Source organism: Fundulus heteroclitus, chromosome 4 (assembly GCF_011125445.2).
Source record: "Fundulus heteroclitus isolate FHET01 chromosome 4, MU-UCD_Fhet_4.1, whole genome shotgun sequence".
In the NCBI taxonomy this organism is placed as follows: domain Eukaryota; kingdom Metazoa; phylum Chordata; class Actinopteri; order Cyprinodontiformes; family Fundulidae; genus Fundulus; species Fundulus heteroclitus.
Window position 1 is genome coordinate 15,120,685 of NC_046364.1, and position 288,358 is coordinate 15,409,042.

The 288,358-nt window shown below is 37.8% G+C and overlaps 1 protein-coding gene across 2 annotated transcripts; it reads right to left on the reverse strand.

Moving 5' to 3' along the window:
* Positions 1-7,175: 7,175 nt before the first annotated feature.
* On the reverse strand, positions 7,176-214,420 carry gpc6a (glypican 6a). 2 transcript variants are annotated; one of them, XM_021309614.2, is made up of 11 exons: positions 213,972-214,420; positions 213,644-213,813; positions 173,859-174,017; positions 118,958-119,349; positions 96,460-96,625; positions 70,870-71,000; positions 68,119-68,262; positions 64,627-64,656; positions 21,527-21,657; positions 15,648-15,823; positions 7,176-12,708 (listed from the first exon to the last, which is right to left on the reverse strand). In XM_021309614.2, the coding sequence occupies exons 1-11, from the start codon at positions 213,995-213,997 to the stop codon at positions 12,485-12,487; spliced, it is 1,749 nt and encodes a 582-aa protein (XP_021165289.2). In that variant the 5' UTR covers positions 213,998-214,420; the 3' UTR covers positions 7,176-12,484. The 2 variants fall into 2 exon arrangements, with proteins under 2 accessions (XP_021165289.2, XP_035992036.1); XM_036136143.1 differs by lacking the exon at positions 64,627-64,656.
* Between the last annotated feature and the right edge of the window lie 73,938 nt (positions 214,421-288,358).

The following is a 288,358-nucleotide window of genomic DNA, read 5'->3' on the forward strand; positions in this document are numbered from 1 at the left end:
TTGTCAGTAATGAAACCCACAATGATGGTGTCATCCACAAATTTCACAACCAGGTTTGTGGAGCAGATAGCAAAGCATTCATGAGTGAAGAGGAAGCAATTAAATTCAATTTAGTTCAATTAAATTTTATTTATATAGCACCAATTCACACATGTCATCTCAAGGCACTTTACAAAGTCAAATTCAAATCATATCATCCAGACAAATTGGTCAAAAAGTTGCCTATCTAAGCAAACCCAGCAAATTGCATCGAGTCTTAATCCCATGCTGTCTGATAATTTTACAAATCGGGAGCATATATAAAGGGTAAAGAGAATTGGCCCAAACATTGAACTCTATGGAACTCCACAAGTGACCCTAGAGTTTGAATAAGATTTATTATTAACATGAACAAACTGGAATCTGTCTGACAGATAAGATTTAAACCAGCCTAAAGCTTTCCCCTTAATCCCTACAGTATGTTCAAGTCTTTCTAGGAGAATATTGTGATCAACTGTATCAAATGCAGCACTGAGATCTAACAGGACAAGTACAGACACAGGTCCATTATCTGAGGCCATAAGAATATCATTAGTGACCTTCACCAGAGCTGTTCCAGTTTTATGATGAGCTCTGAAGTCTGACTGAAAGGGGCTGAACTACAAGCTTCTCTGGGTGTTGAATCCTGAACTGAAGTTGACAAACAGCATATCAAAAAATTATTTAGGCTGCTGTAGATGGTACAGGGTTCTGTGAAGAGTTGTTGATCTATTCTCGCTTTTCTCCCTGTAGACAAACATACACTCCACTCCAATCAGCCATTTTTGTAGTATTCTGGGGGACTTTGCAATGAACTGCTGAACATTTTCACTTATCTATACAGCACCTGTACAGACTGTAATCTAATTTTCTGTACTCCTAGAGACTCCAAGTATACAACACAATGTATTTAAGGGTTAAAAAAGTGGATTTTCCTTGATATGTCCCTTTTAAGCTCTATCCCTTTTGCTAAATAGTGGGTTTATGGCAAGTGTTTCCAACTTAATTATTATGGCTCCAACTTTTGCACACTCTCATATGATGGAGCTATAATAGGAATGCACATAAACAATGTATTAGAACTGAGTGTTAGAGGTTAAACACTGAAATTCACAAACCTTAAAGGGATCGTAACAATTTCAAGCTTGTTAAAGTGGAGTTTATATGAATATGTTCGTAGTTTAATTGGTAACCAAGGTTACATAGTTCATGTACTAACCTCTTTTCTCAATGGCAGCATAACATGTGTTTAGTAAATGACTTGAATGCTGATAAATATTTTACTCTAATTTCTGATCAGTTGACCCACTGAGGCCTGAGGCAAAATGTGATGCAATATGTGATATTTCGAGGGTGCCTGAGGCCTTGAACAATTTCTTCTCAAACTTTAAAGCTTCAGAAAATTACGAACAGTAAATTATAGCCTTCGTACACTGAATAATGTTCTGATTCTAATGACTGGATGTCTGTTATCATGGTAACCCATCCGTTCCACTGTGTTTTTGATCATCTTTATAAATATCTAACATGAGCAGATACACTGGCCTCTTTTTTTTTTTTTTTTTTTTCTAGAGCTGATATGTAGCTGGTGGTTTCAGACTTAAGCTGTGGTTTTTATTGTCATTCGAAGAAAAAGACAATGCCTTTGGCTCCTCATCAATATGGCTCTCACCTGGCAGTATGCCTTACAGATTATCCACCATGGTGACAAGCATATTATCCACTACTTTTGGCTTTCTTCGTTCCTCTCTTTTTTGAGTAAGTAATGGGTCAAAGAGGATAAAACCGTTTTCTTCCTCTTCTCTGATGGATGCTAATGCACAGTCTGTCAGTACAGAGGTGGCAAAGCCCCCGGGGAGGGTTTGCACTGAACTATTTCTTGTCTGTAAAAAGATCAGGGAGGGTAATCTCTGTCTCTGCTATCCAGGACTGCTCTGCTGTGTAAATTCACTCTCTATCCTAACTCCAGAGAAAGGAAGAGAGAAGGATAGAGAGAGCAATCTCTAATGTGTGTAGGTAAAGAAAAGAAGTGTGCTTGCACATGGTTGGAAAACATTGAAGGTTTTTGATAAAAAGCAATATGTTTTCCAGGTGAGTATACAGACTGTCACAGAGTATTTAAGAGAAAATTACCCTATAATTTTTATATCTCACAGAAGGTGATATTGAATCTTTCCATTCATTCATGCCAGTTAGGATTAGTATATCTTTATTAGACCTGCAATGAATGAAAGTTATGCACACGCACAGCAACAGACACACTTTATTTATGTCTTATTATACAGAGCTGGGTTAAACTCATTTAATTGCTCAACCCTTGTGGGAGGCAAAATTGAAAACCAAGGTTTAATTTCATAGGTCTCTATTTTCAAGGGATTTTGTTTCACCGTCTCTAAAGCCCTTGCACTATTACTTGTCATGTAAAAAGCAATTACAATCTTTGCCAAGATGAAATGTGTCATCAGAGAATCCATTAACAATGTCCTCAGACCTCAATATTTACAGTCACCACCCTACTTTCTGTGGCATCAATGAGTTTTGTGAGTTATGAAGGACAATTAGAAGACATTGGACTTATTACCAATACTGTTGTTTTACTATAATTTAGTTCAGTTATTTTATAAAGAACTCATTAAGAACAAGTTACATCTGAACGCACTTTGCAAGAATAACAGATGGATTTCATATACAATTGTACGAAATTCGATTAGGTCCAAAGTAAGCTCATGCCAATCAGTTAATCAGTAAAGCAGCCAAATCAAATAGATAGATCCAGATCCAATACTATCTAAACCAAATGTAATTATAACATAAAACCGTCAGATTTAGTTGATAATTTAATTCCAATTGGTAAAGAGTTAATGTTATATAAGGATGCCTGACCATTTACCTCTAGTTATTGATTTTGCAGGAAATTCAAATGACAACCAAATTATGAGCAATAAAAACAATCTAACGAAATGTCGATCATGAGTTTCAGACAAAATCAGAACTGCGGAAGAAGGCTGTCCTTCTTTTCTACCAGAGACACTTCTTCATCACCGCTCTAGTAAAGGAGAAGAAGAAGATGTGAGTGGTTTACTAAATCTGGAAGAAAAAACAAACAAGCACTGCTTTGAAGAAAAATACAAGCCTTTTCAACTCAAGGCTTTAAAGACGCCACTGGTAGCACAAAAACCTGTTGCTGATTTTTAAAATGAAATGATTGTAAAACACTTCATTTACAGCATGATGAATTTACAAGAGAGATACTGTTTTGTGTATCAATAGTAGGAACACTGGATAAAAGATTAAGTTTAAAAAGTTTGTTCATTGTGTAATAAAAACCCACTGGAGATCAAGTAGTTTTAGTACCTGAATAATATTTAATACAATTTTTGGTACTTTTTGTTTTGTTTGAGTTATCAAACTGAACATTCTTCAGTCATCTTAATCAAAAGCAGACTGTAAAAATTAAAGAAGACAACAAAGAATATAAATAAATGTTGACAATAAAGAGAGTGTTGTTCTGAGTATCTTTGGAAGTAAAGCATGTCATTTTGTCAAGATTGGCAGAAATCTAACCAAATTTAATATATCTTGACACTGAAAAACAAAAGAAAAATGCAAACAGAAAACTACGCTCAAATTTTAACTAAGTTGATCCAGACATTATTAACATCTTCTAGGTTATATATGTCAGCTGGTCAATCCATTTTTGCTTCTCTTATGGTTAAACATGTTTACATTTGGATCTCGTCTCCAAAGACTATTAAAGCCGTAAGTGTTTTTGTTTGTATAGATGCTACTTTTTAAAAATAAGATGAGCTGCCTTCTCATTTCATTCCTCATTTTCACAGAGAAAAACGGGGCTTGTTTCTAGCAGTTGTTCAGTCTAACATTCAGTATGCAGAATCCTAAAGAGCTTTAGAGTTTTGGATATTTGGATGATATGGATGTTTTTTTGTTTTGAAAAATACAATGATTGTTGTCTTTGATCTCAATGTGACCTTGCTGGGGTTTCTTTTTCTGGGAGAACCGGTAACTGGAAGAAAAGGCATTGATGTGATGTAGAAGTAGTACTCCATTTTATGTAACCTTTCGATCAGACACATCTTATTGTGTAGTTTTTAATAAAATTTTCTGATACAAGTCATGTTTAAACTCGGCTAAACTAGCGAACACCCATCTGTGTGAGTGGGTGCATAATAAATCAGTCACAGATAGATTTCTCAGTGCCAGGGACCGAGACAGACAGGTCAGTCTGTTCTCATAAAAAGCATATGAAGAACATGCCAAGTCGTGTTACTTGTCATTACAGCAGATTGTGCATTTTTCAAGTGTCACTTCATGTCATTGTGGAAGGATGACACCTTGCAGTGCTTGGTATCTTGAAATAAGTGTAGTTATGACAGGCAAAGTCATGACACGTGTAAGAAATACAAATCCTTTCTTGACATTTTATTGCCATTCAACATAGTCTACAGTGACAGGAAGAAATCCTGCACCTTCTTTCACCTCAGCCCTAAATACATGCATACCTTTTAACAGCATGCAGCGTGACAAGATAAAACCCTAACATACACATTTAGCCAAAATAATATGGATCATTTTGACACTAATTTGTGCTTCTGTTTTAGCTCCAGGTTGTATTTTTTTACACACACACACACACACACACACACACACACACACACACACACACACACACACACACATATATATATATATATATATATATATATATATATATATATATATATATATATATATAAAGAGAGAGAGAGAGAGAGAGAGAGAGAGAGAGAGAGAGAGAGAGAGAGAGAGAGAGAGAGAGAGAGATTTACAATTCTAATTCTTGACTGAAGCTATATAAAACTACTTTCAACTGTATTACCTTATCTCATATTTTATTGTGTGATTTTCTTTATTATATATCCAAAGAAGAATCGGGTGATATTTCTCAGATTAGGATTTAAAAAAAATAATATTTAAAATTTAAATTTTAGTAATTATGAGAAGTATCAATGAGGTTGCAATCAATGGAATCAAGAATTACAGTTTTGTTAATCAAACAAACAATGATTAGTTCAGCAAACAAAAAGACAAATATAATGACTAACAAACGACAGAACAAATCATTATTTTACTCTACAAACTACTACAGGTAAAGGGTAAATTTTTTTCGCAGTTGGAATTGAATTATTAAGTCATTAGCAACGCTGATTAAAACTTTAAATTTATCCAGAGTTTAATATTCTCTCTAAAGCTTACATAAAAAGGATTTACTGCCTATTTCTAAGTCCTAATACCTGTTTTAAAATTATAAATAAAAGAGATGCACAATCAAGATGATCTGTCGGCTTTCAGCACCACAACTGAAAATTGTGCCTCTCTAGGTAACTTTGAAAGAAATGACTTGTATTCCTTTCAGGCCTTTCCCACCTAAGTCGTTTTCAAATTTGGAGATAGTTGGGTTCAGCACTAGCAGCAGTTTTGTCTACCAAAGGTCAATATCATGTGGTCAGGCAGTATTGGTCTCTTTAGGCACAAGCTTCTGGACCCCACGTTGGATCGCTTATATGAAGGGAAATACTTTTGAAGAAAAGGTATGCTGAGTACACATCCAAGTGTCAGCAGAGGAGAAAGTGGAGTCTTATATGACTTTGCACAGAAATTATGACAGGAGCACACCATGCCAATAATAAAATGCATTTAATTTAGACCAGTTGACGAGTTATTTCTGAAATGGTTGGCCTTATTCTTAGAGGATTTTATGGTTTAGTCCCTTTCTCCGAGCTCAACTCAGCTCCTTGGCAGCTGCACTTCCTGGGCAGGAATCATCATGACTGATCAACCATTCAGAAGCAAATCTGGACTTATCTGGATATATTTTATAAGACAACTTCTTTCAACAAGTGATATCTTGTCGACTTTGTTTATTCAGAAGTCCCTAGACTTCTGAATAAATAAAGTTGACAAGATATCACTTTAGACACAAGAACTGCCTTGTGACCATGACTTTTTTCACATCCACTTTAATGCCAGAAAACCAACATCATTGCTCTGAATAGAAGAACAGATTAATTGTGAATTATATCCAAGCTTTCCAATTTTCCAGTGAAGACAGAGTCAAGTCAACTTGTATGAAAGCTTTTCTCAGTCTCGCTTATAGGTTACCTTTGCAGCAGCAGTTTATCTTGCTAATAACAACCATCAAAACCCAGCAAGATCACATACTTCTCATATTTTGGAGCTCCTGGGCCAAAGCCTGTCAAAAAAATAAGGGTTTCGTTTGGACCTATCGTTTGGAGAAAAGCAGTTCCGTAACGAGCAATTAAGAATAAATAATGTTTTTGTGAAACAACAATTAATTTTAACATATATTCCTAGCAATTCATGTAACGTTTTTGCACCAAATCATAACATTTGACCTTAGAAAGCACTAGAAAAATCAGAAACCTAAAACATGTCAGACAAACACATTAGTCTAAAAACTTGAACAATTGAAATACAGGATATTTCCAGGGACGCTTGTAATTCTGATACACAGCACAGTAAGAATGCAGGGAAAAGTTGTTTTTTAATAAAATGTTTATTATTACCATTGTAATATCTTCTGTATACAAGAATGTGTAACAAAAGCCGAATAAGCAATCCATTTTAGTCTTTTAAAAAATGGTAAGGCATGTCTGCTTGTATAACCATCAACTTCAGTTCCCCCAAAACACTTTAAACAGCGTGCACTGAACAGTTCCAAAAAATAAAAAAAATCGTAATGTGCTCCTTAGTCATTAAATTTTGCAAGTCACAACAGTACCACACTCACAGCATATGTTTAGCAAAAGTGCAGCAAATGGTTCACGCTGAAATGAAAAGACATTGCATAACAAATTTTGTTCTAAACATTCAGTAAAAAATAAATGAGAAACTCCGTTGATCACAGTTTTCCTTTTTTGTTGTTGTTTCTTCCCCTTTGAATGCTGAAATAACTCAGGAGGCTAATAGTGGTTTATTTATGGCTGACCGGTAAATTAAGCTCATCACCGTATCATCTGAAATAGGGAATTTGTATTTCTGAATGGAAATACACTAATATAAAAGTTTGCGGAGAATGCCAACAGTTAATTTTATTATTGTGGGAAAAGACAAGCTTTCTACAGGATCTTTGCAAAAAAAAAAAAAAAAAAAAGCAAAAAAACAGGACCAAGCTCTGAGAAATTCTGTTATCAGTTCACTTTCACTGCTGTGTTTTCAGCAACACCAGCGAAGCCCTGCATTATCCTCCCTCATCCACAGCTCTGATGCAATCACAGCTCTAGCAGAGGCTCTAATAGGTGCCTTCAACCTTTGTGTGGCTGCAGATGCTTACTGTGTTTCTATGCTGTGAGAAAACACACTGGTTAAGGCTCACCGATGAGCCTCAAACCAGAAACGCTACTATCTGATGCCAATCTGCTGACTTTGCCTTATGAAGACTTCACTGATTGTCCTGTGGCACTTCAGGGCCTGACCTGCCTCAGCTATCTTTTCTTAATACTTTAAAACTGAATTTGTCTTTCACTTTTCACAGATCGTGTTATGCTGTAAATTGCACAAATTAATGTGTGATTCATTTGCCAAGCATAAAGTCATCAAAGTAATGGATTCATCTGAACCCAGTGCAGTTTCTGCCTGCTTGAATCTCCCCTTTAGGAACACTGCTAAATAATAAAAAAATCATGGTAAATTAGAGATTTTTTTGTTTATATAATAAAAATAACAAGCCTGCCCATTAGCTAAGTCAAACGGTTAAATCGGCTGTTTCACAACAAACAAAGATGTTCCCTTTACAGTCAGGTTAATGAGAATACTTAACACCACAGCGGACTCAACTTTCAGCTATTAAGACTTTCCAATGAATGTTTCTCATCACTCTGATAAAATGAAATACCGTCAGCTGTGTTTTCCTTATAAAGACGTTCAGATAGTTTGCTTTTACCAATGCCAAAAACACAGCTGGGTGTTGGGACCTCATTCCTCATCAAAGTGGAGTGCAATTATAGCCACCAACTTCTGCACAGAAGCTATTTTAAATTTTCAGAGGTGGGTCAGCTGTGTTTACGTGTAAAGCTTCCAGGCTCTGACATTGAAAGGGGCTCGCTCGGTCACCCGCTGTACTCTTCGCTGAAATTTCCATGAAATGTTCAGTCAATCAGACTGGATTCGCTGACCCAGCAGATATTGTACAGGAGTAACAAGAGCAAGGAGCTGAAGGTGGCCTCCTCTACCTCATGCTCCAGTAACATTGGCGGAGCAGATGTGGATGCGTCTTGTCCCCCATGCATGTCCTCTTTTTAGTCGCACGAGAGCTTTTAAATTAAGACATTAATATATGGGTTGGAAAGTGTTTAAGACTACCACTCCTCTGCATCATTAAAAGCTTCAAACTACCACTAATCTGTGTCTGATGCACAAACAACCCAAATAGTCACTGGCTATCCAAAAGTAGTGAAATTTTAAGGAAGTCTATAGGAAATATGCAAAAAATAGATTTTTTTTTTTGCAACACTTCCATATGTCAATATTAGAACATGCAAATAGAAATAATGTAAAACTCTGTTGCCCCAACAACACTCATTAGTAGAAAAATAAAGCAGGATTTAAAATGGAAGCAGAATATTTATCAGACTTTAAAAAGAGAGCGAGGCGGCCTGCAGATTTACAAAGTGAAACTACCAACATTTATCAAACCCGCACCCCATGTAATGACTTGCTGGAGTGAGCGTATTAAAAATAAATGAAAGGATGTCACCTCTTAAATCGTTGGTTTTCTCAGTAATCAGTCTTAGTTCCTAGTTTCATGTTCTCTTCAACACAGCCTTTTGCAAATTTTATAACTCACAGAGTTCTTTGGAAACAAAAATAGATGAGAAAACACAAACCCACAAGGTGGAGATACCTTGTGATTTACAAGCTGTGTGCTGCCCAAAGTGTGATAGTTTCTGCAGTACATAACCAGATCTCACTAATTGGTGTCTTTCAAACCAAAAGATCTCCACAAACCACTGTGTGAATTCATTTTGGCTTTTGCCCACTTTATTTGGGACTTTGATCCAGGTCAAAAATCTTTAAATTCATTAAATACGGTGCTTGTATTTATGGGAATTAATGTTTGAGTCACATGCTTCTGCATGTATTTCTCTTAGTAAAATGTTAGGATTGTGGAATGGTATGGAAGGCTGTTTTATTATTTGTTAATACAATGAAATCCATCCTGCATTTTAGGCTTCGTAACACATTCTGACAGGTGAGGATTTTATCCTATTCCTTAAAAAGCATATCCGGTGTTATCTTGCCGCTTCAATCAATACATTCTCCTCACATTCCCTGTCCGGTACAAGTCTGGACTGCAGCACCCACACCACAGGCTCTTGTCCTGCAGCCATGGCTTTTTAGTCGTGTCTGCAGAATGTGACTTAGCACTTAAAGCAAAGCGGTTTTCTACTTGTCTTAGCCATGGAAACCTGAGATATTGGAAGTGCAGCTACCCATATTCTGCAAATGGCGTTACCTTTGCTTCTCATACTCTTTCTAGCCTTGTTTTCATTTTGCAAAACTGTGAAACTTTTTTTTCACATTTAAACATGTAGATTGACTTTCCTTTGCCTACATTACAGCCCCAAAGCTGGGTGCATCCTTTCTCTGAAGAAAGATAAGAAAATAAATTCCTTCACTGTCCCACAATGGGGAAATTCAGGTGTGACAGTGGCAAACAGACATAGTTACACACAATTAGTAGTAATAAAAAAGAAGAAAAAAGAACAAGCTAGTCAAATCTAAAGTTAGTTCTAAAGAAACGGCAATAATGAAAAGTAAATACCCAAGCAAATATTGCCAAATTATTGATAATATGGCATACCCTTGTTAAAAATAAGATGTAATATTAAGGTTTAACAATGGGGAAAGAAATCCAGCCTATTTACAGAACTAAGATAATATAATAATAATCAATACAAAACAAAGCTAAATAAAAAAACAAAAAAAAACTAACTAAATTGCCCCAACTTTTTGGAATGTGTTACACGCCTGAAAATGCAGGAAGGTACATGTATACAAACAAAGGAAATAGGCCTCACACTGTTTACAATAGAGAGCAGGGTGTGGAGTACTGTATATGTGTAAAAACCCTGTCCCTTTTAATTCTTCATATTTCATAGCGTTGCAATCTTTACATAACTTCCCAAATTATTATTAACTAAACAATTACATTTTTTTATGGTATGGTATTATGGCAATTTTTGCTTTTTTTGATAATTTTTCCCCTCCAAATAAAATATTCCGTAACAGTAGAACAGGAGTAGGATTTGTAACTTTCCTTGCGCTGACTCACTTTTGGACAGTTTGACATTGGGGAAAACTGTATTTTAATCACTGTATCGTCTTTCCTCAGGCCCTGACCTGTTGCATCCTACAATTAAGGTTTACACGTCGGTGCTTTAATCATGCAATGCTGGTTTGGGTGGGAGGGTGCTGTTCAGTCACCTTCTCCTAAATAGATTTCTGCAAGGAGAAAGGTTATGGAGGTCAGCTGTTGTGTAGTGGGAGCTTCCTGTGGCTCTCGGCTGTGCGTCACATGAGCACACTGAGGACAGATTTCCCTTCTGGTGCTCTATGTGAAATCAGCTGTGATGCTGGCGTAAACTTTATGCTTGGTGACTTTTTTTTTTTTTATTCTCACCCTGTGCTGCCTTGGGTTGAGGGGAAAACTTGTTTGTCCCATTCTCGTCTTCTTATGCTACGGGATAAACATGCCCTCTGTGAGATACTCAGAGCAGCTGTTAATTCATTACAGTGATGCATTTTAGAGGTCCCAGCTGTGATAAGGGACATTTGTAATGTGGAAACAGTTTAAGTGTTCATGACCTGGCTGGTTTTGGATCCTGCAGAAGCACGCGTGAGAGTTGAAAAAAAAAACATGGCGTTTTTCATCTTTTGTGCAATATTTTTTGAACAGTTCGTCCATTGTTAATTTCAGCGGCAGACCGGCAAAACTTTCTAAGGCTAACCTTTTCTGTATGACCGGGGGTCTCATGTGCTGCATTTCTGGAGCACAGGTTATTTGCTTTGCACACTAAGCCTCTACAGCCTGTTAAAGGTCGGAGCCTGCAGGAGACAGACTGAAGGGTATGAATAGTAACCCCAATTCTTTGAGTTCTCAGAGCCCTCTAACCTTGACAGCCCCGTACTTTTAGAGGTGACATGCATGCCATGTTAAAGTACATGACCACTTGAAAAAAAACGGCAAGGTTGTACAGATGCTTGGTTTGCTCTTGCTGGTCAAACAAAAACAGGCTAATTTCAGGTCGAATCCATGGAAATAAATCTAATTAACGTCTCGTTGCCATATATCTATCTTTACCCCTGTTTCCATTATTCTGAGGGTTAAATGAAATGAGTAAGTGCATGTTATTGACTCAAACAAAAGAGAGTAAATCAGGTAGCTTAACAATCTTAGCAGGCATTTGTAGTATAATGGCTTGATATCGTTGCTGAAATATAGTTGTAACATAAAAATAAAACAAAATACATATGGAATCTGTATAAAGACGTAGCTTTGACCTAAGCCAGTAAGATTACGTTAGAGTACAATCCTGTTAACTACATACTGTAACCACTTAAAGAACAATACAATCAGTTTAAGTGATCTGAAAATATAAATCTTTTTTTTTTCTCTATATGATGAGTGCCTCTTGCAGCTTTATAAGCAAGCTGACAAAAATAATCTGTGCAAAGTAGTACCCTTAGTGCAGGAATTTAGCACTTTTGTTGAGATAATCAATGTGCAACAACAAAGTGGCCATAAGACCTGCTGCTTCCTTAAGCCACAATGATACGACCAAAGAGGAAACCGAGTGAACTGTTCGGGCTGTATGGACCTGTGCAACCAAATCTAAAACTATGGAGCATGGAAACATCCAATCAAATCAAATCGGAATAAATTATGAAAAGCCGAACGAAACAATGTTTAGTCTGTTTACATCACACCCATGCATGCACATGTAACATCTTTCGGACTTTGTCTGAGGGAAAGAGAACTAATAGGATAAAAACTGTGTTTTCTTCTTTTCACTTCATCACACAAAGGAAAAGAAATAAAGGTTTTCCTTTTATCTGAAAATTCACTGATAGAACCACCATAAGATAGTTTTGTTTCCTAAAGGAGAAGCATGATTTTCGAAGCTCACTTTAGAATGATGAGAAAACACCACATTTTCATTTTTTCAGAGACGATAAAAGCTGGTTCACTGATGGCACCGAGCATTCTTTGGGGGACAAGCAGGATTCTGCACTGCACTCACTTCCAACCCTACCACACCATACAGTCAGCCATTCTCGACATGTTTCCGGGAGGTTCTACATGTCCAGTGAGGGAACAGCAGTATAACTTGCTGCGAAACATACTGTTAATTAACAGCATAAGAGTCAATGATCAGGCCACACTGTATTATCTCCATTGAGTCTGTGCTGCCCATAGTGGGAGTGTGAGGGCAGCCATCACCAGCACGATGGAGGGTCCACAGGAGAGAGACTTGCCCCCAGCAGCAGCTGCAGCCCGTTCGTCGCTTCTGTCTGCTCCGATCACTGGAGCTTCTGTTGCTACGAAAACAAACTCTGTCGTGCAGCCGTCAGAGCAGCCGCTGCCACTTCCAGAGCTACTGCCCTCGTCACCTACGGCAAGAAAATTACACTCATTTAGATGTAAACATGGAAACAATCATGTTTTACAACAGTGGGAAAAAAGACAAGCAATCAGTAACTGCAGTTAATTTTTAACCTTTTACAAAAAAAAGATTTTTGGTCACAAGCTCAAAAGTTGTCACGATCAGTTTTTCAGTCAAGATGCACCAATAAGTTTAGGCCCTAACTCGTGGCCAGTTATACTGTAAAAAAACATTTTTAAATCAAAGATAGCAAAACGAAAAAGCTACATTGACAACACTAACCTTTGGTGTGAAGGATTTAACTGAGTGAAGGAAACTCAAGAGGTTTCTATTTTTAATGTCCTAAGGATCTTCAAATAAATGTCAGATGAGGCCCAGAGATGTCAGAAAGTATTTTAAAGTAAAGCGTTTGCACTTCACTTAGACTGCAGGAGAGTGAGAAAGAGGGATACTATCATTATGGTGCATTATTAGAGCCAAAATTGGGACTATTGCGCACCCAGCGGTGGCTACTTCACGTTGCATGAGGCTATATCCATTCCAAAGCTAGTTAATGATCTGATTAATGATTATGGAAGGTTAAAGGGGACAATATTAAATAAATAAATTTATCATGGAATAAATAAATGTAAACATACCATGAAATAAATAAATGTACCATGAAATAATGTAAAATTAAATAATTAAATGTACCATGAAATATTCCATTGAATGATTAAATGTACAGTTTCTTTACTTAATATATCATTAAACAATTACATTTACCATTAAATTATGAAATGTAAAATAAAATTAATTAAATATGGCTTTTAAAGTATGACATTAAATAATTAAATGCCATTTTTGTTGAATAAAATCATTTGAATATATACTGTATGTCATTGTTTCACTCTGTATTTATTTATTCCATGGTATTGCACAGCAGACTCTTGAAATAATTTAAACTGTCATGTCACCCATCAAACTCAGTGGGCGGGATTAGGGAGATCCTAATGCCTGATAGGGAGCCTCACACTGAGCAAGACAAGACAACTTCTTCCTGGTTGAATATTGACTCTAAGGTCAATATTTTTACTGTAAAGTGCAGAAATAACTCAAATAACATGTTGTAATTTGTTTACCACACACTGGCTGAGCAACCCCAGCCTCTATATCCCTACTTTTGTCTGAAATATCTCTAATAAGTTCACAAGAAAGTTGGCTGTGGTCCAGCGTGGTAGATTAGCCCAACATTAGCCCCACCCACCGGCTAACACCGGCTAACGTTCTCTCACACAATTTTTTAGACATATTTCCGACCAAGCTAGGGACATAAAGAATGGAGCTGCTCACCAAGTTTATGAAATACAAATTACAAGACATTACTGAAGTTATCTCTGCGCTTTCCAGCAATAATATTGACCTCAGAGTTAATTCAACCATAGTCATTGAATAACAATAAATTCTGTCAAAGGTACACCTGCTAATGCATGCTGCTCATAGATTTTGATTTTCAACCTTATTTCTTGATTAAAAAAAAATATACTCGTGTATTATATTGGGTGACTGGCCTAAGCATGCTAGTCATCAGCCTCTCCAAGGCTAACACAAGTTCTCTCCTTCTCATTTGCCAGCACGGGCCGCTCAGTGACCGGTGCCGACCTGTCATTTAGCAGACAAGTAGCTTGCTTTGGAATGCGTTTAGCTTCCCGCAACAAGGAAGTGGCCATTGCTGGGTGTGCAACAATCTTATTTTTGCCACTAATTTCCATGCCATATTATGGCCATATAGTAAAGCTAGTGGCTCAAACCTAGTTACTAACATATGAGTGGGAAGCAATTTTAAAACGTCAACTCCAAAATCATTTCATCTTTACTGTAAACTAGTAAAACTATTTTACAGCAACTGCTCTCCCACAGTGGCATGAGACCACCTCTGCTTCTAATATAAATGATTAATGATCGCCTACAGCCGTAGAGCAAGAAAACAAGCTTTTCAATGCTGCTTTATTTATATCTTCTTATACAAACTCCTTCTAATTCTTATAATCAGAATTGGCTGAAATTACCATTGGCAGGTCATAGCTTGACAAAAACTGGAGACTGTGGAAATCAGCCACAAAATTCGGTGCGGCTCTAATTTCCGTTCTACTTATCTGACACTCAATAGGATGGCCTATTTGTTTGGCATAAACTCATCTTTGTACAAATCCGCTGCTGATCTCTCAGGGCCTTGGTTTTTGCTTGGTCATTTCCAGTTTTGCTTTCTGAAATTTACCCCACTAACACATTTCATTTACATATACTTCCACTGAGGAAACCAGCAACAATTCATTACCTCAGTCAGTAATATTAATTTTCCTCAAGTCTTTGAATGCTGCCTAAACTGTTTCTTATTTCTGACTCAGATTAAATTGTATATATTTCTGCTGTGTAAAATTATTTTAACAAACCTCAATTTATTTTAGAAAAGACAGAAATAGGGAATTTTGCAAATACTCAGAGTATACATATGCTATGAGGATGAAAAAACTAAAGAAACAGAAAACACAGTACAAATAAAGTACTGAAACCACCAAATAAATGAAACAGTTTGATTATATTTCTTCTGTGTTTGCATCTGCATTCCAGTGTTTAAATAACCAGTTCAACACAAAGCCAACCTTGGACAAGTGAAAATGATATTGAATGATATTTTTTTTTGTCCACACGTAGAGCTATTTATTCTTTCAGTAATGCCTGTCTTGCCTCTGTCATGCTCTGAACATCCTCTGCTGTTGGTGACAAGTTCCAACATGAATGACAAATGAGATCTTGTTTCTGTAGTCAGTGTATCTTTGTGAGTGTTGTTTGTCATGTGGTCCAAATCAAAGCTAATGTGCTGTGAGGGAACGAAATGGAACAGGGCTCTTCTATCTGCTCCCCAGCAGCACGTATAAAACATTATGGAGATATTTGAGGACTTACTGGAGTCCTGAAAGGAGATGTCATTTCCATTGTAGGCATTCTTTAGCTTGTTGGTCATGACTCGTAGAGTCATGATCTGCTGCCGAATCAGTGTGTCCGGTCGGGTGATGTCCAAAACCACTTCTGGATTGTCCACCTGGTTGGTAAGACCTCCCTTTACCACTTCAGGGAAATATCTAGAAACAGAACAAATAAAAGAAATTCAGCCAAAACATTGGAGCTGGTTTAAAATGGGTGAATATGCTATTTTTTTTTTAGCAAATATGTGAAGCAATAAGTTGAAATAAAACAAAGTTGAAATAAAATATTTACATAAAAGGCATGAAAGAGACACCATTTCATGACTAAAATTAGCTCTCCAGGTCAGCTATCATTGCCAGGTTTATTTTTATTTGCTTAATGCCAGAATAATTAGCAATATCATTTTTAGATAATTGTATAGACACTTCTGCAAATTCCCTGCATTTTGATATTGTAGGAAAGCTTGATGATGATGATGATGATGATGATGATGTCATGGCTCTGTAGGATTTTAGAGGCACACCCATCTGTCTTCGCATTTCAAACCAGACTTTAAACACACAGCTTCATTGTGTCACATCATAGAAAAAGTTAATGAAAGTCAAGATATCAGGAATAAATTTGAATTAGAATCAGGTTTAATTGCAAAGTAGCTTCATACAACAAGGAATTTGATTTTGATTCCACGTTGATTTGAATGACATTACGTACAACATACAATAAAAGGTAAATAGAAGTATTTGTCTTGGAAATATAAATACATGCATTTTCAACTAAAGATGGAGACAAGATTGGATTGGTGCAAATTAGAATACATCTGTCTATTCTGACCTTTAAATGTTCATCTGTCTCTGTGGTGGCTGGTTTTAGGAAACAGAATGCTGTTCATCCATTCTGTTGTATGGATGAACAAAATCACACGATAATGAAAAAACAAAGTACAGACTGAATGATGGCAGCGTCGGAGATGACTAGCAGCTCTTGTTGAAGGTTGTATTTCTTAAGTTGCCACAGGAAGTACAGTCTTTGCCGGGCCCTCTTCTAAACAACTAAGAACCATTTAGGTTCCCAGGAATGAGGGGTTCCTAGGAACTGGACGTGATCCACAGCGGACACAGGCTGTTTGAGCGGTGTGGTGGTGAGGGGAGGCAGTGTGGGGGGAGTTCCCCTCAAATCTCTACTGTCTGTTTTTTTTTTCTATTATTTGGTTTTGCTCCAGGTGGTTCTGACTGCACCAGTGGACCAGCCGATCCGCCTCCTGTCTGTATCCAGACCCAATGACCTCCTGGATCAGATCAATGATGAAAGGTGCAATCATTTGTGCGCAAAGAGAAGAGGATTGGGGAGAAATTGCACAAGTTTTGGTGTTTATTTATAAATAAACTTGCCAGTCTCACCTGCTGCCGCAAGTCATTCAGGAAGCTGGTAATCCACTGAAGCTGTAGGCCATGATACTTCTCAAAGCCTTCAAAACTGCGGCTGGGTTCTCAGTTGAAAAAATGTGTTTCAGGGTCTCACTGTAGCCTCTATTATCTGCTTTGATCTGCTTGATGAGCTTGCTCCTTGCCTGCTTATACAGGGCTCAGTCCACACTGCTGTAAATCTCTTCCTAGTTTTTACGCATCTTCCTCAGATGTGAAGTGCGCCATGATTCATTATTGCAAAACGATGTGGAATTTGTGCGAAAGGTTCTCTGAGCTTTACCAACACAACTGCTCAGCTGCTCTGGTCATAAATCAAACCAAAAGCCTGGCAGGGTGGTGTGACTAATTGGAATGCTGTTTTCATTTCCCACACGCACATTTCAGATCACACGACTCATCTCTTCATAGTCTTGCTTTGAATTCAGAAGATGGTAGCCTTATGGCAGAACAGTCGAACAGGGATGACAGCTTCAGTGGACATGGACATGGAAAGCACTTTTGGACTTGGTTCATTTTACACACACAAATTCAAGTATTCTGGTAAGACAACATGACCAATACAGGAAAATATCCTGACAACCCAAGCCAAATCATCTCAATAAACACAAAATAACCAAGCATTCATCCTTCAGAGAGGTTTTTAATCCTGGTAAGAGATGCTTACCTTTCTGATCCTTGTACCGTTCTTGATGAGTTAAGTAAATCTGGGCCTTTCTTTCTCAAAAGTTCCTTGTTTATTCATAACCCTACCTCCTTTGCTTTGTATACACTGCTAGTTTATCAAGTAGGAGGGTATGGGCTGAGACTTTATTTGCCAATCAGAGCATTGCACAGTGGTCTTCTCTTTGTTTTACTAATGAGCTAAGATAGCTTTGGATCTTCCTGTTAGGGGATGGGATGTAATCAGGTGTTTATTACTTCTCCACCGGGGTTAAAGCAGTGTAATGGAGAACGATGAAGAGTTCAGGACTCCAGGGATGGATTTAGGGTAGAAAAAACAAACCACTGTGAACTGGTGGTCCCAGATCAACCATAGTCATTAGACTCATTTCTTTAAACAATTTAGATAAAAAGACACAATCATAGATAACAATCAATTGAAATATTTTGACCCGAATACAGTTTATGTTGCCCTATTTATTTTGGTTCTCAAGTACTTAACTGGGGATATTCTTCAAGTTCATATTTCCATTGCGTTGGGTGACCCGAGTCATGGTATGTATAATTTCCACTGATTCTTCAACAAGCACAACAAGGTCACTGAAACTGGGAATATTCAATGTTTATCACCCTGCCAATACAAAACTCCCTAAAACTACTACCTCCTTATCAGGGAAGTTTTCTTGGGTGAATATCTATTGCTTTGTGTGATTTGGCTCTGGTTCCTCCAATGGAAATATAGAGATTGAATAAAAGTTTTGTGGTTCATGAAAAATGTACCTGTAGTGAAAATCTTTTGAGGCCTCTTTATGAACCTAAATCCCTGCACAAAAAAAACAAAGAAACAAACAAAACAAGAAGGTACAATTCACCCATTTTATATGTTCTTTATCTCTCTCAGGAATTCTGTGGATAAACCAAAACTGATTTTACTCTGGACCTCTAGACATAACCATGTTCTGGTGCAGAGACAGAACGGGATGCTCTGGTTCATCAAACAGTAAGAGAATTCAGTTTTCTTCCCTATAGATGGCTTTAATGACTTCTAAAATACAGATGAATGCACTATATATGTAGTCAAAGTTCTCCTACCAGCCATGGTTCTCAACTATTGCCTTTGTGTTCCAAAGGATTGCCAAAGAGTGGCAGTCCTGGATTCTTGGATCCCTTTGGTGCAGTTGTTTGCATGAGCTGAAGCATTTTTTTGTTCCTTGCTTTTTCTTCAGTCTTTGCTGTAACGTTATTCCCAGCCAGACGCGACACACCAGAGTGCAAATCCTACTCATGTCTAGATCTTGTAAAAAAGGGTTTTTTGTTTTCTGTGAAGCTTTTTACTTACCTTGCTGCTCGGTCTGTGCCCTAGATACTCTGGAACAACTTCTTTGTGTGCCTGCCTGCCTGTCTGCTCACACACAGCTTGAATTGAATCACAGCTTGCCTTTATTGTGTATTGTCAAATAAGCTCCTTATTTATTTTCAGCTTTGCAGAGCCTTCTTTAGGAAAAGTATTAACAGGTTAATATTTTTCCTGTCCTGCCTTGAGATGCAATATCAGCAGTGTAAAAAGGTCCTAGCAGCAAATCAGAACCGAACTGAAAATAAGTTTAAATATTAGTCATAATAAAATTTATTTTTCAATTTAACCCCGCATGTCATCATTCAACCGCTGGTTGTCTAGGTGGTGTCCTGAAAACGACGTGGGCTATACCGATTTTCTGGGAAAACCTGGTCTGATCCGGAGAGACGACATCCATCCTACTTTGGATGGCGCAGCTCTTCTTTCCAGGAATCTGGCCGGATTTATTAGTTCTCCAAAATGCTGACAACTCAGGGTCCAGACCAGGATGCAGAGTCGTTGTTTAACACACCTCTCTGCAGCTTTTGGACTGTTACTCACCCATTACCCCATTGAGACCGCGTCTTTCCCACGGCCAAAACTAAACAGATTAAAAACTGATCTAAAAGAAACAAATCATAAAAATCTCATAAAAATCAATACAACTCCACAGGAGCCAAAAAAATAAAGCAATTAAATGTGGTTTGTTAAATATAAGGTATCTTCCTCTAAAGACTTTGTTAGTTAATGAATTGATTTCTGAAAATCAGATTGAATTATTTTGATCAATGTGTGCTTCTGTGCTTTTTTGTGTCTCTATTCTGTCTTCTCAGTCAGTCGAGGCAGATAACCGTTCACATTGAGCCTGGTTCTGATGCAGGTCTTTGGTGCTATATAAATACCATTGAATTGAACTGAATTGAACACATTCAAATTAAAATGTTAAATGATTTCACATTCAAATGTGTTCGGTTGTGTCGCAGAAAAAATACTCACAAAAATGTGACCATCCTAATTGCAAAGGGTTAAATCAGAACAAAGAACTGTGCTGAATGTGGTCAGGTTGGACACATTTCACAAAACGACACCTTTTCGCTTAAAGCCGACATAACTAAGCTTGTCTTTGAAAACCTAAAGAACTAAAATATCCAGTTACTTTACATGGGAAAAAAACTGCCTACAACGAGGGAGAGGCTGCTGCAACCTTAATGTATTTACACCTGCTAATATATATTCCTGTTCAGGATTTTCTGAACATATCTAGATAATATTAGCCGGTTATTCAATGACAAACAAGTTATTTATTTATTTTTGTTTGGATTTCAAAGTTTGCCATATTCTGACAACAATGAACACAGCTATTCAGGAAATACTGATAAATAAACTAACTTCCTGGATTCAGTAAAGCTCTAACAAGATCTCATGTGAAAAGATACTAAGAACTAAAGATATTTCTTATTAAACTATGTCTTGGCAATAATTATTCAGTGTGTGTTGCCATGTAATTATCTGATGAAGACAGCTCTCAAATATTTCACCATAAATAACAAAATATTTTCCTATCAAATGGACTCCATCTAGTTTTCCAACAACTGCATTGCTGTAGGTAGGATTTAAAAGTGCAAAGCCACACTATATTACTTTTTTCTTTCTTTCTACGTCAGTAGCTCACCTTGGTTGCCTACAACGAGGGAATGGCTGCTGCAACCTTAATGTATTTACACCTGCTAATATATATTCCTGTTCAGGATATTCTGGTAGAGTTAAGAGCTCATGGTTCTAATAATTAGGGCAAGTCGTCCAGGTCCTGAAGCAACAAAGTAGCCCAAGACTATCACACTACCTATCAAGTTTTTACACTAGCTATTCATGCTGTATAGGTTCATTTCCCCCCTTATTTTCTATTGAGTTGATCAATTTAATACTTGCATACATATGGTCATTGGTCTGTATTTAGAGAACAGGGTAACTATTTAATAAAGTGTTCCTGGAGGCCTGGCTGGTATTTCATTATCAATTTAACTACCAGATTTAGAGCCGTGCTTAAAATGGCACTGGCGACAGCATATATCTTTTATTGCACCATCTGGCAATTTTGCTACTTGGAGAGGATCGAAGCGATGGAGTGATACGTGTTACCCTGCCAGCATCTCCAGTTCACTGTCGGAAAGAGCCTCTTTCTGACCAATCAACTGTCAGTCTCAGGGCTACTTTACAAGCTGCTCTGGCGACAAGAGGTTTTTGAAGCTCCACAGTCCTTCGGGTATTAGAGCCTTGGAGATTATGCACGGCACAAGTTCTCTATCGCGGTGCAACCATTGTAGTTTCAGAGAAACTGTTAATCTTTGAACACAATGTGGTTATTTTAATACCTGGCAGGAAAAAAATGTGATAACAAGAGAGCGGTGTGAATTTGGGTCGAGTCACTGAGTCCTCACCTGCCCTTTGTGTGGCTGTTCCAGCACTGTTCCTCGTCAGACTCTGTCAGTTTGCCTTCGGCACAGATGTCATCTGGTAATTTGGACCAGAACCTCTTGGATTCCTTTAACTTCTCTTTGATGTCAATCACCTGCCATTGGCCAAAGCAGTGGAAAAAAGGTATTAAGATGTTGATGTCCTATTTCAATTCAAAGGTGGTAAATAAAGACCCAGAATGTCCCTTGTTTAAAAAAAAAAAATTTACATATCTAAATTAAACAGGAAAATAGTCAATGCAAATGAGTAAGTACAATTTAAGACAGCCTATTTAGCACTATAACATAACATTCATGCATCAAGTGTGCGTGCCTGTAAAAGCCCACTTGTTCATTTATTCCACCAAGAGAGAAGAGCTGACGGACAACACAGTCCACCCCCCCCCCCTCCCTCTTTTGTTCACTTCCATCCATGTTCTGTTTATCTCTGATTCATACAAGACAGATTTGAGGTTTCAGATCTGATATTTGGAATAAGTGGTCACCCCCAACTGATTCCATCTGGACTTAACAAGAAGCTTGAGCGTGTGAGCAGCAAACAGGAAGGAAAAAAGACAGCACAATTGTAATCCACTGAAACATTTTGTGATTCTTTATTGCTCTTTGTTTTCAGCTAAGAAGACGGATACAAAACTCCTAAACCAATCGGATATTTAGTGAAGGAGGGATAAAAAAATCTTACAATAAAGAGGAGTAAAAGGACAATACTCTTAAACTTGATGTCATTTTTTGGTTTATACTATTATGATTGGTATGTATGGCATTTATAAAGAAAATTTGGTCTGAAGTTTTTTTGCTTAGATCTTCTAAATTGAACTTGTTGGTGTAAAAGACAATTCATCTTTTGAAAACCAGATCTCAACCCTTTAAAGATGATGTGAAATGATTTCAAGTTAGTCAATGATAAAAGATGTCTTTGGAATATGATTAAGATGATTTTTTTGAGGAATAAACTGAATTCTTCCGAGGGTTGAATGTGTCTGATCTATCGTGATTGCAAATAGTCAACATTTATTTTCCAAGAAACCTTTTAATGAGTTTGATCTACTTTTTTCTTTTCTTTTTCCATCTCTGCTGAGAATGATTAGTGGGAGTTCACTAAAAGGAATATGACGTCATTGCATATATTACAGCTTCAGTCCTTTTGTGTTTTCTTTATATTTGAAAAAAATTCTCCATACAGGTATTGAAAGAAACAACACTTAATCAGATGGACCCATACAAAGTGACGCACAGTATGGCTATTAGTGTATTCTACATAAAAACAGACAAACTGAGTTCTGTATTTCAGACAGACGACAAATTCATCCTGCGTGCCTCTGACTGACATGATGTATATTTTGTGAGAAAAACCTGTGTAGGCCTCAACCTTCAACGTGAAATTCTATTGCCTTTGGCTGTGTTGCAATTCTCCCAGTAAATTGTTTTGGACTCTAACCAATTTCAGGTACTGAATTGTTCAAGGCTCGGTAAAGCACAGACTGAAAAATATCAGTCAGTATGGAAGGAAACAAAAAAACACGGGGCTGAAGAAAATGCCCAAAGTCTGCATCCCTGATGTTAAACTTCAGTCAAAGTATCCCACCATTTTTTTTCTTTAGCTCTAACTAATCGCTCTTGCTCTGTTTTCAATCTTTGAAAACAGAGCCAGAGCTACATAATTTTATTTAGGCCTTTTTTAAATTAAAGTCTCAGTAAAGCACTGGAGTAGAAACTAGGATGAAAAAACAAACTTGAAATCCTATTTTTTCATTCCTGTTTATTACAGCTTCATTAATTAAATACTGACATGTGAGTGACACAAGCTAAAGACTTAGAGCTCTCATTTCTCTCTCAGTTGGTTGAAAGGCTACATGAACAGATGGAGCTTGCTCATGTGACAGGAAGATTAATCTGCTGACATACAAGCTCAGTAATGATCGAATATGAACCTGGAGGTTAAAGACCAAGAAATAGTCAGTGGGGTGGCTTAAGAAGTTTGCATGAAATTTAATTTCTGGTTTAAATGTTTAAAAATGTTCTTTGGCTTCTTCGATATCTATATAATATTAACTGGTTATTCAATGACAAACAAGTTATTTATTTATTCTTGTTTGGATTTCAAAGTTTGCCATATTCTGGCAAACAATGAACACAACTATTAAGGAAATGCTGATAAATAAACTAACTTCCTGGACTCAGTAAAGCTCTCACAAGATCTCATGTGAAAAGATAAGAACTAAAGATATTTCTTATCAAACTATGTCTTGAATAAAATAAAAAGAGATTAACATGTTAATTTTTAATTTCTGAATGAATTTTCATATTGTCCACTCTTTAACTATATACTGCTCTATATAGGGTTTGGAAAGCTTTCTTATACTCTCACTAAGTTGGAATATATATATTTTTTAAGAATATGGGAAAAAAAATAATCTAAATCTACCTTTGTTATCAAGCCTGAATCGTGAACATGTTCAAAGGTACACTATAGATGACAAAATAATGACCAAGGTTCATCTTTTTTTAAATAAATGAGAGAAGGAGATTTTGAAGGCCTGTGAAGGTAATTTTGTTCTGAAACAACTTAAAAACATTTGATGCAATTTTAACTGTAAAGACATTGCCGTGGTCATTATTTATGAAGCATTAATGGCCCCAAATAATTTAAGGCAACCCATTTCACGGTAAATTTGCATGATGCCAGCACCTGTGAGATCAATGGTTCTGATTACACGGGGGAAAGATGTATACATGAGTCTCTGACCACAAGTCTTCATCTACTCAATAGTTTTGCAAATTAAGTGCATTTTTGCGACTTAAATTCAAGTCTGCATCTTGGTCAAATAGAGGTGAGCTGTTATTATGAGGCCTGGATGTGAAGTTAAGTGCTGTAATGTGACACCCTGTTCGGTAAGGTTTAAGAAAGAACTATTTCACAGTTTTTAATGAGTTGGTACTGCATTTAATCATACTTAGATCCAAATCTTAGTTACTCAGACTGATCAAACAAATAACTGAACAATTCAACACCATCTGTGAAAACACAAAAATAGCACTTTAAGTGTTTAATTTTTTTTTTCTAGGGCCACCTTAGAACTAGGCAAGCAAAAATATTACAATAAATGGACTGATCAAATCTGGACTGGAACATAAGATCCTGATCCTGTCCTTTCAGTCACAGCTTGTGATTTGTGTAACCTGTGTTCTATTTGTGAAAAAATAAATTTGGCTTTTTAACTATCCCAAATGTATTTCATAAAACTTGCTCCATCCTGTTCTGTTAAACCCACTTACATGTAACGTCTTGTCACTTGAGGTAGATGTATTGTTATACCCCTTAAACTCAGGGGTATTTTCATACTTCTTTGTCTAATAAGACATTTCCTTAAATTTCTGTGACCCTCAACAATAAAGGTACATAAAAACAAAAAAACAAACAGGGCTTAATTTGGGATGTTAAACAGTTGATCCTCTATGAGAGATAAGCAACAAGTTCAAAACAACTAAAAAGAAAATTATCAGATGTAATAATTTTAAATATTTAGCACACTACTTCTGTATGATCGTAAGCAAATAGCTGCTCCCTTTCTATGAGCTGCATGTTGTTGGTTGCTTGAAGAAATATTACAAATAACACTTATAAAGTCTATTGAACCATAGTAGCACCAGATGCACAACATCTTTGTGTGAGAAAACATGATGTAGTTGGATGATGAAGTGTTATGTTTAGTCAACACTGTAATGAGGTAAAACATTGTCACAGATTGTTTTATTTGGTAGTGATATGCTCGCCATTCATTTTTATGAGCAGATTATTTTTACTTCACAGTGATTAAATAGGTAGTAAATTAGTTGAGCATGATAGTGTTGGCACTGAAAGTGTGCAAATCCACTATTTTATAGCTGTATATTTGTTTACGTAAAAATATGTTTGCAACAGACTGCAGTGACACAGGATTTTAACCGATATGTATCTGGAAAGGCAAAACAAAACAAAACAAAAAAAAAAACACCAGTAATCAAAATCATCAATTCCCAACGGACTCTGTGAGTGGGAGACATGTAACAGTCAGTGCGGGATGAGAGACTGACCGATTTGCTGGCAATAAGAGAAAACAGCAGTTATTGATTTGTCTCCGTGAAGCCTGAGGTAATAACCCACTGAGCAGCAACATTGTTTTATCTTGGATGTGGCTGCATGCCACAGCCAGCAGTTTATTCAGTGAAGCCATAGCCGGGGAGACTATGCCTTGTATGTGTTAACTCTGAATTTCGTTTTTAGGGAGAATATATGATTGTTTACATAGATATATTTTTAAATAAAAAATATGTTTGTGCATATCAAAACATTTAAATGTGCTGGATGTTGTGAAAATGTTCTTGGATTGGTATTTTCTTATTAAGAATACTAACTAAGCCTATTTTGAAAAAATAAATCACTTTGCTCTGCTCTTTAGCTCATGTAGTTGGTTGTTTGAAAAAAGAAAAAAAAAACTCTTCTCATATCCTTGTTTCCTGGATCCTGCCTGGGGTGGGAAGGCCGTGAGGGGTGGTTGGTCCATGGGCTCAGGGGCTCAGATAACTGTGCCACTGGGGGTATTGCTGGTCCCAGGTGTTCCTGCTCTCTTGCACTAGTCGGTTGGTTTAATTTTCCTTTCTTTTTTTTTATTTGGTCTGTGCGAGTCAGTGAGTGCGCTTATTTGACTGTGGATGTGGCTGGATCTGGGGCTTGGTGCCATCTCGCCTGCTCCTGCTGTTCCTGGTGGGGGAGACTGACCATACCAGCTGCAGGTGGGCTGCTGTGTTGACCTGCAGCTGGTATGGCTTCATTAGGGGCGCTGGTGCTGCAGCAAGTGCTGAGCCGCCCTGACTGGCTGTCTGGGGCGCTGGTCTTCTTGGATAGTGGGGGAGCCCTCTGCTGGGGGCTGAGGGACCCTGGATTACACACCTGACTCGTGTATGGCTGATCGGGTCCCTGGCGGGGTTGGTGGGCTGTCGCCCGTGGTTCCTGGGGGTCCTGTGCTCCATGGCCACAGAGGCCTATGTCCTGGACTCTCCTCTGGTGACCTCCGGGCAGATGTCCCTGTGGTTCACTGCCTGGCCTCTGGCCTCTGTGCTCCGTGGGCCTGGTGGTTTTCTGGGTGTTAAGGTCCTCTCTGCTCACTTCTGATCCCTAGAGGGGGAATGTTAGTGGCCTTCTGTGTCTCAATGCACACTTCTGTCCACTGTTGCTATATAGCCATCCAGGAGAAGAGATCGATGCAAGTAAATGGCTTAATGCAATCTGCAGGTTTTTCTCAGATTTATTTATTTAACCCATGTGAATAATAAACCGAACTTGTCTGCATTGTTTGAGAACTAAGAACAACCAGGAATGTAAGCAATTGTGCATATGATTGCTTGTATTATATTTTCTTTTTTTATTTCTGTTTTTGGTAAAAAGTGCTTTTAGACAATACATGTTGTGAATTGGCACTATATACATAAACTGATTTGAAATTACATTCATTATAACTCAGTTCAAAATAGGTCAATCCTAGCAAAAGACGTTGGTAAGAAAGTGTCATTATCCACAGTAATGCTAGTCATGTACCAATATAAGCTAAAAGGCCACTCAGAGAGGAAGAATCCAAATGCAGTATGAGAAGCCAAATTATGGCGAGCAAACACTCCCAAGCACTTATAGCAAATAGGGTCCCAATTCGCAGTCTACCCTTTTGTGACACAAGCTGTACATTTTGAACCTATCATACTGCTGTCAACAGCCATGAGGAACCTCTGTAGTTGTTAGACAATTCACATATTATTTTTGCCATTTCTTTTTGGAACAGAACTAAAGCAATAACTGCTTAACTGATCTGGACTTCACTATAAATATACAGTTTTCCATATTAAGTAAAACAGAAAAAGAGAGAAAAAAATATAAATAGGTAGCATGAGATAAGACAGGCAAAGCAACTTAATAATGCAAATAATATCCTAACTGATGTTTAACCACATTTAGTTTAACACAGTATAAAAATTGGGAAAAATATAAGCTAATTTTGCAGGAATGGGACTTTAGCCCTGGATTGTATGTGATGAACAATGCATATTCAATGAGATAACCTTAGAACTAGTTTAACTAGTCTACGACCTAACACATTCACTGTAGAGCATCTACTGTTGCTACAAGCTCATCAAGCAAGAGGCATTGCTGTACGCCAGGGACTTGTTGCCATTGGCTGGGTTTTCTTTTTTTTGTTTGACAGTAGTCAGTCTTTTATTGAAATTAGGCTAACAAAAAGACGTACTGAGAGAGGGGGAAGACATGTGGCAAAGGACCGCAGGCCAGAGTTGAACCTGGGTCAGCCATTTTGAGGATTAAGGCCCCTGTACTTGGGTCGTGTATACTACCCCTTGTGCCACAGGCGGGCCCTGGCTGGGATTTCTTAGATAGAAAAGTTATCTTAGGCAATTTGAGTAAAACAAAGCTGAACTTGACAGCATTGTTAGACAACTCTGATAAAACTAGAATGGATGTAATGAATTCGTCTTCATAATTGGATTAAATGTACTTTTTTTGGGAAGTGTCTTTAGGTGATTTTCTTTGTAAATGAATCATAACTAAAGAAACTGAACTGAAATTGAGTTCAATATAATTAAACACAAACTGGGATGTACAACCAGTTAAAGCTCTAATGCTTAAACCTATTTGGAATTGTTTTCTTTTAATGGGCCTTACTTGGATTCGATGGGATACAGATAAATAGTGATGACAAAAATAGTTTGCTTCTGCTTTGCAGTCATTTGTTGTACACCCAAAAGTTGCCATGGTAGAGATATTCAACAGATAGCTGGCATGGTCCCCAGGAAGAGAGGTCAGAGTAAGGGGTGGAGTGAGTAACAACACCACCCACTAGCAGTCTGTGCTGTGGGATGCTTAACAATAGGGTGAAGAGCAAGCTGTTGTTCATGAATTAAGAGATATTATGACCAAATATGTCACTATCATTTTAATAAGGCTTCAGAGTGTTAATTCACTTTGTCAACAAGATCATAATATGTCCATTTTAGTACTTACAAAAGCTCTGAGGCCATGTCTGCTTGATCCCCCCTTCTAGTAATTTCTTAGACATTTTTGTTCTGTGTTGTTGTTTTTACCCTTGCAACATCCTACTGTACAGTAATAATCCCATTGATTTATTAATTAATTAATCAATTCTGCCATTGCAAGTTTTAATTAATCTTATTTCCATTTTTCCACTCACAGCTTTTACTAAACACCCTTTTCTCCTTGAAGGCTTTTGTCTTTTTTCTGAAACCCAGCAAGGAGTCTTTCATCCCAGCTTTATTAAAGGCTTTTTTTGTTAAGATAAGATCACATCACATCACATCAGATTTTATTTATATAAAATATTTAAAAACAAATGTTCTTTGACCAAAGTGCTTTACAAAATGTAAAGTAAAATAAAATAGAATCTAAAGTAATAAAATGATACTAGAAAGAAATAATTAAAATTAGCTGTCACAGTACAAGTCAATGTGTCCTGCTCATTAAAAGGAAGGTGCATTTAATTTTTCTCCAAATGTGATGTGCATTAAGGCACAATGCACAGATGTGAAATATACAGCACTTGAGATTAGTATTCACCCTTTTACAGATTTCTTTTATATTTACTTTCTTGTCACCCTTACATAATTCAAATTATCAAACAACTTTTTTTCACTAGAGTTGGTTAATTTCAGGTTGGATATTTTCTGTTTACTAACCAGTCCATGGTGTGTGAGATAACCTGTGCCATTTTTAGTCACTACTGAAGCTTCTGCAGCTGTTTAAACTAATTACAGAAAAATGTCAAGACAATTTTAATTAGTTTCAGATTCTTATGGTCCAAGTCAATAACAATTTTGCCTTACAAGCTCTTATTCAGAGGACAGTGTACTAGAGATTTATAAAAAAAAACTGTTTTTAATTTTCAATTTTCCACCTTCTTTTACATGCGATGAAATGAGTTTTAATGTACTTCACTAATAACCTATACGTCACAATGGATTTGTCACACAGTATGAAAGTATGAGTATGTGAATGTACAAAATTCCACTCCATCATCTTTAATCTTATTAAAGATCCTATGGACCAAACCACAATACGTGTTCTTGCTGCAGCAATCATAGTAATGTCAGGAGCAATGCAGGACTAATGCCCGACATATCCCTGGGTGTGTAAAACTTGCATTTTAGGGCAGTGATTATATACAATATTACACATTATCTGTCTTTTAGGAGTACTGAACATTTCCCCAACTGGGATAAATGACAATTGAGAAAATGACAATGTTTTGAGCGAGTAATAAAAAATATATGTGAGATTTTAGCATTTTTAGGACCATTTTAGTACATAGGTAATTTTTTTTTTAGTTTACAGGTGGGAAATTAAAATAGAAAGAGTCCAAATGACATTTTTTACACACAAAATTAGGGTAGATACAGGCAAATTGGCCTAGAGCCTTTTTCAGAATATCCTAGGTTTTCCAACTATGAACAAGAGGCAGTGTTGCCAAGTCTGCTTATTATAAGCAACTTCAGGCTTCTTTTTTTCTAAAGTCGCTTGTAAATTTTGTGAGACGCGGGTTCCGTTTTTTTGGGCTTGTTTCTAAAAGTAAAGTCGCTTGTTTGTGCTCTAAAATAAGCGACAATAAACATGTAAGAGACCCATTTGGACTGCTGCTCTACAGACACAGTACTGGCTGAAATATCCCTTCGCCTCTCCGTGTTCATACACTCCTACCTATTGAAAAAAATATACTAGACGCCTCATTACATGCTGGAGCACATCCTGTGTTGCCGCCATCTTAGCTGGGTCTTTTCTACTCTAGGCTGACATAGGATCCGACGGGAGTAAAAGCAGTAGTAACAATTTTGCCAGTATTTTATGCAGTTTATGCAATAACCGGCAATAACTGCTGAAAGTAGATTACACGGTGCAGATCACCATTTTGGGCTAAGATTCTGAAGATGAGTTTTTACACAATAATAATATTGCAGTATCCCAACCCATAAACCATACTTTAATGTTTATTAATTTGTTGTCTCTGTATTCAACAAACCAAGGCTGAATCACATTGCCAAATCAAGTACCCTGGAGTTACAGTGTCAGCACATGCAAGAAGCTGTGCAAAACAGTTCTCTTTCAATGATATTAAGCTCCTGCCTCAGTTGCACACAAAGTGTAAGACATGAATCACCTGGAAATTATAAACCCTTTTCCAGGCTTTTTAAAAAAAAAATAACTTGGTGTATGCAAGTGGATATAAACATCACACAAAAAATATAGAGAAATTATTGTTGTTTGTGTGTACAGAAATCTCTGGATTAGATGATTAGATTAGGATTAGATGTGTGTGTGTGTGAGAGAGAGAGAGAGAGTGAAAAAAAGAACAACAATAAAAACAATGAACAATAATGCACCCCCTGCCCTGTTGCCGCTTGTTTTGGGCTTGTTTTTATAGCGCTGGTTGCTTGTTTCTCTCACACTGACAAGAGGACATTAAGATCTATTTCTCTCACTCTGCTGAGTTCTCCTACTACTCTCCAGTTTTGCATTATAGGTTGTTATTTCAACTTTTCATTTTATGTCCACTTTGTTTTTTTCCCTCTTCATAGTACATCTGGCCAGGCGTTCGTATAGCTGTGCCACCATCCCAGGGGCTAGGGTTAGGGTTAGATCGTCTGCCATTACCCTCTCTAACATAGAAAGTATTCCTACGTGCTTCTATGTTCTTTTTGTGTCTCTGCTCTGTCTTCTCAAATGCGGAGTCGGTCATGTCAGATGGCCGTTCACACTGAGCCTGGTTCTGCTGGAGGTTTCTTCCTATTAAAGGGAAGTTTTCCTCTCCACTGTTGCGACATGCATGCTCTTAATGAAGGATTACTGCAAAGCCATCGACAATGAAGACAACTGTCTACTGTGGCTACACATTCTTTCAGGAATGAACGCTGCAAATCAAAGACTTGATGTAATCTGCTGGGTTCCTTAGATATACACTTTTTAATGAATCTGTCTGTGAGATTTGATTGAACTGGCTTTGTAAAGTACCTTGAGATGATATGTATTGCAAATTGGAGCTATAAAAATAAAACTGAACGGAATTGAAGATTTTCACATGTCTGGTTTCTTCTGTATGCTTTACTCCAGAGTAAGTAACTGCACAATCCCTAAACTGATCCTGACAACCAGGAGAAAGTAATCTGATAAACAGCAACCTGGTTTGTCCTGATCAGTAGGGAACTAGTGAGGCTCTAAAAACAACCCTGTTTGCACATACAAACCTATGAATACCTGGGCTCAAGGGAACATGCACAGCAAAATGCACGCAGAACCTTCTTCATGCCCTAGTTGTGCTTGAGATTTTTAAAAGAACATGCTATACAGTAGAGCTTGAGGTCTTAACAGGACATGAAAGGGCCTGTAATGACAGGATGCCACTGCAGGAGGCTGCCCTCACATTTGATGTGGTAATCCTATTACAGATGAACCAAAGCTGGTTAGTTTTAACGCACAGTGGTGTGGCTCTGACTCACCATGGCCCAAAGCAACCTGGCAGTGACAACAGCGTATAGGATCGGGTCAAGATGTAACTGGAGATTAGGCTCAGGTTTTTAATGTGACACTGACACAGTCGAATCGGACAGCCATGAGTCAGCATGCAGCACAATCTAATGCAAAACGCAGTAAAGAAGGAAAATTTCAAACATACATCTAATTTATTTTGAACACTACATGGATAAAGAGCATAGCCAGTAGTATGCATCTGTATATTATGAGTATAATGTGCCTCCATAATAAACAACAATGTATCTATAAAATTATATGAGCATACAAGCCACAGAAGCACACTGCACTAGGGTCAAATTGGTCTCTACTTGATTGTCTAGATCAGAAAGTGTCAGAAAGCAAACCATTTACTGTTTTCACCACATCTGCACTGCAGCAGGACCCCTGCAATAAGATGAAACTGAATCTGCTCTGAGGGCTCACTACTTTACTGAAATCTCTAAACCTCTTCTGTCATCAACAAGGGGTCTGTTGGGGGAAGAGTCTGAACATGCTCCCTCTTGAGTCATGGGCCTGTTTATTTCCCAACTTACATTTTTTTAGTGCTCAAGTCATTTTTATTAGATAAAACACAACTAAAAATAAGAGTTGACCAACGTGCTGTACAACTCAGAATATTATAAGGTGATAAAACATCACACGCTAAAGCAACAATTTATACAGGCTTTAAAACCATTAAATTAAAAAATTGTTTTAAAACATATTTTTAAAATAGCTTATGTAGGAGAGTTCCTATTGTGCAATGATAATTCATTATACTGTTTTGGAGCAGCCACAATGGATGATTTAATTTAATTCTCACTTTTAGAGACTAATGAATCAAAGATAAATCTCTGGTATCTCTCCAGTGTTACTCTAGCATGACCTGCGTAGTGAACTAATGCATCTAGATTTCACATATTCAAATGGGTAAGAATTGTCCTTTTTCCAAGTGCCTTTTCTCTTTATGTATATTGTACATTCTCCACAACATACACAAGCCTTTAAACCATAGTTTGCAGTATATTTGGAAAACTTCTTGTAGTGTGAAGGCACTCATGACACTGCTATGCTACTAGTATTTGCAAAACAGGTTTTTTTTCTACACAAGCACCCACCCAGGATGCCCAGGGGTTACCACTAAAATAACAAACCACCACCCCAGCTATCTGTAAGTTTTGTATATTCTCAAAACATTCAGGGAACTTGCTATCAGGCATAATGATGAGCCATTTCTTCTAAAATAAGTTGATATTGTAGTCAGACAAAAAGCAAAGGTTCCCTTGTTCCAAATATGACTACAAATATCAAGTCAAATATGTCATAGAGGAATCATCATCAAAGGATCCTTAAACAGAGGAGGGATAGCAGTTATGCCTCTATCCATTGTAAATCAGTAGGGTAAATATAAAAAAAACCCTCCCTCTTATTGAAATAAGAGTAAAAAGATTATAATTATTTAATCAGTCCTATTGGTTAACTGAGCCATTGTTTACTGAAAGAGGAGTTGGTTAAGGTAATCACATACTGGCATTTAAAATACACATTGGCCAATTCTTTCAGGGAAATTTTGGATAAATGTTCTGATAAAAACTAATAATGTCAAATAATGGAAGATAACCAAAATAATATTTTGAAAACGTAAACCATAAACTAAAGATAAAACAACACAAGGACATCAGTTCATTTTATTGTTACAAATTGTTCCACTGTTTGTTTGTTTGTATGAGCTAAATGAAAATCTTCATTCATAAAGCAATTTATTCTAATCGCTCTCATCATAAGTAAATAGTTGTTGAGCCTCGGCAGGGTGCAACAAGCAGGGGCAAACTCCAGCAATGCATGTTAATGTGGGTCCAGTAATCTTAATTAAGAGTTTGAAAGTTCAGACCCCCCTGCTACAGCTAAACACTTTATAGATGTGATCAAACCATAATTATATGCAGAGATCAGTGTGTGCGTTGAACGTTTCACGCAGAATATCAAATGTTTTACCCCTGAATTTTGATCCCAGTCACGACTAAATACTTCTGTGTCTATCAATAAATGTGCAGTTGTCACTGTGCTGTGCTTTACCCAGAGTCTGAGAGGAGCCACAACCCACAGAAGTAAAGTGTTATTGGTCTCAACTTACTTCTGTGGCAACAACAACGGTTCTCTGCCTGCGGAGACATATGGGCCATTGGCCTATTTTAATTATCCTAATTAATTTAAAAAGCAATGTCATTCACAATGTTTGAGATAAAGGTCAAAATCACTAAATAACATGTTATCGCTTCACGGCTTCATATGAAACTGTAAAATACAATAAAACACACAAATCAAAACGCCAGAAGGCAAAACTCATGACTAGAGCTGCATACAATTAAAGAGTCCTGTAGTGATGATGCCTTTAAATACAGAAAAAGTGAGATCATTAGCAATGAAACCACATATTTTATTTACTTTTCTTTTTCTCATTTCTCGGTAGAATGCTTCTGGCACTCAAGGTGACCTTTATTGTGAGAATGGTTAAATAGAAATCATCTGTTTCCACATTGTAGGTCGAGGAAGAAAGGTTTGTGTAATAGATACAATGGGGAGAGACTTAAAAAGAAAACAATATAACTACAGTGTCATTTTATTTTTTTATTGACAGAAATGTTGTGTAGATGCCCATTGGTGAGAACGGCCAGACCTACAAAAATTCTATTTATTCTTTTTTATTTTTGCACCAGTTGAGTTTTTTGCAGCAGCTCAATCTTATTTTCTGTTTTTGTTTGTAACAATTAACTGTTTAATCATCAATACTCAATGTTTTAATGTAAACTTAGGCCCACACAGTACAAAATGCTATTTACATGCGCCTTTAAGGTTATGAGCTTACCTTAGATTAGAAGCAATTTGAAACCTTTGCAGACACCCCCACATTCAACCTAATTAATAATGCATTTAATTAAGAACATAAGGCATGCCAAATTGAATATAGCAATGAGAGTGAGGTGTTAGGTAATTTAGTGACTAAAAAGGATAGGCTATTACGTTAGAACATGCTAATTTGTGTTTGCTGCCTCTTCTTGGAAAATACTGGAAATTAGCAGTGGAGCTCAAGGGACTAAAGGCCCAATAGAGACTTAACACAAGTGAAATGGGGACGCAAGAATTTCTGCAGCTTTATTTCTAAAAGTCCAAAGTTTTCATATATTGAAAGGTTGTTTATTAATGAAGAAAATCAAACCTTATAAGTAAATAGACAAACACCATCAAAAACATACAGAAGGATTTAGGTTAATGTACTCAACTTTAGACACAGTGCACAAAGAAATTCACTGCATGTGTAGGTTGAATTTTATTTGATTATTATTATTAGGAGAATTTAAATCCTATTGAAATTAATCATTAACAAGTTGACCCTTTATCTTGACATCGTGGCATTAAGATAAAGTGTTGTTGTACATAAGAGTTAATTATTTTTTATTGTATGTAACGTTTTCTTTTCAAGATTCAGTGACATTCACAAGTGATGTGTCGAGAAGGAAAACTATTCTGATCCTAATCGCAGCAGTTGAAGACAGTATTTTTTTAATTAGATATAATAAACACACAGAGGGTTAAGGTAATAACTGTGCAGAGATAAATCTAATAGCTCAGGAGCCTGGGACTCTGCTATGACGTCAAGAAAATTAAAACGTTTTGCGGACAGGTTTGCAGAAGTGAAGAGGATGGAATGGAGAGGCCAGCCCTGCTGCTGTTGTTCTGTTGCAGAAGGAAGAGCCCAGCTGCCTCATTACTGGCCATTTCTATTTCTGCAAAAAGGGAACCTACCGCAAAGCTGTGGTTATGTTGCGTGTAGGTGGAAAACAAAATCTCTGGTTAGTATAAACTGTACAATGGAAACAAGGTTGTCAGGCAGAAAGTGTACGATAAATAGTTTACACTAATATTTCCAGCATATTTCTCTTATGCAATTTTTTTTAAACTGAACTTTTAATTCAGTATGCTAATAATCACCATTCTTTTTTGGAAATAGAGGTGTTTTGTAATATGAAATTAAGTTCTGCAAGCTGAAGCAATTCCCTCAGTGGTTTGTTAGTTTGTTGTCAGTCTCTTGAGGTTGGAACCCAAGTTGTGAGTGTACCGCTAATAACCATCGTTTTAGGCAAATCTAGTCCAAGGAATAAAGAAGCTGTTTAGGTGCCATGGTGCCAAACCAGCATTCTAATCAACATAGAACAGGTCAACATGTTTAACAAAGTGCAAACGTACAAGAAAAATCAGCTTTAGCCGAGGCCGACTGTCAAGGTGTTTAAAAAGTGAAAATGTAAAAAAAAAGAAAATGCTGCAATGCAGCCCAAGCTTCCAAATAACTGTGATCAGATTTCCTACCAGGATTGACTGAAATTTATGTCATGTACAGAACTTGATAATCATGCATGTGTTTTATGTCCTATGAATTAATCACCTTATCTGCCTTCTTTAATTGTACTCGTCTGAAGGTTAACTTGAATTGATCTGCCTGGTCAGCAGAGCATGCAATGAGTAGTATAAGGCTGTTTATTTCTTGTTATGAAGTAGATATATTTTTTTCCAAAATGATATAAAAATGTTGCTTGCTCCATGTACAGAGGCCTTAGTCCTTGACGCGGTTAACCCGGGTTCAACTTCAACCCGTGGTCCTTTGCCGCATGTCTCTCCCTCTCTTCCACCCTGCTTCCTGTCAGCCTACTGTGTTAAAAAAAGCAAGCCACTAGAGCTGTGAAAAATCTCCAACAAAAAAAAAAGAAAAAGAAATGTTGCTTAAAATGTTACAGGACTTTGAAAAGTTAAAAGCCTTAAAAACGGATTTTTTTAATGTTTAAAAATTAATAATTTACAGATTGGTTCAACCAACATTATAGAGCCTTGCGAAAGTTATCATACCCATATGCTTTCCCTTCCAAACTTTATTGGGATTTTATGGAAGAGAACAACACAATGTAATGGATAATTGTGAAATGGGATAAAAAATATATGTAGTTTTGACTATTTTCAAAATTAATCTAAAGAGGCGTACCTTTATTTTTTTTTTCTCTTCATAGTAGTTACACCTGGTCTAGCTTTCTGTTAGCTGTGACACCATCCAGGGAAGACAGATCACCCACTATTACATAGAAATGTTTCCTGGATCAATGTGTGCTTCTGTGCTTTTGTGTCTCTGCTCTGTCTTCTGTAACCCCCAGATGAGGCAGATGACCATTCATACCGAGCCCGGTTCTGCGGGAGGTTTTCCTTCCCGTTAATGTGGAGTTTTCCTCCCCACTGTCACTTCATGCATGCTCAGTATGCGGGATTGCTGCAAAGCGATAGACAATGCAGACGACTGTCCACTGTGGCTCTACGCTCTTTCAGGAGGAGTGAATGCTGCTCGTCAAGACTTGACACAATCTGCTGAGTTTCCTTAGATAACATTTTGACCAATTTGTCTGTATGATGATTACGTTTGACTTTGTAAATTGCATGTGGAGTAAATTGGCGCTATATAAATCAAATTTAGTTGAAAATTTAATTGAATTTATGTTCAACCCCTTTTACTCTAGTGCCTGTTAATAAGATTTTATACATCCAATCATCTTTTAAAAACGCTTAATTAGTTCATCGAGTTGAGCAGTGTAATGGACAACTGTTCTGTCTTTTTTAAATGAACAGTGTTAAACCTGTTGGCCTGGTACCATGTACAACACAGAGGTGAAAGTGAGCCCAGTAATCTATATAATGCAGAGTTCATCATGCAGGCGGAGGGCTGCAACAGATCCCGATCAAGCTTGTAAGTCGAACTAATTTGTTTTGCCTTTTCTGTCTGATGAAACTCCGATGGTGGGTGCCAGTTATGTTGCTGGGTCTAATGTATTAAATTTGAAATGGAGGCAAACTGTTTATATGTATATTTACAGCTTGCATGTGGTATTTTTAGCTCTCATGCTGAATCCAGGTGTGTTCCGTGTGTGAGAGACTCAATGTTTACATGATTTCAGAAGTGTTGCACCACTTGGCAAGCAGAGCGGGATATGTGATTATTATAGATTTATCTTGTTCTCAGTTTTACCTTGTGAGAAACTTTGCATGTTATTTTATATTCAACTGTTATTGTTTTATGACAATTTAAGTCTGCAGAATGTATGACGTGAATGCATTCAGTTATGTTTAGAACCTTGTTTATCAAATACTGTATGAGCATCCACTTAGGTTAATTTGTTGTTTTCACAGAAATTAAAAGTATTCCGGAGATGCAAGGATTATCGTTGATGCTCAAAAAAGGAGAATATCTCAGAGATGCTCTTCAGTAAATTGTTGATGTCAATGGCTATGAACAGTTCATAATTTGATCTTAGTTTAAATACAGGTAAAAGTCTAAAATAATAGAACAGCAGAAAACCTTAGGGAACGTTTTATAACAGGATAATAATAAGGAAGAGTGTCCTGCATTCAAATATACACCACACTTTTCAGATTTTTATTTGGTTAAAGAAACTGAACTAAAGGCATCTTTTGTCCCATTTCACAATTATAAACTGTTGTGTTGGTCTTACAAATAACGTCCCAATGAAATACAGTTAAGTTTGTTGTTATGTCAAAAGTTCTAAAGATATCAATCCTTTTGTAAACAAGTGTATTATTTTTATGGGAATAGCTCTTTTTAATTTTCAACACATACGAACAGTGTGGAGTTCAACTTTGCATACAACTTCATACATATTACCAGACTGCAGGTCTGCTGGTGGTTCCTAGAGTCTCTTAAAGTAGAATGGGAGGCAGATCCTTTAGCTATCAGGCTCCTCTCCTGTAGAACCAACTCCCAGTTTTGGTCCATGAGGCAGACACCCTGTCTACTTTTAAGACTAGGCTTAAAACGTTCCTTTTTGATAAAGCTTATAGTTAGAGTGGCTTAGGTTACCTTGAGCTACCTCTATAGTTATGCTGCTTCAGGCCTAGGCTGCTGGAGGACATCAGGGCCTATTTTTCTCACTCTGCTGAGTTCTCCTACTGTTCTCCAATTTGCATTGTTTGATTGTTATTTCATCTTTTACCTTTTTGTTCTCTGGCATTTTTTCTTTTTCATAGTAGGTACACCTGGTCAGGCGTTGTGTTAGCTGTGACATCATCCAGGGAAGACAGATCATCCGCTATTACCATATAACGTAGAAAAGATTCCTGGATCAATGTGTGCTTCTGTGGCGTTTTTGTCTCTCTTGTTGTGTCTCTGTTCTGTCTTCTCTAACCCCCAGTCAGTCGAGGCAAATGACCGTTCATACTGAGCCTGGTTCTGCTGGAGGTTTTCCTCCCTGTTAAAGGGCAGTTTTCCTCTCCACTGTCACTTCATGCTTGCTCAGCATGAGGGATTGCTGCAAGCCATGGACAACACAGTCAACTCTCCCTGTGACTCTACACTCTTTCAGGGGGATTGAAGGCTGGGTTTCCTTACAAAGGAAACCTTTTGACCAATCTGTATAATCTGGTCCAATCTGTATAATCTGATAGAATTTGACTTTGGAAAGTGCCTTGAGATGACATGTATCATGAATTGGCGCTATATAGATAAAATTGAATTGAATTGAATTATCTGAGGTCATTCTGCAGATCAAACACATTAACAGAAATATCTGCATGTCCTACTAACCATAAATCTGTGCTTGCCGCAACATCTTTGTGCATCTATTACAATCAAATCTTTTTATTCTTAACCTTTTTATTCCCAGACTACAAACAAGAAGAGAGAGTTACTGTCAGAAAAGAACATTACCCGATTCAAACATTTAAGTGAAGGAAAACAAAAACAACAATATACTTTGTCCAGTGGCAAGTAATATTAACTTCTGAGTTCGGGAAGGAGAATACAGCTACTAAGCAAAAGCTAATACTGAAAAATGTCGAAAATAAATTCTTCAATCTGAGTGAAACTGACAAGATATCCATCAAAACTCATCTCGTCATAGTCAATTTCTAGCTTTGTCAGCTCACTAGTTTATGTTACAAGTTGTGTAAATGAAGAAGGTAAAAAGGAAGAAGGTAAAAAAGAAGAAGGTATTATACCTGCATAAATACAAATGAGATGACATTGGTACTCTACAGGTTGGTGGGTGCTAGACTGAAAGTTGGCTCCCACAATCAAATCCTGCTTTGGGCTTTACACAACCTGGTTAAACTAAGAAAGTTATAATTGACCTATTTTGTGATCTAACAAATAAAAAAAAACAAAAAAAACAAGCGTATACTGAGAAGCAAACAAGGTCAAAATCATCCAATGTAAGTAGGCATTTTGTTTCGTTATTGATTGCGCAAAGTTAATTGTTTTGTCATATTTTATTGAAGTGACACCTAAAACTAAATAGCAGACTGTAAACAAGTGTAGTGATGCAGATCTTAGTATAAAGACACAGCAATGGATTTCCCCGTATATAATTCAAAATTTCAGTGTTTTTCCTGCTCATATCTTCACTTAATTACACAATTAGCAAAGGCTCTGTACCCATAATGAAAATGCTCCACACATCTGTTTCTTCTAGCAACAGGGAGTAGTTTTACTTAGCATTCAGTTCACAATGTATCTTCGTAACAGCAGCTTCACCAAATAACCTTCAAGATTTCTACAGCATTGTGTGTTTGTGCGCACTTGTTATCTCTGTAATTATATTTGCTTTGCAGTCACAAATAGAACTGCGCATATTAGTCTGAACACTTTCGGCATTAACTGAGGAGAACTTATGGAGTATTAAAACCATGTTTGTGGAAAAATATCATTGAGAGAAAATTAAAGAAGCAAGAAGATTATTTCAATGTAAGTGCCCAACAGACATTCTGTCTGTCTGAACATGGTCAAACATGACACAGCAGGGTTTCTACCTGTACAATAAAGATGTCTGCAAGTGCTAAAGAACAAGATGACATCACTTACTGGTCTTAGGTTTGCTTTTCTGTGACATTTCCTTATATCCTCTTGGAAAATGAAATATTGAGATTTAGAAATTAATAGCTCCAACAAAATAAGCTTACATAATATGGAAACTTTTGAGTTCCTTCATTTTGCAGTCATAAGATAATATAATATAAGAAAGTCCTTCATTGTCCCACAAAGGGGAAATTCAGGCAGGACAGTGGCAAAAACAACTGAGTTACACACTAAATCAGTAATGAAAAAACAGCTAATCTAAAATTATATCTAAAGCAACAGAGAAAGAACTTATCAAAAAGGTGAAAATAAAGTATTGCACAATTATTAACAACATGGCAAATTCAAGTACATTTAAAAAAAAATATTCAAGTTAAACAGAGGAAGGATTTACACAACGACGTGAGAAAATATGCAATATGCACAATTTTACAGCAACATCTCGTAGTAGCTAAGGCATGATTAAGTGTACCATTATAAAACCATTTTAAAGCATTTAATTTTTTTTACTGGTGATAAATACAGTTCTATTCATATTTGTTTTCTGATAGTTTATTCAAGTGTCACATAAAACTAAAAAGCAGTGTACGACAGTATAGTGACGCAGATCTAAGTACAAAGACACAGCATTCATTTTCCATGTATGAAGTATGAATATGTCGACACACGTTTCATATTCTAAACGTAATATCCGAAACATCTCAAAATTTGTTACACACTGTATTGTCTGAAAATCGAGTTGAAGAATACTTGATAAAAACTGGAGAGAACTTCAGTTTTGTTGCTACAGAGTAAAGAGATAACCTCAAATGAGACAGACAGTGAACAGCACATTCATGCTAAACAAACCGTGTCCTGGCTAATGTAAGCACAGATGGAAGTTTCATACATAGCTGGTTTTGTGTCCCATCCCAAGGGTAAACATAGCATTTGGGAGTAGAAAAAAAAACTTCACAAACAGATGCTTATCTGAAAGGTAAAGTTACTAGAACAAGTTTCATGAATAAATTAGTTTAATGGGTCGAATATGGTTTCATCTTGACCCTTTTATAGTAAAGAAACCTAGGCTATGTTTACACTGCAGGGAAATGCAACACATATCCAATCTTTTTACCCGTATGCGACCCATATCCGTCTTTTTCATGGCAGTGTGAACGGCCCAATTCCAATTTTTTCACCCCTCCAAAAAAACGTTCATATGTGGTACTAATCTGGATACGTATTGGATATTTTTCAAAGCGCCTGCAGCATACCTCTCAATTTCTATGGAAAGTTATTTGTGAGATTATGTTTATTTTTGGAGGGGTGAGGGGTTGTTGTGGTCATTGTACCCCTCACATCGGGAGCGATGCAGGAACATCTAGTCAACTCTGTCTCATTTAACTCACTAGACATGGAAGTAGATATGTTTTACTTTCCCTAAAAAGTGAAAGAAGTGTCGAAACTTTAGTTAGTGGGTTAAAACAGGAAAAAAAACACACAAATGTTTTCCCGTTATTGTTTCAACATAAAGAGACATGAGGAGAATCACGTCTGTTCACAGCATTGACGCTCAGTATTGCACCTTCTAAACAAGTAAACGCCTCTGTGGACGTTTTTCTGAAGTAAATGCAATTTACTCTGACAGTCGCTCATCTCCAGACAAATCTATTTGCTGCAACAAAAGCTCCACCTTCCTGTCCATTCCAGCTGTCTGCTTTCTTCTGTGCTGCTTTCTTTTTGTCTTAGTCTTGCTATGATGTGGTCTTAATATTGTTGGCTCCCATTGCTCATCATCTTTCTAACAAGGAGAGATGCCGGCTGGTAGGCGTGTTTTTTTTATTTTTGAGGTTTTTTTTAAACAAAACTTTATTGAAAACTTCTAGAAACCATTACATTCACAATTACTTTCGCAAATAGTGTGCAGCTGTGACGTCTCCTTCGGGTCGCTTTGTAATCTTAAACCATTCAGACAGCAGTATGACAGCAGTTGTATTTAATAGTAGTATGAAGGGCCACCTAAAAAAAAAAAATCTAATTTCAGCAAAAGAAAACATTTTTTTTTAATAAAATTAATTTAACTCACTAGACATGGAAGTTAATTAAATAAATAAATACAAATCTAAACTGAGCATCAAGACCTGCAGTGTGAACGTATGGGAGTTAGGGTCATTTTGACCGTTTTCCCTGGCTCTCGCCGACTATGCTTGCCAGCATAGTCAGCATAACAGTCTATCCCACCCATCGGTTTCAAGGTCAACGACCTTCTGACCTCATCAGATATTAACTTTTTTGTTGTGCTGCAGTGCGTTGGTGCTAAATTGTCTGCATATACAGGGGAATCTGAGTTTATTGGGCCCTCATTATTCTGACGGGTTGCAACTGAAACAGCTGGAGATCCTGACTTATGCACAGACGAATACATGTTTGCTAGGGCGGGATCTTAATGGCCGGGGTGCTTAACGGTTAAGACATTAACAGTCACATCAGCATCTACAATCTTAACTAGCACAATACAAAGTTCAAACAATAACGATAAAACTACAAAGGTATATACAAATAAAAAGGAAGTGCAACCTACAGAGGTTGATAACAATTTAGAAAATGCAAAACCTACGGTGCCTCGACCTGAAAATAGCATAACCGAACCTCCAACAACCGCCACGACTAAAGCAAATCCACGGACAGTAGTTTCAACTGCAGTAGAACCCAAAACAGCAGTAGTTTCAAGTACAGTTAAATCCACAAAGGAAGTTTTAAAAAGTACTAAACCTTCATTAACAAGATTAATTACAACAGCACCTTCTCCGGTTGAGGTAATGTCAAATCAGGACAACAACCTAATATTAAAATTCAAAGAACCGGATCCAAAACAGTATGGATGCTCTGAAAAAGAAGGATGTGAGGATCTCTCTGAAGGTTTAGATCAATTTTATGAAAAACGCAATCCAAAAGTAGCTATACCAAGAGCAATAAATAAACTACAGGATATTAAATGGCACGGAATCAGACCAAGGGGAGATCCTTTATGGCAAAGAGCCTTACATAATACATGGTATACAACATCATGGTATACTGTCAGGGAGTTAACTAAAAATGATTGCTTAGTCTGTACTGTTGCTCCGGGAGCAGTACCTATGGTTATTCCAGAAAAATACACGTCAAAAGAATGTGCAGTTGTGCAGCGTAAAAAATGTAGCAATGGTGAATTCACTTCAAGAGAAGACGCAGTGTCATTTTTTAAATTACCTATGTGTGGTTTGAGTTGTAGACTCTTATATGGTTCAAGAAACTCTCATCAATACTTAGAAAAATGGAAAGGGTATAAATTAGAATCATTGTGTGCAGAATTTAACATTAGTACTACAGATAATGTTCCACCTACTGATTATGACATAGATTATGATGCAGACTACGAATGTTTCGTTAGTGGAGGTTTTGAGGACAATGAAGGAATTAATGTAGGAAATACCACTGTGAAATGTAATGTAACCTGGGTGTTATCTTGGTTTAAGCATGCAAATGTAACACCAGTGTTTGCTACAAAGCCCGTTTGGTTTGAAAACCCAGAATTTGTAGAAGAGGACTGTAAAAATATAACTATGACTTTTCCCAAACTTTTCTTTTTAGGAGATCAAACGTATCCAGTGGCAGACAGTTACTGGATGTGTGGTGATGACATGCTAATGAACACTTTACCACTGAAGTGGATAGGACTTTGTGCATTAGTACGAATGAAAGTACCGATAACCTTAGTGTATGAATGGGTAAAAGAATTAGCTCAAATTGAAACAGGTAAAACTAGGTCTCGTCGGAGTCTAGGAGATTACGGATTAAATGAAAAAGTTTATTTAAATCTTATTGGTCAACCAAGAGGAATTCCAGATGAATTTAAAGCACAACATGAAGTTAAAGCAGGTTTTGAGTCTATTTTGCCTCAGATTACTATTAATAAAAATGTTGAATGGATAAATTACATTTATTATAATCAGCAGAGGATGATAAATTTCACGGTGGAAGGATTTATGGCACTAGGAGACCAATTACATGAAACAAGTAGAATGGCAATACAAAACAGGCAAGCATTAGATTGGCTTCTAGCAAGCAAGGGAGGTGTATGTCACATGTTTGGTAATGAGTGCTGTACATATATTCCCATGAACACAGCTCCTAAAGGTTCGTTTAGGGTAGTAATGGCTAAACTTATGAAACTTAGAGAAGAAGTAAAAGAGAATGCTGGAAGAAACAACTGGTCGTGGAAAAGTCTGGAAGAAATTTTAGGTGAATGGGGAGCAATGGCTGCAAAAACAGGAATAATTTTGGTGATAATGCTGATTGTATTCTTTCTAATTGTGTGTTGTGTTGTGCCTGTTTTGAAAAGGTGGATTGTGGGGACAATGTATAGATGGATGACATCAGGCAGCAGCCATCCGAAGGGCTGATCCCCGGCCGCCTGGACACGTCCATGGACTCATGCGTGTGCTACAGACTCATGCCACATGGAAAGGAGCCCCGTGATCGGGATGAACTCTTTTTGTTTTGCTACGTGTCCAGGAACTCATTCAAGCCAAGCACACAAACTGAAGATGACTAACCCTATTAACCTTGTTTAAGTTACTCAATAAATAAATAAACAAAATACAATACAATGAAGCTTTGATAGATAAGGTAGCACAGGCGGCCGGTTAGTTTAGTTTATACTATCATAACATTAGATTCTAACATCCATTTCGTTTTTTTAATCCTGCATATCAATATTATTAGCAAGATAATTTACATATGTTGTTTGTTGTTTGTATTATGATGTTTTGTTATTATATCATGCTTATGTACTCTTTTTATATGACAAGTGCTGGATGTCATTGCGAGTAGCATGGCTGACTTCCAATTGATGCCGTCGGTCAGGTGACCGATGATAACGGCGGATGCTCAGAGGTATAAGAGGTCCATGAAAGACTTTTTCCCCGAGAATGACACATAAATAAGTGATAATTATCGGGGTTTTTTCACTTTCATATCTAATTGGAAAGATGTTATTGCAAAAGCAATGACTGTTTTGCATACTTGCACTCTCTCTCTGTCTCTCTCTGACTCTCTCTCGCTCTCTTACTCTCTCTGTCTCTCTCTGACACTCTCTCTCTCTCTCTATTATTGGAAATATGTTATTGATTGTAATCTGCACTTATTACATGACATTTTATATCAGCACGTGTGTAGACACCATGATTACATTAGTATGTTATCCATTGGTTGTGTAAGAAATTAGATATTTTTTTACATGTTGTTATTATCACAGCTAGACTTGATCAGTGTGGAGTCAGATTTTCAATGAAGAGGTCTTCTAGATATGTCACGCTGTAACGTGCCAAGGGAGGATTTATGGGAGTTAGGGTCATTTTGACCTTTTTCCCTGGCTCTCGCCGATGGGAGTAAGAGGAAAACATCTGGAGTCGTTATTTACTAGGACTGTTCCAAGATATGTCAAGTAGTGGAACTAATCGCTCTGTTGTTGTACTTTTTGTGATAAACACTTCCCAGAATTTAAGCCCTGTTGCCAATTGACGTCAATAGCGTGTAGCGCACACACACCAATGGAGACACACAGACACTTGTGTTTAACGCACACACATTATGAGCCTTTAAAATGACGACCATTGTATTTGAATGTCAGAATTCGCTCCTGAAACCCGTTTGTACGTTTCTAGGCATAATAAAGACGAATTCTCGTTGTTAAGACAAAGGAACGCCATTTTCTCTGAGTCTTTCTTTCTTTTTAAAAGGTTAATAGTTAAGTAATTCTCCCACAAACGTAGCCTTGTTTGTCATGATTTCAGTTCTGCCTTGATTGTGCTGCTCACTCCCTCTCCTGCTGATTGCTTATTGTCCTCACCTGTGCTGCTCCCTATTTAAACACCTGGTCCTCACCTGCTCGATGTGAGATTGCCTGCCTTTTTCCACAGCTTTCAAGCACTGTTTCATGAGCCAAATGTACTCTTGTTTATCGACCATGCCTTTTTCTGAGCACTGCCTTTGCCTAGACCATACCAGTGTGTGAGTGTTTTTTCTGATCTCCTGTTGTCTGGCCTAACTCTGACCCTGTTTAAGCCTATCGTATTCTGGATATCCCTTGCCTGACAGACTTCCTGTGCATGACTTTCTATGGACAACAAACAGTTGCATTATGGATTATCTCTGCTTTCTGTGAACATCTCCAAGACCTCAAGATTGTTCATTGTTAGAGCACCCTGCCCAGCAGAAGCTGGGTTCTTGGACCCTGTGAATCCCCTGAGTCCTGGTAATCCCTTTTTGTCTTCACTGATTTCTGGTCAGGGTAAAAAGGCCTCTCAGACTCAGATTAGGCCTTCTGTCACACAGCCTGTCCCTCTTCATGTCCCACCCACAACAAGTGCTTATAGTGAACCTAAGATTCCTCCTCCAGAGTGTTTTGATGGAGATCCTGAACAGTGCAGACCTTTTCCAGAACCACCAGCATAACCCGAACTAAGCGGGACCACTTCAACACCATCTCATTTATCTTCAAATAAATCTTTGTTTTTGAAACTTTATTTTTATCTAGGCTGCATGTTGGATTCTGGCTCCTTACTTAAACATCACAGTGTGAGGTATTTATCAGACAAGTGAAAAGCTGCACTTCATTTATTTACTTCAAGAGTAGCAAACTGAAAAGCAAATCATTTAAATGGAGCTTGTATTACTGACCGTAACAAAGACATTGGTATTGAAAGAACAGAGTGGAAAGCAAACTCCTACCCAACCAGAGTAAAGTCTGGAAGAGCAGACCAAAAGCACTGAACTACAGTTAGAATAATACAAAATTAGCAAAGGCTGGAAAATTCACATTTGGTTCCTATAAAAACAGATTAAACATATATCATCATAAATAATAGTATTAACCTTGATGTGTCATGCATTGTTCAGTCATGCTTGAACATCTTTATTCAAACGATACTGGTTATATCTCAGTTTTTCTACCTCGTAGGCATGAAAACTTGCGTTTGTAAGCAGAAACCCTGGTCTTTCCAGTCAGTATTCTGGTATTCTATGAGAACAATGGTTGATTTGAAGGATGGTAAGTTTGTGTATAATCAGCCTGTAGCTGTTTGTTTGCTGCAGTGTGCATGATGTCACACACTGCTTCTTCAGCTCAGCTCCAGTTATTAGGTCAGAGTGGTTACACCTGTGGCAGCTCCGGTTACTGGGAGTTGCTGCGCTCCCAGTATATATAGACTTAGACTAGACTTAGAGAGACTTTAGGAGGATCACTACATATACCTGGCTCTCCGGACTTCTTAAAAGTCATCTGTGTGAGTAGACCTTCCAGTGTTCTGACTCCCTTCCTGAGATTAACACAGATTGATCTGTGGATATCTGCCTGTTTGCCTTGACCCTGTCTGATTCTCCCACTGGCCTTCTGATTCTGGACACCAAACTATTGCAAGTACCTCTGACCAAGCCTCTCTGACTTTATCACTTTGTTACCTCTGCCTGTGTATGTTTTGTGAACCAAGACATCAAACCATTCCTAAACAAACCTCTCTGCCTCACCGTCTGGTACCTCCGCCCGCCTCTGCTTATCTGTGTATGACGTTGGACTGTTCCCTGTATTTTCCCACACTCTGCTACACAGCTCACTAGCTGTATCTGGCCCGAAGAACTGCCTATTAACAGATTAACAAGCTGGGGTGTCTCCTGGACCCACTACTTGGATTCAGTGCTACACCTCCTTCTAGTGGTTCCAGAGTGCATGCCAGCTACTTTCCAGCCTTTCTACACCTGTTGCTTTAATAAATGGTTTAAACTACTCCTTGTGTCTAGGCTGAATTATCGGGTCCCTTACTTGGTGCATTGCAATTATTACTTTTTAAAGAATTGTGCACAAATGTATTGAATTTCTGCAGCGTGGTACATTATCTGTAAAGATTTCTGATTCCAAGACATGTAGGTTAGAATTGTCTCTTTGTCTTTAAAGGTGACCCTAGTAGAAACAGTTATTTTATGTAATGTTTCTAACGGAATTAAGAGCTGCAACCTGTGTGTCAGGACTCAGCCAGCAGTGCCGCGCAGTTTCTGCCGGCTCTGCCCTTTTGCGCAGGTGCCAACGGATGACAGGTGGGCGGGCGCGCACACCTGCAGCTGGTTCAGCAGTATCGAGCCGCGCTATAAGAGCTGCGCACGGACAGCTGGTGGAGGCCAGAGTCGCGGTATGCTTAAGGCCGTCAACCAACCTCCAGAGCTTCATGCCCGTGAGTTTTCCCGATCCTCGTTTTGGATCTAATCACTGTTTTGTGTGCTTTCTCCAGAGCTCTCGTGTTTTTGGAAACACCTTTCTCGTGTGATCCCGTGCCTAGAAGACCAGGCTCCCTAATCCACACCCCGCTCAGATTCTGCTCTGGCGAAACCCCCCTGGATTCGCCCTGGTCTCCTGGACTCTCCTGGTTCCTCCCGCGGTCCCCGGATCACTGGACTGGCCGGTGCTGCTCGGACCTTGCCCCTGCTCACCTGTCTCACATACCCCGGTCGCCAACTCCATCTGACAAGCACCGAGTCCGTGCTGCTTCCCCCCGGTCAGGTCTCCTCACTCAGTGGTAAGCTTGCGTTCTCCTTAGCAATTCTCCCTCCGATTACCTAGTGTCTAATCATCCCTCTCTCCCTCCTAGACCGATTGCACTCCCTCCGTGGTCGTCCTCCGTCATTCAGCTGCGCTGACTTTCTCCTCATTCTGCTTTAAATCCTGTGTTTACAATAAACATCCTTAAGAGTCTTCCTGTGTGCCGATTGTGTTCCGCATGTGGGCCAAACATTTAAAACCAAACATGGCACTGTGACGCCTACTGAAAACAAAAGAAGCATTAAAAAAAGTATTAAGATTATTCTTGACTAGTTGTAAACTGTCATCGTGGAGGATGTATGAACCTCTGAGTTAAAGAAATTGAGTGTAATTAATCAAATAATGTAATTTAGTTTTACCAGGATAATTCAGAGCTGTCCTTAAGTAGAAATCAGCCTTAAGCAGTAATCGGATAAAAGCGTTTTAAACATAAAAACAATTAATTAAAATAAGTAAAGATGACATTTAAAAGGGAAATATTTGTTCTAAACCAAAGGATAACCTCTGCATGAAACTTTGTATTGTGATAAATCTAAGTGCTTCAAAAATCAAAATGCTGCTGACGGTCAGTCAGGAAACTGGTAACCCACTGACAAGTGGCGGCTAGCACTGTAAACAGGATGAACTTCTGGTGGGGAATGTCTGGACTGATGGTACAAGTCAAGCTCACGTCCACAAACAGAATTCTGGCGTAAATTCCTAGGTGGCCGAGGTGACTCAAGATGAAGTGTGGTCCCAATCTGCCCATTATCTGTTTGCATTATGTTGGTTTATCTGTTTCCACATGCCTTAACTACTCCGAGATGTTGCTTGTACAATCATGCATAGTTTTCTCACATTGCTGTGTAAATTGTCTGCTGTATTTCCTCAGATTAACTTGAATATTTAATTTCAATCTGAATATGCCATGGTACCGTGCAATACTTAGTCTGGTTTCATTATTCCGTTTATTTTTGTCTTTTTGATAAGTTCATTCTCTATTGCTTTAGAACTAACTTTAAACTAGATTAGCTTGTTTTTTCATTACTGATTTAGTGTGTATATCTGTCTGTTTTTGCCACATCATGCCCGGATATCCCCATCGTGGAACAATACATGTATTTCCTATCTTATGTTATTTACAGTTTACAATTTCCTCAGTTATTTGTAGTGCAGGCAGGGGGTCAGAGAGGTGGTTGGGGTCAGAGTCCCATCAAACCCATCCATCCAGAAATTGGGCCAACACAGTTAGAATGAGCCAGCAAAACAGAGCCCACCACATAAAACCCAGAGGTGCAAGTCATGCCCCCATGGGAAAGCTGATTTTCACAACCTGCAGAAGAGGCTGTTGAAGTTGCTAGCCAGTCAGTGTATCATCAAAGCATGGAGGGATGGGCTCCTTGTAAGGATCAAGGTAGCGAGAGCACGTCACAAATCCTACTTGGTAAGCTAGCCCCTTAGAGGTTAAGATGGAGGGAAGCTCATTGCACATTGTAGTCCCTGCAGTCCAAAATTTGCCCAGACGCAAACCTGGGAGCCACAGGCAACCTGACAGAAATCCACCACTCCAAGACATGGCCCGAGCATCCACACAAACATCACACTGCTGGGGGAACACTCCCCTCATTTAATGAAACATAAAACTCATCTACTATAAGGGAGATGAACCTCTCCTTTATAATAGGGTGACATTGAAGAACTCCAGCAGTGCTGTTTTGGGTTCTTGGAACACAAGATATCTGTTATCTCTGTCATGAACTCTTTAAAAATTCTACTTCGGAGAAAGACTCGCTGGTCTTTGCTAATTTGAAGACCCAAAAAACTTGCCTTGGTGCTTCACTCTTGGATGGCTTGTCAGAGAAAAGTGTTTAGCTGAGCCTGTGAATTGGTTGCAAACTGCTGAGGAGTAGCTGTCTGCTCTTAGGTTGACCAGTTGCCAGCATGATTGGCATGCCTAGTGAAAAAAGTGATGGCTGTGGTTGTATTCTTTGAATTGTGCAATTGTTTCTTGGCAAATAAGACATAAAGGTTTTGATTGGACTGTGGTAAAAACTATTTACCTGTCCATTCCTTGTCAAACACTTGGCTCTCATTGTCAACTTTTCTTTTGGACATGTGTTAATAAGTGAGAAACCCATGTGGGAAGTAAGTTTCAGGGTTGAAGTTTTAGGAAGCTAGGTATTACTAGAAGACATTCTGTCTTTATTGGTTTAATCCTAAATTGTGACTGGCTAATAGATTTTAGCTAGTGATATTCAAAGAATACATTTTTTTAATCAATGCCCTGTGAATCTTCTAAATCGGAAAAACATGCCCAGATACCAGATGTATCCAATATTTAAACAGATGCTACAGACAGCTGAGGAGATAAGAAGGGCCTGTGATGTGTTCTAATTGATAGTCTGAAATGATTGAGAACTAATTTATTTGGATCATTGTCTCTCTACTGGATAAGTTAGCATTTTCCAGAAAGAGCAAGACATCATCAGCATACAAAACAGATTTTGTAGAATTGATTAGCTGTCAGGATTCCATACATATTATCGCTTTATAAACTGTACTCACCAGTGCAATGACTACAGTGAACAGTGAAGAAGGAGAGTGGACAACCCTGCCTGGTGCCCCTGTCAGAGCCATTTTTAAGGTTTTATGACTTCAGGGAACCACAGTGAAAGCTGTCATCTATGAACAGATAAAGCACTGAAGATGGTGAACAATCACATAAGAAGGAATTATTCTGTGTGAGTGTATTGACAACTCATCCAGGAGGTTACAAAAGAAAAGAGCACCATCAAAAGTACTGCAGACTTGTCTTGCCTCAGTTAAGATAGTTACAAAATCTGTTTTGATCTTGGTTGATTTCAGTGATCCCTTTGATACTGTCAACCACGCAACTTCGTTAAATAGGCTGAAGGTTCTGTCTGGAATTTCTTTCTCTGCATTGCACTGTTGATCTTATTCATCTGATTGGACACTCTGCATCAAGACAGACAAGTTGTCCTCAGGCTCTAATCCTCTAAAGGCTGGTTCACATGGCAGGATAATTAGTGTAATTTTTGCCCCAATCTTCCCCTTCTGATAGTCATCAGGATGACTTAAGATATAATCCTGCCGTGTGTGGTGTGTTAAGAGTGATCTGGCCCACTCTGATGATCGTCAGGACCGCTCCAACCTCAAATCGGGGATATTCAAAATGTTGGATTGTCTTGCCTCAACATCCCAATGTGTGGGGTGCTCCCTGAGAACAAACGAGCATGCAGCCTGTTAAATGTGATGTGTAGCCAATCAAAAAGTGTGTGTGTGTGTGTGTGTGTGTGTGTGTGTGAGAGAGTGAGTGAGTGAGTGAGTGAGTGAGAGAGAGACTCTATTTCAGAGCACCACATTTTCTGTACTGTCTCCACTCCTTTCACCAAGTCCCCAAGGATTTTTTTTGGAATATTTTTTCTCTGTTAAAAATAGTCCACAAACTCTCGCCATTCTTCTTCCTCAACGTCCATGTTTATTTACTCTGAACTCACGTTTAATCTTGAGAGGTTTCACAAGATTTCCCATCTGACATCTGAATGATCCTGAATGAAATCTATTTGTGTGTGGTGTGTTGTGCTTGCCGTCTGACCGGAGACCACACACTTTATGAGCAAAGCTGTTATATCTATGATTTTTTTCATTACGTGTGGTGTCTCTCAGGCTTTGGAAATCGGCCCACTATTTTGAGATCTTGTCGTGTGAACCAGGCTTAACCTGTGGAGTTCCACAAGGGTCAGTTCTAGACCAATTAATATCCTATTTTCACATTTTTACATTAGCTGGCATTATTCAGTCACCTTAAAACCCACGCTTATTCTTTGGCTTTTATCACTAGAGAGTTACTTTTCATTTTAAATTGGTTTTATAGTTTCTTTTAAATGTTTTATGCATTATCTTTTTATCTAGTTTGTTAACACATGTGTTTTAGCTTGTTGCGATGTACAGCACTTTGTCTCAGCTGTTGGCTGGTTCTAGGTGCTTTTTAAATAAAGATGGTATGGTATGATATCCAGTTGTATGCATCTTTTAAGCCTCACCATCTGGGATCACAGACTGGCTCTAAAGCAATTTTTTGGTTTTAAACAGAAATAAGATCAAGATCTTGATAATAATTCCTCATTACCTGTATTCTAAAATCATTTACTTCTTTTTGCCCAGTAACTAAATCCTATGTAAAAAACAAAAAAACAAAACAAAAACAAAACTAGAAGTTATATTTGCCTCCCTATTGGGTTTGAATCAGACATCAAATCTATTTCTCCTTCCTGTTTATTTAATTTAAGAATCATAAATTTGTGTCATTGTGTTTAGACTACTATAATGCTCTTTGTCCTGATCTGGACAGATCGGTTTCACATCTGCAAGCTATTTAGAATACAGCAACCAGATGTCTTACTAAATCTAGTAAACACTTTCATATCACCCAAGTCTCATACTACCTACTCTAATGATCAGTGGATTTTGGAATGTGGTTTAAAGTACTTTTCCTCATTTACAGGCAGTTCCTCCAGGATGTTGCATTTTTTGTGATTGTTTCGGCTTGAGATTACTGTTATCGTGGCCCCTTTTTTTAAAAAATGTTGAGAAACCTTTTTTCAAGCTTTTTTTTTTTGGCATAGCAGAGTGATTAGAAAGGAAGTGCAAAGTACTTCATACGTGAACAGCTTTCCACCACTGTAATGTAATCCTTCCGGGAACAGACTTATTTTAGCTGTGATTTTTCATGGAAAGTGACCTTTTGGCATCGCACAGTTTTCATCTTGCAGGTTCAACTCCAAAGACAAGAAAGCAGGAAAACAGGAAGCGGAATAAGGTAGGGTCAAAAGCAGAGTTGCAGTGATTGGTAAAAGAAGAAGAAAAACATGGCAATTGGTAAGGTGATTGGTTAGATATATTGATAAGTTTTGGTGAAAGGTAGAAATTGGATGTCTGCATAAAAATTAACAATAATGGTTGAATTTGCATTTGTTTTGTGATCACACTATGTTATAGTCCATTTTAAGTGTATAACAAATGCATAACATTTTCGAATTTCGATGTGAAAACCGTGCTACTGAGATGAAAAGGACACAAAACTCCAACTCAGATTTGAATAATAAAAAAAAACTCTTAATTATCCCCAACACCATTTGGAAAATATTCTGTGGATACACCTGATAAAATTTTAAAGTTTAGGATAGTATGTCCCTTTATGTCTGGTGTAAAAACCAAATAGCAAAACAGTAATAATAAAAAAAAAATATAATCCTACTAGTTCACCTCCAAAATGACAATCAAATCAATGGTTTAAAATGACTTTCAATCTGATTGAAATGATGAAAAATGATGTTAAACAGGCAGTAAATGGTGAAAAAAAAACGTTAATTTTAACTATTGAATCAAACTGAATTATAACAATTCTGCAAAGAAGATGGGTCAGGACAACTTCAAAGGAAAGTAAAAGACTGCCAGAAATCAAAAAGGCTCGATGGTAGCTGTTGACATCAAGGCTGGCACAACCAGTTAAAGGAACTCTCCCTGAATTTATTTTTGTAAATATAAATGTGTTTTATGCAATGTATTACGAGTTTAAACACGTGATTTCAGATTAACAATTGACCCCGGGCAACTTTCTCTGCCAATAGCACAACGAGTTGAGGAGCCGTTTCTAAGTAGTGGCTCCTCCAGCACATGCACGACAGGGTATGTAAAGAAAACAGCATGGCATGCATGTAAGTGTTGACCATTGACATAAGAAAAGGTCATTTACCTGATACATTTTGCCATTTATGGAAAAGGAAATGAATAAAAGGTCCTCAATGCCTTGTTTCTGCTGGAGGATTGTGCACAAACTCGGGGCGCATGTTTAATCTTGTGCATGTCGAGGATTTCTGATGGGGGTGGGTGGCTGTGGCGGGGCTTACAGTTCAAACTAAACTATTCTCACTCACAGTTTGAATTTTTGCAGAATCAGGTGTAGTTTCTTTGATTGGTTTTGAGGCAAATATAAGACCATGTTGGTTTAAATAGCTATTTTTTCCTTAATGAATAAAACCATAATTTGATAAGTACAGATATTTTTTTTAAATCTGAAAAAATAAGATGACAAGAAAACAAAAACAAATCCATAAGGGGGCAAATACTTGCTCATAGGATTGTAGCTGTAATTTCCCTGAAAAAGCTTAATTCTTTAAACATATTCAAGCATATACTTTGGATTGTTTAAATACTGATTGAATCTGAGAACATATACATCCTGCAGTTTCTAGGTCACATCGACATCAGCAGCATACCAGCTAAGAGAACTGCTGATTGAACCAGTGTCTGAAATGGGGGATTTGAATTACATAAAGCACAGCGAAAGCAGGTTTTAAAAGTAGCAAAATCTCCAAAGGGGAGAAACATGAATGGTCACTTTACCATTATGCTCCTAGCAATTGGGTTAGCTTACTTTAAGCACAATGTGACTGCATTTCCAGATTTACTGCTTTGAATAATGTGCTAAATCGGATTTTCTTAAACACATTTTATTCTATTTCAGCTTGCCTTACCTATATGGGCGAGCTAAACGAATGGTGTTCCAGAGAGTTAAATTAGGGTAAACACCCTCTACCTTGAGCTGTGTGATAACCACACCATGTCATTGAAAACAGCAGAGTGCTTAACAGCCTGATAATGAGCAAAGAAGCTGAAGCTGATGCAGATTCCAGTTCATGCTTTTTTTTTTTTTTTGCCAATTTCTAAAGTCAAGCTGCTTAGAGGATGAAGTAATCGGGTCTAAAGGACTGGTCGGATCTAAATTTACCTCAAGATGGGAAATGAGTATAGCATACACTAAAATAGTAAAAAAACAACAACAAAAAAAAACAACCAAAAACAATTTAACCACAAGTGGATTAGGGCTAATGTTAGGATTAGATGAGTGTTCAATATTATGGGATATTACTGAATATAAAACCCATATTGTGGCCGTACAAAATAAAACATTAAATCAGAAGAAAACTCTTAATCACAGCGATTTAATAGATCGTGGAGATCAGACAGGCATGGTGAAAAATCTATAGGACACTATAATGCTCTGATGGCTGTTTATTGCATTTACAGCACAATGCATTATGTCCACTGCTTTTTTAATATAGGATGGTAAATAACATTCTCTATTAACTTTATAACTACATAAAAATACAGTAAATTAGTTTTTTAGGTAATGTTTTTAATAGCAAGAAATACTTTTTGTCCTTACCTGTAACTGAAAGTATAAGATTAAAGCCAGCTCCTTAGAGTATGAAACCTTTTGCCTTTACATGGGCAGCAGTTACACTACTTTCCAAAATTCTTGGCACCCTCAGTAAATAACTATACAACAGCCTAAAAAAAACTTTATTTGTAAGACTTGGCAACCCAAAGACGAGTTTCATTACTGCAGCTCTCCAACAATGAGCTCTGGAGATTTTTCTTGCTCCCCTCATCATCCTCCGTGCTGTGTGTGGTGGCAAGATAAACTTGGATCCTCATTCAGCGTCATTTGTCACAGTTCCAGTTTTTAAAAACGTTTTAATTATTGCTCTTTTTGTACATACATTTGAAATCAGATGTCAAACATTTCCTCATTGTCTCATAAATCAGACTAAATCTTAACTATTTTCGGTCAGTAATTCAAAATCAGATCCACAGTTCTCTCCCAAAAATATTTACTGATTACTGTAGATTTTTTCAAGATGTCACACAAGGAGACTGTGTGATTGAAGTATTACCTTAAAATACATCCAAGGGTGTCCTTCTGATTAATTTAAATATAGTAAGTTAACCATTTAGATCCTAAGAAGACAGGATATAATCATCTGGCCTTTCCAGCATAGTTTAAACGCATAATAATCTTGATGTATATCAACTTATGACTCTAAATAAAGTAAAAACAACAGCATATATTTACAAAGTAAATATAAATATTTGAGTCAACTATATGGGCAAGTTCAGTTGAGTAGCTTTTGTCTTGTTCCCTTTTCCTAAAGTTCAACAGACATCCTTTAATTTAATGCTTTCTTGTCTTTCCCATTTTGAGGAGTGGCTCAGAGTAATGAGCCTCATTGCCTTTCTCAAACATTCATAGACACTCTGACAACTTTAAAACACGGGGTAAAAAACTTTAGTTACATTTTACAGGAACTGTTAGTGGCAACAAGAAGTGTGGCTCCAGGGAGGCTGTTAAACACAAATATGTTCATAACATGGTGGATCACTGAATAAATAGTTTTGTGTAGTAAGATTACAGCACTGCAAAACATTTAATTATTTTAAGGCTTATTGTAATTCTTCAGCACGGGAGCTTATAAGCGTGGAAGGAATTCTAAGTTAAAAAATATATAAGTAAAGCACATTTGACAGCCAGTTTTACTGTGTCAACCAGGAGTTTAATGTAAAGTTCACATCATGGATTTCAGGTGAAAAGCTGCCACTAATGTTCTTTGAACAAGACTGAAAACTTTGACATAAATGTTTTGTTTCAGCTCAGCTGTAACATATGTTTGCAAAAGGGGAAAAAAAAGGTTGAAGTGTCAGATAAAATCAGGCAGCACTCTTGTCTCACAGTGGAAGAGGTCCCATAACACAGAGCAGCAAAGGCCTGGAACAGCTCACACATAAACCAAGCAGAGAAGCCGGGAAATACCAGCCGTTGCTTTTCAACGGTTTTGTATTTTAGCTGGGTATCTCCCTGCAGCATGCATCACACTGTGCATATTTCCCAAAGCAGCTGTCCACCACAACAGGTTTCTAGCTCTGTTTTTTCCTCTTTAGTGGTGTACTGACAGGTTGAAAGCAAGCCGCTCTTCCTTTAAAGTTCTTTTTTTTGTATATTTTTTTGTTTTTATGAGAAGACTGGAGCTTTAGATTATGCAGCAACCAGACTCATTTTTATCATTACTGCTTCATACATTGTCTTTGATGCAAAATTTACTGTGGGCATTGAAAACTAAACCAACAAAAATATTTATGTACAAAAGAGGCCTTTGGAAGACAAGAATGTAGGGCAGATAATAGTTCAGGGCTAATCACAATACTTCTCAAACCATGAAGCTAACATAAGAGATAAAAGTCTAAAAAAATATGCACAGGAGTTATGATGAATCAAAGATATAGAATGGTGTCGTGGCCGAGTGGTTAGAGCAGCGCGCTTGCACTCAGAGAAGGATGCAAGTACCCGGTTCAATCCCCAGTGCCGGCACTCTGGGTCCCTGAGCAAGACCCTTAACCCCTGATTGATCCCCAGGAGCCTCAGTGGCAACCCACTGCTCCCCTATGGTTTGGGTTAAGATGCAGAAGTGAATTTCTCCATTGTGAGATCAAGAAAGTTCAATTATTATTATGGTATAGAACATATTGAATTTAGATCATGGCTCGTTCCTCTGCAGTTTTAGTCTGTCGTCATTCAAAGATTTTTATGATAAGCATGGCTGATTGAAAATTAGTCACTGTCAGAAACGTATCTATTTTGACATATCAAATTACTTCTTGGTGGCTCAATTCATTACCCACTATTTAGCCATAAAAAGGGTATTGGACTGACCAGCTCACACCACTCCACTGCAATAAACCTTCTTCTAAAGGCATAAAATGAAGTGCTTAAATGGCCTATAGAAAAGATGATAATCTGCAGGTTTTCCAGCACAATTTTAAATGATTTAACAATAAATTGCTTGTTGTTATTTTTTCGAACACATAATGCATGAATCCCTAAAAACACAATGTGTTTTATGCTATCAAAATAAGATATCATAGATGTCATGTTTGAAAGAGGACCCCAGAGCACAGCATAGTTTTAACAAAAGGGGATTTCTAACAAATGATAACAAACTCACAAAGGTTAACCATGGGAGGAACAGGTCTTATAACAACTGATAGAAATAACAGGCAGTGAAATGGTAGGAAACAGAATCTAGAGCAGAACAATGAAAAAAAAAGGCAGCAAAGAACAATGAGAACCAGCAAGCTTAAATACAGAGGCAGGGATGAAGATGACCCATAAACCAAAAGAGCCAATGAGATGAAAGGAAGAGCAGCTGAGGCAGAGTGAAGGCAGGGCAGCTGAAGGAGGGAGACTAATTAACCTAAATGCAGCTGAACAGAAACACAAAGAAGCTCAGATAAGTATCTGACAGAAAGCTAACAGGAACTAACTCTAAATGTACAAAGAGCACTAAAATAGACAAACTAACTACAATACCTGTTAGAACATAATAAACAACAAGGAACTGTTAAAAATGTATAAACAAAAGAAAATCAAAAACCTGGACCTCATGGCAATAGCTGCCAAAGACATAAAAAAAGATTGAGTCCTATTTATAACTGTGGTTGTGTGAATTCTCCAATTAAGTGCACAGAATTAGGTCCATAACAAAAGAGCTTATGTGAGATCCATTTTCAACTTCTGATTCAGTTTTCTCTCTGTGGTAAGCCTATTAATCTATAAATTGCCCCTGCTTATAGATTACTTAACAGGGAGAAAGCATTAGATAAATGTTAACTTGTTAATGTAATATATGTTGCTGTATTGCTCATATTACACCACCTGCTTTATTTGAATATATGTATTTCCACAGAATTCCTAAATTAAAGCATATACTATTTGTAGTCATTGTAAAAAAATATAGTACAGGCTATTTAATTGTAGGCTTGAAAGTACTCTCTACCAATCTAGGATTTCTAAAATATAATTTTCTGTGATGAAGTTTAAACAAAAGTTCAAGCTAGAAGACTCACCCCCTGAGCACCTGCATTCACTGCTTGCCTCGTCCAGTAAATGCAAAAGTCTTGTACTTTTCTTTCTTTGTAGTTGTAGTGAGCTCTTCTAAAGAAGCCAAGCTGCAAAGAATCTTTTGCAAAATCTTTGTTCACACAATTAAGAAAACAGTTTAGGAAATCTCCACAGCACAGATGCCCCATGGTTGTTACTGCAGCTAAAACATCAGCCCAGCATGCCTCGTATAGAAAATTAGCATGCCAGAGTGATTAACTGTTTTCAACATTTGTTCTCTTCCTTTTGTTCATCTGCACAAACCATTAACACAATGAAAGTACACTAAAAAAAAAAGTGGATACATTCTGTGGCATGACTCATAGATTCTGCAACTTTGATTTGTGTTATCACTGATCATAATTGCCACTTGTGTCATCTGTTGTAACAGAGATGATTATTTCTCTATGGCTTATGAATCTGGCCTAAAGACAATTACATATTGCACCATTTTGGTCAATACTATTTCAGAGGTTTAGGATGACCAGCTCCAAGTCACTTTTCATTAATTCAAGCTTAATGTGATTTTTAAAACCTCTTAAGTTCTCACAATATATTGTTTTTACAAAAACTAATCCCTAGTACACTGAACTGTACATAGACAACAATAAATTACTGAGCAATTAGAGCCACTGAACAACTATTCAACCATTTTTGTACACTGAGAAATTTTTTTTTTTTTTTTTTTGCAAGATCACTTCCCGGTCCTGGCCCTCTGCAAAAACAAAGTTAAATGGAGTGTGGAAAAAGGCCTGGCCGCTGCTAATGACTAATTAGCTTTGTTTCCAAATGCATCCCCATCTCAGTCATGCTTTACGACAAAGAATCCATTAAGAAGGTCTAAAATATTTAGAAAATGGTCAAACAAATCAATGATTGAATCCGTTTAGGACATCCATCACAATTTGTGCAAAGGAGAAACTAACATTAATGTCCTGTCAGCAACATAACTTTAAGTGACACCAGATGGATGTCACTCAAAATCATTCCATCACACATCTCAGTTCATTTATGGGCAGAATAAAGTAAACAAATATCAGATGCTGTGAAAAGCATTTGGACTCTGAACCCATAATGCATTACGTATAGTATGCTACAAAAAACAAAAAATATTGACTTATACTGGGATCAAAAAAGTATGAGCAGCCATCTGCCAGTTAGACAACAGGGTAAATCTGGACTCATCAGACCACAAGGCCTTCTTCCATTGCTCCAAAGTTCAAATTTATATGCTCCATAGCAAAAGCGAATAATTTTTCCACAATTAGACTCACCGATCAGCAGTTTACTAAAGCTACACAGCTTTTTAGTCACAATCCATTGAATTCCCTTTGCATTGTGGATGTGGACATTTTATTCAATGTATTGAACACATCTGCTGTTATTTTTTAACTATTTAATTTCACTAAACATTTTAGGTCATGTAAGGTTTATCCTAACTCCATTTCTTCCATGCAGATGATTGCTTCTATCTAGTTTTTAATAGTGGGCTGGACAACTCATAGCCCAGTTTTAGTAAAATGTCTCCTCAGATATTGTCTTTTCTTGATTAAGGCCAAAAATTTGAACCATCTAAAACAGATAAAAAAACTATTTACAGGACCACGTGCTGTTTCTTCTGACCTGTTTAAAAAGTCAGAAGCTAGTCACTGCATTAATTGGGGTCACAGCACTTTCCAGCTGAAACACCATTTTCCTTTGTAAATCAGGGGGTTACTTCTTTTTGGACAGGGAACGGATGTACAAGTTTAACATCATATCAACAATGTAGACTTTGAAGTCATGATGTAAACCATTACATTATGCTAATAATTGCAGCCACTGCACATTTTATATGCACATCTTGGAGTGGTGTCTGTTTAGCCCTCCTGTATTATAAGGCTAGAAACACAACATTACAGAAATGTGGACGAAAGTGTGTTTACCAAACTATTTTTGCACTTCCAGGTCTTGTATTGAAGTAAAAACTCAGTTAGTCAAGGGCAGGGGTCTACAGCCTTTACAATCCAAATAAACATTTTCCCTTCAGGCAAGCTAAATAAAGCTTGTGTCATGATTTAGGTTTTCATTATTTTATTTTGGACTTTTCTGAATCAGTCACCATCCTATCAGCCTGTCCCCTCTCAGCCACCAGTCACTATCCAATCAGCTCAGTCCACTCCTCAACCACCAGTCAATTAGCTCCACCTGTTGCCAGTAATTACTTCCTCACCTGTTTCCCTGTCCAAATATACCTGCCTCAGCCATCTCACCCCAGCCAGAACGTCTCATCTCTTCTCATGTTGTCTTTTGTGATGTGCCTTTCCTCTACCAGTTATTTGTGCTCAGCCAGCTGGGCTCTTCTGATTAAGTTGCCCGTGTCTGCTTTCTGCACAAGTCTGCCTGTTTCCTCATAAGTTCTAGCCACTCGCTCTGCCCATTCTGATGGTTTCTTGGTTCACATCGCCCTGTTCTGGTCTGTCCCCGCCTGCATCTTCTGGTCCCCTGCTCATCCCTGCATGCCTTTACCATTAGCCATTACTCATCTGTTAAGTCTTGTTTTGATAGCCTGCCTTAGCTGCCATCACTTATCCTCACAATAAACCTTTTATAAACGTAACTCTGTTTCCGGCTGAATATCGGGTTCACCGGCATTATTCATTACAGCTTACCATTTTATATTGATTTTCTATGCTTGTAAATTAAAGAAATCATAAATGTTTTGCAAAAAAAAAATAGACTGAGTACATTTTCAACTATGGGACCCTGATAGGATTAAAAAAAAACACATGCTGTAGTTTTCATCCTAAAAATAGATCTAAAAAAATAATGCTGTCTCTGGAGCCACAGGTTGCAGACACCCAGGCTAGAGGAACAAATTTGTTTTGGACTCTCACTCGTAGATGAAAAAAAAGCTATACTTAATACTTATTGGCAGATAAGTAAGAGAAAGTATCCTGTTAGTCAGTCATGAGACGTTACCATGGAACCACAATACTTTAAACAAAAAATAGTGTCATGAAGGCAGTTACTTGTTACAATATTTATCCTGCTGTCAACATTTATCTGACTTTGTCTTTTTACAATTTATTTTCAATGTCTTAAACATTTTTATTTTTCAATAAATGGCAAAAGGGTGCATGGTGCTTGATAAAAGTGTTTAAATGTTCAGTCTCAATGAGTTTCACAGTCTGAATTTCTCAGATTGTGATCGCTTTGGTAATTTAATACATCTTTTTTCATCTCCTTTAGCTTTTTAGCCAAGCTTGCCACTGATTGCTAAAATGGTCAATGTTTTTATAGTGGTCAGTGATCCAGTTCCCTCATTAAGTTCCCTGATTAAATCATATACATGTTTTCGAGAAGAAGAGATGGTGATACAATATAGAATAGTAGCAGTAAAGCCATTTATTCCTTGTGCTTTTTAACCCCTCTCTTGTATTCAAGTTTAAAAAAGGCTGTTACTTTGCACTAAATCATTATCAGGTACCTCAATTCAACATAAGCAAGATAAAGCATTTTGCTGATTATCTAGACCAATAGTTTAAAGAGAGATGTACTAAGCCAACATAACAGATCAATAGAAAACTATACACTTTTTTTAAAGCTTCCACATTTGTTTGATCAAAGATGATCAGAACCTTGTTAACTCCTTTTGTTTTGATTGATTGATAATGATTTGCAAAAGCCAAGAAAAAAAATGTTTAGCCTCTTTAGATCCAGCAAAGGGTTTAAAACAACAACCTCATGCAAAAACAGCCGAGGAAATGGTCTTTTTAACATGCTCGCCGCTGCGTGAAGTTGCAAACAAAACAGTATGACTTCTTTGTAGGGATAGTAAAGGGTTGAAACTGCAAATTACTGTGATTGTAGCTGAAACACAAGCAAAGACATTTACGGTTTATCTACTTTTCTAATAATGAAGGTAGGACTGTCTAGAACGTAAATGGAATCCTTAAACGAGATGAAAAAAAAATCATTGCCACAAATGTAAATGTATCTTTCTGCAATAAGCATCTTTCTAACCACTCAACCACTCATCTGTCAGTCAATGCATTCCAGGTACCAGGAAGAGAATAAAAAATATAAATATACAATGAGCAGAATGACTGAACAGTCATGGGTCAAATAAATTCCCACCACCAATGCTGAGCTTAAAGAGATGAAGTGCATTGGGTAGGTTGATTAAAACACAAGAGTGATGACTTTATGAAATCAAGAAGAGGAATGGAAAGCTTACACTGTGTTGCATTGTCTTCCAGACAGCCCTCTGGGAGCAGCAGAGAAATGAAGAAGAAAGAGATTTAATTGGACATTGGAGAAACAGAGAGACTGAGAGTGAGAATTGGAGCAAGAGAATGTCTATTAGTTAGCAAAGCAAAAAGTTAAATGATAAATGGTGCTGCTGAAATATTCTATTCACCAGCCTATGAGATTTACCACCTCAAACCATTTGATTTGCAATGACTTCCAGAGAGGCACTGTGAAATCTTTAAAGAAAATCATCTGCTTTCAGATCAATGAATAAATCAGGACCTGCATACAAACCCAAGCCTGGTGTGGGAAATGTGTCTGAAGTAGTTTAAAATAAGTTTTCATGTTTGTTTCAGTCAGATGAGCTTAGCCACATTTACAAACTTATATTAAATACGGGTGTATGTAACAGCACACTATTGCTTTCCTTTCCTTGTCAAGTGAATATATTTTTCTTAAATCTCTGACATTTACTCAAGCCGGAGATTTATAGTAGGTAAACCTACTCTAGGAAAACCAATGGTTTGCAGAGAAGAACTCAAATCTTTGACAAGCAGAAGTACACAGTAAGTGCATGTAGTAATACATTATTAAAAATAGAGAAACTAGTAGAATTTTTTCTAAAAGCACCTTGATCTTTCACCTTCTTTTTGATGTTTATGTCTTCAAGCAAACAAGAGGATTTGGTTAAACTTCTTAAACTGAGGCTGTATGTAATGATATGAATATATACAAAATAATATTCAAGGATATGGCCATGTTTTACTCATACATTTATTCCTCAAAGCTTAAGAGTAAAGACTGCTGATAAAGACTGTCAAGCTAAACTCTGCAGTATTTAATCACTTCTGTGATCCTGCATGTATTTCATTTTAATCCTTTTGAAAAGTTTATGCAGCACTAGATTAACAACTGTACCTTCTAGTTAAAGGGGCTATAATGTTTTTTAATAGATGGATTTCCCAGTTAAGATGGAGGATTATGTAAAGAAGCATTTGTTGCAAGGATAGTCAAAAGTAGAAAAAAAAGTCATACGAATGAGATGCACGGCTGACTAATATCCTGACATGCTGCTTACCTATTGCTCATCTTTTACTGTAATTTATTAGAACCATTAGTTGTAAAATTCTATTGGGACACAGTGTTTGAATACTGCATGTCTCTACCTTTATGAAGATATTTGGTTCCATTGCTAAATTAAATATATGGAACTATCTATCCTAACAACTGAAATATATTCAGAAGATCAGCTGAGAAGATCAGAATCAGGTTTGATCACCAAGTTGCTTCATCCAACAAGGAATTTGACTTCAGTTCCACTTCACTCAATGAAGACTTTTTGGTACAATATACAGCAAAAGTAAATAGAAAGACTTTTCACACACGTATGAATATATACATCTTCAACAAAAGAGACAGACTGAATAGCCATGGTTTTGATCTGGGTACACTGATTATCACAGAGACAGCCTAGGCGAATAAACACTATCTATGGAGGCTGGTTTTAGCAAATAATGCAATGAAAACGACCTTATATGGTTTGCAATTTGTGTTTTCAGATTTTGCATCACATTTAGGGTGACTGTCTTGTGTCTTCTGCAAAAAAAAAAAAACAATGGAAATTCTAGGTGAAGGCATACCCTGTCTATGGAATTAAATATAAATAATTAAACTAGGGCTGGGCAACGATTAAAATATTTAATCGCGATTAATCGCGATTAATCGCGATTAATTGCGATTAATCGCATTGTATTTACAAACTCCAAGAATGAATTCAAAAATAGTGTAAAGAGCACTTTTATTTTAATGTTCTGCTGCCATATGAACAAAAGTGTTGCAACATTTGTAGCACTTATTTTATACTGGATATTTTCAACCCATCTATTGAATTTAGTGCACTAGTTGATCTTTTCTTCATAAGAGAACAGCAAGCACTGCAGCCAAAATATGGCCTTTTTTGACCTGCTGTATATTAGCCAGTCCCTAAGCTTGATGTATCATGAAACTGTTGACCTTTTGGGTTTTGTGGTTTTTATTTTATTATTACAATTAAATAATAATAATAATAATAATAATAATAATAATAATAATAATAATAATAATAATAATAATGTTATGTTCAGTGTTTTTTTTCGCTAATCCACCTCTTATATATTTCAATCCTTATGTAATTTTGTCTGTGTTGTGTGCACCTGCCTGTTGCTTTAATCCTATAAATTTCCCCGTCGTGGGATAAAAAAAAGATTAGCTAATGTTATCTTATCTTAAATAACACTTTTTAATATATGTACTGGGTTCTTTCAAGGTCTTAATTACATGTTATGTGTGGGCTCCAGTAACATCCATCCATCCATCCATCCACTGATCTACCTGGATGTTCCCTGGAGGACTGAAACGCCTCAGTCAGAGACGTCTGTGGGTCTGTCGGGGCAGTGAGAGAAGTTTCGTCTCCTCTCTCAGTTTCTGGGGCTCGACGTTTTCATGTTTTTTCACGTGCTTAGATAAATTTGTTGTGTTTCCACTGAAATGAACCGGCTTTTTACAAAACATACAGCTTGATTTCATTTACGGTATTAAAATAAAGCCAAACGGTGCTACTTCCCCTGTTCATGTTTTTTCGCTGCTGCGGTCTCTCTCAGCTGTTTGTTTGTTAAGTTTGTGTGAGAGCTGAGTGGGCGGGCCAGGCTGAGCCTGCGTGCTGATTGGCTGGCGCCGCTGAGCCATGTACGAGAGGGGAGGGGGAGCGGGAGAGTGCTGCCTGACTGACACTGACTGAAAGCATGTGAGCAACATGCGTTAATGCGCGATAAAATAAATATCGCCGTTAATAGTCTAATGAATTAACGCGGAATTAACGCGTTAACTTGCCCAGCCCTAAATTAAACAGTAAGTGTGGCTTCAGTGCTTAAAATTACAATAAATACATTTTATGCAACATGTATAGATTTGTTTCCTGCTATATTCATGTATTATTATTATGGGTTTACCATAACTACTGGAAGTTAGTATGATATACAGTACAAGAACATATTTGTCTTTACTCAGAGTGCAGCAGTGGTGGAAGTCACAGAGCACCTAGGAGCTCCATGAACTACATGAACATCCCTCTATTTTTTTCTGGCCTTTACACTTACATCCCAGTAAGCTGACCTTAAGCACAGCATGCCTTCACCAAGTTTACCTCTGCCAATGATATTTTTTGAAAAGAAACCTCTCTGAAGAGCTCTGAAAATCAGTTTAGCTGTTAAAATATGTGAGAACGACAGAACATTCAGCATAATTTGCTCATTCAAATCAGATCTCTTTGCTAAAATTATTCACAAGTTAAATACTCTGGCCTTTATATGATAAGTACTGTATATGAATGAGTCATATTTCGTTAACATTTTATATTAGGCATTTGAATATTATTATGTGTCAGTTTATGTTTCAACCACTGTTTATTATGTTGAAATGTTTATCTTGTCTTCCTACATACCAGTCTATCCAGGCTTGTACCAGCTGCTGTGGTAGGTCTCTGTTCGGGGGTAAAGGGTCTGAAGCGACTATTGAATACATCAGAGATGCCCCGTGCAGACCTGCCTATTGCTGAAACCTTTGGTTGACCACATCCTTGAAAAACCTAAAATAGGACAAAGAGAAACACATTTACCATAGAGAAGGTGCTGGTGATGGGAAGAAGAGAAAGCAAGCTATTAGTGCCTGAAAACCAAAAAGTGCTTCATAAACAACATACCTCAACATAATTATCAAATTTAATGGCTTTTTTCACAACATTGCTAATCATGTACAATAGTACATAAATATTTCACAAAGCCACACTTTTCTTGGCAAAATATACAAAATATACATCCATGTCTATTTCACACTGGCCTTTGCATTTCTATCAAAGATAGTGTTTTTCAAAATATAAAAAGTATGCAGACTCGAGGTGATCTGACATGTTGCTGCCAAGTTGTGGAAATAAGGAAACACATCATACACCTGTCTTTTGGGAGTGTTTAAACATTTTTCGAAAAATGTGAATTTGTAATAAGAAATTTCTGGGCACATACTCAAGTATGTGCTCAAGTGGCACATACGTTTAACCTTGTAAGCCTCGCTCGTTTCAGTTTTTATTTTTTAATAAATTTGCAGAAATGAGTGTACGTTAATGAGAAATAAAATTTACTTTTTTGATTTCAGCAAATGGCTGCAATGAAACAAAGAGTGAAAATTTTAAAGGGGTCTGAATACTTTCCGTACCCACTCTATATACTTTCAATAAAAATTACAGTGCCAACAAAAGACAGTGTTTTTAAGGAAAATCCAAAGTTAAATATTCTTCTAGGACAATTTGTAGTTGAGAGATAAAACAAAACATGCACTAGTTTTTATCAGTGGCCAAAGTTATTGTTCAAAGGAGCAAGTCTCATATTGGTGGAGAGGCAGAAATTAACTTTGCCATTTTACTGTTCTCTTTCAAGAGGAGGCTGAATGCAATAAGAAAAAAAAATATTTTAATGAATGTAATAATGGGAAAAGAAAATGTATAAAAAGACAAAATAACCCTCTGACATTGCATAGTATCTTTTACATTCAAACCTCGTATTTTTGCCAAATTAGAAGTAAACCTGTGCTATTTGCTAAAAAAGTTTTACTTTTGCAAATTTATGTATATCAATATTTAGAAAAATATTACTGTGGAATAGAGCAAAAACATTTTTTCCACTAGAGAATCCAAAACACATGGATATATATACTGAATTTAAAATACACTACTTTCAAACTTGCTTAAAATGCTAACTGAGCTATAGTTGAACCAGTTTGTTGCCCTAAAAAGGTTAATTGTTTTAACAGCCTGTTTTGATATGCCTTGCTCCATTACACCAGTTTATCTTACCTCTAATCTGTCTGCTGGCCAATTGTTTGTTCCTATGTACCGTGTGGAGAATGTGTTTGTCTAATGTTTATTGAGTTTTCAGTATAATTACATTTCATCAGAGTTGTGCCCTAATACTAGCAAAATAATTTAAAGCTGGGGTATCCAGCAGTGACTTAATTACAACACGATTTAGTCTGGTATGTTTAGAAAAACTCAGGGCAAGATTACATATTGAAGAAAGCTGTAATCTCAGAGCAATCTGTCTGCCAGGCAAAACCTCAAGAGGCATGGAGGACACGGACAATGGGCAAGATTGCACATTTAAAGCCCTCTTGATACAGGAAATAACAGGCCATCGAATTCACATTGACCTTTGTCACTCCTTGTCAAGATGGACCAGAATTCATGAAATAATTTGAAGTGGAGGGAAGTGAGATACCTAATGTCCTTTTGTGGTTGCTACATTTTCTAACATTTTCAAAAAAAAAAAAAAAAAAAAAAAATCAGTATGAACTCTAAAAAGAAAGATGTTAAAAAATTGTTCTATTTTAAACTGTCTTGATTAATCCTCACCATTGCATTGATTGAGGTTATTAACAGATGTTAATATGATGAAAAAAACACAACACTAAAAATAAACAGAATAAATGGGTTAGTGCACAGTGTTCAGGCAAAATTCTGACTCTACCAATTGAATGTGAGTTGAAAGACTCATCTGACCAGGCAATGGTTTTTAAATCAATCGTTTTCCAATCTTGGCGCCTTTGTGCGAATTATAGCTTCATTTTCCTGTTCTTAGCTAAAACAAGTAGCGTCCAGTGAGGTCTTCTGCTGCTGTTGTTCAGAGATAATATTCTTTGATTGTGATTTAAGCTACTGTTGCCTTTCAGTCATTGCAGTCTACCCATCTTCTTCTAAACTTCAACATCAACAATGCATTCTTTTCACATAACTCCAGCTTACTGAATATTTCTCTTTTTTGGACCATTAACTGGTAAACTGAGAGATGGTTAAGCATGATCACCCAACCAAATAAGCCCTCCCTGAAATACTCTGGCACCATCATCTATACCATATTCAAAGTCACTTGAATCCACAATTTCTTCTTCATTCTTCAACGTTTGCATAAACAAGCAATTGAGCAGGTGTACCCAATAAAGTGGCTGGTGTGTATTTTGCTGTCGTGGAGAAATGTAATTAAAATCACGCAATCCGATGGATATTAATTTAGCTGCAGTTAAAAGTTTGGCATGGTAAATGACATATTACTGTATCTGAACACCAGTGAATGCATTAAAAATACTTAACTTTAAATAAAAATAGGCATGTCAGAAACCAAGTGCAAGGTTTGTCAGGATGTAGTACCTTTGCTGACACTTGCATGCTGTTGTCTTGCATCGTCATGATAGCCTCAGAGATCTTAATATCAATAGGAACTATAACCGCTTCAATATCGGAAGGACCGACCAGTCTGTCTGCTACCAGCAACATGGCATCTGTCAAAGAACACAGAAAACATGTTAGTTATGAGATCCTAAAAATCTACTAGAACATTACAGCATATTTTCCCAACAAACCCTATTGTTCACTATATCTTGGCACTACAACAATGCCTGCCTGGTGCTGGTTTTATCATTTGACTATTGTTCTGAAAAGTACAAAGAATTCCACCTTTCCAATGTGTCTTGGCAGCCAACAATTGGTAGGACTCAAGATGAGTAGGAATCTGCCAGTACTTTCATTTTTTCACAACAATCCTCACAATGCAAGAATGAGATATGGAGGTAGAGCAGGTTCAGAGCAAGACGTACAACAATAAGCTCAAATTCAGTTTAAATGTATGAATTTACAAAAACAAAAACATTTAATGAAGACCGTCTATTTAATTGGCAAGCGTTAATGAGTGCAGATGGACAGAAAACAACTAAACTACTTCATATTTGAGGAATAGTGTTTAAAAACAGGCACATTTTGCATACAATATGCAAAATACTCCGATAAATGTTTTTTTTTAATTAAATTTAATAATTATTATTTAATATAATACCTAAAAAAATATGAGACTTAGAGATTTTGAATACTATCCTTATAACTACAAAAAGTAATTAAAACTCCACTAAGCTCTACCATGATTAAACAGGTTAAGTAGGACGGTTGCAACATCAATGGATCTCAGGACGGCGACATTTGCAGAAGTGTGAGCCAATCAAGCAAAGCACATTTAACCTAAAAGGGCACCAAAAACACATGCCACTTATTTGGTGAAGGAAAAAAAGCCTGAAAGTACTTAAAATAACAGAAAATGTGTTTCTGTAATGTTTAAGAAGCTGCCCAGCCCCCAACAACAGAGTTGCTGTGACATAAGAGCAAGAAAGCAAGAATGAAAGAATGAAAGCATGAAAGAAGGAATTACAAATAAAGAAGTTAATCCTACCCAATCATCCATTAGATTTGAGTCTGACAAACAGTCACTGCCAGATCGTTCAAGTACATACACCTTTCAAGTCTTGTTAAAGCTTTATCGTTTTCCAATTAATCTCTGGAAACTGTAACCTGCAGCTCCTGTCTTTGACAGAACCCACAGACAAAACCATGATCATCTCCCTCTCCTCATCCTATATAAACAAGAAAATACTACTGAACCTCAAAACACTGTCTGGCTTTCCAGCAATACTCTGCTTCAGCCAGTTTTCAGAGACAGATGTTTTTCATAGTATTCTCTATATCCTAAATTCTTATTTTACTGTTTAGATAAATAGCTATTGTTTCTTTGCAAGTGGCAATTTGTCATTGCTGATGAAATCTACTAGTATTTAGTGCATGTGTCATTGTACTCTATTACAATTTAAAATGTATATATATATATATATATATATATATATATATATATATATATATATATATATATATATATCTATATCTATATATATATCTATATATATATATATATATCTATATATCTATCTATCTATCTATCTATATATATATATATATATATATATATATATATATATATATATATATATATATAATAACCTAAATTTGTACCTAAAAGAAAAAACACAACAAACCTAGAACAAACAACCTAGAAAAGCTGCTATGTTTAATTTCAACTTAAACCTTTTATTTTACAGGAGCATGTCAGACATGTCAGACAGTAAAAACAACAACAGTGATGTGAATGGTACTTGTGAGCACTCCAACACAATCAGGACAAGAAGTCCTCACTCCTGAATTATAAAAACAGGTCATGTACCAGTGTCTTCTGTATCACCATGATTTCTGAGTGCCTTATAATCATGTGTAATCAAACACCCCTGTGGTATGTGGTATGGTTGCTTCTTGGCTTCAGAAAGTGCTTGTGTATATTCCAACTAGCTATAATGTTTGGTAAAAGCCATTATTTACATCACAAAATAGTGCTGCGGGTAGCAGCCTCATTACTTTGCGTTCATGTTTTTCCTTGTTATTTTAGATTCAAGATTTATTTTTTGTCATTCAACGGTACATGGTATTACAACATTACATGCAGAGTTCATAGCTTAAAAATGTAGCGAAGAAACAATTAAAAACAGTAGAAAATATGAGCTATTAGCCAGAACAAAATATGGGTGAGCATGTAGTTATAAACATAAAAGCAGAAGAATATAACCATCTAGTTATATACAGTTAGAGAATAAATATGCATATTCAAAATAGTACAGTTGAAGAATAAGGTGCAGTCAAACAGATAATAAGGTGCAGTCAAACAGATAATTATGTACATGTACAAGTTCTCATCTTGTGCATGCCCCCTAAGATCCTAGCTCAACAACTTTTGCCTGTCTCTGCTCTTACTCTAGGGTCCTTACTTCTGCCTGTACCCGTTCTCTTTTCCATTGGGTTGGCTTTCCTCCACCTTTGGGGGTGGGTCATTCCCAGCCCCTGCCTTCCTGTGCATGGAACACTAATGATATTCTTAAGTTAGAGGTTTCCTTCTGTCCTGGCTAAAACGGTGAAAGTCTGTCCTAATGAGTCTCTCTTTCTCCCCTCTCTTGGGAGACTCAGGGGGTATTTCTCATTTCTAGTTTCTATAGCTTTCTTGGTGCCCTCTTGCGGGTGCTGTGTCTGGGATTGCAAGCCCCCTACACCAGTCTTTCCTGGAGATCGTCTGTCTCTCCAGTGTCACCAATCATGATTGGTTGTCATCCAGCCTTTCCTGGAAGCTACTGGATTTCCAGACACTCAATAAGTATTTACATCAAAAGTTAACTGCCCAGTGGGACTGGTTATGTATTATATAGAAAGAGGTTCAATATTTGGCTAATTCTGGTCGATAAGTGCTCTGGGTATGACACTAAGCTTTCCACTGCCCCTTGTATGCAAAGGGGTGGGAGTGAAGAGTGCTACATTCAGCCATGGCAAACCATCACCAGGTTGAAAAACATAGCATTTTGAGTATTATTTTAATAAGTCAAAAAAAGTTTATGAAAGCCCCAAAACTCTAAACACAAAATATGCAAAGCCTAATGCTTTTTAACATAACTCTTCTTGCAGAGAGAAAATGTTTGAAAATTGCTGTACTAGAGTGAGAAAGAGTGAATAAAAGGCAGAATGCATAGGGATTGGAAGAACCTAGATGGCATTTATAATGCATTAAACAAGTCTGCACCATGGCCTATTTTGGCATGCTCAGGAAAGGATGCAGGGTGGTGCCTGAAAGGGCAATTTTGTGTAGACCCGGGTTACTGGCCAATACTAAGATGAATCCGGACTCCTTTGTGTATCCTTTATAATCAAACACTTTCTGGGCTGGGGTTAGGGTCCCTCCAAGCCTTTCCAAACTTGTCTTCAAGTTTTGATCGCTCTACCTACTGTTTGTCCTTGCTTACCTGACATTTGCTAATTATCTACAGCAGAGGTGTCAAACTAATTTCTATATGGGGCCACTTTGGCATCATGAAGTCATTAAAAGGGCCGCTTGCATGTGTAGAGACGATACTTTTCATTTCATAATTTCATTCCAGTTCACACAGTAGTACAAAAAATACACAGTAACATAAAAGCAGCACTCTTAGGCCCAGTTTACACAGTTTATCTGCAAAAAAAGTTGATATTGGGGTGAATAACACTTACAGGAAGCACAGTTTTAGCCACTTTATACACTATAAAAGGATATAGGCTTTTGTTGGCGCTCGAGGGCCGGATAATTTACCTTGAAGGGCCAGATTTTGCCCGCGGGCCTTGAGTTTGACACCTGTGATCTACAGCTAACTGGAGTGCATGACGTCGAATTAGACTGGGCTAAACATAATTTTAACAGGATCTACTGTATTTACGGTACTGATACTGATCTGAGTTGCTTTTTTAAAGTACAGTTTAAATGGTTCGATGAATATCATCTTCTTAATGCTCAAAGCTTCTGCTTAGTGTATCTATTCTGGTAGGCAGCCAGAGCAGTGAGTCATTATTTCAGTTTCCAGCTCCTCGTGAATGGACTGCTAGTTTTATTTCTTAAGGAGTTCTGTTAGGCTTTTACGAACGTGACTCAAGTCAAGAAAGAGAAGTTTGGACTTCTGAGGACAATTGTTCAGAGTAGCTGTCATGAGAGCAGGGGAACAATGCTTGCTCAGTATGAGGGATTGCAGCAAAGCCATGTACAATGCAGATGACTCTTCCTGTGGCTCTACGGTTCCCCAGGAGTGAATGCTGCTTGTCGGGACTTTGATGCAATCAACTGGTTTCCTTATATAGGAAATTTTTGACCAATCTGTATAATCTGACCCAATCTGTATAATATGATTGAACTTGATTTTGTAAAGTGCCTTGAGATGACATGTTTCATGATTTGGCGCTATATAAATAAAATTGAATTAAATTGAACAAAGTTGCTCTCTTGTCAATTCAATATTGACTGGAACAGATATTAAGCTCAGAAGCTGGAGTTAGATATGTGATTCAGAGAAAAAGAATAATCTATGAATAATCTATAATCTATAAAGTTCAATAAATTATTTAAAATGTACAGGTACATGTTGAGTTTTGTAACCACTGCACTGCAATAGTAGATGTTTCAAAGTTAAAACTTGCTAAGTTGTCACTTTAACTACTGTTACAGTATAAATACTGGAAAGGACATATTTAGTGCCCTGCATCAGAATGGTAGACCTGTCCAGGGTGTACTCCGCCTCTCGCCCATTGACAGCTGGAGATAGGCACCAGCACCCCTGGCGACCCCAACAGGGGTAGACGTGGTAGAAAATGGATGGATGGACACATTTAGTCTGGAATCAATTGCCAAGATTTTGTCTGTGACTTACTAGTAAATTACACATAATATATCCATAATATTTGTTCAGACACAATAGATTTTAAAAGCACAAAGCTCATTATGGTTATGTTCTAAGTAATTAAATGTTTTTGTGCTCTGAAGGAACTCTTTACAAGGTTAAATGAAACACGGGAGACAAATTTGCAAAAGAGGTAACATACATTATTTCTTTCAGTCACAAAGATCATTTTTAAGATCATTTTCCCATTGTCCAATAAGTATCAACAAATGCTCGGTTTTGTCCAGCTTTATCAAATTTTGCCAAGTTTAATATTCTGCTTTTAATCGCTACTGACTGGGTGTTTTAGTTTTGGTTGTCTGTGGGCATTAGGCTAAAAGACAACCTGTTTTTGGGTCATAAACAGCATCTAAAATGTGGCCTTATCACAATCTTTTAAGAGCTGAAAAACAATCAAAATAACATTTAAAACTTCAGTGTTTTAACCATTGTGCTAGAATCTGTTGACAAAACTCTTATTCTACATGTCTTATTTTCTAAATTTTCATGCATTTAGTGTGATATGTAAACATCAAAAAATATTATCAAGAAACAGCCAGCAGCTGTAATTTTATATCAAATATAAATAAACATTCCATATATTGTTTTCAACCACACACAGTTCTCCATATGTTTGTTTCTGTCAGTCAGGCTTGGTCTAAAAAGTGCACCAATGGTTAAAGCCAAAGATAGACCCCCTTATTTGGTCTGGCTGTGCTTTTGAATACTGCTTTTGTTTGTTTACTTTTGAGTCTCAAACGCACCTTGATGCTTGGTTGGATTTTTCTCAGAAGCTCACTGGAGGTAACTACAGGGGGCCAGCCCAAGTCCTGCGAGGTCTCTAGCTGCCTGGGTTTGGCTGAGTACGACTCTAATGCTTTTGGAATAAAAGCCATAGTGGATTTCAGAGGGAGTCAAAGGAAAATTGCCAATAATTCTGGCCTTCTTTCCATAAAGGACTCAGAGACCTAAATGATATTCTCAGTGCAGTTCTGACAACCTATTTTTCATATAGCTTAATGAATATTTGATGGATTGTGCGTATGAGTCAGCCATTTGAAGGGCTATGAGGGAGGATTTCATCCAGTGGTTTATATTTCCTGAAATATTTTCACATACTTAAACATACAAAAGTATGACACGGTGCACCAGAAATAAAAATGCGTCTGGATGACAATTTCTTACAATAATCTTGGAAATTTAGAAGGGTAAGCAGTGGATAGTAAAAAAAAAATCAAAAGAGCAAGAATTTAATTGCATAGATTCACATAGAGTGTGTGATGGCAAACTGACAAAGAAGCATAAGAAAGAGAGGGAACTATTGGTTAAAGCTAAAATGACATGAAGTCACAATAATGTGAGCGTCATGGCTCATTAGATTTCTGTTGGTGTAATCTATTTTTGTGACTGGTCATCTGACCTTTAGTGCCAGGTCTTGAAGCAGTGCCTTCCCATCTGATTCAGTTGTTCCCATCCTTGTCTGTTCATGTGATGATGATTAAAAGCCTAGCCTGACAAATTACAGTTTTTGATCACTGTCAAATCAATTCACAGATCTCTATTTGCCTCACATTTCACCAAGCATTTCAACACACGATTTCAACATGTTCACATTTTCTGAGCTATAAAGTGAAGTTAGTTTGGAGCCACTGAACATTTTCTTTCACCCTGTTATGAATTGTTCTCAGTCAATTAAATTTGAGTCTTATTTTTTTATCATATGTTTTGTATACTACTAAAATAACTAATAAAGATAATATTGAATGAACATTTACTGTGTATAATTAGATACAATGTAAATAAAGGTTTCACTATTAAGCCTGAGAGAAATGGACACAATTATTGATTTTATTACACAAAGTTGAAAAGTTTAAAGGGGTTCAGGAAATCAAATGATTGCATGAACTTCAACAAAGCTCTGCAGGTTGTTATTTTTTGATGCACATTTTTCCCTACAGCATGTGTATGACATTTAGACTACAGCAACAACTTTAAGTTCAAGAAAAAAACGTGTTGTCTACACCAGGAAAAGTACCTTTTAACATAAAAGCCTACTGAAATTGTTGTTGATGATGTGCATGCTTTCATCACCACACGTCACCTATCTCCTGATGGCTACTTCCAGCACAACACATTATGTTGCAAATGTCAAATCATCTTGAACTAGTTTCATGGACTGTAATGGCCTCCACAGTCACTACATTTCACTTTGAAACTTTGAAATTTTGTGTAACAAGAGACCATCATTTTAAGATCTTAGGTATGTTTTTGTCACCTTGATAAAATGTCACAAAGAATCAAGGCAGTTGTGAAGGTCCCTCCTGGTTCTAGAAAGGTATACATAATAACAGCATAATCTAATGTGCAGTGTATATGATATTTTTTCCTGGACTTGGTAAGCTGTACAAATTATATCAATTGTTCTTCTAGATGGGCAGACACCACACTGAGATCCAGGAAGTATTTCCTCAGACAGCACAAGCAGCTGGTTTACAGGCATACGGACTTTGGCGGATGTTGACATCAGTTTCCGTTGTGGTTTTCATATTCCAATTTGATCCCATGTGTAAACATGTCCCTTAAAAGGGCATCCCCTAGCTCTGGGCACTATTCTTCCTTTTCTAACAATTTGAGGAGTAAGGTGTGGATCTGGAACCCAAGGCCTCTACTCTGCACACCATTTGGATCTCAGCTAGAATCTCATCTTACTCGGGGGCATGCTACTCTGTAGACCCCTGTAATGGGAGGAAATAGCTCCATGTTAGCAGTCTGAACAAAAGAGAACAAGCAAGCTCTACACAGGAACTTTTACACAGTCACCATTCAAACGGACAACAACTGGTAATGATGCTAAACCGCTATCTATTAGCTGACCGTGTAGGTGAACAACTGAAGACACTGAACTCGCAGTTCCCATCCTCTTCTCTGTCAAACAACTATATTAAAAAGACTCAAAGGGCAAACTGCTGGAAACAACAGCAATTCAGTTATTTATTAAATGTCAGCTTTACTGTAAACCCATAATAAATAAACAACGCAGAAAGCCAGTTGTGGGATCCCAATTATAAACTTTTTTTTATTTTTCTACATTGACCAATTCCTCTATAAACTCTGCATTGCATATTGGTTAGAAAAACTTAACTCCTTTACTTTTATTTACTTTTACATCTCTTACGCTAAATTAATCTGGATGTGATGTGATGTGCAGTACAAGAGAGATCACTAAATATTGCTCTGCCAAACAGAAGTATATACATCTTGAGTGGGTACATATAAGATCCGTTATCCTGTAACAAATTAGCTCTCTAGCCTTTTACTACTGAAAAAACAACATAGTATTTTAAAATGCTGACAACAGTGGCTGCGGACAACATTTGTTTTGACCCCACTTAACTTCAGTTCATATTTCACTGACATGTACTCACTGAGGCATATGAAAGTGTTTTTATGATCTATGACGAGAATAAAATTAAGTTTTGATGGATAGTCCAGAGGAAAGCTCTGTTTGGACTTACTTACGATTGTCTAATTCTGTCTCCTGACTACAAGAATCTATTTACTGGGTGGACCGTGTTAACAATGATCTCCCTTCAGGTTTGATGGCTGTCACTGCCGCCACTCTCAGTTTCAGTAGTGTAAATTATCTGACTGCTTTCTACCGCTTAAGTCTGGATGGCCAAAGGTAGAAGTGATAGAAATAGGCTGTTTCTATCTTCCTTTCTTTTTTCAAAGGCTGGCCAAGAAGGTCCTTTTCATGCATAATAATTTAGTTTTAAATGAAGCAGTCATTTGATTTTGTCGTATTTTGGAAATTTGTCTTCTGTTATTTTTTTCTGTGATCATTTATCAATGGGCACTGTGGCAGTTAGCCTTATGGTGCTGATCTGCAGCAGCTGAGGGATAATTTATCTGTAGTTTAAATGATGACGACAGTGCAGAAAAATTGCACCCAAGTGTCCATAAATATCAGTCTGGACAATGATTTAAAGTTGATGAAAATGGAAAAAATAACTTTCACCATCTGTCAGAGCAAAAAGGGGAGAAAGTCTCCATAAAAACGTAGTGTTCAACAAAAGAAGTTCATGCCATTTTTCACACATTGCCAGAGACAAATGCGTACTTCAGAGTCAATTGTGCTGTTTTCCACATGTGGAAATCCATCATGACAAATGTCAAGTGATATTAAACTGTGATTGAAGTTGATTTGTTAGATAAGCATAACCCTGCAGTCTTAATTTACCAGAATCAAGAAATTAGGTGTCCTTTTTCATGACAGTCTTTGCAGTACTGAATTGTACTTTAAAAACACTTTAGGAGGCCAAGAAAAAAATCTTAAATGCCACACCAACAAAAAAAATAAATAAAGGAATTCATTTCTACAAATAAAGAATCAGTGTTTGAGCTTTTCTTGGTCAAAACTTCATGTTTCTTTTAACACTGACCTGCTAAATCCTACCAATAGTGTTATTCTTTTCTAAAGACTACAAATCATAAAACATAAATAAAGTGTTGGGAGTTCCTTGAAAGATGTTGAAGTTTAAATCCAAAACAAAAAAGCTAATTTAAGGAATTCCAAGATTTACCCTATTCATGCATAAAAGCATATGTATCTTACCATTGTATGATTTTATTAAACTTCAAAAAGAGTATCAACATACATGCTGTTGTTTGATGCATTTATAGACCTCTGTTGGGAGGTCATAGGTCTGATGAATAAATATATAAGAAGAAATCAGATTTTAAAGTTTTACTGATCACTGCCCGGAGCTAATTAATAAAAAAAATGGTAAGTTCCAATCTCTGGCCAAGTGTTTGGTTTAACTCTAGCAACAATAACCCCCCAAAATTATGTTAGCTTGAGGTTATTTATAAAAATAAATAAAGAGGCAAACTTTCTGTGGACAAAAGACAATTTCAGGATATGTTTATCTCCAAAAAAGTTCAGTTAGTTATTAATCCAAATGTGGTAAGGACCCAGTTTAACTTCGCTGATTGTTCAACATGCATTTGCTCACAGCAGCAGGCGTAAATAGTGTAAAATAGTGAGAATAAAATGTTATGAATTATTATGTACCTGACAAGTTTCAAAGAAAAACTCATGGAAACACCGACTACCTACCCTCAATCCACAGTAGTATTTGTTTTAATACAAAAACTTAGACATACACAACTGTCAAGAGACTGCAACATTTTGAACAATAAGGGACATATTCCATATTCTTCTACATAAAAACATTGGAAGTGCACTTCTGCTAATAGAGTTCTTAGGTTTTGTGGTTGTTGCTGCCGGCTTTGAAGATGTGTACACTGACTCTTTTTCTCAAAGCAGTGCTTTGGTCAGATTCCATTCACCTACTTAGTAGCAAATCATGGAACTTTGTTATAAAAACGTCAGATAATTGAGGTGCATCCAATATTTCAAGTGCTAACCACAACATTGTTTCAAGTAACATAATAAATCTGGCAAGTAAAAAACAGCTCTGTTCGAAACAGAAAAAACACCTGGCCATTTTTTTCATTTGAAGATAATAGTATTTTTGTTTCAGCAAGAAGACACTGATCCACTGTACCTGCAGGGGGATATATATCCCGACTGTTTGTTTGCTATTTTGACAAGTTGAGAAAAAAAACACACACAAAACTGACTGCTCAATGATTATATCACCTGGAGTAAATACAACAGTAAGACTCTTTGATAGGTACTCTGCCATGCTGTCACTTTTCATTTCTTCTCTTTTGTCTATCATAGCCTTAGCCCATAAATGGTTGTGAGCAGCTTTTAGAACCCATATGTGCCTCAAATAAACACAACAATATTTTTTTTAAATCTAGCTGTGTTAGTGGGTGATAGCTCGACAAACAACAAAGAACACAGAAACCAGCTGATGTTTTTAAAGCATCCCATACTGCATGGATGATCCTGGGAGACTAAGAGAGATAAAGCCATGGATTAATTTTTGTCCCAACGGACCAAAAAGCCCACTGACCTTTCTTTCAAGGACTCAAAACATGAAAACAGCCAGCAATAAATGCTTGGATGAAATATGACAAGCACATTATGTTTTTGCAATGCAACCACATCATGGGAAAACTCCAAATTAAGTTATTTATGTGAGTTGATAGTCTGGCTATCGGAAACATTAAAAGTTATCAATTTATTAGCTTTATATGTCATGGAATAGTTCAGTAAAAATAATCTAAAACTCATACGGATATTTTTTAGAGAACAATACAATTCTCTGCACCTTTTTAGAGCTAGGTCACCAAATTTCACTGAGTGAATATGGCAAGAATAACCCTTTGCAGCTCTGGTTAGAGAATTCTTTCCAAGTTTGCAGAATTGGACAGAAAGCTTGAGCCAATTCTACATACTGCCTCCTCCAAGTTGTTGGGCTCTACTTCTGCATTTGGGTAATAGCCAAAATGTACCCACATTGCTACTGTGGAGTCTGGCTTTACAAGAAATTACAAAAAGATTGCCTCAAGATAAACAGTTGGTGGCCTAAATTTTGCAATTGGGTGCCATTAGTAGAAATGAGTGAGATGATGACATTAAAATAGAAGCAATCAAACCCTAAATTGCTAAAAATTCTTGTGGAAACAAAGAAAGTAAATTTTTATTAGCTTTGTGCAGCTGTTTCGGTTACATAAAAAGTCAGTGTAAATCATCACGTCACATTATAATTTTATTGCTGTGTCTTTTTAGAGTTTCCATTTTTTACAAGATAAGAATGTCCCTGTTTAAGCTTTTTCAATCCATTCTCAATACATTCATGAAAACCCAGTACATGTTGATATTTCACAAACCAGAACATTTCACTCCCACTTAAACAATCTTCTCTTAAACTGACAAAGCTATTATGCAAAGAGACATCAAGTTTCCAGCAATATATTAATACCTTTTGTAGTGTGCAGCTGCAAGAGGTGAATCAATAGCCTAAGTCTCCCTATCCTGCCAACATATCTGTCTCCGGGGAATCTTTCTCACATACTCAAGTGTAGCTGCAGCACTAACAAAGAATTCTCTATTGGATTTTTCTTTTCACTTTTGCTGCATTTCTGATGTATCTGTCTGTATTACTTTAACTCATATGAAGAACTGTGTTGATCCACATGAACTCTTCTCAGCTTGTCTATCTTTCCTGTGCTCTTCAAATTTCTAGTTCTGTTGTGCTCAAACTGTGATACACGCACCACTGGTGGCGCCTGGGTTACCCTTAGTTATACTCAACTATTTACAAAGTAAATCAGAGGCAAATTTAGTTAGAATGTAAAGCTAATGAACCAAAACAGTTAACTGGAGAGCAGGTCAAGAACATTGATCTCCCTCAATAGATACAACTCAAAGGGAAATAGAGTGGAAAATAGTTAAAGACACCCCCCCCCCCCATTAAAAACCAAACCTGTCGACATTGGCCAGAGATAAATTGCCAGTGGCAATGCATTGCATTAATCTCTTAATTCAGAAATTGGTTCTAAGCATAACATCAACAACCTGACAGTGTTCCAGTTGCAAGTTGAAATCCAGTAGGACTTCTCAGTTACTGTTATTAATGACCTGGCTAAAGGGAACACAAGCTAGTCAATTATTTACTTCTTTCAATTCAAACTTCAGAGGAGTAATCCTTTTCAGAATTTTGATGAATATAGAACATTATTTTTGAGGTGGTACCATTTTAAAGTATAATGACACAGTGGAGGAATATAAAAAACATTGTATTGAGCAAGGGAGTCCTTGTTTAAACATTATATTAGCACTTTTATAAATGAATAAAATTCAAAGCAAAAAATCTAACAAGTGTAAAATTGAGTGTGACCCTGAGATAACATTGTATAACAAAATTAACTAATCAACAGTTGTGGAAGCGCTGAATAATTAAAAAGACCAGTGGCAGCATTTATGTTCAAGATTTGAAAAAGGAGCATTTTTATGATTCTGCACAGCCAGAATGAATAAGAAGAAAATGACATTCATTCTTGATGATCCCTAAGAAATGGAGATCACTGCCCCTTGGCTGACTCATCCAGTATTTAGCTCACTGACAGGCAAAAATCCACTTACACCCCTGTTTGTTCCTGACATGTCTGCTCCAGAGATCCTCATGCTTAGTGTTTAGTCACTTGAAGTGCCTGGGTCCTTTAAATGCCCATCGTTTTACACTGAGATGCAGTGTTTTCATCACAACAGATCATACACCACTGAAAATTTCAGTATAGTTAAAGCAGGTGAATGCTGAGATGTTTTAAATAATAAAAGTGGAGATCTTTATATGTCAGAGAGAAGGCAAGGACACCAGAAATCTGAAGGGCTACGCTGTGAAGCAACGCTGAATGTGAACTAAGTTTCCGGCGAGATCCGTCTGTCATTTAAACAAAACAACTGACACGGTGTTGTTCCTTACAATCTCAGTCGTATCACCTCTTCGAGGGTGAAAATACTCATGAGCTGGGGACTTGTGGGGAGATTCAGTTACACGAGAACTCAATCCGCCCAATTAAAAAGAAATGAGTAAATAAAATCAATGAGGATCACTTCCACTGTGGTGTCAAAAGACTCAACAGAGGTCAACACAGGCCTAAATCTTAATTAGCTGAAATAATTTGTTCACAGAGGGCAGCATGACACCTTTACTGAGAGCATGCACGAGTCTTGAAAACTGTGAGGCATCGATGTGTTTTGTTTTAAAAGCATTAAATGCAATTGTGTTGAGTACTGCCATCACTGGCAAAAGGTTGTAGAGCATCGTTGTGTAGTATTTTTAACGGAAAAAAAATAATTAATTTAAACTCTACCAGTGATTCTATACTTAGACAAAGAAATGTGGCAATGATAGATGTCTGAGCGGATATGTGGGAGAGAATAAAAACCCTCACTTCATAGAAAAGTTGGGTTTACGCATTAACAGTGAAAGTAACATCTTTTAACAAGGTCACACACTCACACATCACACCTTAGTTCTGCTGAGGAGAAAAACACCTGAATTCTCTTTGGCTTTTGACCCGTTCTAAAGTTGTTAGTTTTATTCATTTTTTTTCTTCCTGCCTATGTTGTCATTTCTTGCTGCAACTTTTACTTTGGCTTTATTTCTACTTTTAATTATTTATTTTTTCATATTCTAATGTTTTATTCATTAATTTTAATGATTCCTTTCGTTCAGCCCTTTGGTCAGTGCCTGCGGTTCTTAAAGCTCTTTATAAATAACGTTGGCTTTTTCAACCAAGTCAGATATGCCTCACTGAAACAAACAAATAAACAAAAACATAAAAAGAACAAACATTGGCTACAATAATTATTTTATTTTTTTGTACTTCTTTTCTGTCAGTAAGTGCATTTGTTTGTTCTAAACACAGGAGGGAAGAAGAAAAGATTAATTATGGACATCAAGGAGTCAGCGCCCCAAAAGGTAACGGAAAGATGCGGTGGAAGCTGTGTTGACACGCTTGCTAATAAATCTTTCGTTAAGAGAGAGGAGGATGTATTGAGCGAGGTGAAGAAAATGGCAATTAGATAAATTAATGAAGAAATGAATTTATTTAGACACAATTTGTGCATTAAAAATTTTTTAATTCTCTGTAAGCTAAAGTCTGTTAATGTTGTTAATATTTTTATGCTGTTTTATCATTATTGCAAAATTTATTTTCTCATAATAATAAAAAAAAAGTTTCTCGGCTGGCCTGGGAGCGCCTTGGGATTCCCCCGGAGGAGCTGGCCCAAGTGGCTGGGGAGAGGGACGTCTGGGCCTCCCTACTGATGCTGCTACCCCCGCGACCAGACCCCGGATAAGCGGAAGACGATGGATGGATGGATTAATTGCTTGAAAAAGGGTTTGTTTTGTTTTTGAGCTTCACAAGGTGACTGTGATGTAAAAATCGATTGTTCATGTATTCCATTCAGTTTAAAGATCAGTGAAATATTTACTCATTTTCATGTTTATAAAGAAAATTTTCTGTATCTCATTCTTTCAAAAACCAACGACAGGTCAGGAGTGGCGGCTCTTGGTGTGGACCCAAGTGCAGACAGGCAAAGCAGAAGCAAGAGGGTGAGTTGAGAAATTTCATTAAATAAAAAGAAAAAGTTAGCTGAAGAACAAGGCGTGGCAAAATGTGGATCAGACAGGTTTGGCATGGAAAGCCTGTGAGGAGTGAATGTAACATCAGTATTTAAAGAAGAGGGAACAGGTGGCCGACATGAATTAGATGCACAGATCTGCTGGATTCAATAAGCTGATTGGATGGTTTCTATGGCTGACCCTTCATTTACACAGACTTCATCGTCCATGTGTACTCCGCTCCGTCACAAATAAGAGCCATTCTAGTCAATGTGGTGTTTCCCACAGGCTCGGTTGAGCTGCGGCATGACGGAGAACCCTCTTCTGTTGTCTGTCCAAAATACAGATCAAGTCTATTTTTCAAGGATGATGGAGCAAAACACATAATTTTCTAAAAACCAGATGAGCCAAACAGAAAGTCAGATACAGAAGTGTAAAGGGGATCTGGTATATTTAAAAAAAAAGAAGGGGGATGCATGAAAGTATCCCGTTTGGATTGCCGAAGGGCAAATTTTGCGATGACTTAGTCCGAGTGCCGGTGGCGTGAGGGTGAGAGACCGAGACAAACATGAATGGAGCCATCTGCAATAGGGTCTGTTCCTCTTCCCATCAACGTTCTCCAGCTTAGTCTAGAGGATCCCAAGCTATTCCAGGTTAAGTAGGGATAGATCCTCCAGTGAGTTTCAAGGCTCCTCAGGGAGGGACTTACCCAAAAGATCTCCAAAGGGCCTAAACCGTATCAAGTGCTTCGATGTCTGAGCTCCCCCTTAATGACAGAGCTCCTTCCAACATGTCTAAGGTGAAGTTCTGCGGATATACTGATTATGAATAAAGCTGTTTGCAATCGGTATATTTCCCATTTGGGCAGAGACATTCTAAAAAAAAACTTTGATGAAGGCAGTTAATATCCCCTATTATGTTTGCCCCATCGTTGTCGAGGTTGTGATGTTACACTGAGACCTGTCAAAAGTGGTGTTGATCATGATGTAAGCCTGAAAAAAGTACTGTTTGAGTAACAGCACGAGTCCTCTCTCTCTGTCTCTCTGAGGGCATTTTAACAAGTTGCTGACAAGAAAAATGATAATGATGTGTCTGTCAGGAAGCAGTACTAGGTAAATTTGTCATGATGGCAGATGAATGATTGCCTGGTATCATCCTGTGGCCAAACCATGAATTCCCCTCCTGAATATTTTAACACCCACCCACACACACATACTCAAAGTCGGGCTGGCTAAAATCACTCAACGCTACTTCAAGTAGGTAACTCACACCCTTTCTCAGGTTTTCCTTCACCGTTCATTGACATTATGTCGTTTATTCAGCCTGGGAGGATCGAAGTCATTATAGTAACCTTTACATAGCGTAAAATACCCCACAGTGACTATTCCTTTAAATATATGGCATGGATGCTATAATCACTCTTTCCTTTAAGAATAGCTTTATATATATATATAAGGTTCACCTAAGGCCATTACTGTCCAGAACAAGAGCACAATTTTACTTTCTATTTAGGTGATGCTTCTAAAAGCTAAAGCTTGAATTTTGGCATCAGGATGTATATGTCATTATTATTGTGGATGTGTTTGTTTCTGTTTTATTTTTTAAAAAGACATGGACTCCTGCATGTTTGGGATGGGATGTCATCCCTTCTTTGTCGATTGCTGTGATGCCTCATCTATTCTTAATCTGCTCTAACACTGCATATGGCGAGTGCTGTGTTCTGCTTCCAAATCTATTCTCCTCTATGTGTTGTGCAATGGCAGATTGGGTTTGTGCTGCATTGAGCTGCACGCAGCACAAGGGCGAACATAAGGTGCGTGCACACTGTGCTGAACTTTGAATAATTTTAACTCAGTGCAGCACTCCGTGACAACACCTCGACACATCTAATCAGTTGGAATCACTCACACAAACTTTTTGGAGCTTGTGTATTTGTGTACAGTAGACGTGGTGTGCTATGGGAGTCTGGTGTGCTGACCTTCATCAAAAATACTCAAATTTCCAAGAAATGGGGCAGAAGAATAAAGCATTAAAAGAACAATTTCTGAATCTAAAACATCTAATTGCTTTATTTTAAAAACAGAAACACAACATTATTGCTACTGCTGCTACAATTGCATGCTGATATAATATGGTTATCATTTTTGCTTGTTTACACTGTTTGGATTTTGATGCACAGATGCTAAAAAAGAGAGCAGTCAGAGTACAGATAATGGCTTAAAATCAGTAAGATATTGCATACACTCATGATTTATTTAGATCACCGGCAGCAAAATATAATTTGAAAATCAAATTTGAAATCCTATTTCAGTATTACAGTGTATTTGAAACTGTATTTAAATAGATTTGCAGGGTACTAAATGTATATATTCATGACTTATTGCTCAGAATATTATTTACTTTTTTTGGTTTTCTACTTCTTGAAAAAAATAGTTTGGGGTCTAAAAAACTTAAATCGGTTAACACAAAGGTAAACAGTTTATTGTATACTGTTTATCGCAAGGTAATTTTGCATCTTGTTGGCAAAATATTGTTTTTTAAATCAACTTCTTTGCCTTATAACTTTAGTCAACTTATTAATTTTATACATTTTAATAAAAACATTTAAATAACTTTTCACACCCTCGTTAACTCTTGATTAAGAACACAAGGCGGTACGCTGAGAAATAATAAAACAACTGACACAGTCCAATTCTCAAGTTATTCCTTTTTCCAAGTTCTGGTATTGTAAAAAAAAAAAAAAAAGGGGGGGGGATTACAATACCAAAACTTCAAACAACTCTCAGGCCTAAATCCAAAGTGAGAATTCCACAAAAGCCCAATGCAAAAAATTATAAGAAAACAGCTATAGATACACCATATATTTTCCTTGTTGATACACATGCAGACTTACACACTCATAATACAGTAGATGTGTTACCCTGTAGTATCAACAGTTTTGTTGCATATTTTTGCTGCTGGTGTTGTCTTTATCCTTGTTTTCCCTCTTACCCTCTGCACCTGTCATGTCTGGCGTCGGTTTTTCCACAATACCTTAACAGCAATAAAATAGATTCAAGATTTCTTTAATAGTCTCCCTTGGGAGAAATTCTTTCTGCATTTCTGCACAACATACACTCCATCCATCCATCCATCAATTTTCTGACACACTTATCCCTGCTGGGGTCACGAGGGGTGCTGGTGCCTATCTCCAGCTGTCAACAAAAACTCCACATATTAAATATTACAATGTACAAGTTACATGATGTATGGTGTGAATGTAATACTTTTGAGAAATAATTAGGGCTGCCACTGCCACTATTAATTTGATTTACTAAATTAAGTTATTTTTTAAGTTTGAGTTAATTTATCAACTCACTTTTTAATTAATTAATTATTCTAAATGTTATTTCTTCAAATAAAAACAGTTTTATTGATTTGTACAAAATGTTTTCATATTTACATGGCATAAAATAAAAAATAAACAGTTTTGCACTTCAAAGTATGAATGATAAAGTGCCACCTCCAGAATCATATTAATGAATACAATTAAGCTCTCAACATTTATGTATGTACAAATAACAAGCCTTTCCATTCCATAATGTTAAATATGACACTGAATTAAAATAAAACCAACTAAAAAGTTCTCTGTTGATTCAAAAATCATCTCCAATTGAAATAAAATATTTTTATTATAAGCTTTAGTTCAAATGAAACAGAGTAACTTGTAATTACTTAGCATTCACTGTTTATGTGTTATTTAAGAAATATTGAATGTTTTTTTTTTTTCAGATATTCACATTATCTGCACGATTAAATGTGTTTATAAAAGGGCGAAGTAAATTTTTTTTGGGCATCAATAAATTAGAGTAATTTTTGTGGCTCATCCGCAGCCCCTGGGTTGATATCTGCTGGTCTCCTGCATACAATGATTGTGAAATACAAATAAAATAGATAAAATATAGTAACCGACTAATAGAGATTATAATACTTCACTAAATAGAAATGTTTAAGTCCTTTTTGAAAAGCTGCCTGTGGATTGTGGTTCAACAGTGTCACGGAGGGCATTTCACAGACAAGGACCAACGGTGTAGAAAACTCTGTCCTCGATGGTATTCAGTGTGGTTCTGGGTACATTAAGCAGGTTTGAGAGAATGAAACAGATGGAGCATGTTGTGGTTTGTGGGGTAAGAAGTTGTTTGTGGTAGGAAGGTACGTGCACTGACGATTGAGGAGAGAGCTTTTGTATTTAATCCTGGTGGAGATGTGGAGCCAGTAAAGAGAGTGAAGAATGGGTTCATTGTATTCACATTTCTGCACTCTCATCAGGATGGTAGCTGCAACGTTTGGGACCTTTGGGAGCCACTGAAGACTCTTGCTAGAGATCCCAAAAAGCAGTGCATTACAATAGCCAAGTGTGGAGTAGACAGAGGAAAGCGTGGATCTGTTTTTTCTGCATCTGGAAGGGTCAGTGTGGAGTTAGATAGAAGGAGATAGAAAGAAATCCTGAAGAAGTGGTTTACATGCGGGTCCGTTGGTATGGTGAAGGCGATAAAGCAGGCCAGCTGTATCAAATGCAGCAGAGGGGTCAAGGAGAAGGAGGAAAGAGGGAGAGCAAACATCCACTGTCTTGATAAGGTCATTTATGACTTTTACCAGAGCTGTTTCAGTGCTGTGGGCAGAGCGGAAATCAGATTGAAATTTGTCTATACACGAATTGGGAGTATATAGACTGGTGACCTGTCCGGGATTTACCCCGCCTCTCGCCCATTGACAGCTAGAGATAGACACCAGCACCCCTTGCGACGCCAGCAGGGATAAGCATGTGGGAAAATGGATGGATGGATGGATGGATGATGGATTGAATTGGGAGATTGAAGATGGGTCGGTAATTTCATAGGACACCAGGCTCATGTGTGTTCTTTTTTTTTTTTGAGCAGTGGTCTGATCATGGCTTTTTTAGGCAGGAGGGACATAACCAGTTTGACACGAGTGGTTTACAACCAGAGTGATGAGGGGGACAAAGGGGGATATGAATGCTTTCACCAAAACAGTTAGGAAAGGCTCAAGGGAACAGGTGAATGGTTTCATTGTTTGACAATGTTCTGTACCTCTTCCAGGGACACTTAACATATGCAGTTTAGGTGGTATTTAAGGCTGGTAAGAGCATATTCTGACAGATTGATGTGGGCAGAGGGGCCAGAAACAACAGAAAGATTTGAAAGACATTATTTGAGGAACTTTGTGTTAGTTCTTTGGTGTCCAGAGTAAATTTGTTTGTGGTAGGTGAAACCAAAGGCTTTGAAGCTGCACTCAAGATCAGTTCCAGCTGTATTAATTTTCCATAGTGCGTATGCAAACCAGGGTGTTGAATGGGTTGAAGGTAACTGTTTCATAGAGGCATGGACATCAAGAACGCTGCTCAGCTGGGTGTCAATAATAGTAATAGTAATAGTCCAATGCTTTATCAGCAGATACAAACTGGGTTGAAAAATGCTGAAGGTCTGCTGCCACTTTGTCATGGTTGATGTTTTTGCTTCTGGAAAAAAATTGCCATTTGGGCTAAAAGCAAAAAGATGAAGATGATAATGTCATGAAAATTACTTTATGATCAGACACACCCAGGCCATAAACCAGAAAGCTGGTTGGAGGAGCTTCAAATGACTAGATCAAGAGTGTTCCCCTTACTGGGAGAAGGGTTTTGACCAGATGTCTAACTAAAGTAGTCCAGTAACGTATGGGGTGTGGGGTGCAACATTTATCAACTTCGTCCATCCTTTTCCACTCACTGAGAAGAGAGTTACACTGTGTGGAACTCTCTACATAAATCCCTCCATGAGCTACAACTGGTTCAGAATTCAGCTGCTCACATTATTACCAAAACCCCCTCATTTCATTACATAACCCTAATCCTACAGCAGCTCCACTGGCTCCCACTTCGATTCAGAATATAATTCAAAATTGTTCTGTACACATTCAAGGCCATCCACAACCTCGTTCCCCCTGCCTTTCTGATCTCCTTCACGTCGCTACTCCTTCCCGCACCATTAGATCTTCCTCTTCCGTTCCCTTCACTGTTCCTTCCCGCCTCAGCACCGTGGGGAGCAGAGCTTTCTTCAGCTCTGCTTCCAAACTCTCAAATTCTCTCCCTCCACACAGTCACAATACTGACACCCTATACCAATTCAAGTCTAAACTCAAAAGCCAGCTGTTCAAAAGTGCATACTCTCTGTGATGGCCGGTTCACTGTAACTTTTATTGTTTGCTGTTTTATCTAAATTGTTCTGTTTGTTCTGTACAGTGTCCTTGAGTGCTGTGAAAGGGGCTTTCAAATAAAATGTATTATTATTACTATTCACGTCCCCCAAAATTATGACAGTAATCCATGCCTTTGTTACCACTCTACTGGATTACTGTAATGCACTCTATCTAGGGGTCAGTGTTACATCCAAGATATAAAATGTTATTTAACTTATTTAACTGTAGCCTACAGCACTTTCTTTCTATGTTGGTTGAGTGATTCATGAAGACAGTTGGATTGGATTTGATGTGGCATGAAATATACATTATTTAAATCAAATGAGTTGATTTAACTGTTTCGTTCTGAAATATATGTTCTTATCTGGTTTGTGTTTTTCTATCAATGAGAACTTTCTAACAATGTAAACACCTCGTAGACAAATTGCAGTAGTGGTTGCAGCAGCAGCAGTAGTAACGTTAGAAGCAGGCAGTACATGGCTTTGTTAAAAATAATTTCTTGGTCATTGTTGATCTCACAGTTAAGAACAGCCACTCAGTCATGCTGTTATCACGCAATTCAGTTTATCCTTTGAGGTGTACATTTCTATTTAACCACAATGTACCTGCTCTGCATGCTAGATTACGCACAAGAGGCACAAACAAATTCTGCATTTATTTCAGGGTCTCTTCATCGTGGCAAACGCCAACAAGTAATTGAAATAAATACTGCAGCTGCTTTTTCAAGCTTTAATCACAACATTTTCTAATTCTTTACTAGGTACTTTGAACGTTTTAAAATAAGTAATCCCTTTGATAACTAAACCTAATCAAAAAGACTGATAAGATAAGGTGGAATAGTTTGCCTTGCTAATCAGTGTGTTTTGATATGGCTGATCTTAGGCATTTCAAATGAATAAATACAATGAGTATAGCATCTTTCCGTTGCACGTCCTCTCATGTCCTGGTGGGTTCTTCTCTGCAAAGTAACTATACCAGCTATGTCAAGCACACATATAAAAGACCCCGTTTTCAACAACACCACAAGTCTCCCCAACAGCACTACAACTTTGTTTCACAGAAAGGAGAAGACATATAATGTGATTCATTGAAATTATTTCAACTTAAAATGATGCTAAAAGCACACAACAAAAAAAAAACTCAGAAATGAATTTGCTTAAAAGTCAGAGGCAGAAATCCCCCCCTGTTTTCATCAGCTAAGTTGCATCTATGATATTTAAGTACATTCCCAAAATAATACTGTAACTCAGAAACAGGGTTTCGGTTGCAGCAAGCACAACAAGATAACAGCAGCACCTAACTCCACACATAGAAAGCTTAAAAAAGTGTGAAATCCTTTAGTTATCCACATCTTGACTCTAGATTATCACGTCACCTTCTTCTCTCACCTGCATTTGTCTGCCAAATCACCTCTCTCAGTTAAATTGACTTCATTGTTTTCTTCAGTCTCTGTCAGATTCAGCTGATATCCTTTCAGGCAGCCTGTTCTCTGTCAGGTTTTTCTTTTTTTGCACAGCTCATTTTTCTCCCTTCCATTGGATTTATGTTTTATATTTTGAGTTGCATATCCTGTCATGTAAGAGCTCTTGATATTGCATTGCTCCATAAAAGATTCCATCACATGCCAGCCTTCCTCTTGCGTGTTTATTTCAATGTTGGTTCCTTCTCCACATTGGATTTTTATTTTTTTAGTTGGCCATGTGTGGAGCGGGAAACGTTTCCCGTGCATGTTCATTTAAGTGTAGACTGACAGCTGTGTGGGAGAGATCTGAGCATGACATAGTACGTTGCTATAGCACTAATAATTACAATGTTCAAAGCAAAGAGATTAGTTTGTGAAGCAAAACAACTCTTTCATTTAGTAATATAAGTTTTGTTCTTATTTGATTATTTGGAGCCCAGAAGAAAATATGTTAAGAGCTAAATTATCAATATTTCCCCATGGAAATATAGTCAGCAGAACGAGATGTGCACATATATGATCTTTTATTATTACCAGTTGAATGAGACAAGGCACATAGATCTTTAGAACAGAGGGAAAACACTGTAGGTGTTTTTAAAAGGGTTAGAACATTTAAGCAGCTTTCTAAAACCCTGTTAGCCAGTGTAGGACTAGAGAAGACAGTCCAGCAACTCTGATGGCACAAAAATATTGCTTCATCAGAGCAATATTTGAAAGTTGAATGAAAAAAAAATATTAAATGGGGGAAAAAAATAAACAAATTCCTTAGGGCTCTTAGTTTAGGCAAACATTTAAGGCAGAGTGGTTACGTTTTTACACTCAGTTACTATGTATGCTAACTGTCCCTGGGTACCTGTAAGATTTGCCTCAGTTATTTTAAAGGTGCAGTGTCTTGTTACACTTCAAACTCAGTTTATGTATATTGTGCTGTATAATGTGTAAAGAAATATGCTTGAAGTTGTTGAATTTATATTTTCATATAAATATAATGCTTAATATGCTTTAAAGGGCCAATATCATGCAAAATAAACTTTTTTGCACTTTTAACCATGCTATAATGCTATTTCTTCATCAAACTCATGTCCAAAGTGGCATTTTGCTTGATTTTTGCATGTCTGAGTCATCCTCCTGAATTTTGCTTTGTAAGCAGCAGCCCCTTGCTGTCCTGTAAAACAAGTGGGCATCACCGGTCTACATAGAGCGGTTATTACCCGCCCCCTCCAGGAAGCACTTGCCTTGACTGCACCATCCCTGCCCACAAACAAAACGGCCACTTTCTCCGATCAACGAGCGGTGATGTGAGGCATCGTGCCATCATTTCTGCCCAAAGTTGAGAAAAAGTGGATCTTTTGGCACATAATCTGCACAGTGACAGCAACGGTTCTTTTTTTAGTCATAGATATTATCTAAGTCAGGAAAATGTGTTTTCGGCTTTTGAATTCATCAAGACATAAATAGGTGTAAACCATCAATAATTCAGGTGGATTTACCGGCCTAATGTATATTGCATTATTTTTGTCGAATTACAAAGTGAAATGAAAAAAGCAACAACATTCTCCTCATTGTTATCATTATTTACATTTGAGCACAGGCCAAGTTCTTTGGTAAATGATAACAGAGGTCATAAAAATACAAAAGCTTTGTATTTTATTCAATCTTCTCCAAAATGTGATGATTTAAGAGATGACAATGACAGACAGTGTACAAGCTCAATCTATAACTTTCTATTATGTAAAGATATGCTTCAGTGGTGAGAAGTGACCTGTGATGCGTGTGGAGGTTGTCTGTGAAAGGGAAATCAATAATCCCTCTGAACCGCGTTATAAGCAAATCGAAATTCTTTAGCAACTGATAATGAATACAAAACATCAGCTGACACCAAAATCTACTTTTTACAGGTAATAAAACTATTATCAAACCTCACATTTAAACCTGTGAAGCTTTTGACAACCAGTTTTTCTGTAAATGCCGAATACCCATTATATAAAATACACAAAATAAACAACTTTTTTTTTTCTAAATCTCAAAGGTGTTTTGGTAAAACCATTTTTCCCATTCCTTTGCAGTTTTTCCCATCACTATCAGACACATCCCCCCTTCGTTGCAATAGATTTGCTACTTCAACGCCAAACAAGACACTAACTTTTTAACACATGTCATGAAGCTGTGAGACATCTCATTCAGTGCGCAAGGACCCGTGTTGATCTGAGACTTCAGACTTGCCATCGAGGAGAACAAACGGTAAGTTATCTGACGACTTTTCAAATGACAGACCCTGTCACCAAACAGCCAAAAGCTTGGAAGTGCACTTAACTTGACACACAGTCTTCAGGGATCTGTGTTAAAAAAACGTTGCCCTATTTAAAAAAAAAAAGCGGCAGTGTGGGTGGGAGGATGAGATTGGGGTACATAACAAATAAAGCACTGGTCTACAAAGGATCCAGAGGGAGCACTCTATGTGCATCCCTGGTATCCATTTAACGGGAGGGCTTACAGCAGCCAGCTACTTACGGCTGAAGTGAAGTGCTATATTACTCACCAAGCTCAGCTGGAAACGCTATAGAAAATGTGTTTGCCTAGGATCTGCTCTCCTTTATCAATCCCAAACAGCAGGGACCAGAGCTTTAAACACCATGCCAGGGTTCCAGCAATAGCAAACATTTCAGACAGCAAAAAAAGGAAATGCTTGCACAAATAAGATTTCAGTTTTGTTTCTGCAAATCCTCTAAAGCTGAATTCAACAGAGAACATCGTCCCGTTTCCCTACGTGACTACAGTATACAGACGTAAAAACATGCACACGTTAAAGTAAAAGCTCAAGTTAGCAAACACACAAACAAACAGTCATACAACGAAGAAACAGAGAAACAGGCAGAAGTGCAATTCATTTGAATCTCACCAATGAACAGGTTCCACTCTGCATCCAGATCCTCCTGGTTTGCGAGACAGCCCCTCATAACATTGTAACAGTAATTGTGACAGGGCTTCAGCTCAGGCATGCCACGACAGTACGGACAGTACAGCATCTGGGTCAAGGCTTTGACGCAAGCTGGCACTACGTTCACCTGCAAAGCATACACAAGCTCTTTGTTAGGACTCAATCGATCATTTTAGGACACTTGCTGTAAAAAAAAAAAAACTGTTAAAGTTATAAAATAACACCAGATACCGGACAAGTTTTGGATAGTTTGGTTTTGAGCTTCAGACAAATATCCCCACATTTTAACAGATGATCTTCCTAAGCTTGAAAAGTGACAACCAACTAGATAAACTCTGTGACAATCCTGGCTTTATAACTCTGTCCGTTTCAACTCTTTGTGAAAGCTGTGCCTTTTGTTGCCAATGCATCAGCTTTAGTGAAAGTGACAGGTTTCTCACATCTGCTTCCTGTTAGGTGCTGATGCACAGCAGAGAGTGCATCTGATAATTGGCCTGCCATCCTCTGTGTTCATGCTTGACTTTAGATTTTGTCCAACACACTCTAGAGACTGTTGTATGCACACAAGCACGTGCAGGCTCAGTCAACGAAGGAACACACAGCTACCCTCTAAATGTGTAGTACTGTTGAAAAGTATTTGCCCTCAACATATTTCTTCTGCTTCTTTTGCAATTTTTCTGTCAACTTAAATGTTTGAGACTAAAACTGATTATTGCATTGGACAAAGATCTATCCACCCACCCGCTTAAGTTTGCAGGGTTGCGGGGGCCTGGTGCCTATCGCCAACGTTCACTGGCCGAGTGGCGGGTTACACACTGGACTGTTTGCCAGTGCATCACAGGGTAATATACAGACAGACAGGACAGACAACCATGCACACACACACACACACAAGGGAAATCTAGAGTAACCACTTAACCTAACAATTATGTTTTTGGACTGTGGGAGGAAGCTGGAGTACCCGTAAGAAAATGACGCAGCTCCTTCTTCCTGTTCAAACATGAGCACTGAGCTCAGCCGAGACAAGTGAGACCTGCAGTTCTTTAGATGTTGTGGTTGTTTTGTGTCATCCTCGATCACTTTTTGATAATCTCTTGGAGTAGTTGCTATTTGGCCTCTCCTGGGGAGATACTTCAACTTTGTAGAGATTGAGGCACAATGTGTTGCTTTTTGAGATCTGTAAATTTTCTCATGTTGCCAATCAGGTTCTCTTTAAAATATCTTTTTTGTTTTTACACAACGGGCGCTAATCTGGCCTACGTGTGACTACGGAAGTAGAACTACAAATCTTTTCTACTACTAATCTCAGTTAATTCATGATTAAATAATAAGGATACATATTATTTTTTTAACATTGGCCCATGTTGATTCACTCTAAGAAGAGAGTGCAGCTCCAACTTAAATTAACTGTTTCAATTGGTAACAAGTAATTGAATTAAGTATACCAAACTTAATCTATTTGCAATGGCTTAACATGACATCTTAGAAGCTAAATAAATTAAGTTGGATCAACTTAATTAGATTACCTGTTACCAATTGAAGCAATTAATTTCAGTTGGAAAGTGATTTACATACATTCTAGCTTTCAATGCTATGTTAAAATAAATCGTCATTTGAAAACTGCTTTTTGTATTTACCTAGGTTATATCCTCTATCTGATCATCCGAAACATTTAATCGTGACCATAAAGCAAAAACGAAAGAAATCTGTTAGGTGGAAAATCCTGGCAGTTTAACAAATAAAAATATTGGGGCATATTGTAAAAAATGTTTGAGGCTGTGTTCATCCAAGAGAAGCACATTTTAAAAGATCAGGTCAAATCCTGTTTATAAACACATCATGTCCATGTGAAATTAAATATGTCTACAAACTGTGCACACGTGTAAGGTTTTCTTTCTTTTTATATTACGACCGCTTGAGTTTTGGTTTTTTGGTGTTAAAAAATGAAATACAACAGATGCAAACACAAACATCACAAAGCCTAGTCATATAAATAAAGCACAAATAAAAGAAGAAACACAGATAGATAAAAGCAAACTGAATAACAAAACCCACGTTAGTGCTCTTTTGCAGCTCCATGGCAACATCTGAGGCTCTGCGGTGACACTACATCCAACCTGATCCTTCCATTCTCTCTTTTTTTAACATTTCACTTTGTCTTTGATTTTACTAATGCAATGACCAGACCGCCTGTACGCACATATGTTTGCCTGATAGGAGGGAAACATTTTTTTGGGACGAGACGAGATAAGGCCGAGACAGAGGGAAAGATAAAGGAAAGAGAGAAGCGAGCTGTTAATGCATTGGCTTTCATTGCTTCTTGGCACCAAGGAACAGGGATCAAATGAAGCATCTTTAACATTTGCAATCTGTCCCCGACATCATGCGGTGTCTTGTATGAAGGCCATTAAGCTCAGCTGCTGGCTGTCAATTCCATCACTGCATGTCATCTACTGGTTTGTGGTCTTGTAAATTGTTTATATCGCTCTGGGAGCGCTGTTAACATATGGGTTATTTGCCACAAACAGGTTTTTTTTAAACGAACCAAAATGCCAATACCCGATTCATGAAGCAGGTTTCAGAGGTAGATGCTGCACACTAATAAAATCCCATGATATAAAGTTTTTAATGGTTGTAATACAACTGGTTTGATTTAGGAAATACTAAACAGATAAACATACGGTAACAAAAAGCAAACTAACTCAGTTAAAAAGTTGCCGCTTCCAAGATCTCCAATAATGATGTTATATTTGAATAAAACATTGCAAACTATTGACTAAATAACTACAAGTTTGCTCTGTGCTTTTAAAAAAAGGGGTTACAATTTTTCAAAATTACACTTGAAAAAGGAAAAACTTAAATGAAATGCTTCAATTGGTAACAAGTAACTGAATTAAGTTTACCTAACTTAATTTATTTACAATGGTTAACTTGACATTGACAAAATAAAATAAGTTGGATACAATTAATTCAGTTACTTGGTACCAATTGAAGCAATTCAATATTTTTTTTCTTTTTAGAGTGCACGCTCTAAAAAGAGAATGAGGAAACAACTTAAAATAATTGATTCACTTGGTAACAAATAATTGAAATAACTTTATCCAACTTATTTCATTTAGTTCACAAGTTGCCAATTAAAAAAAATTATATATAATTAATATATAATTAATTAATATAAATTACGTAATTCAATGTATTTAAGATGTTTCCGGTTTCTCTTTTTAAAGTGTAGCTCTTACCCAACTTCGCATGAATATTGTTTTTTATTACCTTTGCCCATTTTTTCAAACCTAAGTTTAATTCTATTTTCCCTCTTTTGCCATCATCTGGGTTGGGTTATTGGCTTTTGTATTTGTATTTGAGTTCTCACTTGGTATGCACTTTGAATTTAAATTTCCTGGAGTACTTGGCCTATGGCCCCTTTGGTTATCAAACTTCCAATTTTAATCCGTCTTCCTAGATCCTGCCTTCTGCCTGTACTTCAGCCCTTCAGTCAACATTGCTAGTGACATGGTGTACGGCAATTTCTTTCTGACATTACTCACACCGTGCAAAGCAGTGCCCCAGTGGCATTGACTGGACATGCAAATGAGCAGAAGAAAACTTGCTTGGGGTGCGACTGAAGAATTACCTTTTTAAGACATATCGCCAATTCCAAAAGTTGTGGTGCAGCCCCAAAATCCAGCAAAACTCTATTAAATTCCGTTTTAAAATGAGGGGCATCTGGGAATATAACAACTGTGGCTCCAGTAACCACTTGTTATGAAGTGTTAGCTGGATCTAGCCAGAGAGAGAGCAAACTTACAGCAAATAGGAGCTAAACGTCAACCCTGCAACTGTCTCATGGTTGTTTAAATCTTACAAAATGCAAAACCTTTTAAAATGAATAAGGATAAATGTTTAGTAAAGGGTTTAGTAAAACTATGCTATAAAAGACAGTGCCAGATTCTACCAATGTTGTTTAATTTTTAAATGTCAAAAGATAAAGCATTATTATCTCCTACCCTCAAATCCTTTAGAGGCACATCACTTAGAAGAACAGTACATCTATTTAGTAAGTGAGAATAAACAGAGATAATAATTCCACATGATCACTGTTATTGCAGTCCGTTTAGGCCTTTAGACCACTAACTTCACATGAAAGCACATCCTAATGACAAAATATTAAATATTCAGTCATTAAAAACCATGTTGGAAAATTATTTGCAATACATTTTACGACAAAATTTACAATTTACCATTTGACATTGAACAACTTAAACAAATAAACACATTTAATCAGTGCTACTGTTGGTTCTATTACTAAACTACATGACAATCTTCTACCACACAATATAGCAGACAAAAAGTAAAGAGAAAATTTTAAACATCCATAAAATGGGTTATCCACTATGTAGTCTGCCATATAGTACACAAGCAGACAATTCTAATACAGCTTTAGGTTTTAGCTCTCATCCTTTCACTGTCAATGAATAGCTATGATTTAATTTCTACATTTTTCGATTCACAGCCTGGATGTAGAGAAAGAAAATGGACAGAACACACAGACAGGAGACAGGCTGTAGAAAAAGCCAAAGACAGTGCCAACAATGTAGAAAAAAACAAACACCAAGACAACAGAGAGACAGACTCAGATTAAACAGACGGAGAGAGAAAAAAATGGACAAGACACTCACAGACAAACAGAAGGAACAGGCAGGTGCTGTCGCCGCATTTGGAGAGACCAACAGAAGCAAAGGCATGCCAATCACCATGTTTGCTTTGGAGAAAACAAGAGTTTAAACTTTCAAATACACACTCTACGATTTCTTTTAGATTCACTTTAATGCGCAACACAGAGGATTATTAAAGCAAAGAATGCAGAGTTACTTTCATTACTTTTACAGTCATCTTCAGAGATGACCTGTATCCTCCTTCCAAATTAATCTTTAGATATACATTTCATGCAAAGAATGCCATATTTTCCAACTTTCCACAAATTCACAAATCAGGGACTTCCACACCATCCCTGTGAATATCGGCCGATAGTTTGTCTTTATTCTACATAGATGACTAAATACATGCAGGTTAAAAATATAAATTCACCAGCTACTGAAATCTTCCACTGAATAATTTTTATTAAAATGTGTTTTCTATAGTGACAGGGGAAATTCATTTCAATTGGTTTTGTCTATTTGTTTTATCTGGACAAGGAAATGAGACAATAAATAACAGCTACAGGGTGCAATTTCAGATTTTTTTTGTTTGTTTTATTTGGACTTTTTACAATAAATCTTCTGACAACTTTAAAAGGGGCAGTGTGTAAGTCTAATAATGATTGCATCAAAAATGAAAGTGCTCTCATGGCTTAGAATAACTACTTTATAAATACATAGCAGGTGGTGCACCCAATGGAAGACAACATGTTGTGCCATGTTACAGGCCAAATAAGTGACTTCAGGTTCAGAAACAAGGCCAAAAAACCACAACCCAGACTCACATAATTCACAAGCGAATTTAGAAAAAAACAAGCCTAAAGTCCCTTATAATAAGCAGATTTAAAAACTACCAAAAACCACTTCACTCGATGACTGTAGCTATTAGCTAGTAGCTTGGTACCAAGTACACAGTGGACATATTTGTTGACATTGTCAAATTTATGTGATTTGCACCATTGTTCTGTATTAGCTATTACAAGCTTAATGGCGAGGTCATTTGTAATTCATTTAGCGCACCACTTGATGGGTTTAAATCCTACATACTGAGTCTTTAAGAAAAAAGAAAGTATTCTGTGAAATAATTTCATAGATTCGTCTTGTCAATTCTGAACATCATCAACTTTGATGATCAACTTTCTTAGAAAGACCTTAGGAGTACCAGAACAACTAAACAACTGGTTTTACTTTAAGAGTAGTTACACATGCCTTCTATTCTTTCAGAGTGGTGGGCTGCAAAATACATTTCATACTGAAAATGGGTCAGGGACTAATTACCCTTAAGCTTTTTCAGTTAAAGGAATAGCTTTAGGGACGAGTTTCCTAACACTTTTATCTTCAAGTTGTTGTTGTTATTTTGTTAATAATTTCACTTACTGTGCCCAGCAGTCACTGGTTGCTATAAATAAAGGTTAATCTGATAATCTTGTTAACATTTATTTACAGTTAAAGTGGAGGGAATATGGCCCAGCAGGGTTAGGGAATGCCTGCAAGCAAGGTTTCACAGATCCACAAATAAAGGCGCAAATTGACTCAGCTAATGCTTAAGTAATGTGATAACTCCACAAGGTGTTTGTAAAGTTTGTTCTGATCAAGAGAATCTGCATTTTGCTGCCTTTAGAAAAAATATTCAATGTCACCTTTGTGGAGAGCTAAGTATCTATGAAAAATAAATAAAAGAGTCAAAAAACCATATTTAAATTTAAAGCCTCTAAATATTAATTAGGGAGTGCAATTTCTTAAGCAACAAAAATTACAGCAAATAGTTTGATTTTTTTAATTAAAGATAGATTTCACTTTTTTTCTGTGGTTTTCAATATTGCAGAATTTCCTCTGTTTTAAGTTATAGTGATAATGGCCAATAGTCTTTGTGTAATCCTAGCAAACAATGGTTTGCTAGGATTCATTTTGATGGATGACGGAGCAAAACACGTCAACTTGTAAACACCAGATAAGTCAGACAGGAAGTCACACACACAGTAAGTATAACGCAAATATTATATGTATATTATATTTTCATATACATATAATATTCATATATATTATATTATATGGAATATTATATTTCAAACTAAAGGGGGAGGGTGGCAAGGCTGTCTAGATGCATGAATGGTTCCTACTTGCATCAAGTTTGGAATGCAGCATGGCACATTGTAATGGATGACAGAGCGTATAAGGCATGTAGTCAGTGTGACAAAATGGACAGAATGGCAACACAGAGGATCTAAATACAAGTGAGAGAAAAAAAAACACAAACAGCTGTGGATCATGGCATATATACAAAACAGAGAGAGACAAACTGACAAATAAATGAATAATGTGCCTTGCAAAAATATTTATACTTCTTGAACTTTTTCATGTTTGCTCATTTTACAGGCATATAAAACCTAAAACATTCAATTCAATTTTATTTATATATAGCACCAATTCACATCTCAAGGCACTTTATAAAGTCAAACTCAATCATATTATCCAGACAGATATGTCAAAAAGTTTCCAATCTAGGCAAACCAAGCAAATTGCATCAAATCTTGAAAAGCAACATTCACTCCTCATGAAAGAGCGTAGAGCCACATTGAACAGTCGTCTGCATTGTCCATGGATTTGCAGCAATCCCTCATACTGAGCAAGCATGAAGCGACGGTGGAAAGAAAAACTCCCCTTTAACAGGGAGGAAAAACCTCCAACAGAACTAGGCTTAATGTGGACGGTCATTTGCCTCGATCGACTGGGGGTTAGAGAAGACAGAGCAGAGACACAAAGAAGCACACATTGATCCAGGAATCCTTTCTTTGTTAGAGGGTATTGGCAGATGATCTACCTCCATGGATGGATACAAATAAAATAATACAAATATTTTCCATTTTTCTTTACAAATAAAATCTGAAAAATATGCCATGCATTTGTTGTCAGCTCCCCTTCAACTCTGACCATCTAAATAAAATCCAGTGTAACCAACTTTCTTCAGAAGTCACCTAAATATAGTCCACGGTGTGTATTCTAAGGCCTCAGAGGTAAGGTAGAGAACATCAGTGAACAGTAATGCCAAGAACAAAAGAACAACCTGAAAAATCAGGGATAACAGTTTGGGGAAGTTTAAGGTAACTATGGTTAAATCATAAAGTAATATCCCAAGCTTTGAACCACTCATGGACTAGCATCCAATCCATCATTTAAAAATGAAAAGACTTTGGCACAATTACATACCTATTTAGTTTAGAGTGTATTGCTTTAATCAAAAAGTTGGCAAGAGGAGCATTAATAAAGGTTTTATCAAAAAAGGATCATAGTAACTCTGAAGGAACAACAAAGATCTTAGGCTCGGGTGGGTGAACATGTGCACAGTGACTACAAATTGTAGTCAAAACTAAAATCTGGCCGTTACAAAGGATGAACAAAAACAGTGATTGTTGTAAAAAAGCAACACTGTCCAGTCTGCAGTTTGTCACAGTCATGCAGAGGAAACAACATGTGGAAGATGACCCTCCGGTCACCAGAGCTGAACTTTTCTTGGCCTATATGCAAAACATTATCTCTGGCAGAAAACTAACACTTCAAATCACTCTGATTACATCAACCCCATTGGGAAACATGTTGATGGTAGGATCAAACTGTGTGGATCCCCTTCTTTTAGCAGGGACAGTGGAGCTGGTAAAAGCTGGTGGGAAGATGGTTGCAAATAAATATAGAGCAATACTAAAAGAAAGAACTGTTAAGAGGCCTCAAAAGACTTGAGACTGGAGCAGAAGTTCACCCTTCAGCATATTCATTTGTTAAAAAACACCAAGTAAAGGTCCAAACCTAATGAGACTCCGAGAAATCTGGCAAGACTTGAACGTTAAAGTTGATTACTTACTTTTCATTTATGTCATTTACTGAGCTTAAGTTATTTTGTCAAGAGAAATTGGAAAAAGTGCAACGTTGGTACAGACATAATCTAAAAGACATGCAGCTATCGCTGAAAGGTGGTTCTACACAGTACTGACTCGTGGGACAAATGCCCACTTTGCCTATCAGATTTATTTTATCTGTTCAACCATGTATCATTTTCGTGGACAACTATGCATTTTATACAACACATTGAAATTTGTGGCTGTACCATGGCAAAATGTGAAACAGTTCAATCAATATCAATGTTTTTTCCCAGCACTCTGTGACAAAAAAGGTATGATATGGCATATTCAAATATCTACTCTTTCAGAAAAAACAACTTCAAAAAAAGTCTGGGCAATAATACAGCAACCATCAAGCAGTTCTGATTAGAGGCTGCAGTAAGGAGCCATTATACTCAGAATTTCACCATCGGGCGTATCAAAGACAACCAAATAATTGTTGGAAAAAACTGTTTTATGTTTTGATAAAAGCCAACTCCAGAAGACACTGTTGGATGGTATCACCTTGTCTCTCTGACAAGGTGCTGTCATGTGCATATGGTGTGAACTCCCTTTAGGCGCAACAGAGTGGGAAGCGCACAGAGATTGGAAATTGCTTTGTGCCACCAAGTAATGAAGTTGTGAGAAATGACAATGACTTTGTAAGCTACCAAGGCCAATCAGGGGGGAACAGTGGCGGGACAGAGAGTCTGTTGTTAAAGAATTGTCTCAATAGTTCTGTCATAATTATTATGACAGGTTGCATTGCATCACACTGATTGGACAAGTGTGTAAGACTTTATCGCTACCTCACCGTCTGCACTCCATTCCACAGCCATTAGTGTCAATAGCAATATGAGAAATATGTCACCATGCAAATAAGACTACCATCTGCCTCCAAAAGAAACATGTGTCTGTTTTACAAACTACTGAATGAAATTTCAACTCACGCCTTAAAAACACATTGTAGTTTTTAAAAAAGGGACTCTGGTTATTATATGTATTTTACACAGATATATACATGTACGTTTATATATATAATATATAATATATTAATAATACATATATATGTATGTGTGTGTGTGTGTATACAACTACTAGATTGAAAAGATCAAACATTTAGTTTTGATAATGAATTCCATACCTAATCATAAAAAAAAAAGCCTTTAATTAGGGCAAACATTTTTTTGAGAGAAACAGAGACATTTTAGAACGCACTCTACTTTTACCAAATTGAAATCTCCGGAAATGTACTATTTTCTTTGATCAGAACAGTGACCCGACCCTCACCAAGTAATTGTAGGTGTCTAAACATAGCCATGACTTTATCAGAAGGGTGCCAGAGCAGAAAATGCTCCTGTGCATTTCGGCGGAAGGCGCTAACAGATACCCGGCATTGTTTATCTGCTGAAACAAAAGCTGGTGTGTGATAGGTGCTATCATTTTGTTTATCTGTTGGCAAGTGGGAATTTAATAAAACTTGGAGGAAGTGGTGTGGGACATCTCCAAAGAAACAAAACTGCAGTCTAGTGTTAATTTAAATCCTTTTCTTTAAGATTATGAAATTTATCCTTTGGATTCCAGAGCTGAACTACCAATATAATAGTTGTCCAAACTGTTTATGGACACATTTTAAGGTGATATTTTTTACAAAAAAATGCTAAATATGTTATATATGGGCATTCTGTCCCAGAAGTATGGTGCTGCGCACTCTTCCTCCTGCCCATATATGGAAGACGCTGTGACAAAGCACAGCTGGTTGTTAGCGAGACAGGTAATCAGCCTTTACATTTAAAAGCAGTTAGATCGCTGAGGAGATAAGATCCTAGGCTGATTCCTGCAAAGGTATGTCTATCATTGAGCGTGAGGTCGGTCTAGAATTATTTCTGATCCCTCCTCTTGATTATTGCAGGTAACACATTTTTAGAGTGACTTACAGAGTGCTGTGGACTGGTTTTACTTTAGAGAAGGTAAAGGCAGTTTCTTATTACCTGGCTACTTAAGGTGCTGGGTTAGCCCTCTGCATGGTTTTAAACAAAAGGACATATGATGTCCATGGGTCCTAAGCTTTTTTTTATTTAGATTGAGGAGACTAGTGGAAGGGGAGCTTTTCTTTTCTGTGTTGTATTCACCAGGGCTTGTGGTGTGAGTGTGTTTTTGTTGGGGGACACTTAGGTGCATTTAGTTGTATTTGTGGGTTTTTTTTTCTTATTTTTCCTCCTCAAATCTGTAAAAGATCATGACCAGCATGTAAGGAGATTTAAACAGTCTGTGCTGCGGCCATCGCGTGTATAATTGCGCACATGAACTGAGGCTTTTCTGAATCAAACAGACTGATCAGCGGCCATTAAGGTGGTTCTACCTCTGAACGCACGCTGTAATGAAGTTATGGCAAAATATAAAACTATACTTGAATGCAGGAAACCCAGCGCTCCAAGTGCTCTTCAAACTGGAATATTTGGACAGCTAGACCTTTCAGCAGGAAAGGGAAGTACACATCAAGGGACAGGCAACTTTGCAGCACTTGATCGGTTTTCTAAAGTAGAAATGAATCTGCCTTGGAAAAATTTGAGGAATGTTAGATGAAGTGTGTGGCTCTTTAAAACTGGGTTTAGTTTGATGTTGTATTGCTTGATGAACTGAGATAGATACGAGCTAATCCAGCACATCAAACATCTGCCTGTTAAATACACATTTTTTGCAAGCCGGCTATTTTGCAAGCTAAGACACATACTACACAACATACAGTGGCTTGAAAAGTATTCATACCCCTTGGACTTTTCCACATTTTGTCCAACACATTTTCACTCCCATCTCGTCAAAAGTTGACACTCTGTCAAACGCCCTGCACGTCAGATACTGACACGACAGGGTTCTTGTCATATATTGACGCACATGGTGCATGACAGCTTGCAGACATTGTGTCACATGACACGCACGAGACCAGCGACGAAACCTTTAGCCTACAATGTTGCTGTTGGTAGCTTTAGTAGTGTATGATAACATGTATCCTAGTGTTTGTTTAGGTTTAGGGGTTAGGGTAGGGTAGGTTCACAGTTTGCAGTTCATGTAAAATTTTTATGAGCGCCTGCAACAACCTCTCATGCACCCTGCGTGTCAATAAATGATGAGAGGGGTGCCTCCGTCGTGTAAGTATCTGACATGCAGGGGGCTGGTTCAAGAGTCAACTTTTGACAAGTTGGGAGTGAGACTGACTTGTTTTGTCACATTACAACCACAAACATAAATATATTTTATTGGAGTTTTATGTGAAAAAACAAAAAACAAAAAATGGTATACATTTGTGAAGTGGAATAAACATTCTATATGGTTTAAAAAATATTTTACAAATAAAAAACTGAAAAGTGTAGTGTGCCAAAGTATTCAGCTCCCTGCCTTCAGAAGTTATCTGATGATTGCTAATGACTGAATAGAGTTCACAATAATAATTTCTATTTTTGAAATGAAAGGTGTTTTCAACACATAAACAAATACATATTTTATTAGACTTAATGAAGGGTTGGAGGGTAACTTTACTTAATTTGTGCTTTGGATGAATTTAATTAAAATAATAATAATAAAAAGCTATCATTGAGTTTACAGAAAAATGCATAATGCATGTTTGCAGAGAGGAAAGGCAGATAGTAAAATACAAATTCAGCACAATGAGTCATAGACAGGGCAATGGATGCCATGTACTATGTCACCTGAAATTACAGACAGTCTGTAAATTTTGATTAAGCCTAGCCCTTTTTGTGCTTCTATGCGAACTTCGGTGTGTCTCAGTTCACCATCTTAAGTGTAAGATGCAGCCAAGAGAGTTCCAGAGGGGCCACACTAAAATCATCTGCTGTCAAATCAATAACTGCCTGAGACTGACATATTATTCCACATGTGAGCAGCTGTTCCTCAATAAAACAACACAGTGGTACTTGGCAGGCCCCTGCACACCCCACCAGTCAGCTCAAGTGTCTCTATTTGCACAGGTTCAGGGACTGCCCGTTGATCTACCCTGACATGCACCATGTAATGTAGGTCTGGTGCATGGGTTGGGACTGTTTCTTTAATTCACCAAGACAAGTGCAAACACGTTAAAAGCCAAGCATGCACTGTGCTATGCCTAGGCACTCTCTACCACAAGCAAGCCATCTTCTCTAGTGGGTCACAGGGCCATCATACACTGCATTGTTATCCATCTGCTGTGGTGTCTCCTGGATTAAAGCGTAGCACTCACCCTATGTCCATCTGACTCTAGAGGTCTGCAGCCCAGCCTGAATGTCAGCGGCAAATACGTCTCCCATGGCTGCCAGGAAAGCCCTGGACAAATGTCACAACACCAGCACTGACAGCTTCCTCTAAGTGGTTGTTAAATAAAGATGTGGTGCCATACACTTTAAATCAAGGTGCAAAAAATGAATTCATCAGAGTGCAGTAGGCAGTCTCAGTCAGATGATCTGACATATTTTCACAAGTGAAAAAGTCAGATGGGAAAGAAATACTTTCATGTTATATTTTTCTCAATTTCTGACAATTTCTCATCTTATTTCTTTGGTTCAAAAAAGTCCTCCCACTCAGTATCAAGCTGACTGAATCTGCAACTTTCTGAGTTAGCACAGAATCTAGCTTATACCATATTGAGGAGTATGGAACACATTTTTTTTTCTTTTATTATCATTTCATATCATTTTCTTCAATTCCAGACCACATGCTGTCTTTCATTTTTCGCGAACATCCTGCAGTTCACCACAGATCAAAATCTTTTAATTAAAAAGGACATCTTTGGCGCAGCACATTTCCCGATGACGTGCCAACCTTTTCGAGCCAGTTGCCATCTGCCATCACAGCAATGTGGCTGAGGCCTTATCCCCTGCAAGCTGTGTGAGCTGTGAGCCAGCGAGAGACAAGTAGGCAGTCGAAGAGAGAGACAGAGAAAGTGAGAGGAGTTTCTCTGGTGCATCTGTATCAGTGGGCCCAAGGTGACAAACATGAACTATGCCGCAGGTCATTTTAATCTGCCCTGAAGAAAATCTGGCAAAAAAGCTGTTCAATTGCCAACTGTGATCGTAACAAATATTTTCTTTTCAAATCTCACGATCTACTAGACTGTATAAGAGCAAGTTTGAAACATCTATTTGATATATTAAGATCAAATTACTTTAACTACTAGCAGAAAACCATTGTTATCGTTATCTTTCACCATTGTTAAACCAGAAGTAGTGATATTTTCCAAAATGAAGATATTTCCTTAAAGAGATCAAGCATCTTTAAAATGATAACATTTAATAATTTTAAATAGATAGATATTTTTAAGTGCATTATAAATTACTTGCTTGCTCTGTCTGCCCCTGTGAGTCAGTAAAGAGGAGTGTTGAAGAAGCCAGTTCTGGTTTGTGTTGGTGTGGGGCGATATATCAATGTGTGATAGCTATTCTCTTCAAACACAGAGTGCTACTCAGAGACATACCTGTTGAAGCTGTCATTGAAACAAAAATGTAATATTTGTTTTGCAAATTGCTTGGGTACAAGAAACACCAAAGGTAAACTGCAGAGCTTCTCACAGCTCCTGTCAAAATTACTGTAAACTGCAGTGGGTGGGCAGTTGTCTACAGAAAAGAGAAAAACAAGTCAAGTGCCTGCAGAGTCAATAGCGTTCCAATGAACGCGTTCATGAGCTGAGCTTGTATTTTGGAGAACTTTGGACGGAACAATGATGTTTTTTTAAGCAATGTAAAGAAAACGCAGCTCAGTGTGATGTAATTTACCAGCGCTCTGTTTGGGGGTGTATGAAACATTTACACTGGCATGAAGGTGCAAATTTTGAATGTTTCGTGGAGAAAGAGCCACAGGACATTCCCTCAAGGCAGGAGCTGAGTTTCTGCTGATTGCTGTGTGCACTCATGGGCAGCTGAGACACAGTTTAGCTTTGTGAGGATCTATATGAGTAAATTAGTATATAACAAATCGATTGAAATAATTGAAGATTTTTTTTTCTGCTAATGCACTTGAACCAGAATCAGGATTTTATTAAAAAGGAACATCATGGTGGGTTGACTCCCTTCTGACCAAAATCATATACATGCTGTCTGAATTTATTCTTATTTTATCCAAAAATGTGCACTGTGTGTGTCTGTTTGTGTCTATGCTCTTTTTTAAAATAAATAAATGAATACAATTTAAAAAAAACAAAGTAAATCCTCAAACCATGTGTTAAAAATCAAAAGCAGTTACAAACATAGTCTAAATAAAGAGTTTTCAGTTAAAATTTCAGTTTTCTTCTTTGTTGATAAGAGCATTAAAATTTACAGAGAAGAGCAGGTGTCTTTGAGATTTAGCCATAAAAAATACAGTTTTTTGTGAGCAAAGAAAATAAGGGAGAATTAAATGGATCCATATGCTAATTAGTACATGATGTCATGACTTATAAATGTTTCTTTAATTTATTTTAGAAAAAATATATGATCCAAAAACAAGGAAAAATCAAGTTGGAACTGTGAACCTAATTGAAAACATCTAGGTGATAAACTATGAACATTAATTATTAAGTTTTACCCCACTGAGGTAAATTCTGAAACAGTTTATGGTAAGGTTAAACTGGCACAACACTGGTTATGCACAATTTAGTGGCAAGGACATTTTATGACTGGACTTATTGCACAGTTGGCATACTGGTATGGTACCACACTGGATTGCACCGAGCTGCTGAGAGTAACCCATACTCTCAGAAGTGTTTGTTGAAGCTGCCTGCATGTCTAGGTGCAGGACTTTATGCCCTATGGCCATGGAAATGATAGAACACCTGAATCAATAGCTTTGAAATGAGACCCAATATTTTTTGGCAATACAGTGTAGGTAAAATGCAATATATAGACAGTAGTGATTCATCACCTGCTCCAGCTTCCTCCCTAAATCAAAGTTAAAAATAAAAATAATGCGAAAGTGTAGTTTAAATGGATTTCAGTGAGTGGATTTCCTTGATTTAAAATCAAGCACAAACACACTGACAATCTGTATCGAATGTGTGACTGTTTATGATGTCTGAGCCACCACAGCTGAGTGCTAAATGCATGTTGCTGTTCCAACCTAGCAGTAGTTTCATAAAACAACCCTAAATGAAACAAGAGAACACAATGGAAACCACACAAACCCGATGATGTCTCTCACATGTCAAAAAAATTATTTGTCATTACAAAATGCATAGGTAAATGTGTAAAGATTATAAATTGCCTTGAAGCTTAATTAGAAATTGTCGGACAGTTTGTGCTTGAAAATGAGTGTTTAATGTGATCAACGATGCGCCATAAGCCGTCAGGGGAAAAACAAATCCCTCTGTGCAAAACATCCCGCTCGCCTCCATCATTATGACTAAACATGCACAAAAGACTAGGCCAGCTTCCCATGTGTATGGAGAGGGAATGATAAGTGCTCTAAATGCCTGAACTTTAAATCGTTCAAAAGGTCCAAATCCCTGCAATCTACTCTGAGCAGTTCCTAATGTGACTGGACTGTGTTTTAAGTACATCCAGGATAAAACTCTTAATGGTCATCATAAACTGTAAGCCAGAGAGATTCTCCTCTTAATCCAGGATCGAGCTTCAGGAAACTGTTCAGTGCAAGACGAGTGAAATCCCATTTTATGGAGGGATATCTGTCCTGTTTTGGCTTTAGTGTATGCAGAGCTGTCTACAAGCAGTAATGATGTATGGCTCATCATTGTCAGTGCATCGTTCTGTTCCAAAGTAATGTGGAGAATTGAAACGAAACGTGGTTAAAAGCAGTCATATATTTGGAAAAACAAATTGTCATTTAAACTTAAACAATCTGAGTTGTAATGTAATTATGAACTTAGACACTTGGAGTTGAACTGGCTTGTTAGGTTTATAGAAATCACAACACAACATATAGCAGAAAGAAGACAATACAGCCTGCCTTGTTTTGAGACTTCATTCTTAATCAAGGATATTTTTCATGTTGAGCTTTTGATATAATATCAAAATAAATTATTACATTCTTCAAATTTACTGAATAATTATAGCATGTTTTGTGCTACATTTAGAGTAACTTCATTTAGAGGGGAAATTATCTGTCTCTGAATGTTTTAAATCAGAGAATCTTTAAAAGCATTCTTTAAGCTTTCCATTATGTTTTTACACTGTAAAAATTATTTAAGTAAAAGGTAAACGGCAGTATTTGTCACCTCCACATGCAAGCAACAAGGCACACAGCATGTTGCAGTATATATTTCCGCCATTGCCTAAAACTAAGAAAATAGACTCAAAGTTAAGATTCTAAAGCTTATTTTAGAGCCTACTAACACTTCTGTTAAAGATGTGCAAAAGCCTAAAATAATAATAATGTGATCATAATGCAAAAATAAATAAAATTTAAAAAAATCCAGCCTTTTATTTTGGTGCACTGATTCAGGTTAGTGGCCGAGAGACCAGATTTTAAAAGCTCAACAGATTTACTCTAAATAGGTTTCCAAAGAACTAAAAAAAAATAAAAAAAAATGGGCCCAAACCATCACAAATCCTTCTCCAGTCTACGAGTCTGTGTTACGGCAATTTTACTTCTTATGTGATATTATGCTTGTGGAATAGAATAATTTATTTAAGGTTCTATACATCTTTACCAGTAATCTGTGGATGGAAGTCTGTAATCTATTGGCTTTAGCATTCTTGTCACTGAAATACCATATCAACATTTACCTTTCAGAGAGAAGCCTTATGCAAAAACAAAATTATCAGAGCATGTAGGCCAAGACAGCATGTTTGCCTGATTTTGAACAGATTTTATAGTAATCACATTCTATATTACTTCCAGAAAATGTTTATCAAAGTAGTCAGTAATCTAACATGGTAAAAGTAAACTTAACATCCTCAAGCTTGGTAGGCAATAATGAAGTAGTGCTTCATGTGTTAATAGTGTATTGCAATGAGGATTTATGTAACTTTTAAGGATATAATGTTATGTAATGAAGCAAAAAAAAATAAATAAATAACATTCTTGATGCCAGTAAATCTACTCATGTAAATATCCATACTTACAGATAGTATCAGGGAATCTGTCTCTCTGCAACAGCAAATGTGCTTATTATTTTTTAATAGGCATTGATTCTTTGCTGCCACCGCATTATTTAAATACATTTAAAAAGAACCACAATGGACTGAATAATAAGATAACTGGCTTACACTACTGTCTAGTTGCAGAAAAAGAAAATGTGTACAACAATGTGTTCATGACAGATAACTAATAAATGACAAGATAATTTTAATAAAACTAAAATCCACCATTAGACCAGAAAAGCCAAACACTTTGTTATGAAATGACTGTATCACAAACTATATTAACTGTTTTCAAATGTCTATGAAGCATGTTCAAAATCATATTTTTGAATGGAGACTTGAGCTACTTTTGTGGACTTTTCAACTAAGTTATATTTTTTTGTACTCCACTGACAGCAGGTGGACAAAGACTGGCTCTGTGGTAAAGAGGATTATTTCATGTCAGCCAACTTCTCATGTTGAATTTGCTGGATGTTCACCTGTCTCCCAATCTCCTACAGTACCACACCGCTTCCTGGCAGTACCTCATAATTGATGAGAAGGCACTTGATCCAGAATGGCAGTGGCCTTTTAGTTGTAGATAGGTGGTGAGTGTGGCGGTGTCCAGTTCAAATCATTTTCCTCAATTTTTCTTTGTCAATGAAGTTCAGAGTTTTAGTACAAGTTCAGAGGTTTAGTAAAAATCAAACAGCCTTTTAAGTTTTACATTAACAAGCCAAGTAAGGCAATAATAAATAGGGATTGGCATGTCTGACTTTTTGGGCTTCAAACACAACAGCATTATAAGCTGACAACTATAAGGTTGTTATTTGGTTGCTTAAATTACTTATACGTTGGTATGAAATATGCAACATATGCATGAATTCTCTGTAAAGCTTTTGAAACTTTGTTCCTGGCACCTGGCACATGGATAAGTGGGTATAGACAATGAATCGATTGATGGAGTTTTTTGCTCCTGAGGTCAGTTCTGCTACCAAGACATCAGGTCTCTCAAATTTAGTCCATTTTGCTGCTTCTAAAATATCTTTCTGTGTTTGGCTAAAATGTTTTTCCACCAACATAGAACTTAGTTCTATGTCTAACATCTAATTTTACTCTTTGCACTCTAACTCTTGCTTGTAGTTTTATCTGTTATGCTCTCGTCTCGTGTTATCTCCAATATTGAATTGAAATAAACTGTGGGGTTGGAGCCAAGAGACAGGCAAAAATGTATCTTTTCACTACAGATGATTGAAGACAGCTTTGTGGACATGTAGACATTTACGTGATGTTAGTATGCAATAAGAAAGGAAGGCTCATATATAAAGCAAAAACCTGTCAGATTATTGTGTAATGAAAGTTTCTACTTCACGTATTTACTTTTCAATCCATAAACTGTGCTGAGCAAAGATAAAACATTTCTTCAAAGATCCTTATTTATATTTTTCATACCAAATCACACATGCTATTAGGTTTAACCTGCAGTGCTTCAGGCATCCAATTACTAATAGAAATAATGCATTTTGGGTAGGAAACTAGCTTTAAAACTTAAACTTTTCAACCAAAAGTTTTAAAGGGGCATAGTCATCTACTATGACTTTACTAATTTCTACGTCAGCAGCTCACTAGGGTTGCATACTAAGGTTTTCCGATTACATTATCATGTCTGTTGGATTAATATATTTGATTTCTGTGTTTAACTCTTTGTTTTTGCTGTATTTGTTGGCAAACAAAGTGCTTTTGTCTATATTTAGCACAACAAGACCATGTCGATATGGGGCTGCCGCTCTCTGCCTGCTGGCTGGCTGTTGAAACTGTATATCACGAATATCAATATACCAGCACCTTCCCGGCTGCCTCAAGACACTAACGGCAGAACAATTGGTTGCTTTAATGTGAATTTGCAGATAACACTTAAAAAGTTGGAAGATTTGTTTCTAGTCGCTTTTTTGAAGGAAAAGAAAGTTGCTAGAGGATTTGAAAAGTGCAACAGCTCTCGCTATGGAGGCACAAGATGGAAATGTGTTTTTATTTTTTTTTCTTAACATGGAGCTGCTTTTATACCCCCCAGTGGCAGAGCTACCTACACCTCTCTCTCCAAATTACGTCACAGCAACCAAAACCAATACGGATTTGAAATTCAATATAAAGCCACTATTTAACCCTAGGAGGGCGCCACACTGATGATTTTAGACACAAAAGTAGGATTTTAAACAAATATGCGCTAATTTTAGAAATTAATGTCCAGGATATGTAGACAGAACTATAAGACAGTTTATCGGCAAAAAATGTTGATTTGGGGGTGACCCTTTAAAGTCCTGTAAGTTGTAAGGTCTAGACATCATGGGTTGGACTTGTTTGACCATCACACCCACAGATCTTCAGTTAAGTTGAGATCTAGTGAATTTGGAAGCCAGTTCAACACCTCAAACATGTTGATGTGATGTGTTATCTTGCTAAAAGAGAACAACCATCTGGGAGTGCTGCTTCTGCAGCAGTGTTCTGCAGGTTTGCAGCCATGTGTGCGACAAACTGCACATGGGGCTACAGTTTGTCGCACATGTACAGTGCAAAGTCACCACTGTTCTTCATTAGATCCCATTAAATAGATAATTGCCACAGCACAATACCCAAGACCTGCAGTTTTGAAGATTCTCCTACACAGTCTACAGTTTACACTGCAACTGTCTACTGTTAAATCACTGCTGCACTTTATTGGAAACTTACTGCATATTTGTTTACATTTGTTTACATTTTAACTGCCTACTGTTCACTGCTGCACTTTATCCGGAAGTCAATTGAAACTTATCCTGTAACTGCATTTTTATCCTGTACTGTAATTCACTGCAAGGTTACTGCAAATTTTCTGAGCTGTATGGAAACGAAATTTCGTTCTGTATGCACTCTGTGCATACAAAATGACAATAAAGAAAGTCTAAGTCTAAGTCTAAATTGTCCCTTCATGAATCTTGCTCATATCCTCTTGTTTGTCCAAAGATCAACTATGATCAGAAAATGTTACCTTGCTTTACAATATATCTAACCAATTAAAAAGATGTCATGATTAAGAGATTTTTGCACGTCACCTCTCAATGGTCATTATGCTATGCTTGATTGTTGTGTATATACTCTCAGTAGTTGTACACACACAAAATATAAAATATCAGGAATTCTCTACTGATTTTAGAACAATGAGTGTATTGGTGAAAAGAAATCTCATTGGATATGCACTTTAATCTCTTTTTTCCAAAGCCTTGCTCTCTGCGGGTGATTCTAAGGTTTTGTAGAGCAAATTATGTGGAAATAATCCTACATATAGAAAATGGGCCACCCACATCTTAAGATCTAAAGCTTTCAAACACATTTTCATTTTAACCTCTTAATTAGATGAAAGAGAGTTTTAAATGAATCTGATGTATAGAGCAAGGAAGAGAAAGATAAGTTTTGGAGAGAGAGAGAGATAGAGAGATAGAGATACAGATAGAGAGATAGTCCCATAGCTGCTTTTTGTGCTGGTAAAATAGCATTTGAATACTCTGGTGTCTTCTATATTGTAAGCCAAGATACTATTTCATTTGTGTTAACAACACTTACAACAGCTAAAACATCCATCCAGCCATCCATCCTTCCATTTTTATCTATACCCACTTGTCCGTGCAGGGGACAAGCTCTTTTCTTTAGGAAAATCTATAAACATCTTCTTCTCAATTATAAAGAGCTGGTATCATATTTTAACATTATACACTTTAGTTTGTTGCATCTGTGCTTCATTTATGGTTGCTTTTGTAATTTTTCTTTATTCTTAGATGCAGTTTTTTATTTAAAGAAAAAAACACTACAAAGGTATTTGGATTGATAGCACGAGCCATCTGTTAGAGAGCTAACCTCTTCATTTTTATGTGTCCCACAACAGTGCTTTTGATACGATTTTGCATAATATTAAGTGATTAAAGTCCTATTCGCACAGCATAAGTATTATCCGGGGACCCCATGTAATAAATAAATTACCCCCCTACGTCTGCTATTTATGTGTTGTATAGGCACGGGATAACCGAAGACTGAGAGTTTGTTGAAATCTATGGACATCTCCCAGATATGATGTTAACATGCTGGTATTGCGTAACATGGCTGTATAACAGAAGACTACAAACTGAAGAAAATTATTCTTACGACAGATTGCAATGCCTGATGTCATCCACCATTTGCACCTGATATTGCTCCTTCTCTTCAGTCATTTTTCTTTTACCTAATGCCATGTCTCACGGGCTGATAGGGTTTCGCTGGCATGGGACCCTAAAGCTTTTCAAAAACCCTCCGAAGCATCCTTCACTCTCACCAACAGCAAATAAAAATGCACCAAGAAAACAAAAACTGCCCATCTCTGTCCAAATCACAGAGATGCCTATTCACATTGGATTAGTATTATCACAGGACCTTGGACTTCAGCAAAAAATATAGTAGGTGATTTGCAGGGAATTTTTACTTTACACATTACTGACAGTTCCAATTCGCCCAGGATTGACAACACAGACAATCTCTGCAATTATTACAAATTGCATGTTGTCCCTAGCTAAACCTAATCCTGTCAGAATAATGCTTATGATACAGCTAAAGTCACAATGAGATTTCAATAAACCTTTTTGTTTTTAGTTCAAACCTTCAAAATAAAATGACCTAAGCACTGACATATTATATCAAACCATTAATTGTACAAACAAATTAAATCAAAACAATTTAAATCATAAAATGATTAGGCAAACTGAATACAATGCAGAAGGAGAGCAGAATAAGATTGTTTAACAACAAATACACTCAAAGCACATTTAATAGTATATGTAATTTTTTTCCTCACCTTGGCGACCCTGTTGGCAACTTCGCGACCCACCATTAGCCCTTGGACAAATGTCCGTGCAGCAATGAATGCTCTGGTGACCTGAGCCTTTAGTTTCCTGGGAACATCTCCAAAGGGCTTTAGCTGATCTGTGTATTTGGTGACACACTCCAGGTAGTCGTCTGTGAAGTGATACTGGGAGTTAAGCAACTGGAACATGCGCTCCAGCAGCCTGGACCAGAAGTCATTCAACATCTCCTCCAGGTTGACGTTGCCCCCCGTGTAATAGCGCTTTAGTTCAGTGAATAGGTCCTGGAACACCTCAGAGTTCTGCATATACAGCTTCCCGTATGTCTTTGTGAACATACTGTTGAGAGATTTTTCAGAGTTGTCCAGCAGCTCCAAGAAAAACTCTAGATGGATAAAGGGTTTGGGAAAAAAGGGGTAGAGATGAGAAAAGCATTTAGCTCATTATCAGACATTCACATCACCTGTTTATATGACAAACTTAAAAATAGGAGCATAAGAAGAATCCACTAAAATGACTTTCCTCGCCTATTACTTCACTTAATGGCACGTTTTACGATCTTGTCTGCATCTAACGTAGCAATATAAAGCAGCCAAATATAGGTACTTGATTATGTGAAAGTCAGAGCAGAGCATTAATAATTTAATAGCAGAAATAATGGGCCACAAGAACCATGAATGATTAATGTAAAGGTTCTGATTGCACACTGTAACAAAATATTCATAAGTTTTGGATGCAGACACCAGTATACATCATCCTTCCCTGGGCACCAAACCATTGTTCCCAGATGGAATAGCCTTGCCTTGAAACACTTTATTTGATCACAGAGGCTATTACAACTGTATATTGCTAAACTGAGGCTTTATTTGCTTTGAATAGCTTGAGGAGTCCGATATGACATTTTATTGGGAGAGAAGCACATCTGCCGTATTTTAATCATCACGGAGATTTGGACTCATTAAAAATACCTAACACTCCCTTTTTTTTCTTTGAAAAACTGTTTGAACACATATTGAGTTAGTTTAAAATTTTTCGCCAAAACAGGCTGGATGTACATACTCCTCTAGGTCTGATTTGTTATGTGGCAACAAGTCATCATTAAAAGGTCCTTCATGATGCGCTTTTGCACGTCTACACTTCAGACTTATTGTCAAGAACCTTCTAAACAGCACCGCTTGAAATGACGTCTGGGATATCTGGAGGCTCAGCAATCATCTTGAACTCGTTGCTTTGTTGCTCAAACCATTCTTTATTCATATTTGCCACGTGGAAAGGCATATTTTTGCTCCTGAAAGAGGCCACTACAATCATGGACTGCTGTTTGGATGAGGTGATTAATCAGACCTGCAACAATGTTACTGCACAGTCAAGAAAGTCAACTGCGAATTGTGGATTGTGGATATATTTCTTTTACAAAGACCTTACTAGCTTTCTCAGTAAAGCAATATCGGGTCAACACAATCTTTAAGCACTGACTTGTTTTTTATACTGGGGCTTGGTCAAATACATTTTGAACTGCATTTGTCAAACTAATTAATCTTTTCTATTGACTGCCCTGGTCAAATTAATTTAAATTTACTTTACTGTGGTTCAAAAAATATTGAATTAAATGTCCTCTGTCTTTTTAACTTGTGTCAGTCATTGTTTCACTTAGATCTTTTTCCATTATTTTAACAATTAAGAAATCTGGCAAAAGATAAAAAGTATTAGTTCTTTCAGCCAATGGTTAGAATCAGTATAAGCCAAGCAGGTAAACCAAGAACTAAGACTTGAGACAGAATACATTTTGATTATAATTAGGTTGGCCTAATGTTTTCATGAATAAAAAATAAGGAGTCAAAAGAGAGAAATTTGTGAAAATATATTATTTTACATTTTCTCTGAGCTATATATTTTTTAGTTGTTGCTTGTGTTAACCAATAATAGGCATTTTAACAAACCTCAACAAGACGAATGTATGCAATTAAAGTTCTATTTGATGAACCTCAGCTTAGATGTCGTAGCTGTCCTTTGTTTGGAGGCACCCGGTATAAATGGGACGTAGGTATGTATATATATATATATATATATATATATATATATATATATATATATATATATATATATATATATATATATATATATATATATATAAAAGTTAAAATAAAATAAAAAAATAAAATAAAAATCAGGACCCATGTTTTCCCTGCATCACACAACCAGAAGCATTGCACTTGCCCTAACAAAATATCTTATCTCCATGGCAAACAGGCTTAAATTGGAGGCAACCGGACTTTCGCTCAGTTTTTCTGCTCAAGTGAGAGCCAGCAGAATCGACAAAGACTCCTGAATAGGTGTCGAAATGTTTTCAGAAGAAATGAGCCAAAGTCCGGTTGCCTCCGATTTAAGCCTGTTTGCTGTTGCAATGACCCGGATAACTGAGAATTTGCACAGACACGTCTTCGCTCTATAATATTGCAAGGAGGATCCATGTCTTAACATCAACCGGGCCACGCCATGGTGTGACAGAAAATATTATCCATCAACACGTTGTTTTTTTTTTTTTAGATTTGATTCTGATGTGGGCATTTTAAACAAACAAACTAAAGCAGGTCAGTTTGGGCAACTAGAGCAGACTACTGTTACAATATCTGAACAAAATTGCATGCACCATGTTTTTACAGCCTTCTCTCACAATCAGTATTATTCAGCCGAGAACCACATTAGCTCTTCTGCTGAACTAGAGCACACACACACACACACACAGCTTTCATTCCTCCTCACAAGCATCACCTTGAAGATCCAAAAGAATTAAGCAACACCCCGTTTACTATAAACTGAGTTATTTTAAAAAGCGAATTGGGATCTTTTATCTTAAATGACCTAAAACATAGACATTAAAATGCTCAAGAGTGACAACAGAATTCAAACAGCAACAAAAATTATGACATTTTCTTTCACATCTGCCTAAGTTGCTTTCTTCCATGCGAGCACTTGCTCTCTTGAGTATTAAATCAGCCAACAGAAAGAAAAATAGAACAAAAAAAGAGAGAGAATTAACAGGGGAGTTTCACTGAAGCTTGGCTAATAGGATCCCATGTTCCCGAGCACAAAGGCATAAATGTTGGGAAGATCATAACACATTTCTTCAAGCACAAATGTCAAACATTTCCCCACCCTTCCTCGTAAACAAACACGCTGCAAATGTTTCACGTGCCAAGCTTGCTAATAAACCATCAGAGGAGCTCTCCTCCTGGCTGCCTGGCTGACATTTCTTTGCTCTGTAAATAATAGCAGTCTTGACCTGAAATGCTGGTCATGTCTTATTCAGTAAACATATATCCTTGCGTGATTAAACCATAAAAAAATAATAACTTCAAATATAAGTTATTTAGTAATAATTAAAGCAGCAAATTTCGGTATTTAACTGTTAGAGTAGTTCATTGTTTTTAATTTATAAAGAAAACATAAACCCATTTTTTTCTGTGACTTTAGAACTTTGTGGAACATGACAAAAAGAGTTAATCGTGTCAAATATTTCAACTATGTTCTAGTAAACACAGCTGTGAAACATACTAGCACAAGATATGTAATTTGTAAATGCAAAGAAAGTCTTCCCAAATAAAAGTCACATTTCTTAGGAAAGCTTCTTCATGCTGAAAAAAAAATCTGAAAATTGTCCATTAAAGGACAACACCACGCATTTATGACACCATGGACCCGTTTGTGTCTTTAAGAAAGGGAATGAACTAACCGTATGTAAGGTAAACCTCGTATTGACTCTGTGAAGAACCTGACTAAATGAGGGGAATTTTGAAGCAAGTGATGCATGTCATTTTCTTAGGAAGAGGGTGTTTAAATGACTCACCGACCACACCTAAAGGAATGATCCAAACACTCTCTGAAAGCTGCGTTCACTGGAAAATAGTTGAAACATTTTAGCTGTTTAACTCTTCTTGTCATAAACACCAAGTGTGAATGTCTAAACATCAAGTGTAAAATGAAAGGCTGAACAAACAAAAGACATGCTGGCCAGGCCGGACATTAGTGGCGGCGCGCTCAGTCAAAGCAGCTCAGGCTAACCCTCCATCCCTCCATCTGATCTATATAATTTTGTTATATGCACCTTGTATGTATAATGACAAATAAAGCACTTTGCTTCCTTTCCTTCCTATTTATGGACAACTACGGTCCTGCATGATACATTTACCAAAGGCTTGCATTCATACCACTGTTGAGAATATACTAAAATGACCGTCTGAACATTCCTTTTGATCAAATTTGTATTTGCCACCTTTTCTATTTTGTTTCTGCTAAAATGACACAGCATGTCCCACACCTACAACACCAAAGGGACCATTCCCCAGTCATTCGCTCTACTTTCTTTGCAGCTGAATGACCTGCCATTACACCAACATTAGTTTAAATATTAAAAGCCTGCAGGGTCTTTTTCATTCAATTTTTTCAATTAGATCTGAATCAAGGACATGTAAGCCCCTGTGTATTGGGAACGTTAAATTCTATCCTTGTCACCATTTAAACGGCTCTAAAGATAGGCAGGGAACAGAAGCTCTCAAAAATCTCTGGCTGTAGAAGCTACACATGTAACGTAGCAAACTGTAAAGTATAGTTTTTTTTAGCACTTTACAAACGATGCAGAATTGTAGAACACAAATAAAGTTGCACTCCTATTCAATTCATATTCAAGCACTGGTCCTGCCAAGACTTTTAAAGTCTTCTTTAGTTTAACAACTGCTTCAAGCTTAATCCTAAAATTCTAATGAAAATTCTGCAAAGACAACCTAAGATTGAAAAGGTTTGATGTCTAGAATCATAAAATCAGCACTAACAAATAGTAACCTACATTTTCAATTATTGTGGAAAGTCAGTGCACTAAAGTGGCACCCTTGTCTGCATAAATGTTTGGTCATGTTTTTCTATGGATTATTTTAAATATTGTTATTTCAAGGCTGGGTACCTGGAAGAAAAACAATCCTGATAGTTTCAAAATAGCAAAAGCTTGCCATCCCATATACAGTGATTTGCTTTCAATAGGCCAAGGTACATATTTTCTGGGGGGATTATGAATGAGAAGTATTGACCTTGGATATCATTCAGCTGTTCAGTGTTCTGGGTGTTAATAGTTGGTAAAATGTCAATGCAGGGCTTTATGGTGACTGACAATAGAAAATCATTGGAAATTAGAAAAAACATTCCCAAACCTCAATCTCCTGAGTAAATAAGGTTGCATAGATCAAAGACCTAAATATTTGACAATTGAATATTAATAATAAAAAAAACTAAGAGTATGTTTATGGCAAATTTTACTCTATGGAACTTAGATTCTGTGTAAAAAAAAAAAAAGGGCGATATTGTCTCTTTGTTAAATTGCCTTCAAGGTCACATCATAACAAAATGTCTGCTGAAAACCTAGGTAGGGATCCAAATTGAATTCATTCAAAGAGACAAAATAAAAAGCCCATATGTGCAATGTCACCTGAAAATTTATACAGTTTGCACAGTAAAAAGAGACATTTAGATTTATGCAACTAGCTCAACATATTTTTTTTTCTACAAAAAACTAATAAAAATATCTAGATGTTATCTTAGCATAGAGTGGATGTGAAAATTTAAACTTGTAAATGTAAATCCATTGTCCACAGCCCTGATCAGGTGACTCAATCAATTAGCGATGAGATTTAGTTCTGAAAGGCAAGGCCGTTCCAAAACTTAAATTTTCTTCTGGTGAGGCCATTCTGTTGCTGCTTGGACTCACAGTGATTCTAAGACATATACCATCTTCATCTTTTTAAGCCGTTCCTAATTTCACCCCTGTTGACAGAAAAGTCTAGTTCTAGCTGAAGAAAAGTAATGCCAGAGCAAGATGTCACCACTAGATTTCTGCAGTTATGGAGTACGTTTGGTAATTTATTAATTTTTTCAAATTTTTTTGTTTCTTTTTGTGTCAAATGTACTGGAATACAGAATTGTGAACAAACGTTTTTAACATGTTTTCCAACAAGAATAGGGAGATGATATCCAGGCATGGACATTTTCTTTGGAAAACATTCTGCCTGTGTTACAACACAAATCCATGTATTCTTTGCTCTCAGCAAAATGTCTCCACCACTCTTTTAGGGCTTTGGCATTTTAGCCACTAAAAATTTTACATCAAATATAGGAACCTACATTTTGCCTCTAACAATTAATTTGTTCCTCAGAGGAATAATACTGTATATATCTCTCATTGAAGATGGAAAATGTTCTGAAATAATTTGAATGATCACCAAACCCTGCTGTATTTTACTGGGGTGGGTAGACTTTTGGGAAGTTTCTGTTTTTTAGTTAAAATCTAAATCTAACTGCATAATGGCAGTGTTCACAACCTTTAATTTCTATATTATTAATATTTATTGCAAAATAAAAATAGATTTAAAAAAACATAATGTTTTTTTTCTGTTTTGTCAGGACAAGAATGTCACTAATATGTTTGTCTTATGGGTTGGCAAAATGAGTCTTCATGTAAGTGGCAATCAAAATCGATGCTGGACCTTATAATTTTCCCGTTGCATAGAAAATATATGCAGTGTATTCATACCCTTGAAGTAATTTTAAGCATGAAGAATCCATTTTCTCTGGGAATAGTCCAAAGTGCTCCTTTGATATCTGTCCTAATTACTGTAAATAATTATTATGATTAATAAAGGTGACCTTTCTGTTGGACTGATAATAACACTCTTTCAATAAAAGAAAACATGCCCTCACCCATTAATTTTACTTCACCCGCTTTGAAAGAACAGTTGCTCATTTCTTCTAGCCTAAAGCAATAGGAACTCTCATTGCAAGTATGGGTAATTAAGAGCAATTTTCAATTAATGGTCCAAGCCTCTTAAATTGCCAGCGGGTAGTTACTGTGCAAAGCAAATAATACTACATTTTATACGTTGTGCGCTGGTAATTTATTATATCTCTAAAATAAGTCAAATAGATGTTTAGCTGTCAATAGAAAAAGTACACAGTGCTTTCCTGAAAGAAAAAAAAACATTCATTATAAATTGGAGAATGAGTCATTTCACCAGTATGTTTTTAAATAAGATCTGTTTTCTAATGGGATTTGGGTTTAGTTTAGTACTGATCTGAAATATTTTAACCAGCAATTTTTACAGAGTTGAATATGAGAGAACTGGTGGACAAGTATAGTTTTAAACTGATGTTTCGTGGGGATTTTTACAACTCAGAAAAGTTTGGTTAAGTGAGTGTGATCCAAACAAGGACAAAATGCAACTGTAAACATGACAGGATACACTCTTCTAACTCCATCTAAATGTTCTCCTAGTTGAAATTTTCTGGGCAGGTTCAATATATCAGTTTAATGTTATCTTTGCCCAAATGTTTATTTTTTTATTTTTATTTTTTATTTTTTTACTACTCTGGACGTCCTTGTCCTGGCCGAGGAACACTGGATCAGCTCTACACCCTCAGCAGGGTCCTGGAGGGGGCATGGGAGTTCTCCCAACCAGTCTACATGTGCTTTGTGGATCTGGAGAAGGCATTCGACCGTGTCCCCCGAGGGATCCTGTGGGGGGTGCTCCGTTACGGATCTACCTTCCTACCCTCATCTATGGTCACGAGCTTTGAGTCGTGACCGAAAGAACGAGATCCCGGATACAAGCGGCCAAAATGAGTTTTCTCCGTAGTGTGTCTAGGCTCTCCCTTAAAGATACGGTGAGGAGCTCAGTCATCCGGGGAGGACTCAGAGTAGAGCCGCTGCTCCTCCACGTCGAGAGGAGCCAGTTGAGGTGGCTCGAGCATCTGGTTAGGATGCCTCCTGGACTCCTCCCTGGTGAGGTGTTCCTGGCACGTCCCACCGGGAGGAGGCCCAGGGGAAGACCCAGGACACGCTGGAGGGACTATGTCTCCCGGCTGGCCTGGGAACGCCTTGGGATTCCTCCTGAGGAGCTGGCCCAAGTGGCCGGGGAGAGGGACGTCTGGGCCTCCCTACTGAAGCTGCTGCCCCCGCGACCCGACCCCGAATAAGCGGAAGACAATGTATGGATGGATGGATGGATTTTGTTTTTTACATCAGGCAAGTCCTCTGATAATGATGCAATCCTCTGTCAACCATTACTTTTGTCATATATGCAACTGTATGCACGTTAAAGTTTTTCCTTTTTTATTTTCAGTTTTTGAACAGATGAACTGCTGAGAATCTGAAAATACAGGAAATAGACAAAGCACGAAGGGGGAGGTCATGCAGCAGAAGGGCAGGAGTCAAACCCCAGATGGTCACTCTCAGGATACGTAGTGCCCACTCCACCACTATGCCACATCCCGCACCATCAGTTCTTTGTATAGTCTGCAAAAGACCTATGCAAATCAGACTGGAATGAACCAATAGCAAATGACTTAGTAAGCAAAGCATAGGCTAACTAACAATTGAAAAGTGATTTGTTGTCAAATCCATCAGCTGATTAGCTGTTGTGTCATTCCATCACTCCTGTATACATTGCAAACACAACCAGGCAATAAGCAGACAAAGCATTTCGTCCTCCAGGGAGTTTCTCTTTCTGCATAATTCTGAGTGTTTCTCTCCATTAATATTGGAAACATACAGGTACTTTTGACTTTAAAAGTGGACCAGTATGTTGTAATGTATTAATATTGAATAACACCTGGACTGTGAAATAGGCTGTTGTATATATTTCAAGTCGAGTCAGAAGGTGTCACATTTCATCCACTGATAATCATACGCTTTCTTAGGCCTTACTACAATCGGTTACTTGTAAAAATATCATCTAAATTATTGAAATCTCTGGTTAACCTTACACAAATGTGACCTATATTTGTGTCTGTTTTTTGTTTCATTCTGAAATATCTGGGGCTGACACCTTGCTTTCACTTAAAGTATAAATACTCTACAACATGTACTGTATGTGTAAAATAATTTTTTATAGTTACATTTCTCATGTGGTCCGGTTGAAATGTTATCATCCAGTTTGTTTGAATCGGTGCCACTTCTCTAGTGTCAGTCTGAACCCTGCGCTTCTGCTTTAATTCAGTTTTCATGAATGCTCCTTTCAATATTTACTATGAATGAAGATAAAACAACAACCAATTTTTATAGATGTATTGGTTTTAATTGGTCGTGGCCCATTTATTGCTATCAAAATATGCAAGGTTTTAAAAAGATGTGTTTCAAAATGACCTCAATATTCTATCAGACTGTGCTTAAGGTTTATATTCTTTTTAATGGAAAGCAGGAAAAGTGCCAGAGCAACTGGTGTCTGATTGTTTGATTATAGCAATGGTGAGTGGTCTGTCCCCCACCTGTTGCTGTGTATTAGCAGTCAGCTGGCTAAAAAAAAAAAAAAAAAAAAAAAAAAAGACCAAAAGTGTACTGGTGTTACTCTGTATGACAATGCATATTAAGATAATTTAATCATATTCTGTGACAATCTTTACTCCAAAACTGTAAAAGTAAGAATTTAACATGTTTGCTTTAGTGTGTGTAAGATAAAAAAAACAATACATAAATGTTAAACCTCGAGATATTATAGGAATGATAACTACACATTACTAACCATGAGGCTTCGCTATGGTGCTGAAAATCTCTAATTTCTGTAATCAAAAGCAAAAGCATGTTTATTTGTTCATCAGGTTCATTGGGTAATTAAATAATGTGTTTCTATAGAACAAGTTTGCAAAAAATAATAGCAAGCTCGCTATTTTTTTGAATAATAAAATTAAAACAACATCAGCATAGGTAAAATAAGAAAAGCATTGGGTAAAATAGATTAATGCACTATGTGAAATCCTTCAAGATGTTAGGATACAGAGGATTAAAACAGTCTAATTTGTGTTATACTTGTTATTTGAACATTCTGAGTAATATTCTTGCCTGATTTGTTTAAAATTCAGAAACATCTGTTTTCATTTGTGTCCCTGTTGGTGTTGGATGATTCACAATCATCCATTAAAGAAAGACGTGACAGCAGGGACCTAATTATGACATGAATTAACATATCCTAATGAGGCAGGATGCGGAAGAAGGTATTAGTCGTTGGAGAACACGCCTATCTATAATTAAAAGGACCGCCGTGATACTGATGAAAGAAACAAAAAAACTAAATAAGTAAAAGCAGGTGTTGGAATTCAAACAGTCTGGCAAAGACATCTGACAGGAGATGGAAAAGGTGGCAAACATTAAATGTACGCAAAAGGTTTTTAATAAAGGACAAATCAGTAGTGCAGAGGAAAGTGAAGGCTGCAGGAGACAACAACAAACATTTCAAAATATGAAAATCAAGCATGTTTTATTTATTCCTGGCCTCTTTGTAATTGTAAACAGTAATATCACATCCAGCATGGAAACTATTCACTAGCTGATTGTCTTGAGGGAAAAAAACAGGCCAGCCTGAAGTATGAAAGAAAATATGTCACTTTGCCTCTGTGACTGTCTGTGTTCACCCACAAGCTAAGGCTAGTATGCAAATCTGAAATGTTTACACACTTAGTGAAGTTCTCAAAGAAAATCCTGAATGATGATTTTTGCCCTCACTAGTTACTTGATGCAACTGCATTATTCATAAGGAGTTTCTGATTCAGTTCTTGAAATAAAATAGATTACTGTGCTTGTTTTGTAAATCGTGTATTAATTCATTTAAATCAAATATCATGTATGAAAAACTAAACATTTAAACCATCTGTAGTATTAGGATTGCAAATCTGGCTAGCATACATTTAATTTTTTGGTTGATACACAAACAGACATTATGTTATGCAATTAAATATTTCCTATGTAAAAAACAAACCTGGGATATTTTAATGATGTGGACTAGCATGCATATCATATCTCTATTTAAAAAACAAAAATTATATAACGGAGATAACCATCTCAAACCACCTGAACAGGCTCCTTTCGATGAAGAGAAGCAGCAGCTCTACTTTAAGCTCCCCCCAAATAACAGACCTCCTCATCCTATCTCTATGGCTGAGCCGGACCACCCTCTGGAAGAAGCTTATTTTGGCCGCTCATATCCGGGATTTTGTTCTTTTGATCACGATCCATACCTCATGACCACAGATGAGGGCCGGAAAGTAGACAGACCAGTGTGAAAGCAATCATTACACCTTGGGCTACTAAGATTGCCTCTGATCTATCTGAGCAGCTGCACTCAGGGAGGAACCAAGACCTAATATTGGCTTCACTCCTCCCTGATTTGCCAAGGTCAATGTTTGCATATTTTCTGTGTAGGATTGTAAATGTTTGGATTTTAGGTGCTTGTGTTACGTCTGCTTATGAGGAGGCGAGTTCTCATATTCAGAGGACACCAGGGCTGGGAGCAGAAGGAGGGCAAGCTGTGGCCTATCCAAGGGTGTGACTTTGTCTCTACTCTGGTTCTCAATGAAATCCTGGAACTTGATGGAATCATCGTTTCCTTTTATTCAATAAGTAACTGTAGGATTAGTTATTATTATTTACCTTTTTTATTTTCAGATTGAGCAAATGAACTGCTGAGAATCTGAAAATACAGGAAATGAACAAAGCAAGATGAGGGAGGTTATGCAGCAGAAGGGTCGGAATCAAACCCCAAACGGTCACTCCAAGGATATGTAGTGCCCACTCTACCACTATGCCACATGCCGCACCAACAGTTCTTTGTATGGTCTGCAAAAGACCTATGCAAATACCAGTAAATCAAGAGCTTTGCTTTTTGGCTCAGCTTTTTCTTCACCACAACATGCTGGAGCAGCGCCCAGATTACTACAGATGTATCCACAATCTATCTGTCCATATTTTGTTCCATCCTACCATCACTCTTGAACAAGACACCATGATTCTTAAACCCCTTCACTTGAGACAGAGATTGACCCAGAGGGAGTTATCACCTTATCCTGGACAAAGACCACGGGCTCTGGCTAAGAGGCATTGACTCTCATCCCAGCAGCGTCACACTCAACAGCAAACCTCTCTAGGGCATGCCGGAGGTCATGATCTGAAGCAGAAACAGACTATTTCATCTCCATGACTACACCTTGAGATGCTGTCCATGATCACCAGAAACACGATCTGTGACAAGGGGCAGCCCCAGTCCAACACAAACTGGGAACAGACTCAACCTTGTCCTTCTGGTTGCCCAATACCTATCAGCTGCTTCAGAAGTCCCCAAGGACAACCACACCTCAAAGTACTCTATTTTTCAGCTTGACGGCTTCCGCTAGGGTTCTCCTCTGGCAAGCGTCGCTAACCTTCAGGCTACGGCTCCTTAAAGGCCGATCAGCAATGAAGGACCTGAACATGATCCATTACAATTCCATGTCATCTCCTGATTCTCTCATCTCTCTGCAGATGAGATAAGTACAGACAACAGTGAGAACCTTTTCTCTTACAACTTTAAGCAGCAAAGAGGCGACTCTCTCACTCACCAAGGAAAACTCCAACGCCGAGGTTCTCAGCTCAGGACTTGTGAGTATGCCCACTCTTGCCTGACACCTTTCTCCCTGAACAACCCTGGAGTATTAGAGGGTCCTGTCCCTCTCCAGGAGCTGGGTTCCAAAGTCCAATCTGTCCAACTATTTCTAGCAGGTACCGCTCAACCTCACACAACTGCTCCGGCTCCTTAACCCCTGGTTAGATGAAATTTCAAGTCTCTAAAGACAGCTCATGCCACCAGGGATTTGCACACCAAAGCCTCCACGGTTGTCTACCACCCAGCTTGACGTGCATCCAATCTTGATGTTCTTCTCTGCAGGTGGAGGGCCCACACAGAGAGGGCATCCCGGCTGAGCCCCGGGACACCAAAGCTTGTCTACCAGGGGCTCGCCCCCTGCTTCCAAGGTTCCCTGATAGAGTGTTTAGCTATGTCATTGGAAAGGTTGAATAATTGGACCCCAACCCGCTTAACATTTATTCATTCATATTTAAGTAAGACAGTATGATAATTATTCCAGCCATCCCTTAACTCCCATACCACCTGCATGAATTAAATATCTAAATCTAATGAGTTGCAGTGAAGGTATAATTGCAAACAAGTCTTTAAAAGGGTGAGGTCTTGATAAAACTGGTCATTGATGATGATTGTCTAATATGTAAAACTTACAATTGATCATTTTGAATGCGATGCAACAATCAAAATTGTTTCCCTTTAACTTCTCAGGCTCTGATGGACAGTCTATGACAGTCAGCCCTTCGTGATCTCCTTTGGTATTCAGACAGTATTCTGAGAACTTTATTATTTGTTTTGTTTTTCTTTCAGTATCACTCAATCCCCACAGAGATCCAAAAAGGCCAAAGAAGCAAGTTTATGAAAATGTCTCTTGGGAGTTAAGTCTGATGGAACATGGTGTACTGGATTTGTTGAAAAAGAGAAAAATACACTCCGACAAAACCAACTCCACATTCACTGTGTTATCATTTACCTTTTCACTGCCCTATACAGACACTTCAGTTTTATCCCAATTCAGGGCTGCACAAGCTGCTGCTCGTTTCCCTGAACTAGACAGTTTTCTTTTTATAACACTTGTACTGACAGGAGCATTCTGTTGTTTTATACAGAATATTTTGTGTTGATAGTGATGTTACGTTTCTATTTCACAGTAAACAGCGTGTAACTGTGTGTGAGTTTGTGATGCCTCCATTTTCTGACCATGCGTTCACTTTTTCTGCAGCTCAAAGTGCCTGAAAGTATTTTAGAGTGGTGTGTTACTTTGACATCTTCCACCTCCCAAACATTACAGCAGATCCTTCTCAATGGGCAGCTGTCTTTTGTGATGGCACTGAGTTTTCTCTGTCCTGTTGCGAAAACGTTTTAAACGCTGTGCGGACGTGGTACTCAGTGTTAGTGAAAATCTGCATCCTCTGCAGACATTTTTATCCTTTGCACCAGAAAAGAAAAAGGATAGATGTTCATTAAAATGGATGCCAGTTTTTGCATGATTGTTCATCAATCATAATCAAATTCACTTTATACTATGAATGAGAGGAACCACATGAGTGAATAAATGAATACCATAGGCCTTGATCCCCAGGTAATATTGCTCCACATTGATGACAGTGCATTTTCACAGACATTGTGTGCAGCGAGAGAGAGCACAGAGCTGGCGACCAGGTGGCAAACTCCCTTCCTGCCACATGCATGATGCATATCACACTTAGGCTGACAGCATCAATAAACGGGGCTCATAATTAAAGCCCACTGCTGTTGGATATAGAAAGAGCAGGAGGCCAGTCTCTTGGAAAACAACAACAACAATGTGACAGCTCATTTAAAACATCTTCAAAATTAAAGTTGCAGCAGCCACCGCCGTTTACAAAAAGACAATTGTTTTCTGACAGCCAAGTGAATCTACCCTGAAATCTATGCATCAAAGGCTGAGGGTAAGACTTCTTTTATGCAAAGAGCTGACAGACCAGATAGAGAGCTAGGCTGTCCTCCACCCTCCAAGAAACAACAACTGTACGCAGAGCTCTCTGATAGCAGCTGAGAGCACGGGTCACATATTTGCTTGAGATAAAAGAGTTTTAGACACAAAGATACACAACCAGCTTGTCAAAGCAAAACCCGTTCTTGGTTCAGCATTTTGTTACCGTCGAAGAAGCAGAATAGCATCCTAGCTAAACCTAATCAGGTTCTGCCCATAGAAGAGAAAATATCCAAGGCAGGTCTTTTTTCTATATTTGTATGTTGGTTTAAAGTCAGTATGTGCACTGAAAATTAGAATAAAAGAAAGTGATCACATACAAAAAAAATTCACTTGTAGGCATGGAACTTCAAATTACTGAGATATATAGACATTATATGGTAGAAGACAAACATTTATCTACTGGAGATGACAAATCTTTGAAATGTACCAGTAGGGACCTGTTTTTGCTTTGCTTTGTTGTGCCTTTCTGATAGATGCCACATGAACAAAATAACAGCTTCTGAATGTTAAAGAGGCTCCCTGAAGGCAGGTGATGATTGGCAATTTCAACAACAAGGCCAATTCTGGTACTGTATTTTGCATCTATTCTACTCTGTATCTACTGCTACTGGGTTCAAAATTATTTGTACAGACCAATTATTACATATAATACATACATATACACAATGTGTCACATCCTATTGAAAGGTTGCAGTAAAGGCAACCATAGTCAGTTAGTGGCGGTAAATTGGCAAAAGTATCTCAGTGTGATAAACAAAGATACTGCATTTTTTGGAGTATGAAGCACACTTAAAATCCTTAATTTTTCTCAAAGATTTATGGTACATCTTATATATGATTACTGACCGATTTTAAGTGGTAAAATGCACCCAAAAATCTGTTAAAATACACAGTACAACTTTGGTAAGCAACAAAGCTGCTCTGCTCAATGGATATTCTGAGCATTACGGTACATAGTATCACTACCTGATCGGACCCCTGAGCAATCTACAAGACTGCCTGTACTCGAGGCGTACTCAAGGTGGACTCTGTGAGGACTCCATGCATTCAGGCACATTTGTATGACCGCGTTTATGGTCATACAAAAAAAAATATAATATAATAAATACCCTGGCTGAATAGGTGTACACATCTTTAAAATAGTACTTTGCTGGAAAAACTTTTGATACATTTTTGTCAGATATAAACAATCTATTCAGCAGTTAAAAAAGTTAACTAGGCATTCTAGTAGAATATTACTGGTAAAATTGTATTTGCATACTTTAGCTAAAGCCATTCTTTGCAATGAGGTTACAAATTACAAAAAGCTTTTTACTGAACAAAGGTATCTGTCAGGAGAAGATATATATATATATATATATATATATATATATATATATATATATATATATATATATATATATATATATATATATATATATATATATATATATATATATATATATATATATATATAATCAAAAGCGATGAAAAAACAAAAAAGAAACTCGCTAGTGAGGGTGCCAAGAAAGGTTGTCCCGATACAGGAAAACAGCCTGGAGTTACACTTTGGAAAATATCCAGATGTGCACGGTGGTGTCTGGAAGTCCATTTCCTAAATGTACCACTGCCATCTTAGATGACTTCCAGCATTTTTTTGTTACATTATAATCTCAGTAAACGTCTGAGTTTCTTTCATACAAATTTCAGACTTCACAATGTAAGAGCATATCCTATAGCCCCATACTTTGTTTATATTGTGAATGTATGCATGAAATCATGGAAAATTATGTTTTTCTTCTTGCAAATTTATGACTTTTTTTTGACAACAGAGTATCTTCTCCCGTATGTGAAATACATTTAGAAATGTCTGAGTTTTTCGCAGCATTTTACTCTTTTTTTTTGTTTCTTTTATTGACAATGACCCTAATACTACGTCATAGTTTAGCACTTGTGTAAATTAAAAATTGTTACAACAGTGTTTTGTATTCTTCATATTTCTGGAACAAGGAGAAGAGTTGAAAGAGAGAGTCTTTGCCTTTGAAAAGAAGGATCAAAGCCTGGGTAAAATCTACCCAAACCTAGTTGGTGAATGTGTAATGGTCTGATGAAACCAAGTTTGAACTATTGGCCACTATTTCAATAGGTACTATTTGCCGCAAAAGTAACACTGAACATCACCATAAGAACACCATAACCAAAACGTGGCTTAACATAGTGGTGGCAGTATCACCATCAGGAGTTGCTGTTTCACACATGGAACAAGACAAGACTAGTATTAGACTTTTTCTCAATGTGGATGAAATTGTATAACACCAATAAATTTTGACCCAGAACCTTCAGGTGTCAGAAAGCTGAAGTATTAGGTGTTTGTTTTGCATCATAGTCAGTTCAAGTATACAAAACAACAGACAAATGGCATACCTAGAATAAAATAAAATGTTTCCAATGGTTTAGCTATTCTCACAATCTGATAGATTAAAAGAATGTTGCTAAAGTGGAGTGGACAAATACTGCCAAGTAAAGATCTTAAACTATGACAGCTTGCACCCAAAAAGACTTAAGTTTGAATCCTGAAGTAAACAATGGTTAAAAAAAAGATTACGGGCTTGTACACTTATGCAACCAGATTGTCACATATCTGTTGCAGTTTAATTTTTTTATTTCCCTTAAACATTTTCTTTTTCTTTTTTTTTCCATCTGTTACTGATACATAATTTCAAATTATATGTAGAAAAATGATTTTATATGATCTATCGTGGCCTAATTACTTTACACTTTTAACACAAACACTTTTAACAGTGTTGCGTAGACCATTTTTATCCATTGTATATCAAAAATGTATTAACATCACAGTATCAGGGTGGGAATAATCACTATCATTATTGCAAAAGAGAGCTTGGAGAACTACACATACAAATAATTACAGTACAATATGTTGCTACTCTGTATACCACCAATATATTTAGTGATATGTTTGTTTAAATTAACAGAGACTATTTACTTATTATTAAGATGTTTTTCAAGAATATTTAGCAAAGCTTGCACCTCTGGTCTTCTATAAGGAAAACACCTAATGGTGCCAGATGCAAGTTTTCCAAAGCTATCTATGATTGTGCAGTTAGCCTAAAGCAGACATAAATTAACACTGTGCTTCAGTGATTATTTCTTGCAAATCATATCATCATCATGATGTTTAACTATGCTACTGAACATCAAGCGTTTCCTGATTTTGTGCAGCCCTAGCTTGTATGTGCTGTTAAACTTCACATTGTGAATGTTACGCTTTCATGATATAAGCTGTGAAATACATATTTATCAAACTAACGAAAAGTAACAAAGAGTCTAAAGATAATGTTTTTGCTCTAACTGCAGTGCAGTTACTTTATCTGTACGGATATACTGTAAGCTCAATTTCACTGTGGCTCAAAAGTCAATTAATGATGATTTTAAAATACGCAGTGTTACAACCAGTGGCTCAAATGAAAACACAATATTTGACAGAGAGGCAGTTAGCAATGTTGCCCCAAAGCAAAAAAATGCTCACTGTTCCATACTGGTTGACCAGCTTTGCTGCTGCTCATCTGGTTTGAGATCACATGTTTTATATTGCATTTATGGTTTTTACTTTGGACATCTTGGCTTTCTTCCAGAGCTCAAAACATGCAATCTTAGGTTAATTAGGGATGCTGAACTGACCTCAGTACAATGTATGCATGGCTATTTGTCTCTGTTAGGTCTTTGTTGTCGTGGTGTTAGACTGGGAACCTGTCCAAGGTTTACCCTGCCTTTCACCAAAGGACAGCTTGGACAGGTTCCCAGTGCCGTCGCCCTGAATGGGTTGAAGTGTGTGTGGAAATTAAATGAGTGAATCCTTCCATTTTACAATAAAACATTTGATACGCATATATAACACAATTACAGTAACCGGGCAGGAAAACAGGTAATAGATGGAAGAAATTGTTGTTAGAAAAACACTTGTTTTCTGTGTTTTTCCACAACCCAATCTCCTCTCCAAGTTTTATAAAATCCAGCCAGGTAGCCACTTTAAATTGTCTATGAAACAGTTGAAAAATTTACCTTGATAATACTCCTACCTCTGAGATGGAAACAAAGTGAGGAAGAAGACACAAAAAGAACAACTGAATCATTTAAACAAAAGAGCTATACCGGATTGCCTCCAGTGCAGATAAAACAGAGAAATGACAGCTGGAAATTTGTGGAATGCTGGTGTGACAAGAATGTAGCTGCGTTTTAAATAAAAAATGAGAATAAATTATAGGTGAGAATTGATGCCAAAAGGCATGGCTTGGGTAGAGGAATGAAAACACACGGTAGGATGAATGAGGAAGTCTTTCAGACTGATCTTTGGCAGACTTTCCCTTTTCCAGAGTTTCGTTTAAATTAAGTTATGTATTATGTGGTACTATTGATTTTATCACATTAAAGTGTGCCTTTTCTGACTTCCTGATAATGAACTGTTAAATCCTAGCCAACATACCACCACTGTCATTGTCTGACACAGACAATCAACAAGAGGATCCCAGAAAAACCCAGCAGGAACTGTTAATCAGAAAGCACAGGAAATCCAAAACACAGAATGCAAAAAGGGAAAAGCACTTAAGGCTTCCCTGTGTGGTCTGTTTGTCTGAATATGTCCTTTATCTGTCTATGTGAACAGCTCTTTTGAAGAGCGAGGCAATCTTCTCCCACAAACATTACTCCTGCCACACATCTGTGACCTGTGTAAACAAAAGCACAGGATGGTACTTGGGCCTTTCACTGTGAAAGTACAAAAAAATGCAGATCGATGGACGTGAAGGCCAGCTGGAATGGGCTTGTATGTCCTCTAGCGTTCAGGAGACCAACAAATATTATTGTTTTTTATTCTTTTGTTCCTCTGAAAAAGAGAAATCTCGGTAGAATTGCTTTCACCCTTGCAAATAAATCCAAGTTTCCAAATACTTGCACCTTGTAACTCTTAGACAAGGACATTTGTTTTCTCCTTGTCAAAACTATTATATGAGGTTGAGGTCTGTTTATTTCCAGGTTAAAAAAAAGCTGATCAAATATGCAATGATTGAGGTAGAAATTATGGCTGTTGTATGTTTTGCCATATTTTGAATTGTTCCCTTTGGTATTGAAAACGGTATAATCATAAGGCTAAAATTTTAGGAAAAATGTACACGTGGATCCCTGGCGTTCATTGCATGCAACTTTTGAAACCAGTTAAAAAGCTTTGATTTACCAAGCAAACAAGAAATGTAGAGCCACAACACTCTCAACAGCCCTTCAAGAACATTCAAGTTTACAGTGATATTTATAGATATTTGATCCCTTCAAAATTTCTTCTGTTTTAGCTTTTCTGTTACACTTAGGTGTTTCATATCAACAAGCCAGTTTTAACTAACCTGACAACAGCCAGCTGTATGTCTCGCTCCGCCTAGCTCCACTCACATACATCTGGGACACGGCTCATTGAAAATGATTTCCCCAACCAAATTTTTGGTCTGGCCAATCAGGACGCAGGGCGGGTGTTTCATGGATGTGACGTAGTGGAGAAGCCACCGTGAGATTCCAACAACAATGGCGGCTCGCATCGAGGAAGCAAGCGTTAGCATTGATGCTGCTATTTCCTCCGTGTTGTCCAATCTATCTGATATTGTTTCATTAAAAGAACATCAGAGAACGGCTCTGAAGGCTTTTATTGGTGGAAACCATGTTTTCGCCCTTCTCCCGACCGGATTTGGCAAGTTTTGGAGCGGTTAGCGGTTAGCGCTAACCATATTGGGAGGCCTATTAGTCCTCAACGCGGTCAGCCCGGGATCGACTCCGACCCGCGGCGCTTTGCCGCCTGTCTTCCCCCCTTCTTCCTGTCAGCTCACTGTCAATAAAAGGTGTGGCACTACAGTGTTTCCCGCATGGAATTGCTTATGCGAGGAGGACCGACTCGGGGGGGGGGGGGGGGGGGGGCGGTGGACGACACGTTTTCCGCGGACCGGCTCGCGGAGCGGAGGGGGGGGGGGGGTGGACGACACGTTTTCCGCGGCCGCCTCGCCAAGATAGCGCTGCGGGAAACCCTGCACTAGAGCCGCAAACACATAAAAAAAAAAAAAAAGGTTTTTTTTTTCCGGCGTCGGTCTCATCAGCGTCACGGGTTAGCTTCGGTGTGAGTGGTTGAAATAGCACGTTGATAAAGATGACAGACAAGTGGCTTATCCAATCATATGCAAGGAGTTTTGATAAGGCCCAGCCTTCAGTAAAGGCAATGCCTATGGCCGTGTCCCAGATGGATGTGAGTGGAGCTAGGCGGAGCGAGACATACAGCTGGCTGTTGTCAGGTTAAGTTTTAACATCAGACATAGATAACCAAATCAAACCTAAAAAGCTGCTTTCAAATTATACTATCTTTTGTTAAGGGGAAACAAAGCTATCCAAACCAACCTGACCCTATGTGAAAAAATAGCCAACCTTCATGTTAAACCATGATTAACCAGATTGTTTTCTTCAGATTCACCAGCCACAACAACGCATGCTTACTGCAAATAGATATTGCCATCAATCAGTCTGGGAATGATTTTGAAACCAATTTCTAGGGGGTTTGGGACATTATCCACAAATGGAATAAATAAGTGACAGTGTAGTGGGAATTACTCTAGGAAAGAGCACTAATGACTCGTCCAGGAGGTGAAAAAAGAACTCAGAACAAGATCCAAAGCTCCACAAACTTGTCTTGCCTCAGTTAAGATCGTCATTTATACTGTAGCTTGACTATATTGCTAAAAGTATTCGCTCAGTCATCCAAGTAATCAAAATCAAGTCTTACAATCATTTCCATGGTCACAGGTAAGTCAAGTAGTTAGGCCTGCAGACTGTTTTTACAAACATTTGTGAAAGAATGGGTCGCGCTTAGGAGCTCAGGGAATTACAGCGTGGTACTGTGCAACAAGTCCAGTCGTGAAATTTCATTAGTCCTAAATATTCATGTCAACCATCAGTGGTATTATAACAAAGTGAAAGTGATTGGGAATGACAGTAACCCAGCCACGAACAGGTAAGCCACAAAAACTGACGGAGCGGGGGATGTGGATGCTGAGGTTCATAGTGAGGTTGCCAACCTTCAGCAGATTCAATCAGTACACACCTCCAAACTTCATGTGACCTTCAGATTAACTCAAGAACAGTGCATAGAGAACTTCATGAAATGGGTTTCCATGGCTGAGCAGGTGCATCCAAGCCATACCTCACCAGGTGCAACGCAAAGCGTTAGATGCAGTGGTGTAAAGCACAACACAACTGGACTTTAGAGCAGTGGAGGCATGTTCTCTGGAAATAGGAATTACACTTGTCCATCTGGCATTCTGATGGACGAGTCTGCGTTTGGAAGTTACCAGGAAAGCAGTAGTTGTCTGCCAAGAGTAAAGTTTGATGGAGGCGGTATTCTGGTATGGGGTGTTTTTAATGAGCTAGACTCGGCCCCTTACTTCCAGTGAAAGGAACTCTAAACACTTCATTACACCAAGAGATCTTGAACAATCCCTTGCTCTCAACTTAGTGGAAACAGTTTTGAGATGGCCTCCTCCTCTTCTAACATGACTGTGCACCAATACACAAAGAAGGTGCATATAGACGTGGAGGAGAGAGTTTAGTGTGGATAACCTTGACTCACCTGGACACAGTCCTGACCTCAACCTGACAGAAAACCTTTGGGGGGAATTAGAGCGGAGACTGAGAACTGGGCCGTCTCGTCCAGTATCAATGCATTCCCACACAAATGTAGATGATAAAATATTTTAGAATCGAAGCATACCCGAGTAAATTAACCAAATAGAAAATTAATCTTAAAACTAAATTTCTTTTGCAGTCATAAATCTTAACAGTGTAAAAAAAACATGAGCAATGAGTGTTCAATACAATATTCAGCATTTTAGCATTAATTAATAAATTCACAGAACTACACTGTTTTTTTGGGAGGCAAAATAAGTGTTCAGAGTGGACCTTAAGAAAAAAAAAAACATCCTCAAAATCTTGTTTAAAATCACATAACATAACTATGAGAACTTTGAGGAGTTCTTGTCATTATCTCAAAGCACTAAAATAATTGCTCTTGAGGAAATTAATTACCTTTGTGCACTGTTGCACTCTGTATGGAAAGTGATTTAGCTAATGAAAGCTGAAGTACCATCATCTTCCATCGTTCATCATTTTTCAGGCTAATAAAGTCAGAAAAATTTATGAGTAACATCAACTGCTCAGAGCACACCTTGATTGAGCACAAAAATGAGCAGAGGCTTTGTTGGAATGAAAATGGGCCACGTTGAAGAAAAAAAAAAAAAGAAAAGAAAAATGCCCCTGCAGTTATCCCTGCTTCAGAAATACAGTGCAACTGAATTATATAATTATCCCAGTGGCTTTGGTGTATGTGTGGAAAACACCAAGGTAAAAATTAATATTACAAGAACTTTCAGTGACAACAAATTGTTTCGCAGGAGAAAGAATGAGATCAGATTATGAAGCCTGAAAAAAAATCACATCATTACTAGTAGCTGCCAACGCAGTTTAGATTGCACTTTATCTCAAAAGCTTCACTTGAATCCCAGGATTGAATGTTAACATGCATGATGAAGGTAATGAAAAAAAGTTAGGATCAATCCCCAACAAATAAAAGCAAATTTACTTATGAGCTGCAGCTGTTTTAAATTGCTGCACATATTTCATGGCAAGTGGCCATGAATTAAAGACACATACAATAATGTTGAGCCATATCCATTTCTCAATACTGTTAAATCTGTCTTAAAAAATATCAGGGCATACAGCATTACTGTCTGCCTACACAGGCTTGCGATGCATCAACCTTATGTAATCTAGGATAGTTTGTGGTTTTCTAACAGATGTCTAATATTTCTTAAGAATAGTTAAGATTTAGCAGCACAACTGTTGCTTTTTTCATAGAAAAATCCCATCATGGGAAAAGGTGAACTAAACAGTAAATAAATAAGCACTAAACAGAATTATTGCTGTCAAGTGTCTACACGTGACAGTAATAATACAGTGCTAACTCTAAAGGTTGGTTTAGTGGATAAAAATGAGCTTACTAGTATCAAGGCCTCATTCAGTTTTAGCAGCTGATACAGCAGGACAGCAAACTTTCTACAGGAAGATCTGATCTAATCATGTGCTTGCAGCACAGGAAAAGCACAGCCATTTTTCTATCATCTCTGTGAAATACAGAACCTCTATAATCTCTCTCAATAATAGTGTTTTTAGATCTGCGTTCATCTGAAAACAAACTGGTCAAATAAACAGCAGAACGAAGCCACGCACCAGAGCCAATCGTAGAGCCGTTATGAGGCACCGATTGCTAACATAGATCAGTCAAAAAAACTCAAGGTGTTGCTGTGTGTACTACACAACAGGAAGCAGGCCGCAGAACTGTTTGCAGGACATTACCTTTTTCAGACTGAAAACTAACGCAGCAGGGGCAAACAACCAACAGCTAATATCCAGTAGATTCACAGTATTTGAAATAATAGTGTTGCTATTGTTAAATCCCCCAGCATACACCAACATCAGTTAATTGCCCAACTCTAATATGAACTTCACCACGGAAAAAGCCCAAGCAAATACAATTCCTAAATGTATAAAACATCACACAACTGTCTGTAGATTTTTTTTAAACCGTTTCTCCAAACTAGGAGCTTTTAATACATTTCAGTCAGTTTGGAGGGGAAACTGACTTTTAAATAAAGACCTGTTTGCCAGCTAAATGAACTGAGTTGCAGGCGGTGTACCCACACCCATTGGAGATTGATCCTATTATGTGTTGTGAACAGGGTCCATCAGCCTCAGGCTTAGGAGTGGAAGGGTGAAATCTCTCACTTTCAGTGACTATTGTGTCTAGAATCAGGGGGGAAATAAAAGGTGAGATATAGCCAGGGTGCCTTCAGGCTAGGGGCAACTGCCAGGCATAAACTAATTAGCAGGAGCTGCTGAAATGGAGAACATTAGAGGAGCTGAAGTTAGTAATAGCGCAGTATAGCAGTAAGTATATGGCTCATTCAGCATGACTGATTCTGTCTAGCAGAAAATAGGTCCCTGGCTTGGGTTTAGGTGAGGACATAATATCAACATTATAACCGTTTATTAATGTGTCCATCACAATGTCGATGTATATGTTGACACTTCCGTTCAGAGGCTGAAATCGGATATGTGCACAAGGGGTAGATCTTTCACCACTTAGGCTGACTACAGTTTAAAAAAAAATAGTCCACATCCTATTTTGGAAAATGTTTCTTCTGCAGAAAAACCCTAAATAAAGTATCACATAGATGATTAATGTTGACAATGATAATTGCACCATTTTTCCCAGGTTATGCTATTATTTACTCTTCTAAAGGAAATGAGACCATAACCTGCATTTCCTTTTTTCTAAAAATGTTAAAAAATTCAAAATCCATGAAGTAAATCTCCTTTCTTGATATTCCAGTATAACATACGCATCTACTCTATCATCCTGTGATAATGCATGCAAATTAGCTTTAAAACCACACCCCACAAATTTTCAAAATGTATTTCTGCAATCTGTTACCGAAAACAATACACTGTATCTGACCTTGCTTTTCTGATAATGTAGGAATTGTTTAGCTAATTGTAGAGGAGAAATTCATCTCTCATAGCACTAGCAGTTCATTTTGATCACGTTGATCAGGTAAACACTTCTATTTAATCAAAGCAAGACTTTGAGTTAATTATTCAAAAAGGAATAAAAAAATATTAAGCCACCAACTCTTCGGTGAAGCATTGTGCAGCAGGACGTGGCAAGAAATAAGCAAATTAAATCCACATCAAAACAGAAGTTTGTTACACTTTTTGCTTAGTCTACCCTTTTTTTTTTAGACTTTTTCAGTTTAATTAGTGGATTGATCCAAAATCATACATGGTGGTGCTGTTGAGAAGCTTTGGGGTATAACATGGGCAGCTGATGGCAGACCTGATGAACCCTAGTGGGAAAAGAAATAAATAAAAAAGCTACATCCCACAGGCCTCACATATTAGAAAATGGGGTCACTGTGTATTCGGCTTTAGTTGCAGCTATGATAAGAGCTGGTTGAATTTTCTGCATATTAAAAAAAAGCACTTCAGTGCTTTCATTCTTATCTCCTGAACCACAGAATCCATCCTTTATGAAGGGAAAGAGGAGCATGGCATCCCACAGTGCCTTGTGGCAAGAGTGTGCAAAGCAGCATCGTATTATGGTCACCAAATCCAACTTATTGGAATTCTGTGAGGAAAAACGAGAGAAGATGAGCTACTTTTGTAGATGCATACCTTTTTGCTAAATTCCAAACCTTTGTAAGATGTTTATATGTTCAGTAAGGTGCCTAGAATTTTATTGCACACATAAAAAAAAACACAATGGATTTTCCCAAAGCTCCAAACTTCCAGCCCAAAAGAAATATAGAGCTATATCACACTATAATGTGAAAACTTTATTCTTCTAATTGTTTTGGCAATATATTCTTGTTATTAAAATATAATTTTCATATTCAGACAATATGTCTTTCATACAACATACATATTTATTGTATTTATTTATAGATATTTATTATTATCCAACTATGGTATCATAGAATTAAGAAAATTATATTGTTCTGACAATATAATTTTGTGTTTTCAAAATAAACCCTCTCATTATTACAATATAATATCCATATTGTAAGAAAATAAAAAGCATTTCATAAAAACCTTAAATAAATCTGTTCATTCATGATGGTGTAGGAACTCTCTATTTCATTTCACATCTTGATTTAGACATTCAATCTTCAATGTTAATTCAGTCCATACAAAAAGTGTTAAAGGAGAATATATTGCAGTTTATATTTATTCTGATCATTTTTGAATCAAAAGTCCTGGACTGTTGTTTGTCTTTCCACATTTTTCTGCTTTGCATTAATACTGTCTGACAATATTGATATTTGAGGGAGAAAATAAGCACAAAGTTTCACTGCAAAATCCCAGTTATATCACAATTTATCCACATTTACAAAAACCATGCACTAGATATCACGTGTTTTAAACATGGCTGTGAGCAGATTGGAAAATTAAATGCAGAAATGAAGGAACCCAGTTGGCGACCAAGAGTGGGCAGCATAATCTTAACTATAAACATTTAATTAAGTAGTCACTTTTCAGTCAGTTGCCTAGCTGCAACAACCCAGCTTCCTCAAGTCATATTTATGGTCTGTACACTATCTTACATTAATTAAAAAAAAAAATAATAATTAAAGAAGTTAAACAAACACAAAGATTTGCAAGATCATTAGGACAGTTTTATTTGGATTATACAATGAAGGATTTCCTGTATGATTGTTAACTGTGTGTTTCCTTTCAAATTTGTATTTTTTTTTATTATCCCTGAACTTTCGTCAGATTTATATTCAAGTCCAGGTTTATTTTAAAAGGAGATCTTGATCGACCTTTTCAGAGGACCAAGCTAAATTTTGAGTCATATTCAAAGCAGACCGCTGGCACAAAGTTTGATGTGATGAAAGAATCCAAAAGGCCAAATCATGTTTAAGTGGCATTTTGATGACATTTCTTTGGCCTGTTTAACCTTTGGTGAGTTTCATTTTTCTTGTGCATTACATCTCTTCCATTCAAACCCATTTCTCATTTCCGTCACCACAGAACACAATTTTTATGTCTCCTAACCAATCTCTGCACAGGGTATCTAAGATAAAGAAATAAAAAAATAAAATAAAAAATGCACTAATACAACAACTGAAATTTAAGAAGTTTAGGGACAAATATAAAAGGGAAAAGAATGCATGTTTTTCTTTAAAAAAAATTATACACAAACTTTTATATATTATGGAAGCAAATGAAAATTTTACATGTGTTAATACAAAAGACAACACATTGAACAAATATAAATATAATAAGAACTTGTGACAAGAACAGCACCTTCGACTATTATTGGCACCCTGGTTAAGATGTATAAGTCAAGAAATATGAAAAAAGAGCTAAAATTGGAGAAAAGTGACAACATTATGTACAGAAAACTGAACTTGGACAGAATAACACAACAACCTCCCAAGAAAGTAGTGAGTGCTATACAAAGAAATTTCACAGTGATCTGTGTAGAGCCAGGTCTATGTATAATTCACTAAAATCTTTCTTTTCTTTTACAAATTCACTGTTGATTTTCCCCACCCAGCATTTCCTTAAAATGAATTAGTAATTCATGACTTCTCCAGGGTATAAATATGGTCTGACACAGAAGCCAGTTTATATTAACCACTCTAAAATGGGAAAGACAAGAGAATATGCCATTAAAGTAAGGCGTGATGAGAAAATGTATGTTGATCTTCACAAGTCAGGAAACAGATATTAGCAGATGATTGCTTCTAATGTAAACTATGTCTAAATTCAGAACAATAACTAAAAATCTAAAACAACTGGAACTGTTGCAAAGCAGGACAAGGATTCTGGTTCATGTTGCCATCAGGCACAATGACATGAATGAAAGGGAAAAAAGCTAACTTTTCGAGAATTAATTAGAGACTGTTATCTTGGAGGCAGGAAGTCTCTAAAAGAACATTTATTTCAAGGTTTTTATACATATTATTACCAGGGGAACCAAAAACCACGTAGAGAGCTGTTTAAGAGAGAAAAAAGGAATGATTAGCTTCCGATGTCCTCTGAAAATCAAAGATGTTTATAATCTGGAATAAGTTTAAACATTTTATGGGCTTGGCAGGTGTGTAGAAGACCACTTGATGCACTTTTAAGTATAGCTTTATTTTGAGAAAGTTATCACCAAAAAAAAACAAAAAAAAAAGCAAATGAGTAGAAAAATGGATGCCAGATAAAACAATATTAAAATTCATGATATGATAATGTTGATACGTTCATGGTTACTTAGAATCTTTCTTGGACTATATGCATCACTATACATCATAATCAAACTCCTGTCATAGCCCTCACAGTGAATTTAGTTCATGCCAATCGGCATCATGTATGCCTTTGGTAGGTGGGTCTTCATCATGCAATGCACAGACAGAGCAGAGCGACAGCAAGAGACACACACACTGCGCTGCAGGAGAGCCCTGCAAATTCAAAGACAATATTCTGAAGCTGAAAGGAACTATTTTAATTTCGCTCAAGTCAAAAGCAAAAATTGTGCACATGCAGGATGGATACATAAATAACTATAACTAGTTACTTTTTTAAGTAACTTGCCCAACGTTGATCATCACAATGGTAGGAAATGTTTTAGTACGCTATAATCTGAGTTAAAGGGGGATAATATAAATGTTCAATAAAGCTGGCCGGAGACTGGACCTTTGAGGAACCCCGCAATACGCTTTTGTTCAACCAGATTAACATTCATGAAATAAGGTAAAGTACTCCCTGTCTGCCAGATATGATTCTAACACCGACCCATGTTTCCAGTCTAATCAATCAGCAGGCCTCTGCTATGACCAACTATGTGAAATGGAGCACTTAGTTATTTTAGTTCCATCGCTGGTAAGATGTATATAATTCAAAACTTTTACCAGTTTTTTACTCTAAAAAACAACAACCAAGATTATCTTTTTATAGTAAATTAGTACATTTGCTTGTAAACTGTCTTTTCAATTACTTTGCCAAAATGTTAGATTGGACATGGGCCTATAATTACCTATTATTAATTAATCTTTTTTTTTTTTTTTTTTTTTTTAAACCGTAGTTTGATTAGTGCAGTTTTGAGCAGACTGAAGGGAAGTACTTTAGGCAATTTTGTAGCTCTGGGGCAACACATCCAGGCAGCAATTTGCGGATTTCAGGTTATGAACTGTTTCTGTCAAAAATACGTAATTCACTTTGGTAAAGTCAAACAAAACCTGGAAAGGTTCTTTTTTCATTCATTATATAATGACAAACTTAAAGTATTATCACTAGTAATTTTGTACCAATGCGTGACTTTATAGAGTAAAAAATTATTTTCTGTTCTTTCTGTGCTTTTCACGGGTGCTGCCATCTTGGCATCCAAATAACGCGGCCGAATGCCAGGCAGCAGAAGCTAAAATAAAGCACATGTATGCAAAGGGACGTCCTTTTTCAAAGTTCCAGACTCATTGAAAGATGCCAGAGTATGAGAACAAGGAGCAGCATGGCATGCCGACTGACTGGCTGACAGCTTATAGTATGATGGGAAGGTTCACTTAATAATGGCCAGGCTTGAGGCTTGCTTATAGTCAATTATGAATGCACCATTGTGTTATACAAATAATCATTTTACATAATGAATCTGGAGGCACAGGAGATATCACCGGTTTATTAGAGGAGGAGCCAAATAATGTTTGTGTTGTTCTCTGAATTTTGTGTTAAAAACAGATCCAACAAGTCATTGCAGGACTTGTTGGATCACAGTTCAGGAATAACAGCCAGATAAGGGTTTGTGAATATTGCAAAGGTGTTGTCAGTGATGGATTCTTTTGTGATCACCTGTGTCCTGCTTCTTCTGGTGATACTAGGGATGTTTGTTTTATATAGCACATAGTTATACTCAGAAATATAATCAGTTATAACCACAGCCGTAATGTTGAGACCTCCACAAATATATAAATCTAGCACAAGTTCCTCCTTGGTAGGCGATGCTTCTTTTACGTGTTGTATAAATCCGAAGCCAATCCAGATTACTCAATAGCTGTGGTGCACACTGATCTTTTATATTGTGAATAATATAAATGTAAAAATCAGCAGGATTTTAACAGGATAATTTACCATAACTTTACCAAAATTGGTTGTCTGACAGAGAATAACTGTGATCGGTCAAAAATCATAAAATATAAATACTTCATTTGAAAGTAATATAATTTTGGTTTTCTCTATGCAACAGACTCCAATGACACAATTTGTTAAAAAATAATTCCAAAGAGCAGAAACACAAAAGAAACAATAGAATATTTATCTTTACAAGCCATTACAATCAAAGCTGTCACATTTAATACACAATAGCTTGTTTGAGATGCTTGGACTGATTTTAAAACTCTTTGGGACTAAAAAAACATGTATATAAATATTTTATAGCCCTTTATTGTTGGTACACAATCCCACATTTAAACTGTGCCTGTCAAGTTCAAGAGTATATTATAAGAGAAAGATGTTCTTAAAAACATAATATATTTGTCAAATAATTAAAACAAAAAACCTAATTGGTTTCAACTACACAAAATAAACATGAAAATGTTGAGCTGTTACCACTTAAGAGGCATCAAATAAAATATGAAACATTTTATATGATTTACTGCCTCGGTGATTGTCTGCACGCTCCAGCAGTGACTTTGTATCCCTTCACCAGATCCAGAGCTGTAACTTGGCTCAAGCAAACGCTACAAAACATTCCCAGCAGCTAGTTGGCTTGTTTTCATAGTTAATTAGGCTTGAAGAGTTTCCGAAATAAAAAAAAGTCAGGGTACTTTTTCACACATCGGTTTTGCTGCTTAAAATGGATGATGTTTTGTAGCGCAAGGTCGTACTTCAAGTTTAATGAGACACAGTGCGCATATTTAGGTTTTGAAGTAAATGCTGAGGGGCAGAAACAGGATGCCAAGAGAAATTTGAGACCAGTTTTTAATATTAATAGAGGGAGTTCCTCACCTCTTGGTCGATGATGCTGAGAATGCCTTATCTAGTATGCAAAACCCATAGTATAAGTGGATATAGAAAAATGGAATAGGTGAATAAAAAAGTGAAGAATACGATACATAATATCAGTTCAAGGGAGTACATGAATATCTCTTTTATTTAGTTTAAAATAAAAGGAACAGTGGGTATACTACCTGGATGTAGCAGAAAAACGGAGTAATTATTATCTGCCCCTAGATTCCTGAAGAAATGACTGGTAAAAAAAACCTTGACTAACTGCAAAAGACTGGCAGCAAAGCTGTGTAACAGCAGCCACTGAACTTTTAGTTTCCTCAATAAGGCATATACTAAATGATGGGGTATATACCTTAATTACACCACCACTGGCCTAAAACCACAAGCAAATTCTGTCCCCAATTTGCTAAAAATTGTATAAAAATGCCAGAGCGGTATTGGTATTCAGTGCTGTGGAGTGATGAATCAAAACTGGAACTTTTCTGGTCAGTGGGTCAGCACTATGGAGGAGGAAGCACACCTATGGTGAAGCATGGTGGGGGCTAAGTACTGTTCTGGGGCTTTCTGCGTCGTTTGCTTCTGCAAACCTGCAGTGTGTGGAGGGTAAGATGGATTTGAACAAAAATCAGGACATCCTGGAAGGAAATTGAATGCCGCTTATGCTTGGACGTCGTGGATCTCCAAACAAGACAATAATCCCAACCATATTTCAAGGTCCACAAAAACCTGAATTCAGAAGAATAAATAGAAAATGCATATATATATATATATATATATATATATATATATATATATATATATATATATATATATAATAGAGTAGTGGTATTCCTTCGCTAAATAAAAACATCAACCAGAACTATGCTAAATAAGCTCTTTGTCAAAGCACCCTTTCTATGTTCCTAATATCTGCAGTTGCTATCATCAAGATATCAAATGATGAATGAAAAGTTTACAATGCACACAATTGAGCAGGAAAAGTCGAAGGCTAAGTACTCTCCAGTTAGAGAGCAAGAAACCATCCATCAGAAGTACTTGTGACATGATCCTATAGAACACTACTGTTTCCAGCAAAAGCAAGGTTAAGGCTGCACTAGTACGTTCAAAAAATGCCAACAACTCCGATCAAAACCTTTCCTGGGTCGTTTCTTCACAGCCTTCACAGTCATCCAAGAATCAATAAAAGCCTGTTCATTAAGTGATCAGGGAGTAATGGTATGGTTTTAGGAGCTCAGGATCAAGCATATAACAAGTGTTATTAGCAATGTTCTGTCCCTATTCAAACCAAGGACAGTAACTGAAGGGTTTGTCATTAGAAAGATGAACAGCCACATCATGGCTGGATGCACAATCCTGGAACTGACTCATTGCATTTAGTGGAGTAATAAAACAGCTTTATTTTATACTTGCAGTGGGCATTGCTAATGCACATTTGTCACCTGTTTGATCACTCGAACGATCATCAGCCAGAAAGATCAACAAACATTGTCGCATTAATCTTTATGTATGTTGGCCAGTGTAAATTGTACCGCCGTGGTAAACTGTCAGGATGCTTTTAACAATGCTAAAAATTAAGTAATATACTAATTGTAAAAAGACTAAAATCATACATAGGAATATCATATTAGGTACACATATTGTGGGAGATTTGCCCTGTTCAAACCTTAGACATTTAGCTTGGTGTGCTTTAAGTCAGAGCAAACACTATGGTGAGGTCAAGGGAGTTCTTTAAGACATTCAAAAATATTGTAGCAGCTTAAGAGTCTGGATCTGGATTCAAAAGTACTCGTAAAGAATTGGAACTCAGGAATTCGAATGTATGAAAAATACAGTAGTATACAAGTGGGGGGACATTCAAAATCCATTACAACACGTAAAGGTCTGGCCATACAAGCAAGGTCACTGTAAAAGCAGAAGTTCAAAGTCTCCAAAATCCCCAACATGTAACCAACAGACCTATAGCGGTTTGGAAGTGCATATCTTTACAATTAGAATAAAACTGCACAAGAATTCACAGTGACTTCTATCATATATTAGAGGGTGCTTGAGAAAAATGTGATATCATATATAAAGTAAAGGATGAAAGCTTAAGAAGACCAGATGTCCAATTTCAGAATTGCTGTTGCCGTTTCTCACTACTATGATGTGGAAGTGAACTACAGAGCAAGTAGCAGTTTTGGCTCCTAAAGGAAACTTCCTCTGATGAAACCATTGTTCGGGTGCTAATGCAGGAAGGGCGTAGCTTTCGGTGGGGTGTGAGATCTTAAACGAAGAAAATGGCTCAGCTTCTAGCTCAATTGAGATCATGATGAAAATGATCAACTAGTTTGTATGGTCACTTTGTTTCCACACTGAGACGCAAACGTGCTACACTAAATGAGGCTGGAAAACACAGTCAACTCATAAGAAATAGCTGTAAGGACATCAGGGGGGCAAATATGGCTCTATCCAAGACCTGCCAGGATAACCTTGTACTGCAGGTCCCAGCCTATCTGACAGGCTGTTTTGCAGTACTGGGGCACTGCAGGGAGTTGGTGCTGTTCTGTTCACCCTCTACATTGTGGGCTTCTTCATCAACTTCCCAGGTTGCCACTTTCAGAAGTCCTCAGACGACTCTGCTGCAGTTGGCCTCTTCACAGCCGAGGATGCCTCTGAGCGAAAACTGTGGGGATAAACTAGGAGCTAGTGGTGGATTTTCACAGTTGAAGACCCACCACACTGACACCGGTGAACATCCAATAAACTGGACTTGAGTCGCAACACTGTTCCTGTTTACAAGAAGGTTCAGAGCAGACTCTGTGATGGCAGCAGCCATTTTCTATGGCAGATGTTCCCAAACATTTCAGACTGGAACCCCTAAAATTACAGTGCTGAAGACTGGCGACCACCTTTTGTCGGGTGGACTTTTTTTTTCATTTTGGTGGAGGGGTTTTGATAATAAAGTCATAAAATCATGAGAATAAAGTACTATTTTTCTAAGAATTTTTTTTTTAAAAAAGTCCAGTTTTCTCCCCCTGCGTTAAAATAAGGAATATTGAGCATCTTGTAAAGTTAAACTTTGGTTTTGATATCACAAGTAAGAAATACAAAATCTTTGTAGCATGCCGCCAACAAATCATCTCGGGAAACCCAGGAGGGGTCTCGTGTCGCTCCGGTGTTCCCAACCCCTACTTTGGGAACCCCTGTTCTATAGGATAATTTGTTGGAGTGGTAGCTTATATACTGCTAAGAGGACAAGGTTAGATGAGATAGGTTAGTTAGATGAGATGACTATGTAGACGACTATGGGAGATGGAAAGACTAAAGCAAAAATAATCACTGTTGGACAATGTCACCCACCCCATGCATAAAGCAGTTGAAAAAACAGCTGCATCCTAAACAAAGGAGTGTTATCGCAGATCCTTCCTTCTAGCTGCTGTTAGACTTTATACAGTAAACATCACTTCTCCCAGCATGCTCAATAAGTCCACATGTGTACATCCCTGCTGGTAATTGCACAATATTTTCTATTTTTTTGTACCTAGTTTGTTTCTGTTTCTTATGCATAGTTATACTTGTGTATGTTGTACTGTTTTGGGTCACCCTACTCTGTTGCACATTTGATTGAAGAGTATGCCATTTTCATTAACTGTACAGCAATAAAGTGTTATTCTTTTTTATTCTGTTGGGGTAGCAGCATCAGAGCCAGTGATTTAAAAAAGGGCTTAAAGTGGACACTCTTTTCTCGTCTTGGAGTTCCGGGGCGATCATCTGACATATTGGTTGTCTCACATGCCAATCATTCTGACACGCTCACGTAATGCCAGTGTGGGTGCATGCTCCTTGTTAGTTTCTGCTTGCTGGAAACGCTTGCTGGAAACTTCTAGTTTCACTACAACTTCTAGTGTTTATGTATCCAGTTAGCTTTGGGGTTAGCCGTTCATTGGAGCTCCACTGATCTCACCGTATACTTTGAAAATGACTGAGAATCACAAGAAGCAAACTGTCTTACAGGTTCATGAGAAGGAGATGAATGCCTCAGAAGACAGAAATAAGACCAGATTGAATTTGGGAGATCTTTTCACTCTCTCCCCCTGAGGAGCGGAAGAATAGTTCGGATGGTCTTGCACAAATGTGTGCAGTTATTCAAAAAGGGACTTGTGCGATTCTTATCTAAATTTCCGGAAAAATCGTCAACTATAACTTTAACAAGTTGACAAATAAGCCTTGCTCTATTCTGGGGACTGCTCTGGAACATCTGCCGATTATGGTGCAAAGGAGGATTCCTCAAAAAAATTTAAAAGATCAAAGACAACCCTGAGCATCCTATTTAAGAGACTGTGATAGAACAATAGTATGTTAAATCAGAGGCTTCTACAGATTGGCTGTAACAACAGCAACTGCCCACAGCTTTCAGTATCTCTTAAAAGACAGTTGTAAAAACTGAGTTACAATAACATCTAACTTCCCTTTAGGATTAATATCTTCACTGACACCTTCTGGTCATCAGCCTACCTTCATCTCAGGTATTATAAGTGCCATCCTTCTTTTCTCCCTTTCACCCTGGTTGTGTTTACGATCCTCTTGTAACACTAACTCCTTTCTGAACACACGCTTATCGCGCTGGGTGTTACTAGATCAAACTGTGTTCATCTCCCTATCCATTGCCAGTTCTTTTCTGCGTTTGGGTCTAGCCAAATGCAATACTGGTGCAGCCAAACAGACTGTAAGTGTAAAGATCTAGTCCACTGGTCCACAGCCACAATAAGAGCCACATTGCTCCTCTGGGATCCCTCTGGGATCTGATATTTCTGTGGTGCTCTGTGGTGGAACTGACACTTTACATACACAAATGGTGGCTGTTTAAAGCTTCAGTACTATTATAAAGAATAATGGTATCATTAATCCTAGCTGAAATTGACCATTTATTTGTTAATTTTTCATTCTTAAGATGAATAATGTGCAATGTAATATTGAAATTATCAAATAAATTGAGCTTGGCCAGTTGTATTACTCAAAGTAACAAATATATCAAGGTGAAAAACAAAATGTAATTTTTAGTCACTTGTCTAAACAACCAGAGTCCATGGTGACAATATAGGGGATTTTATGACTACACCATCCTCAGGAAAACCTGGAAAAGATTCTTCAAAAGAAGTTTTGAAATTTAAAGATGGCACCTAAGGCTTACATACTGTATGAAGAATTATGTAGAATTGGTTTAATATTTGCTAAGCCAGGTTAAACAAGTCCCTTCCTAAGTAAAATAAAGGACCAAAACATGTCACAGAGGAGAGCAAGAAATAGGTGTGTGCAGGAGCTGGTTTTCTATCAGCATCACAAGCTCAGTATAGTGAAACACATACATATGACAGCATCCCTGTTAGTATCTGTTTCTCCGCATACAGATTGTGAGCCAGTCTTGGAAAAAGCAAAGGGCTATTTAACTCCCATTCCATCCCTGGGTAGAACTCAGCTGTTCTTGCATAGCTCCATGTTGTTGCAGTTTCTCTGCTTTAAAATGAGTTAGTTGAGATGAGCTAGAAATCTGATGAGAATCCCATCTGGACGCTGACCATGAAATATAGACATGCCGTCCTGGGAGCAGGCTTCGCAGAAGATCTAAGATTCATGGTGAAGATTTAATCTCACCCTTTGCTTGTGAATGCATTGTTTTCCAATAGAAATGCGTTAAGAGGTATCTGTTTTGCAGAGTTACTTGTTTTACAGATTTTTATTCATATTTTAAAAAGTTCTTTCCTCAGGGCCTCTGCCATAATCTGACTCAGAGTTCAGTTTTGGAAAGTACTGGAAAAGTCAATTAGCAAGGCTGAGGAATTCTAAGTGATTCCCTCTCTTGGATGATACTCACAGCCCTTGAATAGCAAGAAGCAAATTGGCTGCACACACCATTACATTACTATGACCCTGTGGATAAGCAGCTTTGTCTTAACCTGGCTGTTGGAGTGCCTCTCTGCGTGAAAGCTTCCATGCAGAGCTTTGTCAGAGTAATCCATCCTGTGGAGCATTTCAGCTGCTAACAGAGAACACAGAGGTTCTCAGAAGGATAAAAAGTGTTCATTGTTCATTCCTGCCCTTGTCGCTGTGTCTTTCCAAAATGACACTTTTGTTCAAGAAAAACCAAGGGCACGGCCATGCCTGGTCACTACGTAGCTCTGGTCAATCATTCTCATCTACACACACTTCAGTTGAAAGACAATATTTCTCTTTCAATATGTGTTCTCCAACATATTTTTGTATAACATAATGGAGTGCACACCTGAAAGCATAAAACATACATTTTGATTGGGGAAATAAACCAGCAATGCTACAATTATTTGAGAGAATGTAATAAAATAATATACATTTTAGCACAAAAATGCTACCCGTCCTTTTCTCTTTGCTTCAAAATTGACAAGAAAGGTCGCTACAATCTGCATGAGTGTATTTTGGTTGTGAGTAAGTAATTTAAGTGTTGCTTTTGAATAACAGTTCATGATCCTTGCTGCTAGACAATAATGTTTTTTTTTTTTTTTTTAAAACTAGCTTTAAATAATGTCTCCAGCATTTTTATCACAATTCACACAGTGACATGTCAACTACAGAGACATCATAATGTTAATGCCAAAGGGTAGTTTTTGTCTCTGAAAGCTCAAATGCATCCAGTTCACCACTGTTTGATAACAGAATTTAAATACTCATAAAGTTTCTGTTGCACTATAACAGCAAAAAGAGCTGCCAATGAGGAATTATGGGATGTGAATTTTCGATCTGAATACCAGATTTTGACTGCAATCTGAAGCTTAGACCAATGTCACACTTGAGTCTAAGGTTTGACTTTAGATTCACTCTATAAAGATTCAAGACTCAACTCGGTCTCACAGTGTGGGACTTGAGTCTTCTGAACACTCATGTAATCATCAGTGAAAATACCCCCCTAAATGTAGATCATTTTAGAAAACGATTAATGTTGCCCCTTCCGAGTGTACATAGTACATACTGACTGCTTGTCATGGTACACACAATACATATGTCATAATTTAGGTTTCTGTTTTCCGGACTTGTTCAGAATCAGCTCTGTCACCTCTCAGCCACAGAAACCCTCCATTAGCTCGGTCACCAGTCATCAGCCCAGACCAGCTCCACCTGCTGCCACTAATCAGTTCCTACTCTGCTCACCTGTTCTCCTGTCTTCATATACCTGCCTCACTCACCCACTGCCAGATTGTCTCATCACCTCACTTGTGCTCTGCAGCTGTGGTGTTTGCAGTTGTGTGCTCAATTTGTGTCTGGTTCCGCCAGCAACTTCTGGTCTGTCAGCATTGCCAATAAACTCTGTGTTTGGCTGAATTTTGGGTTCACACTTACAATCGTTACAACATGTGGCTTCAATTTGATGTTTTTCAATAGTACATGATAGTAAAAGGAGTTAATGGCAGTAGAGATGCACTGATCTTATACCCGGATTGCAAATTGGCTCCGATATGGGCTAAAAATGGCTCGCAGCAATCGGTTCATTGCATCATAAAAATGACCACACGGATGTTTATAAAAGTGATCTCTGTACTAAATAACATGGGGTCATTTCAAACAAAATGAACACATCTTACTGAACTGTCATTACAAAAAAGCTTTTGCTTATTAAAAAAAGTATATCTGGCTTGTTTTATGTAAAAATACAAACTTAAGGGTGTAAACCAATTTCTACAAATTTTCTTCTAAAACCAATACGCATTTGTATAATTTGCAGGATAAATATTATAGCTATTTTTTAAATAATTAAATTTCATAAAATGTTTTTACTTTTGTCCTACAAAAGATAAATGGGTTAAATGTTTATGTGTTGTATTCTTAAGGATTTTTTTTTTTAAGATAAGCCAGATGGTATAAACATTAAACATGAAGAATAAAATCCTAGACTCATGCTTACAGTCAAAAAGACATTTCAGCAAAATGCTTAAAAAGAATATTAAGAAAGTTTAACCTGCAATACGGGACCATCACTGCCTTCCTTTCTGCACTCCTTAAGTGAACTCACCCTTGCCGCATTCGTTCGAAAGGCTTGACATCCCAATTACTCACTGTCACATCTCAAGTGAATGCTAAACTAAAATTATGCCAACCTCACGGTCACCATCTTCAGTCATCTTTAAATGATGCATGGGAATCAAAAGGAGAAGAAACGTTGCCGATCTATGAGGGGAGCGTATCAGCACCTTTGCAGGAGGATGGTAACATTTTTCATCTGTCTCCACAGACTGCATGATCTCAGCTGTAGGCTGAGCAAACCCAATATCCAGCGGATGGGATTTTTTTTTTGTAACAGAGTTTTCAGTGTGTGTTTCAATATCTGACACAAAGTTTAAATTTAATAAATATATGAAAAAGGAGAATCACATTGCACCAGGCCAGTAGATTTCCTACTCATTTTTGCTATAGCAGCTTGTGGGAAGACATGCCTCTCAACCTCTCCTTGAGGCTCACCAGTGGGACAGAGTTAACAGCATTCAGGCCATGCAGAGCCATCCATCCTGAAGTACAGAAGTGACACCAGGCTGCAGCCTGTGCCAGATGATGGAGCCTGCCACCAACTCTCTGAACACTGCTGGCCAGACCCCTTTCCAGAGCCCTCAGAGAATTGCAGTCTTCCCGACATTCACTTAGTATAACACAGGGACACCAAAACAGAGGTTATTTATTTATGAACTCTTCCAGGAACCGCGTGTCCACATGGTTTTAGATTTCATTAGTGATGGACATGCAACTGTCAAAGAGGTTTCATCTGCAGGGGTTAAATCAATGGTGTCAGTGCCCTGTCCTCATCAGCACCCTGGCCTCTGTGTAATTTAGTGTCATCTCTTGTGTAATGAAGGTCTTGTACCATCAGAAGGTTACCAGGTCCTTTGTGTATTGTACATTTGTGTCATGTCCTCTATAATGTGTCCTCTGCTTGGAAGTATACTGCTTCCAGCCAAAATCTTATGCCCACCATCTCTATGGTTCTTTATTTATTTATTTTTACATTGTTCTCTTCCACAGTTTTATTAATATCAAAGGTCTAGGATATTTTAAAGTCTATAACTAAGATATAGTACATAGAAAAACTATTTCAGACTTAGGGTCCAAATAAAAAAGGTAAGCAAAGAAAGAGAGAAACATGCATTTTGTCTTTAAGACAATGATAAAACATGCTCTATAATCTTTTGTTTTGAATGCTATTATGAAAGGACAAGAAGTGTTGAAAACATCAATGTTTTCTTATTAAATATATTTTTTATAGGGCTGTTACGCCAGATATTGGTAACAACCCAAGCAATTCACACATAAAGAGGAGAAAACAAACAAATTAATACATTAAGTCATGTGAAATTAAAGGACCCAGGAAATAAGTGTTGACCCAAGGAATAGAGATGCACAAAGGCACAAATGTTGTTGTTTTTTTTTTTTTCATTATGAACGTATTGCGAAAGATGCATGTAAAGATCTCATTTGTGACAAATATATTTGAAAATTTTTGAAAGTCAGAGGAAGCACCATTTTGGCCATAATCAGGAAGTTGCCATTGGAAATAAATTTCTAAGAGTCAATGACTAATTCTAGACCGTTTTAGAAAGATCTGGAATAAGCAGATACATTTTGTCAGAAAACAATAAGTAATCTATTCACATTGCCCACACTATGTTTTTAGTAAAAATGTCAAGCCTCATCAACCCCAAACCACTATCAACAGGAAAGTTCTAAGCTAAGAATATTTTGTGTGCTGTGCTGTTTGTGAACATATGGCACTGAGATTTTATATAAATGAAAGAAGGATAAATTGGGAAATGTACTCAGACATTACTAATGAGAAAGAAAAAAGTAAGTTGTCAGGCAGATACATTTTATGAACTTGAAGTGTACATACAGTGTAATCAGGTCATGTCTGCAAATGGGAACTGATTATTTAACTGCTTACAATAAAGGTTAAATTAAAAAAACATGAAGATTTTTGGGCAAGTTAGTTTATTGGTTGTTTGATGTCAGGGAGGTAATGATGCCCTTTTATTAGGTACTCAGTGCTCAAGTGTGCATAGGTAAGATTTGATTATTGTTGTAAACAACATTTAATTTAGTGGTCTTGTGATGCTTAAGTTTTAGAAGAAAACCGTTCCAAAAACTTTTAATTCACCTTCACTTTCAGCACATTGAGGATGCTGATATAGTGTCCTTGGCAGGATAAGCGAAAGACTTTAAAGCAGGAAACTAAAAAATACAACACTATGAAACAAGGACCCTGCAATAAATCTTGTACAAGCTAAATGTTTTTATAACCTAGCCCTATCCAAATCTAGTAAGAACACTCAATTGATTTCCAGAGGATTTGGAATCCAGAATCCAACTTTTTAACAATCCAGCTGGCCACAGGAGGAAAACTTCCAGAGTGCACTCTCTAAATTGGACCATAACAGATCAGAACTTGCACTGTGTATCAAATGCAACCTCCTTATTCAATTTATTCATACTATAAATTAATAATTCCGCTATTATATTATGCACAAAAGATAATGGGAATTAAAGATCAGTCCACAAAAGCACAAACTCAGTCAACAGTGGAGCTTATGTGGAGTAATTAAATGTGTTCGATCTATCACTCTTGCACACAGCAAACTGACCTAATTTATTAATTTTATGATATTAATGATGAACTCTTACATTGTTAGGTTAAACAATTATTCACTTTTCTTTTGGATCACAATGTAAGTAAATATAAAACCAGTGATGATGATGTCAGACTATACATTTAGTGCTGGAAAGGGCTGAGTGTACTGTAATGAGGACCTTTGAGATCCCCTTTTGAAGTAACCATTTCATGTCAGCAATGAATTGTGGTCATTTTGAAACTTTCACTTGGTAAGTACTTCAATGAATGTCAAACATTAATAATAAATGTAAATAATTAGGGGTTTGCAATGCCTGTGGAAGTCAGCAGATTAGTAGAGATTTTGAATACAGCACACAAACAGTACTGGTCTATCAGACTTTTGAGCACTTGTTTTAAAAAGGCAGATAATCTTTTTTGTAGCGTTTGTTCTCTATTAGCCAGAATAATCTTTTTACTTAAATGTGATGAACCTTATGAAAACTACATTCTTGCCATCAACATTAAACAAAAGCAAGTCAAAAAGCTAGATTGCGTCAACAAAAACTTAAAAGCACGGTATAAAGTAGTTCCCCATGAACCAGAATGAAAGGCTGTATCAGTCCATTTAAATCAGGCTTTCATCTACAGGGAAAAGTGGTAAATATGTCAAAACGTTGTTTTTTTTGTCATCCCAGCAGAAATCTTTTTTATGTTAAAGGCTTTGATCAAAAGGAGTACTTGCTTTAAAAACATAATAACTGTTGCTATAATCGCTAATGATTTATTTCATGAACTGACCCATACCCCATCTTTGAAGATGACAAGAAAGAGAATTACTATAATGCATAACAACTAACATTTAATAATAATATCAGCATATCTTTGAATGATTCACTGTTGTTATTTAGTGAGAAAACACCCAACTCAATTTAAGACCTCCTGGGTTGAACAGAATATAGAAATGTGGTTTCAACTATAGAACCAATCAAAAGTTTCAGAAAAAATGTCTGAGAAACTCCTGAAGAAATTGCAGAAAGGTGGCCAATAATTATTCACCATTGGAAATGCTAAACATCAACATGCTGGTTTCCAGATCTTCATCTTTCCCTCTTGTGCATAATAAGGTTGATTCTGAAGTGCAGTGCTGACTGTGACTCATCGCTCTCTGCTCTCCCATCAAAGCTTTGTTTTTCCACTTCTTAAAAGAGGCCACAGTATCATGCAGAGGACCAATGTGATGATTATGAAAAGATAATTATTTTAGGTTCCCCCTTATGGATAATATATGCAAGTGAATACTTGCACAATTGACTTTAATTAATCAAGATCCGAGTTATAGCTCTGTCAGGCTTGGTCTATTAAAAATAGATATTTACCTCCACTAAGAGTGGTGAAACATTTGTTTTCATGTTGAGCAAAAACGTGTGAAAACCAACTGCAGAAGTGAGCATTCTATCTTTTTATCATGTTTCCAGGCTCACAGTTCAATAGGAGCTATCAAACAGCAGAAAAGACAGATTAGAAAGAATAGGGTGTTGTGTTTGAGTTGGTATTGGGTTGGATCTGGTGTGAATAAGTGATTGTTGAAGGGAATGGAGGACACTGCAGCCTTCAGTGTTGAGCTCCATAGAGGCAGGATCAAAGAACTCTGTCAACCCAGAAAGCTGTTCAACTCAGACTTTAGTCACCCAACCATGCACACTAATCTCTAGCTGAAGTCTAGAGAGGGAAAAGAAAATGCACTGACCAAACTGAATTTAATGAGCATCTATCATCCAAGAAAAGCAAACAACAAATGTAAATGTAATACACATGGGTCAAGTTTATTTTTCTTTCATTCATTAAATGTTTAGATGTCAATCAATAGCTTCCAGGCACTAACTAGATAGAATGTAAGTGTAAAACATGTCAAATAAAAAAAATTAAAATAAAAAAATCAAAGTCGACCAGATTTGTATGCCCTAAAGCAGTGGTTCTCAACCGGTGGGGCGCGCCCCCCCGGGGGGGCGCCGACACTCTCCCGGGGGGGCGCGAGTAGGCTACAGGATGGGAGTGGAAAAAAACTGGAAAAAAAAAATTTGCACTTTTTTTTTATCACTAAACTACTTTCATAAAAAGTTAAAGTTTTGTATATACATAACTCCTGAATAAAAATCAAAATGTGTTTGGACTGATTTAAAAAAAAAAGTTTTGAACAAATTTGATTGTTTTGTCGATAGTGAGCACAAATGCAGGTGATAAGCGGTTTTCATCCGGGTTTTTCGCGCATGCGCGCCGGACTGGAAGGAAGCTGACGAGTTCTCGGCATATTTTTCTTCTTTAGATAACGTATCACAAGATCGTTTTAAGAGTAAGTTGATGGTTGATGGTATCATATTGCCAGATTTATACAGCAAAAGCCTGAAGGGACGGAGGGAGTCTGTGAAATGCTGGCCAAGGCTTGTACGGCGACATAGCTAGTAGCTTAGCTGCCTTATAAACACGGCAGGCAATACACATGAGAGAGCATGGAACCATGAACCCACTGGACGGCTAAGAATTATTTTATATCGGGACATAGACACCAGCAACCCCCGCGACCCCATCAGGGATTAAGCGGGTCAGAAAATGGATGGATGGACGTTCAGACATGTTTGTTTAACATCAGAAAGCGAACACACAGCAGACACACAGCGCTTCAGCAAAGAGGACGAGCCGCCCGGTAGGTTTAAACATTGTTCACTAAGGATTATTTCGGTGTTTTTGTCCTATTAATCCTTTTCACAGACTCATGCCAGAGGGTTTGCATACATTGTACATGTATGTATATTAAAAAAAATCTCCGTAGTTAGCAGCTGTAGTGCAGACCGCGGTGAAGTTAGCTTGACATTGGACATTCAACCTCCGCGAAGTCAGCGGGATCTAGCTCACGGTTGATCCGGTTGAAGGACTCCGATTTCGGCCAGCATCTCTCAGCTGCTCCCTTCTCCCATACGCGGTGGAACCGTCAATAAATCTGATTTGATTTTTGTTTCTCAAGACGCTCCGCTGACGCCGCGGAGCTTGAATGTCCATGTCAAGCCAACTTCACCGCGGTCTAGTGCAGGCCAGAAAGTAGCGCTATATACTTGGCCGGTGGATCAAAAGGTCCGAAGGAAATGGGATAAATTCGTAAAAGAAACGCAAAAGGACTGGATTGCCAGCAGTGACAAAAGTGTTTTATGCAATTCACACTTCACAAGCGAGGATTGTGAGGGGTACTTACAATGGAGCATGGGCTCTATGTGTTGGCCAGCGTTGGATATAGTCTCCTCAGGTTCACCTTGTTCAAACTCCGTTTCTTCGTATATATATTCCTTATCTGAGTCGCCGATGCTTGAGGGGGAGTTTGAAGATGTATCAGACATTTTTTTATTTATTTTTTTGGACGTAGAGTAAGAGTTATTAATAAAATTGAACAAATCGGTAGCAAAAGACGTAGTATTTGCAGGCTGATGCACGGTACTAGTTCTGTTTGTGACGTCGCATTCCGGAACAACCCGAATGCAGAACGTTCGTGCTCTTTCGCTTATACAGCAAGTTTTGTCAAAATTACTTCCAAACGGCACACATAATTCACATATAATATACATTTCTTTACTCTGGTGACTATTTGAATGCATCTGGCAAAAAATATGTTCAGTCCAAGAGTTAGACTAGTAATGATAATAGGCCAACTGATGATAATAATAATGATAATAATAATAACAACAACAATAAAGCATGTAACCTCATAATTATATAGCAATAGCCTTGTAATAATGATAGGCATATACTACTCATAATAATAATAATAATAGTAATAATAATAATAATGCCTGCAAGCTCACATTAGAAGTCTGGTGCTACTGCCAATTATAGCAATAGCCTAGTAATGATGATAGGCCTACTGATGATGATAATAATAATAATAACAAAAAAAAGCATGTAACCTCACAATTATATAGCAATAGCCTAGTAATGGTGATAGGCCTACTGATGATAATAATAATAATAACAAAAAAAAAAGCATGTAACCTCACAATTATATAGCAATAGCCTAGTAATGGTGGTAGGCCTATACTACTCATAATAATAATAATAATAATGCCTGCAAGCTCACATTAGAAGTCTGGTGCTACTGCCAATTATAGCAATAGCCTAGTAATGATGATAGGCCTACTGATGATGATAATAATAATAATAACAAAAAAAAGCATGTAACCTCACAATTATATAGCAATAGCCTAGTAATGGTGATAGGCCTACTGATGATAATAATAATAATAACAAAAAAAAAAGCATGTAACCTCACAATTATATAGCAATACCCTAGTAATGGTGATAGGCCTATACTACTCATAATAATAATAATAATAATAATAATAATAATGCCTGCAAGCTCACATTAGAAGTCTGGTGCTACTGCCAATTATAACAATAGCCTAGAAATGATAATAGGCCTACCTACCGCTACTGATGATGGTAATAATAATAATGTGGGCCTAAAAATAATAGCCTAGGGCTATCTATCTATCTATCTATCTATCTATCTATCTATCTATCTATCTATCTATCTATCTATCTATGCAAGGTAGAGCGGGGCGCGGCGGGGCGGGGGTATGGGTGATCTGGGCGGGGGGCACTGGGGCCCCAACTGCAACGAACCAGCTTTGGGGGGGCCCAGCTTGCAAAAGGTTGAGAACCCCTGCCCTAAAGCATATAAACCTAGAAGTAAGAGACAAAAAACAACAAAAACAACAACTTTATATATATTTTTTGTAAAACAAAAAAGAAAGAAAAAAAGAAACCAATTCAATATTTAACATGTGTTGATATGAATACCGGCCTGCTCCTGCTTATGTCTGAAGGCCCGTCTTACCCCGGTTTAAGATTTGGCAGTAACGATGAAACAAGGCAAACATTAAAATATGCATATTTAATTCATTGGAATTCCAAAGGAGACAGACTTTACATTACCATTTTGTTGTATTCAGTATAAACCAAACATCCTGGCTCATGGCGATGTAAAAGATTCTGTCTGTCTTTCCCTACTCTAAACACATCTTTTAAAGGACTGACTGTCCCTCCAGTCTCTTCAGGAGGGGGTGGTCTCAATTTTGGGGGCTATCTGTTTGAACAAAGAGGCTGTTCTTCTCGGTTAGGGGTCAAGCCAAATGGTAAATGGTAAATGGCTTGTACTTGTATAGCGCTTTTAACTAGTCTTGATGACCTCCAAAGCGCTTCACACTACAGTTCAGTCATTCACCCATTCACACACACATTCACACCCTGACAGTGGTGAGCTATGTAAGTAGCTACAGCTGCCCTGGGGCAGGCTGACAGAGGCGAGGCTGCCATACAACAGCGCCACCGGGCCCCCTGACCACCACCAGCAGGAAATGCGGGTGAAGGGTCTTGCCCAAGGACACAACGACAGAGACAGTCAGAGAAGGGGAACGAACTGGCAACCCGCCAATTGCAAGACGAACCCCCTAACCTCTGTGCCACCGTCGCCAAATGACCTATCCCAGCAATAAATCGCCTCTCAACTCATCCTGCAAGCTACATGTTTATTTTGTCCTCAAAAGGAGACACAGACAAAAACCATGCATTCCTCAGTTCTTCCATACAAATACTTGTTTAATATACCAACTAAATATTTTCCATATTTGCTTATTAGTATTCAGGATAAAAGGTGGGTACACCCTAAACCAGTCACCAGTTCATATACAATACAGACAACCACTCATGTTTTTACCAAAGAACAACTTAGAGTAGGGTTGTTGAGGTACTAAAATTTCAAACTGAATACTTGTAATACTTGATTTCACAATACTTCAGCAACTTTGTTCTACGTCCTGCACCACATGACCAGGCAGACCAGGCCTGGTCTGAACTACTAGAACATGACCTGCTCTAGTAGTTCCTACTCAACCCTGAGCCTTTCTTTTTAAATTTTATTTTTAGATGTGTTGCTTCTGTTTTTTCTGCCTCACTTGTAGACATTATAGAACTGTTTTGTGGAAAATTTTCTTTTTTATGGTATTTGTCTTCAGGGAGACTGCATAAGAGGCCACTCATTCATTGTTTACATGAGAGATCAGCTGTTAGCTCCCTACTGATCCACCTCCCACCCAGCGGCCCAATGTTCTCTGCGAGATGAAAAGGACAAGCTGCAGGAACCGAGGCAGTATCGGACATCATAACTAGAGGAGAAGGTACAGACCTGTCACCCCGTCTATCATCATGGGACATGTGAGATCCCTTCCCAACAAAGTGGATGAAGGGTAGGCCCTAAGCCTGCATCAGTGGGCTTGTTGAGAAAGCAGTTTGGTCATGGACACACATATAAACATGGACATATTTCATTTACTCCAATGGCAGAAGTAAGAACAGAGGGGCCTGGGTGTGTTTGTAGATGATAGTTGGTGCAACTTTGGGCATTTAACTATGAAAGAGACACTTGGCAGTAAGGGCATTGAGCTGCTAGCTGTTAGCATGAGGCTATACCATCTACTGTGGGAGTAATGGTTTATGGTTCCCCTCTGCCAACACTGGAGCTGCAAGTAATATTCTCCACACTGTGATCAACAGACTCTCCCCACCGTAACCCAGTGTGTTACCTGTCACAACAGCAACAATGAAATGCTGAACATATTGTATGCTAACACAAACGAGGCATAGAGCTCATCATCTCTTTCTCCCATGCAGGGCTTGGATAATAACTTGGTTCATCTCCAACCTGTCTATAAATTCCTTGTACACAGAGACACGCACAATAAGTAGATAGTCTGAGCAGACTGAAGAAGTTTGGGGGGGGGACTGTCTCAGCTCCACTGAGTGGAAAGAGCTCTGTGTTCCTCATGGAGAGAACGTCGACAGCATTACATACCGAATCCCGGACTACATTAACCTCTGTGTGGACAACACGATGCCTATCATGTTCCCGTGGTGTTTCTCCAAAAAGGAAGAGCTGAAAGATGTGCCGAGGGAACTGAGAAGAAAGATCGTGGATGAAAAAGACATCTACAGTAATATGGAGGACCATGCTGCAGCAGAACAACACCAGCATGGCCTGAAACAGCCTGAAAACAACTCCCAGGCTGTAGGAGACTTAAGATGGGTTAATGATCTGAACAGGTTTTTCAACAGACTCAATCAGACAACCAGCCCCTCTCCCTGCCCATCTTTGACGGTTACCTTCTTTGCTTCTCAGAACTTCGCACCTCTCAGCACTCAGGCACCACCCACCCCCTCCATTTCAGAGGACTCCCCCACCTTGTCCCTTTCAACACTTCAGTAGAGGAATGAGCTGTAAAAGGTTGCAGGTACTGATGGCATCAGCTCTAGGCCCCTGAGGTGCTGCATAGATCATCTGTGGCATCGTGGGTTACATGTTCAACATCAGCCTGAAGCTGAGGAGAGTACCACATTATGTGAAGACACATGGCGGTCTCTGAAAGGCTAGTTTGCTGCTGAGAACTGTTCTGATACTATTCTGTTCATCCGCTACAATGCAGATTTCTCCATAATCTCCCCAGGTTTCCATCTTCACAAGTTCTAAGATGACTCTGCCATAGTTGGCCTCATCACAAGGGAGGACACCTGTGAGTACAGGCAGTGGACACAAGACTTTGAGGACTGGTGGGAGATGAAGCATTTCCTGATCACACCAAGAAAACCAAGGAGCATTTGGTTGATTTCCGCAGCCGACACAGGTAAACATCCGGGGAAACAGTGGACTCTTACATGTTCCTGGGTGTTCATCTGAACAATAAAGTGGAATGGAGCCAGGAAGGATCAGAGCAAACTCTACCTGCTAATGGGGCTGTATTCATTTTAGGGTAAACTATAATAAATTTTTAGTTTAAAAGTTGTCTTTTTTAAAGCAAAAAGCAGAGCTTTTTGTACATTCTCTTACCATCTGCATCTAAAGGCTGTATAAATATTGTCATTTGTGAGCTGTGATGGGAAGGAAGTCATGGACAAGAGTATTATACAATCTTGTCTTGATTTTAAAAGTGCTTTGCAGCTGCAAGCAAGCTAATAAATCAAACGTTCAAGTAGTACTTGAGAATGTTAGTTTGTTGTGCTGCATTGAAAAGGCTGCTTGTGGTCTCCAAACAAGCAGGATTTTTTAAAATTTAGATTTTCAGTGACACAAAAGATGCTAATTTGTTGTGACTCTGAATGTTTACGGTACACTGCACAACTAAGCTTATCAAAAGCAAGGTCCAAATTAAAGATGGGAGTTTTTGAAATTCCCACTGAGAAATTAATTCATGAGGATGAGGTTTTGGCACTCAAGAAAATATTATGAGTGACAAAACATTGTTGCAAAATCTGTTTACTTTGATCCGAACTCAATGAGAACAAGATGAATAAAAAACTGAGTTCCTTGATTATTTTGAGAGCTCTGATCCAGAAGTGTTTTTGAGAAATCCACTGATAGTTGAGTCCAAATGCTTTTGTCTGCAACACTCATACTATGCTTGACATCCCAATTGCCACATACGTTTTCCTGTATATTCTGTAAGATGCACAATGTGAGGTGTGCTTACCTTGTCCAGCATAGAATGTAAAAATACTGTTTTGCCACTCTGATGGCATGTTTCATGTTAGCTCTGTACATGTTCTGAGTCATCTCCTCAGACCTAAAAGCAGCATCCTTTCCTTTTAGCACAGCATGCAGCTGCCCTTATCCAAGGCTTTCTCTGAGATGACAGACGTACCCCATGCACTTTAGGATCTATGCTGCTACAGACACTATGCAGTCATCCGAATTCGCACATTTGTTCATGTAGCTACCATATCCAAATCAGTGCACTTTTAGTCGTCCTGTACTGTTGCCGTGGCTCCTACAATTTAAGGCCTCAGCTGGCTACAGTGTTGTTTTTTTATTTTTTGATAAGCAGGGGCCTGTATACAGGAATATAAATCAGAGAAATGTTGTCTAAGAAAAGAAGACAGCAGCTGGAGATACTCTTAAACATATTCTCCATATTTATCAGTGCTTGATCTTGTGCTGATGCTCCCAATAAAAAAATAAAAATAATCCACGTGATAAAAATAAAAGGTGTCCTGATTAGTAACATCAGAAGCAATTATGTTATTCTTTCAGAAATATGGTTTGCAAAGCCCTGATCATGAGAAGTCAGCTTCCACTGTATTTTTAAAGTTGGGATTTAGGAGCATCTTTCAATACAAATGCAATGTCTTTTTTATGTTTTTTACAATAAAGTCGAATCATTTAAATCTATATAAAAAGGGGTCCCAATGTGTCTACTATGTTACCCATAATATTTATACATTAGTATACATTAGAAAAATTAAACACTGACCCTATCAAATTAACTGAGCACTGGGACATTTTTTTTAATCATAGTTCGGTTCATGCACTGCAAATAGAATCAGAATCATCTTCACTTGGCCATGATTGTGTGCAAAATCAAAAATCTGACTTTGGTTACAATGCTTACAGCATACAGACATTTGTAGTACATCTATAAACAGTATATATATATATATATATATATATATATATATATATATATATATATATATATATATATATATATATATATATATATATATATATATATATATAGATAGATAGATAGATAGATAGATAGATATTTATTTATTGTGTGTGTGTGTTTAAAAAAGAAAAGGGGAGGTTGTGAGTGTCCTTGTGTTATTTGTTTTTATGTAATATAATTCTTGAGTGTCCTTGGTTCAGCATAAAACACGGTGAAAGATGGGGTAAAAGAGCCCTCAGCCAGATGATTGGACATTCAGAATATCTGAGCCTTAATTCTAATGTGCAACAGTCATTTATGGCTTCGAGATTGCTCAATAATGCATCAGAACCCACAGGCTTTCAAGGAACAGCCAGTAATCAAAAGGTAAGTTAAGGTTTTCATAATAGGAGCCTATAAATAACTTTGGACAGAAATGGGGACATGTAAAATTTATAAGGGATATTTCAAACCCCAAGAGGTGGACAATTGCAATGCACTAAGAGAGTGTATGAGGTTAAGAGGAATAGTGATTTGATCGTACGGAACATGATTTTGTATGATGGATTATGTGCGACTATTAAATGTGGTGATAAATAATATCAGCATTGTTCTAAAATTTTAATCTCAGACATCCTTCCATTGTTACTGAAAAACACTGAATACATTAAAATACTTTAAACAGTTTAAACAGCAGAACTAATGTTTTGCAACCAATAGGTATCAGTTAAGTTTATCCAGAAGTAAGGTTAGTTTTCTCTAATTTGTAGTGGCAATACAGGGAAATTATACAGCATTCACATAAAGCTGTCTTTGGGTTAGAGGCTGGGTACATGAAGGACAGATTACCAATTAGTTAAATTTGGTAGTCAAATTGGTATAACAAGGGGGAAACAGAATGAGAGTAATTTCAAATGTAAATCCACCACGGTAAGAACATTTTGGGCCTAACTTTAAGGTTGCCCACATGTCTCTCAAATGTGGAATCTCCCCAAATTTCACAAATAAATTGCCTCCCATTTTAAACTAATACAGGAAGGAGTTTGAATATCCAAGCAGTGTCATCTTGACAAGAGGTTCATTGGTTTGTTTACATCTAAGCCATTATTGAGTGGGTAAGAGTGTAGAAATTCAGTGATAGGGGAAAGTTAGTTAAACACTAACAGTAATGGAGATCTAGTTATGCATGTTTTGTGGCGCATGTGGCTTTGCAGGCATGCAGCACTACAATACTGGTGAACAACAAATATCTCCTTGTGGTTAATTTGACATTCTCAGTTATCTGTCAGGTGAGCGTGTGTTTGCATAGTTATCTGTCTTTTTGTGTCTCTGTGTTGTGATGTGAACTGATTGCCAGTCCACCTCTTGCCCCAATAACGACTGTAGGTAGACACCAGATCCCCTGCAAACCTGAAAGGATTGAGCAGGTTCAGAACATAGATGGATGGACTTTATTGAAACTATGATTTTATTTACATTAAACCATCGAAGGTGAGACTTCTCACCTGGTCGGTCAGCTCAACAGAAGCAACTTTAGCCCCAAACTTGTCAAGGGATTCTTTATTTTCAGCTTGTTTGGCAACCCGAGTAGCAGCTTTCTTTCTATCCAAATGTTATGGTAGCCACACAGACCCTTTTTGGGATTTAGTCTGCTATGTTTCAACAATGTCTTGAAATGGTGGAAACATAATATCCATACATTTTTTGAGTAGGAAATGACTATTTTCAAATTTGATGAAAAAACACTCTTTATTCGTCATCAGTCTTAAAAATTAAACCAAAAAATTAAATAAATGTCAGCCAATTGAACTGGCTAAAAACAGTGTTTTTGCTGGGAAACTGGCTCAGGTATTTCCAGCCTGTCAGATGGATCATTTAACACACGTCTCAGATACATCATCCACTGATGTGGTTTGGCCCCAAAACCTTGACTTCTCATTTGCCAGACTCCCTTTCTCTGGTGTAAGGAGGCATTTTTTAACTTTAAAAAGAAAAAGAAAAGATATTATATCAGTGTGTGAGCCATGGAGAGAGTAAATAAAAAAATTATCCAAGCTTTGTTGGCAGCTGTTCTATGCAAATAAATTACCAGCTTTTTTGTGCAGAAATTACAGAATCCCTAAATTAAGAGTGAAAGACAAAGACACAAAATAATATATTTATTTTGTGCATGATCTTAACATTGTAATTTGGTTATAAGTTACATTTCTTAAAAGACTCATTATTCTACTGATAAAAACTCAGTAAATAATGTTATTTAAGATTACTGAAGATAACTGGACAATAAAACATTTAAATTTTAAATAACATTCAATATTTTTTCATAAAAAAAAATAAATGGTGGAATACCTTATTCCACCTACATGTTAGGTGGAATAAGGTAAGTTGTAATCTAAATTTAAAGATGACTTTAAATCATATTGGATGAAAACATTATATACATATCTTCTTGTTTTTATCCTTCATCCAAATAATGTGATTGTTGTTCCGCATCTATAAGCTCATAATGGAACGGCCTTGAAGGAAAAAAGCAGATGGAAAAATAGACATGCTTGAGAAACTGAGCAAGAATGAAAACCAGAAACTGCAGAGGCCTTTTACAGCAAGACACTCTCCCTGACACACAGGGAAAACATTAAAAAAATAAATTAGTTTGCTTTGTGTCAAGATTCCTAAGATCGCAATCAAATTGAGTAATTGTGCAGGACAGGTGAGCTTTGATCTATGGAGTCCCTTCCATGCAACTTTTACAGGACTTTGGGGATTTGCTATTGATGCCTTTACGCAAGGTATTCCAAAATGCAATATTTACCACATTTCACCTGTGCAGTGTTGGAAGTAAGAAGGGGGCCTACACTATGATATGTAGGTGGTCATAACATTATAGTTGCTTGGTATTTATAGCCCACTTTGTCCCTTATCACACACCAGATCATTAACGCATAGCTCTTAAGATACTGCTCCACAGACTCAACTTGCTTTAGATTTATCCTTTTAATTTTTAATACCATCTATAGATTCCTTTCGTTCTCCACCGGCTTCGGGTCTGCAGTCCCTGTGTGCTTTGTCACTGCATGGCAATGCCCAGTGATTACCAGGAGCCTCACACTAAGCCTCATCTATCTGCCTGGCTGCCTGCTAATCTGCCTGACCGACCTGCTTATTCTCCCACAATCTCCTGGATTCAAGTACACACCGGTTCAGGCTACACTGTCTGGTATTCCACTCATACACCCTGACTGGTCAGAGCCACTCACTCAAATCCACTTATCAGTCGCTGACCTTCGATTTTTTTTTTTCATCCACCATCCATCTCAACTCACTGCCTCCAGATTCGACTTTTATTAAACTTGGTGACCGTTTCCTGGTTTTGTGTTTTTCAGGGGTACACCACGGGCTCACAGTAGCAACCTAACATCAGAAAAATAATTTATCCACATTTTCACCGTTGCAATGTTACTTTAAGACAGGTTAACACATACTGTACCTTGTATGAGTCTTTTTTTTTAAGAATATTGGTGCATCATAAAATCAAATGTTTGCTGAAAAACTTCAAACACCTTAAATCAAAGAGGTACAAAACAGGTCGATATATGAATAAACAAATAGCATTAATAATAAATCAGATTTGCCAGTACTAAGTAGCTCAACAGTGTTTTCCTGGCATACAGTAGCTACAGTAAGTGTAAAGGGGGGACTGGGATTATCTGTCACAGGAGCTGAACAAATAAAAAGGTCTGGACTTACCGTCAAACTTTTTATGCCTGGAGATGAATGTTGTTCTCATGTTGTGGCTGCTTTCTTCGACCATAATCTCAAACTCCTGCTTGCTTTGCTGGCTGAGTTTGTCCTCCATCTCAGATGTGCAGCAGGTGTAACCCTTAGGACAGACACGAAGGTGCTCACCTGAATGAGACAGAGACATGGAGCACCGTTTTACACCGCCACAGAATTTCGATTTTTCAAAAGGCTGCGCTAAGTCTTTGATCAAAAATCTCCTGTGATTGTAGGCACTCTCGTCACTGAAGCTATCAAAGACAGACAGACTGTAACAAATGGAAGAGGATAATGTTTGTTGGTGAAACACAAAATAACTGTTTTATACCAGTGCTTATCTCCCTTTCAGCATCTTTATCACATCATCACTACAGCAGATAGAAAGTACTGTTTTTAGAGCTGAGTCAAGTCAGGTCAGTCTTATGTATGCGGTCCAGAATAACAAATTAGCCTTAAGGCATGCAGCAAGATGGAGCCTGGCACGGCTTCAAACTATGACATCAGCCAAACAATCTTGGATAATGGTTGCATTAGTGGATTTCTGTTCACTTGGGGCCAGCATAACAAGCTATAAACAAATCATCAACATATTGTGTCATGACAAGCAACAATTGCCTATTTACTCATCCATCAGACCCCAAACAATGTTAGTGTTTCTTTGGAGTCGTCTTTCTGTGAATCTATAAAGAACAAAAGTACCATCTCTGGTGTACTTTTTTTTTTTTTTTTTTACTTTTTATCTGTTTATTGCAGAAACGTGTTTACCAGAAGGTTGCAAATACTTTTTGTTGGATAATATGGAATGTGTATTTTACAGAGGATTTACTAGTGGAAAATAAAGACAAAATAAAGACAGCTGACAGCAAAGCGAGTCACCAAATGCTTGTTCAACGGGAATTTGGATGACTGTTCTCTTTGTGAAGTGACCAGGGAGGTCACTTCACAAAGAGAATTGATGATAAACAAATCAATTCTAAATCTGTTAGAAGATAAAAAGCTGAGATTTGAGTGAAAGTCAGTGGCAATTTTACGTTCCCTTGTGATGAATTGTTCATTTGGTATTGATTAATGCACCTTTAAGCAGAAGACTAAGTTAGCTTAATTATATTACAGATGAAACAGACATTAAGAATACATGACAGTTTTTTTTAATTCTTAATTTGCAACACGAATTTAGAGAATTTTTTTTATGGTATTTGATCCTGTGTCAATTTTTTACTCCATTTTCCTAAAATAGTAAAATCTCCAACCACAACTCTTTGCCACTGAATTGCAAAAAAACAACACTGCACCTAAACTATTACTTCTGTAAAACTAAATCTTCCTACTTAAGATAGTTCACACTAGCCTGGCCAGTCAGACTGCCTTATGCCGTATTAGTCTGGAAAGGCGCTAGTAGAGCCCGATTTCAAAGGAGGGACTAACAAGGTCAGCGTCAACAGGTTAGAACCAATCAGATAACTATGGATGGGAGGCAAAAAACTCCAAATAACACGCTCTGATTTGTAATTTGTAGTTCGCGAAACATGTCATGCCCTCGAGCAAATTCTCCAGCGAACAATTTTTGCCGTCTAAAAAAAATCTGAGAATACATGGTGCACTCACCAGCACTTTCTTAATTTTCCAAGGCACCAAGCAAAAAAAATCTCCCTGTGTATCTTGACTGTGATGGTTACAGAAAAGCGCTGTTGAATTGTGGATAATTCTGCCGCTGGGAGTGATGCATCATAAAGTCCCGCCTCCTGCTCTGTGATTGGTCTGGTCTGTTTCAGAGTATGGAGCCTTGCCAGACTGATGTGCGCCCTGTCTAAGTCGGTCTGGCTGGTCAAGCTAAGTTCACAGATCTTTCCTTTTTTTGAGAAATAATAGGATCAATAAGCTACAGTAAATACTTTAGGATGTCTAAACTTCTTTGAAGTATTAAATATATCAACAATGAAACCGTCATTTTCCACAAAGAAGAAGCAAACAGAAATGATTAATACAAAACCAAAGACATGCTATAGCATAACAAAAATAATTTACAGCTTAATGTCGCATGACACACTTTGCTAGCCTTTAAAAGGAAAAGGTTAATTCACACAGAAGGATGACATCATAGGCAACACTGAGCATCCTCTTTAAAACAATGTAGCTCAACAAGTGTCTTCTGTCAGAGGCTTCTTCAGATCTGATGCGACACAGACCACTATGGGAGATCCATCATACCCACAGCCGTAACTATCTAAAGTCACTCTTTAAATACCCTTAATAAGAACCAATGAGAATGCCTAGAATGTCTAATTTACTTTCTCTTGATTATCAATGTGCTACTGAACTTTTCCAGTGTCTTTTCTACAAAAGCACGCACAATTAATTTTTTTACAGGAAATTGTGGTTTAACTTCATCCCTTTAAAGCAATATAGACATCTTAATGGGTAAGTTTATAAGAGAATGTAAACTGCTCCCATCGCATCAGGTAAGGCAGTTAGCTGTATATCAGCCAAGTGCTTTGCTATTACCACATCCAATGTTATCCAATGGATCTTGGAGCCCATCTTGCTGACTCTTGCGTTGCCTACGTAATTTTAAAGTTTAAGTAAATTGTGGGCTTGCTTGAAAGATAACGGACACCCATAGTGAAGCCAACGCTATTTTCTCAACATTTATTTGAAGAAAAGTGGAATTACTGACATATGAACATGATTTTTAAGTAATAAAAGCTCTTTTTATATGGTATCCTTTGACAAAACACCAAGATTGGTGTAGGTGGTTTAATAATATCTACATGTTTTTGTATATGGCTGCATGTTGCTTTATGTATTGATTTGAATTCTCTGCTCACTGAGGACAAGCGACTAATATATATACATCAATGAAAAGGAAGAGTTGTTTCATATTTTTATTTTTTTACTTTTGTACACCAGGGATAAATTTTACCCATGCCTCTCTCTATGGTTCTATCTTTCTTGAGACGTAATCTGAAATTTAGCGGTGGTTCTTAAGTGGGACTAGGGAACACATTAGTTTTGACATTTTTAAATAAATTTGACCTTCAGTTGCATAGTTGAGACTGATATATTTATATATTAATATGCAACGTGTCTTGTATAAAAATGATTTAGGAAAGCCAAAGGTGTCATAGCGGCAGATGTGTGGAGGCAAGAGGGGGGCTGGGGTGTGTGCAAAAATAAGAATATTTAATAAATAAAACAAAAACTTAACATAGACAAAGTCCAAGGTCAGAAATCCCACAACGTGAACTGAAAAACACAAAACTAAATAAATCCAAAAGCAAACAAGAAACTTGGGAGAGATGATGACTGAGCAAATCATAGTAGCACCAAGCAGAGTTGAGCAGATGAACCAGCATTGACTGCAGAACCAAAGGGGAATATATACTGAGGTGAACTGATCGGTGGAATGAGAAAAACAGATTAGATTAATCAGCAAAGTGGGAAATGAGAGAGCAAAGACAAGGGGAATCAACCAGAATGGATGGCATAACGGTAACACTAGTAAACAGTACACAACTGGACATGAGGAAGACTCAAAACCAACAGGATCCTGGGAAACCTAGAAGCAGTAAGAAAACAGGAAGTAAAGAGAACAGAACGGACCATATTAACCTAAGTAAAACAGGAAACTATCAATAAGAAAACAAGAAGCTGTAGATATATATAAACACAAGAAACATAACAAAAACATAGCAAAAAGATGAAAGCCAACTGACAACTAAAATCACCATCACCATGATTGATTAAAAAAAGCACTTCAGCATCAAGTTGTATCTATGAACACCTAAGTCTGCAGAATGGGTTATCTTAAAGGTGGGAAACCAAAGAACAAAGCCAAAAAGACAATATTAAGAAGAAGATTGACAATGTAATTGCTGTGTTGTTTACAAACAGAGCATCCATTAAGCAGATTCTCTGAAAAATTATTTTACTGTATCTGTGACTCATTGCACCAACATAAAAATATAACCTAATACTCTATCTGTGTCAAATTCTCTGCATGCTGCACATACTCTGCAACTGAGAATCTCAGGCATCATTAGGGATTAAATAAAAAAGTCTGGCCAGAAGCCACATGAAAGATTTGAGAATTTCCACATCCACCTATTAACAAATGAAAAGAGAGATGAAACGAGTGTCACTGTTCCAGTGGGGAATTGGTGTGGAGGACGGTGAGACTGGGACTTTTTTTTTTCTTTCAGGAATCCTTCTACAGCAAACCGCTTCTTTAACTGGAAGGCACTAAGATGCTTTGCATTCTTGTACAGTAAGTCACGGATGAAGGAGCTATGTGTGGATAATGAAACAGGGAAGCTGAGGAATGTACGTGCTGGCACTCACTAATGTACCTAATCCATAATCAGACCTAAGAGAGGCACCGAGCTCCCGTAATGAGGTGCACCATCAACAGTTCAACATAAACACTTTTCTCCAGAGTGATGCCGAAACCTTCTAGCAAAACTTCATAAAACGAAAAGAAGCTGATTTGCAACTGTCGTTTTCTCTGTGCTCCTTTCAGGCTTTTAGGCATTTTTGCTAATCGACATTGTAGTTCAGTTGATGCAAAAGCATCTCACCGCTCTCACACATTGCTGCCAATATGTGGAGGATGACTGTGTAAAAATCATTCCAGCTGTGATCATTGTGTCAAAATGCCTACAGGTAAAAAAACAAACAAAAAAAACAATTTTCTGTAAGATGCCATTTATGATGTCAGTGAAACATACGGATGTAGTTTAATATTTACTCATTATGACCATATTCAGCAATTTATTAGTCCATAACAATGCACTTTTTCATTTATGGAGGAATGTTTTTCATAAATTACAGCAATCGCACATTATTGAACTACATGTATTGCAATTTGCTAGATCTCCTCCTCTATTCAAAGGAAGGGTGTAAACTGATTATTATTGCAGTCTATTAATTGCCTTTAACAAGTACACTTGGAAATTACCACAGAAAACGGGTAATTTCGGCTGTACAACACGCTGAATACGAGCACTTGAACCTGCTGTCCAAGAAGGTAGGAGCTTGGCACAGGAGTGGATGTATGCTTTAGTGTCATTATGATGGATAAGTGTTGGAAAACTACTGTTTCATGCTACGGTTTGAGAACCGGTGAGTTTGAAGGACTGTAAGTTGCTTTCAATTTTAGGTTTCCCGTGATGCAATAAATTGGCTTAACTTGTTGAAGTTGTTGGAATACTACTGTTGGGCACTGAAGGTTGGCAAAAGAAAGAAAATCAATATAAGGCAGAGCTGTCCTTAAGTGTGAAAGACAGGGGAAGGGAATTGGTAGCGCTTTTAGCTTTCATGAGCTGTGCACCTCTCTGTTCACATCAGTTTTGTTTTTATAAAGACATAATTTGACTTCTGCCTTCCACCGTCACATAAACCAACTGGCAATAAGACTGTGTGACTAGCAGGCATGAACGTGAGCTGCATTTAGAAGGTTGTTTTGTCTGGGTATGTTGCATGTTAATCCTTTTTTTTATTTTTGTCTGCATTACTGCCTCTTTTGCATAAACCAGATGCCAGTCTAAACAGATTATACGTAACAGTTAAGGCAATGTAGTACAGCAGCCACAGAAATTTTTGCTGACATTTTAAACATTATTGTTGAATTGTGAGCTCTGCTTTTGATGAGCACTCCATAAGTAATACTGGATAAGGTTGTGTTACAATAAACAATGCTTCTCCTGTTTTACTTCATTAGTTTGCACAAGAGAGGGAATATTAAACCATGCAACACACTGCACAGCTGCAAGATCACGTTTTTCACAAACTGCTTTTTAAACTTTAAAAAGAACACGTGTCCTTGACAAAACCAGGTACAGGAAAAACTGTAGATGTCTATTTTCATAGAAAAGTAAAGGGACGTTTTAAAAGACCAAATTTGTTCTCCAGTCTCTCCTTTACAAGCCACATCTATGTGAACAGCTGCCACTCAGGGCTTAGCCCCTCCCTGCCCATAAAACGCCACCGTCAGAGCAGTGTAGCGTAGGAGCAAAATGGCAGAGAGCACTTCCAGCGGATCAAACATTCTCTTGTTTACAGCTTTATAAAGTTCTAAGTTATAAGTCACTAGACATGTTCCTTGCAAAGGTGATGCTGTTTTGCTGTGTACTTATCCTTTGTAAATATGTGCAAACGAGGTGAAGAGTGAGAAGGGGAGGGGACGGGGCGGCGGGTTGCAGCTTGAGTGGAGCTGGAGAGAGGCGTGGCTTCCCACACATCTTGTTTTGGTCTACAGACAATGATCAACAGCCACCTAGTGGTGAAGTTTCACTTATTTCTCCTTTAAAGATTAAATTGTGATTAAACTGCCAACAAGAAGACCAACTTATACCGCTGAGCAGTTGCATAAACAGTGGAATAACGACAGCTGTATATTATTAGATAAAACAGCGGATGTTGTTATCCTGAAAAGTCCTACCATCTTGGCAGTAACCTCTATGTGTCAGTATTGTTTTACATGATGGAGTTTTGAAATGCATACTTGTTTAAGCCCAAAATGACAACGTTAAAAACAATGCAAATATAATTAAAGACAACTTTAATTAGTGTAATTAGTGGTTTTGTGTGGAAAAGAGAATGCCACTTTATTTCCGATATCAAACACACAGAATGCTTGAATCTTATGGTCTAACACATCCACCCACATTCATAATTCATTAGTCCACTGACATAAAATAGAATAGAAATATCCTTTATATTCCCACAGTGGAGAAATTCAGGAAAACTCAGAGCTGAGTGGGAGCTGGTGAAACTGGCTACCTGCTCCTGCGGTGCAGGAATATGGCGTAATCACAAATTCATGGGTCAACACACTCAGGCATGCACACATCCATAATACATTGTTTACTCAAAGGCTCATCCAGTTGAGAAGCAAATAGTTATGAAAACAATGTGGAGTTGTACAATTAACTGCTGTCATATAGTATTTATCCTGCTCTAGCTGACTAAGGCAAAGTTCTGTCCTTGCAGTTGCGGCGAGCACAGATCCCAGAACACACTGCTGCTCAGCTTTCTGAACGAGCTGATCGGAGATTAAAATGTATGCAATTACAGACTGGGAGATAAATTAGGATAAATTATAATGTTCTTGGGAGATTTTCCAACAACATGTTGTGACAATAGCCTAAATGTATTGCAATCAGAGGAAAATGAGAAATGTGTTTTAGGCTGCAGATGTAATCATTTGTTTTGTTAGTTTCTATAAAGTACAGATGCGTTTGGCTCCCCCTGATCACAACATACACATGCTCCAAAGGATGATTGAAAGGAAACGTTGTAATTATGTAAAATCCCTGACTTGTTTGTCCTATCACAGACCAGCTGATGACAACAACCAAGTATGTTTTTTTTTTACATAGATAATCAGCCATGCTAATACATTTCCTCCCCTGAAGGAAATACTTATTGGAAGTGTTGTAATGGTTACTTTAGGATGATTATGTTTCAAATGTATATTTAACAAGCGAGCAAACTAATTAGGTTACAAATAGAGGTGGCTATATTTAGGTGGTGAAGGGGGTATGCCTTAACATACAGTATGACGATACAGAAATTAGCTAATGCTATATATGCTGTATTTCACACTCAGCATTCTCTTTTTTGGCATCAGTTCCATTTGGCATCACATTTCTTGCTAATAAAGACATATAACCTTTGAGTGTTTGAGTATTTGTTTCCTAGGCGTATACCTAATGGGCAGAGAAACAAACAATCATACGGTTCTTACTCTTTGCAGCAGTATATATTTTTTTTACTTGGCAGCAGCAATAACAACAGTACAAGCAGCCAGTTTTGCTGAAGCTCAAACACCAAAATTAGTAGCACTGAGTTCCTAGTTAAATAACAACAAATAAACATGTTAAATCCAAATAAATATATACAAAAAATATCAAACATGCTCATATTTTGGTTTTAAGGCTGGTTAGTTTGCAAGGGCTGCATGTGGTGGCACTGTTGCCTTGCAACAGGAAGGTCCTGGGTTCTGTTCCCAGCCTGGGGTCTTTCTGTATGGAGTTTGCATGTGCTCCACGTGCATGCATTGGTTATTTCTGGCTTCCTCCTGCAGTCCCAAAACATTCCTTCGTGTTAATTCATCCCTCTGTAAATTGCCCTTAGGTGTGTGTGTGTGTGTGTGTGTGTGTGTGGGGGGGGCTGTCCAAGATGTACCCTACCTCTGACCGAATGACCACTGGAGAGAGGCGCCAGTCGGAAAAGCAGGTATACAGTAGATAATATATAAGTTAAAGCATAATTAGAAGTAACAACCTTCCATGTAAAATGTCAAACTGCCACACATATGCAGTCTATTTTTTTCACCCCCTCTAATATTTATAGCTTTTTTAATATTTTATATTAAAAGATTTGCTCCTTTAAGGATTTTAATTTCATTTTCGGATCATCTGTTTTTGTTTGTTTTGTTTCATTTTTCATGTTTGTCTTTTGGTACCCGTGCTGTCATTTCATCTTGATAGATGTTCTATTTATTTACATCCTGTTTACAATAAACTAAGCTTTAGCTCTCTGTATTTATTTTGTATCTCTGGGAGCACAAACATTTTTTTGGGATCTATGATTACACAACGCAAAAATATAAACACAATCACTAGATTAAACAAACAAAATTACATTCCCCTTAAACAGAGGCGGTTCTACAGTGATTTACTCCCCGGGCGAGACCCTCTCAGACGTAGCCTATATTTACTAAGGTATTACCCACAGATTCTCTCCTGTAATGTCATCCTTTTCCTGGTCAGCCAGTATGGATTGACATTCAATCATTTTAATTTATAAAGCAGAGTAATTATTTACACACATCTGCTGTGACCTTTATTGTTCTGTTTGCCCTGACCACATCCTAAACACAAACATAATATCTGCCAACTCTGGGATGGGATGATAGGGCCATGTAGGAAGTGTTTGCTAACCCTCTGCAGCCATGCTGCTCTTGTCGTCTCCAGCCTGATTGACTGGAATCATGCTGACCTTCCAGTAAAATAGTGCGGTCCCGCAGTTTAAAAAAAATAGCAGTAGAAAATCTAAATAGGGGCAAACAAATCTACTTTTGCCAACTGCGGTCTTAAAAAAACTTAACTACTGTGTCACCTGCAGCTGCAAGGGCAGCTTCGCCCATGCGCATCACCGCCGCTGCTTTTTATCAATGGGTAGATTTTTTAAAAAGCAGTTTAACCAACGTCTGGTTCGGCCTGAAACAAATCCTCCCCTACCTCCCTATGGCCACCCCGCCTTGAGCCCACAGTCTGTCAGCCTCTGTGTGCAGTGTGCAAGGCTGCGGCATCTTCTCACAGCAAACAGGGCGACTGCAGCTCCAAGGAACGGCGATTTGTCAATCCCTACAAAGTAATATGATTGATGGATAATGGAAAACTGCTTTTACGGCACAGTGAGATGATTTTTAATTTCCTTTCTTTTTTTAAGTGCTCGTGCCGCCCCCTATGCGTAATGGAAAAAAATGCCGCCCCGGTCGGCTGCCCGGTTCACCCGTGCCAAAACCCACTACTGCCTGTAAACCATAAAATATCATAAAATGTGTTGGAATTTGGAAGTGATATCAAAAGTGGGTATTCTCTTACAATGTGAGTGTTTTTCAAACTGCTCCAGCGGGATATGCAACATGTAGGCATTATAGCTGCACTTCTGGAATGTGGCCTGATCAGCAAGGATTTACGAATACCAAATATGGGTAATCAGTTCTATGCAGTTTTTTCTTGTTTTATTTTATTTTGTTCCTACATGACTAACTGAACCTGCATGAAAACTTGAATATCACTGCAAAAATAAATAAATAAATAAAGCCAGCCAACTGATGTTAGTCTGCTGCTTCTTCAAACATTTCAATGTACAAAAGCAAGACCTGTGAGTTTGAAAACCTTGGAGCTCTATCTGTCGAGACAGATCTGTCTGAAATAGAAAAGAACTAAACTCCCTTTAGCAGAAGTGTTGGGAGAAAAACAAATTAACCTTAGCCAAAGACATGTAATGCATAGACACATAGGGGCTCAGGCAATAATACTGTTTTTCTGGAGTAAAAAAAATCCTGGATTTGAATCCCCAATTTGAAATTCAGGTCCTGAAAGATCTATTTTATATTTTTTTTGTTGTTTGTGGAACATTGAGATTAGGACAATACAAACAGAAAAATGGATAGAAAATGAAAATAAAACTTGATAATTGGTATTTTTAAGATGTTCCTTCTTTAATAATAAATACATTGCATTTTTTGACAAAGCTTATAACTAGAGTGGCTCATGTTACTCTGAGCTACCTTTATAGTTTTACTGCTATAGGCTTAGGCTACTGGAGGACATCAGGATCTAATTTTCTCACTCTTTACAGTTCTACTGTTCTTCAATTATGCATTGTGTGTCGTCATTTCTGCTTTAACTTTCTGTTCTCTCTCTTTTTTTTCTTCATAGTAGGTACACCTGGTCTGGCGTTCTGTTAACTGTGACATCATCCAGAGAAGACGGCTCACCCGCTACTACCATCTAATGTAGAACAGATTACTGGATCAATGTGTGCTTCTGTGCTTTTTTGTCTCTCTTGTTGTGTCTCTGCTCTGTCTTCTGTAACCCCCAGTCGGTCGAGGCAGATGACCGTTCATACTGAGCCCGGTTCTGCTGGAGGTTTTCCTTCACGTTAATGGGGAGTTTTTCTTCCCACTGTCGCTTCATGCTTGCTCAGTATGAGGGATTGCAGCAAAGCCATGTACAATGCAGATGACTCTTCCTGTGGCTCTACGCTTCTCCAGGAGTAAATGCTGCTTGTCGGGACTTTGATGCAATCAACTGGTTTCCTTATATAGGACATTTTTGACCATTCTGTATAATCTGACCCAATCTGTATAATATGATTGAACTTGACTTTGTAAAGTGCCTTGAGATGACATGTTTAATGATTTGGCGCTATATAAATAAAATTGAATTGAATTGCTGAGTATCAGTACCCAAATAGATCATATGGTAAAACTTAATGATGTTACACACAACATGGCTTGTGCTTCCATTGCACTTTATCAAGTCCGACGACTCTAAAGCACTTTACACTACAGTCAGTCATTCACACTCACACACATTCACACCCTGGTGGTGGTGAGCTATGTTAGTAGCCACAGCTGCCCTGGGGCAGACTGACAGAGGCCAGGGTGCCAAACATCGGTGTCACCGGGCCCTCTGACCACTGCCAGCCAGCGATGCGGGTGCAGTGTCTTGCCTGAACACACAACAACTGAGATGGTCAGAGTTTGTGTGTGTGTGTGTGTGTGTGGGGGGGGGGGGGGGGGTCAAACTGGTAACCTGCCAGTTATAGGACAACCTCCCTAACCCTTGTGCCACCATCGCTCCTTATATACAGCGCCTTGTAAAAGTATCCAGCCCTGAAGGAGCTGCAGAACTGAAAATGAAAAATGCCAAGGGGAATGAATACTGTTCATGGCCACTTGATGAGAAACGCGGTGCACCTTGAACAGGTTTCCGGTCAATCAAGGCTGCGTCTAAGGCTATGTTCACACTGCAGGGAAATGCAACCCAAATCTGATCTTTTTGCCCATGTGCGACCCATATCTGTCTTTTTTCACGGCTGTTTGAACAGCCCAGTTCTGATCTTTTCACCCACAATAAAATTCAATTTGTGCCACTTGCATATGTGGTACTAATTCAGATACGTATCGGATACCTCCGTCTGAACCATCATGTCGCATTTTACCCGTCTTTCACATCACTTACCTGTCTCTCACTACACGTCCACACACAGCAGTAGCCGTTAGCACTCCAAAAAAGACCAAATATTAATAGCTGTCCTGCATTCTTATTTCTTCTTGCTATGATGTGGTCTTAATATTGTTGGCACTCATTGCTCAAGAGCTTTCTAATAATAACAAGGAGAGATGCCAGTCGGTATCCACATTTTTTTTTTAAACAAGACTTTATTGAACACTTCTAGAAACAATTACATTCACCATTACTTCCACAAACAGTGCACTGTTCTGTTACGTCTCCTTCTGTTTTTCGCACACAATGGCGCCTCCAGAAAGCTTTCGTAGGGGTGGGCAGATGGGGCCATTTAAAAGCTTGGGGTGGCACTGAAACTAAAAGCCATAATTTCAGGATTTTATTCTACTGTTGTAGTAACACTGCCTGTAGAAAACTATTTTAAACACTTAAGTAAATACCTACTAACATATTTTGGTTTATTGTTTGATTTTTAATGTTACTAATGATCTAATATGCATAGACCAATAACAGTTCAGATAACATTTTGAATTGAACAACAATTCCTTGTTATTGTGTAATTATATTAGGAATTAGGTGTACATTTATTCATTTATTGAAACAAAACAATTACTGGATACAAATAAAAGCGTGATAGAAGGCCAAGAAGAGCGGCTGCCTTGCTGGCTGTGCATAATCGGATTAAATGCTAAACTGATGCTACTACGATTTACACTGGCTAGTGGGGTGGCCAGTGGGGTGGCCAAGAAATGGCATGGTGGGGCCATGGCCACCCCTGGCAACCCCCTGGTGGCGCCACTGTTCGCACATGCGGGTCGCTTTGTGGTCTTGAACCGTTCAGACAGAAGTATGATGGTGGTTGCATTTAATAGTAGTATGAACGGCCACCTTAAAAAAAAATCTGATTTCAGCAAAAAATCAGAACTGCGCATTAAGACTGCAGTGTGAACACTGAAAGACATGCAGTCTCACATTTACTCATTTCAACAGATATTCTTACTATGAACAGACAGTTCAAACCACCACACAATCATACATATTTCACTGACCTTCCACTTTAGTTGTTCCTGATTAACTTATCTCAATTATGATTCAAGATATCATACAGTTCATCAAACTAAATTACCTTCCTTACTTATTGCAGACAAGTTTTATGAGCGAGATCCAGACTGTGAAGGTCAGACAGAGTATGATGAGTTTTCTCCACAACTTTCACAAAGCATGAGTTTCAAACACCTACCCTTGTATTATCTAAAGAAGTGTTTGGATGTATTGTGCTTCTTAAGGACAACACACTTGAGCGGCAGCAGATTCAAAAGACATGAAGAAACACAATTATGAGTACCTTGCAAAGCAACAAGACTGAAAAATACCCAAGGTTAAAATTGGGTATAAAGAAAAATATCATACAGAGACTCGGAGACTTCCACAAGGGTCCGTAATTCTTATAAATATACTGGACTCGACAACAGCAGTCCCATCATATGAAAGGTGATTTAAATTGCTGAAGAGTTCCAATTTCATCTGTATTACTATAAACATATGTTGCAGGGAAATATGAAAACCCCACAATATTTCATAGCAGCTGAGGGAAATTAGGGAGTTCTATGCCCATCAAGGGTCCAGTGCCAGAATAACTCCCAAAAGCATTCATTAGTCTACCTGGCCAAAGGGCAAACTGCATATGGGCTTCGCCATCTGGTACAACTTTTAACCACTCTTGCCAGCATTTATAAAGTAAGGACAGTCTCACCAGAGCTTCATGCCAAAACAAGTTAGTAGATTTGACCACACACAAGAGAAAAATGCTTTCTTTATCCATACTAAAATATGTAAGGCAAATTTGAGATGTAATAAAATAATTTTGTCACAACATATTGAGCACATGCCAAGTGTATTCGGTGCAAAAAGAAAAAAACAACAACAACATAGAAATAGTCTATTCATTACATAGTGGAAGTGCATTTTGGCAGAAAACCTGCTTTGTTTTTATGTTGTATCATCTACTGACGTACATTATTGAGGTTTTCGCACTACAACAGTCTAAAGCTCTACACTTGGGAGTTACCATCTTGAATGAATCACATTTATTATCATTGATCTACCACCACCGTCCTGCACAGGGCCAATACAGAAATGCTTCTGGAATATTGCTTTTCAAAGGACTTACAACCTTGCTCCCACAAAGCTCTAACAAGTATAGCAACTCACCGACTTCAGATGAGGCCACTCACCTAAAACAGATGTATGTTCTTGACATTTCAATTCTCCAGCAGAGTTTAATAGTCTTAGCTCTCCTACAATACCCATAATTCAGTTTAGTTTTTAGTCAGTGGGTCTATATGTATGTATCAGTTTGGATGCCTAAAATGTGCTAAACAATAATTACTTTCCAGCAAACACATACACAGGGAATCTATTAATTAATTATAATAATAAAAACAGCTTTTCATTTTTGAAAATCTTTTAAACCAAATATCATTAATGCTTTTAAAATATAGATTTATTAAAAAACACCTATTTGGAAATTTGTAATTTTAAGGTGAACCATAGTAATAGATGTCAATGGCTCTACTTTGAAAAAAAAAGGATACAACTAACAATCAATGTTTTATTCAGCCAAAGGTACATGGAGGTACGTTTAGAACATTGTTGAATCAATGAGGAACATACTATTTTGCATACTGTTTGGTATGTGTGAGAGTCAGTCTATGTCTGTTTGTGGAGGATAAACAATAAAGCTTCAACTCAAGAGAGACTCTGTAGCACTCCCCCAATGTTTCTGTTACAATTTAATTCTTCCTTCCATTTCTTGCATTTTCTGTCAGCATTCATTCCATATGCAAATAACACAATTAGAAAAAGGAAACTAATATGTTTACTTATGTTACTACCAAAAACAATAAGCACTAAGTCCTCCAGCGATCCATCCAGCCATAAGTGACATAAAGTATGTTCAGCTGCTAAATAACATATAAGAATAAGAAACTTTAGTAAGTTTCTTATTCACAGAAACTTGACTAAGTTTTATGATTTAATTGTAGATTTGTGCAATTATTAAGTAAACTGGTAAACATACTAATTCATAGTCACAACTATGAATTACTATGATAATCAGTGTACAAATGCATTTATGCACAGCCTATATGGCCAGTAGATCCACATGTAGTAAATTTTACAGTTGTCTTGGCAACATTTTGTATGCCAAGAGAATCCATAAATGCGCAGGGAAAAAGAGGCAAGGCTGGGATTCAAACCAAGGAGAAAAGTGAGCTGCAGACCAATTACCTGCCCACAGTGAATGATCACCACTGCTCACTTGGTATTTTGACAAAGTACCATACCAAGGGTCATAGCACCTACAGACAGATGGTCTCTGCTGGAGATGTTGGTGGTCTTGCAAGCCAACTGCCTGTAGGATCATAACCTTTTGCAAGAAGACAGGAGTGCGCATTCATTCAATAACTGTTCAGTAATCTAACTGTTCTTGTAATCTAAAATAAAAATCACATGCTCAGTTCATTTGATCAGCTACTTTTGCGTGCCTCAGAATCTACTATCTACAACAAAAATTATGACTATAAACAGCTGAGCTCAACTGCATGACCAAAGTTGAACATTTCTGCAAACGATAGCCTGTGATAGAGCGGGTCATTTTTTTCCCTCCTTGGCCTCTCTTTATACTAAATGGTTGGAGACAAGTTCAGTGACTGAACAGTAATTGCCAAAAGTCTGCTTGAGCTGCATGCTCCTTTTAAAGGTTGACACCTCTATCTTTGAGATCTATTGACTCGGGCAGAGCTTATGCCGTCTCCCACATCTGGGCCATGACTGTCCTCTCTTTGTTTGGGCTGAAACACGTTTAAGGCTCCCTTCATCCGACTGACGTGACCTATATTAGAGAGCAACAAAGGAGCTCAATCATACTCACAAATAAATTAGAGGCTGTTGAATGATGGAGAGCTCATGAATACCATGTACGGTTTCAAGAAAATAGAAAAATATAATTTCTCTAACCATTTTGTAGGGAAAATGTTCATGGGATGAATCTAAATATTTAGGCTCATCACACTTGTATATTTAAATCAGTTGGATTCTTGCAATCTGGAAGCAATGGAACATAATTTCTCTTTTAAACATATTTAAAATACAAAAATAACTAGGATAAAGAATTTCATCCAGAAAGAGGTAAGGCTGGGATTAAGCATAATTTATCTCTTAAACATATTTAAAATACAAATATAACTGTTAAAAAAACTAACATTCCAATGACATACAAAACATGAAAAATGACAGCTAATTATGAAAGAAACTAAAAGCAATGTACACGTAGAAGAAGTTGAAGATATACAGTATATCTAAGATAATATGCTCTTACAGGAAGGGTTTCTAGATAATTATTAACTGACTAATTGATTAATAAAACCATTAAAAAATAGTTCATATAATTCAAAACATTCAAAATGCAACTTCGTTTTCTTACTTCATTTTTGAAAGAGCCAAACTTTCTGCCTGAAAGCCATAGTCAAGAAAACGCCAGAGCAGCAGCAGCGTTCTTTATTTTAAAAGTGACGAACAAATTGTTCCCGAGGACAGTGGGCGCAGCCAGTTAGTATGCATTTGTCTGTAAAATTAGGTGTAATCCATAAACCCTTTCTTCTTTACAGCCTATTAAACCCTAGGAGGCATATTGATGAGATTTTTGTAGCTGTTATAAATCAACACATAAAAAACATATGCTGCAATGAGTTTCGATAGGCAAGTTTGTGCATCCCGTTGAAGGTGTTATTACTTGTCAACAGAAATCCACAAGCTGGAAGTAAACCCAATTTACTATGTTAAATCACATCTGTCTGCATGTTGAAGTGGGGGGGAAAAAAGGCATCAAGCTCGATTGATCTTACTGCTGCTCCGCCATCTGGATCTCCCTCCATCACCCAAATCACCCTCTTTCAACTATTTCCACTGGGGCATGAGACCCAAATTGAATATGTCCAAACAAGATGACACAGATAATTCCCACAATTGCTCCCACCATATGTTGCCTTGGTTGGATTGGGCTAAAAGAGTTCCTAACTTTCAAACAACTTCCAGAGTTGGAAAAATTGTTTGGCAGTAATATGTGGATAAATATTAGGTTCACAGAGAGGTCCTAGACAGACACATCAGCCCTAACACGCTGAAAGAGATCAGATGTTGGTTCAAATTCATAATTTCATGGCGACTTTGCCAATCTCATATCAGCTCTGTCCCAATTTTAGTCTAATGAACATGCTTGCAACGTGAAAGCAGTGTGGATGTTATTAAATTATTTCTCTTAATTATCTCTTGCTTACAGTTGTTCAAACTAACAACTGATGGTGAAAAGTAAATGCTAAGAGGTATCATGAAAAACTCAGCCAGGAGAGAAAAATTAATGTTCAATCCAATGAAAAGGTATTTGCTCCCGTAAAGATTTCTACTGCTTATGGTTTTATATCACTCTTTCAATCAATTAAATTTTCAAATAATTCAATAAATTCTTATAACAAAAGAATAAAAAATCGAATAAAAATAGTAGCATGGAACCTGTTATAAATCTTTAAAAGGCGTTGGTACAATGACAGACAATAGAGCGAGAGTCTGTGTGCATGTGAACATATCTGGACAGTTAGAAATAACAGTAATAGAATAATATTAGTGGAGGGAAAGATGTTTGCCTTGGACAGATTACCGCAGCGGAAAGCAAAAATCTTTATGCAATTAAACCAAAATAAAAAAAAAATTCTATGACTGAACTTTAGTATTGTGGCATGATGATTAACAAAGCTTTGGTGGGGGTGGTAAGAGGATTTTTTCCATCCCTCAGTGCTCCTTTACAAGCTCTTTACGAAGCACAGTAATGCTGTATCATATTATTATGTGGTTACCTTGGTTTAGAATATTTTGGGTCAAGTGGCTGTTGTGAGGAGTTGGTGGAGGTGAATCCAGCTGTTTAGAGCTTAATCTCGTTGCAAATCTGACCGTGCTGCTCCTTCCTGGATTAAACTCTGTCAGAAGGGGGTCGGGGAGGAGCTGAAAAAGTCTGGTTTTCCAAATTTTATGATTGATATGTAATCCTTTAGATTTAACTTTTGCTTTTATATTTTTAATTTTGTTTCCCTTTTGTTTGTAGCACTTTGAGATGCTTAAAATATACTATAAATAATATTAATAATTATTATAAATGTTATTTAGTATCAATATTATCTGCAGCTCCATTGCTTTGAACTTAAATCTTTCTTTCATGGCCACTCCCAAACTGCCAGTAGCACACAACGTTTACTCATTTAAATGGCCGAATTGATTTTGCACATCTTATCCATTGTGTCTCTTTGTCCATATGTGTGTCTCAGCATGACACTGCATGAAGCTGCACGGTAGAGGAGATGAAGGATTTAGCACGGCTGGTAAAGACAGCACAAATGATTGTAGGATGCAGTCTACTAGATCTACACATAGTTTATGCTGCATGTGTCCAGAAAAAGGTCAGACGTATTGCCACAGATCCCACCCACCCAGGTAACGCACTGTTTGTCCCACTTCAATCAGAGAAAGGATTCAGGAAATTTAAAAACTAACAGACTTAAAAGCAGCTTCTTTCACAAAGCTGTGAGGGCTATAACCCCTTGCTAAGAATAAATAAACCACCAGCCCACTTCATAATCTGTTAAATGTTACAAACACACTACGGGTCCCACAGGTTCTTGATCTGAGGAGAATTATTTACACAGTCTGCGACATGCAAACAGGTATTTGTGAACTTCAGTTTCTCTGAAAAATGTCAGTTTGACATCATGCAAATTGCACAGCTCTGAAACTTGATGATCGAAATTTATTGCACAGTAATGCAGACTACTAGCTGACTTTTGTACTCCAAAAGGAGTCTATTAGCTGCTAAGGACTATTTGCATGCTGAAACCTCTCAGGGAGTGTTGTTGGCCAATGCACTCAACTAATTTTAAAGAAAAGGTTTGGACAGATTATGTCTTGTTGTCTTATGTGTAATTTGTGTACATTCTGAGCTGGTGTCTGCCTCACCAAAAATGAAAATATGGTAACACATAATGGCAATAAAGATTCTTGATTCCATTGCGGGCATAATCTTTGAAGTTCACTCGCAACATGATCACTTATTGCACGCACAATTATTATTTTAGTTTTTTACCCACCCAATTTAACCCTCCTTATTTGTAATCTTTGAAGATTCCAAAGAAAAGACAAAATATCCCAAAAGGCAACACATTATTTCTGAGGCTGAAGAAATTCAAAGTTACAAGGTTTAGAATGTAAACACTTTTCACATAGGGCCTGTTTGCTTTGGATAGATTTTTTTTACTCTAAGCAAATGAAATAATTTCAAAACTGTGCCTTGTTTCTTCTCTGGTCATCATTTCCTGAAAAAAAATACAAACAATTGAATACTGTGCATGTGTGAAAAACAGCAACAACAGAATAAATCTGTGACGAATCAGAGGTCAAATACTTTTTTCACAGCACTATAAAGATTGGATATTCATTGTTTTAGAGAGGAGCATCACTTTGCATTTGAAGTGTCATTTAAATGACTTACAAATCACTTTGAGTGTTAACAATGTGCATTGACATTACACAATAACGTTTACTACTATCAATCTCAGGAGAGCCAAAGTCTGGTCATGGTGGATTTGATGTCATCAACCTGTAGCTGAGTCCCTGCTTTAACACTCCTGAATCAAATGAGTGGATCATTAACAGGGCTCTGCAGGACTTTGTGGCACGCTGGGAAGGTAATTGATTAGATTCATTTGATTCAGGTGTGTTGGAGCAGGAACACACCTGCTCCAGACCAGAACCTGACAGCCCTGATCTATCCACGTTAAGTTTAACTTTGGCAAAAGAGAACAGAAAAGGACATTTACAAATTATTAATACATGACAAAAGGTAACTCTTTCCCCCACCAACACCACTTATAAATGACAGAAGGAGTTGTTTTATGAATCAATGCTGTGTCCAGTTATATGTCCAGTTAGTAACACTGCTGTTACACAGTAAAAACCCTCTGTGCTTGTTTATTGACTTTAGCCTCTTAAGCTAGGGGATGGACTTTTCAACTCTACAGTCTCAACGGGTGAGAATTACCAGGGTACGCTCTCATCTCTTCTACCGAATCACCTCAGGGGTGTGTCCTCTCACCCCTATTTTTTTCATAGCCAGCATTCACAGTCACATTTTAAAATAACAAATACATATCGCTCCTCAGCAGCGATGACCCTTATCTTGGGCCAGTGGTCAAAAATTTTACTGACTGGTGTTAGTCCTCCTTTTTCATGATAAAAGTGTCAAATGTAAAGGAAATGATTATTGATTTTTTAGAAAAGATGTGATAAAAATTATACAAATGTGTAGATTGTGAACCAATATAAATATCTGCCAACTATCCTTGATGACAGGCTCACTCTGTAAGAAGGCTCATCAGCGAATGTATTTTTATTGAAAGCTTTGTGGTTTTAATTGAGAATTCTATCTTTACGCAAATGTTTTACTCTTGTTTGATTGAGCCTGTGTGAACCTTTAAATTAATTTGCTGGTCTGGGCTTTTAACTTGAAAGAACAAGAAACAAGGTGTTGGGAATTACTACTGTGTGCAGCAAAACTGCGGTGCAGCCTTAAATAACTTCACTGAACTGTACAAGGTGAGGTAAGTCAGAAAAGGCAGAACGGTTCTGACCACCCACTGCACAATGAGGTCAAGCTACTTCTGTCAGGGTGCAGAGATCTGCTGCCAAGATGTGGGTCTAACGGACTAAAAAACTCATCTGTTCCTGCAACTCTTGTGTTTTTTAATGAGTTTTCGCAATTTGTAATGAATCGTTTTTTACATGTGATTTTTTTTTTTATATTATTGTGAAATTAATTGCCCTTAGGGGTTAGTAAAGATTATTTAGCTTGGTTGATCATTTTCTAGCTATTTACATGTTATTATTTAGATGAGCAGGTGTGTAGTCAGCTGGGTAATAAGAACATAAAGAGATAGACATTTTAGTAGATCTCTTCAATAAATGGAAATTACAAAAAGTCAAGCTTCTGAAAGCATCTAATGGCAACAACCTATCCTACACTGAAGAGATGCAAGCTTATGTTTCCTTTTTTTCTAAGTTGATTTACTCCAGGGTTTGGGGTAAATACTGACTGATAAAAACAAGACATCACTAAGTTATTTTTTTTATAAATAATTTTAATCCAAAACAGAAAAGACATGCATCCTGCTTTTACTCTTCTCAAATAGCTTATTTAGATTATAGACAGCAGGAATCAGAGTAGTACTGATTACAATGCAGCTAGTAATTAAGGGTTGAATTCAGTCTTTTCTTACTGTACAGTAGGAAATTATTAGTCATTTTGAAATGTTTAACTCCAACACAGGGATTCCCTGCTTTAAATGTGGCCCTGAAATTAATTTTTACTTTGTTGTATTTACTCTTGAACAAAAATAAAGTAGCTGTCTACAATTTACAACCTTTAATTTGTAATAAGCCACTTTATTTCCTTGCTAATGTGCAAGTGTTTTAAAAAAGCTGACAATAGGAAAGGAAAACGACAATTCACTTCTTGATTTTATATACAATTGACATTTTCAAAAGCCACGTTGTATTGCATAAATATTCCTTTTAGTTTTATCAACAAACAACAGATGAAAAATGGAATTAATTCTCAAATAGCTATCCACAATTGGGCAAAAGAAAAAGCTAAATAACATCTGCTTTAAAAAAAATACACTGAAAATGATTTGACGTTTATTGACCTGATTGGGTAGCTTTAATTCCTAAAGACATGACTGTAGACCTCATGCCTGTAACATATGATGTTTTGCCTGAATTATGTGTGTGACATCTAAATGGTCTCTTACACAACAAACAGAAAAAGAAAAACACGAGAAAACATTCACTTTACTCTTTAAACGGGAAACTAGAAACATAGCAGTGCCTTCATCACAATGCAACACATGATTGGGCTTGAGTTTTATTGTCATTGACTGGACCATGCCAACCTTTACAGCAGCAATGGTATTAAGGAAAAAAGTCTAATTTAATTTGATATTGATCTGGCATTTGCTATGCTTTCGCATCTGCTCAAAAGATATTTATTGTTTATTTTACTATTTTAAGGGCAATTTTCAGTTTTGGTTTGCGGTCAGGGATAAAAGGCCAGAATGACATGGGCTGATCCTATAAGTAGACCTGGCAAGTGTACAAAAAATTATCACAATATTTCCTCTGTATTGAACAGCGTTAATAATTAACACAGTATGGTTGCAAATTAAAAGTGTAGTTTCTAAGAAAGTATCTGTTTCAATAGAAACTTAAAGAACAAATGAAAATAAGTAACACAACCTTAATAACTAACAAGGTGCATAAGCAAAAATTGACAAACTGAACACTGCTTAGGAATCCTTCAGCGTTGCTGGAGTTTATGGATAAACAATGACACTTTCTCAAAAAGCAATATATTTATGTACAGTTCCCACTTTCAGTGCTGTTTGGATGTGAAAACATCCTTGATTCCAACAAGAAATGTAAATCATGCTCACAATGTTTGCAGACGCTTTCCCATCTTGTAAAAATGTTTAAATAATGGTGGCTACCACATACTGCCCAATAAGCCAGATGTCCTGTCTGTCGAAATGAAAATTAAAGCATATTTTTGTCATTGTTTTTGACATTTTCTTTATCTTAATCATTTTTTTAAAAATTGGAGCAGGGAGGGGCTGATCCCCGAGTGGCAGCTGTTCACATGCATGTACATGCTTGTACGTACATGCACACAGTCACGTACATGCACACATAGCCTGCCCGGTTATGTAAACAACAGATTGGAGAACAACACAGAGCGATGGTGTTTAGTTCTTCATATCACTATTTTTTAGTTCTTTCTATCTAAAATACAGAAATTTTGCTTATTGCTCCTTTAAATAAATATAATTATTTTATTGACAAGGTCACATTGTCAATTGACCTTAAACAACAAAAGAATTGTCTAAGGTATTTCTTATTGTTGTAACAGTGTTGTGTCAATGCATTTGCTGTGCCTCACCGTCTGTATTTAATTTTAAAACAGCCACATCTAATGTCTGAAATATGAGCACTTTAAGAGGTGGGCTGTGACAGACCTTCATTTCATTAGACAAATTTGAACAGACACCTGAAGTACAAACTCTGGCAGAATATGACAAGTTCACTCATGTAACTCAAATCCAATGCTGAAGGTGTTTCTGCTTTGCAGCAAAAAAGGGAATTTTATTTCCTATTCATAATTCAAAACCAAAAAAAAAACTACTAGTCAAACATGCACCATTTTACAACTGCATTCTTTTATTTGATCAAAAACCAACAAAAGACAGAGAATACAAATTAGTCTAGACCATACATGCTGAGGTGTAGGTTATCTGTTAATACTTAACGCTTGATCCTATAAAAATAAACTAAACTAAAAACAACTTTCAGTAGGAGCTGAGGAAAAAATAAGAGATTTCTTTTCAGGACAGTGAAAAAACAACTGCAGAGAGGACTATTGGATCTATTGCTTCCGATGATCACTTTGACACTGTGCATAGTAAGATCATTCTTTCATTAATAGTTCTTAAAGCAGGTAATTGAGAAGCTGCTACTCTTCTCCCAGCACAGCCTCACTAAATGCTATCTGCCACAACCACAACAAAGATGGCTACATAGGTTATCAGTAAGCTGGCATTTAGCAACTGAAAACGCTGTAATTGCTGACTATTATCTGTCATGTGGGCGCTTTGACGAAACGTTTTTCAGTTAGCAGCACACAGGGACACATATGTCGACAGTCGACAGGTGTCATGGCAAACTAGTTACCCGCCAAAAGTGTTCTCCCAATGGATTGAACCAGTGACGTGCAATCAGGGGAGACATGTGAGGCCTGGCCTCACTTGCTATCATGGAAAGAAATAAAATATATAATAACATAGTATAAATTGTGATTTACTCAGTCATTCGTAATAAGTTATTTTTTTATCTAATTTCCTAATTTTTGATCATATTATATTTAAAATTGCAGACTTTTCGCTATTTTTCATGAAAATCCTTGGTGGAGCTTGATAGTGAAGTCGGTGAGGCTTCTTGGCTTCTTGGCCTCCCCTGGGATTGCGCAATCCCATGTTAACTGCCCTGGCTTCCATTCTGTGAATGCATCCTCCTGTCTCTAGATCATAAATTCAATTGTTCAAACAGTTATGAACTGATTTTCCACAATTTAATATATGTGGATTACGAATTGTGTTTTGGTCATCAAACTGTGTGCAGGTAACATGTTTTCGTGCTGCTGGGTGATCATAAACAGCAAAGAACTGGTTGTAGGTGAGGCCAGCAGTTCCTTAGCCCCTAGGCAGGGGGCGCTCAAGGGGCACCGCTCCTGATTACAAAACTGTAAAGTGACAGCAAGTTATGGATGTATTATTAGCGAGTTATGATAAACAAGTAAAGCACTTTCCTCCCTGGCAGTGAGCTCCACTGAGACTGAGAGAGTTTTAAAACTGAAGAAGATAAAGAGAACTTTTACTGGAAAATGAAGATATTTTTGTGCAGAAAGAGCACCGCATGGACTTAATTTATAAGTAGAGGTAAGACAGCGATAATTCTTTGTGTTTTGCTTTCGTAATGAAATGTGCGTAATGTGTGTTATAGTTTTTGAATGTGTTACAAATGCAGAAATCCATCATAACTCAAACTGTCAGCAATCAAATGACAAATATATATATTTTTTTCATCAAAGAATCAATATCTTTTCCATGCCTCTTGGAGATTTGATTTGGCTCAATCAGTCTCCATCAGCACTTTGCAGTGAGTCTACTCTGTAGAGTGTATATGTTTGTAAATCTGACTCTGATGACGTCAGTGCCTCACAAGCTACGAACCCTACCGCACGTCACTGGATTGAACGGCTTTAGTCGACTCTGTTTTCATTTCCCACTAACTAAACGTGAAATCCGAAATGTTTAACTTAGGTTAAAAAGTGAAAGAAGAGTGCCATTGCCTCATCGTTCAGTTAGTAGATTACAAGAGAAAATAACTTATTTTTCTCATGCAGTATCGTAATTATTTCAACATACCAAGAATGTTAGCCTAATATGAGGATTATCAGGTCTGTATAAACTCAGTTTATATAAACCTTAACACGCAATATAGCACATTCTCAACAAGTAAATGGCGCTGTGGTCTTTTTCAGATGTATGACAAAAATACTATTGGTTCTGATTGTCGCACGTCTTTAGTTCTGTCTACTGCAACCAAAAATACACTTTCCTGAGTCCATCACTGAAAGCAGTTGTGCTCTGTTGTAAAACACATTTATGTTTCTAAATGGATCATATAAAACCTAAAGCCTAAAATGTACGCATGCTGAAGCACAATGGATGAAGCATAACTTCTGACTGCTACTACAGGTAACTCTCACACCTTTTCCAGCAGAAATGTGCTCATCTTGTACCTAGGACACAGATATGTTGAACTCAGGAAATATTCAGATTTTTGTTATGCCGCTCAACATTGCTTCCAGCAATGTTACGATTTAGGATTATCTACTACGCCAGTGCGTTGTGCACAATTTGAAGGCCAATTTGAAACAAAAGCTTAAATTCCACATGATATCTACTGCCGATCCATTTCACTCAAAAATAACATTAAATGTGAACAATCTGTAAAAAGAAGATGCAATCACATTGAAGTCCTACCTCATCCTTTAATAACAAATATCCAAAAACATTTTTTATTGATTTAAATTGCTTTTAGTAGTACATTTTGAGGAGGCTACAGTAATATAGTTGTCCCAGTGAAGTGCTGTGAACAACCCTAGCCTGATTATTAGAAGGTACAGTAGGAGGGAAGAGGCATGCAGTGAGTTTAAAGCGTTGCACTCATGCGCTGGATTCATGGTGCTAACTGGTGCATGACTCAGTCCTAAACACAACAGCTGGTGGTCTGAAGAGCCCAAGGTAGAGCCCCAGGGTGTGAGATGACCAGCCCACTCATTTACTGTCATCTTACACAGGGGACAGGAAACAGCAGGGTTCTCTGGGAGCAAGAGATGAGGCTGGCTTCTTTTCAGATTTCTCGCACCCTGCAGCATCCAGAAAACAAGCGTTTGCCAAGAAGTATCACATCACCTCATGTTTCCTATGACACACAGAAAAATGAAAGGATCCGAAAGAGGTAAACACCAGAGAAAGAGCCTTCATGCCATAGGCCTTTCCCAAATATTCACACTTCTGTTTAATGTTGCGAATAAATCCTAGGCCTCTTTTTGAGTGTTCAGCTTTCCCATCCGAGACGTTATTCAGTGATCACTTGCTGCTGACGATCACTTGCTTTGTGTATTAAAGTGTGAGGACCCCCCCCCCCTCCATTGTGTATCCTTAGTTCCACATGAATTCCTGAGTTTTTCCTTTAAACTTTTGATCCAAACGCCTCATTACAGGCCCATTTACTCCCAAAAGTCAGTATTCAGTGCCATCACACATGTCGATAGCACCTCTCCAGAGACACAAGCCTCTGTCGTAAAATTGTGTTTAACTTCCCAAACACTTTTTTTCATTATTTTGCTTCAGCTTAAAATCTTCCGTTTCTACAGTTTACATTGAATCCATTCTCTAATTTCCCCTCCCTGGTATTGCCATGGCTTCAATATATATTTTTGTCAGAAATGTATTACAGAAATTATGAAAATATGTATATTGTTGTGTTATTTTTAAAGGAAGCAGTATGCAAACAGGGTTTAATATACCAAAACGAGGTAACAAAAACTTCAGACAGACCTTTGAGATGCTGTTATATTCCCTATGGGATTTCACTGCCAAGCCTATTATTTAATGTTGTGAATAAAGCCCACAAGTGTGACACAGGGTTAACATCAGCATTTGCATTAACATAAAAATTGTAAAAATCTCCAATTAGTCTCTCAACATCAAAGCCACTGAAAAGATCACACTGAACTGGGTCATGATCTTCTATAATTGGCCCAAATTTCCTAATTCATAACTTGCACGGCATGGTTCCCCTGCCTGCCATGTCCCAGCTAACAGCTTCTGCTATTTAGAAATACAATTTAGTTAAATAGGCTGGAGTCTTACAGAACTGCCACGATAATTTTCTCTTCTTTGTTGCTTGATGAGCAACAGCCGTCCATTCACCTGAGTGATCTATTCAGAGTTTGAACGTCATTGTTAAATCTTGAACAGTTCTGCAGAACTGAAATAACTAACCCTGAGTATTTGGTTAGAACATACGGCAGCAGAATAAGCTGACAAATTTCTTAGCATTTTGTAAATGTTATAGAGAGAAATACACAAAAGCAGCCTTGCTTTTTAATTGTTCAGCTGTACAGAGACTATCATATCGTGAAAAGAAGCATGACATAAAAAGTATGCAAATATGTTATATGGACATTTTTAGAGCGAATATATTTATTCAAATTATAAACCGACTTAATGGGACAGAAGGTTTGCACGACTGTGAACTTTGGATCCATTACATATATGAACACATTTCTATTATTCTCTGTATGATCACATCACAGAATCAACAGATTTCCTCTGGATAACAGCAAGCGGCACAAGACTAAGACATGAATAAAAACCCAGGGTCATTTTTTAAGTTGTAAATGTATATACTGTGAGAAAGAATATGCCGAGAGCAAGATTTATTAAATGTACAAAAAAAATAAAAAATACTGCGCCCTCATCGAGAGTATATTTTCAAGGCAAGTGAGTATGAATATTATATTTAAAACTATCAAACTTTAGCTTTAAATGTGCATCTCCTGCAGCTTGGAGGAGGGAAGTAAAAAATGTTGCTTTCCTTTGATATTCGTTGGGAATTTCCTTTAGGGCTTATAGAGTGCCCCTCGAAAATGATTAAAATTGCACCAGTGGATATATCAATTCTTCTCTATCTGTAACATAAAATTTGACTTTCAGGAGTAACTTAACATAAGGAAGGCTACAGTTGTAAAAGTCTTATAAATGTAGTCTTATAAATCCCTGTGCGTGGTGGTTCTTGAAGCAACAACTCCAGAAGCAGTCTACATCTTCTGTATTCCAGCAAAGTCTTGAATGCATTTATTTTAAATTCTCTCGAGACTAATTAACATTGTTGCTTATGGACCTTTGTCTCCCAAACACTTTTTCCTTCCACTCAACTTTCCATTAGGATGACTGGACAGCAATCTGTGAACAGCTAGTCCTCCTTCTGGAGGGTCTCAAAATCTGCTGGACAAACGTCAAAAGAGCAGTCTTTTCTGTGACTGTGTAGTTCAAACCATGGCTATAACATAACATTCTGTCACGAACGGGGACAGAAGGACCCAGTATTCAGGCCGGACAAGCAGATGATATTTAAAGGAAATTTATTAACGAAAAAAACGATCAAACAGAACTTAAATGGGCATCTAGCCAAAACATGAACAACATAGCTCAAAAACCAAAATAGTCCAAAACTGATAAATGGCAAGACTAAATCAAAAACTGGAGAATCGGGGTCAGGCTGGCTCAGAACTCCAAAGGCTAATTGGGTCAGGTCTACAGGCAAACAGAGTATGGGGAATGCTGGACAAGACTCACCAATAGGCATGGAAAACAATGATCTGGCCGAGTGCAGGAGACAGAGGCAGTTATAAGTAGGGGAGTGAGCAGGTGAATTGAGTAGAAACTAATTACTGGCATGGGTGGAGCTAATCGGGAACAGGGAAGTGCTTGGGAGTAAACTGAAGCTGATATGATGACTGGAAAAGGGGGGTGACTGGGTGGAAGAATGCTGGCAGGTGAACTGAATTAGGACTGGTGACAGAAATGGTCTGAGCAGGCCAGATAAACTTATAACAAAACCAAACCACAATAAAACCTAACTTATTCAAAAACTAAGACAGAATCGGTAAAATAGAAAGAAGTACAAAATAAACCAATAACAAAACCCCAAATCATGACACATTCTTGTATTAAAATTATTGTTTATGTGCTGTAAAAGTCTCACTTTCTGAGAAGCCTAATTTTGGGCTTTAATTACCTGTATCAAAAATAGCAAAAAATAAACATATTAAAATTGTGCGTAATGAAGCTACGCAATACAGCAGCTTTACTTTTTAAAATGGATGGTAAAAATGGTAAATAGCTTGTACTTGTGTAGCGCTTTAACTAGTCCGATAACTCAAAAGCGCTTTACATTACAGTCATTCAGTCAATCATTCACACACACACACACACACACACACACACACACACACACACACACACACACACACACACACACACACACACACACACACACACACACACACACACACACACACACACACACACACACACACCTTGATGGTGATAAGCTATGTTGTTACCACAGCTGCCCTGGAGCAGACTGACAGAAGCGAGGCTGCCATACAGCGGCCCCTCTGACCACCACCAGGACCACTTTATTAAGGTATTCTGATGTTATTCCAATTTATTAAATGCACCTGTAATACAAGGGGCTCATTCCACCCCTGAAAAACTGGCTTCTATAAAAATGTTTTAAAGACATAAATTGTTGATACGAAACCTTTTTTTTTTTTTTTTTTTTTTTTTTGCATTTGCATTTGCATTTGCATTTGCAAAAGATATATTATATCCATTTGATTTCAAATGGAAATTTGCTTTACCCATTATTGGTTCACTTTAGATGCAAATTAGCAAATAACATTGTACCGGCACATTTTGCCACTCTCTAGACTGTTAAATCTGGACTTTTCTTTCATTTATTTTTCTTAGGCTGAATAAAGTGTCAGGAGGGTACCAGCATCGAGCATGATGAAATACGACTTTTAAACTCTGGTGAAATGCTGCACATATGGCCAACAACTCTTAAGTTAGCTTCTAAAACATGGAGAATGCCCAGGAGGAATGAGCCAAGAGTAATGCCTAGGGGGCTATAGAGCCTATATAACATGGAGGAATTACATTGCTGCTTCAAGTCCTCTGTGACTTGCTGCTGTATTACTTCAGCATTACCATCTGCAGTGTCACAGTTACCTGTAGGCAAGTGCAACAGCAGATTTTTGCTAAAACTGTTGCCAAAAGACGAACCTGTACAATTCATCTAGGGCCAAATTAGAGGTGATGTTATTGTAGTTAACTGAGATTTTACCTGAAACTCAAGTTTAACTTCATGGCAATCTGACCTTAATTTGCTGTGGGTTGGTATGCCATGTCGTAAGTAAGATGTGTTTCAGGTAGTCATAATAATAAGTGGACTACATGGTGCCTAACAGTTTCATTAGAGAAAATGTATCACCTATAACAAGAGTGGTGGACAACCTGGTGATTCACTCCTCTCGCTTAAACTGGCTTCTATAAAAAAGTGACTTAAGCATACAGTTAAGAAAAAGTACAGCAATTATTAAGTTTAGACCAATACATGCAAATAATTAATAGTTAATATGTTTTTTTTAAAAAAGGATACATTACATTGCATAAGTATTCCTACCCCTTTATCACATGTTCTCATGTTACAATCGCCAAACACAACGTATCATCATCATCATCATCATCATCATCATCATCATCATCATCATCATCATCATCATCATCATCATCATCAACATAATTCTTAATGGAGAAAAAAGAATATGGTTGTAATTTTTTTATGATAAAATATCTGAAATCAGTATTGCACATCAGCCCACACCTCACTAAGTTAATATCTTGTAAAGCCACTTTTGCCCAGCGGAGCACTGATCTACTCTTTGATGGATTATTTCAAATTAAACAGCAGGACGATAAGTGACAGTCACCTTGTGTTATTTTAATTGAACATTTTTATTATCACTGAGGTGCCGTGCTCCTACTGCTTTTGTTTTAAATTTGCTAGATCAAAACTAAACTCTGAACATGGTACTCACGTCTTGATAGACATTTGTTCTCCAGGAACCGGCCTCTAGCTCCTGGCGAAAGTGGTTCTTTTCTCTGGCACAACTAAGTTGTAGTTAGAAAACAGCCGGCGCTTGTGGTGGTGGAAAGACAAGTAAACTCAAGCACCAGATTAGCACTGTACCCAGATCTGTTGAAAAGGGACTTGTGAGTCTTGCCACAGGTTCTCTATTAGATTTTAGGTCTGTACTGTGACTCAGCTATTCTATCATGTGAATATGCTTTGAACAACTCAACTTTAGCTCTTGCTGTGTGTTGTCCTGCTAGAAGCAGCTTTTAACAGGTTTTCTTCTAGGTTTGCTTTACATTACGCATATCTTTTCCAACCAATTTGGACCTGTTACCCTGTCAATGCTGGAGAAAAGCATCCTCACAGCATGATGCCGCCATCATCATGTTTCATCATGGCAATGGTATATTCACAGTGTTGTGTAGTGTTAGTTTTTAGCCACTCATGATATTTTGCATATAAGCCAAAATGTATAATTCACCAAGATTACCATTTATAAGAGATTAGTTTTGAATGACTGTCAATGTGTTAGAAAGTTTGAAAGCCATCTATCATTTCTTACTACTCTTTTGTTGGTTTGTCTCTAAATGCTTTAAATATGCATAAAAGTTTGTTTCTACAATGCTCTGTATAAGGAAATGATTTCTTCACGTGTTTGTAAACTTCAATTGTAAAAAAACAAAAAAAAACAAAAAAAAAGTCTATGCGGCAAATGTTGTGCCTTGAGGCTTCTTTAAATTCTGTTCAACTATTGACAACAAACAGGGTTCATTTGGAGGCAAGCGGACTTTCAGTTGCCACCCTCCCAGGAGAGTGTAATTGAGTCATTGAATTGCATCTGACTTGAAATGCGCTTAGAAGGATGGGCCTCCATGTGCTGAAAAACAGCAGCGTTCCAACTACAGGTTGCACAAGTATTAGCCGCCAGAATCGACAAAGACTCCAGGATAGGCATCAAAACTTTTTCAGACAGAAAAAATAAAATACCGAGCGAAAGGTGCTAGTTATACCAGATTTAAGCCTGTTTGCTGTTTCCATGATGTGAATAACTGAGAATTTGCACAGACATGTTTAACTAATCAGCCCACAGTCACCCGGCCGGATGGTTGTTTATGCTGCACATAGGTCTCACTACTGCTTAAGATCGCCTACGCTGCTGTTACGTGGATGCTAAGTGCAGTTATCAGCTGGGGATGGAGACGGCAAGGGGGGAAAAGAATTGCAGAGAACATGACAGTGTCAAAAGGGTGGTAAAACTTTAAACTTTACAGAAAGGAAAACACAGTGCAGTGCATGTTCTGCAAAACTGAATTAGTATTTCATAATAGCACATCTTCGATGCTCCAAAACCTGAACAGCACACATCCACTGCAGCACAAGCAACCCCCCCGGCACAAGCGTGTCAGTTTGCGACTAGGTCACATGTTTAATATCAACTCACGCTTCGAAAGCACGCCAGAAAGACATATTTTACTGACAGTACACTTTCGTCAACAACAGACGTCTACGGATAGTGATGGGTCACACGCAAAGGTGAAGTTCTGAGGGATGACGCTTTGTAATAAATCAGAAGAGCCGGGTAAATCATCAATGTGAGCCGGTTCCCAGCTTTTCTTCTCCCTTTTTGCTGCTTTAGCTCTCACAGTGCTCAACACCATCTCTGCTCATGGCACAACTTTGTTTTAATTGGTCAGTATGCCAGCAGCCAATCAGAAGTGAGGATATAGGATCATTCCCTTATGTGAAAACAGAGAGGGGAGCAGACAATTCACTGCTAATGAGATGCCAGATAGCGGTGAGGAGTGTGTGTGAGTGCAACATATTTTGGTTCTTTTCTGGGAATTAGTTTGAAGTTTTTTCTTAATTTGTGCGTTAAGAAAAAAAAAGAGTGGAACTTAAGTATAATAGATTGGTTCTATTCTAGTTTGATAACATTACAGATTCTGATGTTAAAAAAGTATCTCTTTAACATTCAGCATGCAACACGAAAGAGACACTTTTTTTGTTTGTTTCCATTTTCACTACAGAGGCACTGAGCACTCTATAGCTGTTAATTCAGTCAGAAACGGCTGCGCTTTTGCAACACTGATGTATTTTTATGCAGCTGCGCCAGCATCCTTTTCTCTAAATGTTCAAGTGTACACTAAAGACGTGCTATGTGATTGTATTTTAACCAATAATTTTTTTTCTTTTTTTTTTAAAAAAGGAACTGAATTATTTGTTTACATGCATTTTCTTTTTTGCATATTTCTATTAGCCTACTCAAAAATAAATGAGTAATCGAGTGAAATATCTAGAATGTGCCAATTTGGTATCAGATTTCTCGATTAATCGTTAGAGTTGCTGCCCTAAGCTGTAACTCAGCCCTAAATTATATTCACATATTGTATTTCTTACAAGCATCTAGCAAATGACAGCACCCTTGCATTGTATCAGCACAATATTTTTTGGTATGCAATATTTTCTTTCTTGCTTCACCACTTGGTTGACAAAAACATTACTATATTCTTTGTCCAGAAAGAACTTCTACTGCAAATTAATCTATGCTAAAAAGTGTTTGGATCCAGGGAAACCATATTGATATTTAAGCTTCCGAACCTACTGCTTTTTCTGTGCAGAAAAAAAGTCACTGCTGAAGGTTTTTCAGAGAATGAAAACTGTCCATGTTTCTTAAACGCAACAACGACTTTACCATTGTCAACACTGTGAAGCTAGTGACACCACCAGTGTCAACGTTTGTTGACAGCATCTGACGTTGCCATGTCAGTTGTGTCAAACTATGTTTATTTATACTTTAATGCTTGTTTACTTGCAAGTCACTGGGGGCTGAATTATTTGGCAAATCACCTCAGCCGTGTGTATTTATCTGTGTCTGAAAAACAAAATTAAAAAGTCCCCGGTGTGGAATTCACAAGCATCCTTGACACCTTGACATATATACCCAGGTGGGTTTTCCCAGGGCACTCAGTGGCTCTCATCTCTCGGAGCCCTATTGTTGCTGTCAGGCTTGGGACTTCTATTCAGAGACTTTCCTCCTGAGGCAACAGGCTCTTTGGGCAAAAAAAGAGACCACAACAATCAACACGACAAACTGCACTGGTTCTCTATACAAAGTAAACAGTCGTGGGAAAAGCCACAAGCACTCGCGTGCAGAAAAGAGGGAAGTAATGTTGCTTGTCGAGTAAAAATGTTTTATTGTAAGGTTTTCAGTCAAACTCAAAAGGTCAGCACTAGATTAGCTAGAAGCGAAACCCTATGATAACCCCGAACAACTGACAACAGTCACCCAGCATGAACAATTATATAACAGTGTGACCATGACCATCCTTAACAACCTTTCTGCAACAGTCAGGGACAGGGAAATCCTGGGGTACAAACTATCTCTGCTAGAGGAGTGCAACTGAACTTTGTGTGTCTTCCAGTGGGAGTTATTCTTCTTTTAATACAGCCACTAAACAGAACATATATATATATATATATATATATATATATATATATATATATATATATATATATATATATATATATATATATATATATATATATATATATATCACGTAAATGATAGCAATATTTCCATGCAACAAAAACACCAACTCAGATTGCTAATCCTCGTGTTTAGGTGGATTATATTGTATGCTATCTATTCCCATGTATCCCTAAGGTCCTCTCACCTGACAACAATGCATACCTCTGAAGTCATGATGTCAACACATGATCAGTCAAGGATGCTTCCATTTACTCCGATACTCCCTATCAGTAGGAAAGTTTGTTTATTCCACTCTTTTTTTTCCTCTCTGCTCTCTCTCCTCTAATCCCCAAACACAGACTCACATCCATCCTTTAACTTTTTTATTCTCTAGTTCCTCTCAACGCTTGACAGAGTAGAGATTCTTAATCCCCCCCTCTATTACTGATTTAGGCCAGTAGTTGATTGAAAACTGGAAAAAGTGCTACAGCAGTCTCCTACGCTATCCGGGGGCTTTTCACACTACTTAGAAAGCACCATACGTGGTGCCGAGGAGGGTTCAGGAATGCCTGGAGACCCTGCATTTCAGGCATGAATGCCTGCAGAGGGTAAACAAATTCTACAGACCAGGACAACTGTCAGACACTCTCTTTGAATGAAATCTGAAGAGAACCGCAGGAGGATTCTCATTAAAACTCCTTTGGTTGCACCAGGCACATAATCTGTCTCTCGCACGGAAAAAAAAACAAACAAAACAAAGTACTTTTGTCATTTTCCATCACAACAACGTAAAGAAAAAAAAAGGGAGGACTTGCAAAGCGAGGCTAAACTACCATAGAGACATGCACACACAGACCCACATTCACTCTTGCACAAAGCCTAATCTCCCTCACATCTTATTAACTGTTCTCTCTGAAGATGTATACAGGCTGCCGAGAGACTAGCTTCCAATTTGGCAAAGCCAAAAGCTTCTTAATGGGCTTTGAAGAAAAAGAGAACAACGGCAGTCGGAAATTTTATATTGACATTTGCAGGCCGAGGACTTTAACAGTGGTATTCTGACTCACTAAGGCGCTAATGTCATTCTATTATTTAGTGATTACATCTGGAATTGTTGCTACATTTGTTTTTCTGAACTTGCCCAATATTTAAAGCAGTAATAAATCACTGGAACATAGAGAATGATGATTATACGCTTTTATTATGGAACACAGACATGTGATAACACAGGATTAACTAGGGTTACCATTTTCCTTGGTATTTGAAATTACTTTTGTTTTCATATGGGGTTCTGCAAAATGCACGACATCGTAAAATGAAGTCTTATTTTATTATTGTGCCAATAAGTGTTGGAAAATTATTTACTTTAAATACCGCAGACATTTAGAAACCTAACACTTTGTTTAAACTTTGCTTCATACGGGGGGGGGGTCTCAAAAGGTTTTCAACATCAGTATGGAGGAAAAACCTGCAAGCCAGTAAACACAGATCATTGAGGAAAATGCAGGGAGAGTCAAAGCATCAGTGACTCACAAGAGAAACTTTTTTTTTTTTTTTTGCTGTATTGTCTAGCATCTAATAACTGTTCTGATAGGAGAAATCAAATAAGGCTGCTCTGGAATGAACCCCAAAGGTAGCTGTTATTCTTGAGGAGGGAAATCTAAAACTCAGGCAACACACTATTAGAAGCTGCAGCACATCAAGCCATTTTATTTGAAGGCTGTGGAAAAGAGCCGGGTCCACCCATGAGGCTCCCAGCTGCTCTGCGTGTAAGTAGATGTTGATATTAACAGCAAAGCTTCGGAGAAGGAGCGCCGTGGCAGGAGCCTGACTGAAGCATTCAGAAGCAGCTGTGTTTCCGAACAAAGAGCTGACAATCACACTGCATTGTGTGCGTGACAATGAAACTAATGTCCCGCACACGAGCACGGGGGTGGCAGGGGGTGAGGCGTGTGGCTCTGTGACATGCCATCCTGCTGGGGGGGAAGGGGGGGAGGGGGGTACATCAGCAACACGGAAAGTCGCAAACCTGGTGGAATCTAATGAAGTTGTCCAGCAGGGAGTTTTATAAATCACCTTTTAGGCTTCGTTCAGAGAGCTTTTGCAGTCTGAAAACTAAAGCTAAGATTACTGGGCTGTCACTATCTGAAGTCAGTGAGAAAGCTAAAGCACTTACTATGACTTCAGCTAAAAGAGACACCACCGTGAACACCTGAGGGTGTTAGAAAAGGGAGAAGAAAAGTCGTAAAGAAAGCGAAGACATATAATTACTCAGTTCTTGTACGCGTAAAACTGTTTCTATAGTTTTTTCTTTTTTTTCCTTCCATACCAATCTCAATCATAAGCCCCGAAATAGCAATCGGGAGACTAGTGAGGCATTTTCATTGCAACAGATACACACCACATGCCTGCAGCCACTGCCTGTATAGATATAGATATAGTTTCCTGAGGTTTCCACTGTATGGATGTATTTTATATTCTTTATGAAGCAGACTTTGGGCACTTGGATCAGTCAAACAGAACAAGCTCATTGTTGGAAGATGGTAAGGCTAGAATTTAGATATTTGATTTTTAGATTGTTATGTTGAGGAAAATGACAATGATCAAAAACTGAAAAAAGTTGGGCATACAAAAAATAGATACATTTTATTCCACTTGTAGAATCAGTGGTAGCAGTTTCTCCATCATTTAGGCGCCTGTTACCACAACTCCACCATTAGGAAAGCGGCTGACCTCCGTCAAACTCAGACAAAGTCTGTCAAATTACCTATCATCTCAATCACTAATCAGCAGCATATGATGGTGAGTAGATGCGCTCAGCGATGGGCTGACGGGTATAATGTTTTTGTCCTGATCCGTTTGCAGCGTTTCCGATGTTTGGGCTACTCCCTTTCGGGGAGAGGCATTCACCCGTTTTTGAAAGCAGCTGTGAGAATGTAAGTATTTTTGAAAATGTCATTAATAGACATGTAGAAAAGTGAAATTATGGGAAAAATATTTCCAGTTAGTGTTGCATTATACATTTCCACTTTCATATTTTAAAACAAACTCAAGGCTGCTTGTGTGTGTTGCCTAACAATGAAGCTCGGCTGGTGAAGTGATTGGCCTACGCTAAGAGAAGCTGAAAGCCCGAGGTAACCCCATTCGCAGGAGAAGAAAACTTGTGTGTTTTGCATATTTAGGAAAAGCACTGACACGACACAGCAGATGATGGATCGAAGAGTGCTAAATCAGTGCACGTAAGTAATTGAAAGCTTCTAGCTCAGGCCTGCATCTTACCTGTATTTATGCAAAGTGTTATTTGGAAGCAACAAACTGTAAATAGACAAAGCCTATCTACAACACAGAAAACATAAAAAATAAAACAATTTGGTCACAAACTCATCATACATCTTGAGCCTGGATGTAGCCAACAGACCTAATGTGCTGAAATTCTAAGCAGATGAGGAATGTCAGGCAAGATGAAATAATACTCAAAGGTTTGCAAAATCAGATATTAAAATGTCTCGGCGCTTCACAATCACTTACAAGAAATACCAAACCTCGGGCATGTCTCTGAAATCCTCCCCGAGATAAATGACCAAGTTCTCTATGGGAACCGCCCGCAGAACATTGTGAGGTCAAAATCCTGGAAACACCAGATGGATTTCTCTTCTTTAAGGGCTGTCAAACTAAACAATAACAGCTGCACAAAAGTCCATGTTCTGCATCAGAATGCATCAAGAAAATCAAAGATGACTGAATTAAATTATTGAATACATACCAGATAGTTGCCAAGGGATAAAATGCTTGGCAAAAACATCGCAGTTGTGTAAAATGGAATGCAAAGTAATGCTTTTTTAACATTCTCGACATCTGTGGGAATCAGGCTGCAATCACTTTGCAATGAGCGAAAGCCGTTATGCAAGTATTTATGGAGACTTTTATGATGTCAAACACAATTGATGTAAAGAAGACTTAGAGAGTCCTACAGAAAAATTAACATTTCCCTCCTTTACTTAGTTTATTAATTGTAACATGCAACCTTATGCACAGTAAATACCCTGGCCTCCTTACACTGATCATTTTATTTAGTTTCCCTGCTGTTGATAAGGTAAAAAAATTACTTTTGGAGTAGAATGCAAGATTCCTGCTGAACTACAAAGACAGCAGAAATGCAGACATGTACTGTTTTCTGTCGTTTACGTAGTTTAATGACGCACATGTATTTGGACTTGTAAGACTTTGGAATATTATGAATCCCTATAATTAAAACAGCCAGAGTGCGCAAAGAAAGCATATTCTCATCACTGCCCAACTATTTAGAGAGCGTATAAGGCGGCTCTATGATCATTACTGCCTGACGCTGGCAATTACCAGCGCTGGGTCTCTATTTTCCCCGTGAGCCGCAGTGGAAGGATTAGATTCAGGTCCCTCCACTTCCCTTCAATACTCTCTCACGAAGCGTGAGTGTGTTTACTGGCCAATCTCTTTTCTTGCTTTGACCATAAATGTGATTACCGCCACGCAAGAGATAATAAAATCCCCTCCATATATCCGGCGGAGCATCCAGCACGCATTAAAAACCCGAGCCGTGGAGCCTTGAGGAATATCGAAATGAAAAGGAACTCGACAAAAGCGGAAAACAAAAAAAGGCATTCATGTTGAGGGCAGACAGCCCCCTGCTGGTAAATATGATTCACTATTAGCCAAATCCAACCTAAGAAGCTCCACGACGTTCTGTTGAATGCGAGCAACAGGTATGCTGCCTCTTCCCGAAGAAAAGGTGTTTTGTCATTTATTGCTTTCACCGTATAATATTCATATTTAGAAAAAATAAACATATAAGACAAAATCTGAGTAACTGCACCAAGTGAGTTTTGCTGTTCAGTAAACTGAGAGAACGCTTGATGTTAATGGCATCACTCCATTAATGCCAAAATACTGGAAAAGTTTAAATGTGTGCAGGCTGAACTGGTTAGTTTTTGTTAATCAGCTCTTCCAGATATAACCTATGTCTCGCACTTATCTAAAATAAAATACAAATAAAAAACAAGTGCCCCCTTTCAGCTTTATCTGCATAATTCTTCCCCCCTCCCCTAGTAAAAAGAAGAAGCAGTCCTAAATCTTCAGATCACCCCGGGGTCTCTTCTAGATGCTAAATCCATTTTTTAAAAGTCAGCTGGACAGAAAAATCAATGGAATCCCGCCTGCCGTGATTTATCACTGACTGGTCAGAAAACTGAGCGGATAATGAATTTTAAATAGCGAGGAAATCCTCGACTGTATGGCAGCTCTATAGCTCATCTATAAGGGCGACAATCGCTCTGGGTTTGGCACACTTTGCAGCATCGTTCGCTTCAGTCAAAGGCAGACGGGACGCACAACCAGCAAAACTCCTGTTTGAGTGTTATTTTACGAACAGGGAGGACATTCAAAACACACAGAAGGTGCGAGGAAGACGCACACAGCTCTTCATCAAATTGTTGAATCTGAGGGGGAGAGATGACACGTGGCTGTGGGCCAAAGCGCACCGATGATGTGTCAGTGTCGCCTACCTGATACTTCCTGATGAGGTACATGGAAGAGGCTGAATCCTTTCGCGCTATAAGCTTGTCTAACCTCGCTACAGCTCCGCGCTTTGCTTTCTCCAGCAGATGACAGGGACAGCACCGACAGAGTACATAAGGTGACCTGCAGTCTCCACATCGCACACATCAGTGAAATCCTTAGGGCGAGAGAAAAAAAAAAGATGTCTCGCAAAGAAATACGAGCCCCGTTGAAATGAGAGAAATCCAAAGGCTTTATTGGAAGAATGTTTTTTTTTTATCTTCTAGAAGCGAGCACGGTGTCAGGTGGTGATTTGAAAAGAAGATAACTCCTCACTTTAGATACTGATGCGTCCGCCTCATCTTCCCTTGGAAAAGAAAGAAGTCCAGACTATATACTCCGTGAGGGCGAAAGGATCCTGGTGAAGACGCGGCAACCTGCTGGTGCTCGGCGTGGCAACAACTTCTCTCTCGCACAGCTGTCCTGTCTTTATGACAGCGAGAGGGAGGCAAAATGCATCGGAGACGCGCGCTGCACAGCGAGCAGAGCGCACAAGGGCAGGGCAAAACGCGGAGTGGAGTGGCTCGACTTTAGCAGCCCGCATCCAGGGGCGAGCGCATGTCCTTTCGCTTTATGCACCCTTGGTCACGCACAGTCCTGCGCCTTAGAGGTGAAACACATGTCGGGGTTGCTGTGGGGCGCTGTGAGAGGACACGTTGAACAGACACACAAGTTGTCTCTTTTGATCTTACCAAGCCCAGTGACTCACAACAACCCTCTGCTTACTGCTCTGTGTCCTTTAATGAAACTTGGTGATGGGGTAATTCATTTACGAGCGCAGGGGCGGGCACACGCACACGCACACACACACACACACACACACACACACACACACACACACACACACACACCAAGTTTGCTTATTTTCTGAGGACTTTAACACTCCTGTTGCCATCCCATCTATGCAAAGAAAATTAAACTTTTTTTGTTTGTTTTGCTTGTTATGTTGAAGTTGTGTTGGACAAGCGACAGAATGGATATGGCTCTACACACAGAGCGGCACGGCCTGCGACGCTATCAGGGGTATCTAACAAATCTTTTAGTTGAAACTCAAATTACATTTTTTTTATTGCTTTCATTTCCAGGTGTTGGAGAATTGCAACATTTCCTGCAAGCTGAATTCTGGCGGTACCTGTGCGTTCACAAACACACAAGAATCCATCTTGTCCCGCTCCCTGCCTCAACCGTTGGAGAAGTGACCCGACAGGATTCGGCCAATCACGTTGCAGCATTCTGGTTAAAAGTGGGACATACAGCATGAACTGCCAATTCCACAGCTGAAACTAAATAAACAGCTGCAGGAGGACGCATGCGCAGCTGCTGCTGTCAAATCTGTGATTTTTACAAATGCCGTGAAATTAATTCTTGCAGGCAAAATTACATGCCGCTTGTTGCTTACAAGGTTTTGTTTTGATACCATGTTTTTTACCAAAAATTGGTAGGCGGGCTCTAGGTGTCCAATCAGCTTAAGTTCTGCTGAATGTCCCTCCCTTCCCCGAATGGATTTGATAGGAGCAGTCCCAGATTGATGATGTGTAGAACTAAACAGAGAGTGCTACACATCATGAGTCTGATTTGCCAGGTTAGGAGATTTGTGCTTGACTCTTTTGCACCATGTAATTAATATAGGAAAATCTGGCTTTAACTCATGCCTGGCTGACAATGAAGATGTGAAGTCGGTAGCTGCTTTGAAGCCTCTATAGGTCAACGCAATTTGGTCATCAAATTTTGAGGCTAGGAGCACAGAAGAAAAGGCAAATTTATTTAGTCAAAATTAAAAGGCAATAAAATGCCAAAAGGCTTCATGCTTTGCTTAAAATCAGAGCTTAAAAGCGTTGCATAACAGGAAACAAATGTTAAAATTCCAGTGTCATCATCAATCTCTCCCTTCACTCCAGTGATTGGGCAAACAGTTCATCAATGAGATTTGAAAGCTGCAGTAAACAATGTTTTCAATCTGGGTTCAAAGGAACCAAGAGTTTCTGTACATGTAGGGTTTTTAAGGGAGTTTGTTCCAGTGCTGAGGTGCAATAAAACTAAATGCTGCCACCCCTTGTTTAGTTCTGAGTAAGCAGATCTCTGATGACCTGAGGGGTCTACATGGATTGTATGGGCAATGGAGAAACATGTGTCAACCCAAGACCTATTAGTAGTTTAGAGACCAGCAGCAGAATTTTCAGATCTATCATTTTACAAACTCAGAGCCAGTGCAGGGATTTAACAACGGGTGTGATATGTTAAATTTTCCTGTTGCTAGTAAGACTCAGGCAGCAGCATTTTAGAAAAGCTTCAGCTCCCTTATATTTTTTTATAAGAGAGCTTCTTTTAAGACACACACACAGAATAAATATTAAGTTATTGCATGCATCCCTTTTGGATTCTGTGTTGTTGTTTTTTTTGCACAAAAGGTAGGGCTCCCCATGGAGGTATTCATTCAAGAACTGTCACTGCTCATCATCCTATTTTTTATTTATTATTTTTTTTGCAGCTGCAAAGTCAAAACAAAACTAATCCAGATGGTCAATACGTAATTCTTGTCATAAAAAAGGTTAAACTGGCTAAAGCGTACTTTCTAGACACTGGCTCAAAAACCATTTATTTTTTGTTCAGTCATCAGCATTTGATGATTTAGCAGATGTAATTGCTTACATTTTCCACAATGCTGCACTTGTGTTGCCACAACAAAATAATTGTTTTAACTGATCTGAGCTTCTTTTTCAGGTCCAATCTCTGACAACCTGCACTGTCTGGACTGGTTGTAAGAACAATCTTATGTTTGCAAGTTTTCCAAATTGGACTATATTTCAAGACAGCAGCACATTTAGATCCAACACTGAGGAAGGTGGTTTGACCCGATTTAGCTTCACTGACCACATGTGTCTGGCAACAAGCCATACTCTGTGGAGAAGAATGATGCTTAGTTAATTATGACAGTAAAGGAACCTTGTTTGAGAGAGACATATAGTTTTGGCGTTGCACAAGATCTAATACTAACTGTGCCTTGCAAAAGTATCTGTTCCTACTGAAGTTCTTCACATTTTGTCACACTGCAACAGTAAACTTCAATACATTTTCCTGTTTGCTTTATGGGAAAGTCTAAGACGAAGTCGTTCACGCAGACTATGAAGAGAATTTTTTTTTTTATTAAACCCAATACAGCCGACTGCCTTCAGAAGTTTGCTAATAAGTAACCGGAGCACATCTGTGTGTAATTATTATTATTTAAGATTGAAGCAAGCCCTGTGATGGACTGACCACCTGTCTGGGGTGTGCCCCGCCTCTCGCCGGGTGACCGCTGCAGATGGGCACCAGCCCCCTCGCGACCTCGAATGGATGGGCGGGTATAGATGATGGATGGATGGAAGGCTGAAGCAAAAGCATTTTGCTTCAGCATTGTTCTATTTAATAATCCAAGTTGGGAAGGAGCAAGGCACTACTGCAAACCTAAAAACACATGGCCGTCCACTTAAAAAGACAGGCCGAGCAATATAAGTTAAGGTAAGATGAGACTTTATTAATCTCACAATGGAGAAATTCATCTGTTACATCAGCTCATGTAACATGGAACAAAATTAAGAATAAAGCTATATAGATAAAACAAAATAAAAACAAAACTAAATGAACAAAACAAAAAACTAATTATGTATACTATTTGTATACATAATTTGTATAAATCATATGTATACTAGGGGAGTGTTGGCCTAGTGGTTAGAGCAGTGTGCTTGTGCTCTGAGAAGGTTGCAAGTACTCAATTCAATCCCCACTGCCTGCACTCTGGGTCCCTGAGCAAGACCCTTAACCCCTGATTGCTCCCCAGGCGCCGCACAGTGGCAGCCCACTGCTCCCCAAGGGGATGGGTTAAGATGCAGAAGTGAATTTCTCCACTGTGAGATCAATAAAGTTAAATTATTATTATTAAATATTATTATTATTTATAGTAAGGAAAGCATTATTCAGAGAAGCAGCCAGGAGGCCCATGCTAAGCCTGCAACCGCTGCATAAATGCACGGGTCTGGTGGAAAAGTATGCCAATTGGACAACATGTGGTTGTACAATCAAGATAATTATAAAAGAATGACAAGGAGAACACCTTACAAAGTTCAGTTTGCAGTTTGCCCAAAGCCCTGTAGATAACACACCAAAAAGGTGTGTTATCTACAGTTGGTGATGATGTGTTCAGCTTGATTCACCATCACCATGGTAAGGCATGGTGGTAGCAGCATCATGTCTCGGGGAGGCTTTTTTATAGTTGTAATGAGACAAAATGGAGAAAGGTTCTGGGGACATGAGCACATCTTGCAGCATGTCACATCAGAATGATTTCTGCATAGTTTCATAGAACTTTACTCAAAATTCCAACAGGCTTAGAACATCAACCACACAGAATCCAACCCATATCTAGACTTCATGCTCTGTTCTGTATAAACAATCCTGCAGTGTGCTTTTATGGTTTGGGAAGTTATAGTACTAGGTTATTATAGGCAATTTTAAAATGCTGTGTAAGTGCAATGAACCAGTTATTCATGGGAGTGAGCTGCAAAGGGAAAATCTGGATAGCAGAGCTACTTTTGGCAGTGGAAATTAATAGGCATAAGATATTTGGGGAATTATAGCATTGTGATTCCTTACGGGGTGATACAATATAACATTTTTCTCAGGCTAAGCCTGATAGATATGACAATTTTCTGTTCAGACTGTGGACACATAAGGGCACTCTCCACACTGCAGCAGTTTTCTGCTATTTAAAATGGCTCCATCTCCATTTATAAATTCTGGACATTAGGGATTTTGAGACCTCGTTATCTTTCTGTAAAACGTGGAAAGCATCATGACAACCTCAATCTCCAATAACTGCTGTACTCTAGCACCCCCCACCCCCACAAATAAAATAAAATAAAAAAAGGCTGTAATCTCATACATCTCAAAGTTGGTAATGAATAATTATTGATCGGATTTAGAACAACTTTCTGTTCAATTAGCAGAGGTTTATATTATTATAGTATCACAACACCAGGCAGCCAGTACATACACTGCCTTGCTCAAGTCTCCATTACACTTAATTTTCCACACGTTACATTATAGCCACATGACATGTGCAATGCGTACTTTGTTTGGATTTATTTTAAAGAATAAGAAAAGATTGCAAAATTGTGAAGTAAAAGGAAAATAATATACGTTTTGAATGTGTTTTATAAATAAAAATACCCCAGAATAAAAACCCACCCAACCAATTCTCATTAGAGGTTACCTTATTAGTTCACAAAGTCCACCTGGAAAATCCAGCTGTTCTGGTAAGCAGGCCAGCAGACAGCCTTGCTTGGGTCCTCGACGAGATGATCTTACAAGGATCCTCATCCATGCCATTCTGGAACTAGTAGAAATGTAATGAATATTTACTATTAAAAGACATTGTTCCTTCTGCATTTTATCTCCTTCCATATTCTCCCCTACTCTCCTTATCCTTCTCTCTTCTATCTGCTCCATAATTTAGATTTTTTTTAATTCCGCTCCTTAGGACAAGTTCAAAATTATATTCCTGTCATTTAAAACTAACCGTGACCTAAATCAATTAGTTAAAGTAAATTAATTTAAAAGGGTCATTTATAGCCTGGCAAGGCAGAATGATAATGTTTAACACTCTTCTTTCTACATGTTATGAATCTGGGTCTGTTCCTATCAAACTCATTTAGGAAAGGAGGAACATTCAGCAGAATTGTCCCAAGTTGATTCGACAAATACCTAGTGCCCACCTACCATAGGTTGGTTTTAGCCAATCATGGTATCAAATGAAAATGTGAGCTGCAGGCGTCGTGAGAAACCGCAACAAGGTCAGCTGGTCAAGTCACTTCTTGTTGTTCTTTCAAAGATGAAATTGTGGATTCTTACAAAACAGATCTGAGAGCAGCAGCTACGCATGCATCCTCCTGCGGTGCCATGTTTATGTTGGTTCGACTTTAGGCTCGGCAGCTGTTGCTTTCGCCGCAGCGGTATATACCGCCTTAAACCATAATGGGCTCAACACACGGGGAGTTTTATGTCCACCGCAGTGAAGACCCAACACACCAGAGACGCGATACGTGTTTCAAATCCTGCTGTTAAATCACCTCGAAATTTTATTGGTTATGAAATTGGATGGGTTTTGATATTTTCAAAGCAGTCCATGACCATCAAGGATGGATAGTCATTAGATTTTGCTGGAATTGACTGAAATCTTGCTTTTATGTCAACTGTACAAAAGAAAAATCCAGCCGGTTCCATTTTATATTACAGACAAGGAAAAATATATATATATATATATATTACAGGCAAGGAAAAACCACAGGGGATATCATAGTTCTAAGGGCGCACCTCATGGATGATCCACATAAATGGCTGTAGTGCCAAGTGACAGCGACAAAAGTTGAACATTGTTCATGTCAGGATTCTGTGTATCTGTGCTCTACTAACTCTGCTCCACAGGTGGCTGCAGTTGACGGGTGGGCGTGGCCCACACCTGCGGCTCATCAGGGCTGCTCAGCTCGGGTTTAAAAGGAGTGCTCACTCAGTTGGAAGATGCCAGAGTGTTACCCCGTTGTGGTATGCCTAGGCCATGATCCTGTCTCCTGACCTTCGTACAAATCCCTGTTTTTGGATCTGACTTTGTCTCCTGTCTCCTCCAGTTCGTTGTGTTTTTTGGATTTACTCACCCGTGAGACTCCCTGCTCTAAAGACCAGTCTCCTGAATCCCTGCTTGCTCAGATTCTGCTCTGGCGATCTCCCCCTCAAGCTCACTTGGCGTTCCCAAGCCAGGCATGAGGTTCCCCTTCCTGGATTCACCTGGGAACCTCTGGATTCACCCTGGTTCTTCCAGCTGCTCCTTCCACCTCCGCTGCTGTGGGCTGGCTCCCAGCCAGAATAACATCTGCCAGCCCTCCCGTCACTCAGCCACCTACTACCATCAGTGAGCTCATGACCACAGAACTCCTTCCCCACTCATCCTCCCTGAATAGGTCCTCAACTAAGCGGTAAGCATTGCAGCATCTGGAAATATTCCCCTGGCTCGAACAGAGATAATCCTGTCCCCCTTTCCTCCACAGTCCCTGACGTTCCTCTCGTTTGTGTGCAATGCCTCTGTTCCTGCCTGTTGCTCATGTTGTGTGCAAGAACTTGCAGAGCCTTTAATAAACATCTTAAAACTGTTTCTGAATCCGGTTCTGTCTGCATGTGGGCCAAACACCTTAAATCCATGACAGTTCAACTTTCCTGTGTCGCATCACAAGCAGCCTGGACACGTTCACGTGTATGAGCTCAAAATTTCACACATGCAAATTTTGCTGGTCACTTGGCCAAAGGAGGGCCAGCGATTGTCGCCTAATCACACAAGCTCTATAGGAAATTAATGGAGAGGGAGCAACGTCGTTCCCCGTGTGTCAAGCCCATAATCCTGCAATGTGATTGGCCCAAACTGTTTTTGGTTAGGTCACAAACGGTGGGAGTGGTACAAGATGGATTCTCGTGTGTTTTTGTACATACAAATACCATGAGAATTGAACTTGCGGGCAAGTCTAAGTCATTTCTAATTTTTATTGTTTTAATAAAGAAACATACATTTTCTGATGCATGCATCTCAAGGTTTAATACATTTTCCCCATCTATGAATATCAATTTTGTACTTTTTGATATATATTATTTTGGAAAATTTAGTTTCCCATGCTTGCTGGGGGTTCCAAATTGTTCTTATTTTAGGCTCCTGTTTGTTTTACATGTTTAGATTACAGCTCCAAGTGCCATGTGCCAAACCTTTCCTTGGCACTTCATGTTGTAGAGCATTATCTTAATTTCATTCAGGACCCACCGCTCACCTCCAACCAGGCAGTGAGGACATGGCTGGTAGTAACTTTACCAGTACCTATCGAACCGGTTGTGATTATAACTTCCAGTAGCAAATATACACAACACTTTTCTGACCAAAGGGGATAATGAGAGATGTCTATCTCAAGAGAAAAAGATAATGTGCATATCAGAAAGGAGAAGACTGCATCTGTAGTGTTAGCGATGAGGAAAACTGGATTGTTCTGTATTAAGATTAAGAGATAACTTTCCCTGCTGTGAATTGTGAAGCGCGAAAGTCACTGAATACACAATGTTTAGCTTTCATTATGACTTCTCTCAGAAGTGTATTTATAATGCTTTCAATTCCTTTTTTCCATCTCAACCCTTTTGTTCAGTTTTACCATTTATATTCTGAATAAAGAGGGCTTTTGTTTTGTTTTACTCTTTGGGAAAAGGTGGAATACATTTAAATTATGGAGTAAAAATTATCAGTTATTTTTAGATAAACTTATACGGCAATTCCTATTCGCAGCAGACAAACATTACATTGCTACCATACTAAGTTTATCTTAAAAGCTGTTTCTTAGCAACGTTTTTTTCTTTTGTTCCACAGATGTGCATATTTTTAATTAAGAAAAACTTGAGAAAATACTGAAATATTTAGAAACGTCACCATGATTTAGTCTAATTCAACGCAAGAAATTACAAACGCTGTATGTTGTTTTGTCAGTATATTCTATTTGTTCCTGCATCTCAAGGACACAAATAAATAATTGAAGCACTTATAGCAAATTACTTCTGCAACATAGCAATGTTGCCACGTCCCCCCAACACACTTGAAAGGTGTTTTTCTAGGACTGTGAAAACAAAGCGCTAAAGTGATTAAAGTGTAAATTTTTCCTATTCCAAACGCAAACACATCTAAAGTTGTCAACAGTGACAGCAGAGTTTTTATCACACTTCTCATTTTTGAAGTTACTCTCTGCACTTTTTCTGGTGGGGACAGGTGAGGATTGCAGGCATACTAATCCAATTGTCTATTCTTTCACTGATGTGCATTTTTAATTAGTGCAGAAAAGACGTTCCTTTAGGGAAGATGTCTTCTCGAAGCTCCATGATTTGCATTAACGCCACTATTACAGAAGTGCAAATTACCTTTGCTAAGGGCACTGACACAACCTGTGCCATTGCAGTAGCTGGTATTGAGGCTTTTTGCTGGTGGAAGTCCAAATTGTCTTTTCTTTTTTTGTGTGTTTGGACCAAAACCCAGAACTTTCATTACTTCCAGTGAAATATCTGAAATACTAATTTGGCTAGTTAAAATTCAAGTCTCTAATGTTTGATGATCAATCCAAGAGGCTTTCAACCCAAGTGATTTTTAACACTCCCTCTGGATAAGTTAAAATAAGGGAAAACTTGAAAGATCTCTGAATTCTCACTGGGGTCTGGTTTCTGTACCTTAGCCTTTTAGGCACTGAAACTTTAGGATAACTTGTTCCTAAAATTAAATCCTTCATTGTTTCATTTTATAAGTTCCTCATTAAACTTGTCAAATGCCTGTTTCCAGCATAGACAACCTTCACTTATCTTGGCATCTTGAAGACTATATGGGTAACTATTCTAAATATAGTCTCCTGATATCAGCTGTTTGTAATAACATGATTATATGTGTATATCATTTTTATTTGGTCTTATTAGATTTTTGTGTCCAATCTGGAGTTTCAGTTCACTTTTTCTCAAATTTTATTGCAAGACCACCCGATAATTTGCTAATTTATAGTGTCTAAATACTTTTTTGTTTGTTGAATATGTCTTGGCAACTCAAAATCGCTGCTGATTTTATTTGATCATGTCAGTAACTTAGCCAGATCAGCAGAAAGTAAACTATTTGTAACATGTCTTCTAATAAAGAAATAATTTTTTAATTTTAAGTCTATGATTCTTCTTTTTCATTGTTCTGAATTCAAACTCCTTACTTGAATTTACATGTCACCAATATCTAGTAGGTTTTATTTGATAGAGGATTTTAGTGATTGTCCTTTACTATTCCACCATTATTTCTTAAATGAAATCACAGCTATTTAATCTCCAAATATGGACTTCCCTTGATTTATTCCATCTATTTTGGAAAAGGAATTGTTAGCAAGGCAGGATAGTCCAGGAATAAACGTATTCTTCCCATTCACCATTATTTTTGCCTGCTTAGCATTGTAACGGCTCTAATAAGCCCTTGCTAATGAGGCCTTGAGAGGATGGCCAGAAGGTGATCCCATCAGTGGATCGATAGCTCCCCACGAGGAGTCAGCACCGGGTTCATCATGACTCATACTCACAGCACAGCAGGGGGAATGAGTGCCTTTATCATTCTGCCGTTATGCTTCCCAAAAGTGATAATTGTTAGAAATGCAATTTGGCTTTCCTAACAACCAATTAATGATGTAGACTTTTGTTTTCAGTTGAAATTTTTATCAAGCCACTCAAGCTAATGTGTATACCTCAGGACAGACCAAGCAATCAGTCAGAACCTGTAGATAGAGGATATGTCCAGTAGAAACTAAAAAGGAAAACATTCTACTGGTTGTATTGCATTGTGCTTTTTGGTTCAGCACATGCATGGATGAATGAAACTATTTCAGGGGGAAAAGGACATGAATTATTATTTTTACTCAACCTAAACTATGCCTAAATAAACACATAAAGACCAGCAGAAAAGAAGCAAGGAAAAAAAAAAACATTTGACCTGTGTAACACAAGTGCATTAGAGGGTTGTAACTATCCTTATGAATATTGTATATGTATGAGTTAAAATATAAAGTTTTCAATCAAAGCAAACTTCCAGCTGAGAGGAATGCAATGTCATGACTGAAACGTAAGGAATACTGTAGGAAGATGAAGAATAAGGTCACTTTGTTCACATTAGTACAGCAAGCAAGGAGATGAATAATTAATCAGTTATTTATAATTCATGGATGTTTAAGACAAATATGCACAATTACCTGTGACGAGGAGGCAGCGCTCTATTTTACTAGACAGAGGACTTTTGGCTTTTTCCTGTGTTTTTTTTTTCATTGTCATGCACATATACAAATATACGGTACTGGTCCTGAGTGTCATACCTTATAGAAATGACCATCCATTTATTGATTTACTGATCTACTTTACTCGGGGGTTTCATCAAAGAATGTGTTTGTAGCTGTACACTAAACACAGCAACCATACTGTTGTTTTGCAAAGGGGTTATCCTCTGCTTTCATGATGATGTCTGTATTTTCAGAGACTCTAACTCAGAAATAAAATCTCTAACAAATCTAGTTAGAAATCCTAAGACTATGTGCACATTAAGAAGATATTAAAGATACTCAAATACAAGATATTAAAGTAATATTCTAAAATTGTCTTAACAAAAAAAAAAAACACAACAAAAAAAAGCTAAATAATATAATTAATTTCATCTATAAGTGTATGCCAATTGACTTTTAGTGCCGATTTCAGTGTGAGACAATGTCACAGTCCTCCACTTGTGTAACCCAGAAAGTGATCCACCCATCCCTTGTCTATACTTGCTTATCCTTGCAGGGAGAACAAGGCAAAAAAACAACAACAACAAGGCAAATTTATTTATGTAGAACTAGATGATTCAAAGTGCATTGGACAAGGGGCACGATGCCTAAAGCCGGGCTCACAGTGAATGCAGTACGGGTACGTTGCCGGTGCCGCAAGAAACCCAAAGCATTAAAACCAGTGTATACATGCATATCAGTCACGGTGCGGTTGCAGGTCTGGTTATCGAGGCCGTGCGGCGCTGCAAGAATCTCAGCAAAAAAGAAGGGGGTTACGCAGGGAGAAGCCACACATGTATAGGGAGAGCATGCGAAATCCATGCAGAAAAACCCCAGGACAGGATTCAAAAGTGGGACCCTTTTGCTGCAAGGCAGCAGTGCCAACCAATGCACTGTCAAGAAACCCTGTTTTGAAATTCATTTAGGTCATAAAAAAAACCCATCCCAACTTGTCACATCTTGCTCATAGCCAGAATGCAATTCAATGGACCCATAACACAAACTACCAATGGATTTGATGCCAAAACCACTCCAAAGTGACATTTTTCTTTATCCATTGAATTGTGCAGTTTTCTTTGCTTCTGGAACTTATTTATTATTTCTAACAAGTATCCAGCAGCCCAAGTACTGACCCTGCTTACTTTCCACATGTAGTGCCCCCCCTCCCATTACACCCTCTATATTAAATCAAACATGGCCTGAAGAGCATGCTGTGATTACTGCTTTCAGATGAAAGAACACAATCAATATAATCTGCGTGCTGTCCTAAACTTTAAATCCCAGCATGCATGTTAAAAGTAGGTAAGATATTTCCACACATCATAGAAAAGGTTATGTCAGAATAGCCTCAGTTCACTGTTGACAGGCAGTGATTAGACCAACCTTGACCTAATATATTACTTACGCCTGGAATAGCTGTCCACCACTACATAAAATATTCATTGATGCATTACATTGTTTCATCCTACTACCTGAATTTTGATTTGCTTGAAGCGAGGTTCTGGTTAGTCAATTCTGTTTGAAAAAACAAAAAACAAAAAAAAAACAGAGGTCTGAGCAAAGAGTCCAGCCATTGGCTAGTCTGACTGAGGTCAGCTGTCAAAGAGGGTATTTTAAAGAAAGCTGCAGTTTCAAAACTTGACTCTAGCACACTGTTATACGAAATGGCCTCTTTCATGTGAAATGGCCATTTACCTCGAAGACCTTATAGGTCAGCATTGTTTTACCAATAATGTTCCAAAGACCCTGGGTCTTTTAGCTTGCTTGGCAACTTAAGCCCAACTTCCTACTCTGAGTGAGACACATGCTACCCCCCTCACCCACACACCTTTTTTAATAAGGTGACTTATTAATAATACAAAGTTAAAATATACATTTGCACAGTAAACTAATGGCAAAAGTGCTGTGATTGAGATGCAATTGACCTGAATAGTGTTTGACTCGTTTGTAAGAAAACTCCTCAATTTTACACAAACAAGTCTGTTTGGAAGTCTCTAGGCGGTAGTTATGTCCAAATGAAAAATATAGTTATGGAGCCTTTTGTGGCTCCAGATGGAGCCTCGTGAAAACGGATAAATTGTTTTGTGTGATGCCGACTTTAGTTAATGTCAGTATGTTTTGATTACTGGTATTAGTACCGCTTGAAGCAAGAGACGAGGATTGCATACATTTCTAGGGAAGTTGACAGCCCCTGAACACATGGGTTTGACAAGCACAAAGAATGGGTATAATTAAAACACAGCATCACTTCTTCTGCTATATCAATTTTAATCATGCACTGTCCTATCAAAGGAGTGAGAAGCATTTGATATCCAAGAAAACATTTGAACTGTTAAGTGGAAATCAGCCTTGTATCTGAAATTAAAGTAAAATATAAACACAGCATTTTTTAGCTGGTAAAACGTCATAAATCCCTCTAAGAGTAGCTTACAGGGTAATATGCTGGCTAAAGGCTCTTCTATCATGCAAAAATAGCAAGTAAGAGATCTTGAGGGCAAAGTTACAGTAACAAAGTCACAATTATGACGGCAAGAAATTAGTGAACATAAACATTCAGTTACAAATTCTTTGCGCTGTTGTCCAACACAGATGCAGCAACTCCTCTACCGTATTCAGTTCAAATGCTATTTTTCTACAGCATTAATTTGTGGCAGGTCCAACCACAGAACACTTTACAAAGAAAGTAAATAAGTTCAGTTTGGTTCTGATTACATGGCAGCCAGTTCAATCAACTCCAATCCAAGGCACTCCAATGCAGTCCAGTCCAATCTCATCTTGCCCAATTCAATCAACCCAATCCAGATCAGTCGATTTCAATCAAAGTCATTCCAGTTGTATCTATTTAACATCAATTTGTAATAAGAAAAGTGTTTCTTAGAGACAAAACAAAACACTGGGTCCTGTGTTTGCACTTAAAGTAGTGCAACAGAAAATACCCCCCCTCTTTAACTGGGAGACATCAGGACAAAGACTTCCCATTTGGGAAATGGAAATAATCGTAACAACAATTAAAGAAATGTAGAACAAGGAATACAGTTATGGAAATTTAATAACAATAATAATTCAGTCACTGTCATCCCTACTAATAAGATTATCTACTGAAATCATTCAAATTAGGAGAACATTTAGTAAAAAACAAAATGTAACCAGAGATTTCCTTCCTGAAGCAAGCTTCAGATATACTTGGTTCCCACATTCCACAACTATATATTGGGTTATTATTGGGCAGCTATAATGAATGGAAATATTTATTTCTTTTGGCAAGTTTATGTCAAAATGTGTTTTAAGACAGAAAGCAAGTTCACAACAACAAACGGTGCCTGAATGATAGTTCTGTTTTTAAAAAAAAATGCATTCAGAAGTCCACCTACACACATGAAACTCCTAACATTACGGGTCACAGGAAATTTATCTCCAAAGAATTTTCAAATAAAATAATTATAATCTGATAAAAACATTCTTGCCAACTGAGGTCTAAGCTTTTAATTTGATATGAATCCTTTTGTACATGTTGAACTGTGGTGGCATGACGAAACACTGACAGCACATGCTAAGTAGTGAGAGCCAACTGGCCATGGAGAGCAAACTAAAAGTAATAAGCAAAGGCCTAAAAACCTAATAAGATAAACACATGCACCGGCAGGGATGAATACTGTTGATTGCCAGTGAAGAGATGAACACAAAATAATTACTTGCTACTTCAGTGCCTGTTATGAGCTTTGCAGATGACAGAAACCCCAGGGTGTCTGCTGTTTCAGAGATCATAGCTCATCAACATGACTGACAAGTGCTGGAGCAGAAATGTGATCAAGTGAGGTCGAGTCGTTTAAGACCTACACTTCCTGCCGGAAGGCAGACTCTGTGCCCTCCAGAAGTGTTGGTCTCCTTAGAGAGCGTGAGGGAAACAGGCTGTGAAATACTGTTAGTCCCTTTTGCTCTCAAAATTCCCAATATCCAGGTTACATTGTCCTGTTTACATGACAATATAATATAACATGTAGGGCCATATATATAATAAGATTGCATATTATTGAAGCATAAATTGCCTAAACACAGACTGATGTTTTCAATCTTTCATTTATTTAATTTAATGTGACTATCTGCTTGCAGCTAGTGAAAAGATTTAAGATTAGAATATTACGTCAGAGTAATATAAAAACACAGCATACTCGCTTAAACGTTTTTTTTTCCAGTACTTTTAATATGACAAATGAGACTCAACAGAAAACATGGTGATTTATTAGCTCGCAGATTTAGATTTTTGAGAGTCAACATTTTGAAAATCATAATTTTATGTTTTTGTTGACATTATAATTAAGAATGTTTTATAGAGTCTTTAAATAACTAATGAAATAAAATCTGTATTTGGATTACCGTAATATTTTTAAGTCCTGATATTGTTTACCAGCTTTTAGCATGTTAATCACAGCATTGTAATGATTTGTCTTTCATAATGAACACCTTTGAGGTTGTATTTAAAAAATACTTTTTTGTTTGTTTGCGTGATTGATTTATTTTCATATAACTCCATTTCATCACTGCTTTTTTATCACTGACAAAATGCACTCTTCGTTTATCATTCTTTGTAAGCTCCAAAGTGAAAGACTTCAAAATAGTGGTGCGAAAAAAAAAATCACTATTTTTCACTGGGGCCATAATTAATCAATTTGAAGCAATCAGAGTGGGTTGGATTTAGAGAAGAAGAGAACATGTTTTGAGCCCACACACTGTGACTGCAGTTTAATAGGCTGTAGGGAGTATAGCTGCAATATTAGTGAGGTTAGTTAAGTCTAGCGCCAAAAAACCCAAAACAAGTTTACCAATATCAAGTACACAAAATAACTCATCAGTCACTTTTAGCTTTTTATCTTTTCAGGTCTCTAAAACGCTCTTTTTGCTGTATTTTTGTGCGTTTCAATGGATCTCACAGCAACAAAGCTTAAATGCTTTTAATTAAACAAGAAAATGACTTCCATTGACGTTTGTATATTTTTTAAGATGGCAATTGGTAATATGTCAGGGTAAAAAGTGGTGCCATTGTATAAAATCTTTAAAGTGCACTTTGGCAGACCTCTAGCCTTGCCTTTGGCAATATTCGACACAACACAAGCTCAAATTGCCTGGGGGAAGTGTGACTTAGCAGGGAAAAGCATGGACAAAGATCTCTACTGAGATGGTACACTTTGATTAGGTGTGAGGTAATTTCTGGTAATACTTTGCTAGGATAACACTGTTGTGTTAATATAATACACATGCCAAGATTAATGCTACAGGCTCCTGCAGGTTTCAGCTAAATAGAAAGAGACAATGAATTTATTTGAATTTAATGTATTTAACTCTTCCCCAGTATGATAATTTCCAAATGTTCCAAAGATTGTATACTGAAGCAAAGTAAGATTTCATGTAACTCCCATCTTCTTGCATCGAAGTCCTGGATTCAAATCCTGGCCTGGGGTATTTCTGCATAAAGTTAGCAAGTTCTGCAAGTGCATGCGTGGGTTCTCTCTCAGGACACCAATATACTCTCACAGTCCAACAACATTAGTTTAAGTGGTTGCTTTGATCTGCACTAAGGCATCTTACCGCTTGCCCCAAGACCCCCCCCGCCCCAAACACACAGACCCTGTATGGTTCTGCAGCCATAGACAATGGGAACTGGTAGCTGTTAACTTTAAACTGAAAGCATATGTCTGCAGCTCCCAAATAATGCCTTAAAAGAAATTCATTTAACTTAATGAATGACCCAGGAGGAATTATTTGCAGTTTGCAGGTTGTTTTGAGTCATTTAGAATGAGTCATAAGGATATGTCCCCTTGTTTGATTAAAACCCAGAGGCAAGACATGCTCACATTTTAGACTAAATACACACATTTTATACAACCATCAAGTTGCTGAAAATAAGTGTTTAATGTGGTTTAAGAAAATTAAATTTTACCTGAAAAAAAATTATTGCAATATTAAAAGAACAGCTTCTTGTAGATATAGCCATAATTGCCATGCCCTGGAAGCAGAAACAAAAAAACGAAAACAACCTCTTTAACTCTGTGAAACTCCCCAAAGAAAACAGACTGCCCTGACCGCTGACAAATTACAGCATTCAGCTGTGAATTAGCCTCTTGTATATTTTCTCTGACAAGTTTGCCATTCCAACAACTCCCACACGTCAGTTAAGCATGTCGCGTCCATAAATATGGATCTTGGAGAGTAAAACTTGCTTACACTAATTATAAATTTTGTTTCTTTTGTACAGCTACTCTGGTGGTTAAAAATCTGTCTATATACGTTCCTGAATGTCTGTTATCTGTCTCATATGACAATCAGATGCTTTTCGCCTCAGGCCAAAACAGAGAACCCGTTAAACGAGCCAACACGGGTTGCCCTTTAAAAGGTTTATTAATTTAAAAAAAACTGGATACAGTAAAGCCTCTGCTGGCAAATGCTGAGGAGCCGTGCAGTGGCGAGCTGGCTACTCACAGCAGGAGGTGACAGGCAGGTAATGGGCAGAGGCTGGAGTCAGTTCTGTGAGGCAGGTGTGGGTCATACGTGGGAGGATGGGCTTGGCAAGGTTTGAGATTGAGAGGTCAGTCCAGCTTGTGTCCAGAAAATAGAAGGCAGCAGTAGCTGTCCAAAAAGGGCTAGGCAAAGAAGGAACAGTCTGTGGTATGTAGTCCAAGTCAGAAAACATGAAATTAGGCAGGGGAAAAGAATGGACATCTACAGGCACAAGGCTGTCATTATCTGCCTGAACTGTCTGCTGAAGTCCATATATATATATATATATGTGTGTATGTGTGTGTGTGCGCAGGAACAGGTGTAGGAGATTAGCTTGATTGGCCTGCCAAAGGAGGTGGCTCACGGGTGCCTTAGGTCATCTTGATTACAGTGGTCCAGGATGAGTGGCAACAAGCAGTCAGTCAGGCCAGAACATGACAGGCAGCTGAAAAAAATTAAATAAGCATGTATTGTGTTTACAAGTTAAATCTGGTGACCATATCCATATCTTCAACCCATGAATGAAAACCATGTGGCAAGGATTTTAATAAATTAAAGCGATAAAAGCAAATTTCATCATTTGTTTGTTGCTGGCTTACAGTACCTTGACACATCAGACATTCTTGACCTTTCATCAGAACTGAGCTATTGCCAAAGTAATGAGCTTGTGTTATCTTTCCTACATTGTTAACAGCCTTGGTTCAAAACTAAAAGGTTTTTCATGACGTGGAGATACTGCAAATGCACCAAAGCAGCTATTTTATTTTTTAACATCCAATGTTTTACTTTTTCCTGCATTTTCTAAATATCTTGCTTTCCCACGTAGTCTTTTAATGATCCTGAGTTAGAAAAAAAAGTTGTGGCCTTGGGCTTTATTTCTTGAGAGGTTTGGTAAAAACAATATATGAGGTAGGCCTTGTTAGACTTACATCAAATATTAAAGCACATATCAGTAGGATGCCATCATGGTTAAATGTCAAGATAAAGGTGGTCTCACTTGTATGTAATTACCAAACATATTTGTTTCACATCTAAGTGAAACAGGCCAGATAAAACGTAAGCCAGACACGTTGTTATGACCAGTTGCCTTCATTTGTTTTCTCTTTTCCCATGCTATTTAAATTCAGGTGCAGTTGCTGCTTCCTGCCAGCTGGCTTCGCTATGGGATTTACATGTAGACCTTCCTCTTGCATCACTTCCTGTTAAAACTGGTCATGAATGGTTTCCTCCACAAACAGCCTGCCAGCTGCGATGCAGTTCTCTCCTTTGTTAAAAAACACTGAACCCATGCCCTGAAATCCACAGACAACAGCTGGGATTTAGTACTACAAACCATGGGCATGAATACCAAATGATGAAAAAGTCCTCTAAAGGAACACACCATGCGCACAGCCCTGTCCATGTCACAGTCACTGAAGATGATGAGAGGGGATTGTCCTCCGAGCTCCAAGGAAACGTTCTTCGCCTTAATGACTGCACAGCTTGAAACGAAGCAGAGCACATGTACAAATGGGAGCAGCTGTGCATCGTATACATGGTGTGTCTTCTTTTTAGTTATGGCCTTTGAGCCAGGTTGTAACAAGTGGGGGCTCATCCGGGAGCTTTCAACTCTATTACTTCTGACATTTGGAAGATCCCAGATTCTTATGATTACGGGTTTATTTGTGGTTTTTAGTGATGGTTGCTACATTTAATTTGGAACTCGTTTTGGCTGCTCCATCTGTTGAGCTTATAAAAACTTCCCAGAAGCGTGACTTGCTGCAAATTGCGGATAACTTTAAGTGGAAAATCCCTAAGAAGATTTTGAAGTCTGACTTACAGGCGGGCCAGTTGGTGGCGGTTGGGTTAATTACATTGCCTGAAGTCTCTGTTGAGCCGAGTGAACTTGTCACACCTGAACGTGATAGGGCCGAGATAATGCTCGACTAAAGGTGCGCTTGGCATGTCTTCAAATGGAGGCTGAGGAAAGGGCTACAAAAGCTCAAATAAGATATTAGTTTTGGCTAGGGTATTGTTTTGTGTACCTGAAAATGTTGAATTTAGTGCTTCTCCCTGTTTCTGTTTTCTTGTTGGGCTTGTTTTGCTGAAAAGCTGTTTTATTTAATTCCCCTTTGTTTTCATTGGGTTTAACAATGTGTGGTATGTTGTCTCTTTTTGTTAAAAAAAACTTACAAATAAGCCTTTAATCAATTTTACCAACTAGACTCTTTAATTTTATGTTACCTTGTTCTTCCAGCCAACTATGGGCGTAACATAAGTGAGGGCTTGCCTTGGACACACGTATTGAAGAGCCAAATTGTGACAATACTATGTTTTCCCTTGTGGACCAACGTGGATATTACATGTTTGCAGTGAGACTGGGTTGCAATATACCTTAAAAAACATGTAAAAACCACTAAAACACCTTTTAGACCCTAAAGGGGGTGTAAAGAGGAAAACATACAATAACCAAGAAGAATATGGTGTTGATTCCACTGTATAGATTCATCACTTTTCAGTGGTCTCTATTGGGGGCAAAGTCATTTTAACATATCCAGACTGAATACAAATATAGTGTTATGACCTGCAACAGTCTTAACATTTTCTCTAAGCTTTTGAGCCGAACCATCAAAAAAGGGATATTAGCTGCTGACACAAATCTCCAGCATGTCAGTTCGTCCATCAGCCTATCGCTGTGTAACTTTCTCAGGCTTTACAGTTTTTATTGGTTGCTTTGACCTGTTTGAAGAAATTGGCAACCTCTCAGTTTTCAGCATCACCATCTCAGCAGAGCAAAAGACACTTCTTGCAAATGAGTTAACTCATTTTCATTGGTTTGACTCATTTTCCCGCCATTTTGCAAAACAGTTAATGCAGATGTCATTCATGCTGTCCAAACTCCATTGCTTTAGCTGTGGTAGCAAAACAGAAACCATATGTTCCAAGCTCTTAGAAACTTCTTGCTCAGAATGAAATCACTGAAGCACCTGATTGACACTTCTTTACACAATTTTTCAATTTGCAGTCAGTTTGCAGGCTTTACGTAAAAGGTGCCATGTTGCGTGTTGTTCTTTGCAAGCATGAATGGTCTAAGGCAGATGAGAGTCAGCGTAAGAGGTAGAGGGGTCAGGGGAAGAAGATTATGAGGAAGAGGAGTCCGTGAACAAGGTGGCAGTGTAGCTGGAAGGACTCAAGTTACAGATGAAATTTGGGCAACTATGATTGATCATGTGGTAAATCACGGCCTTTCACTTAGAGGGGCGGGACAAAGAGTCCAAACTTTTCTCAATAGAAACACGGTTGCATCCATTGTAAGAGTTTTTTGACTGGAGAACAGGTAATGTTGCTATATAGTATATGCAGATATATCAGTATCTATTCCTATAGAGGAATTCTTCAGTGCATGGAGATGGAAGGTATATGATCACTGTCCCTATGAGCAGATGCCCTAGCTCAATGCAGCGACTGCTACTGCACAAGATGTAGATACAGAGGCATGTCAAGGATGGATCAGGCATGCAAGAAGATTTTTTCTTAGGTGCATTGCAAGGGAAAATATTGAATGTGATGTAGATGAGGCCATGTGGCCTATTCGTCAGGACAGAATGGACTAGAAGAAACAAACAGCCCTAGTATTTTCTGTTGGAATCTTTCATTTTTTGGAATATTTCATTTGTTTATCTGGAAAAAAAAGAATGAAGAATCAATAAAATTTGCATCACAACATATTTGCTTCTGGATCCATTTTTTGCAAAAAGGCAAATTTGATTACAAATGACACTGCCATGTAAGCTGCCTACAGTCTTTGGCTACCATGAACCAGCAATGCTGCACTGATTCACATTGAGTGCGGTATTTTGTATTTTGTTGCCCCTTGTGTAACGAATGATTGGAAGGGCTCAAACATTTGTGTGCAAGTTGTGTTGTTTGAAAGCAAAATCTGATTTTGGTTCATATTTTAAATGTTTTGGCAGAGTTGGAGCCTTTTGCAAACAAAATTTGCAATTTTGACCATTGGTGCCACTGTTTAGGCCTCTGCGTTAACTGTTTTGAAAAATGTGGGTTTTGAGTTGACTGCTGCGTCAAAGCAATCTATAAAAACTGTAATTGATTTCTGTTGACATGCATTTCTTGTCCTGTGTTTATCTAAATCTTTTCCGGCTCTTGAACTCCTTTGTGACTGGCCAAAAGATGAAGTGATGAAATTTTAAATGAAAAATGGTGATAGATCCATTTCACTAGGATATCACTGTAGATTTTTTTGCATCTCTTTATTCAACACCATAACCCAGAAAAATGGAAAATTGAGAATATAAATCATTTTATCTCCTGAGATACAGCTGCAAAATGTTTGCCCCAATCAAAACTATTGTGAAAACACATTGTGAAAAATGCATAACTATATTTTGAGCTAGTACATGAAACAAACGAGGGAATGCAAGAAGTGACATTTTGCTTCATGTCATTCTAAAGCAACCTGCAACAAGTACACCAAAGCTTAACAAAGTCAAGTCAAATCTCTTTTATTTAAATACAAAATGTAACTCAGGTAATCCATTGAAGTTCTTTTATTCTTTAAAGAAAGCACTGCAGTAAATGACAGGTTGCCACTGTCATAACTGTGACAAGTGTGTTTTTTAAACCTTATTTCTCCCTTTATTCTTTCAATCATACCTCATATCCATTTTCTTCAGCCTTTAAGGCACTGTCATCTTGTTATCCAGCCCTCTGCTTTCTGAAAAAAAAACCTTACATATGTATGAGAATGATTGTACGTTTTTTCCAGTGTTTTATACCTCTGCTGCTTGTTAGCCACAATATTCACTGAAATAAATGCTTTTAACTTCCTCTTCACATTGTCTTCCTCTTCTTGGACTTATTGTGAAAGTTCAACATGTGCATATTCTACATGTATAGGCCAAAATACTGTTTTCAAGCTTTATTATTTTATAAAAGACCTTTATTTAGCAGACAGGAGAAGACAGGGACTTTAGAACAGAGAGGAAATGACAAGTGTAGCAGGTTTAGAAATGTCTACTTGTTTTGAAGAGATACGTTTTGTAAGATCTGTTTTTTTTTCATGCTCATCATCATCTTGTTCACCACCGCAATTAAGGCAGCAAAGGAAAAATATAAAATCCTCTCCTACATTAAAGCTAACCCCTGATGAATAAACTGATTTGATCTGAACTTTGCTACCTTCACTGTAATTACCAGACTATTTAGAGAAACTGTATTCTACATCAAGATGTATTAACTTGAAATTACAATCAATCATTGACAATGTTTTTCATTGCATAATGGACAAGTCTTTCCTCAGGCCTTCCAGAGGCCTTGGTGGGTGGGGCTTGGTGGGCCGCGGTTGTGTGGGCACTGGCAGGCCGTACCAACCGGTGCTGGTTGGTTTGGCCGAGACTGGAGGTGTGGTGATGGCCAGGAGGGCTAAGAAGGTGTACTGTAGAGGGATGCCACCATTGATTTGTTGTTGTTTGTTTAGGGGATTGTTCCAGAGTGCTGGACTCCAATCTGATGACCTATGGTTTCCAGGGACTTGTCAGACTAGTTGTAAGCTGTAGGGGCAACACTGGGGATCCCTTGATCTCTCAGGGACTTGATCATCAGTTGACATGGTAATATGCCCTTGGTCCTGCCACGTTGGGCTTGTGCCTGCCCGGTGTATAGGGGGCTCTGGATGGCGCCTTCTCTCTTTAGTGCTGGGTGGTCTTTCTGCCTTGGGTTGGTGTGGAGTGGATCCTGGGCCGCCTGGGTGACTGGGTCTCGGGGGGTGGGGGCGGGGGGGGGTAATTGGTACTATTTTTGTCTCACGCTGTGCCTCTTTGGCCTGGGGGCTGCTGCTTCTGTGCTTTACCGACAACCTTCACTGTGTGAAGTGAATAGCTGCCCTAGGGAGGATGCCTTGTGTCCGTCTGCCTGGGGCTGCTTTGGCCTTCCGGTGCCTAGTCCACCCGTTCAACCTTTGCTACTCCACTCAGATAATGTACCCTAGGCATCAAAGTGCCGTTTGTGGATCTTGTGGCCACATTCAGATCACAATTCAAAAAGCAAGCAAAAGGTTGTAATTTTATTTCAATCTACTCTTAATCAGTTTAAACATCAACACAGAAATTTTAGAGCTAAAATGTTCTGCTAGATCCATTTGTAGGTAAGTGGTCAGAACATTAATTTGTTGCAAAAGAAAATAAAACTTTGTTGTATAACCCCCCCCCCCCCTCGCAAACATCAGTCAAACCACTTATTCCCCATCATTGAGATAAATGCCAACAGGGGATCCAGTTTCTGTCGTGGGCCATCTTCAACCGGCTTTATTTGGTCACACCTGAATACATTTATTTATGTATCTCCTTTCCCAATGACAAGGTCGGCTTTTACTCCTCTGTGAAGCCTAGAATAATAAGAAAGGGAGAAAAAAAAGTAATGCATCAGAACGTCTCATGCTAGATGCTAGATATTTCTCTGACCTTTACAGATACAACAGGGGAGGCGAGAACCCTGCCTGGAACTTCAAATATATCATTTCAAGCTTTTGGGAAGTTAAAGATTGTTTATTCACAGATATGAATTGGTTTTTTAACATGCAGTGCAGCTGCTTTGCATTGTAAAAGTGGCTGAATGAAAGGCTTTAGGATATTATTTTCAAAAGCTGCTGAACATTTCCAGCAGCGTTAGTTTATAAATACCACACAGGGAGACCTATGTCCAATGCCCAAAGTCTGTTTGGAAAAATTAAAGCCATATACACAAACGTTAAGTAGCAGAACCATATTTGCAAATTTGACATTGAAATTAAGCTTTGTGAAGAAAGCGTTTGAGAACAGCTGCAGGGAGTTTACTGAATGCAGTTATTTTTTTCACAGTGAATCCCCCAATTTTCACAGTATAGCAGATGTTGCATAACTCTGCCTCCTTTGTTTATTCTGAGGGTGTGATTGCCTACTTGTTTTGTAACTGCAAAAGTATAACAAGGAGCATAATAGATGTAGTGCTTTCAAGACATTCTTCTTAAAGTTGCATTATTATGGATGAACGGTGCTTTTTAGCTTTGAGGGAATTCACGTTGGATAATGCAGGGCTATTTCTGCTGAGAAAGCGAGGCTTTAGGAGATTATGCTATGGCTGTTAAAGCTGCTGTGAGAAATTAAAATGACCTAAGAACAACAGATAGCAGATTTTAAGGCTTGACAAAAAAGATCCATAAGTGTTTTTTTGGCATTCATTTCACCAAGTCTTATATTGCATCATACATTTAAAATGCATTGTCCTTATTTCTATTTAATTTCTAACTGCTAAGGATCATGGTAAATTCTCTGGAATTTCCAGGAAATGTCCTGCAACCCTAAAATTTCAGATGGAAAAACCAGCAAAGTTTAAGTAAAAAAAAAATAAATAAAAAATCCCAGCAAGAAAACAGCCTGTCTCCCAAGTAAAAATATTGCAAAGCTATAATTGTTTTCTAAAACAACTAATGGCACAAAATGCAACAAAGCTTGCTGGAAAAAAAAGTTTTTCCCATATGTAGGCTATTTGCGTTAGACCAGATTGTGTTACAGTACAGTAACAAAGGGCATCAGGCACAAGAATCGACAGCAACATCAACGGGAAGCACCATTCATGAGAAAAGCTAATGCAATTTATCTGCCGCTTAATGTGTTGGATGTCATCACTGTTACCAATTCTAGTTTGAGTCCAGCAACACATAAACACTACTGCAGACAGAAAAGTTGTTCAAACGTTTCTGAAGTTCGGGGCTGCACAAAAGCACTTTGCCAGCACCACTTACTTAGATATGGTAAATGAGAGAAGCATTATGTTTCACAAAGGATTATTGCTTGTACACCATAGATCAATTTAGATGTTGTTCATAGCTATGTTTAAGTTATGGATTTAAAGCTTGTCATCCTGAAAAAAGTTTTCACAGAGAGCTCCTTGATGATAGAATATTGGATCTGTAGCCAGCCGTTTGCGTGTATTTGTTTGAAATGGCAGAGACCTGCACAATCAAATAAAAAAAATAGACAGCAAAAATATGGTCAGCCTAAAGGCAATATACTTTAGTGTTGAATTTAAAATAAAAGCCAAATTTAAAATATCAGTCTGTAGTTTTCTTTTATAACATTAACCATCTAAGTTTTCTTTAGGTCTTCAAGAAGATTCTCAATATTTCTCCTAAACTCAATAAAAGGTGGTCCTGTTGGAACCTTTCCCAGGAGAACATTCAAATGTATATTTTTTTCAAAATATAATTAAAAATAAGTGCATTTAAAAATAGAAATAACTAAACAAGCATTAATGAGCACAATTTACAATAAAATGTGAAACATGTATTATTCATTCAGGTTTTGACTGTCGTTCCTCAGCTGTATTCATTTTTGTGGCGTCACCAAACATATGGCAGCTTAAACGTAAGAAATTTCCCTCTATCTCAATTGATTTGACAATGTGAAATAATGCTTGTCCGCAAATGTGTTTACATTTTAAATTAGAACAAAAATAACCTTGTGCTGTTCTCTAAATAAAGTCGGGATTCTGTCAGGCATAATGTGATTTACAGAATACAACTAACTGTCGTATATACACAGTGGCGGTTCTAGACCAAATTAACCAGGGGGGCCAAGGTGGGGCCACTGTTTTTTCACAGGGCCACAGAACAAAAAAATTAAACAATAAAATGGCAATATTTAACTGTGTAATCATATTAAGTGAGCCACTTGTGGTTTTGGAACTGCTGGTTTCAGACCCCTGATGTAGCAGTTGAAAACTTTGCCCCCTGCTCAATACAGCTAAAGCTAAACATGAAACATCTTAATTTTTAAATCCTTCTAAGAGTAAAACTGTATAGGTAAAAATAAAATTGGTCAAAGTAACCAATCAGTTATGGTTTCTTTGCCATTGCAAATAATTATGAGAAGTGTATTTAATGTTATGTCTTTAGTACAGGGGCCATAACAGGGGCCAGGACCATTTCTACAGGGGCATGGGCCCCTGTTGGCCCCTGTCTAGAACCGCCCCTGTATATACATCATATTTACATATACAGCAAATAGTTTAAGTAAACCAAAGACATCTTTCTTTATGTATGTATATACAATCACAAATCTAAGAATATAACCAGCAGCGACCAGTAGAGGGTACAATATTAATATGCTGTTGAAACTGTTTTTCAAGGCTGTAAATTCTCTTTAAAATGTTCTGTTAACACCCCATTTATATATTAGACAGACAAACAGAAACATAGATTAGAAAGTGGTGAATTATGGAGGGGAGGCTGTTCTCCACTTGATGTTGAACGAGCGATTACTGCAACTGTCATAAATAGTCGTCAGCTGTCCTGGATGCCATCCAAGTTGACTCCATACCCACAGCACTTCCTGAAACCTTCTCCCTTGGCAAACAGCTGGGAGAAATCCATCATTTTTTATAGCTTTGTTTTCCAACCCTGCTGGTTTCCTACTTTCCCCCATTACCCTCTGTTGCACCACAAATTTACTTTTAGGACTATTTATCAAAGGAAATAACATATTTCTCCCACAAAGGTCCCTCTGGTGCTGCAACATTTTCTTGTAATGCAAACATGCTCACTTTAAATCTTATTCCTACAAAAATAGGACACACTGCTGAATTTAACCATTTGGGACGTTAGTGAAATTGGTTTGATTTAGCATATAATATTTGAACTTTTTTACAACACAAAGTAATACTATGATAACATTTCTGAGGTTATGGTAATTATTATGATTTAGTGTTGCAAACTTAATTACAGAAGGTAGTAAAATCGCATTGATATTGAAAAGTTGGTTATTCATTCCCAATCCTAAATTTTCCCAGCAATTCCCTAAATGGTTAGTGTACGTTATAGACAATAAATATTTAAAAAGTTTTGGATCAAAGCCCTGTGTGACAAAGTGTTTGTCATTTGTATAATTTGGCAAGGGTTTCATAAGTCCTTCGGCAGACGACCAGAGTTAGTCCGGATTTTTATGTCCATTTGGACCTTTCATGCAAAAAATATATGCACACCAATAAAACCTTTACTCAAATTGTAAATTAAAGCCAAAACAGACAATGAATAACAATAGGGGCTTTTGTTTTGAAGAATTGATGTCTGAAGAGATTGCCACTATCTACATTTGGACAATATATGTCTCATAGACTACAAGGACTCCAAACTCACATCAAATCTTAGCTGAGAAATCAAAATCTTTCCATTTTCTTTTCTTTTGAATAAGCATTTGAAAAAGCAGCATGAGCCACCCGCCCATTAGACTGGATTGTACATCAGAAACTCCTGAAACACTGTGGGACAGCTGAACCAAAGAATAAATGTAATATTCTGAGCTAGTAGATGGCACGCTCCCTAGGTCCCAACGACTTGCACAATGGAATATTGTAAAAATATTTTCAGGCTTTAGAAAGCTCACTATGAATATATAGGTGGATGGGACTCGTGTTATGGAAAGGAGTAGAAAAGAGCAGCATGACTCGCTCAGGCTATTTCTTGTCACATGAAACCATGCCTGAAGAAATCCCTCGACAAGTAAGAAACCAAGGAGTCAGCATGTCAAGCCATAGGTGAGGAAAGATACTCATCATTCAGTGGTCAGCAGTGGCTTCACCATCCACAGCTTAAAGAGCAAGATTACATGATAACAGTTCAATGGCAGGTAAGGTCACATGGGAAGACGTGTTAATATTTGCGAGACATTATCTTAGAAGGTGATAAATAGCTTGGACTTGTTGAAAGACATTTTTTTTTTAATCTTCGTTGACATCAAACACATCAGCACAGTCGCAAAAGTGCTGATAAGGTTGTAAATGGTGAGTGAATATCAAGTATGAGGAATATGGGCAAGCAGACAATGATCACAGGTTTGCAATTTTTGAAATAGAACAATTTCTTGTTTGAAAAAACTATGATTAAGATAAAAAAAAAGTTAAACACAAAATGATGCGATACAAAGCACAATACATAAGACGTATGTCTTACATAGACTAATGACCTTCCAGCCAAACGTGGCAGTGTATATCAGATTAGTATCTTTTAATCTGAGCAAATTCAAACCTGTCAAGAATCATCATAAAAAATAAAAGCATGAATTATCTACAAGACTGAACCATTTGTTAAATATTTGTCTCCATAAAAGTATTTATTTTGGAATGATAAAGAACTTTGAAAACTTCTAATAATGCAAACATTCATAAAAGCGTTGAACAACAATGTTTGAAACCATTCAAGCATTTTTAAAAGCCAATTGTTGGGCTAAAGTTTTTTCATGAAAGCAAATGTATTCCAAATCTTAAGAAGTAACTATTTTTCTCCAGCTTGTGGGACATAATGAGAGTTTTGAAGAGTTATTACCGGGCGATGCTTCTTTTCACATAAACTTAAAAAAAAAAAAAAACTTTTTCACACAAAGGAACAAGTAATTGGAATCACACTTCTCGGAGTAACTTCTTTTAATCATATTAGGAAGAAAAAACTCAGTCAATAAGATCTACTTCAAATCAACAGATTTTCTGTAAATGAGGAAGTGGTTGAAAGTGAGAAAAAGACAGAATAATGCTGTTCTTTTCGTAGAAATCATTCTCAGGTTTGGCCAGTGCTCTTGTTTGTTCCTAGAGTTTCAGCAGGCTTTCTGCTCATTGACAGTTTTACTCCAGAGAGCAGGCCAGTATGTATGAGCCACTGCTGAGGGATCAGAGTGTGGCCTGAAATTAACTGGATATTGATTCAGTGCAGAGCAGTTCCCATGACAGCTGTTTGAAGGTAGAACGCAGAGACAGTTCTGCAGCATATTGCTCTGAATTAAGCCTGGAGACTTGGAGTGTGTTCATTTGGTCATTTTGAGCAAGGGAATACTGGCTATGAAGATTCCTAAAAACAGTAAGGAAATCAAGCAACCATTGAAATCCCACTGTACTGTACATGCTCCCTATAATCTGGACCAAATGTGCAAATTTATAATATGCTTTATATTAAAACAATGAGAGCATATGATTGTGAATTTACCTAATAAGATGTTTCCAAAACACAATATGATGCATTTTGTAAGGCCAAGAAGAAGGAATTTATAAAAGGTCTCAAGAGGCTCAAGAGTGTTTTGGTTAGGATAAAAAAATAAATTTTTCATATTATTTTATTATTATTTATTTATTTATTTATTTATTGATTTATTTTCTTGGGGGGGTATATTTAACTATTTTTATATTCTATTTGAATCATAAATATCCAGTGAAACAATTGCACTCCTTTTTTTTCTTATTCAAACAGATTGTTATTTTAAGCTTGAAGTTGATGTCTCTGGGTTTTACATATTTTACATTTTAAAAGGTTTCATTGATCACGAATACAATAATATCAATAACTTCCACACCTGAGGTTAGAATCTGCATTAAGAATCCTGAAACAAACAGAGTAAATGGACAGGCAAGCATCTTGTAAAATACAGCAGGAAAGTGTTGACTTTATGAGGGGAATTCAAAACTCAGGAAGCAATGAATAACACAGTAGCCACCAAACCAAGAAAACAATGGTTGAGAAATCTGCACAGATGTTAGGTCATGCTGCATATGCTCATATGAAAAGTCAGAAGTCATTCAAATTTTGTCAGAGGTAGTCATTTGGAGTTCTAAAAAACAAACATTTTACCATTGAATTTGAAAGTGCTCTGAGTGACTCTTGTCTGCCTATAGTTCACTACAGGCACGCTAAAGTTGCCCACTGGTAGACTGGGGTTGATTTGCAGGGTTTCCGTTACAACGAAATGAAACCTTGTAAAGAAAAAAAAACAAAAAAAAAACAATTGGCTTCAAACAGCTTCTGACAAGATATGATCTGCTTTGGATAAGCATATGTCAAAACACAATTTTTTTCTGAACAAGCATTTTGCTAATAAACTGTATATTAGTGGGCAATGCAGTGGGTGTTTTAGTCATAATGGGCATGAAATGACACAGTTTAAAGGCTCCCTTTTCTAAGCATCACCAGCCTGGATACCATTTTTGAGTCTTAAATACAGTACAGTAATGTAAACTGCCATATTGTTGTTTCAAGGACACTGTCTGGAGCAAACTCAGAGGTTGTAGTTAGCCTCATCTCAACACGATGCTCCTCATGTGACAGATGGGGGAAGATTAAATTACAGAAATACTATTAGGCAGTCGCAGCGGTCAATCGCTGTTTTGTCTATTTGGTTCAGACACTGAGCAAAACAAATAAAATAATGTTATTACCGCAATTGAAGAAATCTGTTTTAGATTTATTTAGTTTTGCAACCTGCAGATTTTAGAAATTTTGTACCAGCAAAGAGCATTTAAAAGGTAAAAACCACAAAAAAACAGACGTTGCTGACTTTGCAGTCATGTCATGAACTCCAAAGCCTATACCTTGTCCCTCAGTGATGTATCTTTTCCTTCCTTGAATCCTGTAAGAAGAAGTGTTTCCAAAAGAGACCACCATGCTGGTGGGAACGAAAGAAATCTACCAACTTCACTTTCACAAATCTCTCCCACTTTACCTGTGCAGCCAGACCTTCAGGGAAAGTATGAGTGCACACTCAATCCTTTACTGTGTTGACAGCATTGAGCTGTGAATCCATTCAGCAAGTTCCCATAAGAACAGTTTTTTTGATCAACAAAACAATTCAGCTTCTGCCATTTTCAGTAAGACTTTGCTAGTGCTGCCTTCTGCCACATTTTCACTTTATAAACTTGATTGTGATTAATTAGTACTATCCAGATTTTTAGGGTTTTATAACCACGACAAATTATATTGACTTTAAATTTACACACAACTGGCACCAGTGTTGGAGGTTATATGTAGTAATTCTGCTAGTGAGCGTTGCTTACGTTGATAAAAAGTTACTTTTGTTTAAGTATTTTACATACAAACACTGCTTAAAATTTAAACATTTCAATAGCCTACAGATGACCCAGCGACAATTCAAGAGTAAACCGATGATTTACAGTGCTTTGCAAAAGTATGTACCCCTCTTGGCATGTTTCAGGTTTTGTTTTCTCACACCCATGATTTAAAATTAGTTTGAGAGTTTACACGGTTTCATTTACGGAAGGTGCCTACAACTTGGAAGATCTATTCTCTTTTTTATTGTAAAGCAAACAACAATTAGGACAAAAATTAAAGAAAATGCCTGTACATAACTGTTGGTGTTCGCTTGTGAACAGTGATCTAAAGTCCAACCACATATTCTCTATCTGACTGAGGCCTGGACTTTGACTAGGACATTGCAACACATTGGAACGTTTCATCTTAAACTACTTGAGTGTTGCTTTAGCAGCACGCCACCACCATGTTTCACTGTGAGGAGGTTGTTCTTGGGGTGACGTGAGACCACCTTGGTGGCAGAAAAAGTAAAATGTTTCTGTCCAATCTCCTCCATACATTTAGGGAGCTGACAACATGCCTATTGGCAAACTCAAAACATGCAGTTGTATTTTTAATACTGAGTAAAGATTTTTTTTTCTGGCCACTCTTCCTTAAAGCCCATGTCTATAGAGAGTATGGCTTATTGTGGTCCAATGGACAGATCCTCCAGTCTCTGCTCTGGAGCTCTGTAGCTCCTTCAGGGTTACCTTTGGTCTCTGTGCTGCCTCTCTGATTAATGACCTCCTTGCCTGGCCAGTGAGTTTTGGTGGGTAATCCTCTCTTGGCAGGTTTGTTGTGGTACCATGTGCTTTGCATTTGAAAATATTGGATTTGATGGTGTGCTGAAGGAGCATCCAGGCTTTGTATATATTTCTTATAACCCCATCCTGACTTGGACTTCTCAACAACTTTGTCCCTGACTAGTCTGGAGAGCTCCTTGTACTACATGGTGTGATTCCTCTTGCTTAGTGGTGTTGCAGGCATTGGAGCCGTTGAGAAAATGTGTGTTTATACTGACAGATCAGGTGACACTTAGATTGCACAGAGGTGGAGTTTGTTTTACTAATTATGTGACTTTTAAAGGTATTTGGTTTAGCCAGAAATTTTAAGGTAATTTTAGGGACGGGGCGGATACATATGCACATGCAAATTTCCAGTTTTTTTATTTATCTAGATTTTTTTTCTCTTATATCACTTCATCAACATAAACAAATTTTGCAGATCCATCATATAAAATAAGAAAAAAAAACATGTAAATTACAGACTACAAGATAGCAAAGCCAAAGCAAGACACTGTAGTTGCACCATTCTGTCCTTTGTGAAATAAAAAATGTTCACGTATATATCGTGTAAGCTGATCTTATGTCTCTCTAAATGTATGATATTCATATTGTAAAATTAGCACAATAAAATATGTACATCAAAACTGTCTGCAAATCCTGGTAATTGGGTTGTTGCTGAGTCAGTATCATGGATGAGTTGCGCAGTGACAGCAGCCATTAACTTGTGTACAGAGGGCACCAAGCTGTCTGTGGGCCTTCAGGGAAAAATGTCAGAGCCTTTTAGTGGAAGAAGAGAGCAGTGATGGAGCACCCCACCCTCGTGTAGCTCCCACTCAATGAGCAGCTAGACCACTTAAAGAATGCCAATGATTGGCAGCCCCAAATCTGCAAATCTACAAACAGCTTATTGCACTGCTGAAATGTTTAAATAATAAATGCTCAGCAAAGGGAATGTTTCAGTGTCTAGCTACTGCACACTTCATTGACGTTATTAATAATTCTGTTGTCACTGCTATTATAGAGATTCTTTATGGATCTGTGGTGCTGTTCTTGTGTGGTTGTTGCCCTTTTGTTTGTGGCTGTTGTAATGAAGTAGCGAAAAGAACAGGTACATTTTCACTGAGAGTGATGATACAAAGTGCCAAGAATTTAAACGGAACCACATAAATTTCACAACAAGGCACGGCAGGGAATGCTTTCAAGCTCCTGAATTTTTAATTACCGTAAGAGTGAAAGTTACTTGAAACATTCTGTTCCGTTTACCCTGTAAAAAGTCCCAGATGCCAAAGTGTTCATAGGAATCAGGTATAAGTATCATGAAAATTTTTTCTCACACCACAGATTTGTACAATCTTTATGTTCTGTAGACAAAGAGCCGGATTTCATTCACCCTTTTGACCCAGCAACAGCTAAGAGGGAATGTCTCTGCATTTTGACATGTTATTTTTTAACAAAACCATTGTCATTTGGCCTTATCTTAGAGGAGCTATGAGTAAGATATTTACTGGGAAATCACCCTAAATTATTCTCACTTGTCACCCAGGATGAAAGTAACATTCCCTATGACCAATCAGTCTTCTCCATCAACAATACCTTCGTCAAGTTTTTCTTCCTTCAAACTTAGAGGTACGGTCTGGAACAACTTTGGTTCAGAGTGTAACCCATGTTTAGTTCCTGGTTCCTGAGCCAATCAGGAACCAGGAACCTATTCCCACAACAGAGCACAGCATTTGGTTTTATATCTTGGCAAAAGAGCAGCAGCTTGGAAACATGGAGGCCAGCAAGAGAAACGGACCAGAAATAGAGCAGAATACGTAATGTACCTATCCTGTGTACATAAAAATTTAGTGGACTTCCACAGCCGCAGGTCCATTGGGTAAATGGCAGGGCTCCATGAAAGCCATTGTGTATGTGTTGTTCCAATTTTAACCACGAGGTGTCATTATTACTTCCATCCATCCATTTTATAACACGTCTATCCCTTGTGGGGCCGTAAGGAATGCTGGTGCCTATCTCCAGCTGTCAATGGGCGGGTCGCGGGGTACACCCTGGACAGGTCGCCAGTCTATCGCAGGGTTAGACGTGTTAGAAAATGGTTGGATGGATGGAAACACAACACAGAGACAAACAGGACAATCAACCATTCTTGCACACACTCACACCTAAGGAGAATTTAGAGACACCAATAACAGTCATGTTTTTAAACTGTGGGAGGAAGCTGGAGTACCCAGAGAGAACCCATGCATGCATAGGGAGAACATGCAAACTCCATGCAGAAAGACCCAGGGTGGACTCGAAGCCAGGACCTTCTTGCTGCGCCACTGTGCAGCCGTCATTACTTTCATCCAACAATTTTACGGGATCGCAAGGGTCTCAGATGTGGCTCCTGGACGTACACCCTAGAAAGAAGGAGGAGGAGAGAAAACACCAAAAACAACCTGCACACAGCTCTGTAGCTGTAATGTGAGTTGCGGTATTCATGGGAGAATCCCCTTATATATTACTTAGGTTTGTGTCACTGTGCTCATGCAGGCTGCCCAAATGGATTCAGTATGCTATCCTCAACAAGTTGTTCTGTGCTTCAGAGACTATCCATCAGTTAATTTGTCTATTAGCTGGACAATAGAGGGACACTAGTTCACCATTTTGGCCTAATGAGGTGTTTGTTTGAAACAAAGCTACTCAAAACAGTTATGAAAATTAAGAAGGTATCCAAAATAAAGCAAAGAAAAATGAAAGGGTGCAGTTCTGACACACGGATCATAACCTAAATATGATGTAACGTGTCAACATTTACACACACACACACACACACACACACACACACACACACACACACACACACACACACACACACACACACACACACACACACACACACACACACACACACACACACACACACACACACACACACACACACATAGTGTAAGTAGTATATAGTGTCATATTGGTAATGCCAGAGAAGAATGACAGGTGAACGTGGCTGAAAATCCAGGATGGCTCTAAGGAGGAAAGGTAAGGGGTTGTTGGAGGAATTATGGTATGATCGGCAAATGGTGGAGATGATGGAGGAGATTGTTTTCGTACTGTTGAAGAGATGGTGCAGTTTCCAGGGAGGCTGAGATCAGTAGGTGGTGACAAGTGGTGCTTATATGTAATGACTTCTTTGTTCTTCTTTTCAGAAGGAGATGGTAAGGTGGTGGAGAGTTGGAGGGTGGACTGGCAGCTAAGTCCGATAGCTGCAGGAACCCAGGGATACAGCCACATACGTCAACTGCACACAGTCATGTATGTGTGTTTATATCTATCTGTCTGTCTGTCTATCTGTGTTGTGCCATTATGCATGTGTGGAATTATTTAATGTTTATTAAATAACTCTTGGTCTGTTAGGTATTGTCTGGTGAATATCAGCCCAAACAGTTGATATTATGACAATAGTTAAAACTATGATTCAATGGTTTGGGCGGGCTGCCTGACTACAGTGCATTGCAAAAACGGAACTAAAAATAAGTAAAATGTTCTTAAAATGAGTGTATTTGTCCTGGATTTGATCAGGTAAAAAAGATGATTTGCCAATGGAATGAGATTTTTGCCCTTAAAATAGGAACAACTCATCTCCATCATCTTATTTCAAGTGCATGATGTCTAATTATCTTATTTTAGGGGTTGAAATACTCATTCCATTGGTAGATAATCTTATTTACCTACTTAAATCAAGGAAAAATACACTAACTTTAAGAATATTTTACTTATTCTTAGATCCATTTTTGCAGTGTGTGTTTTGTTTCATTCATGTCAGCTTATTCACTTTTTGATAAGCAGAATAATACTTGATCAAATAGCAACAATTAAAGAATTTTTTTTTTTTTGGCAATACAGAGTATTTCAATTTCTATTTATACAAACTCTTTTATTTTGCTGACTCTGGTGGTGCAACAGTCAATTTGCTCAGTTAACAGAATTTCAGACGTGATGCATTATTTATGAACAAAAAAAAACCTCAAGGCCAAAATGCATAAAACTCTGTCTAGTTTGACTAAACAGAGCAAAGGCAAAAAATCGACAAATACATCTTTTACCATTCTATAAAGCTGTAGGTATTTACTCACTAATAAAGTTCAACCCTTATGAATTATTTTGCACATGCTCGAGCCAGATTTCTACTCCAAATTCTGCCATAAAATAGATGCAGATATTTCTCAGCTGTTTTTAATGTAAAAACAAAAAGTTGGTCCACAACTAAATAGGCATAGCCATACAACAAATGCAAGAGAGAAGCACACTTTGTGCAACTGCATAACTCAAATGCTCATCAATGATAATTTTACAAATATCTGTTTTGTGCTGTGGTCTCGATGTTAGTACTTGCACAGATAATGTTCTCTGCATTCAGATTAATATTGAAAAAAATAAATAGATAAACAAAACCAGACCAAAAGAACATCAAGCTTGCTGTTACATCCAGAGATTATCTGCAACAGATGAACGCATAACCTGTGTCATTGATGACACATATTTGCTTGAAGATGATTACTAATCACATCAGAAAGGTTGTAACCGTTAAATATAAAAACCTAGTGATGAGAATCAAAATAATGCTTTCTATACCTTGAGCCAGGATTTAAGGGAAAAAAAACACCAAAATATGCTTTCTTAAATTTTGATACATTTACTTTGAAATTAATATGCATTCTAGCAATGATTATGTAATTTTCTTCATTCCCACACCTGTCAATTATTTTGTTAAATGTCATTTTTTTTTTCAGACACATTTGACAGGAAAACACTTATATAATAATAATTGGGTGTTCTCTGTAAACAGGCCTATTTTCTCTCCCTATCATAGGAGTTTGAATAAATAAATAGCGATTCCTTGTCATATGTTCTTCCCAACAATCTCTTTGAATGCAAAACAGCTCCACAGCGCACAAAGGTGATTAGTATGCTGGTAATACTCATACTTTTAAGGTCATTAGAACAGATAAACACATGCAGCGCATTTGCAGAATGCTTAATGTCAAACTGTCTGCATTGTTTCAGGGCACAGACAGCTGTGAAATGTTCATCAACAAGCCCAAGTAAGTCTCATATTGTTTTCATTTAAATGGCAGCACAAAGAATACCAAACCACAGTCTTATTCAGAAAAGGGAGCAGGCTTTAGGCTGACAAGATTAGCTTCTTTATCCTCAGCCTCCTACTTTACTCTCTGTGTCATGCTCCCTAAATAAGCTTTTCCTCGAGCTTTTTAGAGAGAAATACTAAACTGTGGATTCTCTTCAGCACTCTGGGGCAACTTCAAAGGCAATCTCACACCAACTGCATGACATCAAACAAGTTCAACCGTTTTCATTCATCCCTGCAGAGCGTACATTATCTGAATTTGATCATATGCTTAACCGGTTATGACTTAATGAGAGCTCAGTTGATCAGGGGTTTATGTGTCTGACATTATCTGTTGATTTTTTTTTTTTTTTTATTCCTATCCTGTTTTAGGTCAAGATTTTGCTGATTACAATTTTACAGCAAGTTAATAGTATTCACTATTACCTGAAGGCAATGTCCCCTTGAGGATTAAGTTTATAAGACAACTTAAAGAAACTGAAAGAAAAACACATTTCCATAAAATACGCATAAACTGCGCTGACTATTAGAAATGCATTAATCTTTTGATGCAATAACAAATATTGCAGCAAAATTCTTTATTAATTCATAATGTGTTATGGTGTTTATTCTAAATAAAGAGGGGTATAATCAAATGAAAATATCTAAACAATGGTGATAAAATTAAAAATATTAACATCAGTATTTTACTAAAGAATGTCTACAGATAAACATCTAATCTTTAACTGCCATTCCTTCCTTTATCAATCTTTAAAAACCGAACCCTAGAATGACCACTGGACTTTGATAAATCAGATGAATCAACCCTGCTGAAGTGTGGTTAACACTTTCAACACAGTGTGTATTGTTTATATATTGAACTTTATATATATATATATATATATATATATATATATATATATATATTAGGGCTGGGCAACGATTAAAATATTTAATCGCGATTAATCGCCCTGATTAATCGCGATTAATCGCGATTAATCGCATTGTATTTACAAACTCCAAGAATGAATTCAAAAGTAGTGTAAAGAGCACTTTTATTTTAATGTTCTGCTGCCATATGAACAAAAGTGTTGTAACATTTGTACCACTTATTTTATACTGGATATTTTCAACCCATCTATTGAATTTAGTGCACTAGTTGATCTTTTCTTCATAAGAGAACAAGCACTGCAGCCAAAATATGGCCTTTTTTGACCTGCTGTATATTAGCCAGTCCCTAAGCTTGATGTATCATGAAACTGTTGACCTTTTGGGTTTTGTGGTTTTTATTTTATTATTACAATTTAATAATAATAATAATAATAATAATAATAATAATAATGTTATGTTCAGTGTTTTTTTCGCTAATCCACCTCTTATATATTTCAATCCTTATGTAATTTTGTCTGTGTTGTGTGCACCTGCCTGTTGCTTTAATCCTATAAATTTCCCCGTCGTGGGATAAAAAAAGGATTAGCTAATGTTATCTTATCTTAAATAACACTTTTTAATATATGTACTGGGTTCTTTCAAGGTCTTAATTACATGTTATGTGTGGGCTCCAGTAACATCCATCCATCCATCCATCCACTGATCTACCTGGATGTTCCCTGGAGGACTGAAACGCCTCAGTCAGAGACATCAGTCTGTGGGTCTGTCGGGGCAGTGAGAGAAGTTTCGTCTCCTCTCTCCGTTTCTGTGGCTCGACGTTTTCATGTTTTTTCACGTGCTTAGATAAATTTGTTGTGTTTCCACTGAAATGAACCGGCTTTTTACAAAACATACAGCTTGATTTCATTTACGGTATTAAAATAAAGCCAAACGGTGCTACTTCCTCTGTTCGTGTTTTTTCGCTGCTGCGGTCTCTCTCAGCTGTTTGTGTATTAAGTTTGTGTGAGAGCTGAGTGCGCGGGCCAGGCTGAGCCTGCGTGCTGATTGGCTGGCGCCGCTGAGCCATGTAGGAGAGGGGAGGGGGAGCGAGAGGGCTGCCGTGAGAGCGCGCTGCAGTCAGCGCGCCTGCTGACTGACACTGACTGAAAGCATGTGAGCAACATGCGTTAATGCGCGATAAAATAAATATCGCCGTTAATAGTCTAATGAATTAACGCGAAATTAACGCGTTAACTTGCCCAGCCCTAATATATATATATATATATATATATATATATATATATATATATATATATATATATATATATATATATATATATATATATATATATATATATATATATATAAAACTAAAGACAAGCTAGAAGTTTATTTGTTACAGATGAAATTTGTGTCCAGACATGAGGTGACAATAGTACAGATGATAGAAAAATCTTTATAGCTTCAGCTAAGCTCCCAATTATTCATACCACTAACAGTCTTACATTTAAATTAATTTTCAACAAAAAAGAGTGTTTCTATTCAGAAAAATAACAAGAATCTCGTAAAAATAACAAAACAATGTAAAAGGAGCAACAGTTTGGCAAAATAAATCTGAATTTACTTACATTTTATTGAAGAACAACATGTTGAAAATTATTTAGAACCTTCTCAATAATTAATGGAAAAGTCTTCATTTGCATTACAGCTATGAATTATTTTGTATTTCACAGCTATTTATTATGAGCTCTAAGTGTTTGAGGTTGAAGGCTTATCGTTCTAATCTATCTCTCTATCTGAGTCAAGTCAGCATCTTGCTGAGCCATTCCAAAGCATTAATGTTATTTCTATAAACATATGGAATAGAATAGAATAGAATAGAATAGAATAGAATAGAATAGAATAGAATATAACACATATATTTTTTACTGTACCTCAGTGGGGAGGTTCAGGGGTACATATAGCAAAGAGACAGGCGAGTTGAAGCATGCAGATTTACACAAAGATAAAAATACAAAAAACAAAGGTAAGAATGAGTGTGTAAAGTATGGGCAAATTTATAGCGTAAGAAAGAAATATTGTGCAAATAACCTACTCAGATTCGAAGAAGTGAGAAAATGGGTAAGGTCATTTAAACATAAGCTTTTTTATGTATATTTGTGCATAAAGCAGCAACAACAGATTGTTTATGAGAAGCGGAAAAACTGAGCAAAAAAAAAAACAACCGGGACAAAAACCACATACTGAGTTTGAGTTTGTTGAATGCGGGGATGGCTATAAAGTCTTACAGCTTTTGGGAAGAAGGATCTGTGATTTGTGCATTTAGGATGCAGTACTCTGTCATTAAAGAAGCTCTCCAGTTGTGCAACAGCTTCATGCATACATTCTTTTTAGTTGCACTAATGACCTTTACTTGAAAATTAGCTGACAGGAAATGAGACTGAGGAGGTCTTCCCTAGCTTCAGGATCATGTTGAACATGTGTCCCAATATATCTTACAGTTGATCTGCACAGCACCTCAGGAGCCTGGAGCGGGCTTTATCTCAACCTGCAGTCTTTTTTGCAGCTTGTTCCCCCCCTAAAATGTTGAAAGGGACAGGATGATGGTGGCAGTGGAGAGGCACCGTGTGATGGAGTCCTCTGATGTGGAAGGAGAATGCGATAGCTGAGAGGTGAAAAGTTATTGGGAAAAAGCTGACAATTGAGGGAACGTTGAAGACCCAGGACATGGGGCTGGGGCATTGAGGGGTGTCTAAACAAACCTCTAGAAACACTGTTCACCCACCTTAAATCTCCTACAGCCTGGGAGTTTGTTTTGTGACCTGAAATTGGTCCACCATTTTCCTTTTGTAAATGCTTTTTTTCTAGTCCGTGATCTTGCTGAGTTCTTTCTGCACAACTCTCAACTCCTCCTTGTTTCCTGATTTAAAGGCTCCAGGGCGTCTGATCACTGCAGGGGGAGGCCCATAACTGAGAACAATTCACCACATGTATTGCATGTTCACACAAACAGGTACACACTGATAATACAGTAGCTGTATTGCCCTGTAGTTCTCTGAATCAGTATCAATAGTTCTGTTCAATTACCATGCTTCTGGTGTCGTTGCTGTTTGTGTTTTTGTTGTTTTGCTAGTTGTGTCCCTCTGTGGACATCCATGGCTGTCTATCCCTGGTCTCTCCATGGTGGACACAGGAAGAATATTTGTGGGAGCTGGTTGTCGGGTCTCATAAATTGTGTCTAAGTTTTCTTTGTTTCTCTGTCCTCTGTTTTTTTTTTTCTTACTCTATCCTTGTTATTCCTTTTACCCTCTTCCTTCACATGGGTTTGTACATAATACCTAAACTGCAATAAAATAAATCTTCAAGGGTTGGGCATCTAGGAATGATTTATGGCTATAAACCCTCCCTTGGAAGGGCAAATATGTTGGGCATAATTATGGCAGCCAAAGCACCAAATATGCTTGCCATGACAAGGGGAAAAATAAGAGAGAAAAAAGACAAGGGGATGCTGTGTTTGGAGTCCACTAATCACAATGTGGAGGACATGCGGCTGCAGCAATGGCAAAGGAGGGAGCATCCACTATTGTCCCAACAACATATGTAAGCTCTCTCAATAGATAATATGGCCTTATGTCAACATCTAGCAGTTATAAGCCCTTTATACATAGATTCCCTTTGAAAGTTAAATGCCTAGAGTTGTACATTCTATCATTGACAAACACAGCCAGTCCCTCTCCTCTCTTCTTACTGCTGTACTTGGTTTTGCCAGCTTGGAATAAATGAAACATGTCCATGTTAATGTGTGTTTCTAGAGTTAGCAATGACTCAGTCAGCATGACCAAGCTGCTCTCGCAATAATCCCGTTGATGTTGGGTAAGTTGCTGCCAAAAAAACAAAAAAAGAGTTTGGAAAGATTATGTCTTGTTGTGTCTGTGTGTTATGTGAAATTTGTGCACATTCTGAGCTGGTGCCTTTCTGATCAACAACTTCATTATGGTAACACACAATGACAATAATTATTCTTGATTCTTCGGTTCAGTCTCAGTTAAATTTTAGTTCAATAGTGTTGTGCCATTACAGATGTTTTTAAGTTATTTAATGTTTATCAAAAAACTCTCGGTCTGTTAGGTATTGTTCGGTGAATATCAGCCCAATCAGCTGCTACTGGAACAATATTTGAAAGAATGATTTGAGCACTCGCATTCTTTTAACAGCAAACTCTGCACACATTTGGAATAAATGAGTGACAACTTCTCTTGAAGTATAAGAATTTATTAAAAGGAATAAATGCACCTCCAGGTAACATCACTATAGAATGTTGTTATCTGCATTAACACTATATTTCAATCAATGAATTCTCTCTACTAGGCAAGTGAAACTTAACTAAACTACTAAGCAAAATTAAGATTAAAGAAACTAAGAAACTAAGTACACGCAAAAGAACAAAAGGAATAAAAGATAGTTGAAAACCATGACCATAAGAATGATTGAGTGAATCTTGGGTTCACTGCAGATCCAAGTTAGAGAACCAAAGTTCATCTTAAAGAATGTAGAATGAGGTTAAATTAGCTTAACTAATTTAGAACATTTGATGTGTTCAAGCAATTCACAATGCAAATCCAGGTTAGATAAAACATTATTTGAGGGAATAATAATTTATAGATTGATCTGCTTAATAAAAGTCAATAACGTTTAGGTCACTTTTTTATTAATGTAATTATTTCTCCTGGTAATTTAGGAAGCTAGAGGGTGCTTTAGGTGGACAATCGGTTATAAATTATGTGTCGTGCCACATCCGGGTCATGGGGGCATAACCTCGATGGGTTAATGTTAAATTACACAAAACACCATTAAATCTACATTAATGTTGCCTACTAATGCTGTACTAATACTTACAGCACTATTGGGTGGTGGCAGAGTGAAAGGAGATTCACACACATACACACAAATGTGTGTGTATTTTATATATATATATATATATATATATATATATATATATATATATATATATATATATATATATATATATATATATGTATATATATGTGTGTGTGTGTGTGTGTGTGTTTCAACACTACATTTGACAAAATACTAAAATTGCATTTTGATAGCTTATTAACCACATGACTTCACCCATCCGGCATTTAAGCCTTTTGCTTTTTTAATAACTAATGGCCAAGACTATAATGTATCTGTAGTACTGTTGAGTCTTTTTTTCAGACAGCCACTCAGACATAGGTTAATAAGACAAAGGATTACACTTGCTGGCCGCACCTGCATGCACTAAACATGAATATGAGCTGATGTTAGTGGAATTAAGCCACTGTTAGCATGACGTTAGCAGCCCATCTGCACCAGGAGTTATATAGAAAACTTTAAGCTCACTATGAAATTTATCACAAGCCTGATTGTCAAGTAACATTGTATATTCTGTCTTAACAGGATAATAAGTTACCGTTGAGAGAACATCAACATGGTGAGCCTTCAGGTGCTGCTTGAGATTTGGATCATTTCCTAATTGTGTCTCCCTCTACAATTCATTGGATATTTCTTTCAAATGGATCATATTTAAGGTATTTCCATATATCCTTTTGCAGTTTCCGACCACCAAGCTCATCTGTACAACGTACCGCGGCCGTCACGGTCCATCAATGAATTAGTAAACAGAGGGAGGGAGTGACCAAGCAAGGACAAGATGGAGCAGTATTGCTGCTACTGACTGTTTACATGCACAGTGGGCAGAAACATTATACATTTTGAACGTTTGACAGACCACCCACGAACATTTTCATCTAGTCTTGTCAACAAAAATTCACGTCTCGTCATGTTTTAGTCATCAAGGAGTAATGTTTATCTTGTTATTGCTGCGAAAAAAGGGGCATCAGCAAAATCATTCAGTCACCATCATCGTTGAATGAAACACCACTGGTCATAGCTAAACAGAAGGCCAGGACAGATGTAGCTACTATGAATAGAAAAAAAGTTGAAATAGCAACAAATAATGCAAAATTGGAGAATAGTAGGAGAAATAAGCAGAGGGAGAGAAATAGCTGTTCTCTTTCACCCTAAACCTATGTAACCATAACTACAGATAGCTCAGGACAGGGGCCTACAACCTTTACAGTGTAAAGTGCCATTTTGCCTACAGTCCACTTGAATTAAAGTCGTTCAGAACCGCAAATGTTGCCTGGCCTTTTGTAAAAAGACAAGTTATAATTTTTGATAAAGATCTACTGTAGGAAATGTGTTGTCATCGGTAAAGAAACGCCCTTTTATGTCTATTTTGAGGTTTAAAAAAAGAGGATGGACAAGATTTTGATATTTGTTGATAATGATGTTAAACAAAGTCACAATTTCCAACATAATACAATTTTTTATTTAAAATTAAATATTACTAGCATTTTTAGCATCATTCTGTTGTGAAAATTAAAATCAATTATTCTGAAAACAAATTGCTAAAACCTGCATTTATTATCATTATTACATTTAAATACCATAATAACAAAATAATTTGTAGCCAAAGTTATTAAGAGCCACTCTGGAAGATCCAAAAAGCCACTTGCGACTCAAGAGGTACAGGTTGCAGACCCCTGGCTTAGGATAACCTAAGGCACTCTGAATTATAAGCTTGGTCAAAGAAGAACATTTTAAGCCTGGTCTTAAAAGTAGACTGGGTGTCTGCCTCACGGACAGCTCCATTGTGTGTACAAAAAATATAACAAGAAAAGAAAATGTATAAGGAAAAGAAACACACAACACATTTAGAGATTTAAAAAGAAAAACTCAGGACTGAGTGCAAACTGCTGAGACAGGTTACCTGCAAATGTGGCAACAGAATATAAAACTAAACAAAAAAAAAAACAAAAAAAAAAACAAATATTAACAGATAACCTTAAATCTAAATCTTCCTGGGTCATAAATATTTTTCAGGTTAAACAGTATGCAAATTATGTATTATTCTAATTGACATCTGTCCGTCATTCCATCCTACTATCCAACCATTATCTACCAGCATTCGATTTTTTTCCTGCGGGGTCGCAGGGGGACTGGTGTCTACATCCAGTGGGCAAAAGGAAGATACATCCTGGACAGGTCGCAAGTCCATCATAAGTTAACTCTAGGATGCACAGGACAAAAAAAGAAAAACATGCATGAGCCCAGGCTGGGATTCAAATATCCCAGAACCCTCTAGCTGCACAGTGTCACTGTGCAGTCCACCATGTAGCCCACCCACGCCACCACAGTACCATATGGTAAAGAGTCCTGTCAATAACTGATAACAGGAAACATAGAAAAAGGAACTAATTTGGAGCAGAGTAGTAGTGCAACAAAATGTGCAAACAAATTCAGCTAGAAAAAATCTTGGCCATATCTCTACAAACCTTAAGAAAAAAGGAACTACAGTACCTATAAAAAGTTTTTTTCTTCTGATCTACACTTTGTGTCATTTGTGCTAGTTTTCGAAGGTTAAAAAGCTATTCATTATGTTTTGATGAACTATCGACCAGAGTGAGATTTTATTAACTTGTCTTTGTGGTCAACGGGGGGCCCGTTTGTACAACCTTGTCCACATGTAACAAAAAACTTCTCTCAACTGTTCATTTCCATTTTTTGCTTAAACATTTCCTTTTCCAGTGCAACCAGGCATCTGAGATCTAAAGAGCCTTTGGGCCATGCTTCATATATTTGCCAGACATAGAACATATGAAATTTCAACTCATTTTCTTTGCTTACTTAATCCTTAAAAACAATAACTGGAAAGATTTTAGCATCATTAGCCAATCATTTTCTTTGATAGGTCACAGGGACTCCTGTCAAGGTCGTTAATCTTCAATCTAATATGATCTTCTATTGTTATACACTGACTACTTTGACTGGCAGTCGAAGCTATGCTGATTTAGTTTGCCACTTAGGGTAGCAATTCTTTGAGTTTTTCTGCAGAACAATGCTACACATGTATGTTGTGTATAAAAAGGCTTTGCTGATGCACAGACACCACCCCAAAACTGTGCACATTTGTTTTGGCAACTGTCAAGAGACTGTTGTCATCCTTTGTTGTCTCCTACTATGCTCTGTTGCCCACAGCATTGATTCTGTCTAACATTTTACTGCCATGTGCTGCAAGCAAAAAACAAGATTTAAAAATCAAACATGAAAAGGAAACACCAGGACTTAGGCTTTAGAACCTCACTGCAATTTCACATATTTTTTATGCATTGAAAGTCCAGTGTCTACAAGCAAAAAAAATAAATACTTTTGGTATATCATCAGTTTATGTAGCATCTTATCAGTCTTGATGTAGTGGAAAAATATTTTGTTAACGTTTTTTGTTTAAAACTTTAAGAAAGTGAATTTTGCTGTGTCTGAATTCTTTCAGACACAGCAAAAAAGACATTGTCTTTTATCCAAACTAGCATTTGAAACTTCTAGTTTGATTCCAAAAGGACAAACTGAGCATCTTACATTGTTAGAAAACGGCATGTGGGGACAGTGTAAAAGCATAGCAGACTTAGGAATCTTCAGTGGCTTGACATGAAGCTTAAAGTGTTCACCTTTTTTGGAAGATAAGTAAGGTGGTGCAGTCAGAGAGCAGCTTAAATTCATTTGGCTGAAGACTGCTGATAAATGTTGCTGAATTAAGGATTTTACAAGAGGTTAATAATTATTCTATTTTTAAAGGACACAGTTTTTTTTAATGAGCACACTAAGTATGGTGAAAAATCTGAGGTTGACTTGGTTTTCCTTTAAAGTCACAAAGCCAGTGATAGTGATAGTAACTGTGCATGTGTGATAGTAACACACATGCAGGGGCACCTTATAGGGGGCAAAAGGTAGGACAATTCCAAGGGCCCTTGGCTGACAGGGGTCCCCAAAAATAAGTTTGTGCATATTTATATGAGCTTTTGGGGTGATTTAGATTTTTTGTCATGGGGCCCAAAATTCCTGGTGGCAACCCTGCGCACACCACACACACACACACACACACACACACATTCCATTGACTTCCATGTATTTTCTATTGCTATCTATGCCTAGCCCTGAACCCAACCAGAAACCAAAGGTCATGGGTAGATACCTAACCTTAACCTAAACTCAATACACACCGTAGCCCTGAACCTAAGCATTAACCGGTTTGCATTGTGAAAACCTTGAAAAATGTCATCATAATGCCAATTGTCCACACAACGTTGGTCTACTCTCAAGTTTTGGTCCTCATAATGATAGCTATACATGCCACACACACTCACACACAGAGCAAACCATTGACTTTTCCTAAAGTGGAAAAAGCAATTCTTCCAGCACAGTGACCTTGTCGCTTATAAGGATAAAAGAGAACTCATAGTTTAAAATCTATTGGATCTTATGTTACTTATGGCCTCATTAAGTTGTGATATAGTTTCAGCAGCATATGAATGGATACTTCAGGAAAGAAATTAGGTGACACGAAAGATTAATGAACCACCTTAATAAAATCTACTCCTTCAAAAAAACAACAGAATGCTGGATTATGAGCGATCAATGTGGCAGTGTAGATTCATATGGGAATCCTTTGTCAGAAACCAGGAATCAAAGAGATGAATTTATATTCATGATGGAAACCACTTTTTCCTCTGAATTAGAAGTGGGACAATTGCTTTTTAACTATTATTTTATATTTTATACATTTTATTTACATTTTTATTTTGAACAAAAGAACAGTGGGGGGCATTTTAAATGACAAAAACAAGAACATTATAATACAACAAAATATCACATCACAGAGTATATAGTGACATCTAACATTTCGCTAAAATTCATCAGTTTGCTTCAATGAGTTCAATCTTTAACCTAGACTGTGTAAAATAAATACGCTCTTTCTACAGGTAATTACAAATAATTCCTCCGTCAGATTACTTTGCTTGAATTTCCTAATGTCTGAATGTAAATGTAAACGTCTTTTTTCACACCTGTTTTAAAGCGGATCTCTATCCTTTCATTCTAGCAGAGTCTCTAATGTTTGCATAACTCACATCTTGTGCTCATCATCGTCTGGCATCAAGATCTTTATGTAAGGGGGGAAAATGTTAAAGGGGGAACAACTTAAAAGAGGAAATCAAATATTGATTCCTCTTCACATGAGAGCGGTGATTCTAGGGAGGATAGACCACAGGCATCAACTCTTAATGAAGTGTCAGGAGAGATGCAGAGATGCCATCTGGTGGTCCAATTTCAGCCAAATGTGTTCTCTCTGCAAGAAGCACAGCTCCTGTGTGCACTGTGATCCCCTCATAATGCTAACATAGGCTGCTCTCCCTTAGTAAAAGCTGGCAAGCTGCTTTAGGAACTGCAAAGCTCCAGAGTTTAGGTCAAGTCAGTTTCAAAAGTTTCTTGTCGTGTAAATGATGCAGTGAGTCACAAGCCATTAGACAATCCTCCTCAGAGATGGAGATCAGCCTGAATTATTCCTGATTAGAACAGTGGTGTTAGTGGGTGATCTAAAGATGTTTTCTAGCTTTAGCTAATGCATGTTTTGTATTTCTGCAAAAATGCATCTCCTGAAAGCCGCTCAACCCAATAATGTCATGCACATCTTGTAATGTTTGAGTTCATTATTATTATTATTGCTATTTTTTTGTTTGTTTTGCACAAAGAACACAGAAAAAATTATACAATGTGGGTTACTTGCTTTCTTTTATGAGAATAGTTTTGCCCTGACATTTTCCATCTTGGGGTTCTGCATAATAAAACCACATTTTGAGAAAGGAACTGCAAAAAGTTGTGTCAGTTCAATCCTTGTACACCAAGAAAAGCAACTTAATGCATTGCAGTTTTGTTAAAGTATTGATGTGTTAAATTCCTCCTGTTCGCCTCCCTTTGGCTGTTTACAGGCCATGTCCTACAGGGAGGAGACCCTGTGGCAGACCCAGAACCTGCTGGAGAGGCAATATTTCCCTGTTGACCTGGAAGGCATTGGCATCCCCAGAATGAGCAGAAGAGTGCCACTGGGGAAAGGAATTTCTGGGTTTCCCTCCCAGAACCATCACTGCAGTGACCCAATTTTGGAAATAAAGAACACCGCAGATGGATGGATGGATGGATGGATGGATGGATGGATGGATGGATGACGGATAAACTAAAACAAGCTAACAATTTTTAACATTGTAAAATAACCTTGACTTGAAATCTGATGTGTGAAATCTTTCACACTCCTCAGACACCTTTTAAGTTATATCGTTTCATTTCAGCTTTGCAATTAATTTAAACTTGATTCAGTATCGAAGCCCTTTTGCTAATCCTGCACATAATTTTCCATCTAAACAAATGTTTAATGGTGCAAAAGCTAATAACGATCCAAGTTTGTTGTGCTGTGATTTTCAAGCTATGTTTGGAGGTGCATAATCTGTACACTGTACTACAAAGTTACTTTAAACACACACAGATTTTACACAGTATGATTTAAGTGAACATGGTAAACAAAACAAAATGGAAACACCTAACACAACATAATTTAGAGTTAGCTATCGGCTGACAACACGCTTTCCCCAGGGCAGACCCAGTTTGTTTACGGTGATGCTCAAGTTGATGAACAGAATTATACTCCACAGATTATTCCCAGTTTGTACTTTCTCCATTGTAATTTTCTTGAAAAGCATGACCTGAGCACACCAGGCTGCTGTCCTGGGGTGACAGGCTGCTGTTTTGCTGATAAGTTACTTTGCAGTGTTCACGCTGAGCAATTGCTCACAGTTTACCTCTGTGCTGGGAGAGCTCTCACTTGCCGAGCATCTGTAAATGAGAAGTTCAGGCCCACATCCAGTAAACTCTGTGTAGCAGAATAGGAAGAAATCCCACCCTTGGATTAAACGTAATGTCCCATAAATATGACCAGGCTTTGGTTTTTCATCTTAATAGCCCCAACAAGCACTTATTGAACATGGCTAATGGTCTCTGAATACACAACCTCCATTCACACATCATTACATTATTTGCTGGTTCTAAAGTGCTACTCAAAGTGTGGTATCAGATTAGTTGACTTTTTTACTCTGTCAAGTTGGCACTGGCATAAAGCCAAAAACTCAAACTTTTGACGGTCTACATTATAAAACATTTTAATAAAGCTTCAAACTTCATATGCAGTCCAACAAAACCAAGTGATAAATGTATTATTTACCAAGCTCAGAATATTTGAACACGAGCGAGCGAGAAAACAAAGCAAAATAAAAAGGAGGGAATGCATGTGGGTGACACAATGTGTGTGGTGGAAGCCTGATGTCAAAAGGCCAGCAAAACATCTTGATATTTTTTTAACAAGTTCACTAAATATTGGTCATCTGAAAAGGTTCTGTTCTATTTAAAAAAAAAATTTAAAAATGTAAAAACAATTTTTTTAGTGCCATCTTGTGTTAAAGTGTGCACCAATACCTCAATGAGGGGGATCGATCATCTTCCAAACTACCAAAGGAAAACTGCTGTGGCTTTAGAAAAATATTTTTTTTCCGCATCAATAATCAAGACAATATTTGAAAAGGGCCTGGCTAGTTTAACCAAGTTGCTGTCCGTTGGATTTCCTCTTCACAAAAGATTATATCTCTCTGATTGTTAAATTATAATAATTTATTGAGTAAAACCATCTCCCCATTTCTTCCTGATGTTACTTGAATAAGTAATTTTACTTTCTGTGTAGGGTTAAATTCATAGTTTTCTAATCAAAACCGGTAAGCGAAATTTGTTTGGAGACAACATCCTTGGAATTGTTTTGTTTCAATGGTGATGCCGTTTTCATGAGTTTGGGATGGCATCACAAGAGTGATTCTCATTTTCTTTAAATAACATTTTGACTCCACATGAAATTACCACACTCAAGTGGTACAGTTGTGACGTAAATTAAGCCAGAGAGTTTAGGGATTCAGCCTTAGGGTAGATTGGGATTGGCCTATTTTTTTTTTTTTTTTGGTTGAGGTATGTCAAACTAGCCAGTAGGCAAGCATTATGCAAATGTTTTACATGGCAATGTGAATTAGTAATGGAAGAAAAGCCTGGACTACAAATGAGGTGTAACAGGCAGCTCAGGCGCAAAACCTTCTTTGGGAATGAAGGCCTTTCTTTGAACACGTCTTAACTTAAACCTTAAATCTTAACATTTTTAAATGCTGGGAAGACTGAGTAACAGCATGAAGATGGATTAAATGTGTTGAAAGTTTGTCTTTCCTCCCTTTTTTAGTTTGTTATATTTACTAATTTAAAGTTGGTTTTAGGTGCTTGAATTGCGGTCTCAGCCTACTTTTTTATAATTTGCCACCTAAAACTGATTATTTTGGCGCTTTCACACACACACACACACACACATTTTATGTCACTAACAAATATTTGATCTATAATATTCATACAATCATATTCCGTAAATTTGAATATTAGCCCCCCCCCCTGAATAGTTGCGCGGACAAAGTCTGACATGAGTAAGCATGGACTCCGTGCATACATGCGCAGAGCTCAATTTTTACAACCTTGTACGCGGTGTGACACTATAAACTACTCGACAGCAACAAGTCTTTACATCAAACTGTTTTATATGTGACACCAAGCTTGATACAGCCTGTCGCAAGGACGCAGGTACTTGTCAGTGTGGATTACGTGCAGAATCCGCCTGTAGTATGAACGTCCACAGACTCATGTTTGTGCAAGAGTGTGGGGGTCTTTAGGAGAAACTCTCCCCTTCGGGGTTTGTGCCTAATGTTGGGGGCCCGGCCAGTAATCAGAGTAGAAGAAGGAGGAGGGACAAGAGGAGAGAAATACTTGTGAATCTTTGTCCACTCTGTTTTTGCTTCTGGAGTCCATGGGGTGGTCAGCATGGAGGCCAGAGCTGGAAACGTTTCTCTGATGTTTTTAGGTTAAAGTGTTAAAGTCTCACTCTGATTTTGAGTCATCAAATTCAGTGGGTGTGCACTTCAATATAGCTTTAGAGCTGTTCTTATTAAGGCTGGGTTTTCAGGAACATGCAATGCTATTTTTTTCATTTGAGAGAACACTAAAATCTCTACACAGAATCTAAGAAACTCAATACAATTAATAGTAAAATAATCTAGCAAGGACATTGCTGCCCATGAAAACTCGCTATGGTTTTACCCGGTGTTTTTCAATGTACTAGGGCTGTAGTTCAAAGTTACTGCAAAACATATAATGTGTACATTTCTGAGTCCATTTCATTCCAAACATCACCAAATATTAAAATCCATTTTTTTTCAAGTTGAAAGAATCCATCCATTCATCCACTACCTACACAGAGTCGCTGGTGTCTATCTCCAGCAGTCACTGGGCAAGAGGCGGCGTACACACTGGACAGGTTGCCAGTCCATCACAGGGCAACACAACAACACAGGACAAGTAACCATGTATGGATACGTCCACATCTAAGGGCAATTCAGACTAGTCATGTTTTTTTTTACTGTGGGAGGAAGTTAGAGTAACCAGACCCAGAACCCATGCATGCACAGCGAGACCATGCAGAAAGACCCCAGGTTTGGGCTTGAACCCAGAACCTTCTTACTGTAAGGCAGCAAGAAGCCCATCAAGTGAATTAATAGTAAGCATGTGTATAGATTCTAAACCAAACTACCTGATGTCAACTCCTTGATGTAACATGTAACATTTACATAGGAGTGCAAAGTAGATAAATTAAAGGACTGGAAAATGTAGGCATAGGATGGGAACCTTCATGAACTTTTCTGTAAGCCATACACTCAGACTTCCAGCATTATGTGTTTTACATCAGATCAACAGTGTGGAAGATCAACATTGTTTTGTGAAGAGTTATTAAAGGAGCAATGAACGATATTTCACCAATAGGTGGTTCTTGAGCACTGTCTGTAGATCAAAACAAAATGTATTACATACTCCACTTCTCTCTACCTTCACTCAAGCTACAATCCGGCCCCGCCTTTACCTTCTAAATCGTCGCCTCCTATGCGCATATTTGTAAAGAATAAAAACACAGCAAAACAGCTTCACATTTTGGAGGAACATTTCTAGTGAAAAAGTAAGTAACTCATAACTTTATAGTGTTGTTAGCAAGAGAACATTTTGATGTGCTGGGGGTGTTCTCTGTCATGTTGCCGCAACACTGCGCTGCTCTGACGGTGGTATTTTAGGGCTAAGCCCTGAGTGGCAGCTGTTCACATGCATGTACATGTACGCTGGCCCGGCTATATAAACAGAAGACTCGAGAACAACACAGAGAGATGCGATGTGACATCATACCATAGTTCACTTGAAATATTACCTTTAGTTCTTCACATCACTATATTTTAGTTGTTTCTCTCTAAAATAATGGAATTTCGCTTATTGTTCCTTTAGAGACCTATATCTTGATATAAATAGCAAGATGATGAGTGTCTGGTCTTATATAACAAGATATTATTGTTGCATCCTTTAAGCCTTTATCTTGAAACTACAAATTACATAAACACCTACAGATTATTTCCCAAGTCCATGTTTTTTTCCAAGCCTACTAATCGTTGTGATCTGCACAATTACACAATGGTAGAGAGTACTCGATTTTCCAATTACAATCAAAACTATGACAAGGGGTGATTTTACATTATTCATCAGGTATAACCTATACAGTTTTTCTTTGTATGTAAAATAAGAACAAGCTTATGATTATTGAATAACACAATCTAACAATGAAACGTACAAAAAATCAAAAGCCCCACAAGGTTGTCATAAACTCAAAACATTTGACAAAACAAATCTAAAACATCCCCCGGATGATTTCACATATATGCTGCATAATGGACTGATCAGCTGCATATTACAGTTCTGCTTTGTGATTGCTCCCATTAGAGTTGCAAGTGTTTTAACACAGTCTGTGGTATTGTGTTAATTAAGAATTCCATCTGCTTAGGAGCCTCTGTGCTCTCTCTGTGATGGAAAACAGCCTTTCTGCAACATCCTCTGTGTAATCGCACAAAGAAAACCAAGTCTGAGCTCAATCAATTTAACTCATGAAATACTGTCAGAATGTGATGAGCTAGAACAATTTAATGTCTTCCGTTTCTCCAGTAACATTACAGAGGGCACCTATCTGTGTGAGACATCAGTCTTTTACAACAACCACAATAAATAAATAAATTTGCATAATCTTCAACTTTTCCCAGCTGACTTGGAATCAGTGAAGGGAGAAAGACAAGGCTGTTGATGTATCCAGAAAAACGTATTCTTTTCCAGTGACAATCTCAAGACATCAATACCTAAAAGGACCAATAGTGGGCACAGTCATTGAAAATCTACAGACATGAATGCAATGCTGAGTCTTTGCAGGGATATAAATGCATCTCAACAAACTAGGAAAATAACTCATCTTCAATAGGAGTCAGTATGCACATACCATCATTTAAAGTATCCCTGATTGACCCCAAATAACGTTCAGCTGTTTTTTACCTACTTTTCCTGACCTCTTAAAAAAGTATTGCATGCAATTGTTACTTTAATACTGGCCTATTTTATTTATTTACTATTTGGAAGACAACAAAATTGTCATGTTCTTTTCAGAGTGAGGGCAAGCACAGAGACACACAGTTCGGTTTAGAAAGTTTATTGAAAACTGGTGTAGGCTCGGGTGTGGTTCTGGCTGGTCGGTTTGTCCGGGTTCCACTGGAGACAGAACTGGGAGACTGGTAAGCAGAGAAAGGTGCCGACGTGTCAGAGAAAGGAACGAGGGACTCACTGGGTTCTTGGTTGGGTTTCAGTCCGGGGAGGGTGATGTCCGGGGTCCAGGTTGTGGTGCAGGTCTGGTGAGCTCTCTCTGGGTTCTGCTGTGTTGGAGGGTGGACAGGCAGGTGAGCACAGCAGGAGGACTTAACCACGAGCAACGTCTGGGAGTTCTGATCTTGACATGAGGAGATCTGACTTGGAAGTGCGGTAACTCGGGAGTCCAGGATTCTAGATGAGGCAAGGAGCAAAAGCATAGAGTTAAACAAGCCTCGGAAAGATACTCGGAACTAGATACAAGGCTGGTCATATACCACGCTGGAAGCGAGTAAGAACTGCTGGAAAGCAGCTCCTCAAGAAGCGCCTCAATCAACAATGATGTAGAGCACCTGCCCCTCACGCCCTGCAGATGAGGAGAGAGAGAGAACCCAGCCTGCACCCAGTCCTCAGAGTGTGACAAAAATGCAATTAAAAGCCTCCAGATTGTCTAAAACATTGAGTTCTGATGAAAATTAAAAATGGAGATCAAATTTTAGCTTCCCTTCCTTGGTTCACTGTTAATTCCAGAATACAATTTATAATTAACATATAAAGTACTTAATAATAAAGCTCCATTATACATAAGAGATCTGATTGCTCCATACTTTCCTAACAGAGCACTTCACTTGAACTGTATTTGTATTAGTGGTTCCTAGAATTTTTAAAAGCTGAGGGGGAGGCAATTAATTTAGTTATCAGGCTCTTCTCCGGTAGGACCAACTCCCAGTTTTAGTCCATGAGGCAGACACCCGGTCTACTCTTAGGAGTAAGCTTGAAACTTTACTTTTTCATATAGGGCTTTTAGTTATATAGAGAGGCTCATGTTATTCTAAACTATCTCTGTAGTTATGCTGCTCTAGGCTTAGGCTGGTGGAGGACATACTGGCCACTTTTCCTGTGTGCTACATGCTCGTACTTCTTTCCACTTTTGCATTATCTGCTTTTATTTCAACTTTTAACTTTATATTCTCCCTCACTATTTTTGGCTTCATATCAGCTATGTCTGGCCTTGTGTTTTGTTTAGCTGTTACACCTTTCTGGAGGGAACAAGAACAGAGCCTCTGCTGTCAATGACGTTATGGTCCCCTGCAATAAGAAGATACACATTACCCTGTGTTTTTTTAACTCTGTCTTTCTCCTGAACAGAAACATTTTTGGGGGCAGGTGCTTAAGCCAAAAAAGGGGTACCCATCACCAAAATTGTTCATAAAATAAAAATATATATTTAACTTATTCTTTTTTTTTTAAAATGCATCAATCAATTACGAAAACTTTAGGTTACTAAGGTAACCCTGGTTCTCTGAAAACTGAGTGAGGTATCTCACTGTGGGAAGCGGCAATCATGGCACTTCCTGTAGTGAAGCGCCCTATTTTGAAGCTCCTATACCATCACGTCTGCAATTGCAGACCAATCTCTGTGCACCCTCTCCCTTTATAAGAGCCCCTGCCCTTGGCATTCTCACGTGCCTTTCTTCCAGGTGACAATGCAAGCAGTGCAGTGTGGTGAGATACCCCACTCAGTTTTCAGACAACTGGAGTTACCCTGGTAACCAAAAGTTATCTTTTAAACCTCGTTCAGTATCTCACTATGACATAACTTTTGGATTCGATGTTCTAAAACATAATCATCATCGCTTAATCGTGAAAGGTGACCTTCTTTTCCTCACCCCTAAGGGCTGGTGCCAAACTATGACCCCACACTAAGGACTGAGTGGGCCAGCGATGGCTCAGTCACATCTAGGCGGTAGAATCTAATGAAAGTATGTGGGGAGACCCAACTTGCAGCAGCACAGATATCCTCCACAGAAACACCCTGAAAGAGGGCCCAGTAGGTTGACATACCCCTGGTGGATTGTGCTCTCAGTTGCTCTGGAGCCTGCAGCCCCAGGCAAACATAGGGCTCCCTGATTGCCTCCACAATCCAATGCAACAAGCACTGACTGGATAGAAAGAAAAACCTTAGTCCTGTCCAAAAAATGTGTACTGGACAAATTCAATCATCTGTCATTCTCATCAGCCAATCATGGAGGATAAAAAGTCTGCAGTTCCAATGAAGATCATTTGTAGGATGATTATCTAACTTTTAGCACAAAAGCCGGATTGGGATGTAGTACCATCTTGTAAACATGAGGCATGCACAGAGCATACAACTCACTTATCCTCTTGACTGATATTAGGGCCAACAGCAGGATTTTCAGGGGCAGAGCCCTGGCTCTGTTAATGGTCTCAATCTCATTCAAAGGGAGACCAAACTCATTTAAATAAATCTTTTCACGAACCAGACCTGGAGTGCTGATCTCTCGAGATGTGGATGAAAAATCTGGCCATGGTGAGACCAAATACCCTGGCACTGGCAGTGGTCATGACTATGTACAAAGGAGGTTAGCTATCTCTGCCATCCACTGCCTACTTGGCAATATGGTGCTATTATGATCGCTGACAGCTGTTGTTCCTTCACCCTGTTCAGTACTGACAATATCAGACTGAGAGGTGGGAAGGCTTATAACAGCGCATCCGGCCATGCATGCGCCAAAACATCCACTCCTAAGAGCGCATCTCCATCCCTCATTGAAAAGAACTGTGGGAACTATATGCCCTTCATGACACCTCTGGAAGTGAGAATGATCTGTTTCAATGCAGATCTCCTCCAAAACTGTGGGAATTGTGGTGCCATTATTTAAAAGGATGCCCATGTCCTGAAACACCTGTGCCTGGTAGACTGAGAGAAGAGTGACTGCATTTAAATTTGTATTGGACTAGGCCACTGACTTGTAAACCGTCTGAGACATGGAGGCTTTGAAGTGCTCCATGTTGCCCCGGGCAAAATGGTCCTGTAGCTGTCGGAGTGGAGCTGTGGTTAGGATATAGGTGACAAGCACGTGACCCAGGATCAGTCAGCTCCTCTTGCGTGTCCTTTACCCCTGTGCATGCGATGCAGAGGGGATGAGGATCTCTCTGTCGTTGCGTCACGCATTTACATAGGCTGTTCCAATTCATGAATCCTTCTGAGGCTCCTTCAGATGCAGTTGACAAATGTGTCCTTTTACCCGATTTGAAGGATGAGTCCAGTGTATCATTCATGGCCCAAACTATCATGGTTCATTGCGGGTTGAAGAGAATTGTTCAAATAGAAACAGCAATAGGGGAGAGGAGTGAAAATCTGTGACTAAAGTTGGATATTTTGCTCTTTCTGTGAAATAAAAGCACCTTTAAAAATGCTTTTAGGTGAGAAGTTAGATTTGTTTGCCTGAAAAATCTGCTTGGTGTGTATCGATTGATTTTGAAAAATGCACATATGTGCTTCGACCGCAGTTGAGGCTTTCTGTGCCGAGACAGATATCTATCTCCCAGCGTATTGCTTTCAGACTCCTGCTGGCTTTCAGCTAACAAGGTGGTCAAGGCTTGCTGTGCCGAGAAAGAATGCCTCTCTCCCGGCACATTGCTTTCCAACTCCCGCCGGCTCTCCACAATGATTTAGAAGCAGAAATAATTCAGATATCTAACGTCAATGTTTGGTTAGTTTATTATTATTATTAATAATTAGATTTACAATTTGCTCAGAAAGTTATTAGGTTAGTGTTTAAGTTGTAAAAAGTTTTACTAATAAATTATACAAATGGTATTTTTCATGAATTTATTTTATTTGGTGGTGTATTTCTTTGTCAACCGAAAATGTAACATTTGGCTGAGTAATAAATGAGACGGAATCGAAAGATAATAAAGCAACATTTTAAACAAAAGATTGTGAGCCATAATAAATACAACATGTAAAAGGGAAAATAAAAACTGTGTACAGTTACAGTTTACAGTGGAGACCACAGGATTAACTTTCAGGCTCCAAGGCTACGTTCACACTGCAGCCTGAAGTGACCCAATTCTGATTCTTTTGCCCATATGCGACCTGGATCTGATCTTTTTATGACAGTCTGAACAACACAGTTCAGATTTTTTCAAATGCGACCCAGGCCACTTGGATATGTGGTCCTGAATCCGATACGTATCTGATCTTTTCAAATGCGACCTGTGTCTGTACGGCCGCGTCGCATTCATCCGACCTGTACGTCACTGATACTCGACAAATGTCACTATTCTGCGTCCTGCTATGCAGAAGCGGGAAGAAAGACGACACCCATAGTGGACTACAATGAGGAGAGCAGTCAGTGGAGAGAAAGCTCCGGTTAGAAAAGAAATTAAAGACCTCAAAATGCGCGGCAGCATTATAATCCATGTTTACTTCAGCAAACACTGAGCGTGCTCAGTGTTTGCCAGTGCTACATGTGACGTCATCGCGTCCTCGAGTGCGCACGCGGGACACTTAGGTTGAACGCTTTCAGTTCACACAGGAGATCATATACAAGTCGCATATATTTGGAAATGTGAATGAACACGCAAAAAAATCAGATTTCACAAAAAAATCGGAATTGAGCATTAAGACCTGCAGTGTGAACGTAGCCTAATTGTTTGGCATCACAGCTGCTTGTCTCGGTGACTAGGCAACAGGAGAGTTGCTGAGGTAAGGGCGGGGACAGTGGGTGGAGGCTAGATCATCCCAATTACCAAAACGATTTCTTCCGGTTTTCTCTTTTTTGCGACCCGGCCTACTTGGCCAGGTCCTTTGAAGGATGCAGTCCCTGAATTGGGACACACCCATGGACAAAGACAGACACCATTGTTATTCAACTGCACATTCACAATGCACATTTGAGCGAAATTTCATTGCAAGGCTCCGAGTAAAAGCAGAAGACAAAAGACAAACAGAAATAGAAGTATTTGTCATAGTGTGGAGAAGTGATAAGGTACATGGGAACTGGGTGTGTACAATCAACAGAAGGCAAAGTAACTGGGGAAAGAATCTAAACTGGGCACTGAGGCTTTGTCCACATGCAGCCTGATATCTGGGAAAGTGCATACATTTTAATGCATTTATTCTTTCATCCAAACAAAAACTTAATTTTACATCAGTAAAAACAATTTCTGAAAACTCTGACCAAAGCAGAGATTTGAGTAAACTCTGCTTTGCCCTTGTCGGACATCTACTGAGCTTCTGTTTTCTGGACCACGGCCTCAACCCTGTACGAAGACCATCTACGCTCTGCAATTGTGTGACCCAAGCAGTTCCTCTGGGCTTTGATCAAGCCTTTGACATTTTGCCTGTCACCTCTGCAGTGAGTAAGGCAGCTCTATTTACAGCCAGATCTCCAGCTTGCTCCTGCAGACGTTTCTTGCCTGCACCAGGTTTCTGGTTTCTATTAATAAACAATTTTAAACGCAAGACCATGCCAGCCACGAATTTCAAATTTCCTGCTTGTCTAATTTCTGACACAGAAAAAAGGTAAAATATTTTTTTAAGGCATGAGATATAGACTGAAGACTGCAATCAAGTTAAACAAATATAACTCAAAAGGGGCATTGCTAAGATCTGGATTGTTCTCCAAAGATTTTGAAAAGATGATAAGAAAATAGATCAGGAATGCTGCTGCGAGGCCAACAGCAACATTAAAAAACTTTTAGGCTATAATTTTCAAATCAATGTTTGTTGGGGGCAGCATCAAAATTTAGAGCTGCTGTTCCTCAGCAAAAACTGAGACATTTGTTATATATTGCCAGGTGAAGATGTGCATGTTTATGAAGTCCAAACCAAACACACTGAGTACTCAAATAAAATCAAAAAAGTGTATCACGACGAATGCATTAAATAAAGTGTGGGCCCACTTATGCAACCATATTATTTTATATTTTATTCTTCACCTTTAACTATCTGTTTTTTTAAGCTGAAAGATTTAAAGGTGGAAATGTACTTTCAAAAAATTGCAATAAAGGCTTGGTAAAATTCTAAAACAATTTAAATGTGTTTTAAAGCAATAGTTCTCAAGCTTTTTCTGTTGCACCCTCCTTTGAAGAATGACAATATTCCACCACCCCGCCCCAAAACATCCCAACAAAACTTACAAAAGAGTTAAAAGATTAAACTTGTATTGCTCTTCCTCAATGCAGTTAAGCCATTGCTCTGATGATTACGCAAAATTCCCTTTTCATTTTATTCCAGTTAAATACATTAATAACAATTATGGTTTCTAACAACTGCCATTTTTCTTGCCTGGCCTACCAGACTGACTTACGTCATATGCATTCAGTACACAGTTTGTCAGTCTGATCAAGCTTAGAGTTTCCAGTCAAAGCTATTAAACCAATCACAACACGGTAGGCGGGAGTTTACGATGCCTCACTCTTTACCCATAATGCAGCAGTCAAGATGGCAGTTACAGTTACAGTGGATCAATGTCTTAATGACACCCTTTATTATGTCCTGAAAGAGCTGAATATATCTAAAACCTCAACAGCTGGCTGCTCTCAGAGCTAAAACAGAGCGTGTTGCTGGATGTTTGCATCACATCCATAGTTATCTGATTAGTTCTAACCTGTTTCCGTTGGCCATGCCGTCCCGCCTTTGATATCGGGTTCTACCAGGGACTTTCCAGACTGATCTTTCGTGTTTAAGTGCGTAAGTAATTCTGACTTGCCAGGCTAGCATTTTTCAGTTTTGCCACATTTGTCAAACTATATAATATTAACAACAGTATAAAATGTTTCTGACACGTACTTGCAGTCAAAACAAAGGATGAAACAACTGTGCTTACTGGCTGCGGGCACAGCATGTTCTGTCTCTAGAAAGATGGCACAGGTTATTTTTAGCTGGCCCTAAATCTCCTCAACAGTAGGAAACAGAGACCTAAACTAGATAAGCTGAAAATATGGGAATATGATATTAACACAACAATTTCAAAGACAAAATAGAGTTACATAAAGTTTTATACTCCTTCAGAAGTGTATTAATATTATTTGTCCACAGACATTCATAGCTATGGCAGCTCAGTGCAGTGATGCCATTGCACTGAGGATTACCCAGAATCCCTTGCTACTTATACTACTAACTGTAGCTACAGACCAAACAACAGACCAAACAACAGATGGTGCTGTTGTCCCATTTAGCAGGATTTATCCATAATGTCCCCAGTGGTCTCTCAACTGCATTACACATGCACAAAAAAAGGACAAGGCTGCTCTCGACACCCCAGAAATCTGAAACGATTCCTGCATTGCTTAACATTTTTTAACAAGCTCAACCTTGGTCTAACTATGAGTCACTTGGATGTTTTTAAGATATTGCATGATAATGTGAGAGTAAAACACAGTTTATGTAATCCACTCAATCATGGAATACCTTTTCTGTAGAAAATTTTAAATTAGAAAGTATTTTTATTTATTGTATTTCAGAGTAGCAATTTTGTGAAGAATATTGCAATCCAACTTTCTTATCAATATTCCAAGTCAATGCAAATAAAAAAATTGTATTTCTCATGAATAGATGAGGTGGCATTTGATTTTCTTATTCTTGACATCCGAAGAGAGGGTAAATGTCACTTTAGGTGGCAGTTTGATAAACGAGGAGGTCATGAAAAAGCCCAGCAGAGGCCACACATATTGACCAGGAAAATTGGTGGACCACAAGCGTGAAATTGCTGTCACAGATCAATGGCTACTAATCTGGGGAAGGGACAGATTCAAATCAAAAGACCTCTAATCAATGATGATTAATTCTCCACAACATTCACACTTCCAGAATCAAGCACCTGATTGTGAGATATCTGATAATTAGCTAGAAAATTAGCATACGAATGACATACTTTGAAGCTTTTTATACTTACCTGCAATGATGGCATGAAAGTGAGAGCTCAGAGATATTTTGTAAAGGTATATAAAATCTAATGTCCGCCTTACATGATTGGGAAGCTGACACTTGATGAATTAGGTGATAATTTACCCGAACAATGTGGAAGGAAAAATGCTAATGGGGGGCCAAAGAAGACAATAAGTTTTTTTTCAAACTGTTGCTCTCAATCATGAATATTGACAAAGGTTAAGTATTTGGTTGGCAAATTAGAACTCTATCAAAGAAAACCAGTGTTTTCATTTTTTCTACTTAATCATCTTCTGGGCATATATTGTCACCTAAATTTGATTCATTATTATGCAAATGACCTACTGTATAACAATACATGATGAAATGGAGTTGTTCACCAGAGGTGTTTAAAAGAGAAATGTCAACGTACGCAAAGCTTCTTTTAGTGTTCAAACTCATAAAAAAGTCATGTCATGACAAATGTGTCTTGTTTTAACAGTTTAGTGGTTCCGACGGCTGATATACTGTGTTTTGATCTGCTAAGGCTTCTGTTGTTGATCATGGCTGATTGTAGCGAGAAGGATCTCTATGTCAGGGTAAAACTGTTATATAACAACACTCACTGGATCTTTTTACACTTCATAAAACAATAAAGTTTAGTAAAGATTTCAGAAAGAGGACTGTGCACCAGTTGGCCGTGTCTTTTAAAACCAACTTGAAAGCCGGTGGACATCCTAAAACAAAAACAAATTCTGACAAAACTTGCACAAATTACTAAAAGGTGCAGATCTGCTGTTGACTCATGGTTCAGATTGCTAGGGACAAACTGAGATTCACTAGTGTTCAGGCAGGTCATCATTTGAAAGAACCATTGTACATTCCTAAATCCATTATCTTCCACTTATTCTGAGATTAGGTTGCAGAGATTGGGATTAACAGGTATTGGCCTCAGACATTTCTCTCCTAAACTACGCTCAGCAGCTCATTCTGGAGGACCTCAAGTCATTCCTTGACAAGAAGGGATGCTCAGCCTTGCTGGCAAATTATTGAACTGCACTGTGGTCCTGTTTCATTGGAACAGGCAGGGAAAACCTCCAAGAGGAGGAGCCCAGGAGACATCCTGATCACAAGTCTACTGAATCCTTTTGATGTGAATCTCTACACCATAACTCTACGGCACTACTGACACATATTGTTGTGTCATAAACTCAGTTTGTGGTGTAATTGTGAAGAGGAGGGTGTCTCGATTTTTGCTTGTGGAATATTACAGACATATTTAATGTGTTATAATATTATAAAAAGTTTATTTAAATAACTCAATACACTAATTGAAACACATATAGATTAGTTACATATAAACCACCATTTAAGAATGAGGTAATAGATCAGAAGGGCTGCAATTTGGCATTGTAGCACTTTTGGGGTGAAAGGAGCTAGGAGTTCATCCTACAACTGCAGGCAACCTAGTCGCCAAGGAGCAAATAGCCTTTTGAAACCCCAATAGTGGCTCTTGTGAGGTGGAAATAGGTTACCTAGGGTAGCTCTGTCCCACAGTGTTCATATTCTCAGATCCCTTGCACCATGCATGCTCCCAGGTAATCCAAAACACAAATTCCAGAACATTCCCTTTCAACAACAGTTTGGAAGATTACAGAGTGCCAACCTTTATGATTAAGATAATCTCTTTCAAACCATCTGTTCTTCCTGTCCAAAATCTGGACATCATTGTCCTCAAAATAGTGCCCTTTGTTTTTGAGGTGCAAGCAGACTGCTGAATCTTGCCCCAAGCTGCTGGCCCTCCTGTGCTGTGCCATGTGTTTATGTAGCTATTGTTTAGTTTCTCCGATGTAGGAGTCCTCGCAGTCCTCACTGCATTGGGACTGTATATACAATGTCGCTCAGCAGGTATGTTTTGTTTAGAGGAAATTCAAACATGGCATACCCATGTTTCTGTCTCCTTACAGACAGAAACATCAGTGTGCCATGGGCTTTCGAGTGTCACCCATTGTGGCCAATTTGTACACGGAGGAGGTGGAGAGCAGGGTACTTAGTGCTTACAAGGGAACACCATCAACTCGCTGGTTTAGATACATGGATAACACTTGGGTCAAAATACAAACCAAAGATGTTCAGGCATTCACCAACCACATCAACTGAGTGGACAGCAACATAAGGTTTACCAGAGAGGATGCCAATAACATCATGTTGCCTTTTCTGGGCTGTGCGGAACACATTGAGGAAGATGGGGGTCTCAAAACTGAGGTATACATTCCCAACATTCCCTTTACCACAGAGGAGAAACAAAAACAACACAAGAACGTCAGGGAAACACTGCACGTTTGTTGTTACCTGAAATCAGCCAATAAAGCTGGCAGAAAAAACAACAACACTGCATCAGACACAGAGGAGAAAACAGAGAGACGCAAGGCTATTTCCACTCCATATGTGTCAGAAGTTTCTGAGAAACTCATGAGAGTCTCTGTAGAGCAGCTACAAAGACTCATGATATGTGCCTCCATGTCCTTAAAAACAGCAGTGCTCCAACTACAGGTTGCTCAAGTGCGAGCCACCAGAATTGATAAAGACTCCTGGATAGGTGTTGAAACCTTTTCACAATGAAGTGAAAGACAGTCTGGTTGCCTCCAATTTAAGGCTGTTTGCTGCTGTTATAGATCAACATGGCGAGCTGGTACTAGTGAGCTAGTACTGCCATTTACTTACCGTCACACATCAACAAGCGCTATTATTTTTAATATAGTTATGCACCATAACTTCACAGATTTTTCTGTACACTTTATTTATTCATCTTCTGGTTTCCAAAAACCTTATCCTGGTCTTCTGGATATGATCTAATGCTCTCTCCATTGTCTCTAGTCTTTCTCTTCACTGTCAACGTATGCTGTCTTGTAGACCTAATTTTACTATCATTTGTCGAGCTACTCTAAGTCTGACAAAAAAAAAAAAAAAAAAAAAAAAAAAAACACAGACCAAGCAATACGGTTAACCATGTTTCCATGTTCTCCATTGCTACATCTGGGTTTGTGTCTGTTGCATAAACATTTCGTCACATCACCTTTCTGTCATTCAGTCCCGCCTTACTAAGGTCACTCTGCCAACATTTGCAGCAAAGTCTGTTATAACAGAAAACACCCTTACTGTACTGAATCAAACAGACCCATAGCAAAGTGAGGTGACACTGTGGAAACATTGTTTTCAACCAGAAAAAGGTAGAGTGCGCTCTCGAGGAACTTTACTGTAAAAAAAAAAAACACTATTCTGGATGATTGTAGGATGGAGCTGGAGGCCATCCTCCCTGTCTGAATTCAGGCCAGTTTTACATCAAAGATAGGATGGAGGATGCCATCCAATGGGTCCTTTATCAATAGAATAGAACTGAAGCTTGACCATAAGTTGTAGATGACAACAAAAATAAAAAAAAATAAACTTTTCTTGAGGAACAACACACTAAGAACTTTTGAATCAGAATAAAATTAGCTTAATTTACATGTTTGTGTGTGTATTTTAGCCATTTGTGAATAACATTATCTTTTCACCATTCCTGCTCTACAATCACTCAACAGAATAAAAAAAACTGTTTAAGGAAATCAAGTTCATATCCATGCTGTGTCTTTTCAGTTTTTTATATAAACTCTTAAAGTATAATTCTTGGAATTTGGGTATAAATGTCCCTGCAAAGATTTTCATACCACTGTGATTCATAGTATCAACTAAAAAACTGAGATGGAAAACACATAGCATTAATACCAGCAGTTATGTTTTGTGTGCAAATATTATTACAGAACTTGAACAGATGATTTAAATTCAGTGGTTAGACACTTTAAAATTTGGTGTATCACATTTCCTTTTTAGTTACATCAATGTCGAATGAAATTAACATACATCAGGCAGTGAGGATTAGACAGAGCATGACACTGAAAATGAAAGAAAAATAATTCAAGATCCAAAACACTGGATCAAAACCCATTAGAACAAGCAGTAATGTAATGAAGGGGCTGTTTGGGCCATCTCTTTCATTTGAAAGTAAGCTTCAGCTAAATGACTGTCATTATCTGGCCTGAAAAAACTACAAACTCCATGTTTACGATCATTATTCATCTGAGATTGAAAATTGAGGGAATTAGTATTTTCCATCAAACTGCAGCCAGTCTGGGCTCATTGAGTATGTTTGTATGTGGTTGTTTGTGCCTACATGTGTCACCTCTTTTCCAACATGTTTTTAAGTTCAGCAGACAAAGTTGTGAGATCAAATCCTATTCTGTTTACCTTAATGTGGGAAGTCAAGGTTCAAAGGGTGGATACCATTTATCTTAGCCTCTTACCGTAACCTGGGTTTACCAAATCAAGCTTCTTGATAGGTTTTGATTTGATGTTTGAGATAAATCCATAATTAGATTCCACTATATCTTCCATAATGTAACTTTTAAACATGTTTGCACTTTGAAATGTCGTTGGCACACATAGCACTCCCCAAGACAGCAGACCCAGCTGGTGTCTTTTTCAGTGCAAAGAACAGATAAAATCTGTGACTAAATGGCAACAAAACGTATAGTTAGATTCAATATCGATAAACTGATGGTGGAAAGCCGTGTAAATTCCGGCGGTGGGGCTATGGTTAAAGAAGGATCTAAAAATCATAAAAAGTACCCTTTTATCCTCTGGTAATGAAACAGGGATTCTTTTTATAGGCATGTGTAAGTGTGTCTGACACATGCCTGATTATAAATGGCCGCAACATTTAATAGATATGGCATGCAATTGACCTTTTCATGCTTTTCATGGTATATTAATGTTAAAGTATTCTGCTTTGCAGACCATTTTGCTCCTTCGGTCTCCCCATAAATGTGGACAGTGAAAATCAGTTCAAGTGGCAAAACTGTGGCGTTCATGATAGCAATAAAATGTTTTATGATGTGCAGCTTTATTTAGCTAAACTGTTCCTACAGGGTGTTCATCTTTTCGTCTGTCATTTTAGCTCTGAGACCTCGCTTTTCACTACAATGAAGTATGAAAAACCAGAGTGATACCTAGCTGCACACAGACTTTTTTGGACACTCTTGGTCACCTAGTGTGATCAGAACAATCAGAGATAAAGCTACAAAACGTTTATTCTCTCTCCATATTGACTTTCAGCCTCAAAACAAGTTGTAATCAGACACAATGCAGAACAGGGGTAAAAAGGGGGAATGTGGGGCTAAATTAACGAGGAATTCAGACCAAAGCCTTGCAGTTCCATTTTATATAGACCACAACTGAATGATTTAATGTGAAAAGGTAGAACTGAAAAGCATTACATGTCTCTGTTATTGGATAGTTCTCAATATTTGCTAGTTTAATGCACTGCAAATTTTTTTTATAAAGGGAACACTAAAACAAAACATCCTAGATCAGAATCAATGAAATATTCTTATTAAATTATGTGTTCTTTACATTGCTGAATATGCTAACAACAAAATCACACAAATATGATCAATGGAAGTCAAATTTATTAACCCATGGATTTGGAGCGACACTCAAAATTAAAGTGGAAAAACACACTACAGGCGGATCCAGCTTTGATGTAATGTCCTTAAAACAATTCAAAATGAGACTCAGTAGCGTGTGTGGCCTCCACCTGCCTGTATGACCTCCCTACAACGCCTGGGAATGCTCCTGATGAGGTTAACCTGCTTTCATCTGTGAAGAGCACAGGGCACCAGTAGCGAATTTGCCAATCTTGGTGTTCTTTAGCAAATGCAAAATGTCCTGCACGGTGTTGGGCTGTAAGCATAACTCCCACCTGTGGACATCAGGCCCTCATACCACCCTCACGGAGTCTGTTTCTGATCGTTTGAGCAGACACATGCACATTGGTGGCCTATTGGAGGTCTTTTACAGAGCTCTGGCAGTGCTCCACCTGTTCCTCCTTGCACAAAGGTGAAGGTCGGGGTTCCTACTGGAGGATTGTTGCCCTCTTACAGTCTCCTCTACGTCTCCTGATGTACTGGCCTGTCTCCTGGTAGCTCCTCCATGCTCTGGACACTACGCTGACAGGCACAGCAAACCTTCTTGCCACAGCTGCCACTGATGTGCCATCCTGGATGAGCTGCACAACCTGAACCACTTGTATGGGTTGTAGACTCCGTCTCATGCTACCACTGGAGTGAAAGCACCGCCAGCATTCAAAAGTGACCAAAACATCAGCCAGAAAGGATAGGAACTGACAAGTGGTCACCACCTGCAGAACCACTTCTTTATTGGGGGTGTCTTGCTAATCACCTCTAGTTTCCACCTGTAGTCTTTTCCACAACTGCAGGTGAAATCAATGGTCAATCAGTGTTGCTTCTTAAGTGGACAGTGTGATTTCAAGTGTGATTGACTTGGAGTTGCATTGTGTTGTTTAGGTGCTCCCTTTATTTTTTGAGCAGTGTATGTCAGTGGAGTGACCATACAATCATCTATCCATTGTATGTACCTACTTAATTCAGCTCTATGTCATGGTGATTGTGGAGCAATTTTGTCCTAACTATGCTAGTCAGTATGAGGTACAGTGTCTCTCAAAACTCACAACAGCATTGGTAAAATGCCTGTTTTTTGTGTTGTAAATAAAGACCTTGATAAACAATTTCCAATATTTTTCCACATATATAGTGATATTTTTCTGTACAAAGTTAAAGGTCAGGAGAAGAGAAAATTAAGTCTTGCAGAATTATTTATATATTACAATAAAGGCAATCATTGAAGAAAACATGACAACAGTAACATTACAAAGTGTCCTTTTCTCCAAAGTGCTTAAAGATATAAACTGATCAGAGATGTCTGCAATAGTACCAAAGCAAAACTAAAAGAGCTGCAGGAATTTCCAACAAGGACTGTTTGTGTTGTACATGTGGCTGCCATCTCTTGTATTATACACATATATTATATTTTATGTCACGGCTTGAGAGTAGGCTTGCAAGTCATAAATCCTTTCTTCCAAAGGAAACATCCAGGTCTGACTAAGATCTTTTAAAACCTTATAAAATAATGTTTTATGTCCTGATGAAACAAAACATGACGTTTTGGAACTCACTTCAAAAGGGTATGTTTACCACAAATACAACAATGAGCATCCACTGGGGTTACAGTGCTGTTCATTGAGGTGGTTGAAATTAGAGATATAACATTATAAATACCACAGTTATGAACTACTTTTTTCAAGAAGATTAAATGGTCAATTTGAATCAAAGTGTCCTGCAACAACGGATTCATTCAAGCTGTACACCTTTTATGCTCTTTTATATTTCCTCCTAACATATAGTTTTGTTTGTCAGTTGAATTGAACTGGACACATTTCACATTACATTTGGAAATAGTTCAGTAAAATTTTCTATGGTTTTGCTATTCACAAAAACATTTGTTTTTAAAGAGAGTATGGAAGCCAATGTGGGGTTAGGGAGACGGTTAGGACCATTGACAGGTCAGCAGTCACTGAGGAGGACAATAACGAGATACAAAACTAACAAAAAATACAGGACGACACTCACTCAAAATTTGAAAGCTGACTCCTACAACATAAGATAATTCATGGCATATGATAAACATCCACCAATGTATCAAAAGAACATGAAAACTCCACAAAGGCCCCACTTTTTTTTGTTAACTAAACAGGGTTTTATTTGACCAGCATGTTAATAGACAAAGCTGGGGTTTGCTACAAGGAAATTTCAGCTGTAGAAGCTTATTTAAATTTTTATTTTTTACACAGATGGCAACATTACTACTACTAGGATTATTATAAATCATTTGTGATGACACAGTTTGTGAAGATAATATTGTGTGGGCTGCATAATGGATGAGTACTGCTGCATTGTAGCAAGAAGGTCCAAAGGGTAGAATACCCAGCCAAGGCCTTTCATGTTGGGATGTTTTCCTTGTGCATGTCTGGGTACTCTGGCTGACATCTGTGACTGTTTATGATTGTCTTTCTTGTCATAAAAAAAAATCTGTCATAAAATATGGATAGATGATACTGTACTAAATGGCAATACCCATTCATATTTCCATTTATATCTGTTACAGAGCACTACTGTTGACACATGCCCATATAAAGCAACCCACATATTCTCAGTAACCCTTAAAACTGAATTTACAGAATGCATTCAACATAAAGCAGTGGATAATTAACTGCTCTTGGACAATTCTGCAAAATCTCAAGTAGAATGAATAAATTCACCAAGCACATGTTTCATAATAATAATAATAATAAATAATAATAATAATAATAATAATAATAAGAGGTAAGAACAAACCTTTTTTACTTAATCACTGCTAACTCAAAATGTAATTGAGTCAATCAGAGAAAATGGCTGAAATGGCAAATTTGTCTTATTGACAATATGATTGCACGGACTCCAAAAAAGTACACAAAAGAGGTATGCAAACATGGTTCTTACAATTACTACAGACTCAATGGATTGCTAACTTAACTTTATATTATGAGGGCAAATATAGTGACAGTCAATAGTGTTGGGAAATGTTTAGAAACTATAAACAATGGCAGTAAAATCTCAAAGCATTAAATTCTCTACACTGAGGTGCCGCCAGGCAAAACCTCAGACTGGGAATTACAAGATTTTATCTTTCTTATTCCGAAGCAAAGCATATAAGAAGTTTTTTTTTTTTTTTTTTTTTTGACAGACTTTGCAGCTTAAGATATTTATTTTATATGAGAAAATAGATTAACTGTTCTGCTGTTGATAAATGATTTAGTACCAAGCTAATATACACATACATGATAGAAATATGTGCAGCTACTGAGAGTGTGTGTGGGTGACAACAGGTTTCATCTATTCTTTGTTACGGGTGTGGTGATTGGTGCTTGAAGTCTATGACACATGAACTGACTGAAAAATTCAATCTCTTATCACTCAGCATGAACAGGGAAGTATAACCCCGGCTTCATCATATGACACTAATGACACGACGAGGAGGATGCTGTCCTAATGTTGCAAACGCTGTTGCTGTAAAGATCACATGAAAGGTGGTCTGGAAGCGTGTTGCACTGGAGAGCTCCCTCCGATATCATTAGCTGCTGTGCTGTGATGAAGAAGCAGGAATAAGATCATGTGATCCTCCCCTGAGACACTATTAATTAATAAGAGCTTAGATAAAGAGGCTGTCCTCCACTAAAGCACTCCGTGCTTTCTCACTGGGAATCGATTTGCGTCTCTCTTGCTGCCAACGTGTCTGGCGGACATCTTTTACAGAACGACCCTCGCGCCATGAGCCGTCTATGTGTCTGCTGCTGAAGCGTGCAGAGCCGGATGACACCTTCAGATCCAGGGATCACATTTCATCAATAGCCTCAGCTTCCTGTTGGACTTGCACAACCCTGTACAAGTTGCAAGTTTGACATCCTAAGTGTTTTTGGTATACTATGTTACAGGGAAATCCAGATGTGTTTTCTCTTGTTTGGTTGAAGGAACTTGTCAGCATGACAGCTTGAAAGAACATTAACACTACTATGGTCACTCGGCTGCTTTCCAAGATATTTTTTATTTAGAGCAACACTGAAATATGTTCAGTAAAAAGAGCATGTTGACATGGGTGAACTATTTTTAACTCTTTATTTATTCAGCAGAATCCACGAGCAGTTAGCTGAAAATTACAAAAGCCCAATAGGGGGAGAAATTGTCCTATTTATAAAGAAATCACTGATGCAATGTACAATATTTCATCTCTAACAAACCATCAAACACTTTAGAAGAAAAAAATAGAAAAAAAAGGATAAAGAAATAAGAGCAACATGGGTATTTTGCCATCAATCCTTAGCCTTTTTAAAATGTCTTAGCTTTGTTTTAAGTTACTGACTACAAAGAGCGCACCCTGCAGAGATGTCGATCAATGTGCTCTCTGTATGTCAATCCTTTTAATAGATTGAATTGACTTCGACTAACCTATAAGTGATTTTGAAGACAGCCTTCATTTTTGCCCTGCAAGCTGGAAAAAAGAAGACAGAAAATCTGTTACATATAGGCTCATAGTAATCCATTTTCTCTACCCTCCTAATCCTTCCTGGGTTTTGTTTGTCCATGTGTTTACTGTAGATATAAAAAGTTTACACGTCTGTCAAAATGCAAGCTTTTTGTGACATAGATAGTAGATCATAATGATGGTATTTTAACACATCATTCTATATTCTATATCCTGTTCTTAAAAAAATTCAGAGAAACATGGAAAATAGGGAAATTAAGTGTGTTTTCCCAAACTAATAATTTGTCAAACCATCTATTGATTGTTTTTTCAGCATTAAATCTTCTTTGGTAGAAGTCTGTCAGCATTCTTACTCTTGATTTTGAAGGTTTTTTTCCCCCAACTCTGCATGCAAAAATGTTTCAAATACTTCAGAATGTGAGGACATTTCTTGTCCAAACACCTTTCAGTTCTAAACTCCGGCTATGCAATACCAAAACTGTAATTTTCTTGCGGTGATGTCATTCTGTTTTTGATTTGGATGGATGCTTGGACTCACAGTGATGCTGAACATTAAAATATTTGCTGGCCCTTAGGTTTCTAGTATGCAGAAGCTAAAAACAGAATTGTTTTGGTGAATCAGGGAATTTGGACTTTGTTCACCCTAACAAAGTATGTTATGAGCTGACCTACGTATGGGTAGCCAAGCCCGTGTGACTCTCTGTCACTAATATAGTTTGAAGCTCACAACACACTGGCTATCACACATCAGAAAATGCTAGATATCTTCCCCTCACTCCCCGACATGCGGAGGACATCTTTAGGGATTAGAGAAGAACTCATCACTCTATGACATGATGAGTAGGATGCCCATAGAGTGATAATAGCCTATATGCAAAGACAGAGTTATACTTCATTGGTTGTTAGATGTTGATTTTAACATTTAAGTTGGATTCAATTCAAAGGTCAAATACAAAGGTCACAATGCATGGACTAAGTAGGGACCAATGTTCAAGAAGATATAAAACAAATAGAAAATAATACAAAGTAAATAATAAATACATACAGAGGTTTGCGATGCCTGGCACATGTCTAGCAACTACTGTCAGCACTATCTGAGGCCTGATGCCAGAAGGAATATAATAATTTGTATATCTGTTACTTTTTGGGGGGGTGGGGGTGGGGGGTGGGACTGTCCTGAGGGCATTAGATAGAATTCCTGACTAAGAAAGTGATCACAGTGAATCATGACTTGTTTAGTCTTCTGGAGCACCGTTTTTTCTTTCTTTTTTCTTTCAGTCAGTGGGAGCTCAGGCCTGTCAGCTGAACTCCAGTGATCTTGGAGCACATTTTAACAATGCTTCTGAGGCTATTCTTGTCCCTCACAGACGATCCATAAAACCAGCAGATAAAATTAAATATTTAAAGGCTTTCAGTAAATGAAAAAAAAAATACATAAGCTCCTCTGAGATACATTAAAATAATTTTGGTTCCACATCAAGTGGATTCTTTAATTGACTGTGTGTTTTTATCAAACTTGAGGTTGGAGTCAAACATGGCTCCTAAGTACTTAGACATCTCTGCAATTTCAATATTTTTGCCATAAATAATTCTGGCTTCTGGGTTAAAATGGTTCTTCCTAAAATCAAGGATTAACTCCTTAGTTTTTGTCACATTAAGGTCCAGCTAGTTATCATCACACCACTTCACAAATTGTGATAAGGGACTCCCACGGCCCGATTGAGCTCCCTGGATAATTGACAATACGGCAGTGTCGTCAAAAAATTTCACATGGTAGCTACCCTGTTGGAAGGTCCTGCAGCTGCCTGTGTACATAATAATAAGCAAAGGGAGAAAGGAAACAACCCTGTGGAGACCCAGTGTGTTAGAAAAATCTGAATGTAATCATTATATTTCTATCAAGTTACAGGTATTTGGATTGTTTTAAGAGTTTGCTTTCAGGAAGGTTCTGTTGTATTTAACCTTAGACAGGGAGAACAAATGGTTCTCCCAGATAAGGCCGCCTCAAAGCTTGCTCCCTTGTTTCTTTTCAACCCTCATGTTGTAAATTCCTGAATCCTTCTGACCCAACCCTCCTGACCCCCTCTTTGATGTGTGACAGTAAAGACAAGAGGACAGAAATGACCCGACGCAGACGATCCTAAACTTTCAGGGAGTGAATTTCTCCGTTCGGGTATCCTCTGTCCTCTTCTATAGAACAGTCTAAAACTTGTGTTGTGTGGTTTTCGTTCTAGGATAAAAGGGGTTATCTTTAATAACCCTATCACAGTGCTAGAAGTGATGATAC

Bases quoted from the DNA above. Each gene is read 5' to 3' on its own strand.
- gpc6a (XM_021309614.2), bottom strand. From the start codon at position 213,997: ATGAGGCGGACGCATCAGTATCTAAA. The intron at 174,018-213,643 runs GTAGGCGACACT...TGTCTCATTCAG, and splicing joins ACCTCATCAGGAAGTATCAG to GTGAGCACCTTCGTGTCTGT. The intron at 68,263-70,869 runs GTACTACATCCT...GTCCTATTTTAG, and splicing joins GCATGCAAGTGTCAGCAAAG to GTTTTTCAAGGATGTGGTCA.